Source organism: Podarcis bocagei (genome assembly GCF_964188305.1).
Source record: "Podarcis bocagei genome assembly, chromosome: 1".
Lineage (NCBI taxonomy): Eukaryota > Metazoa > Chordata > Lepidosauria > Squamata > Lacertidae > Podarcis > Podarcis bocagei.
Genome location: NC_138125.1, coordinates 20,716,724 through 20,947,960, shown reverse-complemented (window position 1 = coordinate 20,947,960; position 231,237 = coordinate 20,716,724). Strand labels below are relative to the sequence as shown.

Here is a 231,237-nt window from a genome sequence, read left to right as displayed (position 1 = left end):
GCGGCTTCCAACAAAACACTAAAATACAATAACCTATTAAACATTAAAAGCTTCCCTAAACAGGTCTGCCTTCAGGTGTCTTCTAAAAGTCTGGTAGTTGTTTTTCTCTTTGACATCTGGTGGGAGGGCGTTCCACAGGGCGGGTGCCACTACCGAGAAGGCCCTCTGCCTGTTTCCCTGTAACTTGGCTTCTTGCAGCGAGGGACCCACCAGAAGGCCCTCGGCGCTGGACCTCAGTGTCCGGGCAGAACGATGGAGGTGGAGACGCTCCTTCAGGTATACTGGACCGAGGCCGTTTAGGGCTTTAAAGGTCAGCACCAACACTTTGAATTGTGCTTGGAAACGTAGGTCTTTCAAGACTGGTGTTATCATCCTGGCCAGTAGCCATTCTTGGCAAACATGTTTGCATCTTGCATTTGAAAGAAAATGTTTGAACTTCTTGTTTCTGAGGCAAAGGAGGAAGGACAACCTGCAATGCCACCTAAGAGGTAAATAGATTTATACAGTATATGGATCTAATTAATGGATGTTTACATTGGCAATCTGAAAACCAATCTTATCAACACTGAAGCACTGTTTCATTTTGCCTCTGAAATATAGTATGGTAATTATGATAATAATGTTTAAAACAGATGGAAGGGCTTGCACAGAAGGGTTTGACAAGCTGAAGACTTAAGAGAGAACTTGATTTATCCTGGGTTGGAGTGCCCATTGGATTTCATTAGTTCCTTGGTTGAAATCCAGAAACAAGCATGCCTTGAGCACCAAAAGTTATGCCAAGCGAGTCATCACTGCTTGTACATCCATCCACAGATGCGCATTTGCGGAATGTTCAAGGCTGCAGCTGTTTCCACACTCTGGATATAATCAGAAGAACCAGTGAATGGTGCAGCTGGAGGCATCAGTGCCTGGATGGGCAGCCACCAGAGCCCCATGTAAATCACTTGCTTTTCAACAGAGGAGGGAGGTACAATCGCTCAAGAACAGAAGAGCAGCTCTGCAGGATCAGATGCATGCTGGCAAAGAATGAGCCCTGTGGCAGGGCTGGGGAACCTGTAGCCCTCCAAACTACAACTCCCATCATCCCTGAGCATATTGGAGTGGAGGCTGAGATGCCTTGGGGGAGGATTGTGAAATAATCAACATTATGAAACACCAATACTGAACCACCAGTACTGAAACACCATAATGAAACAACAATCCACACTGCAGCACTTTTTGTTGCAGGACCTCCTTGCACCAATTAACTAGTACCCAGCATTCTGTGTGTTTGGCATGCTCATAATGTGTGGCTGAAATAGAAAACAGGCAATTGGTTTGAAGGAATGAGGACGTATCATCTCCCTCCCATCCACATTTGTACCTAGATTTGATAACACAAGGCAAGGATGATATGTTTCCAGGGTTTTACTCCTGAGTTCAGGAGTTCACCTGAGGGGGGTAGAGAGAAAGGGAGAGGTGAGTAAATATGTCGGTTTTAGTTGATCACCACAAATCTTAATCTTAGTTCTCCACATTGCCACATCAGTTTGCAAATTATTCATTTTCAAAAAGTCTTCATGAAATTCACCAGCGTTCTCCCAATACAGTGATACCTCGGGTTACATATGCTTCAGGTTACATACCCTTCAGGTTACAGACTCTGCTAACCCAGAAATAGTACCTCAGGTTAAGAACTTTGCTTCAGGATGAGAACAGAAATCGTGCAGTGGTGGCGCAGCGGCAGCAGGAGGCCCCATTAGCTAAAGTGGTGCTTCAGGTTAAGAACAGTTTCAGGTTCAGAACGGACCTCCGGAACGAATGAAGTTCTTAACCTGAGGTACCACTGTACACACATTTTTGCAAAGCATTCCTCCCCCCCCCCCATGTTATGCATTTTGTGCATTATTTTCACTTGTATGTGCATTGATAGGCTAATACATGCACTTTCATATATATTACTTGGCATTTCAGAATTTAGAGAAGTACAAAACAGCTGGTACATTAGTTAATCTTGAAGGTTCAACAAGATTCTTTGTTGCTTCTATAGTTACTGTGTTACAGTTCTATTTTTAACTATTCATTGTATTTTCTTATCATAGATGTTAGCGTGGTCAACATCCCAGCTGGAAAAGAGAACTTCCTACCCATTTTTTTAAAAATCATTTTAGAGACAAAGAGTAAACAGTTTGCTTTTAAATATTAAAAGTCCTTTCACAGGTCAATAATGATGCCATTATTTACAACTTGCTTTTGGATGAGAAAAACATAAGTTTCACATAACAATTTGTTTTGTATTATTTATCCAGTGTCAAGTCTAATTTGCCCATAAAGAATAAACAGAATAAGGTGGTAGTTTCTCATAGCCTGTTTCTGCCAAGTAGGACCTCATCATATCATGAAATCCTAGGCACATTGACTTGGAAGTAATTCCCTTTGTTTCCTTTGGCGCTTACTTCCAGGTGTGTGTACATAGCATTGCATCCAAGCAACCCTATATATATATATATATATATATATATATATATATATATATGAATGTTCCCCAACCTGATGCCCTCCAGATATTTTAAACTACCACTCCCACCACTACCCAGCCAGCATGGCTAATAGAGATGATGGGAGTCATAATCAAAAACATCTGGATCAGTGTAAAAGGGGTGGTGGCATCATGTTTTGTGCATGCTAGGAAAGGAGGGGGGGACACACAACCAGAAAATACAAAATGGCTTCAGAAGGACAGACATACACCCAACCCAGACATCCTCCCCTCCAGTTTCTGTCTTCAGGCAACTGAGCCACATCAGTTATGATAATGATGAAGAAGAGTTTGGATTTGATATCCCACTTTATCACTACCCGAAGGAGTCTCAAAGCGGCTAACAATCTCCTTTCCCTTCCTCCCCCACAACAAACACTCTGTGAGGTGAGTGGGGCTGAGAGACTTCAGAGAAGTGTGACTGGCCCAAGGTCACCCAGCAGCTGCATGTGGAGGAGCGGAGACGTGAACCCGGTTCCTCAGATTACGAGTCCACTACTCCTAACCACTACACCACACTGATGGGGGTTGCCACTCTTTGATGGTAGCCTAGCAGCAGCCATGAGGGATGCCGTGCAGGCCCATACGTCTCAACTGTCCTGATTAAACCAGGACATACCATTTTTGAGGGCCATGCTCTCATTCATGTGTTTTGGGGCTCTGTGCTCTAACGTGGGTCACTTGACATGGGAGTGTGCCCAGAAGACAGGCGTCTCAGTTTTTGACATGTTGGACTATATGCAGGCCATGGAGCCATAACATCCAGCCAGGTATTCTACTTGCTGGTTCCAGGCCTTATTGCCCTAGCATTTTTGGTCTACTAGACACGCGTTTATATGCAAGTCAACCAGATTCAAGATCCATCGAGCCAAGAATTCCAGAGAGCCAGGAAAGTGGGCTACAAGCCGAAGAACTCTGTTGAACACAACAGCAAAGTTGGAACTTGGCTCAAAATAGGACTTTTAAAAAGATGATGTGGAGAATCCATTAGTGAAAGTGTCCCTTCCAAACCCTGCAGTCACGTTCCTCCACAATGTTTATGATTGAAGCGCCAAATTGGAAAGGGCTCAGAACTGAGAAACAAACATGAAGAATTTGGGAGGCGAAGCTTGTAAGGAACGTTGGCTACGATTCATTTTGTTAAGTGCTGCAAACTGAGTGGAGGGTGAGGTGATTTATTGATGATCTCAGGGAGGGAAGCCAAAAGGACCGCCTCAAACTAACGGATGAAGGATTGGTGAAATATATACCTTTACTTTCTAAGCCGTGGAAGGGGCTGTAGCTCAGTGCTGTAGCAATGCTGTGTATGCAAGGTCCCCTCACAGAGTACCATTCCCAGAGTTCCCTGGGAAGAGGGATTGATTGTTATATCGTGGTTAATTGTAGCTCTGCAAACGGCATTGTAGGAGATGATATAAACGGAAAGGATTGTAAGTTGTTTTCATATGCAATGATGGCAGCAAGAATATTATTGGCACAAAAATGGAAGCAAGAAGAATTACCGACAAAAGAAGAATGGAGGATGAAATTGATGGACTATGCAGAATGAGATAAACTAACAGGAAGGATTCGAAACCTGCGGGACCAGAGATTCTCAGAAGACTGGAGTAAATTGACGGACTATTTGAAAAGTAATTGTGATGAACAGATTACGCTAGTAGATTTGCAAGAAGTTTTGTAAGATGAACTATTTGAAATATTGCAAAAAAGACAATGAGGAGAATTATTGGTTAAGGATATTAAAAGTAATATGAAATTAAGAAATGCATAATATATGATAAATAATGGAAAATCATCAGAGGCATTGACGGAAGTCCAAAAATATTGTATAGGATGAGAAGTTATGTTGTATGAATGGTGGAATTAATGTTAAAAGCTTAATAAAAATGTATATTAAAAAATTTTGTAGCTCTGCAAACTGCAGCTCCCATGATTCTTTGGGGGAAGCCATGATTGTTTAAAGTGATATAATACTTTTTAAAGTGGTATAATACATGGCCTTAGTTAGCCCCAATATCCGCCTGGTAAGATGGGTCACTTTTATACATTGCAGAACATCATATGAATCTCCCCAGACACTGGTCCAACAGTCCAGCAATTTTTCAATTAATATGATTTCTTCACCACCCCAGCCAAACTTTGAGCTGTACCACAGTGTGCCAGTTCCCTTTTTTCTACTGAGGAGAAACTTGAGGGATTCTTCCTTTGCAAATTCTAGTGTGAACTGATGTGCTCAGCACTCATGGATTAATGAGCATATTGGATGGCAGTTAAGTTGAGGGTAGGGTTAGTGTGTCAATTAGAAGCAAGTAATAATAAGACGCGGGTGGCGGAGGGACGCAGGTGGCGCTGTGGGTAAAACCTCAGTGCCTAGGACTTGCTGATTGCAAGATCGGCAGTTTGAATCCCCGCGGCGGGGTGAGCTCCCGTCGTTCGATCCCAGCTCCTGCCCACCTAGCAGTTCGAAAGCACCCCTAAGTGCAAGTAGATAAATAGGTACCGCTTTATAGAGGGAAGGTAAACGGCGTTTCTGTGTGCGGCGCTGGTGCTGGCTCGCCAGATGCCGCTTAGTCACGCTGGCCACGTGACCTGGAAGTGTCTCCGGACAGCGCTGGCTCCTGGCCTCTTGAGCGAGATGAGCGCGCAACCCTAGAGTCGGACACGACTGGCCCGTACAGGCAGGGGTACCTTTACCTTTACCTAATAATAAGAACAGGAGTCTTCTGTGGTGGCTCCCCAATTGGAGGATACCCTTCCCAGAAAGGCTCACTTCACACCAATTTCATCATCCTTCCAACACCAGATGAACAAATTTTTATTCTCCTGGTTATTTGCACAGTTCTAATGGTATGGCCTTTGGTCATTGATTTTTGTTGTTTGTGCTTATTGTTATTTTATGTTTCGGGTGGTTTTTGTGGGTGAACACTTTTTCTTCATTACTGTATATTTTCTTCATTACTGTATAAGGAAATTTGTTTTAGAATGTATGGTGTCCTGTAAATCGCTTCAAGCCCCCATTTGCATGAAATAAGATATACACTGAATCAATCTAATCTGACTCAAATTTTGTGTTGCAGTTCTCGGCTCAGAAAAAGACACTACTGTAAAATGTATTTTAATACATAGTTTAGAAAAGAAGGTGTATGGAAATGCAAACTTCACGGAAAAAATATGTTCAAAACATTTTTTAAACATTTTTTATTTTTATTTAACCAAATGTATATGTAGCTTACTAGAACAGAAGTTGTCTAAATATTATTTATAATGCTTAAATTGTAATTAAATAAATAGATAAATAAATAAAAATATGCTGCTTACTTGCCAAAATGACAAATCCATCCTTCCCTACTAATGATTTACGTATATAGTTAAAGGCTAAGAAATAGCCCTACAGTTGGATTTCTATCAAGCTTTAGCTTGGTTTCTTCTCTCAGTTTACATGCCTTTAGGATGTATCAGCTCTGTGACCACCAAGCCCTAAAACCCCCAATTTACCTTCTTTTCTTGGAACCACTGACACCCCCTTTGCAGCAACAGCAGTAACTTAGCAGAGATTCACTATCTTAAAGGACAAAGAAGAAGAAAATACTAAGGTGTGAAATGTTCATCTTGATGTGATGCTCCTGTGCTGGCAACAAATGCTCAGCAATATGAAAACGCTTTCGACCCTGGATTCTTTCTGGAACCGTGCATTTGTGCACGCCTCATTTGTCTCTCTCCGCCCCAGGGAGTGCTGTGGTTTGGTTGGTGTTTTCCATCACAGAGTGTTGAAGAACCACCGTAAATAATTTGAAGGAAAATGGGGCACTTGTGGGCATTGTGGACACCTCTGCCTTCCTGCAAGTGTCTCTGGTGTCTGGATTGTTGAGATCACCAGCAGTGAATATGGAAAGCCGCCTTATGCAAGGTTAGGCTATAAGGATGTAAGGAGATCCCTGCTGGATCAGGCCAAAGGCCCATCTAGTCTAGCATCCTGTTCTCACTGTAGACAATCAGACACCCAGGGGAAGTTCACAAACAGAACCTGAGCGCAACAACACCCTCCTCACCTGCAGTTCCCAGCAACTGTTCTTCAGGGGCGTGCTAGTTGCATGTCAACCACCCTCTCGTTGAAATGAAACACATAGGACAGCAATATTAGGTTAATGTTTTGGGGCAAATTTTGGCCACAACTTTATTGATTACAGAATGTGAGCGGTATTGGCTTAGGCACTGAATGGACCTGACTATATCTGACTCCTGCCTGTTGTGCAGGGAGTCCGGTAAGGATAAACCACCAGAAGGGAGAGCCCCATTGATGCAGACCAACGTGAGCTCCCCCATGTGTTCTCGATGGGGTCGTGTCATGGCCCTAGCCCCGCCCCAGGCTTCGGACAAGATCCACAGCCCTGGATTCCTTTAACGGAATACCCTTAAGCTTGGAGGGGCAGGTGATGGCCACACCTCACTTCCCCTATCAAAAGGTCAAACAATGCCTAACCGCAAAACCTTACAGAGTTGTGACAATTGCTATGAGGTAGGCGAAAACCAAATGGCTAGAATATAAAGCAAGGGGTCTTCCTCACCAGCCCCAACCTATTTAAATCATAGAATCATAAAACTGTAGAGTTGGAAGGGACCCCGAGGCTCATCAATTCCCTGCAAAGCAGGCATCTCAACTAAAGCATCCATGATGGATGGCCATCGAACCTCTGATTAAAAACCTCCAAGGAAGGGGAGTCCACAACCGCCCAAGGGAGACCATTCCACTTTTTCCATTCTAGCTTGGGGTGTCAGGGATTGAATCTAGGACCTTAGCTACAGTATGTGCCTAACTTCTCAGATATGGCACCAGATGTAGGTGGGGCTCAGGGACATCCTTGGGGAGGGCCCTTCTGGCATCCCATAGCTCAGTAAAAGACAGAGCTTGGGGAGATCCACACCATACATTTAAAGTTCCTTCAACTCACAAAACTGATTGTGTGCATTGGTAACCTCACTGCTGGGCTACTGCAATGCATTCTACATGGGGCTGCCCACAAGGTCAGTCCAGTACAGTCCTGCTGCTGGTGCAGAACACAGCAGCTGGGTGGCATGTGGGGACAAACTACCACTGGCAATATAACACCTTGCTTGTGGGATTTGCACTGGTTGCCACTCTGCTACCAGGCCAAGTTCAAGGTGTTGGTGCTAACATATAAGACCCTACACAGCTCAGGAGCCAGTTATGTGAGAGATTGCCTTGTCACTTATATACCCAGTAGTTCCCAGTAGGTCAGCAGGAAAGCTCCTTCTGCAAGTCCCAAAGATCTCAGAAGCTCGCTCTGCAGTAACTTGGGGCTGGGACTTTAGTATGGTTTCCCCTATAAAAGAGCCTTCCTGCAACAAATGCCCACTATCTGCACTTTCCTGAAACAACTGCAGACATTTTTGTCTTGCTGAATAAATGAGTCTTTGCAATGAGTCTCTGTTTTGTATTCTTTTAGTTTTGTTTTAAATGCATCTGCTGCTTTTTGTGGTTTTAACTGTTTGCTGTTTTAATTGTACACCACCTTAACATGCTTGCGTAGGAGACAGAAGAAGCAGAAGAAGCAGAAGCATATGTTCAAACATAGAAAGGGCAGTGAGATCTTCAGATCACTAGGTGAGAGATGGTGGGTGTTTCAGCCTTCCAGTATAAATCTCTTAGGTATCATAAGACCAAAGCTAAGGGTTAATTATTTCTCCTTAGGGTTTTTAATTCAGCTAGTGGGTGTAATATCGGGGGTCACTCAAGGTGCAAGGATAATTAACAGTTCTGCTTTCATCCAGAGAACCCTGTCTGCAAAGGGCAGACGTTGCTTAGCAACTGGGCAGAACCAGTGCGGCCTTCAGGTTTCTTGTATATAAATAGGATGCCCAGTATGTGCACTAATTCCAGTTGTGCTCTTTGTTTCTGGAACAGTCAACAAATGAGTTCCAACTTTATTAAGTTGCCTTTCTCTCCCTTGTCAGAATCAAAATGAATGCACAAGTTTTAATGATATGGATTGTAGCACCCAAATCTTGCTCACCGAATTTTTTTCTCAGTGGCCTGAGAAAAGCTGCTACTATCCTAGCTGTAATAAACAAGTTTGTAACCAATTCTTGTTTTCTTTCACGTACTAGCAGCACAATTCTGTGTGCTCTTACATACCCTCCAAGATTTCTCCGATGAAAATAGGGGCATCCTATTTCATCATCGTCGTCATCATCATCATCATCATCATCATATATATCCCTACCCATCTGACTGGGTTGCCCCAACCACACTGGGCAGCTTCTAACATATATAAAAACATAATAAAACATTAAAAATTCCACACACACCCTCTACAGGACGGCCTTCAGATGTCTTCTAAAGGTTGCCTAGTTACTTATCTCATTGGCTTAGGGGTCGCTTAATACCCTCCAATATTTCTCCAGTGAAAATAGGGACATTCCAGGATCAAATCAGAAACCAGGACGGCTTCTGTAAATCTGGGACTATCACTGGAAAATAGGGACATTTGTAGGGTCTGCACTTACAGGGAAGTAAGCCTGTTGTCATGGACTGGCTGGATACAGAGGAGTGGTGGGAGGCACCGGTTGGGGAGCCCCCAAGGGAATCCCCAGGAGAAGAAGGCTCAGAGCCAGGGGGTTGGTGGTGAGACACTGATGAGTGGTCAGAAGCAGAAGAGGGAGCAGACTGGGAGGAGGCGGTGTCAGAAGCTGATACTCACCTAATACTATACCTCCCATTCAACTCCCACACCTCATACACTTCCTTTCTCCCATCCAGGCCCCAACTATAGCCAGATTCAAGCTGGATTGCTGGATGATATGTGATGTGTGGCTTGCAAGGTGATTGAGAGAGTGGTTGCTGAACAACTCCAGGCACGCCTGGAAGAAGCGGACCATTTGGATCCCTTCCAGTCGGGATTCAGGCCTCATCATGGGACTGAAACTGCCTTGGTCGCACTGGTCAATGATCTCCGGTGGGCTAGGGACAAAGGTGAGAGCCGTTTCCTAGTTCTGCTGGATCTCTTCACTGACTCTGTGTGAGTTGTTGCTGACTTGCTCCTGGCTCCCGCCCTGACAGGCAGATTGCAACTCTACTTTTTAAAATTATTATAAAAATATATACAACTTGTTATTCCTAGCTGGTGAACAGAAAGTTTCCTGAATAAATATGTTGTCTGCCAAGTAAACACACATATGGAGTTTTGAGCCAACCAGTGGGTGGATTTTATAATACGGTACTAAATATTTGGAAATCACTTGCTTCCAGTGTTCCTTCTCCGTCAGCATTAGTCATTGGCTTAGGTCTATGATGCAGCCACTTAGACAACACAGAGAGAGGGGGGGATTTCCAATTTGTCGAAATGTTGCATCTTAGCCAAACATAATGAAAGGAATCAAAAAGACAAGCAATATCTGGAGTACAAACTGCAGGTTGAAATTCAATAATGTGTTTAGAGGAAGTCCCACCCACATGCATGAGTCTGCTGCAGAGTAATTTACTTTATTGCTGCTGCTGCTGTTTTACTAAGAGAGTGGCTTTTTTAAGAAAGTAAGATTTATTTATTTATATAGAACATTTAGGGACATGGGTGGCGCTGTGGGTTAAACCACAGAGCCTAGGACTTGCCGATCAGAATGTCGGCGGTTCGAATCCCCATGACGGGGTGAGCTCCCGCTGCTCAGTCCCTGCCCCTGCCCACCTAGCAGTTCGAAAGCACGTCTAAGTGCAAGTAGATAAATAGGTACCGCTCCTGCGGGAAGGTAAACGGCGTTTCTGTGTGCTGCTCTGGTTCGCCAGAATTGGCTTAGTCATGCTGGCCACATGACCAGCTATACGCCGGCTCCCTCAGTCCATAAAGGGAGATGAGCGGCGCAACCCCAGAGTCGGTCACGACTGGACCTAATAGTCAGGGATCCCTTTACCTTTATAGAACATTTATAACCTGCCCTTTGCCCAAAGGTCCCAGGAAGAGAAAACGTACATATTGAAACAGTGACAATATAATTAACCATAGAACCAAAACAGAAGTAAATCCACAACCGCGGAAAGAGATTTTCTCCATACTTAATACTTCAAGCAAGATGGAGAAGAATTAAACAACAATATTTTGGGGCCAATACAAGGAAGGGTTGCAGCACGCAGTGCTTTTCAGTTTAGAGAAAAGGCAAGTAAGAGATACCATGATAGAAGTTTATAAAATTGTGCAAGGCATAGAGAAAGTGGATTAGAGAAAGCTTTTGCTCCCTCATAGCCAATGAAGGTGAAGGCTGGAAGATTCAGGGCAGATAAAGGAAAGCACTTCTCCACACTGTGCATAAACGATGCAACTCACTCACACAGGAGCAGTGAGGGCCACCAACGTGGATGACTTTAAAAGAGGATTTGAGACATTCATGGAGGAGGAGGCCATCAATGGCTATTAACCATGATGGCTGTGCTCTGCCTCCATGGTTGGAGGCAGCAATGCTTGTGAATACCAGTTGCTGGAAGCCACAGGAAGGGAGAAGGCTCCTGTGCTCAGATCCTGCTTGCTGGTTTCCCACTGAGGCATCTGCTTGGCCACTGTGAGAACAGGATGCTGGACTAAATGGGCCATTGGCCTGATTCAACAGGCTCTTATGATATGGGTTTCGGCCAGTTAACAGCTGAAGACTCTTGAGAGTCCCATGGACTGCAAGAAGATCAAAGCTCTCCATTCTGAAGGAAATCAGCCCTGAGTGCTCACTGGAAGGACAGATCCTGAAGCTGAGGCTCCAATACTTTGGCCACCTCATGAGAAGAGAAGGCTCCCTGGAAAAGACCCTGATGTTGGGAAAGATGGAGGGCACAAGGAGAAGGGGACAACAGAGGACGAGATGGTTGAACAGTGTTCTCGAAGCTACCAGCATGAGTTTGACCAAACTGTGGGAGGCAGTGGAAGACAGGAGTGCCTGGCGTGCTCTGGTCCATGGGGTCACGAAGAGTCGGACACGACTAAACAACAACAATAGTCTGTGTTGAAAGGTTCACGTTCAAAACATTCTCTGATTGCACGCTCAACTCCTCCTCGTCCTTCTCCTCCTCCTTCCCTCACCTTTCCACAAATTCTCATTTGCCCTGGGGCAGCAGCCAGAATTGGTTTGCCTGGTGGGTCCCTGATGTTTTCCAGATGGGAGAGGGGCAAGGGGAAGTTGGCACGGTGCAAATGTATCAGTGGAGTCCGCCCAGTCCTGCTGCTATTGGGTTTGCACCAAGCCAATCTCCCCACTGCACCACCCTTCTAACTCCTGAAAAGCAACAGTGACCCACCAACCGGGAAACAGGCAACTGGGAAACTCTGCCCCATCCTCAAGCCACTTCTGGCTACAGAGCACACTGTGGTCTCTGTAGTCAGGAGATCATGGACCACTCGGAGTTTGCACCTCCTGCCTCACAGCAACAAGAAGACAGAACCTGGGCCCGCACATCAACCGAAGGTGCTTGCTTCCCCACTTCACAAGGGAGAGGAATAGAATGCTCTGCTTCAACTGCCTGTTGTCCTGCGGCTGAAGAAGTGTGGGGAAGCCCGTCTCAGCTTCCAGCCAGAGGAACAAGGGTCTGTTGAGTCAGCTGCAGCCGCTCAGTTGAAGCCAGACCACCATCAAGGGAAGATAAGCCTGGCCCTAAATGGATGTACACAAAGGCCTGCTGACAACTCACTACATTGTTCTGGTGCTGTCAAACTGGTCTCCCGCCTCTAACTTTTCCCACCACTGCCCTTCTCTTCTCTTTATTGTGTGAGCCTGGGGTCACGGCTTCTCTCTCCTGCCCTTAGAATTGATGTGAGCCACTTTGGGAAAAGACAGTGTTCAGCTGAAAAATGAGATGAAAATATATCTACATGAATGTGACACATACTGCGTCCCATCCAGATGTTACATGAGGAGTCAGACACATGGATTTTGTAAGTGGAATTCACTCAGGGCCAGATGTGTACATTAGGCAGAAGATCTGTGACTTGACTGCCTTACTTTTTAAAAAAACTGAAATGGTGGTGGTGGTTGCTGTTGTTAATCTTGGAGGAAGGAGACATTTTATCCATTTACCTCATGCTGTTTCCCTGTTAAAAATCCCTCCATCTCCACCTGGTGTTTACTGTTTGAATGGGGGAAATACAGACCCTCCAAGTGTCCCTATTTTCCAGGGACATCCCTGATTTAGAGTAGGTGCCCTGGTTTCTGATTTGATCCTGGTATGTCCCACTTTTCCTTAGGATGTCCCTATTTTCATTGGAATAATGTTGGAGGGTATGGTGTTATCCGACCCCCGAGCCGTCTGAAGGCAATCCTGTATAGTAGGGTTGCCATGTGTCCTCTTTTCCCAGGACACATCCTCTTTTTCATGGATAGAGTCATCATAGTGATCCATAGTTAAAAGTAGAAGTCGGCAAATGTGTCCTCTTTTCTGCTCTTCAAAACATGGCAACCCTCTAGGGAAGTGTTTTTTTAAATGTTTACTGTTTTATTATGTTTTTATATATGTTGGAAGCTGCCAAGAGTGGCTGGGGCAACCCAGTAAGATGTGTAGGTTATAAATAGTAAAAATATCATTATGGAATGGGATGTGCCTATTTTCAAAGGAGAAATGTTGGAGGGTATGGAAATACATGGAAGCAATTTAATCGGGGGGGGGGGATGCCACAGAAGACACCTCTCTCTCTCTCTCTCTCTCTCTCTCTCTCTCTCTCTCTCTCTCTCACACACACACACACACACACACACACACACACACACAGTGTTCCCCACCCTCTGAACATTTCGTGCATACAGTTGTATTTCAGGAAACAAAGAATGATGAAAAACTAAGCACACAATATGCAAGGCACAAGCTTCTGGGTGCAGAATTTTGATCTATTTCCTTAACGCAGATTACGTACAGCCTTGTAACCACTTACTGATTCATGAACTTTGCTGTTGACTAATCCAACATGGAGCTTTGGGATCAATTCTGGGTGGGCCTTGACTCATTAGCCTTCCCCTCAGTGTGTCTGGCACACATCCCCCTTCTATATAGGTTCATTCAAACCACTCTTATGCCTCTGGCTCACTGGCCTTCCTGTTTCCTGCATCCATACAACAACGGGGTCATAACTGATTATAGCTTCAGTATTGTTATATTATACAATTCTGTCTGGGCAATATAATAGGAGATCACTAAAGGCTGAATGAGTATACCTTGCCCTTACAGTGGTACCTTGGGTTACATACGCTTCAGGTTACATACGTTTTAGGATACAGACTCCGCTAACCCAGAAATATTACCTCAGGTTAAGAAATTTGCTTCAGGATGAGAACAGAAATCGTGCAGTGGCAGTGCAGCAGCAGCAAGAGGCCCCCATTAGCTAAAGTGGTGCTTCAGGTTAAGAACAGTTTCAGGTTAAGAACGGACCTCCAGAATGAATTAAGTTCTTAACCCAAGGTACCACTGTATTTTTAGTTTTTAGATTATGTTCGGGTTAATCAGGAGGAAGTAGAGACAGGAAGCATCATAAAAAGAATTTAATGAAAGTGGTTGGTGATTCTGTGCATAGTCATAAGGCCCATTATTTTGTGCTGTAATAACCATTAATATTGTATTCATGAAGCTGTGACAGCATGTTTACATGTCTCTTCTGGGAAGCTTAAGATGTGTCTGGCTTTTTGACCTTCATTCACTTTCCATCTATTTGTAATTTATGACTGGTTGTGTTATCGTTTTCTATTAGTTACTGGATGGTAACTAAGGTCAGGGGAGGGCTCCTCCAACTCCTAACGCAATTGGTTGTTTCCTGCAAACACCATAGCAGCCAAAGAACTAGGATTCACTCTAGGATTTCCAAATAGGAGGAAACCCCCCACACACACACACTTTTTTTTTTAGCTTCTGCGCTTGTTGCAGGATGTAGGGTTCTCTGCAAAAGACAACCTTTGCCAGAATTTTCAAAGAAAGCAGGAGTATGTTTATTTAGTGTATGCTTTGGCTATATAAGAGATCCATGCATGCAGTTCTAAGGTTGGCTGCCACAACCTTCTGAGCTGTTGCCAGTGGCGTAGCGTGGGGGGTGCCAGGGGTGCCGGCCGCACCGGGCGCAACATCTGGGGGGGGGCGCGAGTCCAGAGGGAAGGGACAAGTTCCTTCCTCCACCGTGCTCCCCGCCGCCACCGCCAGCCTTGCACCCCTAGCGCGCGCGCGCCCCCCGCCGCCGCTGCAGCTGCGCTCTACTCACTGCTCGCAGGAGGAGCAGCCGCTGCAGCAGCGCCGACGCTGCCACCGACGCCTGGCCAGGCATGGGCAGCCTCCGCACCCCGACGCCGACGCCATCCCCTCGGCCCAGCCACAGGCGGCAGCTGCTTCTGCCGACTGGGAGGGAGGAGAGCTCCAAGGGGCCTCGCTGCGCCTAAACCCTCCGAGAGGAAGCCGGCGGGCGGGCGAGGGTCTCCCGGCAGAAGGGGGCGCTGCTGGCTCCGGCTCTCAGCGCTGGCTCTCCGGCTCTCTCTTGACTCATGGCTTCCCGGGGCTGAGAGAAGCAGGCTCAGCCTGGAATAATATTGAGTTGGATAATGGCTGGTGGGAAAGGGGTTAGGCAGGGACCCTCTCCTCTACGCTCTGCTGCCCCCCCCCGCCCTTCAGACTGCTCAGGCCAGGTAGAAACCTCCTTCTACTAAGTAAGACGTAGGAAATGCCACTAAAACAATTTTGCTTTATCCCAAAGCTGTGGAAACTTTAAAGATATTGTACACTTTATCCAAAAACGGTGTTTTTCTTGACTGAAAGTTACTCTGGCTGCTACTTCGTTCTGCAGCTCTAGCAGCACTTCTTGCAAAGAAACAGCAACGTCTTTTACTTGTTTATTTCTCTAGGTCACTTCTGTTTTCTTCACTTATCACTTCTCTCTCTGCCCCCCCAGTCTCGTGCCGTACCCACCCCATTTACACGATTTTCATCTGTGGCCCCCTTGGAATATCCTGGGGGGAGGGCCCAGGGAGCCATATGGCCCCCAGTTGAGAAACACTGCGCTAAAAGATGGCCAGAATGCAGAAGCCTAATACAAAAAAGTCATAAAAATCCAAATCTGTCAGGAGCACCCATCCCTCTGCCCTTCAGCCTCACTGGAGGCACCTGGCGCACAGAGGGAATAGACACCCCCCTGCGCAAAGCCCGGGTCTGGGGTCTCTCCTCGGTAGCCGGCGGGCATCGTGGGGAGCGCGGAAAGACCCGGTGCAGGATGTGAACGGCCATGTTTATGCTGTGAAGCACCCTGAGATATATGGATGAAGGGCGGTATACAAATTTAATTCACCGCCACCATCATCTTCGAGGGTGGGGGCTGGGAAAAGAGAGGGGGGTTCTCCCTTTCTAGACCTCTTTAAAATATGCTCACGATGGCTCCTGGCCACAAAGGCTAAGCGTGGCACTCAGTGGCGTAGCGTGGGGGTGCAGGGGGGGCGGCCACACCTGGCACAACATCTGGGGGCGCGCTCCATGGGTTAGGGGGCGCAAAATCCACGGGTTAGGGGGCGCAAATTACTTGCCTTGCCCCGGGTGCTGACAACCCACGCTACGCCACTGGCTGTTGCTCATCAGGGTGCAGAATTCTGGCCTTCGTCTCTAGTTATTACCAAAATGTTGCCATGTGGAAGGCTCCTCTTCAGAGTACTCCATCTTAATCCCTCCCTTTTTTTTTTCATGCCTCGCCAACAGTCAGTTGGTATCCTGAGGATGCTAAGTTCCCATTGGACAGTTTGTGTATCACCCTCTTAGCATTTCCCCCGCTAAAGAATGTTTGTATTTTTGCAAAAATGTAGATTTTCTCCAGTCCTGTCAACACTTCCCTTTTGTATGTGAGTAGTGCCTCTTAGTTGCATAAATGTGCAACACTTGGAGAACTGAGTTCACTGTTAGATTATATAGTAGCTTTTGCCAACTTGGTGCCCGCTAAAGGTTTTGAACTACAACTCCCACCAGCCCCAGACAGCATGGTGTAGTCTGCTATATATGATGGCAGAAAGCGTGGAAATTCCATTTCTAGTTCTGCTTCCTCTCAAAGTGGCGCTGTGCATTATGGACTCACCTCAGCAGTGGCCTTTCCAGCACTTGCCTCCGGAGAGAGCTGTCTGTTCACATTCCTTCAGGAACTTCTATCCCCCACTACAAAATAATACATGTGAGGACCAGCTTGTTCTTCGTCCAGAGAGGTATGTATCTTGGGAACCAATGAGTAAGAAGCAAAAAAAGTCCACTTCCCTGGAGTAACAATCGGTGACTTGCCATCTTTAAAAGGTCAGCCCTTTTTTTTTTTTTTGTTCAACCGTAACGTATTGTGTGCGAGAAGTGCTTCAGATTGGTGGATTCTTCTTTGCCTGCAGTTTGGAAGTGCTGTAGATTCCCACCTTGACAAAGATCACTTATGAAGTCTGCCTGACCTTAGGGTGCTGAGTTCCACATTCAGACTCACATTCAGCAGCACAGAATGCTGTCAGCAAGGGACTTGAGGGCAGTAGGTATTGAGATCATTAATATTGCACTTGTGGAAGCTACTGGGTGAATAAATACTGGCTCTCATGCTGAAAGAAAAATTATCCAGTCCAAAAATATGGTTCAAAAGCTTTACTCACAGGACTTAATCTCAAAACAACTTAAAACAATAAAAACTGCAACCAGTTAGTTTCATATTTCTTATACAGTGGTACCTCGGGTTACAGACGCTTCAGGTTACAGACTCCGCTAACCCAGAAATAGTACCTTGGGTTAAGAACTTTGCTTCAGGATGAGGGTTAGGGTTAGTGCGGTGGCAGCGGGAGGCCCCATTATCTAAAGTGGTACCTCAGGTTAAGAACACTTTCAGGTTAAGAACGGACCTCCAGAACGAATTAAGTTCTTAACCCGAGGTACCACTATACTGATCCCAGCATAAGGCATACTGCATTAAATATATGTTGCATTCTGTGCTAAAAATCAAAGCGCTCTCTCTCTCTCTCTTCTCCATTGCAGCCTCTATTAGCCTCAGGCTGTTTGCTGAAGACAGGGAATTGCACATCCATTCTCTTTGGTAGCTTAGAACAAAAGGAGCACCACACCCAACATGGATGCCTATCAGATTAGCATATGCTAATACGATTTTTTTCATGTGACTGTGAGCTAATGACCTTGTGACAGAGCCACAAAGATACAGTTCCATTACACAACTCCATTAATGATTAAGCTGGTAGGCTCTTCTTCAACTTCATGGGAACTTCCAGCCATGCTTCACAGTATGTAATGCAAGCACAGTGTGTAATTCACATTTCAAGGTACATTAAAAAATTATATTAGTTAGGGACAAACCTATGGCCTTTCTTATATTGTTTGAGTCCATCTCCCATCAGCTCCCAGCCAGCATGATCAATAATCAGGGATTATAGTTGTTGGAGTCCCACAACATATGGATAGCCACAGATTCCTGACCACTGTTCTAGGGGCTTGAATCAGGATCCTTGTGGTGTGAAACAGGGATCTAAACTTCCGTATACTGTTTATGCTTGGTTCTGAAACCCCTTGTCAAGCACAGAAGGAAACCGATGTTTCCGTTTCTCTCCGTTTCTCATTTTTCTCAAGGAGTCTGAGTTGGAGAACACCAGTTCCACTTACCTGAACTTGTATCAAGTTGCTGGTGATTGAAAGAGAATGAAGTGAAGCGTTTTCTCAACATTTCAAACGCATTTAAGATTCAAGTGCACTTGAAACTCCTGTGCTCCTGTGGTGAGTTTTATCCCTCTGGTTTCAGGTGCTGCCAGTAGACACTGGAGAGAAATGTTGCATAAGGATGTTGCTTTGAAGGCAGCGACCTTTACGCCTGCAGACCGACTCCATGAACAGCTTATTGTGGTCTCCCTGAATTTGCTCTCAGGCATAATAACTTCTACTGTAAGATAAAAAAAGGTAAAGGACCCCTGGATGGTTAAGTCCAGTCAAAGGTGACTATGGGGTTGCGGCGCTCATCTCGCTTTCAGGCCGAGGGCAGCCTGAAATTTCTGCTGTACTTTTTGCACAAGCCTAAGACATTTTGCAAAGCACAGGTGCCATGCAAACACACCCATTCCTTGTACAGGATGTACCCAGCCTGGCAGAATCCAACCTTACCTCAACAGTGGCAATGAGATAACATTGCTCAAGGTAACCGAGGGCAGCAGGCTAACTGATGGGATCCAAGGGAATTGTGGGAGCTGTTTGGCAGGGCTGGCCAGCTCTGCTTTTGCAAACCACAAACTGTTGTTCATCTAAGGCAGGCACCCCCAAACTCACCCTCCAGATGTTTTGGGACCACAATTCCCATCATCCCTTTTTTTATAAGATATTTATTGAGATTTTCAAAGTATTACAAAATAAAAATAAGAAAATAAGAAAATACAAAATAAAAATGGTTAAAAACAACTCATTCTTTCCATTACTTATTTTTCATTAGCTTGTTTCCCGGACCTCCTCACGCCTCCCTTTTTTGTATTCCAGTTCAGTTTGTTGGTTCAGCAAATCCTTACCCTCTTTGTTTATCCTAGTCTTTAATCTTAAAATATTGTAACGTTAAATTTTTACCTATTAATAATCCATTTTTCATATTCCCTTATAGTATTACAGCTGAAAACCACTTAATTTCTATCCAACATCATTCTAACATTCATTAATTTTGCAATATTTCTGTAGATAGTCTTTAAATTTCTTCCAATCTTCTTCCACTGACTCTTCTCCCTGGTCTCGGATTCTGCCAGTCATTTCCGCCAGTTCCATATAATCCATCACCTTCATCTGCCATTCTTCCAGGGTGGGTAGATCTTGTGTCTTCCAATACTTTGCAATGAGTATTCTTGCTGCTATTGTGGCGTACATAAAAAAGTTCTGTCCTTCTTTGGCACCAATTGGCTGACTATGCCTAGGAGAAAGGCCTCTGGTTTCTTCAAGAAGGTATATTTAAATACCTTTTTCAATTCATTATATATCATTTCCAAGAAAGCCTTAATCTTTGGGCACGTCCACCAAAGGTGAAAGAATGTACCTTCAGTTTCTTTACATTTCCAGCATTTATTATCGGGCAGATGATAGATTTTTGCAAGCTTGACTGGGGTCATGTACCACCTGTATACCATTTTCATAATATTCTCTCTTAAGGCATTACATGCCGTAAACTTCATACCTGTGGTCAATTCCCATCATCCCTGACCACTGCACCTGTTAGCTAGGGATGATGGGAGTTGTAGTCCCAAAACATCTGGAGGGCCGAGTTTGGGGGTGCCTGATCTAAGGGATCATCCACACTTACCTTTCCTCTGCATTTCTCAGCACAGGTTTGGGCTTTCTAGGTTCATGAAAACCCGCTCATTATAGTTGAACCAGAGCAAACAGCAATCTGCTGAAAAACCTGAGTTGCTGTTTGCTCCAATTCAACGGTAGAGATTGGGTTTTCCTGGGGAAAGTGGCAAGGCAAAAAATAGAGCACTCAGATACAGACCAGAAAAACCCAGACCTGTGCCTAGAAAGTGTGAGGCAAAATGTAAGTGTGGGTGAGCCCTAACACTCAGGAAGCTTTACCTACTCAGCCCAGTACTCTGCAGGTCAACACCATGACAACAACAGCATCAACCAAAATGATATTCCACTCTTCTACTAAGTGTATCCTTAGTGGCATATAACAACATCCTAAAACCATATAATGTAATAGATAAAAATGCCAGTACAATAAGCAAATTCTAAGCAGCAACAAAACTCAACCAACACTTAAACCAAAAACCTGAGATCAGTCAACCATTTGACTTCTTGGAAAAACCAAGGCAACTGAGTGACTTGAAAAGTTGGGGCCTCCCTCGCCCAGTTTGAGATGCCTTGTTAATGGAATGGCCCAGCTGAGGAAAATGAGAGTTTGCCCAGAACTGCCCCAATTTGCCTAGTTATTAGGGTTACACACAGAGCTGATGCACACCCCTAACAAATACTATGCCCAACGTAGCTTTCAGCAAGAAGAAAAGGGAATACCTTTGACTGCACACCTTTAAATAAATGATGTCCTCCTCAAGTGATATAATAGTATCGAAATCATTCTGCCAAAACTAGGAGCACTATGGGAACTGTAGTGCAAAAAGAAAAGGAGGACTAACCATCCTAATTATTGTTGGGCATCTCAAACACAAATATTGAGCCTCACAAAAATTGAGGACATCACTAGCTTAATCTTTGAGATCTCATTAGCCTCCTTTACAATATGCATTTCTGCAGACAATTACATTGTCCGATAGCACTCCACCTTCCTCCCTTTACGCTCCCAGCCACATGAATTTTAATGTGATGCTCAGCACTTATAAAAAGCTAGAATCTTCAAGATTTCCTTGTTAATGGATGTTTGATGTTCTCCTCTCTTATTTTTGAAATGTGTTAATGCTTTACTTATGCAAGCTACAGGATGCGCCCTACCACAGGGATGTTTTGGTGAATACAGCACTCATCACTGCAAAGTATTTTGGAGAGTTTGTTGCAAAGTTGCCATTCCGATTCATTAGAGCCAAGGAACATAATTACCATCGGAACACCTAAAACTTTCACTTCTTGACATTGAGAAGACAGCTTTTAATGGATGACCGGGGCCTTTCAGCTTGACAAGTGGTTCTGGGATTTTTATTTATTGCTTATAATTCAGTGGAAGCCAGAGTGGGCAGAGGGAATAAAAGGGAAAGAACAACTAATTAGGATGGGATAAAACAGGAAGCTCAGGGTGGCAGGATTTGTCGTTTTTAGTACTCTCCCTTCCTCATTTTCCCAGTCTTAAATTCAATGGTCTGCAATTTGCAGCATTGTTCTATTTTAAAAATTGTAAACCTGTTTCCCCCACCTTCCAAGTCTTCCATGATACCGCTAGATTATGTCACTTAAGAATTCTAATGCGTGTCAGTTTCGTTTCATTGTGCAACTGGGAGTAATTGGTCTGGGTGGAGTTTTGCTTGCCCATCACAGTGGACATGAAGAAGGCCACGAACCTGTTGCAGGACTTCAAAGCACATTGCATGTGGCATCATTCTGATGCCATGGAAACAGAAAGGTAGGCAGCACTACCCCCCTGTCAAATGTGACCTGCAAGGTTGATCCTGAAAAGGATCTGGCCCACTGAGCCAAAAATGATGCCTACCCCTTATCTACGTTAACTGTGTGTTTACATTCTGACGCTCACCTGGGCCCCAATGAAATAGGTGTGTGCAGGAGTGCCAACTCACGGGGGCTGAGCCTTTTTGGGGGGGCCGTGACCCCGCAATGTCCCAAAAAAATCAGGGCTAGAGGAAGCTTAGCGGAGAGCCAAGCGTGGCATGGCTTCAGTGGTCAACTCCTTCTCCTCCTGTCAGGGAGGGGAAAGAGGGTCAAAGCAGCCCTCTGCCAGTGGTGGTAGCAGGAGGAGGAGGAGCCACTGGCCATTGAAGCCGTGCGGCCACTGCATTTGGCTCTGCCCCCGACTCCTCCCGACATCCTGATGTTGCATGTGTGTAATGTCACAGGTGACTTCACACATGTGCGACGTCAGATCCCCCAATCACCCTCGCAAGCTGGCTCCTCTGAGTGTGTGTCTCTCTATTTTTGTTGATAGGGATTGGGTGGATAATGTCATTATATAGTTTAGTCACTAGATGGCACTGGACTGTGAGTGGAACCAGGAGATTCCTTTGCCTGTTCTATTCTTGTTTCAGCAAGACTGTAAAAGTTCTTAGACAGGAAGCTGTCATCTACCGAGTCAGACAACTGATTTGTTTAGCTCTGAGTAGCCGCAGTTCTCCAGGGTTTCAGACAGACATCTCTCCCAACCCTAACTGAAGATGTCATGGATTGAAGCTGGGATTTCTGCATGCAAGGCAAATACTGTGCCGCCGATGTGCCCACAGAACCCATCAACATGCCATTGGACCTAATTGCAACTGAGTGGAGTTGGGAGTTTCCTGCACCAATTCTAGTCTTGTTTAAGAGAGGCAATACGAGTAAGAGCTCTTGGAGCATAGGAAGCTGCCATATACCAATTCAGACCATTAGTTCATCTCACTCAGTATTGTCAACATGGCCAGCACTGGTTCTCTAGGGTATCAGTCAGGGCATCTTTCTCAGCCCTACCTGGGGAAGCATTCTGCCACTGAGCTACAGCCCTTCCCCTTCTTACTTAGCTTCCTGACTGCCATGTCCTCCAAGCTTTCCATGAAAATTCCCACCCAGAGATATTAATTTTTGCATATCAGCTGTACATTACTATCTTGATATATCTGGGGAACTTGTGGCCTTCCAGATGTTGACGAATGCCAATTCCTATGAGACCCAGCCATCATGTCCCATGACCAGGGGTGATAGGAGATGAAATCTATCAACATCAGGAGAACCACAGGTTCTCTGATTTCAGACACATGTGTACTATTTATAAACAATGCTGTGTGCAAAACTGTATACTGATAAATCAGTTCCCAAGTACAACTGGTACACGTGAAACATCTCTCTGATTCCCTGCCTTTCTTTCTCTTATGCTGGTTTTGAGCCATGAAAGCAGATGCAACAAGGCAGCACGGCATTCCTTCCACCTGATAACGGGGCACTAGAGCTCTCTTCCTTATAAAGTGTTGTCGTCTTAGGCAGCTTCCTGCATCACTCTGTCGCAAACCCAGATGAGCGTTTGACCATTAATAACTTGATAACCAAGCCAGCCTTGCCTTTCCACTGTAGCTCAGAAATATTAGCAGGGCCCAAGAAAGGCAACATTTATTTATTGGGTGCAGCCGTGAACCAAGCGACGAACATCTTACAGTGTTCTTTGCTTGAGGAATTTCCCCCGACACAGATTTAAATCTTACTAATTTTATTAGATACAAGCGAAAGAAATGGCACCGAACTTGTTTAAAGGGCTTCGGGCCAGACACTCCACACTCCATTACGCTGCACAGCTCGGTGGAATTCATCTGAGCTATGCCAGTGTAAAATTGATCCAACGGAGAGGAAAATCAGGCCTGTTAACAACCATTCCTCATTAAGAATTTCTCTTTCCTGGGTTGAACAGTAGGGGAGAATCTCGGCTTCTGCAAACGGGTCTCTTTCTGCTGTGCTGAGGTTTCACAGGAAAATGAAATAGGAAGGGACTGAGGTATTTTTTTTGCCAAGGAACAAGAATGGGGCCTCCACTCCCCTTTCCCCTCAACCATTAAACAGAACTAACTTGCCTCAAGCCAAGAATGTCCCCAACTCCATGACCTTCCAACTTGTATGTCTAAATACCCTTGTATTTCTGAATTAATGTGTCCTGATCTGCCTGAATAGTTTCCTAGTCTTTCCTGTATGGTTGGCAGGTTGCAAACTAAATGAAAAAATAATGTGCATTTATCTTTAAAATGGATCGATGGCACAAGTGATGAGATAGCTACGGCTGCTGGGTTTGTACCTTCTAACTGAAGTCCTCATTCTGCAGTCAAATTGGCCCTGGTGAGTCACACTGATGCCATGCATGGTCCCCGCCCAACCGGTCTCTGGATGTGTGATTCAAGGAGAGGCATTGCATGTCGAGGTCCCCAGGTCCACCCCAATAACTCACACATCACACAGAATTTTTTGTTTAAGGTTTTTGGCATAATTTTGGCCACAACTTTATTAAAATACAAATTTGTGAGTGGTTGCTGAGGCATTGGTTGCGACTATCTGCCCCCACCATGGGGGACAGACTGACATTCCGCACAATGCGGAAGTCAGAATGGGGGAATACACTTGGGGGTTACGCGGAGCAGGGAATCTGCCCTCACCCCAAATGCAGCCAGGAGCTCATTGCTATGGCCCAAGCCCCCTTGACAGAGTGGACAAGCAATAGTTACCCCCCAATTCCTTTAACGGAATCCCTTGCAGCAGCAGCATTAGAGGGGCAGGCACAGCCAATCCATACCCCTCAACCAACCAAACCATAAACCAATGCCTAACCGCAACCTTACAAGTTGTGACGATTTGCTACGCAGTAGGCAAAAACCAAATGGCCCCAGCCAATCAGCCAGATGGACAAAATTCCTACCAGGCCCCCGCTCCAAAGCAGACGACCCCATGAAAGGCATAGCAAGGTCAAAGCGAACAACCCTATTCTAGGGAGGGAGGGACGGGCAATCCGCTGCACGGGCGAAAAGAGGAAGCCCTAGCCTCGTGCAAGGAGTTTTAGCATTTCTGGCTGTCAATCAATAAATGGCAACATTAATTTCTTCCCAACAACAAGGGAAGCCCCAATCGCATCAGTGGCCAGCGATCAGTTAGCCCGCCCCCAACTTTGGAGTGTCCTGGCAGCCCCCACCACAACACGTGCTCTCCATGAAGGAGAACACGCTTTGACAGAAGTTTTCAAAAACGCCACAGAATTTCCTGCACAGGAAAGGAAGTGAAGGAGATGGATGGATGGATGGATGGATGGATGATAGAAAGATAGGAGAAGATGATGATGATAGATAAATAGATAGATGATATAGATAGATAGATATAGATAAATGATAGATAGATAAATAGATAGATAGATAGATAGATAGATGATAGATAGATAGATAGATGATAGATAGATAGATAGATGATAGATAGATAGATAGATAGATAGATAGATAGATAGATAGATAGATGATAGATGATAGATAGATAGACAGATAGATGATAGAGATAGATAGATGGATAGAGATAGATAGATAGATAGATAGATAGATAGATAGATAGATAGACAGACAGACAGACAGACAGATAGATAGATGATAGATATAGATAGATACAGATAGATAGATGATAGAGACCAAATCTACTGAGCTGAGGACACCTCAGCCCCCCCCCCCCAATATTGAGGGGCTCGGTCTTGTTGGACCTCCCCACAGTGGAGGCATTTCACAAGTGGGTCTTAAACCTGATTGAAATGGATCCTGATTGTACCAATCTGTACCATGCAGAGAGACGATCTGCTTTTTTTTCTTGCTCCATTTTTCATTTTCCAGCTTGTGCTAAAGGCAGACAGTGCTTCTTCCACTCCCATTATGCATTTCCCTTCCTGCACCATATTTAGCATAAAACCTACCCTGCTCTTAAAGTGAAAACACACACACACAGTACCCAGTTCTGTGTCATTAATTAAAAGCAGCGTGATGTTGATGGAAACAGTTCTGATCTGTCTAGAATCATAGAACCATAGAACAGTAGAATTGGAAGGGACCCCAAGGGTCATCCAGCCCAACCCCCTGCAATACTTATGATTTTTCTTGAAGCCAGCTTTTAATACTGGTCTCAATGTGCACAAACTATGCACATTTAAAGCAACAAATGTGGCCAGTTGCCACTGCTCACACTTGCCCAGTCTCAGGGGATGTGAAGGAAGCCCTGGAGAAAGACTGGCCTTCCATCGGACTTGTCTGAACAGACCTGAAAGGAGTTGATGTACGCTTTCCACTTGGGTTAACGACATTCAGATGCAGGAAAAGGAACATAAAACAGACCCCGATAGGCTATATCAGGGATGTTCTGGTTGATCGTGTGATCCTGATCGATCGCCCTCCCCCCCCAAAAAAGCTCAACAACTTTGGTCAGTAAAATGAGTAGATCACTGCCAGTTTTTTTTAGTGGGAGTAGATCGCAGTCTCTTTGAAGTTGGACATCCCTGGGCTATATAATCCACCATCATTTTATTATTCAGGCTGAGCAACAGGAAAGAAATGTTACTGAAACCTTCACTTTCTACCTTCTGTCAGTTCCCCTTCAATGTAGGCTGCCTCCCTTGCTAGTTAGCGCTCTCTCTGTGCCATATAGACTGCCAGTTTCCCCACAGGGAAAAGCAGGAAGAAAATCAAACTAAGACTGAATCCTGCTAGTGAGTGGGAGAGACACTAATCCCACTGCTACCCGATTCCTCCTGGATTCTGCCAGCGCTGAATTTCCATGGTGCCCACTGTTTCTGTACTCTGCAAGTGGGTGGTACGTTTTCTCAAGGCCCGTAAAATACTTGGTTCCAGTTATTAATCATGACTGTGGATTACAACAACACTCAAATGCCCCTTAAAGATGAGCTTTTAGTACACTCATTAAATCATCAGTGATGGCAAAAATTTCCATATTTGGTGGTGCATTGGGAAGGATAAATAATGCAGCAACAATTTCTCGACAGGCAAGGGCCCATCAGCTACTTGCGTGCAAGCTTGCTGCCAAATATATACAGAACATTTCTTTTTTTTCTTCAAAAGATATTTATTAAAGTTTTTAAAATATAACAATGAAAATGAAAAATACAAAATACAACATAAAAACAATTAAAAAACAAATAATTTTCCATAACATATCTTCCTTACGCTTATTTCCCCAGACCTCCTCATACCTCCCTTCTTTGTATTCCACTTCAATTTGTTAGTTCAGCAAATCCTTACCATTAAGCTTTTATCCATTTGTAAACCTTTTTTTCGTATCTGTGCTGGTCCCGGGGGGGGGGGAGGTACTAATACCATATCCGAAGTTCAGTCCAGAGTCACTAGCAGGGTAGACGATCACTAGATGAGACGCGAGGTCCGAAACAGGGAGCCGGGCGGGGGAGCAGGAACGCTGGTAGGGCAGCAGCAGGAAGCCAGGCGGGGAACAGGAACACTGGTGGGTCAGCAGCGGGCAGCCGGGGGAGGAACAGGAACACCGGAGAGTCAGGAGCAGGAAGCCGGGCGAGGAACAGGCACACCGGGAGTGCAGATCTAGGTCTGGGTAAAGCAGGTACTCCACAACGACGTTGCTCCCGCAACCTGGGACCGGGCTGCCTGACCTTTATCTTCTTCTAAGGCCGGGGACGGTCCCGGCCCCCAGGAGCCCCGCCTCTCCTGGCCTTAAGGCGAGCACTCCTCCTGGGAGAGACCAGTTCCCTTCGCCTCTCTGCCCTAAGCCTCTGCAGTTCAGGAGAGGCCGAAGGGTTACTGGGCCCCGGGGGAGGCTCACCTATAGCCACTGAGTCTTCCAGCACCTCTGGGGCCAGAATGGTCTCACCTGGTGCCTGCCCCTGAGGATCTGGCACAGGTGCAGGCTCCTCAGCATCTATGCCTTGCCCCAGTTCAGCCGGCCCTGGAGGCGGGGACTCCTGTGCCGGCTGGGATTCCTCCGGTTCACTCTCAGACTCGGAATCCCAGGCCATCACAGTATCTCCTAAAGCATTACAGCTGGAAACTCCTTAGTTTCTATCCAACATCCTTCTAACATTCATTAATTTTAATTTCAGTTCCAGCTGAAAAGAAAGCCCTGCTTCCCACATACTGGGCAATTTTGGGGTTACACCGTGCTTACTTAACATATTCAGAATCTATGGCTTCCACAATGTCATAGAATCATAGAACTAGAGTTGGAAGCGACCAAAGGAGTTATCTAATGCAGCTCCTTGCAATTCAGGAATCTCAACTAAAGCAAGACAGATGGCCATCCAACCTCTGCTTAATAACCTCCAGTGGAGGAGAGTCCACCACCTTCTGAGGGAGTCCATTCCACTGTCAAACAGCTCTCGCCATCAGAAAGTTTTTCCTAATGTTTTGTCAGAAACACCTTTCTTGTCATTTGAATCCATTGGTTCAGGTCCCACCCTCTGGACAGCAGGGGGGGGGGGAAGCTTGCTCCATCTTCCACGTGACATCCCTTCAGATATTTGAAGATGGCTGCCATATCACTTCTGCCTCCTCTTCTCCAGGCTATAAACATATCCAATTCCTTCAACCATTCCTCATAAGGCTTGGTTTCCTTCCCTTCTTCCACTGCGGTGGAGCAATTTTGGGACATTACGTATCTTCTCATTGACAGGGTATGGTGGTTGTTTTAAAACCAAGACATTCTCCTATTGGGGGTGGGGGAGCTTCATCCCAAAGATTGGTGTAGTTCATGGTTGATGGAACGACATGCATAGTAGCCTCTTCATTTCCTTATTCAGGTAGGTAGCCGGGTTGGTCTGACGCAGTCGGGGGGAAATTGTCCAGTAGCACCTTAGAGACCAACTAAGTTTGTTCTGGGTATAACCTTTCGTGTGCATGCAAACTTCTTCAGATACACTGAAGCAAAAGTCACCAGACCCTTATATATAGTGAGAGGGTGGGGAGGGGTATTACTCAGAAGGGTGGTGGGATTGGTTGATTGGCCCCGGAAACTACAACTAATCCAGAATGCGGCAGCTAGACTGGTGACTAGGAGCAGCTGCCGAGACCATATAACACCAGTCTTGAAAGACCTACACTGGCTCCCAGTACGTTTCCGAGCACAATTCAAAGTGTTGGTGTTGACCTTTAAAGCCCTAAACAGCTTCGGTCCAGTACACCTGAAGGAGCGTCTCCACCTCCATCATTCTGCCCGGACACTGAGGCCCAGCGCCGAGGGCCTTCTGGTGGTTCCCTCACTGCGAGAAGCCAAGTTACAGGGAACCAGGCAGAGGGCCTTCTTGGTAGTGGCACCCGCCCTGTGGAACACCCTCCCACCAGATGTCAAAGAGAAAAATAACTACCAAACTTTTAGAAGACATCTGAAGGCAGCCCTGTTTAGGGAAGCTTTTAATATTTAACCGACTATTGTATTTTAATACTTTGTTGGAAGCCGCCCAGAGTGGGTGTTTAACCGACTATTGCCCAGAGGAGGGCAACCAAAATGGTCAAAGGCCTGGAAACAATGTCTTATGAGGAACGGCTAAGGGAGCGGGGCATGTTTAGCCTGGAGAAGAGGAGGTTAAGGGGTGATATGATAGCCATGTTCAAATATATAAAAGGATGTCACATAGAGGAGGGAGAAAGGTTGTTTTCTGCTGCTCCAGAGAAGCGGACACGGAGCAATGGAGCCAAACTACAAGAAAGAAGATTCCACCTAAACATTAGGAAGAACTTCCTGACAGTAAGAGCTGTTCGACAGTGGAATTTGCTGCCAAGGAGTGTGGTGGAGTCTCCTTCTTTGGAGGTCTTTAAACAGAAGCTTGACAACCATATGTCAGGAGTGCTCTGATGGTGTTTCCTGCTTGGCAGGGGGTTGGACTCGATGGCCCTTGTGGTCTCTTCCAACTCTATGATTCTATGATTCTATGTATTTTAATACTTTGTTGGAAGCCGCCCAGCCAGATGGGTGGGGTATAAATAATACATTATTATTATTATTATTATTATTATTATTATTATTATTATTATTATTATGGCTGATAGGTGTGGTAAACCAGTTGATGACTGTTAACGACTGCAATTAGTCCTACAGGAAAAAGCAAGGGATGGTATGCAGATGACCAAAAATAGCTTTAGCATGTATAATGAGACAAGAATCCAATATCTCTATTCAGACCAGGTCTTTCCATAGTTTTCAGTAATAAGTTGTAATTCAGCAACTTCTCTTATACAAACCTGAAAGAGAAGTTGCTGAATAACAAACTTAGTTGGTCTCTGAGGTGCTACTGGACAATTTTTAATTTTTTTTCATTTCTTTATTGAGATTCCTGCATTTCAGGGGGTGGACTAGATGATCCCCTTGGGATCCCTCCCAACTCTCCAATTCTAGGATTCTCCATTTACCTACCAAAAGCTTTTCTGTGTTCAGGCTAAAAAGATCACTGCAATTTGATTCACTCAGGAAGCCTTTAACCGGGAAACAAGGGTCCTGCATGTGTAAAAACAGATGTTGAACAAGTACAGCAATAATTGAATTTATTTTCTTTTTCTTTTCCTTTATTTAGGACCTCTGGTAAAGTGGGAGCAAATTTGCTTCCTAGTCCTTCATTATCTAGAGCCTGTTGCTGTTGTGCATTGCCATTAATCTAAATGGGATATGGAAGATGGTATCTTGACCAGTATGAGCAGAATAAACATGAGGCTCGCCTGGGGGAGTACTCTTTTTTCCAATCCCCTGTGCTCTCTCCATTATTTTGGGAGATAAAAAAGGAAGCTTGCCATTCTTCTTGACCTTATTTTTTACTGTTTCCTACACAGAAGTCTCCTCAGCAGCCTTGCCTCTGCAATACGGGAATCTTGCTTTGAGCACATCCCATGTCTTAGAATCATAGAATCATAGAATCATAGAGTTGGAAGAGACCACAAGGGCCATCGAGTCCAACCCCCTGCCAAGCAGGAAACACCATCAGAGCACTCCTGACATATGGTTGTCAAGCCTCTGCTTAAAGACCTCCAAAGAAGGAGACTCCACCACACTCCTTGGCAGCAAATTCCACTGTCAAACAGCTCTTACTGTCAGGAAGTTCTTCCTAATGTTTAGGTGGAATCTTCTTTCTTGTAGTTTGGCTCCATTGCTCCGTGTCCGCTTCTCTGGAGCAGCAGAAAACAACCTTTCTCCCTCCTCTATGTGACATCCTTTTATATATTTGAACATGGCTATCATATCACCCCTTAACCTCCTCTTCTCCAGGCTAAACATGCCCAGCTCCCTTAGCCGTTCCTCATAAGGCATCGTTTCCAGGCCTTTGACCATTTTGGTTGCCCTCCTCTGGACACGTTCCAGTTTGTCAGTGTCCTTCTTGAATTGTTTTGCCCAGAACTGGACACAGTACTCCAGGTGAGGTCTGACCAGAGCAGAATACAGTGGCACTATTACTTCCCTTGATCTAGATGCTATACACCTATTGATGAGGCCCAGAATTGCATTGGCTTTTGATAATAATTAAGAGTGGTTCAGTTATGGTTTTAATGCAATTTAAATATTTGAATTGAAACACAGCCATCTCTCAAAATTCCCATTTCTCTGAATCCTGCAATTCAATATAGGAAAATGCACGTATTTGGGGGAAGCATGCAGAAATTCATCTCTTAGTGAAAATAACATGCAAAAATACATGAGGGAATTGATTGTAGAAATGTGTGTATTGGGGGAAATATGCACCAAAATGCATATTTTGCAAGGGGACTTCTAAAAGAAAATCACAAACTGATGCGGAAATGTGATGAACTGAAGATTGGAAAAGTGAGGAATGGAGAGAAATAAAAGTGGACAGATCCGCCCAACTCTAATAACAGCAGACACTTTCACTAGCATGTGTGAGGAGCTAAAGTGACAACGTGCTTGACGTCTGAACTTCTCCATAATTCTCAGTACCAAGACCCATGAATACATCACTTATAATGAATTACGTGGTCAAGACGCCTTGACTTTGGCCCGGCAATAATAAATGTCTCCTACATCTATGTCATCTGAGTCTTGTAGCCCAGTGTTTCTGGCTCTTCCTGTCCAAGAAGTTAGAGAAGCATTTTGAGTGAAGAATGGAAGGCCGTGGATGCAAACTGAAGAATCACTCCCTCAGGCTGGTTGCCACAGCTATGCGCAAGGCATTCAACCTCTCGGAAGCAGTGGAAACAGTCGACCCACCGTAAGTGTTCCAGCAGGATTCAGAAAACAACCTCTTTCCTTTGGCAGGTTTCCAAAGAAGCACGCCATTTTCAGGCTGTTTTCAGCTGCCTTCTCTCATCTCCCCTGGCAACAGTGATGGGGAAAACAAAATCATCCAGAGACTGCTTGGAATACTCTTTGCCTGGAGGGACCATGAAAGGGAGGGGGGTTGTTTCCTGACTTTGAAATTCTTGTTGAAGACCAAGGAGGAAGGAAATGAAGGATGCTTCCTCTGCTTGTTGGACAATCCAAGAGTTTCAGAGTCGTCCCAAAGCTGGCATGGACTTAGACTCAGGTGTATAATTAAAGTCTTGTTGACTTTTAAAACACACAGTAAGTATCAGGAAGCAAGAGGCGGGGGTAAGGGTTCTTTCGACTGAAGTTTCTCAAGGAAACAATGAAAGGCACTGCAGACATGAGACATGCCCTGGGCTGATCAGGTAGGAAGAACAAGCAAGCATCTGGCTCTCTTGTTGTACGTACCTTCCAGTGTCATCATTTCTTGGCAAGGGCACACACTCCTTTTTGCCTCCTTTCCCCAACTCCCCCCATTCCTATAGCAACACACACATTTAAATTTGCTCATCTGGGGGTTTATAAATAATAAGATTCAAAAGTGTCAAGAAACAGGAGTTTCTTCTGGGTGGATCTCTCTATGGAAAGCAGTGGGTTAAAACTGAGGAACAGTTAGCACAGCTGATCCAAATCCAAGTTTTCATCGCTTGAAGGATGGACTGCTTCTAGCCATATCCATCCCCATCAACTGCCCTGGGAAAAACTGGGACATCCCATTTTTTCCTTGCCAGAGTATGGAAGCCATTTTGGATGCCTTACTCTCATGTGATTTTGGACCAAGAGCTCTCATTGAAAAAACTTTGTCAGGGATCTCATGCAGTGCCCCCAAACACAATTCTTGGAGGGTGTGTGTGTGTGGCATGCCTGAAAAGGCACTTTTTCTGAGACCACAATCTCATGTGGGTCACGTGACTCATGCAGGATTTTGGACCTGGAAGATGGCGTCCCAGATTTGGGCAGCATCGTGTTGGAGGGTATGCCATATCTAGTCATGACTTTTATACCAGTGGTATCCAAAATGGTGCTCTCAAGTTACTCCCAGAATCCCTGACCATTGACCATGCTGACAGGAGCAGATGAGAGCTGCTTTCCAGGAACATCAGGTAGGTGCCATGTTCACTAACTCTGTGAACATGTGTTTGCCACCAGGCTATGGCCTCTGCTTGCAATTCTGCATGGTCAAGGACCTTAAGGATGTAACCTAAGATGAGCCCAACTAGATCAGACCTATGGCCTATCTAGACCAGATGCCTGTGGGAAGCTCACAAGCTTTGGCCTGTTCCTCACGATTGCTTCCCAGCAACCAATATTCAGAGTCATACTGCCTCTGCTGCTGGAGGTCTTGTGCGTAGATGTTTGGCCCTCACCATGATTATCCAAGCCGGAAAAACAAATGTTACTTCTTCAGGTCACACTGTAGAGAAATTCTTCATGCCATTTCAGAGAGGTAGTCATGTTGATCTCTGGCAGGAAAGACGAGAAAGACCGAGTCTTACACGGTCAGACTCTGCAAGTGTTCCTATTTCCCAGGGACAGTCCCAGATGTACAGAAGCCGTCCCGGTTTCTGATTTGCTGTTAGACTGTCCCGCTTTTCCTTAGGATGTTCCTGTTTTCATTGGAGAAATGTTGGAGGGTATGTACGGTACATAGTTAAACTATGGAACTCATCATAGCTGTCAACGTTTCCCTTTTTTAAAAGGAAATTCCCTTATTCCGAATAGGATTCCTCTCAAGAAAAGTTGACAGCTATAGAACTCACCCCCACAGGATGCAGTGATAGCTACCAACTTGGATGTCTTTAGAAGAGAACTGGACTAATTCGTGGAGGACAAGGCTATCAACAGCTTCTAATTACAATGGCTGTGTTCTATCTCCACTGTCAGAGGCATCGTGCCTATGAAGACTAGTTTCTGGGAATCGCAAGTGCTGTTGTGCTGAGGTCCAGCATGCAGGCTTCCCCCAGACATCTGGTCAGTCACTGTGAGGACAGAATGCTTAACTGGACAGATCACTGGCCTGATCCAACAAGCTCATCCTATGTTTTATGATTCCATGAAGTCCTGTGCCATGGTAAATAAATGTGTTCATCTTTCAGGTGACGCAAGACTCTTGGTTGCTTTTGCTTCTTTATGCCTACTTCTTATTCCTTTATTATTATTTTGAAGGTCCAAAGTGCACAACACTGGCTACGATGAGATAATGTCTCATAGAAAATATTACCGCATCCGTTGCTGTTAGACAAATAGTGGTTGATATTCTACTAATAAGGCTTACTAACAATTGGGAAGTGTGTGTTAGGGACCAGTGGTGAAATGCATCTGACAGTCCATCGGATGTGCATCGCCGGATGTCCACAGATGTCCTTCGTGGCCGCAGGAGAATACTAATAGCCCTATCAATATGGGACAAATGGACTCTGAAGTCGCCTGCCGTGTGTTCCCACACTTAATAAGCTGTGAAACCTACTTTCGCAATGCCAAAAGGAATTAATGGATCTGCCATGACAACCTCTCAAAGCTTTTAAGAAGGCAAGCCCTTTTTCTTTTTTTAACTTGTGGAATGTAGAGAAAGATACGTAGAACCAGTCAGAGGAGAGATGTGTCTGAATAACTGAGATTGCAGTGATTGAGGGCCGGGGATTGCACAGTTGGCTTACCTTCCTGGCACGGAATGGAACAGTTATCAAATTCTGAAAGGATTAGACCCTTTGGCTAAACAAGCAAGTGGGATATTCCAAAGGGGTGAGGGTGCAATTTCCCCATATATTTTTTGATACTTTATTTAGAAAGAAAGAAGAAAAAGAACAATACATCAGTACAGAGGTGCATCTGATGCCTTCATTATACAGTTTTTAGCGAATGCTAAAAAATGCTTTTTATTCTGACTTTTAACACTTGAGGTTAAAACTTGATATTTCTAAGACTCACCTGCCTCCTTTTTGTGGTTGTGAGTTGCTTTGAATTGTTTTAAATGTTCTTTTAAATGCTGTATCCCACCCTGGGACCAATTAATTAATTGCTGAGTAATAGACGTACAGATTATGATCTGTACAAATGAAGCTATTCAACAAACTAAAGCAATTTGCATTAATCACTGATAAAAGATATCCACCAATTGTTTAATTATATATATTTTAGTATCCCACCTTTTCCTCCAAGGAGCTCGAAGGTGGCCTACATGGTTCTCCCTCTCCTTATTCAATCTCCATAGCAACCCTGTGAGGTAGGTTAAGCTGAGAGATAGTGAATAGCCCAAGGTCACCCCATGACCTTCATGACCGGGTACAGATTTGAATCCTAGTCTCCTAGGTTCTAGTCCAACACTAACCACAATACCGCTCTTTCTCTCAGTGGCATCTTTCCACATTAACTTGAGACATTCCTAGAGTCCTTTGGAGAGTCCTTACTCTTCTTGGCTCAGTTGTAAATGGATTCGACTAGTTTCACCAGCTTAGCCATAGGGATTCAGTCCACCATAATCAATAGCTGCCATTACCTTGTCTGAGATATAGCATAGGGCAAGTCTGGGATTGCTATAGAAGCAATGCACATCTAGGATGAGCCAAATATCTAGGAATGACAGCTGCATTCAGTTTTGCCCCTAGAACTGGACACCAGTTTCCCGACAAGAAAGACTGTATATCAGGTCCTCCCTTAAAGAGGGCACGTATTGTGGTGAGACCTGGACAACCGACACCCTGTGTTGTGGGTGGGAACATTTGGTAAGCCACAACACCGGATTGGTAGGTCCCTCGAAGCTGGGTACAATCTGGCCAATGGGATGCAGTCCAAACGGTTCGATGCACGTGACCCAGAGCGTCCTCTTTCGGCACATGCATTCGGAACACCCACCCACCTCTCCCAACTTTTAGGGCTTGTTGCGCTTGACCTTGCTATGCCATCATGTGTCGTCTGTCGTTGGGACAGGGGCACGGCAGGAATTTTCCCCACTTGGCTGATTGGCTGTTGCCATTTGGGTTTCGCCTGCCACGTAGCAAATCGTCACAACTTGTAAGGTTGTGGATAGGCTCTGGTTCAGGTGATAGGGATGGGAGAACGCTCTCGCCATCCCTATGTGAAGGGTATTCCGTTAAAGGAACCCAGGGACTCAATGGTTTGGTCAACTCCTGAGAGGGGATTGTGCCCGTGCCTGAGTCCAGGGGGACATTTGGGTGGTGGAGTTAGCCTGTGCCTGGCTTTCCGCTTATCCAGGTGTTCACCCTTGGCCGACCTATGCTGGAACCCTGGGTCAGTGCTACCTGCATGGCAGGAAGCTAGTCGAACTAGAGCCTATGCAACCACTCACTTTCTGTAATCAATAAAGTTGTGGCCTAAATTCTGCCAAAAACCAAACCAAAAATTTGAGTCAAGTGTGAATTTATTTGGGGGGGAGGTTTCTGGGTCTGAACATGCAATTAATTTTGGCAATTTAGCACAGACATTCCTATCTCTCATACAGGGAAACATTAATTTAGAGCTGCAGATGCACATAGCTGAATTGGGGTCTTTTGCTTGTTGCAGTCAGTAGTCCAAACTACTAATCTATTATGCTTCCACTCCACAAAGGTTGGTATTGCCTTTCTCAATTATCAACATGTTTGAAACGTTTCTATGATGCTTGCCAGAGGAGTGGGAAGTTGAAGGCAACTTTGGCAATGGTTTGTTTCCTATGGAGGAAAGCACTGTGGAGATGTTTGTTGTCTTTATAATAACCTGTCTATCTCTGCAAACGGACAGATTGAGAACAGAAACGTCAAGAGTCCAATAGCAGGCACAGCTGGCTCTGAAACAATTCAGGTTCTTTCAAATCCAATGGGCTTTTTGGAGTCTAGCAGGAAGTCTAGGTGTGCTGAAACAAGCACACGGGTGTTTTCCTATTTATAGGCAAAAAGTGGAGAGAGGAGTCAACATTAAATAAGGGGAAATGGAGCTTGTTGCACCACTGCCCACCAGCTCTTAAGAATTTGTAAGTGTGGTGCACTTAGGTAATTTTAGACAGTGGTCTTCAGGGTCTCATTGTGTGTAGTTCTTCACTCACTTCAAGATGTAACAAGCCAGCCATGCAGCACTGGGGGGTGGGGAATGACTCCTGCTCAATCTGTTGAGTGTGGCCCTGGCCGTTCACCCAAAAGCCCTGCCCCAATGGCACTGCCATTGTAGTCCTCACCTCCAGGTGATGGACTACAGCTCCCATCATTCCCAGCATAGCCAATAGTCAGGAGCCGAAGTTCAGAAACAGCTACAGGACAGGATGGTGGCAACACCTGGTCTATAGCAAAGCCTAAAAGAAAACCGATTTCTACCATTTACGTAACACAGCAGCATGGCTCCCAAGACCACCGTATTCCATAAAGGATTTTTATGTCAACATCACATAATAATGCTTAGTTTTTCAAACTGAAGCTCAATTTTGTGAGGGTTTTTTTTTAAAAAACAAACTAGAAGTCCCATCCACCTATCTACTAAGAAGTAAGTCCCACTATTTCAGCGGGGCTTAGCTAGTCAAAATTAGTTGACCTTACTTAAATATTGTTAAAATTAATGGAACAGGTCAGTCACAACTTAGGCTGAAGCAAAAGGGAACGGGAACAGTTCCCTCTCCTCAGGAAAGAATGCCTCCCTTTCAGAATTCCCTCCCTGCAGACTGACTTATTTATTTATTAGATCTGTATACCACCCATCTGCAAACCACCAGATAAAAGCACAAATAAATAGTAACAGAAACAACGAAACAATAACCCAGGGCAGAAAGCTTTCATACTTTCAGCATGTTTTGCCCTCACTCTCAATGAGCTTTGCCTCATCATAAAGCCAAATCTGATGCCATAGCAACCTTATACTATTCACGGGATCCCCGACAGGCTGGAAATACTATCTGTAGAAGGAAGATACAGTTTTTTAAACAAGCAAACAAATAAACAAAACACAACAGTATCAAAGCAAGTACTGAGGGTTAGTGAACAGCATCTTAAAGTTAAGCAGTCAAGGGAGGGAATTGAACACCTGAACAGGGCCAGCCCTGTCATTAGATAATGTGAGGCAGCTGCTTCAAGGCAGCAAATGCTGGGGGCCAAGGAGCAGCAATGAGGTACTGAAGGATGGAGCCGTGTGTGCTGCGCAGTCTGCCCCCAGTTTCCTAAACCAGCTGCTGTTCACAGCTCACTGCCCTATTGCCAAAACTGAAGTGAGAATTAGCTGATTGTCCAATTGGCTTCTGTACATTTACCGATAGTGGCAGGGGGTATCTTGACCAAAATGCCTTAGGTTGGCCCTCCTCCTGGAAAGGTAAAAGGTAAAGGACCCCTGGATGGTTAAGTCCAGTCAAAGGCGACGATGGGGTGCGGCGCTCATCAGTCGTGCTGACCACATGACCTGGAAAGGTGTCTGTGGACAAACTCCTAAAAATAAGCCCTCCCTTTAACCGATAGACACACACACACACACCCCAACTGCAAACTTTATATTGTTCCACTGACCTGGGTATCACTGGTTTTCTATGGGCATGGTCTAAAAAGCAAAAGCGGCCACCTTTATGTTTCTCCTGAGAAAAGAAATTTAAGTCTGTCTGAAAAACTACAGTGAAAAAGATGCTTGCATAAATAAAGATTTTTATTATTATCTTCTGCTTTAATTTTTTTTTTTTTTACAAAAATCACGTCAGAGCATACTTAGTCCAGCACAGTGAAGTGACCACACTGGGCTGCCAAATTAGTTTATCAACATCCTGGGAGTGATTTGGGTGTTATTTATTCCTGCTATGAAGTCAAATGCCGGTGACTTCATCATGCCAAAAGCAGCTGCGTTAAAAGGGGTGGGTGTGGAAGTGTGTAACAGTCTCAACGACAGAGGGAGGAGCTGCTTCAGTACTCTTCGGAAACCACAAGAAAACTCCTCAGAAACATTCACAAAGGCACTCCGCAGCCAGCCCCAGTGCTCCCAGAGCTACCCAAGTCTTTGCTAGAAAGGTATGTACTTCTGCTTCTCTCTGACTTCATAACTTTGTTAACGGTGGAATTTCCCCAAAGGTTTTCTTAGCTCCCAGTTGCAGTTACTGATGAACTTTTCTTTTTCTGTGTTACAAAAATTCTGCTTTATTTAGAAACATTGGAAGCTCTCTCATCCCAAGTTAGACCACGGGTCCATGAAGGTTTTAGACAGGGAGCACTCTACATCTCTACCTGGAGATGGCAGGGATCAAACCGGAGACCTTGCGCATGCAAAGCAGATGCTGTACCACTGAGCTACAGCCTTTCCTCAGGGTGTCCCTTTGTTCCCAAAGGGCTTGTTATTTCTACTTACTGCATCACAGTGACAGGTTTTATCAATGAATGCAATTACTTGTTGGGAGTCAACATGCACACAGACGCACACACAGTCCCTTTGCCTCTGACACAATGGATGGGCACACACTGCTGATTTTGATAGTATTAAAGTTAGGGTGCCAAGGCTGGACTTGCCAGTGGGTTACATAAATGTCAGAGGCATGGGTTGCTAAAGTTACAGTTCTAAACGCGATTGTAAAAGGCAGTGAGGCCCACTGAACACAGGGGGACTTACTTCTGAGTAAGCATGCACAGGATTGCTCTGCTAGCTACTAATGGGTCATTGGCTGGTGATGGCAGCCAGTTTCAAGGAGTTGTGGACCCTTCATAGAATCATAGAATCCTAGAGTTGGAAGAGACCACAAGGGCCATCGAGTCCAACCCCCTGCCAAGCAGGAAACACCATCAGAGCACTCCTGACATATGATTGTCAAGCCTCTGCTTAAAGACCTCCAAAGTAGGAGACTCCACCACACTCCTTGGCAGCAAATTCCACTGTCGAACAGCTCTTATTGTCAGGAAGTTCTTCCTAATGTTTAGGTGGAATCTTCTTTCTTGTAGTTTGGATCCATTGCTCCGTGTCCGCTTCTCTGGAGCAGCAGAAAACAACCTTATCTCCCTCCTCTATGTGACATCCTTTTATATATTTGAACATGGCTATCATATCACCCCTTAACCTCCTCTTCTCCAGGCTAAACATGCCCAGCTCCCTTAGCCGTTCCTCATAAGGCATCGTTTCCAGGCCTTTGACCATTTTGGTTGCCCTCCTCTGGACACGTTCCAGTTTGTCAGTGTCCTTCTTGAACTGTGGTGCCCAGAACTGGACACAGTACTCCAGGTGAGGTCCAGGTGAGGTCTGACCAGAGCAGAATACAGTGGCACTATTACTTCCCTTGATCTAGATGCTATACTCCTATTGATGCAGCCCAGAATTGCATTGGCTTTTTTAGCTGCCGCATGTTTGGGATGATGCATGTAGAATGATGATCTTTAACTGCTGGATCAGGACCCATATGGGTTGTGCCTGCAGCATTGCCAGGACCATTTCCTTTTGTTGTGCTTTTGTTTTTTGTTTTTTCAAATGAGAGAGACAAGAGGAGGAAAACAGAGAGATAAAAGTGTAAAAATAATTGAAATGGCTCCCAAGTTGCAGGCTGCAAAGATGGATCCTAGCTTTGAAAAGGCTGCAGAAGACAGTTATGGTTATGAAAAGAAACAACAGTTATCTGGTTCCTAGTGCAATTGCCTTGTTGTAGGATATGTGCCATAGGGAACAGACATGAGCAGAAATGCCCTAGCGTGCGTACTTGGGAGTAAGTCTCATTGACCTCACTGGAACTTAGCTCTGAATAAAAATGCAAAAGAACATGTTATGAAACAAAGTGACAACTAGGTAGAGAACTTTATTTCTCTGTATATGCATATATAAATGTCTCTGGGTTGGTGGACTAATATGTTTTATTAATATATTTGCAAGTTGGCAATAGCACTAGTACATGCGTCTGAGCAGGTGAGCAACTAAATTTCATGAATATATTTGCAAGTTTGTAGTAGTAGCAGCAGTACTACTAGTAGTAGAAGTGTCTGGGCAGGTGGGCTAATAAATTTTATGGAGTTTGCAGTTGTAGTAGTATTAACGGCAGGGGCAGTAGCAATAGCACTGGAACTCCAGACCATCACTTCATTTGCCTGCAGCATACGTGTTTCGTGTAGGGCAGCTGTGTGACAAATTACAGTGGTGCTTGCTCCCCAATGCAATCTACAGAAACTAGTCCTACCTGGTCTCAGGACATTAGGTGTCCTGTGAGCTTTCCCCAGGTCCCATTCCTTAACTAATAATTCCCCTTCCCTGAATTGCACTCATCTTGCTTTATTGGCTGAGGGAGTCGGCGTACAGCTTCCAGGTCATGTGGCCAGCATGACTAAGCCGCTTCTGGCGAACCAGAGCAGTGCACGGAAACGCCGTTTACCTTCCCACCGGAGCAGTACCTCTTTATCTGCTTGCACTTTGATGTGTTTTTGAACTGCTAGGTTGGCAGGAGCAGGGACAGAGCAATGGGAGCTCACCCTGTCGCGGAGATTCGAACTGCCAACCTTCTGATCGGCAAATCCTAGGCTCTGTGGTTTAACCCACAGCGCCACCCGCGTCCCAAGCAAAGTAGCATTTACTTAAAAGATGAAGAACCTGTGGCCCTCCAGATGTTGTTGAACTCCAGCTCCCACCAGCATGGTCAATGGTCAGGATGGTAAGCATTGTAGTCCAATAAAGGGCCACAGGTTCTCTACTCCAATTTTTAATTGCTAGAAGGAAAAACAAAATCAAACAAACAAAAATCCCACACTGATATAAAGAAATGAAAAGAGGGGGACACAGAGCCCATGAGACAAGATGAAGCAACCACCTCAGGCAACAGGGTTCACCGTGGGCAGCAGATCCTGATGTCAATCTCTTCTCTGTTCCTGATGTAGATCTTCCCTGCCTCCCATGTTCTTTGGTGGGGAGGCATAATTTTGGAGGTCCGCCTCAGGTACTGAAATGTCTTTGGCTGGCCCGGTGGGGGTGGACATAAATGCCCCATTAAATCTCTAATTCATGTTCAGCTGCAAAGAACCTATTAAGCTGCAAATAACCTTTTATGTAGGGGGAAAACTCCTACGTAAAAGCTTCTCTTTCCTGAGGGAATCTGCAGGAAGAAATAGATAGGGTTTGTTTTCCTGGCAGCTTTGTCTGCTATAGGGAGTATGGGAGATGTGCTCAAGCTTGATTACAAAAAGGATCATAGAACAGCAGAGTTAGTCCAACACCCTGAAAAGCAACAATCACAGCTAAAGAATTCCCTGTTTAAAATCCAACCTCTGCTTAAAAACCTCCAGTGGTGGAGAGTTCACCACCTTCCAAGGTGGTCCATTCTACTGGTCCCAACTGGGAGATTCTGGAATCAGACAGTTGATGAGGACAGTTTCAATTGGCCTCAACTCTCACTGGAATATAAGAGGCAGCCTTATACCAGGCCAGAACATTGGTACACCTAACTCAACACTGTCTGCATTGATTGGCTGTTGTTCTCCAGGGCTTGAGAAGGGACTTTCATTGTCCTAGTTGAAGATGCCAGGGCAGTGAAGTTAGGAGATTAGGTGGTATCCACCTAAGTCATTCCATCAATGCAAGCATTTCAACTTGCACAACAGAGCAACATTTGTTCTGCGAGTTCCTCCAACCTTCTACAGCAGAGGGCAGGGAGACGAGTGGGGGAAGTTCCATTGTACAAGCGGAAACTCTTCCACTGAATGAATGAGTTAGCTGGATACTGCTCTGTGTCTGCAAAACATGTGAGATATGGTCCATGCCACTGAGATATGGTCCTTATATTTAGTTATCTCTTCCCAAAGGTTTTATTTTTTTAAGCTGCAAAACCCCACTTTTATTCAAATTTCCAAAAGGTATGTTTTAAACACAAAGGTAATTTTTAAACCACATGGAAACTGTGGACAGGGGTAGGGGGAAAATTGTTTCACTTCACACTTAAAAGCAAAGCTACTTAATTTGCACTTTCCAAACCAATAAATAAATTGAAACACAGCCGTCTTTCGAAATTTCCACGTCGGTAAATTTTGCAGTGCAGGTCTCCAGCCAAGTAGTGTGTATAAAAATGCATATACTAAAATAAAATGTGCATAAAAATAGTAGGGAAATAAAATGTGCATAAAAATAGTAGGAAAATATTAATATACAAAAGTATATTATATTAGGGGAAATTTCTTTGCAAAAATGTATATAGGGCAAAATTTAATTTTAAAATTTATATCTTGTGAGAAACTTTCATTGAAATGTCAATGAAGAGAGAAAGAGAGAGGATAAAGGGTGGTATATAAATTGAATAAATTGTGTGTGTTCAGTTCTCCTCATTTCTGCATCAGTATGTAATATATATCACAAACGGATGTAAAAATGTGGAGCACTGAATGGTGGAAAAATGAGAAACTGAGAGCTACTGAAATTGACAGATTTGCCCAGTCCTAATGGTGGCTGTGTTCTGATTTTGTTAGTTCCCAAAGACTGCTGAGGTACCTGCCATTAGGCCTTGCTTCCACTTCCTGTAGGTGGGCTCACTTGGGCTGTGTTCTTCTTATTTCAGTCCCATTTGTATACTACCCATAAAAATGTATCCCAGAGCAGTTCACAATGAGAATTTACAAGTACTACAATGCAATTAAACTACTGCATAAAGCAGGGATCAGCAGACTTTTTCAGCAGGGGGCTGGTCCACAGTCCTTCAGACCTTGTGGGGGGCCGGACTATATTTTGGGGGGGGAAATAAAATGAATGAATTCCTATGCCCCACAAATAACCCAGAGATGCATTTTAAATAAAAGCACACTTTCTACTCATGTAAAAACACCAGGCAGGCCCCACAAATAACCCTCATGTAAAAACACGCTGATTCCCAGACTGTCCGTGGACTGGATTTAGAAGGCGATTGGGCCGGATCCAGCCCCCGGGCTTCAGTTTGCCTACCCATGGCATAAAGCACAGTTAAAATTAAAGCACTTTCCAAAGTCATCACAAGCCTCAGACCACAGAATGGGCAACTGGGTTACTGCCCATTAAATATAATTTCCTTTCCCCTCCGATCTTAAATGCCTGCAGCAGGAACACTTGACGCAATCAGCCAAAACATGTTTCATAAACACAGGAGGCAAAAAGTGCTGTTTGGAAACCTCGGGTTGTGCTCTGGAAGCCTCTTCTCCTAATTCCAGATGTGAAGATGTAATGATAAGGAAGAGCACTTCCTATGTTCTCAAGTGTGGAAACGCCAGCAGGCCTAAGAGCATTCAGTGAAATTAGTGCCAACAAGTCCACTTTAACATCCCAGCAATGCAAGATACAGTGGTACCTCGGGTTAAGAACTTAATTCCTTCTGGAGGTCCGTTCTTAACCTGAAACTGTTCTTAACCTGAAGCACCACTTTAGATAATGGGGCCTCCCGCTGCCGCCGCGCCTCCACAGCACGATTTCTGTTCTCATCCTGAAGCAAAATTCTTAATCTGAGGTACTATTTCTGGGTTAGCAGAGTCTGAAACCTGAAGCGTCTGTAACCTGAGGTACCACTGTATTGAGACAGGTGGTAGGGATTACGCAAACTCAAGGACATTGTCTCCAGCAAAAGTAGCTCATTCACTTCAGTTGGCTGATCAATGAGCAGGCTGAGTGCTGCTGAGCTGACTTAGCTCCTTGCTGAGATTAATGATATTGGGGTGAGTGATCTTACAATAATGAGAACTTCTACCAGTTGTTTCACTCTGTAAAATAATAATAAAAAATTGGATTTTCTGAACCTGGGGGTCAGGGGGAACCCAGAAGTTGAGCAGGGAAAACATGGGAGCAGAATGTTTTGTAATAATAATAATAATAATAATAATAATAATAATAATAATAATAACAACAACAACAACAACAACAACAACAACAACAACAACAACAACAACAACAAATTTTATTTATACTCTGCCCCCGGCCCCAGCCAGAGCCGGGCTCAGGGTGGCTAACACCAATAAAATCACAGTAAAAAACATGATAGGGGTGAAAGAAAAAGAAGAAAAAACCCAATTTAAAATACAGGTTAAAATGCAATTTAAAATGCAGCCTCATTTTAATAGTAGCCCATAAATCAAGACCATAAGGGGAGGGAAACATAAGGGTCAGACTGAGTCCAAACCAAAGGCCAGGCGGAAAGATGTCAAGTCCCACAGTCTCTTGTGACAGAGTGTTCCACCAAGTCGGGGCCAGTACTGAAAAGGCCCTGGCCCTAGTTGAGACCAATCTAACCACCTTGTGACCTTGCAATTGCCTCATGAAAAGTATGTGAATCTTTTCTCTCCCCCCCCCCAGCCGCTGGCCCCACCGCCGCTCCCCCAAATGGCCAGTTTGGAAGCAGTCAAGTCTCTACAGCATCCAAGAAGCCTCTGCAAAGAAACTTGTTGATGAGATATCTCCATTCCTTTCTCCTCCATGCCGGACAAATGATGTCATGGTGACTTATAGCACTTTCAATCAAATGTTTGCATTCTGGAAGTGAATGCAAATATAATCAATTATGCTTACAAGTGAGCCAGTCTTTCACCTGTCCTAGGTAGCATTCACCAATGAAAGAAGAAAATCTGCTTTACTTCACTCTTGTGCCCTTAACAGCAGCTTGACATGCAAAAATCATAGAATCATAGAATCATAGAGTTGGAATAGACCACAAGGGCCATTGAGTCCAACCCCCTGCCAAGCAGGAAACACCATCAGAGCACTCCTGACATATGGTTGTCAAGCCTCTGCTTAAAGACCTCCAAAGTAGGAGACTCCACCACACTCCTTGGCAGCAAATTCCACTGTCAAACAGCTCTTACTGTCAGGAAGTTCTTCCTAATGTTTAGGTGGAATCTTCTTTCTTGTAGTTTGGATCCATTGCTCCGTGTCCGCTTCTCTGGAGCAGCAGAAAACAACCTTTCTCCCTCCTCTATGTGACATCCTTTTATATATTTGAACATGGCTATCATATCACCCCTTAACCTCCTCTTCTCCAGGCTAAACATGCCCAGCTCCCTTAGCCGTTCCTCATAAGGCATTGTTTCCAGGCCTTTGACCATTTTGGTTGCCCTCCTCTGGACACGTTCCAGTTTGTCAGTGTCCTTCTTGAACTGTGGTGCCCAGAACTGGACACAGTACTCCAGGTGAGGTCTGACCAGAGCAGAATATAGTGGCACTATTACTTCCCTTGATCTAGATTCTATACTCCTACTGATGCAGCCGAGAATTGCATTGGCTTTTTTAGCTGCCGCGTCACACTGTTGGCTCATGTCAAGTTTGTGGTCAACCAAGACTCCTAGATCCTTTTCACATGTACTGCTCTCAAGCCAGGTGTCCCCCATCTTGTATTTGTGCCTCTCATTTTTTTTGCCCAAGTGCAATACTTTACATTTCTCCCTGTTAAAGTTCATCTTGCTTGTTTTGGCCCAGTTCTCTAATCTGTCAAGGTCGTTTTGAAGTGTGATCCTGTCCTCTGGGGTGTTAGCCACCCCTCCCAGTTTGGTGTCATCTGCAAATTTGATCAGGATGCCCTTGAGTCCATCATCCAAGTCGTTGATAAAGATGTTGAATAAGACCGGGCCCAAGACAGAACCCTGTGGCACCCCACTAGTCACTCTTCTCCAGGATGAAGAGGAACCATTGATGAGCACCCTTTGGGTTCGGTCAGTCAGCCAGTTACAAATCCACTGAGTGGTAGCATAGTCAAGTCCGCATTTTACCAGCTTATTTACAAGAATATCATGGGGTACCTTGTCGAATGCCTTGCTGAAATCAAGGTAGGCTACATCCACTGCGTTCCCTTCATCTACCAGGCTTGTAATTCTGTCAAAAAACGAGATCAGGTTAGTCTGGCATGACTTATTTTTCAGAAATCCATGCTGACTATTGGTGATCACAGCATTCCTTTCTAGGTGCTCACAGACTGTTTGCTTAATGATCTGCTCCAGAATCTTCCCTGCTATTGATGTCAGACTGACTGGGCAATAATTATTTGGGTCCTCTCTTTCCCCCTTTTTGAAAATAGGGACAACATTTGCCCTCCTCCAGTCTGCCGGGACTTCGCCTGTCCTCCAGGAATTCTCAAAGATGACTGCCAGTGGTTCTGAGATCACATCTGCCAGTTCTTTTAATACTCTTGGATGCAGTTCATCTGGCCCTGGAGACTTGAATACATCTAAACTAGCCAAGTATTCTTGTACTATCTCCTTAGTTATTCTGGGCTGTGTTTCCTCTGCTGAATCATTTGCTCCAAATTCTCTTCAGGTCGGGCATTGTTTTCTTTATCGGAGAAGACTGAGGCAAAGAAGGCATTGAGGAGTTCAGCCTTTTCTGTGTCCCCTGTTTGCATTTCACCATCTTCTCCTCTGAGTGACCCCACTGTTTCTTTGTTCTTCCTTTTGCTACGGACATACCCGTCAGCACAGCATAGGAAGCTTTTAAATGCATGAACATAAACATTCTCACTTGGCAATATAGTGGTACCTCGGGTTACATATGCTTCAGGTTACATATGCTTCAGGTTACAGACTCCGCTAACCCAGCAATAGTACCTCGGGTTAAGAACTTTGCTTCAGGATGAGAACAGAAATCACGCGGCGGCAGCAGGAGGCCCCATTAGCTAAAGTGGTGCTTCAGGTTAAGAACAGTTTCAGGTTAAATACGGACCTCCAGAACGAATTAAGTACGTAACCAGAGGTACCACTGTATGTGCACATCAAGGAGCTATTAAAGACACGGGAACAATACAAAAAATGGTCAACACCACCCCTTGGCAGATGTGTCCAAATACTTTCCCAAATTCCAACTTTAGGCTCTTTGGGGAGTGTGGACTGCTAATGGGAGGCAATGTAATATTATCTGAGTTATAGAACCCAAACCGTTGTCTTGGCTCTTTAGCAGAGAACATTGGGAGTCTTGCTCAGAAAGTTTGTTTTGGAGTTGAGGTGCTTCCAGGGCTGAAGCCTCTGAGCCATAACCAGGCTTCACACCTGTGCAAACCAATGAACGTAACTTTCTGCTTGAGATTACTAATGGGAGCTGAATACAATAGAGACCCTCTGGTTAATGCTGGCCAGTGGAAGATGTCAAAGGACAGACAACATTCTTTCTCTTAGAGACTCTAACAGGCTGGCGTGTGTGACTTTAGGCAGGAAACAAGAGGCAGATGTTTGTTCTGCTTTTTGCCACAAGCTGAATCTCTCTGGCAGAAGAATGCAAGTCGTAACCGGAAAATTCTGCTTCGTCTACCTGACCACTCCATTCTCCACCTCCTGAAGGAGGGTTTTCTATCTCTGGCTTTTAATTTCATGTGATGACTTATCAAGTAGCACTTATTTGGGAAGGGGCAGCCTGCCGCACAGGGGAAAATGCTCACAAAACTGCACTGAGAAGGGGCACGCTCCCTGCCAATTTCAGGCAATAAAGTGGTGTAGGTCATATCCTGCAAAAGAGAAACCTTGGCATAGCTCATTCCCCCTATGAAGCTGGTGATTAACAGCTTAGCTTGTGATGAGAAGCCTAATATGTGATGCACGATCCATAGGTTGCTTCACTCTGTTCTGGCACCTCTCAAGTGGGCACCATTGCCATTCTAGGAGAATGAGGGAGGTGTTCATGGTGAATTCCGGCACCTCTTTTTCTAGAAAAATAGCACTGGTTCTAAGTATTAAAAAGCAAAGCCCCAAGTTGCTTTGTTCCATTCTTTTTTACTCAGCTCATTCTTGAAAAGCATGTTTTTTTAAAACTTCAGAACATGTCTTTTTATCATGGACTGTTTCTAAAGCATGTTTTACAGTACAAAGTGCCTTACAGTCCTTGTTTCCATTCGGCCTCCTTTACAGGAAAGCCACTCCCGACATATGGAAGGGGGGTTGCGGGCTCACACCCCATTCACACCCTCGCGGGGCTGGCTGCAGCCCTGCAGGACTTGGGGAATCCTGGGATTCATTAGCATTCATCATTCACCGCGCCAGCCAATCGGCTGGCAGCAGGGGTGAGACTAGTAGGGGGCATTTAAGGTCGGGGGAACCCCATGCTCGCCCCTTTCTTTTCTTTCAGCAGCTGTGGTTTCCCACCCTCCTGCCCTTTAGGTTTTCATTTGGACTTTGCTATGGGCTTCGGCTGGTCGCCGCAAGGGGCCTGGTAGGAGTTTTAACATTTGGCTAATTGGCTGTATTTTGGAAGCCACTTGGTTTTTTCGCCTACCTCGTAGCAAAACATCACAACACCTTTGGTTTTGGCGGTTAGGCATTGGCAGGGGTATTACAGTGGTGCCCCGCAAGACGAATGCCTCGCAAGACGGAAAACCTGCTAGACGAAAGGGTTTTCCGTTTTTCAATGCGCTTCGCAGGATGAATTTCCCTATGGGCTTGCTTTGCAAGACGAAAATGTCTTGCGAGTCTTGAGATTTTTTTTCTGCTCCCCCCCTTTTTCTAAGCCGCTAAGCCTTTAATAGCCTTTTAGCAGCTAAGCCGCTAAGCCTTTAATAGCCGCTAAACCGCTAATAGCGCTAATCCGCTAAGCCGCTAATAGGGTTGCTTCGCAAGACGAAAAAACCACTAGATAAAGAGACTCGCGGAACGGATTAATTTCATCTTGTGAGGCACCACTGTATTATGCAAATGAGTTGGGGGGCAGTGGCGTAGCGTGGGTTGTCAGCACCCGGGGCAAGGCAAGTAATTTGCGCCCCCTAACCCGTGGATTTGCGCCCCCTAACCCTAACCCCCAGATGTTGCGCCCGGTGCGGCCGGCCCCCCCTGCACCCCCCACGCTACGCCACTGGGGGGGGACGCCATCACCTCCCCCAAATGTTGAAGGGTAGTTCGTTAAAGGACTCCGGGGGGGGTGTCGCCTCGTCGGAAACCTATGGAGGCTAGGGCCTAAAGCGCGCTCCCGAGCGGTAACCCCTCGGGGAGCACCTAGGGATGTGCATCTCGGGGGCTCCCCCTGTTGGTGCTTAACCCTTCCCAGTTATACCGGTTAGTCTGTTAGGGCCAATGCCTAAAGCCAATACCGCTCTTACCTGTAATCAATAAAGTTGTGGCCATTTTTCGCCCATTAACCTAAATTCTGGTGTCCTGTGTCTTTATTCATTCCATCTGTGAGAGGGGGCGGGAATCGCCACGCAATGATGCTTTGTATTTACTCCCAATGCAAGAGAAGGGGTTTTCCTCAGGAGGAAAGAGGTAACTCTCACTCCTCAACTGCTATAGTCTTGATAATTATCTGCCCCTCCTGTTGATTAAAAAAATCTGCAGGGTAACTATAGTAGGCCCTGACATTTGAGAAAAATTGAGACTTAAGGAAAATGGCAGTGGCTTTGCTTAGTGTTACATGCAGTCAGGACACATATGTGTATCTATCCATCTATAAAACTTGGAGCTCATTCCATCTCTCCTGCCACTCCCCCCCCCATTAAATCCCTAGAACTTTCCCTTCCCATCCAACTAAGTTCACTTTTCAGCTTGCCAGCCTGATTTATTCATGCAAATCCAGGACTGTGATGTGGCACTACAAAACCTCCAATGGGGCATGCGTGATGACAGCCTTACATTTTTATATATATAGGAAGATACACACACACATACTCATTCATTCTTATTTGTATTAGGGCAGGGGTCAAATCCAGCCCTATCAGGTGAAGCCACCAAGTTACCATATTTTTCCGTGTATAAGACTAGGTTTTCCCCCTAAAAATAATGTCAAAAATTAGGGGGCGTCTTATACTCTGTGCCACCTCCCCCCATTTTCTTAAATCTGAGTCCCCCAAAATAGGGGGTGTCATAGATGGAAAAATATGGTATATGGCTTCACTAGGCGATGAAACAAATGTATGGAGGGCAAGGTTATAAGGATAACTATGTACTTCCTGAAGTATCAGAGGCAGCCTGCTGGGGAACAACAGCAGGAGAGGGCTGTTGTCTTCCCATCATCTTTGTGGGCTTCCCAGAAGCATCTAGTTGGCCACTGCAGGAAAGAGGATGCTGGGCAGGCCAACAGGGCTCTCCTTATTTCCTTATCCTTGGTATCTGCAAAGGGTGAGTGAACTGCCTCTGCCTTTGGACACTCCCCGCTCCTCCAGACATTAGAAATATATTAAATTGGATGACGTGAAGGGAAGCAAAATGGCAGGCAGACAAGTCCTACAAGTCACAGGGGAAATTGCCCTCTTTGATAAAGATCTCTGGTGCAGGCAGACATTTTTCTGGCACGCTGTCAGAAAGGTACGTTATGTGGTCATTTGGATAGCCACATAATTGTATTGTACAAGAAACCCACTGCCTACAGTATTCAATTTATCTTTTGAGCTAGTTGCATGGCAGCTTCATCAGACGATGCCAGTGGCATCTCTGCAGTTTACTGCTTCTTTCCTGACGCAGGCAAAAACTATTCTGCTTGTTAAAAAGAGATCAGGAATTATTTTCATCAGATGAAGCTGACGTTGCTTTCCATTAGGATCAAGACTGTTTTATTCTTTTAAAAAAACAACCCCAGAAAAGACCCAGGAACATAAACAACCTAGTTTGAGGCATAGGCTCCTTTATTTTTCTTAGAGGTTTCTGAAATCCTTGCTGCAAAATAGTGAATGGTGTTGCATTCTGACCTACAGGCCATCAATAACCTGATTGTACGATTGCATTTATACTGAATAAATCCAGTGGTACATGTAGTCCAATATTGTCTACATCAGGACTGCAGAGCCTTCGCAAGCGTGGCCAGTGGCCAGGGATGATGGCAGGTGTTGTCCCACAACACCTGGAAAGCATTGTGCTAAGAAAGGGCAGCTTAGGAGGACTATGAATCTCGTCAACCCTTAAGATTATCTAAACCAGGAATAGGCAAACTTGGCCCTCCAGATGTTTTGGGACTACAATTCCCATCATCCCCGACCACTGGTACTGTTAGCTAGGGATCATGGGAGTTGTAGTCCCAAAACATCTGGAGTGCCGAGTTTGCCTATGCCTGATCCAAACCATGATTCAACATCATGAGAATGAACCTAGTCTTGCCCCAAGCTCATATGCTTTCCCCTAGCCTCTCCCCTGACATGGACATGAGGCCAAGTTTGGATGCTTTTGTTTCTCTTTTAGATCAACTGCAGCTTGTTGTGTTGTCCAAACATGGACAATGTGGTTAAACCTTAACTACAACTCATCTTCAAACCACTGTTCAACTCACCAAATATGAAAAAGCACAGGCATTTATACATTTACAAGCATAGGAAAACCTTGTCCATATATAGTTATACTTCCTTCTGCTAGCTTCTACTTTCTTTCTTTTTTAAACATTTTTATTTGGTTTTACAAATATAATTTTATAACAATCCATATCCATATCCATATATGGAGATTCTCTGAATCTCGAGACTTCCCCCATCCCCTTCATGGGTCCTATTGCCAACATTTGAAACTGCATATTATTCCTTAATCTATATTTTATATCAATCCATTGTCAGGAGCTTGTCCTCCACTTCGAGTAGGACCCTGGCAGAGACACATGCCCTACTGGCATGTTCTCTCCCTCCTGGTCAATCGTTTGGGAGCTTCAAAAGCTATCTTCAGCCCGGACATCACAGCGACCAATGCCAACAGACATCGGCACACTTAAGGATCCGCAGAGTCTTCACAGCAACTCAGCATTTTTGCTAATCTACTTTATTTACATATAAACACACACGGAGCACTGCAACATGGCTCCCTCTCTCTCTAGCATCAGACAGCAAAGAGAAAGAACAAAGGACAATAGTCCCACTTCACAGAATACACTAACACAAACATCCTGTCTCCGTCACTTCCCACTTTGTGGAGTCAAAATATACGCCGTCATGTGATAGACAAAAATCCCATGACTGCAATCATGGAGCAGGAATTCTAACATCCATATCATCCATAACATTTGTTACATTACAAATGAGATTGAAATCCTGCTAATGTTTCCATCTGCGTGCAATGGTGTCCTAAGTATATTATGAATTTTTCCCATTCTTTTTAAAAGTTTTTGTCCTCTTGGTTCCTGAGCTTTCCAGTCAGCTTTGCCATTTCGGCATAGTCCATCAGCTTAGTTTGCCATTCCTCTCTGGTAGGGAATCTTTCTTCTTTCCATCTCTGGGCTAGTAATATCCGTGGGCTGTTGTCCCATACATAAATAATTCCTAAAAGAAAAGCTTCTGGGGGTTTTTTACAAAAGTTATTTTTAACATTTTTTCATTTCATTATATATCATTTCCCAGAAAGCTTTCATTACCTTACAAAACAATCACATATGATAAAAAGTATCTTCTCTTTTTTTACATTTCTAGCAAGTATTTGTACTAGTTCTATACATTCTTGCTAACTTACTAGGAGTCAAATACCACCGGTACATCATTTTCATATAGTTTTCTTTCAGCGTACAACATGTCGTAAATTTCAAATCTGTTTTCCATATCCTTTCCCAGTCTGCCATCTGGATATTATGTCCCAAATCCTTTGCCCAGTGTATCATTACAGATTTAACCTCTTCATCTTTTGTATGCCACTCAAAGAGCAAACTGTACATTTTCGACAACAATTTAATGTTATTTTCTAACCGCTCTTTTGAAATCTTGATATCTCGTAACTAAAGCCTTTCTGGTTATCCATCTTAAAAATATCATTTAATTGGTGAAACTGTAACCACTCTGTTAATAACTCCCTTATCTCCTCATAACTAGCTAGCTTCTACTTTCTTATCTTTACTGCCTTCCCTCGCCCTTAACTCTTAAAGCAATCGCAACTGCACACATGTTGTTCGGTCCTTTTCTCACAGTTATCTTGCAAACACAATCTTCAAATTCCAACCTACACTTGCTCATTCTTTCTCACGCCCATTTCAACTTTCTTTAATTCCTTCATAATTTTATTCTTCTACAGTCAAGGCCTGCCACAGCTTTAATGTTTCAACTGCAACATCAGTTCTTATCCACCTAGAACATATGATCCAATTCTGTTTCCCCCCCGTTCAGTGAGTCCCAGATGTTTTCCCCACAGTAGCTATGCTCTGCCTTCCTTATTTTGCCTAAATAATGCTGTTAAGGTTCAATCAGGGCCGGATGTAGGTTTGATGAGGCCCTAAGCTACTGAAGGTAATGGGGCCCTTTATATGTCCAGCTGTCCTTTGTCAACAACAAATTGTCGCTGTTTTTTGTGTTTGAATATATGCTGTATGCTAATTTATGGACCTAAAGCCATTTGCACATAACAAAATATGTATTTTATCAAAGTAATTGTTGAACTGATATACAATTAAGAAGTATATTAATAGTGAAATACAATTAAGAAGAAGTATATTAATAGTGAAATAATTACCAGTGATATTTTAGGGATCAGGCTAGCAGGCAGGGCCCATTACTTACACCACAGGAGCCTACACAACACAAAACACTGTTGTTGTATGTAGGTTTTATTTGTTTTTTATCTTATATTTTGGAAATGTACATCCAGCGGTTTTTTCCTTTAATTTTTTTGGGAGGCCCCCAAGAGAGTGGGGCCCTAAGCTATAGCTTGTTTAGCTTATACGTAAATCTAGCACTGGGTTCAATTCAGTAGCATAGTAACATTTTTGGTATCCCGAGTTCTCTGTGTGTCAGACATGTATGTTGTGGGTCAATAAAGAGGCATCCTAATCAAGTAATAATAGATAAGGCCAGGCTTTTACTGCCAAACTTTATCTGAGTTACTTACTTGATGCTTCCTGTGGCGCCATCTTACCTTAGGGATACCTGCTGTGGATTAATCCCCTGGACCAGCCTGAACTATGGGGAAATACACAGCTCCTAGGAATACGTTGCTAAATTGAATGGAATTGGCATGAGAAGATTTGACCTGTTCTCAGACAGGTATTGGGTAATCTGATCATCATGATGCTTCCGATTCCTTGTTAACCTTTTGTAAGTGAGGTGGGAGGAAGAAGAGTGATACATCTCACACTGTGGTGTTTATAGTTATATCCACATTACTTAGCCCCCAAAGAATGACTATCAACGAGTGAAAACATGCTGATATCTATCATTCGAAAAGCCCTGTGGCTTCACGTCTGTGTCAGTGGCTGAGAGAAAAGCACAGGCAATGGAGCTGAAAATTTGAAGCACCAAATCATGAGATTGCTCCCAGAAAAATGCACTGAAAGAAAGTCAACAAAATCCATTCCATTCCTATACTGGCTTGATTAGAATGAACAAAATTGCATCGTTATTTTTTTGAGAAGGTGAGGGGGATCTGATTCCACACCATAATAACACTCGTCAGAAAATAAACAACAGGTAGCATTTAACAGGAAGCCACAGTGCAGCGGCAAAGCTATGCAAGGAATCCAGAGCAGGCCTGGTTCAGCCCCTGGCATTTCCAGCTGAAAAGTAGCTGGGAAAGGATTCTGCTCAGTTCCCTGGAGAGCTGCTGCCAGTCAGAGCAGACAGAACTGGGAGAGATGGGTCAGCACAAATCTCCTTTTAAGTTGTAATATTCCAAGCTTGTGATACCACCCTCCCCCACCTTGCTGTGGCAAAGCATTATAGCAAGTGTGCCAACATCACCTCATTACTCCCACTTCATCCAAAGCTCTTGCACTCCTCTAATACAGTGGTACCTCAGGTTACATATGCTTCAGGTTACATACGCTTCAGGTTACATACTCCGCTAACCTAGAAATAGTGCTTCAGGTTAAGAACGTTGCTTCAGGGTAAGAACAGAAATTGGGCTCCGGCGGCGCGGCGGCAGCAGGAGGCCCCATTAGCTAAAGTGGTGCTTCAGGTTAAGAACAGTTTCAGGTTAAGTACGGACTTCCGGAATGAATTAAGTACTTAACCCGAGGTACCACTGTAAATTTAACCTCCTCCTCCCTCTAGCCTGCTATTTGCCCTGGAAAGGAGGCTATTGTGGGTGCAAGTAGTAGATTTCTTCTTGGCTTTATAGCAGCTTAGGTGGTAACTTCTTAGGGGAAATGGCAAGAGGGGAAAGGGATTAGATCCATTTTCTCCTGTGTCATGGTCTTATTTCAGATTTGGGGTGACCTTTTGCTGTTACTCCTTTAAAAAAATATATCAATGTAACTACTATCAGATATATCCCATAATGTCCAGTGTGGCCTGAATGCTTTGATCAGTTTTTAAATCTTGCTTCCTTTCTGGGGATCCGGGCCAAAAAAAAATGTAGGTGGACAGAAAGAAATCCCCTCCACAGTTAGCTGATGCCAGGAAGTGCAGCGTATTGATGGGCTGAGCTGCTGTCGGCACGCAATTGTGCACTGACCTTTGCCTCCCCCACAACAGCTTTCAGAACTGTTGTGATGATAAATGGGACTCCCATATGGCTAGGCATGGCTCCAGGAAACAAAAAACAAACAGAACAGTGAGGCGAAGCCTGTTAATTACATACAGACTGGATCTGTGCTAGCAAGGTCTGTGAAGGCACAATGAAAGGCATGCATGCAGCCTTTAAGGAACTACTAGGATTAAACCTTTATATGTTGCCTTTGTCCATGGAGTTTTCTTGGCAGGGATACTGGAGTGGCTTGCCGGTTCCTGCTCCAGGTGGATCACGTTTGGTCAAAACTCTCCACTATGACCTGTCCATCTTACGACAAGGTTGGGGACCTTTGGCCCTCCAGATGTTGCTGAACTACAACTCCCATCAGCCCCAGCAAGCATGGCCAATGACCAGGGATGACGGGACGAGGAGCTGCGCGAGGAGGTGAAACTGGCCTGATTTAAATACTCAAGAGGTGGACCAGAGTGAGACCTACAGGCTCAGTCTGGTCCACCCCCAGAGGCAGAGCCAGTCAGGTAGCCCTCCCGCAATTGGCCAGTTTGGGGGCAGGCTGCAATCCATTTCCCCGGGAAGCGTGAGGATCATTTTAAGTGTCACGCCATCCCACAATGCCGGGTCGGTTAAGCAGACATCTGAACAAGACTTTATCTGTCAGTTTGATTCCATGGGACTACTGGATAAGGGTCACAGAGACATTCTTTTCATGCAACCCTCTAGTTTTATTGGGATTCTTTGCTAAATATTGATAAGAACATCATAAGAGCCTTGCGGGATGAGGCCAAGTGACACTTAGTCCGACATCCTTCTTTCAGAGTGGCCAGCCAAATGCCTCCGAGAAGCCAAGCAGAATTTGTCATTCCCAGATGGAGATACTGTGGGTACCGCATAGCTATCTTGGCAAGCAGCCATCTCCTTATCCTCCATGAATCTGTCTAACCCCCTCCTATAGGCATCCATAGGTGCCAACTCCCAGGAGCCCAGCTCATTCCCCACCTCCTAATGGACAGAACGATCAGGGGGCAGAGAAGGCTGAGCAAAGAGTGAGGAAGCAGCCTCCAGCCAGTGGCAGCAACAGTAGGAAAAAGAGGAGTCCGGGCGTGTCTTCAACAGTCAACGGTTCCTCCTCCTGCTGCTGTCACATAAGGGAAAGATGGGAGAAGCATCCACTGGCTGGTGGCACTGGCAGGAGGAGAAGGAGGCCGAGGGCAAGAGAAGATGAGCTGTTGGCCATTTAAGCTGCACTCCTGCCATGTTCAACTCCACCACCTTGCTATGGTTCTGCCTGTTGCTGTATTCTGGGCCGATGAGGAATTTATCCTTCAGACTAATTGAGCCTGTCTGTGGGTTTTGCCCTCCTCATAGTAATTGTCGCAACTTGGGCAGATTAGGCATTGGGTAGAGCCTTAGTCATGATCAGAGGGGAGGTTGTAGGCCTCTGCCTGTCCCTCCAAGGGAACGGGGTATCCTGTTGAAGGGACCCAGGAGAAGGTGCTTCTGTCCAATCGTCCAGGCAGGTGCTAGGGCCACAGGGTCCTGGCGATCCTGGTGAGGTCGCTCCTATTTGTTGTATGTATGTCGTAGGACCTCCTTCCCTCAGAATCAACCCCATTGGAAACATCCAGCAAGCGGGTTGGTTGATTTGGGATACACCCAATGCCTGGGGATAAACCCCTTTCATCTGTAATCAATAAAATGGTGGCCTCATTTGAACCTGGGAGATCAGTGTGTTTTGCTCATTGGAAGGACAGATCGTTAAGCTGAGGCTACAATACTTTGGCCACATCATGAGAAGAGAAGACTCCCTGGAAAAGACCCTGATGTCGGGAAAGATGGAGGGCACAAGGAGAAGGGGATGACAGAGGATGAGATGGTTGGATAGTGTTCGCGAAGCTACCAGCATGAGTTTGACCAAGCTGCGGGAGGCAGTGGAAGACAGGAGTGCCTGGCGTGCTCTGGTCCATGGGGTCACGAAGAGTCGGACATGACTAAACGACTAAACAACAACAACAATTTGAACCGTAGAACCTTGTCTTGTGTGGTCTTGTCAGGGCGGCGGGCCCTCGGCGCCTGGGCACGCAAAACTTGTTACTACAAGCAGCCAGTAACTGCCCCTGCCAAACGGTTGAAAGGACAGGCTTTTTATAGACTCACTACACTTAAATGATGTAATGGCAGGAACACTCCACTTAACATTGTCGGCAGCTTTTTTTGGTTGCCCTGAACAAAACTAACCTCACAACTCAGCTGGAGTTGAGTAAACATACAGGGGTTAGACTGGGAGTCCTTCCCTGTCAGCTTGTTTTGTTTTGCTTTTTTATATTCTAACTGCTTCTTTTGGGGTTGTGTTTGTCAATTTTAATATAAACACATACAGGGAAAAGGCACACGAAAGAAGACAAGTATCGAATGAGAAAAGCAATATCTGTTTGCTGGTGTGGAAACTGGTTACTCCTTAATTCACTTCAGCCATCCTCATGTTGAAACAACAGATAATAGAAACTGAGAGGTGATTTGTCATCTATATTAGTAACAAAATGGAGCACATGTGGTTAATCCTATACTTCTGAATTAAAAACTCATTCTTGGGGCACCAATCCTTATATTCCCAAAACCTTAGGTTGTATCCCATGTACATGAATGTTCAATCGGCGCAAGGATTTCTGCTTGTGCAACAAGATGTTGTCCCCGCCTCTTCTCCCCCCACATGTCCCCTAAATCTGTTGCCCCAACTCTCTGGAGCAGATTTAGGGAGGGAGAGAGCATGGGGGAGGGAGAGATCCAGGGGAAGAGGAAGGGGCGGTGGGGGCAGTCTGCCCTGAGTGTCATCACTGAGAGGGGTGACATTTGGTGTGCTGCCCACCCGTGACTCCCAAGCCTACCCCGAGCCATTGAGGGAAGGGCCAGAGCTGTGCCACTTTGCCAGCATCCTTCCCCCCTTCCCCCTTCTTTTTGACAGCTCAGAGGAGGCTTGGGAGTCACGGGGGGTGACACACTGTTGCCCCCTGCTCCTGGGCTGCTTCCGGGGGGAAGCCTCCCCCGAGCTGTCAAAAGGAAGAGGGAAGGAGCGTCTCCACCCCCATCCTTCTGCCCGGACACTGAGGTCCAGCGCTGAGGGCCTTCTGGTGGTTCCCTTGCTGAGAGAAGCCAAGTTACAGGGAACCAGGCAGAGGGCCTTCTCGGTAGTGGCACCCACCCTGTGGAACACCCTCTCATCAGATGTCAAAGAGAAAAACTACCAGATTTTTAGAAGACACCTGAAGGCAGCCCTGTTTAGGGAAGCTTTTAATGTTTAATAGACTATAGTATTTTAATATACTGTTGAAAGCCGCCCAGAGTGGCTGGGGAAACCCAGCCAGATGGGTGGGGTATAAATTAATAATAATAATAATAATAATAATAATAATAATAATAATGATGATGATGATGATGATGGAAGGTTGCTGGCAAAGCGGTGCAGCTCCCTCTCACTCCACCACACATGGGCGGCTCTCTCTGCCCCTATGGGTGTCTTGCCCCCGGGACGCTTCCCACAGCGTCCCCCTTGGATGCTCCCCCCCCGTCCCCATGGTCCCGCCCCTGGGTGCACAGCGGCTAGCTCCGCCTCTGGAGAGACCACCGTTATGCAAGTGGAAATCTTTGCACTGAACCCAACACACTTTGCACACAAATAAGCTATCGGGTATCTTAGGGGAACCCCGAGGTGTGCAGAAGAACTAAAGGTATCAGGGGAGAAAATCCCTCAGCTACCAAAAACATTCCAGTGAAGAGTTTTCAATTGTCTGTGCAGGAACGTCCAGGCAAACCTGCCCTTTTCCAGAATGCTGGACTGCATCCCACGCCCAATTCTTGGTATATTTAGTGTGTGAAAGCATCCTGCCATTACGTGGTCGATGCAGTTGGGCTGCATGGAACTGTCAAAGGAGTCTCCTTCCATTTCCTTTGTCCTTGTTATGTTGCCATAAATAGGTGAGAGAGGAGAGCATCTCGTGCACACGACAGCTGTCTTTGTTTTGCTACTAATAAATTTGTCCACTGTTAGTTGCCCCCAAATCAATAGAGATTGCGTGCAATGTGTTTCTTTGGCTTTAGTTTTAGTAAGCAGCATTTTTTTTAAAAAAAAAGTATGTGCCGCTTAGTTTTATGTACTGTTTAAAAACCCACAAAGTTTTTCCAGTTACCAAAAGGAATTAAACTGAAATATTTGACTAGGAGGGAAAAAAGTGTGGAGGGGGGGTGTTGCGAGCTGCTGGGACTGTTTACATGTTTGGGTAAATCTGTTTGTTTTAGGAGGAGACAAGATGCAAAGGGATCCTGGGATCCTGTGCATTTAATATTTGTGCAGAAGACAGAATTTCAGCAGGTGAAACTTGTCAAATAAGGGCAAGGAATGCTGCAATTATTGTAATTCCCTCTTCCATGCAATAATGAACAGCAGCAGAGTAACCCTGCCTGCTTTGCATCCGTCCTCTCTGGTTTCTTTTATAGCCTGTGTGATTCCCTAAAACCTCTCTCTGCCTGCCAGTTTTTAACTGTCTGCTCGTACTTTCTTTTCTGTCTGGTTAATGGCAGAGACAGACTTATATCGACAATCAGTTCAAGTTGCTGTTAACACCCTTTGATACCACTTTTTAAGGCACATGTGACTGCAGCATGGTAGCAAATAGAAACTTGCTTTACTATTTTGACCAGGAGCACTTTTTCGGAGTGAGAGTGCAACCCAAAATCGTGGCACCCAAAATGGCTGCAGTGATCCTTTGTGAAAAAACAGGATGTCCCATTTTTTTCTGGGGCACTTTGGAGGTATGAAATTATTTAGATTGTCAGCTCTGGGCAGCTGTGAAGTGGAGAGACTTCTAAATGCCACAATCGAAGGCGCAAACCAGAAGTCCATTGGAAAGGAATTATGTGGCTTTGGGGCCACCATCAATAAGGTCCTGCCCATTTTGTGCTCCAACCTAACTGATGGTGGACACTCAAGAAGAGCATATGGGCAGGATTAAATGGGTGAAGTTGGCCCACTACTAATCTGGACCCCAGTTGTTTGGGGCTTTAAAGCTTAAGGCCAGAACTCTGAATTGCACCCAAAATTGGGCACAAAACTTGGCTGCCTGCTATTCATTTTTCCTGGCAATGCCTCTCTCTTTCCAGCTTCAGGGAAAGGAAGTGCCCTCAAGGCCACTTAACATTCTCCCACCTAAAGCAAGCATCCGGGGGATGTTTCACTCCCCAAAAGAAGGAAGAAGTAGTGACAGCATTGTTAGCTAAATGGCTGTAGCACAGCAGCTTTTGATTCACAGCTATGTGCAAGCGTGCCTTCCTGAAAATGGTGTCTTCCGTATGTTTTGTTCCACAAATCCCATCTAGAGACATATCTAGGGTCCCTTGTGCCCTTGGCAAGGAGCTGTAGTGCTGCCCTCCCCCTGGGAAAAAAATCACTTTACCACACATCTTTACCATAATAAATTATAATAATTGTTGTTTAGTCGTTTAGTCGTGTCCGACTCTTTGTGACCCCATGGACCAGAGCACACCAGGCACTCCTGTCTTCCACTGCCTCCCGCAGTTTGGTCAGACTCATGTTTGTAGCTTCGAGAACACTGTCCAACCATCTCGTCCTCTGTCATCCCCTTCTTCTTGTGCCCTCCATCTTTCCCAGCATCAGGGTCTTTTCTAGGGAGTCTTCTCTTCTCATGAGGTGGCCAAAGTATTGGAGCCTCAGCTTCAGGATCTGTCCTTCCAGTGAGCACTCAGGGCTGATTTCCTTAAGAATGGATACGTTTGATCTTCTTGCAGTCCATGGGACTCTCAAGAGTCTCCTCCAGCACCATAATTCAAAAGCATCAATTCTTCGGTGATCAGCCTTCTTTATGGTCCAGCTCTCACATAAAGAAGGCTGATTAGTATAAGAATAAAAAATTTTTATTTATACCCCGCCCTTCTCAGTTCAGAAAATTGGGCTCAGGGCGGCTAGCAACAAATTTAAAACACTTAACTGATGCAACAGAAAACAGCATAAAATACAGTATAAAACATGAATAACAATAAATTCAGAATTTGAAAATCAATTTAGGAGGGAAATCCATCCAATAAACATTAGATGATCACCAGGGCTAGCTGGCTAAATTAGTCCAATTTGGCCAGCAAGGAGGCCAGGGGGGAATTAGTTGTGGGATCCCAAAGCGGGTAATCTTCATAAAAAGGGGAGGGAGAGGGAAGGAAGGGGAGTAAAAGATCAGGCTAAGTTCAAATTGAAAGCCACTTCTCCTGTGTTTGATCTCGTTGTGGCAGTGGTGGTGTGTCACCACACGTCATACACCCCATTAGTCTCATAAGTGATTTTTGTGCCTCCCCCCCCCCAGGCCTGTTTCTCCCACCCCTCAGTTAACTGCTGCTTCCATCAGCCCCAGCCAGCCTGCTTAGGGAAGACCATTGCAGTACATGTAAAAAGGTTGCCTCAAGGCTTGTTCACAGTGTTCTCTTTTTGATAGATGCCTGTCCCTTTCCGACATTGACTGCTGGCTGGGAGTGTGTCACCTATGCACAACACATCACCGTGTGGGGACCTAGCCTACAAACCCTGATCAATCTCAAATGTCTCGGCGCTAGCAGTCCCGCAACAAAATGCATCTTTCATCTTAGCAGCAGTTTTTCATCTTTTTAATGAGCTGCCCAGCCTGGCTGTAACGCAACGCTTTCCTCAATCTGTTCTGATGGGGTCCCCTAGCCTTCCACAGCAGATTGGGGGTGGTGCAAGGTGTCTGCAGCGGGGTGTGTGTGTGGAGGACTCCTGTTGCACTGGTGGAAATCCTTGCACTGGCTTCTGCTAGTTGATTATGCACCCCAAAAGCCAGCTTGGTGTAGTGATTAAGAGAGGTAGTCTCGTAATCTGGTGAACCGGGTTCGCTTCCCCACTCCTCCACATGCAGCTGCTGGGTGGCCTTGGGCCAGTCACACTTCTTTGAAGTCTCTCAGCCTCACTCACCTCACAGAGTGTTTGTTGTGGGGGAGGAAGGGAAAGGAGAATGTTAGCCGCTTTGAGACTCCTTAAAGGGAGTGAAAGGCGGGGTATCAAATCCAAACTCTTCTTCTCCTCTTCTTCAAAAATCTGGCCCTTGGTTTTTAATTGCATATTGAGCTTCTGCATATTGCACCAAAGACTGGTCTAAATTTACCTCCTTGTTTTCCAGCCCCCACGTGGACCACTGTCATGGCCGAAAACAACACAGCTCTTTATGGTGTCACAACTGCCTGGAACTCTGGGGTGAGCCAGTCTGTTTGGCACAACACGACAAACAACTCCTCCTGCGGCTGGCCGCAGGAATGGAACTGGCTGCTCACAATCCAGCCAGTGTTCCTCTGGCTTCTTGCCACGGTGGGAATTGTGGAGAACATCTTTATCCTCAGTGTCTTTTGCTTCCACAAGAGCCGCTGCACGGTGGCCGAAGTTTACTTGGCAAACTTAGCAGCCGCTGACCTCCTCCTCCTCTGTGGCTTGCCTTTCTGGGCAATCACGATAAGCAGTAACTTCCATTGGGTGTTTGGGCTGCCCCTCTGCAAAGCCGTCAATGCCATTGTTTCTATGAACTTTTACTCCAGCATTTACTTCCTGGTGATGGTGAGCATTGATCGCTACCTGGCCTTGGTGAAAACAATGTCTCTGGGACGCCTGCGCCGGCCTTCTTGTGCAAAGTGGAACTGCCTCGCCATTTGGGTCTCTGCGCTGTTCTTGAGCTCTCCTGCTCTCCTCTTTAGATCGTTGGAAGATGACGAAGTAAACAATGTCACCGCCTGCATTCTGAATTATCCATCAGATGTGCAATGGCCAGTGATCACAAACACTTTGCTGAACACAGTGGGCTTTGTGATGCCTCTCTGCGTCATAACCTTCTGCACAGCGCAAATCATCCATGCTTTACAAAACAGCACATTTCAAAAGATCAGAGCTATCCAGACAGAGAAAAAAGCCACTGCCTTGGTTCTCTTCGTCCTTCTTCTCTTCGTTGTCTGCTGGCTTCCTTTCCAGATCACCACGTTCTTGGATACGTTGATTCACACTGGGGTTATTCTCGATTGTGGGGCTGAACAAGCCAATGACGTGGCTAGCCAGATCGCCGCCTACTGCAGCTTCAGCAACAGCTGCCTTAACCCAATTCTGTTTGTGCTGGTAGGCAAACACTTCCGAAGGAAATCCAAGGAGGTCTACTGTGGAATGCTCCAGAGAAGACCTAGCGCAGCACCATCCATCCAGACAGTGACAACCCTGGAAACTCTCCGAACATCCTTTTCAGTCGAAAACCACCGGAAAAAGTCTGCTGTTAATTTGCGATAGCGCCACTTGCTTGTTACCATAAGGAAAAAACACACATAAAGTGTTGAATGTAGCAGGCTTAAGCAGAGGGTTTGATATGGTGCCCACATTGGATTAATTGGTGGATTAATTCATTGCTGATGAAACTTTGGAGAAAACAGATATCAGCTGTAAAGTTTGCATTGACCACCTGCTCCAGCCAACAAATAAATGCTATTTTTATTTCTAGGACTGAAATCTGTATACATATACATTTGCACTTCCAGGAGTGATCTGTCTTGGGCCTTTTTCTGTCATTTGAACTTGTGCAATTGCTCAAGCTGAGGGAGTGATTTTGGTGTGTCATTGATCCAAATCTTGGTCCTTGGTGCTATCCTGCTTCTCTTGGTACCTACACTATTCAGATCTGCAACACAGAGACCTCATTCAGATGAGATATTTGTGCAGGAAAAAATATGCATGGCTATTATTGGAATGAAATTCTAGGGCTCATCCAAAGAACAGCACCCCATTGCTCCTGGCTGGGAAAGTTATACACAGCAAAAAACCCTGGAAGTGTGTCTTGGTGCAAAGTTAGGACATTCTGTCCTCATGTACCCCATGCTTTTGTCCTGGGACATTTGCACATTTGTGCCATGGACACAGCAGCCATTGACTGCTGCAGGAGTGGGTGGACCTGTAGCACTTATTATAATGTTGGATTCAAAATCCCCTTAGTCCCAGCTAGCATAGGCAATGGTCAGCGGTTTCTCCTCCATAAGTTCCTTGTAATATGGGGGAAAGGGATATAGAGTAGGGGATAAGAGAGTCAACTGATTAAAATATTGCACCCACTGACAACGTGGAATTAGGCAAGCCACAATTCTCTTCGTCGTAGTCCTGTCCCCCATTCACTGCATCTAAAATATGTGGATAATAAGCTGCCCTGTCTTACAGGGTTGATCTGAGAGAATGTATGGGAAATGCTTTGCCGTTTCTGAAGTGCTATGTAGATGGCAATTGTCACATGCCACCCCAGTCTCCGGGCATTGAGAGATCCCACAGGTTCCAGGCGAGGGATTAGCCAGAGTTGAGTTTCCTTGTAATGAGGGATGGCATATTTAGGATATATGATTTATTTGCACACATGTATAATCTGAGCCTAAGGTGGAGGGGCTCACAGCATTAACTCCCCAAAAGGCTTTGCTTCTCCCATAGTCAAAGCCTAGGAATTAAACACAAATCAAGCATGGCTCTGTCTCAGCTTCTCAGCCTGCAGTCTGCTCTCAGCTCAGCTCAGCCACAACTCTGGCTCTTCAAAACAAAACAAAACAGGGCAAGTGCATTTTAAAATCGCATAGGATTTTAGACACAAGCTGAACTTCAAAATAAACAAGAATGTTCTCCAAAATGTGCATATGTACGAATATATCATCAGGACATTTGCTGTGTGGTATTGTAAAATACATTCTTCTACAAAATAAAACTCTTGTGCAGCTTAAACTGGAAGTCCATCATTTATTTTGTTACTGCAGCAGATTGGAGAAAAGGGTGATTAGTTCAGCAGTGAAATGCAAAGGGACAGCAGAGTGTTGCTGTTTTTCCTCATTTCGCTCCAGGTGTGCTCTTGTTCAGGAACCACCAGCCACACCCTCTTCTAGGAAATTTCACCTCACTTCAGATTTCCATCTTTCTGCTCACAACTGACAACCACCACTACTGAGCATGCTCAGTCCTCACTGGGATGTGAGAGAGGGAGGCATTGTCTCCCCCTGAGCATGATGGGACAAAAATGTCCCTATTTTCATCTGAGGAATGCTGGAGGTTAGGCCATTGGCACTCACCACTTGAGTTGCTGCAGTTATGTGGGATTGTTACATTTCACATGTTTGTTCACATTCCACCACAGAGTGCTGGAGTCCCGTGAGCGGAAGAGCTGCTCTGTATTGCTTTTGTTTTCTCTCTCCCCAAGAGGAACGACAAGGAGAGAGGCCATGTTTTCTTTGCCCTGATTTATGTATAATAAATGCATAGTTTAGTATCGTATCCACGCCTCAAGCCTGATCTGTTGTGCATTTACTCTGCTGAGTAATGTGTGCTCTTGCATGCACAGCAGCTTGAGTTGCGGACACATGTCGAAGGAGGATAACTGATGGATCTCCACAGTGGCAAGGCTGAGAAGGAAGATACTCTGGCTGGGGCCAAGCCAGCTGGCTTTCCATCCCATGGTTCCGACAGAGTTTGCTATTATCACAATAGAGGTTGTGCTGTTATAGGGAACAATGTTACACACTAAAAGCTTGAATTTGCTATTAGGGGGAATGATGTTTAGGCTGTGCCTCAACAGTGGGAGTCAGTAATGCTCCTGAATACCAGTTGCTGCAAACTGCAGGATGGGATGTCTGGATCCTGCCCTTGGGCTTCCCTGGCAGCTGGTTGGCTGCTGTGACAACAGGAGGTTAGATAACATGGACCATTGGCCTGATCCAGCAGTGCTCTTCTTAGTTTTTCAGGTCTTGGCTTTGTTAATCTCATGTGCTACCTGAGAACCAAACGAGACAGGATCACAGCAGCTGCATAAATGTAAATACAGAGCTGACCTAGTCACATAAAGCAAGAAGGATAGGAGCCTCTGCACCACAGAAGGTCAGATTTTGCACCCATTGTTTCTTTGGCCCAGCATCAGGCATTATGTGAGTTTTATAGTGGAAAATATTCCCCGTAATTCCCCCCTTCCCTTATGAAAACCCCAGGCACAGCTGAAATATTTTAGCCATGATTCTTATGCAGTAAATGTTCCCGGCTAGGAATGCTTTATTCCAAAAGGAGGCCAGAAGTCTTCTCAACTAAGACAGGTTGTTTTTATGCAAATATCTTTGAACCTGGAATAATTGCTAAGCACAGGAATGTTAACAGTCAGCGCTGGCAATGGGGAGACATGGCAAGCCTTCTCACAAAGGCCTCCTCTTCAGCCAGGCTTGCCTTGTATGAGTTGTTAAGTGGGATGAAGCATTGCATCAATCACGAATCCATCCTGTAGCCAGAAGACCTACGACTAGAACACGGTGGTACTGCCACCATAGCTCTTGAGGATAAGCATAATTATGAGAACTGAAAAGGTGAGTTGGATTTTTCCCATAGTCAAAGCTGTTGCTTGTGCAGTGGTAGTCAGTCACCTTGTGCTGGAGGTTTCCATGATGCACGACAGAAATCGCTTCAAAACAAGTGTTTTTCCAAAGTTTTAAAGGAACCTGTCCCAGATCCATGTGACTGCATGACTGCTATGGGACACTTTCTAGGCTGCACACATTTCATGTAGAGGCCTTTTGCTCTGTGTGAACTGAGACTACATTCAAGAGCACATCCAGTGCTTACCGGAAGATGGCAGCTGGATGAGCACACAATTTGCAAGCAGAAGGTCCAAGATTCAGCCCCTGTCATCACCACGTAAGACTGGGAAGGACTCCTTTGCTTTTATCCCTTCAGGCAGAAGAAAAAGATTCTAACAATCCTTAAAGAGGACTTTATTGATAAACTCCAGTCACACTCCTGTTTTCAGGCTCTCTTCCTCCTTCTACCTCTTTCTTCAGTTATTGGTTACCACTAAGGACAAACTTCTCAACACTCAATGCACCACTGTATGTAGGGAAACTGAGAAGGAAGCTCCTTTCTCTGCTCTCCATCACTTTAAGTGCTGCCACAATTCTGCAGGTGGGATTTAATTACGTGCCAGCAAATTTAGGTTGGGCAATTATCGTTGGTTGGGAAGCCTTGTGCTTCCCCTGCAAAACTCCTCTTCCTCAGGACTTCAGACTTTATGCTATAAGGAAAATTACAGGTAAATGTGTGAGGTAACACTTGTTTTGATATGGTGTCACCTAAACTCCCAGCAAACAGATCAGGATGAATACTCAATAAACAGGTTGTCTGGAAGCGCCCTGCGTGTGGATGGGCTATGTGACTGGAGCTCTCCTTTGCACAGGAAATCATCCCAAACTGGGGCTACAAGGGTAGTAACTCAGAGTAAACTTTCCTTCCAACCTGTAGAAGACCTGTCAAACTTGCATCTCTCTCCTTGCATACAAGCTTGCTCCCCACGAACTCAGCAGAGGACCAATGACCTCCCATTCAGCATCACCAGATTCAGCATTTGCCATCTGCGGGAGTTGTCATCTTTCATGGTTGCACCATTCAGTCTCTCAGAGTTCAAGTAAAGTTGAAGTGCTCAGAAGTCACACAAGCCCAGAGCCTGGTGCCACTTCGCTGTTTATCTCCTTCATTGAGTTGCTTACATTCCTGCCATGCTGAGATCCCTCCCGTCTGTTCTTTCCCCTGGATTTCTTGTTCTGTATGAAAGCTGCTGAGGGACTTTCGTGGGGGAAGTTGCTCGTTTTTGCAACCAGGTTTTCTGCATGCTTGGCTTTTACAAACAGCTGTCTCAACAGGGTGGCCATTGAAGGAGATTAACAAAATGGAGAGCGGCACTTTGGCATAAGCCCCTAGAGCAGGGATCAGGAAACTTTTTCAGCAGGGGCCCGGTCCACTGTCCCTCAGACCTTGTGGAGGGCTGGACTATATTTTGGGCAGGGGGAATGAACTATTTGCACCCACCCGCAAAAAGGCCTGAAGATGCTTCGCTTTATGTGTCCTAGTTGTTGTCCCAATAGCCGCAGTTCGGCTCCAGCCAGCCAGCCGCCGTTGCGGGGTAGGAGGCTTCGTTGGCTGGTGAAGACAGAAGTAGCAGCCCCGGCAGAGGGGCTGTGGACGGAGGTTAGGATATTGTTCTGTTCCACCTTTAGAACATGCATGTGAAGTTGTTGTGTTTACTTCCAGCACAGCCTGCTGGGAACTTCCGATGTATATAGCTTTTGCTTATGCTGTTTGCTTGGACACGAAGGGAAGCAGACATGTTTTTCCTTTGTCCTGTTGCTGAATAAAATGCTTGTAAATATGCTTACATATGCCTCTGTCTGCCCTTCTGTTGCAAAGAGTTCTTATCTCTGCTGGCTTGCGTGCTCAGTCTCTAAAGGTCTCTGAGGCTTGAGTCGCAGTGTTGATGATGTTCCGAGAACCGGAGTTCACCCGGCTGCTGGCCGGTGGGCTGGAGCCAGCTGGGGCCCTGCCAATTGCCCCTGTCTCTCCGATGCATCCCAAGAGGGGAACCGGTGCGTCACAGGAGCTTTTACCCACCACCTGCTGCTGCTGCTGCCCCAGAGGCACCTCAGAGAAGAAGACAGAGCCGCCCACCAACCTGCAAGTGGCGGCCGCAGCCACCGCAACAACCAGCCTGAATGCCATGGGAGGAATGAAGGAGGGAGGGAGGGAGGAGGTGACAAAGAAAGCATGTGAGGAAGCGGCGTGGAGAAGGGGCACGGAGAAGGAAGGCAGGGCGAACTGAGGGAGGAGGAGGAGGAAAACGCAGCAGCAGCCAGTAACTGGCGTCACACGCCCCCTTCACAGCCGACTCCCGCCGTCGATGGCGCCCAGGGTGGGACAAGATTGCTCCGTCCCTGCGGAGAAAAGCGCCGCCGTGTGAGGGAGAGGGAAAGAACATGGGCGCTGGCGATCCATGTGGCAATTCCCGGACCGTCTGCGGGCTGGATCTAGAAGGCAATTAGGCCTGATCCGGCCCGTGGGCCTTAGTTTGCCTACCCATGTCCTTGTGCATAAACCAAGGTGGAAATGTTTCTATGATGGCTCTTCAGACATCTCCCTCTCTCCCTCTCTCCCTTCCTTCCTGATGACCCCTCTCATAGCTTCAGCAAGCTTGGGTCTGAAGCAGCAGTCAGTCATGGCTTCCATTCTCTCAGTGCATCCTCCTTCAGCCAGCACCAAGATGGTTCTGGCTCTCATGGCCTCTGCCAGGTGTTCTATCTATTTCCTCCATCATCTTCCCAGCAGCCTTTGCAGAAAAACAACCCTTTCGCATCCAGCATTCCCCCTTTCTCTCTGTGGGCTCCATTTCAAAAGCCTCCTGGAAGAGGCACTTTTTTCACACACCCTGCAATCTTGGCAGCCTCCCCCTTTCTTGTCTGATGCTGAATGTCTCACCTTTTGTCCAGGTAATGACTCTGCTATCGCTTGTATTTGTTCTTGGATGGCACCTCTCAAAGTCTAGCTCTTGGAGAAGCTGGCTTGACTTCAAACCCCATGTTCACTAGTTTCAGAAATCATGGGCAGAATCTGGCAGCTAAGAGTTTTAGGGGATCCTGGCTCCCTGCAAACCCATAGCAGTACCTATATGCTTTCCGTCAAAAGGTAAATAGTGACTACAGGGGGTGACACTTTGGTCATCTAGCACTGTGATTCTGATATGATTCAGCACACACATATACTGCTGTCCCACCTGCAAAATATTGAACGCTAGATCTCCTGATGTTATGCCTGAATTTTTTTTGCCCTAAGACCAGAATCACTGAGACGTGGAGGAAATGAGGCACAGAGTGCTGAAGTTAAAGCCTTTTGCAACTTGCGCATGCACTTTTGGACGGAATTGAGGAATGTGAGCAGAAAATCCCTCTGATGTGCAATACTCATTCTAGTGAGTCATCTTTGAGCACCAACCCGCCCTGCTCAGCTAGAATGCTTCTGTCTGTGACCATGATGAATGAATCCACAATTCTCATTCCATTTCTTTAAAAATAAAATAAAAAAGCACAAAGACAGAAGGAAAAGGAGTTGCAATATTGGAATAATATTATTTTTTTATGGAGTAGATAAATGAATCCTTCTCCAGTTTCTGGCATTCTTCTGCACTGGGATCTGAAAATCAACTCTCGCACAGGCTGACTGAATAGTCTTTCCTTATATAGCTGCAATGGGAAAATCTGCAACTATGATCAGGCTATCCTGAACCTTCTTTCCTCTCTGGACCCCTTGTCTGTGTTGGTGCTCATTTCCCTCTTTCTCTCTGACCTTAAGGTAGCCATACGGGAACAATAAACTTCAAAGGGAGACTGTAACATGAAACTGCTGCATTACAATTCATCAAAGGACTCAGTGTTATTACTGACAGACTGAAACAGCTCAAAGCTTTCATTTAAATGTTAAAATAACACTTCATGTGCTCACTGGCTCACCAATGCCAGAATGTCTGTGTTATCAACAACTGTGTTTTGTTTTGGTGAATAGCAATCGCTACTAATATAATTATCACTGCCTGTGCTTTCTTTTGCATTTTGTTTCCTTCTGACCTCAGTATTTCCAGCCTCAGCCACGTGTATGTATGCCTACAGCTCATTGAATCTGATGAAGTGGACCATAGTACACTAATAAATGCGTCAATCTATTATTATCAAATGACTAACAAAATAATTGTTAGTCTGTTGATAATCAAAGACTAACAATAGAATCCTTAGTCTTTTAATAACCAAAGACTAACAAAAGGGGTTATTAGTTAGACTAATATTATTTTGCTTCTTTCCCATGCATACTTGTGTTTCTGTGTGTGAGGCAAGGGGGGAATAAGTTGGTAGCCTCCATTTAGTGAGCGCCGAAAGATTAAGAAAAAGTTTCCTTGCCTTGAAAACCAAGAAGCAGGCAAGATCTGGCTTGAAATGATCAACAGAAAATGATAAACAGAAAAATTTGAGTGGATTTTGTAGCCCGCAATCACTATCTTAGATTCTCTCTGCTTTCTTCCTCTTTCCCCCATGCCCTTTTTAAAATTTTGTGTTGTGTCTTTTACATTGCAATTCCATAGGTAGGAACTACCTTTTTAATCTTTGTGCAGCTGCTTGGAAACATGTAGATGGATTTATAAATGAATAACAGTTCTCACGCACATTTATAAGTTTCCTTATAAATTCTTATAACAGTTCTCCTAGTTTCCTTTCTCCGCTTTACAACTGTAAAAAAAGGTAAAGGGGCCCCTGACCATTAGGTCCAGTCGCTGACGACTCTGGGGTTGCAGCGCTCATCTCGCTTTATTGGCCGAGGGAGTCGGCGTACAGCTTCCGGGTCATGTGGCCAGCATGACTAAGCCGCTTCTGGCGAACCAGAGCAGCGCACGGAAACTCCGTTTACCTTCCCACCAAAGCGGTACCTATTTATCTACTTGTACTTTGATGTGCTTTCGAACTGCTAGGTTGGCAGGAGCTGGGACCGAGCAACAGGAGCTCACCCCCATCGCGGGGATTTGAACCACCAATCTTCTGATCGGTAAGACCTAGGCTCTGTGGTTTAACCCACAGTGCCCTTAACATTCAATACAAGATGAGAGGGCTCTCAGCCATGTTCTCTGGGATGCAGTGGGGAAGCAGCTGGCCAGCAAAGCTACTTTCATGTGCCTCTGTCCAAAAGTAAATGCAAATACTCTCCCCAGCCTCCTTATATTATCACTCCAAGATTTTGGCGCTCTTCCTAGTGTGCAGAGTGGTCCTGTCGGCATCACGGCTTGTGAGCTCCTGTTTCCAAGCTAGTGGGTCACCTGCTCCTCTCGCTGCCACAAATCCTCAGATAATAAAAGGTTTAGCATCGGCATGTCAGTCACTGTAAGTTCACACAAATTGAAGTCGGCGGAGCTAGGCTTGCATGTACCGGCAGAGTCTCTGTCAAAGAACAGAGGCAGCAATGCACTTTATACCGTAGTTCATTAGTGTTTTAAGGCAGCCGTCTGATTTGAAAAGGGCTAGTTAGACCAAGCATGAAATCAGTATGGAAAGAGTGGGAAAGGAGCCCAGATTACCTAGCATTTTCCATCATTGCTTTGGCTTCTTCTTGTGTCCTGGACGCACTGTGTCTTTCTGAGAAAAGACCATTGAAGCTGAATAAAGAAGCAATGGGTGTTGACTGTTGTGAGGAACTATAATTTGAGCCTCCCCCACCCCCCGGAGTCAGATCAAGAGAGACTGTGGTGAAATAGAAAAAGAGGCAGAGATCATTTCTTTGCAGAGCTCGCAATGCCAGTGTTGGTAAAGTGCTAAGAGAGTCTCATGTAGACCAGGGTGGAATCTACACACATATAAAAAACGCTTTGAAAATGCTTTTTTTAAAAAAAAAAAAAAAACCGTTTTGAAAAATATATTGAATTTGCCATAGCTCACCATCGCCATCTAGTGTCACGTTTGTAGACTGCACTTTACAACACACTTGTAAACATTGTATTTGCAGCTGTATAGCTGAGTCTCAGGTGTGGGGAAACCTTTGGCACTCCAGATTGTTGCTGAACTACAACTCCCATCATCCCTAGCCATGAGCTATGTGGCTAATGGAAGTTGTAGTTCAGCTCCCCATGCTTGATATAAATAGTGGAGCACTAATCCGTAGTGGATGGCATGATGGGGTGCCGCCTCTCATCGGACCAACAGGCCTGTAACTTCCAGGAATCTCTTGGGATCACTTTTTAAAAATTGTGTTACGCAGCCTATTTTCCAGTTCTCATGTATGGAAGCTCATGAACAAGTTACGTTTTTTGTTTTTGTTTGTTCACTTTTGAGTTCTTTGAGAACTCTCACAGGGAGGTAATCTGCTAACATCTGCAGATCAAACTGAGTCAAGAAACTTGGCCCACTATGCACGACTCGTCCCATTTCATGATTCACAGCAGAATATGGATTGGAAAGGAAGAATAGGATGTTCTGTTTTGCCAAACATAATTAAAAATGCTCTGTACACGTAGCTGTCATTTCACTCTGCAGACTCCTGCTTTGACATAACCATTCATATAGCAGACTAAAATAAATAAGCAAATGTCCTTTGCCCAAAAGAGTATGGAAGTAAGTGTCCCAACATATGTAAGTCAATGAAATAAATCTATACAAGGTTGGTTCATCAGCAGGAATGCCAAGCACAGAATGACTGGCTCACTACAAGAAGTGCTCACAGAATGAATTACTCATGAGCAGCCTCATGCATTGTTGCAATGCAAGCAGAGACTCAGGGGAAAAGGCGAAGAGGCTCCAACCAGAATAAAGCCAATCTTGAGGAACTGCAGTGAGGAATGGACTGCTCTGCAAATGCAAACAACAGTTCAGATCAAGGGAAGTAATAGTACCACTCTATTCTGCCTTGGTCAGACCACACCTGGAATCCTGTGTCCAATTCTGGGCACCACAGTTTAAGAAGGATATTGACAAGCTGGAACGTGTGCAGAGGAGGGTGAACAAGATGATCAAGGGTCTGGAAAGTGGAAACTAAGCCTTACAAGGAACGCTTGAAGGAGCTGGGTACGTTTAGCCTGGAAAAGAGGATATGTGATAGCCATCTTCCAATATCTTAAGGGCTGTCACATGGAAGAAGGAGCATGCTTGTTTTCTCCTGCTCTGTAGAACTCGAACCAATGGCTTCAAGTTACTGTACAAGAAAGGAAATTCTGACTAAATATTTGGAAAAACTTTCTGACAGCAAGAGATATTCGACAGCGGAACAGACTCCCACGAGAGGTGATGGATTAGCCAGTGTGGTGTAGTGGTTAAGAGCAGTAGACTTGTAATCTGGTGAACCGGGTTCGCGTCTCCGCTCCTCCACATGCAGCCGCTGGGTGACCTTGGGCTAGTCACACTTCTTTGAAGTCTCTCAGCCCCACTCACCTCAGAGTGTTTGTTGTGGAGGAGGAAGGGAAAGGAGAATGTTAGCCGCTTTGAGACTCCTTAGGGTAGTGATAAAGCGGGGTATCAAATCCAAACTCTTCTTCTTCTTCCAACCTTGGAGGTTTTTAGCAGAGGTTGGATGGTCTCCTGTCATGGATGCTTTAGCTGAGATTCCTGCATTGCAGGGGGTTGGACTAGATGGCCCTTGGGTCCCTTCTATGATTCTATGAGTTCAGCAACCATGACCTTTGCAGATTCAGAGTTAACGCTTTTCGTATGCCTATCACTGCTGTGTGATGGAGATTGTTTTCATTTAACTTTAATATGTTTCTTCATATTGTTGTTGGAGAGGGTTCCAGAAGTCAGTTTGAGCATAGGGAGGCTTGAGCCAGTGAGACGGTTACTGAGCGCCCTCTACTGACTAGAACCATTAGCTGTCAAGGGAAAAAATGGAAATCAAAGTTTCTTAGCGGCATGATGGGTGCCAGAGATCTGAGGGCTGTTTGCTGTAGAAACTTTGCCGCTTTAGGGTTGTGGAAATTGTAGGGATTCCACAGGGAAACTGTTGTGTAAGACACATACAAGAGCTACAAAGAACTCCTCAAAATTAGGATACAAAGATTGGTACAGTATTTTCATTTCATTTCCTTATTTGAACTTCCAGCCTGCTTTTCGTACACATGATCAGGGTGGGTTACGGAAGTGTATCGAAAGCATCGTAAAATAACTTGTACATTAAAGAACCACAAAAAACAGCAAATTGAGAAGAGTTGGAAAGGTCCCTGCAGGAATCTTTTGCCCAACACAGGGCTCAAACCCACAACCCTGAGATTAAGAGTTTCCTGCTGTAGTGACTGAGCTATGGATCAAATAGCACAGACAAGAGAGGGAAGTGGGTTGTGGGGTGTGGGGCTCTTTAGCTAAATGAACCGGTCTTTCTGCTTCCAGCCCCCAATGTGCTTCTGCAGCAATTCTGAGGCGTTTGGAGCTTACACTTCACAAGAAGCAGCATCGGCGAACAAACCTCGGCTCGGATGACGACGTGAACGATTCTGAAGCAAATTACCTTTGAAGGCCCACTCTCTGGATGTCAGCACAGATCGTCATATTAAATGCTACACGGAGCTTGAGGAAATGCTGTGCGGGCGGCACTAGGGGATGCAGGGAAACACAATCCACCACAATTGCCTCCTGTCAACACAGCAGTTGGGTTAGGCCAAACAGACAGGGCCCAGTTCAAGCTGCAATGCCGAGGAAACGCGCCCCCCCCCCATGAACGCTTTTAAAAACAAATAACGTTGGAATCCGCCGCCTCGGTGGTCCCATTCTCGGGGAAGAAGTTGCAGGATACAAATTCAGGAATTGTTTTGGTTTGGATCAGTTGCCCGAGCAAAAGTTAGTCAGCTCACACCAATGAGGCATACGCACCAACTCCTCTTTGTTGTAGACTCCCACCGTTTAAATGAAAAGTATCTCCTGATTTTCACAGATTTCCCCATCACATCCCAGGCCTTTACTGAAGGATCCCCAAGAAAGGCTTTTGGGGTACATGGGCGCTTTCATGGAGAGTAAAAGAAAAAGCCCAACTCTAATCCACTGGCTAGTATCTATTATCATCATTATTATCATCATCATATATAAATTTAATAAATACCCACAGGTCTCAGGGTGGTTCACAGAATAAAACCACAATATAAAACCACAAAATATATAATCAAAACCAAAACAGTATCTGTCAACACACTTTAACTTACCCTGAAGTTCAGCACTCTGGATAACTGCTTTAACATTTTCATGGCTGCCTTCAGGCAATGGAAATTGGTTATCCCCGAAAGGTGTAAATTTGCAGTGCCTGTTTTTAAGCGCAAGACATGGGAGGCTATAAGTAAGCACAGCGATGAAGCTTCGCTCTCTCAGTTAATGATATCCCCGTGTTGTGTGCATTCCCCCTCCAAAAAAATATTTAAAAATCAAGTGACTTAAGGGTGATCACCTCAGTCGCTTGAGTGCAGTTAACTGGTTCAGACATGTCTACTTTAATTTCTCACTGATAACTAGCAGCTGTGATGTGGAAACTCAGTGGTGTTTTACAGTGTCTTGTTTACACATTCCTGTCATCATCTGATGGTGCAGTCATGGACCAAGGCACACATGTGGGATCCAGCCAATACTGCACTGTGCTAGTCTTTTGGGCACGTTGTGACGGAGACCTGGGTGCGCGAAGGGGAAACTGTTACCTTACAAGAGATGGCGCCCCCGGGTTTCTCCGTCCTCCACCAGTTGCGGACTGTGGGCCGGGGGGGGGAGGGGTGGCATTATTAATCCGGGAAGATTGTCCTTTCAGGGCTCTACCATCGCCATCGATCCCCAGCATTGAATGTGTTGGCCTAGTGTGGGGCTCCGAGGAGAGCTTGGCTGTCTGGCTGGTGTACCGGCCACCTAGCACACCAGCAGCCACCCTGTGAGGCCTACTGGAGGCGGTGGCCGGCTGGGCCTTGGAGTTCCCTAACCTATTGGTATTGGGGGACTTCAACATCCATGCTGATGCCACTCCCTCCTCACAGGCTCTGGACCTGGTGTCTTCCATGGCGACACTAGGGCTCTCCCAGTTTGTTTCGGGCCCCACACATCAAGCAGGCCACACGCTGGATTTGATCTTTGGCATAGGTATAGATGTGATCATGTCTCCTTCGATGAAGGTGCCATAGTCTGATCACTACGCTCTGAAAGCCAGGATTGACTTTCCACCCCCACCCTGCTTAGGTGGCGAGCCGATTTGGGCTCGCCCGCAGAGGCTGATGGACCCTGATAGATTCCGCCAAGCCTTGCGGGACCTTGCTCCCCCTGGCGACTCATTGACTGAGCTTGTTGAGGGCTGGAATATCCAGCTCCTGACAGCCATCGATGAGATCGCACCTAAGCGCCCTCTGCAACCCTGCAGAAACCTGGCTCCCTGGTTTACCGAGGAGCTCCAGAAAATGAAGCGGGACCTCAGATGGCTAGAGCGAGTATGGCGGGGTGCCCGTGATGGAGCCTCAAGAACATCTTATAGGGCTTTTATGAAAACCTGCGAGATGGCGGTGAAGGCTGCTAAGAAGTCTTACTTCTCGGCCTCCATTACATCCGCTAGCTCTCGCCTGGCGCAATTATTTAGTATAATTAGGTCTTTAACGTCCCTTGAGGGACAGCCAAATTTAAATAACAATTTGACACAAAGCTGTGAGGCATTTGCGAGCTTTTTTGCGGAGAAGGTCTTGTTGCTCCGCCATGACCTCCCTGCCAATTTGGATACAATAAAGGAATTGGAGGCCCCTCGACTGTCCTTGGGTCCAGTATTGGACCACTTCAACCGGATATCCCCAGCCGATGTGGACAGACTCCTCCGAGCTGGAAAGCCCACCACCTGTCCTCTCGACCAGTGCCCGTCTTGGCTGATTAGAGTGTCTCCAGATGAGGTGCGGGCCCTCCTAGGGGATATCATCAATTTGTCCCTTGGCACGGGGACATTCCCAGCAGAACTGAAGGAGGCAGTGGTGCGCCCGCTCTTCAAGAAAACATCATTAGATCCCTTAGATCTAAACAATTACCGCCCGGTTTCGAATCTTCCGTTCCTGGGTAAGGTGATTGAGAGAGTGGTTGCTGAACAGCTTGGTGGGTTTCTGGATGAAACATCGGCTCTGGATCCATTCCAGTCCGGCTTCCGCGCTGGTCACGGGACTGAGAAGGCTCTGGTTGACCTAGCAGATGATCTTCGTAGACAGCTGGATCGAGGCGGGTCGGGGCTGCTGATTCTTCTAGATCTGTCAGCAGCTTTCGACATGGTCGATCACGAACTCCTGGACCACCGCCTTGCTGACGTGGGGATCCAGGGCACAGTCCTTCAATGGCTGCGCTCGTTTCTCTCTGGTCGGGGACAGAGGGTGGCGCTTGGGGGGAATTGTCATCGCGCCACTCCTTGGTGTGTGGAGTACCTCAGGGTGCGATACTCTCCCCGATGCTTTTCAACATCTTTATGCGCCCCCTCGCCCAGCTTGTCCAGAGTTTTGGGCTGGGTTGCCATCAGTATGCTGATGACACCCAACTCTATCTGTTGATGGATGGCCATCCTGACTCGGCCCCAGACACACTGACCAGATGTTTGGAAGCTGTGGCTGGATGGTTACGTGGGAGCCGATTGAAGCTAAATCCTTTGAAGACAGAGGTCCTGTGGCTGGGACGGGACAATATGGGATGGGGGGGCAACTCCCATCTCTTGCAGGGGCGCAATTAGTGCCAGCACTGTCCGTTAAGAGTTTGGGTGTAATCTTCGACACCTCACTTTCCATGGAGGCGCAGATTGCAGCTATAACAAAGGCGGCATTTTTCCATCTCCACCAAGCTAAGCAGTTGGCTCCTTATCTCTCTCGCCCTGACCTAGCCACTGTGATCCACACGACGGTCACCTCCAGACTGGATTATTGTAACTCCCTCTACGTGGGGCTGCCCTTGAGACTGACCCAGAAACTCCAGTGGGTGCAGAATGCTGCAGCGAGGAGAGAGAGAGGTTTCAGAATGAGACAGGTTTAACAGTGGTTAAGAAAGTTAAATACCTGGGGATTAACATGACAGCAAAAAATGGGAATTTATTTAAAGATAACTATGAAAAATGCTGGGCTGAAGTGAAAAAAGATTTAGAAATTTGGTCAAATTTGAAGCTTTCACTGCTGGGTCGTATTGCTGCGGTAAAAATGAATGTATTGCCTAGAATGTTGTTTTTGTTTCAAACATTGCAAATTGTGGACAAAATGGTCTGTTTCAAGAGGTGGCAGAGAGATATTTCTAGATTTGTCTGGCAGGGCAAGAAGCCTAGAATAAAATTTAAAATATTAACAGATGCAAAGGAAAGAGGTGGATTTGCCCTGCCAGACTTTAAACTTTACTATGAATCAGCAACTTTTTGCTGGCTGAAAGAATGGCTGCTTCTTGAAAACACTGACATTTTGGATTTAGAAGGTTTTAACAGCGTATTTGGATGGCATGCATATCTGTGGTATGATAAGGTCAAAGCACATAAAGCATTTAAAAACCATATTGTCAGGAAAGCATTGTTTAATGTTTGGATAAGATAGAAGGACTTATTAGAAAATAAAACTCCAAGGTGGCTGTCACCGATGGAAGCGAAAGCTCAGAAAAAGCTCAATATGGAGGTCAAATGGCCGAAATATTGGGAAATTTTGGAACAGGATGGAGATAGACTGAAATTGCAGAGTTTTGAAAAACTAAAAAACAAAGTGCGAGACTGGCCTCATTATTATCAGATAATAGAGGCATACAATTTGGACAAGAAAATCGGCTTCCAGGTGGAAAAATCAAAATTAGAAACAGAATTGTTAGAACCCAAAACTAAGATTTTGTCAAAGATGTATAACTTGCTGTTGAAATGGAATACTCAGGATGAAACGGTAAAATCTGCTATGATTAAATGGGCACAAGATGTTGGATATAACATAATGATGGCTGACTGGGAACAGTTATGGACCACAGGTATGAAGTTTATGGCATGTAATGCCTTAAGAGAGAATATTATGAAAATGATATACAGGTGGTACATGACCCCAGTCAAGCTTGCAAAAATCTACCATTTGCCCGATAATAAATGTTGGAAATGTAAGGAAAGTTAAGGTACATTCTTTCACCTATGGGGGACGTGCCCAAGGATTAAGACTTTCTGGGAGATGATTTATAATGAATTAAAAAAGGTATTTAAATATACCTTCTTGAAGAAACCAGAGGCCTTTCTCCTGGGCATAGTCGGCCAATCGGTGTTAAAGAAGGACAGAACTTTCTTTATGTACGCTACAACAGCAGCAAGAATACTTATTGCAAAGTATTGGAAGACACAAGAACTACCCACTCTGGAAGAATGGAAGATGAAAAATGATGGATTACATGGAATTGGCGGAAATGACTGGCAGAATCCGAGACCAGGAAGAAGAGTCGGTGGAAGAAATTTAAAGACTATTTACAGAAATATTGCAAAATTAATGAATGTTAGAATGATGTTGGATTGAAGTTAAGTGGTTTCTAGCTGTAATGGTATAAAAGAATATGAAAAAATTGGATTTTTAACAGGTAAAAATTGAATGTTATAATATATTAAGATTAAAGATTAGGATAAAATAAGGAGGGAAAGAAATTGCTGAACTAATAAATTGAACTGGAATACAAAAAAGGGAGGTATGAGGAGGTCCGGGAAACAAGTACCGTATTTTTCGCCCCATAGGACGCACCGGCCCATAGGACGCATCAAGTTTTTTGGGGGGAAATAAAGGGGGGAAAAATATTTTTCCCCCAGGCGCTTGTGGGGCAGGCAGCGGGGAGAAGCGCTCTTCTCCCTGCCGCCCGCCTTGCGATCAGGTCCGGGGACAGCAAGGAGACGCAGCACGTCTCCCTGCTGTCCCCGGAGTGGTGGGGCAGGCAGCGGGGAGAAGCGCTCTTCTCCCCCCCCCCGCCTTGCGATCAGGTCCGGGGACAGCAGGGAGACGCAGCACGTCTCCCTGCTGTCCCCGGAGTGGTGGGGCAGGCAGCGGGGAGAAGCGCTCTTCTCCCCCCCCCCCGCCCGCCTTGCGATCAGGTCCGGGGACAGGCAGCGGGGAGAAGCGCTCTTCTCCCCGCCGTCAGCCTCCAAACCACTTCGGGAGACAGCGGGATGGCGGCGTTCCGCCTCCCTCTGTTCCCCGACCTTGTGGGGCTGGCGCTGGGGCTCTCCTGAAGCCTGGAGAGCGAGAGGGGTCAGTGCGCACCAACCCCTCTCTTTTTTCTTTTTCATTATGTAATATTGTGGAAACTTTAATAAATATTTATAATAAAAAAAACCAGAATGCTGCAGCGAGACTTCTTACGGGGTCCTCGCTGCGAGATCACATTCACCTGGTGCTATACCAGCTGCACTGGCTCCCGGTGGAGTACAGGATCAGGTTTAAGGTGCTGGTTTTAACCTTTAAAGCTCTATACGGCCTAGGACCCTCGTACCTACGGGACCGCCTCTCCTGGTATGCCCCACTGAGAAACTTACGGTCTTCAAATAAAAACATCTTGAAGGTCCCAGGCCACAGAGAGGTTAGGCTGGCCTCAACTAGAGCCAGGGCTTTTTCGGCTGTGGCTCCGATCTGGTGGAACGCTCTGTCACAAGAGACTAGGGCCCTGCAGGACTTGACATCTTTCTGCAGGGCCTGCAAGACAGAGCTGTTCCACCAGGCCTTTGGCCAGGGCACAGCCTGACTCCCTCCCTCGGCAATCTTCGCAGAGCTCTGGCCCAATGGTTGCCAGTGGCTTGATTTGAATTAATTTTATAATGAATGATTTTAGAGTGTTGTGTTGTGTTGTACTGTTGTACTGTTTTATTGTTGTTAGCCACCCTGAGCCCGGCTTCGGCTGGGGAGGGCGGGATATAAATAAAATTTATTATTATTAATTATTATTATTATTATTATTATTATTATTATTATTATTATTAGGGAATCTGGTATTTGGGGTGACTTTTGCTAAGAGTCAAAGGGCTGGTTTTGGTTTCCTTATCATATAATTGTAGCATTCCTGCTGATTTGGACGCTACCAAAGGGGGGGGGGGAGATTGGCCATGTGCATCAGACCTTTTTACAGTTGCAATGATAAGTCGACACAAGAAAACCCACACAAAACATCAGTTTAGACTGTTTATTTTGATGACAGCAGCTGACAAAAATCATGAATTAATTGCATCGAACAGAACACCATATTTGTGGAAGGCCTTTACTAGTCGATATACATCAAAAATGGTACCAAGAAACTATGCTGGAAGCATAGCTGGGAGTGGGGGGAACTACAGTGTTTGAAGCCAAATAAGGAAAAAAGAAAAAGAGGGAAAAGGACTACAGCAGCTCTCTTCCAGAGTAGCTTCTAGTTTTCATATGATTCTACAGTTTGGTTTTGCATTTATTTTTTTACAATATCAGGCTATATACAAAATTATACCAGACAAAGTGAAGTACATGTGTACTAATGAGTTCAACTTGATTTCAAAATGTAAACACAAACCAGCATTTGCAAAAAGTTCCATTTCCTGTCAGAATCATAAGCTGTAGAAGGCTGGCGATGGACGAGGCAAGATTATAAACAACAGCAATCCAAGAGAACGCATACCCGCATGTTTGTCACTGTCGAAAAATACTCTATTGCTACGAGGCCTGGCATGTTTCACATGTAAAACAGATTTCTACTAAATTAACCGTGTCTTGCTATTTTACAAATACAGTACGTAGAAAAAGAATGAGGTGTCCCATTGGCAGGCTGTCTAGCTCAAGTCCATTTCCAAGAGATTCGGCTACTTTTACATCTGCTGCTGCTGATATATGGAGCTTCAAGGATGCAACTTACGGTTTATAAAGTTCACTAATTGGTGGTGAATGCGACGTATTATTAACCCAAAATCAAAAGAACACCAGCTCACAGAAAAGCGTTAGGGACAGGCAAGCAAGATAGCATATGGCGCAGAGAGGGAGGGAAAATAGCAAAGAGCTAGCCTGAGAAGTACGGTAGTTGAAGAAGCTGAAGGGATGGTTGACTGAAAGTGTCAAAGGCAGGAAGCAAACTAGAGCGTCATGATAGTGGCCCACTTTCAAAGTGTTAATTCCTGCCTTGAGCTGAATGTGGCGCCGTAACCCATTCTACCAGCCCTGCAAGCCAAAGGGAAACCTTTTCTGTGCCACCTTTCTCATAGTCAAGGAAGACTGTGGTGGCAGTTGGGTTTTAGAAGGAAAAGTGGGATTTCTAGCTAGGAAAGCATGTTCACAGGATACCACAACTGTGTGCAAACGATGCCTGAGCAAAACTGGGACGACTGTGCAAGACTTTTGATGTGAACTCATTGGAGAAGAGCCATAGCTCAGCAAAAGGACATCTGCTTTGAATGCAGAAGGTCCCAGTTATTGGCATCTCCACTCTTTGAAAGCTAGATGGACTTGGTATGAGGCAGCTTCCTATGTTCCTCTGCCATTGCGAAACAGACGCTCTCACAGATCATCTATGTGAAGCAACTAGGTTAAATTGTACATATTATTTTACACCGACATAGAACACCTTGCCTTCTGCAAAGTAGCAAGTTGCAAAACGTTAGTAATTTGGTTCTTGACACTTCCTTCTGTTGATCCAAGGGAAACAGACAGGGTATCAGCTGTGATCAGCATCTGTCAGAAGGGCGTAGACACGTATTGCAACCTGCCTGAATCAGGACACTGAATACACAACAATGGTTGCACGAGTTAACCACTCCAAACCAGCTGCATTGGGATCTAAATGCAAGGGCTTGCTTGTAGCTTCTTTTCCTCTAGAGAAGTTTTCAAAAGTTGGTTCAAAATTTGTTTCTACACCTAGATCAGCACCCAGTGGGCCATTACCATGCTAAAATCTCATTGACTCATTACCAGTTTTCCTTCTCATCTTGCAGACATTAGACTACCACGAAGACTTTGGCACAGTTGGCTAGAGGCTAACAACGGAGCTCCGATGGAAAGCTTATCGAGTTGAATCAGCACAAATTCGGTTTCAACCATGGTTCTTCTGCATTTGACCATTTGTGTCACACAGTCAAGAGATTAAGGGCAGATCTAGACCAAGTGGCACCACTTATTTAAAATGTGTACTTTACAGCCAGCATAGATTAATGCATCTTCTTTTGCCTTTTCTGCACAGCACTGTATTGAGAAATGTGGGGTATTCTTATTGGCTGGACATGTTAAAGTAGGTTTATGACGGGATGATTTGATCTGCCTGTTTACTGCACGAGAAGCCTGTAAGTGCCACTGTTCCTTTATCTTCGGTGCATGTGATGGAAGAGCAGATAAAGCACCTGCAAGGGTCAGCAAACTTTTTCAGCCGGGGGGCCAGTCCCTGTCCCTTAGACCTTGTGGGGGGCCAGACTATTTTTTTGGGGGGGGAATGAACAAATCCCTATGCCCCACAGATAACCCAGAGATGCATTTTAAATAAAAGGACACATTCTACTCATGTAAAAACACACTGATTCCTGAACCATCTGAGGGCCGGATTTGGAAGGTGACTGGGCCGGATCCGGCCCCCGGGCCTTAGTTTGCCTACCTATGACCTAAAGGGAAACTGGCAAATAAGAAACAGCATTGCTTTGCCTTTGCAAAAAAGGCATCACAATACACAAAGCGCAACAGGCTGAATAATAATAACCGTAAACATTTTATTGGTTATTTCCTAACGTAAAGGTCTAGCCCAGTATGTGCAATATATACAGTTCATATGTACGGTATAGACAATAAAATGTTTACAGTTATTATTGTTCAGCCTCTTGCGCTTTGTGTATTGTGATAAGTGTATTTGCCATAGCAAGGTATTGAATTTGTTTTGCAAAAAAGGCAGCAACACACCAACATGCTATTTCTGCAATAAATATTGATTAGCATTTTGATTTAAGTCCTTCGTAGTAATGTCTGCTTGTTAATGGAAGTACTCCCAACAAAGCAGGCAGTCTGATTCTTCTTATGCACTGTGGGTCTAATCTTTAAGTTGTTCTAGGTCCAGCCATCTATATCAATTACTACCATTCTTTAAGCTGCAAAATACTGCCAACAGTGCACTCAGGACAAGTGAAACTGTGTTTATTCCCAGGACATCAGTAAATGTATTGACTTTACTTCTTCTCAACTCATTGTCATCATGTTAACATAGCAATCAGCAATGTGAAGTGGAGAAAGATTACTTTGCATTAAGTGCTGTTAGACAAGGTGCCCAGAACATCCATCCTAATAGCTTGGTGAAGTTCTTAAGTATCTTAGGTTAGGGATGGGCAATATTTTGAACCAAAAATAAATAATCCAGGGTCATAGTGTCAAATGGCATGCATACAGAGCCATGAATGCAGGGGAAAATACTGCAGGAAGCCGTGGCTGTTATATTGGCCACGGTATCCCAAAGGAAAGAAAGATGAGGAATGAATGCTTTAAACACTTGTAGGCCAATGTCAGAAATAAAAATACTAGCCTCAGAAGGGTGGGGCAGATTGCAATTTCCCTTGTGCACTAGAGCAGGGGTGAGGAACCAAAATATCTGGAGGGTCAAAGATTTCCTACCCCTGATTTAGAGACAGCTGATTGTAATGTTACTGATTAGCTTACTGGTGGTTGTTCTTTGCTCTATTAGCATCTATCTCCAAATATCTCACTCATTCACTCAAACACTAGCTGGCTACCTCTGCCCAGAGGACCTTTATTCAAATGTATACATTGCTTCTAAACTATGTTAAGAAAGCAGCTTTTAAATGACAGCAATTTATTTCATTGCTGAATGTCTCCATGAAGAACACCAAAATACAGAGTTTATTTTGAAGAAACTGCAGTTGCCACTGTGTGTCAGAAAGAAGCTTAATATGAATCTGCATACCCTTCTCAGGGCACAATATTTCTGAGCTCTGTTTCCAATGAAAAAGTGTACACAAATTTGGAATCAATTAAGAAAATTAGGATCACAGTAGAACAGCAGCTTGTCAAATCAATCAAAAAATATTCTGATATCTGAACAAGTTTTAAATAACTTTGCTGTGAAAACTGGAAAAAATGACTACCAAGATGTAACTTGCATAGCATTTAAACTGAATGATGAACTCATGTCAACATATACAAGTCCCAATATTCCTTTCACAAGACACCTTTCCCCACAAACTGTATTGTCTCTGTGTGTATTCAGAACCAACCGCTCACTAGCCCCCTTTCTCCTATGCAGCAATCTGAATAACTGCAAGCATTGCAATCCATTTTTAATGTCATTGGTGATCTTGTAGTGTTCTGCCCCTTTAAGTGATTTGCATAAGTTTTAAAACTACGTAAGGACAAAATGCACATTTATTAACAACTATTTTAAAAAGGCAATATACAGGCAAAATTCTTTAAAGTGCAACACAACAGAACATGTCTGCAACATTCAGATTGCTCAAATCTCCACAAAAGGAGGAATTCATTATGAAGGGGAAACAATTAGTGTCCACAGTTGTCTGAAAACAATTTTCTGACCAGGCATCAAGACAGATTGTCCTTGTTGCTAAGTGCCACATGTGAGACACTCACAATTAGCAAAATAATTGAAATCCCCTTTTCCTTTTAGTATCCTGTAGTGTCCATGTCTCACGCCAGACATCAACCCTGTTACAGAAGGGCACTAATGTAACCCTTTGCTTTTTTAAACATATTTCAACCATGGTTGGGGAAGCCCTCTATATACATGTAGACTGATAAGTATGGAAAGTGTGGTTTCTTCAAAAGAAGGACAAAAATACCCTGCCAACAACAAATATCAAGATACCAAGGAGGACATAGCGCCCAGTCTAAAGCCAGCATTTTCCTGGATTTGGCCGCAAATTTTTTTTTGAAGGTGCCACTCCATTTGGCACTGACCAAACTTGCTTTCAGGTTTTGCCATCAAATTGCTTTCCAATCTCTTGTGTTCCTGAGATAAGCATAGTAAAAGGATACGTCCCATCTAAAGCTGCCATGAGGATAAACGATTTATGCTTCCAGTTTCCCAGTGTCTGTACGTCAAACACGCTTTTAAAGCTATCAGTCCTCTCCAAGGCGCCACTTCTGGGACTCTTCCTGACGCACGTCGGGCCTGATTTGGTTTCTCATGCCGCCCAACACATTTGACGTTGCCTCCGTTGCCATTATGAGAGGTTTCACCACAGTTGGCGGGATCTGGCGGAGGACACCTCCCACCGCTCCAGTGACTCCTCTGTTCTCATGTTCTCGAGCAGCAGTTTCATAGATGGTATGCGCCGTATCTGTAATCCCCTTAAGAGAGTCCCAGACACACAAAAAAGAGTGTTAAGAACTGCAACATCTCCCTTTAGTGAAGTAAACTGCTTGGGGGAGGGGGGGCGGTGGGTTGGGTCATCAGTCTTTATAAGCCCCAGAATCCCTCTCAATTACATCCCATTATTCTCCGCAATGAAACAGGGAAGCCCTTCCCACAGAGCAGCAAAACGTTGAATTCAGTTCTTGCAGACCCACACTGGCTAAGTAGCTTGATGCCCACGTGAGTCGACTAAGCTCCAGAAGCTGGTTTCAAAGCGAGTGGATACAACCAGGGGTGAAATGCAGTGTGTGGCCTGCTGGGCCGCACATTGGGCAGAGAAACAAAATGTCAAGCATGGATTTAAATCTGTTCCTAGTCATTGGAAAGAAACCAACGACAGAGCAATCAGAGCCAGCAGTGGTTAGGGGTTCCAGCACGCCACAAAGGGCAGCTGAAATGCCACATTCCACAGATACCAAGCAACTGCAACCCTCTCTTGGGTGTCCACTTGAGAAACCAACATGGAGAAAATACCACTCCCCTAAGGAGAAACAAAATTATTGTGCAGAAAAATGAAGGATATATAGCCTCATTAAAGCCATAGGAATATCCTAAAAATGGCGCTCAATACCCATTCCGGAGGCATCTCTCCCTGCCTCTGGAATGCAATGCAGATGGCCAGAAGGCAAGGATAACGCTCCTTACCTCTTTTACAACGCTGTATGCTTTGGCCACACCTTCACGAAGGTCCACAGGCTGATGAGCCAGGCGGTAGCGAGAAAGTCGTTTGATCTTCTTTGTCTCAATTAAACTAGGCCCAGGGGAAACCATGTCATAAGCTGTTTCTGCAGCTGCCTAAATATCAGTTTCAATAAATAAATAAAAAACGCATTCTCTTACCACGTGTGGTGAGCCAGTAAAAACCTAGATATGGCCATAATATCAAATTATCTGTACATTATGATAAGCCTCCTAGCTTTTAAAAACACAAGCCAATGCTAAATATTAAGAATACAATCTCATCTCCCAGAGCTCCTTGTAATCTATCTATCCACCCCTGCCGGTTCCCAACATACACTAGGGCATGGTCCAAAAAAGAGCAAATTATGGCATTCAAAGGGACCAATTAGAGTACACCTTCATTTTCTCCCAACTAAGTTAATTATTGACATTCACTTCTGTAGGGATATAATATTTCTTGGGGGTATTACTGTGGTGTGGATAAAATCAGTATTTCATTTCCAACCCTACTCTACCTGGGCTCTGCTGACATGATTCCCACGGAGAGCTGAAATACACATCCCCACAGTCTCCTTACAGTATATAACCCCTCCTCTCTCATACAATGCCTGCTGCCTCTACAGATATTTTGCCAGCAATAAATAGACAAGACTTCCAAAAGAAAAAAAACCCAGTGTTCAGATTTCAGCATTCATGCCTAACTCTTTAAAATGCTACTCCAAATACCAAGTTACAGAAACATCACAGGCCACACCTTCCCTCCTCTTAATTAAGGATGAAACAAGAGAGATCTCAGTTGCCTATGTAATTGTAGGCTTTAGTTGACTTCTGAAACCATTTCCCAAAATCTTGTTTGCTTCAAATAAGATTAGGCTTCCTTTCCTTTCCTTCCCCATTGATAAAGGGAAAACATACCTGTATGGTCTGAACCATTCTGTTTGTCAGTTCCAACGCTGCCATTGCAGTAGATGTACCAAAAGAAGCTGCACCTCTCTGAAAGCCTCTTACAATGCGGCCGTCTTTTCGGTATTGTTCTATTGGTAACCACACCAAGTCTTTTAGACCCTGCACTGTAATTAAAGATAGCATGCCATGGATAATCGCTCAGGAAAAATATTCATTCATATGAATGCATGCACATAGAATAAAAAAACAGAGAGGCTTAAAAAATACTGCAGGAACGTACCTAATTGAACTAATGAATGCATTGGCCCGACTCCTCCTAGAATACCTGGTAGTTGGTTTTTCTTGATGTCGTTAATCCATTCTGAGATGGCGTAAGAGAAAAGCTTATCCACACCTAGCAACCTGTGTGCGTACAAAAGTAACATTTTGTTACCTAAAGAATGATAGGAAGGTATGATGGAGAGACTACATCACTTTTTGCTATTAAGATCTGTGAATTACTTTGGCCAGTTACCAACCAAACAGTTCTGCTAGAGCAAGCACCGTTGGCTGCACTACAAAACTTCCTTCCCTCTCCATGTGCACCTCTAAATATGTTTTGGGGTTCCCCCAGTTCTCTGGGGCAATTTAGGGGGCACACAGGGGTTTCACAGAGACAGGAGAGGGAGGAAAAGTTCAGCTTTGCAGCCCAATGTGCTTGAACTAGTGAAATTGTTTTGTTTGTCTTTCCTTCACAGCAAACACAGGGCAGGAGTCACCTCACCAGCCCCGTCAGCAGAAGTTCTGCGCAAGGACCTCCGCCCTCTTGCTTCCCTCCCTCTGTGCACCCCCCCCAAATTGTCTTAGTGGTTTCAAGAGAACCCGCAGAACGGTGCACAGGGGGAGACGAGTGGGGATAGTTCTGTATGGCAAGTTGTAATGCTTGTACACATAGAACCATTGGAAGAGTGCAAAGCTGAATTCCACCCACCATTACAATGCTCGGTGTTGGTTTTCCTAGAACGGACAGCCTAACAGACAGCAACTCCATTAGAACAACTGGATAAACTTACCCATGTCTATAGCAAAGCCTCTTCAGTTTCAATTCTGAGCAGTTTAACTGAGCAAGCCCAATCAGAATCCCAGCTAATGTACCCTGAAAGTTCAAAGGGTCAAACAGTTCATAAGCAGCAAATAAACACCAAAGTCTTCTTGACTGCTTTTCATCATTTCTTTACTAAATTAACTGTATTTATAAGTTGCCTCCCAAAATAAAGTCCCTGGGTGTTGTACAGAAAAGCAAAGGAAATGCTAGAATAAGAATTCAAAATAAGCTTCACAAAGTCGATTGGCACAAAAGTCAAACACAAAATATAATAAAAATGGAATAAAATACAACCAAAAGAATAGAAGCTGGCATCACCATCAAGTTACAGGAGGTTAGAAGCCCCCAACCATAACAACAGGGACTAAAGTACATGATCTTAAATGGCCTGGGAGAACAAAGGCAGTCTAGGCCTGGCACTGAAAGGACAACTTTAGCTTTCCTAGAGTAAGTATTCCACAGCCATCACTATGAGGGGCCACCAATGAAATTATGCCTGTTTTGCAATTAGGTATGTAAGTTTTACCAAAAGGTTTTTCACTACTACCTACTGCAGAATGCCATCTGAAATTTGATGGCATATTGGGTTCTGGCTGCTTTAATGAAAGTTAAACTTTAATGCAAGTTGCCTGCAGTGAACAAGAATTTCCTCCAGGTGACAAAGCAGAAAGTTGGTGATTTTTTCTTTTAAACCATAAATGGACTGGTAAGAATCTTTGCAGGCTACCAGCTCTTCTGGACTTATTTGCAAGACCGTAAGTTTAGCAATCTTTTGATTTATTTGAAGATTTTGAGCATAAATGTATCATCTTTCCAAAATAAAGAACTACTGAATGTGACACTCCAAAAGGCTAATTTTATCAACAAAAGTCAACAAACCTGATCCATAGAAACATGCTTGCCATGGTAATCAAGACGTATTGGAACTTCTGATGTAAATCGAAATTCTCTAAAAGGAAAAATACGTTGATAACATGCTACACAGAAACAAAAACACAGTTGGAAGATTGGGATCAACAGATAAAGCCTAAGATGGTATAAAGTAAAACTAACATCCCTGGGCTCCATATTTTTTGTTAGGATCACTAAATTTGCTAAATCCCCAACTTTCTAGGGGATTTAAAAGTTGCCAGACCTACTGGTCATCTTAATCTCACAAGATCCAGTCTCATACTTCTATTCTTTTTGATAATGTTTATACTCAGAAAAGTCACCTTTAGGAAAATTAAAGTGCAGTTCTACCGTGCAGCAATTTTAAGAATACAGTCATACCTTGGATATTGAATGACTTAGTTGCTGAACGTTTGGCTCCCGAATGACTGAAAACCGGAAGTGAATGTTCTGGTTTCTGAACGTTTTTTTGGAAGCCAAACGTCCAACAGGGCTTCTGAGGCTTCCGATTGGCTGCAGGAGCTTTCTGCAGCCAATCAGAAGCCGTGCTTTGGTTTCTGAACGTTTTGGAAGTCGAACAAACTTCCGAAAACGATTCTGTTCGACTTCCAAGGTACAACGGCACTAGATGCAAGCAAGGCTTGGTCCTGTGAAGGAAACTTGTATTTCCTACTATCTTTTTAGTTTAGCATCAGATGAAAACAGTCACATAATATACACTGTGGGGGAAGTATGAATATGATGAGCTTAAACATCAGGTGAGCAACCTTTTTACCCCCAGGAGCTACTTTCCAGTGGATGGGACCAGACTCAGTAGTGAGTGTGGCTTAGGCTGAAATCCCCCGCACCCCTTTTTGCGCTAATGAGTGTTTCTTTAATACACACATCCTTCCCAACCTTACACAGAAGGCACAAAGACAAACAACTACCCCCTTACATGCAGGTGCATTTACATGCGCACACACAGTCTTCCCACTTCTCTCTTTTTCACCCACTAACACCCACTAATCACTCACTATCAATGCAGGCGAGATCAGGGATGCTATTAACAGGGCAAGGACCGTGATCTTTACCCCACTTCCCATGGATAGCCTTACATATGCAGGAGGTTCCTTATATATACATGCATATATGCTTTGCTACACATATAGGGCTCTGGACTGGGGCTACAGATGGAAGAAGTCCACTGATTATAAAATGGATGCTTCTGGACTGCAGAAATTAAGAGTTTACCAAATGAGTGAAATAAGAGGTAACTGTAACTTCTCTAGACTAGAGCATCTCATGGATCTAAGGTGGTGGTAGGGGGGAATCTGTGGCCCTCCAGATGTTGCTCAACTACAGCTCCCATCATTATTGCCCATTGGTCATGCATGCTGTGGCTGATGGGAGCCGGAGTCCAACAACTCCTGAAGCCACCTGTGATCTACCTCTCAAGGTACCTGAAAAAGATTGGCTGGTCACTGAATGGTGCCTCTTCGTGTGCAAAATTATGGTCATCCCCGTTGAGCATATCCACAGAATCAACACTTCCGTTCTGGCTCACTCGCTTGTGTAAGGAGAAAGAAATGACTGGACTTGGCTCTTTGAAACTGCTGTGGTGCCTGGGCAAGGTACATGTCACTTCTGCACCAGGAGGCTTCTTAACTGCAAACAGATAAATAAATGAATGCTGAAATCTAAGGCTGCCTGCCAATGAAAGAGTTATCTGTTTGTAGCTCTGCTGCCCATGTATATATTTCTATGAATTCAATACAAAAAAAAAGGACAAATTATTTACCCTCGGGATCTGGAGTCATTAGGACTTCTACTTCTGTAGACAGGCTAGTGAAAAAATCCTTCAAGAAAAACAGGGCATCCTGAAACATAAAAGTAGCATATAAATCACAAACAAGTGAAACTGCCTTATATACCAGGGGTGGATAAACTGTGGCCCTCCAGATGTTACTGAAATACAACTCCCATTACCTTTGGGTGATTGGCTATGCTGCCTGTGACTGATGGGAGTTGTAGTTCAGCAACATCAGGATAGACACAGCTTGACCATCCCTGTTAAGACACTTCTTTGAGTTCAACAGAAGGAAGGGATAAGAGAAAGTGTTTTCGCATTTTTATATATATCACACATGCCTATAATAAGCCAGCCATGATAAAAAGGGGAATGCAGAGAAAAGGAATGGATGATTCTGACACAGGCTGGCTCAATTCTCAATGGCTCCCATCAACATCTATGGGTGAGAGTAAATTAGCTGCCAGCCAGGCAAGTTGAGAAACAGCAAAACAGGCCCTCAAGCAGATACTGGCTCCATGAGTGGAAGGGTTAGGTTGAGTTGCAGTGGTTTCCCATGAGCCCCTTTTACTTTCTCCTATGCTTTCCATTCATATTGAGGAAAAGAAAAGTGCTGCATCTAGAAGCACTGTTGCAATGAAGGCAAAAGATCCTTACTGCCTGTCAGTGAGTGGACCACACAAGCAGGTGCAAAGATACACTGTGCACAAGGCGCAAAAATACACACTGAACATACATCACTGGAGGAACTTCCATCCATAAATACCCTGCCCACCATGATTATGAGATTTTCTCCAATGATTAACAAAAACATTTTGGCTATATGTTGTTTTGGGTTACCTTTGGCAAGAGAAAACAACCAATAAATTCAATAAATAGCAACAACAACCATCTGTACTTCATAAATGGTTCTCTTTCTTCCACCGAAGCAAGTTACTTATGCAAAAACGGCAACTTTGCACAACTATAGTTGCAAACTTAATCAAATCACAACTTTGCAATTCACACCCACAAAATGTTTACAACAGATTACAGGAACGAGTGATTAAGGAATCGTTACACTGCATAAATTCTATATATATATATATATATTCCTAAGAAGTGTTGCTTGCTAAACCAACCTGGTCAATGTTGAGACGAAGTGGCATTAATGACACTCGCAAACAACACTCCTGGGGCGATCTGCCCGACTCTGGACGAACATGCAAAGCTTTGACCGTCAACTGAAGTAACAAGTGAAGAGAGAAAGAAAAGCTGAATAAAAATGAACGTATATTTGTGAATTACTCTGAGAGCATATATAAAAGATACAGAATCTTTACAGCAGAATCATTATTGATATGTTTATTACTGGGTGTTTTGAACTTGTGTCAAAATTGCTGTCACTCTAATTCAATGCAGCATGCAGTAAAAGTTGTAGCCATTGTGTATGTGAATTTTTATGGACTGTTTCTCAAGTCCCAGTGGAGCTCAGACACAACTTTAGTGGAACACATACTTCTACGCTGCATGTGGACACCGCATCTATTCTCAGCCCCATCATTTCCACATTTAGCAAGTTGTTACACGGCCTTACCATATTAGAATGTGCCTTCCTAGGCATCTCCTTACTGCAGTAGAGGTAGAGAAATTTATTCATCTGTGATGTAGCCAAGCGATCTCTGATCTCAAGATCTTGAACCACAAACACTTGACGAGACACGGGTTGCTCCAGCAGGTTGACCTCACATTCTGCTTCGCCAGATGGATATACCTCATGCTGGAATTTGACCTTATAACCAGGAAAGGCAAAAGGCAAGAACTCTATTAAGACCCGCCCCCTGTAGCATTTGCAATGCTTCTTGATACAGAGTTGTCACTTATAAGTTCGGGTGGCTTCAGTGGCAAGGAGTGCCTGTTTCCAGCTGTGGCCCATTCACCAGCTATGGCCATTCCACTCTCTGCCCTTTCTAAGTTCAAAAGGTCCAAGTATATACTGCTATGGCTCACAAAAAGCTCCTCAGATTTTAGAGCCTGAGGAAAAGGTCACAATGCCTCTGTATTTCTGTAATGCTTCATATCCTATGCATGCCAAACAAATGGGCAAATACAGTCCCCATCAGTTGTAGAGAACTTCCCAGCAATAAAGAACAACTGTCGCCATTTCAGTTATTCTTACCTTACTTAACTGTATTTCCATCAAGAAATCTGGGTTCCTTCCTCTTCCACCACAGACTGTGTTGCGCCCATGCCTTGTTGGTGTGTGAGAAGGAGAGCTCTGAGGACTACTGGAATAGGAGAAAGGGTATTGTTTTTCCATTTAAACGTTAAGTTTGGCTTGCAACAACTGTTTCAGTGCTCAACTGGTCATCTTTTGGTGCTGTATTACAGTGGTACCTTGGAAGTCGAACAGAATCCGTTCCGGAAGTCCGTTCAGCTTCTGAAACGTTCCGACTTCCAAAGCACGGCTTCTGATTGGCTGCAGGAATCTGCTGCAGCCAATCGGAAGCCTCGGAAGCCCCATCCGACGTTCGGCTCCCAAAAGAAAAACTTCTGGTTTTTGATCGTTTGGAAGCCGGAACGTTCGACTCCCAAAGCGTTTGGGAGCTGAGGTTCGACTGTATTATTATAACTTTTATTCTCAGTGTATTCTCAACACTACTCTGACATTTTGTAAGGCGAGGATTTTTATAAATGTTTCTATAAATAGTAAACAAACTGAAGAGTAAAAAAAGAAAAGAAAATCAACTTGCTGCCACTGTTAACCAGACTGCATTTTCCTCTTCAAAAGAACTCGATGGACAAGCATTCTATAAGTATTAGGAAAATGTAAAGTGGCTTTTAAAAAACCTAACCTTTCAGAATACACTCACTGAAAGTACATTGCTTGCTTTCACCACCTTAGATTTGACCAACAATTAATCACATGCTTCAAGGGAATGCCAGCCAGGAAGGAAAAAACACACACATTTGAGTGCATACTTTTAAGCTGCCATTTCCACTTGCTCAGATGGAGCTCCAGGGGAAACTGAATAAGATGGTGTCCTGACACAGATAAATAATAGCCATTTTATTTATTGCAATTATTAATATCCTGCTTTTAGGATACAAGATCTCCCAAGACAGCACATAAAAAATCGTAAACCATGTTGGGGGGGGGGAGAATAAAAGCTGCAATAAAGGGTATCAGTTTTTTTTAAAAAAAATCAAGTTCCTCGCAGAACACCCTGTCTGAAGGTGTGGAGGGGGAAGTCTAGCTGGAACTAAGCTAAAGCGGTCCCCCCCCTTTATGCACTAGCCCAGCGGTTTTATGTTCTGAAGACAAATGCATCTTTTTCCTATGTAAGAAGGTAAAAAGCAATTTTCTGCCATGTTTAAGAGGTGGAATGCAGAGAAAAGCAATGGACTATTCTGAGGGAGAGTAAATGAGAAAGGGCAAAACAGCCCCTCACCTGGACACGGGGTTCAGTTTTATGTTTTGAAGACAAATGCATCTTTTCCCTATGATATGAATTTAATAAACTAATACCAGAAGTACTTACATGTAACTCTTAGCTGGAGATGTAGGGGGTGCATTTCCAAAGTCCTTTCCCCCATAAAGGTGCCAAATGAGTGAGATTTCTTTCACAACATAGCGCACCAAGGGGATAGGAAATCTCAACGGACCTTTGTTTGTGTCTGCCTTCTTTACAGGCAGACTGAAATGGTTCTCTTTTATCAGGATCGCATCATCAACCATCGTTTTCACTACTGGCTCTTCTACTTTATCCTAAAAGGTTACAGGATATTAAGTGCATGCACATTAAATGCTATTTTTTAAAAAAAAAATTCATCCATTTGTTGTTGTTTTTCTGTGGCAAAACTATAAATATTGCTTGGCTCCGAGTTGTTAGGTTTACTGCAGGTTTGTAAATGGGCACTTGCCTGTGGCCAGTGGCAAGAAAGAACGGCTTTCAAAATGACCAATTCTGCTAATTAGAAGGTAGCTGGAGACTAACACAGGTAAAATTTGGGAGCTAGCATTTTCTATTGATTTAGCTTGACTCTGCTTTAATCAAACAGAAGGGCTCGTTTCCCTTGCCCAAAGATAACGTCAAATTCTAACAATCAAAATACGAAAAACAGCACTTCTAATGCATATATAATACATAGCAGCAGACCTAGAATCATAGAATCATAGAATCATAGAATCATAGAGTTGGAAGAGACCACAAGGGCCATCGAGTCCAACCCCCTGCCAAGCAGGAAACACCATCAGAGCACTCCTGACATAAGGTTGTCAAGCCTCTGCTTAAAGACCTCCAAAGAAGGAGACTCCACCACACTCCTTGGCAGCAAATTCCACTGTCGAACAGCTCTTACTGTCAGGAGGTTCTTCCTAATGTTTAGGTGGAAACATGCTATATTTTGCACAAAATGGCAACTACCCATTTCTCTATATACAGCATGCTGGAGTTATTGCCCAATTTGAGCAACTGCCTTTAAGGTCGTTTAGCAATTGCGTTATCAACCTGCTCTGCATGGATTTGTCATGTCACATTCCAGAAGGATGACCCAGTGAGAAGCTCTCCAGATCCAACAGACTGTCTTCATACAACAGCTGTTAACCAAATCAGTTAACCTATGAGTTTTAAAAGGTATTTTCCCCCTCTCATTTGATTTCTTATTAACATTAGGTTTTCCTTACAGAGATAACAGCTTTCGGTGCAAAAAGAATACAGAAGTCATCGTTTTCGGAAGGTACATCTCCTATCGCTTCATTAATCATATGGGGAGTGAATGAAGCATAAGTAGGACTTGGCTCCTGAGAGAGGTTCCCACTTTCATCAGGAAACAGGAAGAGATCTGAGCAAGTTGGTGCTGGCGTTTGTGTCTTTTCATCCAAAACTCCTGGGAGAAGAGAAACAAGACACTTCTATCAAGATTAAGCAGGTGAAGTACGAGAAGAAGGCTTTTAACATAGGGTTGCCAGATTTCAAAAAGTGAAAATCAGGACAGAAAAAGTTTTGCCCAAAGTTATTCAGCTTTTCTTTGGAAAATCCGCAAAAACCGTTTTTGAGCTACTTTTAGGAAAAATCAGCAAAACAGCACTGCCCACAGATTTTCATGGACATATTTCTGATTTCCACCCAGACACTGCTAGAGATAGCAATATTCCGCATATGTCTGGGAAATTCCAGACGTATGGCAACCCTACTTTAACAGGATTCATTTGAAATACTGTATTGAAACGGCATTTCTTTAAAAACAGAAGAAACCGGGAAAGATCTACCATTAGCTTGTGGCTTAGAGGGGGAAGTAAACTGCTGGGTTTCAATCTCTTCCATAGCATCACTCATTAAATCCCGTAAAATCTGTTGGTCAGCTTCTGCCAGGATTGGACCTTGGGATGATGGCCGGCTAGAGAAATCTGCCTGGAAGATAAGGAATACACCAATCTAAACTTATAAAGGAAATACAGTGCAGTTCTTGATAAATATCTGTAGCTATGATGCATGCTAGCTTAGATTGCTACAAGAGTGTTGTTTCTCAACTTTACAAAAGTGATCTAGATCAGTGATGGTGGACCTTTTAGAGACGGAGTGCCCAAACTGCAACCCAAAACCCACTTATTTATCGCAAAGTGCCAACACGGCAATTTAACCTGTATATCTCTCTTTTTTCTGTGTTTCACGTTTCTTCTTTATGACTGCTGTTGTAATAAATAATCCTCCATAAAAGTTATTGCATTACAGTCTTCATTAAATTATCTTTCCATTGATATATAATTTTATGATATAACTCAGTGCTTTTTTTAAACATTTAAAAAAATGTTTAGGGGTACTCTCATTTTGACTCAATAAAATCACCACCGGGGTGGGGGTGGGGAATAAATACAATTCAAATTGGGAAAAATAAATACAGTGGTACTTCAGTATTCGAACAGCTTAGTTCTCGAACTACTTGGAACCTGAACACTTCAAACCCAGAAATGAGTGTTCCGGTTTTGGAAGTTTTTTCAGAAGCCGAACGTGCTCTGTTCTGAGTATAACTTCCATTTTGGGTGCTACACATCTGTTTTCCTAGTGAGGGAAGGCAGGCTGGGTGGCAACCAAGCAGGCACCTGCCACCCTCCAGCGCTGGGTCCCTCCGCCGCTACCACAACAGCAACCACCCCCTCCTCCAGCTCTGGCGGCCCCGGCGCTAAGTGAAAGAAGGCTGGGCCAGGGCGGCAAGTGAGCAGGCAAGGGATGTTGCCGTCACCCTCCCCCCCCCCAGCCCGCTCCTGTTTGCAGGCAAGTAGGAGTGGGGTTGGGCTGCTCCGCTAGGCAGCGTTGCTGCTTGCACGGGAACAGGAGCTGGATCGGGGCTGCTAAGATGGGGAGGTGCAGGCTCTGTCACACTTTGTTGAGGGGTTCACGGCTGCACTCCCCTCAAGGGAGAAGTTTAAAGGAGCCCCCACCTCCGCATCAGATCACCTGCAACCCTGTGAAGGCAGCCAGGCTGAATAGTTGCTAGCGTTGGGGAAGGTGGAGGCAGCCTGGAAGCTGAATCTGAGAGCCCCACCACCACCTGAAGGCAGCCAGGAGCTGCCCAATCCCGCTCCTACTTGCCTGCAAACAGGAGCAGGCTGGGGGGGGGGGTTGATGGCAACATCCCTTGCATGCTCACTTGCCTTCTGAAAGATCCCTGCCTCCACTCCCCGTGAGCCCTTTCCCCCTCCTCCTCCTCCTCCCCCCCCCCCACTCCCAGCACGGAAGCTATGGCCCTGCTGGGATGATGGCACGCGTGCCCACAGAGAGGGCTCTGAGTGCCCTCTCTGGCATGCATGCCATACATTCGCCACCACTGATCTAGACAGATTCAATGCTCCGGTCCAGAGGTTAGCTATTAATAATCAACCCTCCTAGTAGCCAATGCCGTCAGTTGAAGGAACCAACCCATCCACTTGGGAACCAATGTTAGGTTACAGTGGTACCTCGGGTTACATACGCTTCAGGTTACAGACTCCGCTAACCCAGAAATAGTACCTCGGGTTAAGAACTTTGCTTCAGGATGAGAACAGAAATTGCGCCGCAGCAGTGTGGCAGCAGCAGGAGGCCCCATTAGCTAAAGTGGTGCTTCAGGTTAAGAACAGTTCCAGGTTAAGAACGGACCTCCGGAACGAATTAAGTACTTAACCCGAGGTACCACTGTATTTCTTTTCAAGCTAAACAAATTAACTGAAATTGTGATTGCTACCCCATATGACAGCTTTCAGAATATTTGCAAAATATTCTGACTACCAATACAAATAATGACATCTGAAAGCCAGCCCAGTCCATGCAAGGTAAGACATAGCATATTGTGAATTAGTAGGGATAATAATCTCCCCCCCCCCCAAAAAAAAAGCTTTGTGTAATTAACAGTTTTCACAACTGTGGACAAAGCTAGGCCATAAAAAGTTATGGTGAATGGAAACACACAGAGAGAGAGAGAGAGAGAGAGAGAGAGAGAGAGAGAGAGAGAGAGAGAGAGAGATGCCTTTTCATACCTTAACATTTTGCTTGGTCGCTCCACAAGTATTCTCCATCTTCGCAGGCGGATTCAGATCACCGTAACTTGCAATATACTGGATAAGATTCATTAATGCAGCACAGGAATCTGAGCACGTTCTAATGTGGATCACATCACTGGAACAATGGAGTTCAAAACGTGGCTTACTCTAAACAGACAATAATTCAAAATCATGTCCGACACCAGCAGAAGATGCACTTTTCTTAAGTCAGTCCTGAATGTACGATCAAGGAACCAGACATATGTGTTTAGAAAATGACCCAGTATGTTTAACAGCCAAAGTCAATTTCAATCACACTTTTTTGAACAAGTATCTCAAAGGCCAAAGCTTTATTATAAAAATGTAAAGGTAAAGGTACCCCTGCCCGTACGGGCCAGTCGTGTCCGACTCTAGGGTTGTGTGCTCATCTCACTTAAGAGGCCGGGGGCCAGCGCTGTCCGGAGACACTTCCGGGTCACATGGCCAGGGTGACGAAGCTGCTCTGGCGAGCCAGCACCAGCGCAGCACACGGAAACACCGTTTACCTTCCCGCTATAGAGCGGTACCTATTTATCTACTTGCACTTAGGGGTGCTTTCAAACTGCTAGGTGGGCAGGAGCTGGGACCGAAAACACACACACACACACTCCAAAACTTAAACCAGACATAATTTAGCTTTTATATTTTAACTCAATTCCTTACTCTCTCTCCATCAGATCCAGGTTTCACTGCCCTTATAGTCAGTTCTAAGAGTCCCATGTCCATAACTCGAACATAATCTGAAGAAAACAAAATAATTATCTGCTAAACTCCTGAATTGCTGCTTATGCCTCATATTTAAGCCCTCGAATGCCTTCATGATGATGGATTGTTTTACGACTGAAACTCAAGCCCTTTCTAAACTACAGAAAATGAGTAGACAGCGCCCCCACCCTAGCTATGATTCTATCTGTTGTTTTTTTGTGTCTTATGAATGGGAATGATTTTAGAATGACTATTTTAGTGGCCAGTTTTGGCTTGTGCTTCCATGGACAACTTTACAGTTGTCCAGCAATAAATCCAGAATTCATTAATATACTGGGATGCAGTTTGGCTATTTTATTCTAATATGTTGACCATAACTAGACAAGAATCACATGCATGGGAAATTCAAAAAGACAAAGCTTCTTTCCTCCATCATGCTACATCAGACAATCATGTCCAGCTCAGCTAACAGTTGCTTAACATAAAAGCACCTTTTAATATCCTTACTAGTTACTTGGAATTGTATGAATCCCTTTAAAAGCTGAAATGCACTTACCTCTTTGGAGATTCACTGCAACATTACACTTGTCAGACAGATGCAAAGCAGCCTCATCCAAGATTATTCTATAACAAAAGGGATGTTTTTTTAAAGGAATTATATTTTCCAACAATTTTGTAAATGTTGAAACAAATATAAGTTAAATGTGGGATTTGTTAAAGTTCTTAATAAACTTTACCTGAGAGTAGAAGATGATTTATCCAGTGCCACACTACTTGAAATGCTAAATGTTTCAACGGTAAGAAGTGATCTAGTTGGCAAAAACAGAGGCCTACCCAAAAAAAAAAAAAAAAAATTATTTGAAACATATTTGGAAAGCAAGTAGTTCAGAAATTCAAGTGACCATAAATAAACTTGACAAACTGAATATTAAAGCAACTGGTTCAGGACAACAGTTGACTTAATAGGCTGATTCAAACACTTTATTTGTTTAGCTTACCTATAATTCAGGGCACAACTCCAGAGATGGACGTGAAAAGTTGTAACAGAAGCTGGAGGATTATATCCCAACACAGGCTCATCAGAAATGTTCAAAAAATACAAAATCTACAATTACAAAAGTGTAAAGATAGGCCCACTGTATTCTAATCAAGTAAGGTAACATCAGCTGTCACTGAAAGATTTTGCAGACTATATAAAAAGGAGAAGCGATGGATAATATATTTATTGTAAAGGCATATTTTACTCAGAAGTACGGGGATTCCCAGGACTGAGCCACACAAAGCAAGCTTACAGCAACTGCAATACTCAGTAGGAATACTCTACGTTAGAACATATGAGAATGTTCTCCAGATAATGATCTCCAGATAGACCATAGGACATTTAGCAAATTAACATACCTGTTCATGCCAGCTTAAACCTGAAGGAAGTACTCTGTGTTGAAGAGTGGCTCCTCTTAGTCCAACAGCAACTAAAAACTCCTACAAAAACAAGATCATCCAAAATATTCATGTAAATACTTTCAGAGCATATACAGATACAGATATATAGATATTAATTTCTAAATACAAACCTTTGTATTGGTCTCCAACTTATTTGATTGTATCTTAACTGCAACAGACAACATGCTTAAGCAGTCCACTCCCACACCATCTGAGGAAGCCCTACTGAGACCTTCTTCTTCCGAAAAGTAAATAGTAGGCTCTAACCAATGGGGTGGCGTTGCACTTGGCAGCCTTACTTCAGATGGACAGACAACTCCATCCACCACGCCTGCAGAAAGACAGCTTTGTGGTTAGATAGTCCTTCAAAGACATTTTGAATTGAGATACAAAAAAATCCACATATTGTACTCTAAAACTTGCTAACATCTGGCTGATGCTCTAAACACCCAAACTTCGTTAAGTAAAACTGCAGGGAAGATTTCTAAAATCTTGTCAGCAATTTGTTTTGTTATGTATACTGACAAACAGAAATACTATACTTATACTTATAATGCAGAACAATGCATTTTGGAGTAGTTCTCTTCTAGGAAAGGCGGCCTTCAGAAATACCTGCAGACATCCAACACAACTTTCTTACTGTACAAATAGAAGGTTTTGCAACCATAGGTGTACTTAGAATAAACTTTCTATATGTCAGCTCTGATTTGGTTGTTATTAGCAATTCACCCTCCTGTGTTTCACATAAGCACCATGACTAGCTCCTTAGACATATTATGAGTACATTTCTTTCCATATGCTTAAGGAATGCATTTGTGGTGGATAAATTGGACTGCAGTAGACTTACATTTGTAAAGAAGTAATAATTCCCAATTTGGATTCATATATTTGTAATGGGGGGGACTGAAAGGCAAGTGCTCTAGAATATTAAATCAAATCAAATCAAAATTATTTGAGGAACATATATTGGAAGGAGGAGTTGCTTCTCACTGATCTTCAAACTGTAAGGCCCACAAACCCTAGCTGTCAAGGGTTTGTATAACTTGCTAGATGACAATCACTCATTTTCTCCCTTACTCAACCCCTCACCTTTTTATAGTTTGGAACACAAACATTATTTCTACACTGACATTTCATACCTTGATGATATAAGCTGAGGCTGCTGGAATGGAGACAGATGTAATGCTGGTCTTCAAAGCCTTCATACTTTGTCACACAGAACAGCGACCCACTACTGAACTCAAACCAAAATTCTCCATGTTTGTCTTCACATACACTCCCATTGTCCTGCTGGAGAAAGAATCAGAGAATTATAGTTTGTCTGAAAAGATTCCTCTGCTTAGTCCACACTTTATCTGAAGCAATCCCATCCTTTAAAACAAAAACCAACACCATCCCTAACATACTATGAACGATCAACGTGCTACCGTAGTGGTTTATGAAGTATGGTCAAAATAGCAACTCTACTCAAGCTATTATGGGTTCTCTCACCCTAGAAGTCATACCTTGACATCAGTGAATATTGACACTAATCCATGGTTAATGTTCAAAAGAACTGACAGAAAACTCTGTGTGTTCCTGTTCTGGGATTCAGTTTTTTTCTTTCTCCGGGAACAGTAGTTTGGATCAACGGTAGAAAAATATTGGAGTGTTTCTTCCTCAGACCCACTATCATCATCTACAAAAGGCAAAACAAAAAACAAGTGAATCTTTAACCATGCATAATAAACAGCTTATCATAGAAAGTGAAACCACATTTTTTTAAAAATAAGGATGCTAAAAAGTAAGCAGATTTTAAATTTTCCTTCAGGAACAGTAAGTAACACCTTTATGTATAGTTTCTCCCTCTATCAATTCAGTAGCTTCAGCTGTATTAGAGATACACTTGGACTTTTATATGCTTAAACATAATAATTCAGTAAGACGTTTATAGTATATTACCATAGTGAATAGTAGATTTGAACTGACTGTCTTTACTGAATGTGTTGATCAGCTGGCTGGCCACTGAAAGTCCAACACCGTAAGAAATATTTTCAAATGTTTCTACAGGAGATGGAGCTGTGGGTTCCCACAGTAATAAATCATTACTGATCCTACAAAGGGAGGGAAATACAGGCATATATTAATTTGAACCTGGAAGAACTTGAACAAAGGCAGGTCTGTGATCTGGAAAAATGAACTGATAATGGGTTTATTTTATTTAACTTAACGAAATGTATATGACGCTTGATTACAGTAAAACACCTAAGTGGTTTACAAGCAATATTTAAGTTACCTATGCAAAGCTGAAAACAAATACTTAAAAATATTTAAGAGAGAATTAAAAGTAACAGGAAAAGATTGAAGCACATCAACTACTATGTATCTGGATGGGCTTGCCTAAGCAAAAATGCCTTAAGCAGGCACCCAAAAGACTACACTGAAAGCACCTGCCTGATGTCAACAGGCTGGGCAGACTAGAATACAGTCAAATCTTGGTTCTTGAAAGGCTCCCTTTTCGAAAGTTTTGGATCCCGAATGCCGAAAACCCGGAAGTAAATGATCCGATTTTCAAACATTTTTCAGAACCCGAACGCCCAACGTGGCTTCTGCTTGAATGCAAGAAGCTCTTGCAACTAATCGGAAGCCGCGCCTCAATTATCAAAGGTTTCAGAAGTCGAGCGATCTTCAGGAACGGATTACATTTGACAACCGAGGTTTGACTGTCTGGATTTATTACAACTATGGAACAGGCATTACAGTGGTACCTTGGGTTACATACGCTTCAGGTTACAGACTCCGCTAACCCAGAAATAGTACCTCGGGTTAAGAACTTTGCTTCAGGATGAGAACAGAAATCGTGCTCCGGCGGTGCGGCAGCAGCAGGAGGCCCCATTAATTAAAGTGGTGCTTCGGGTTAAGAACAGTTTCAGGTTAAGAACGGACCTCCAGAACGAATTAAGTACTTAACCTGAGGTACCACTGTATGTGGAACCTGTAAAGGGGCTAGTGGTGATCCTAGCCCAAAGCAGGAAAGGGAAGTGAGAGGTGGCATTAGCTGTAGGGTGGAAGTGGTGGAAAGAGCTTTCCCCTGCCTTCTGCTCAAAAAAGGCCTCCTCTGGATCCAAATCATGGGTCACGCAAACCATGAAAGCTAGCGCTTATACTTACCGATTATATAGCTTTTCATAAAAGGTCTTGTTTGGGAATGTTAAATACACATTTGGTAACATGAGCTCCAGTACATAATGAGAATTGCTGATTGCTTTATCCTGAAACTCAGTCATCTCCAGTGCGTCACCTGGCATCACCATCTAGAAATAAAAACATCATCTCAGGTATAATCTGTGGTTATTATTAGCCTTCCTCAAATATGTCTCAGTGCAATGTACAAAATGCAATGACAGAGCAGCTAAAAACAACACAGGAAATAACAACAGAGTAAATAACAGCATATTACTTCATATTGTTGCACAGGCTTGCCTTGGGGAAATGGTTTGCCGTGATTTGTTGAGACCATGCCAACTAACCAAACAGCGTAAGTTGAGCAATTTAGAATGGTTAATTATTTGTTGAAACTGAATACAGCAACTGGATGCAAAAAAATGCCATACAGATAAGCCCTTTGTGCTTACTTCTTCATTCTCAAACATGACTCGACGAGAGGAAAAGGGAGATGGCTTTGGTCTTCTAAGATCACACACATCCTTCAGGGAGTGAGATCCTCCTTCTTCCTCTTCTTGAAAATGACCATCAACCTCCTCTTCATCCTCAGGAGCTATCCTTTCCAGAATGGAGTGCACAGCCAGTGGGTTTATTTTAAGTACAATCCTAACAGTCAAATAAGAAGAGGAAACTGTGACTAATTCCAGAAATAGTTATGTGTTTTGTGGCAATGAAAAGGTTCTCATAAAAGTTTCTACAGATATTTCTGACACACACAAAATCTATTACTATGTTAATACTATGTATGTTTATATAAATGTACGGTACTTTCCCAAAGTAAGTGGAATATGCGTCAAGCATGAATAGTTTCTCAGCTTTCTGAAGTTCCAAACCCTGTGTATTAAGAGTGAGGAAGACCAGTCTCCTGGGCAGCACTGAAACATTAGAAGTGACTATATAACTGATATTAAGAAACTGGACATGCTTATAATGGTGGAAATAAGAGTACCTTTAGTAACCCTTAGTACTACAGTAGAAAGAGACAAGAATGGGTTTATGCTGGATTAATAAAACCTCCTCCTTTGTTACTGCTGAGTGTTCTCATTTTATCTCAGACATTTAATATATTTTCCAAATGAGAGCCACACTGCCGTCTTTGATTATAGTTCTGTTATTTCTGCTGTTTCGCTAAGTACTGTCAAAAATAGTTTTTAAAATGTCTACATATTATAGATGTTTTTAGTAGTGGTTATGATGGCCTTGGGTATATGGAAGAGCAAGAGTGGTAATATTCAAGCCATAATCATTGATAGGAGGGAAACACCATTCCAACATCAAGAGTAATTAATTACCAGACCAACACAACCTAGATTTGATTTAACTCTGCTCTAAACAGTTACAGTTTTTTTCAGCAGCAGCACATCATAAGCGGTTAGGATTTACACAGAGAACAAATAGTATTTTGTTTTACCGTGGCCAGTCAAAGTTGTCTGATGAGATCATCTCTCCAACTACACCACTGGAAACTTGAAAAAACTGTACAACTGATTCCTCTTTGCCTTCTTCAAATGATGCTATGGTGAAACCGGAGAAGATTATGTTGTGCATGCCTAGGACTAACTGCGTAGCCATTTAATCATGAAGAGATTAGCTTCTACATTTAGCAGTGACACAAAATCAGCCTTTTTGAAACAATTTTTCCTTTTCCATCACAAAGAATGGAAAAGTCGCTCCTTGTTAGCTCTGAAAATAATTTAGATAGTGAACTCCTCCGGCATCAAAAGAGGATTGCAGACTACTATGATCACTCAAGACCAAATATCTCTAACTATCATGTAACAGTTATTTCTCAAATGCCAAAGATTTATTGGGCTTTGTCTAAAGTTGCAATAAAAAGAAGTAACAAGCGAATTTCCCTGTAATCTCATATGCTATATATATATATGAAAACTGTCTTCCTTTCCCGTCTCTCCGAAGAAAGTCTGCATAGTCCTATAATAATAGAAACTGGAACAATAAATAAGTATCATCTTACTAATAGGTCCCTCATATCGCCCAGGAACAACGTAGCTACAACCAGGATTTTGGGTGGGTAGGTGCAACAGTACTCAGTGGTGCTGAGTACCAGCAACCCTTTTTTTCGCTTCCCATGCCAGCCATTTTGTGCTGGCATCCACTGCACTTTTATCAATTTATGGCACCTCAAACGAAAAGCACTGGCTACAACCATCTATTGCAACCAATAGAGATCCCTTCGCTTACCAGTTAGCTCTTTAAAAGTGAGCTCTAATTTAACTTGCTCTGGAGTTGGTCCTCCTGTAAACTCAGTTTTGAGTTCCATATCTGCAAATTCTAAATGAAGAATTTCTTTCTGAAGCGACTTCTTGAACCAAGGTCCTCGTTCTGGGTCTGATCGCAGGTCAGGAATTGGGAAGCGAACTGAGAGCTTCAAAGCTGGTGCAGTCACTTGTACCGACATTTTGCAATTTGCAGGAGTACGAGAATCGTCCAGGAAAACTTCAGCAAATGCCTTGTGCTGAAACAATTGCAAAGTAAGGGGAGGGCAAACAAATATTTCTAGAACAATTTTGAGGGGCAAAAAACACAACTTAAGGGGCAACATCCAATTTCACATGAGCACCCCCTTCCAAATTTTCTTTGGAGCACACACACCAAACTTTCTGGAGTGGATTTTGGAAGTGTGCAGGGAAAGGAAGAATCTATTCCAGCAATAGTGTCCATTCTACTGGCTAACAGACACAGCTGAATTTCACATCTCACAAGGTTTTGGATCGCCTCCCACCTTCAAGAGAGGCTTTGATGGGGATTCAAGCACGGCAGTCAAAAGCAGTTATGTCCACAGTCCATTGCATTACAACAAACATGTACAATTTAGTCGAAATTATAGAAAGTCACAGTCATTTTTAATGCTTCATTGTACATTTCAAGCATTCCTAACAGTGTTTGTTGTTTAATGTGGAAGCATTGGCTAAAGCCAATTAACAAAGGTCTAAGCCAAATAGCTGCTCTACTGCAAAAAATGGTTCACCATAGATCAAATACCATTGGTATAACTTTTTTTCCATCTCGCCTCCCTAAACTTTTCAATGAAGTTCACACACTGAGTTGCAATTAATCAACTTCTGAGTGGGACAAACCACGCACTGTAAAATTATTTATTAAATTATTTACATGGAAGTGTGAACCTGACAGATAAAAGCTGCCACATGCCATCTTGTCATTTTCCTTTTATCAGTGATAAAATTACAATTGCTTTACCAGGCTAATGTGTTTGTTGTAGGAGGTATACATGTGTGATGCCATCATCTCCACTGTGGTTAACTTTTGTGGCTGAAGCAGTGAATTTAGTCTGTCCACGATGCTGATATCTAATTCACAGAAAGCTGGACTCAACTTGATTTGTAAATCTGCTTTCTGGGGGACAGAGCTCAATCTCCCTTGGCTACCCTGTCACAAAAAAGTAAAATAAATAGTCAGTGGCAAAATACAGAATTTTCTACAGAGCTACATACACACAACTTGAAATAAAGATTTCAATTGTTTTTATTCAAAAGATAAGAGGAAATAATATTTTCTAATCTACCTGAGGCCCTTTGTTATCCGAGTGCTTGTAATGGAGCTGAAGGCAGGAGAGAGGGTGCAGCTTGTTTCCTTGTCTTTCAGAGTTAAACATTAGCAGCTATAGCAAAATAAAAGGCAGTGATGAAATGCAAGTAGATTTCACAAGTAATTAAAATTCCTGCATTGCAGGGGGTTGGACTAGATGACCCTCAGGGTCCCTTCCAACTCTACAGTTCTACGGAAAGCAAATACATTGATTAGGGAGGAAGATAAAATTATCTACTAGAAGGTGACCTCATTCAATTTGTTTCTCTACCAGATGATCTGCTGTGGTCTAATCCATTACAGACCTTCGGTATTTTTTGACATTTTATGAGTCGTCTAGAGAAACTTGCAGTGACGCAACAATTGTATTGCCAAGATGCCATCTCTCTTTACACTACAAGCTGGATGTGTAAAGAGAAAATATGGAGCTTTGGGGAATTTAAAAGACAATGGAGAAGTAGTCCAACAGAACCAGGGGTCTTCTTATCATGCTCTGGTCAGTGATGTCAAGAGCGTCCAGGAAGGGATGGAGTAATTCTGGAGTATTATGCACCAGGGGCATCCCTAAACCCCATCTCCGGGGTCAACAAAAATGACCTTTACCTGGAGCCAACTTTTCTATATACTAGTAGCTGTAGCCTTGAACTGACAGCAGGCCCATTGACCCAACGGAGGCTTCTGCCAGCAGAAATGGGAGGTTAATATTTTTTTTGCTGATTCCCTCTTCACCTGCAGTGCTGTGCCACCTGCCACACTGTTCTAAATAGTCCCCAACACTCTGGAGCAGATTTTGGGGACATGCAGAGGGGGCGGGCGAGCGGAGGATAACTAGCAAAAATCACCTCTCTCCATTCTGTTGACAGCAGCCTCTGCCGGAGCAAAGAACCTTCTGTCAGCACAGGCGATAACACTGGACATAGCCCTTGGGATGAAAAGATATCATTTGCACCTGACAAGAGAAGCTCTACAGTGCTGATAAAACATGCACTCAGGCTATCCAACTGCTCCTTTAATACCAGAATGTGGAGTGACCCCAATTCCACAAACAGTACCTACGGCACATAGTACAAAAGCTTGCAATATGTGAGATCCTTCCCACATAGCCTGAAGTAAGAGATTTCCAAAGTGAAATTTCCAATTGAACGGCTCAAGTTACTGAAAAATTCCAGTTGTAGCACAAAGTGCCAGGTTCAACTAACTGGTTCCACTAGCGGAAGCCCATGCAAGGATTGCCACTAGTGCAATGCGGTCCGCCCGCCCCCCCAAAAAAATTGGCCGTGTCAGAAGAACCTCCAGAACAGCATGAGAGGTTTACTTGAAAGCAAATATTCATAGGACAGTACTAATGGAGCATTAAGAGTTTTTGCAATGCATTTCAATAGCTTGTGTTAAGTCATACGGATTTCTACCTCTGTATAGTGAGGTATGTCAGAATGAGAGTCCATGGAAAAGAGGCACTCCAGAAGTTCCATCTGTCCAATATATAAATCTGTACTCAAACAACGGGAAGCCGACCTCTGTCTTTGTTCATAGGACACTTTGATGTCTGTGCCTATAAACCTATGGCGAGAAACAACGGTATAAAACTGCATAAACTGAACGCCTATAGTCATTCTGCATTGAAAATTATTTAAAATATCATAAAAATACATCAGCCATTAAATTGCCAATGTCACTGAAATAAAACAAGGAGAAAGATGCAATTTTGCAATCTTATTCCAACACATGCTAATGCTTAATTCCTTGCAAAACATACAAAGATGTGTTAAAACTGCAAGGCAGAAGATAAATAATGAAAAGAATTTATTTATGTAATACCTCCCCCCCACTAGTGACATCTTAATTCGCATTGTCAAAGAAATATCCATGTCCTTCCTCCACTGTAGAAGACTTTTGAAATTAAATGCAGTAATTTCTAATACAACATTGCCCAAAACCAGCTTTCTGGCAGCTGATGCACACACAAAGGTTATTCATTAATTTCACTCAAGAAAGAAGTTCTGCGAATGCTACAGGATGCTGAGCCCTCTACTAAAGTCGAGGGCAAACCTCACTTCTTGTAGGACTTGTGTGCACATTGGAGGGCAAATGAATTTCTGAATCTGAAATTATTCAAGAAAGAGATCTGCTCGTGATCACACCAATCTATATTTTTCATGGTTCAGTATGAATCTTCTAATGCCTATATAGAAGCCTATACAGTCGTACCTTGGTTCTTGAACAGAATGTGTTGCGGTTCGACTCCCAGAACTGTTTGAAAACCAAGACACGGCTTCTGATTGGCTACAGGAGCGTCCTGCAGCCAATTGGAAGCCACGGGAGCCGTGCTGGACATTCAGATTCTGAAAATCGGTCGAAAACTGGAACATTCACTTCTGGTTTTCGATCGCTTGGGAGCCGAAACGTACGAGTTCCAAGGTGTTCGGCAGCCAAGGTACGACTCTATAGCGAAATAACGGCTGTGCTTACACAAAGCAGCAACCATCAGTTAACTCAGACGTCTTGCAAAGACTCATCCTTTCCCTGATCCATAAGATCGGAATCTGTTTAATGTGTGTAAATTTCCTGAATTCCCATATTATTAGATTTCATTTGCTTTTCTGCTGCTCTTATTGGCTTTAGGTTGTATTTGTGTTTGAATGACACTAATTGTCCTTATACTGTACGCTGCTTAGAGATCTTACAAATATTAAGCGCTTTATAAATGCTTTTAAATAAATAATTAATCCTGCACACACACACAGAGGGAAAAAGAATTCTAACTTATTTTGTGGTGGTGACTTGATGTGTACCAGGCACAACCCCAGCAACCTACAGTGTCTACTGCTGCAATAATTAAGGGGTGGTGGGAACTATCCCTTTATCTACCAGGTATACCTTAGCCTCTCAAGTATGTTCCAACAACACTCATATCAAATATTTACTGAGCAAGCTCAAGTTGTCACAGAATTTATGCATTTTGTTTGCTATGTTAGCAGATGAATAAGCAAAATTGTACCTAAGGTGATCATGTGAACAAGCCTTTGCAAATACTTCTCGGAGGGACAGAAAATCTTCTGTTGGAAACTTAACTGGATCAACCTTTTCTATGCGGGTAAAAAAATCCTGTGCCATTGGTGTAAGTGGACTGGCGTTCAGTGACGTTTCAGGGGGTGGCAAAGGATCAATATGAAGTACCGATACAGAGAAAGCACCCACTGCTAGTCGAAAAAGAAGTTCAGGCCTGGATTCATCCACTGAGACAGATCTGGATGGAAGAGCTAAAGGGAAGGAAAAAAATGTTTAAAGGTAATATACAGTAGGTCTCAGTGCATGTGTTGTGTATGTATGTGTATAAGCACACTTTTTTATATATTGTGCAGTCTCAATGAGTTCAACAGGACTAATTTTCAGGTAAGTGTATGAAGGATTGTATCTCTGACTATTACAAAAGTTGTTAACTATTAAATTTGCGACAAAGATACATTTATTTTTTTAAAAAAACCTCTCCATTTAAAATAATAAGTTGCTCTGATTTGCAGAAATGTATTTTGGCACAAATTACAAATAAAAACAACACTTTCAAGCATATGGTGGATTTCAATATGCTCAGATCTCCTTACAGATTACAGATAATAAAACGTGCAAAATTAACACCGACTTCTTGCTTAATGTTCTGTTCTGAATGTATTCCCACAAAAGTAATACTCTCCTTTTAAACCAAAGCCACTACAGAAAGTAGTGGAGACTTTCAGGTCCAGGGGCCAAAAATGGGCCTCTCTTTCTGGCCCTTGGGTCTGCCACACCCTTATTGGTCCTGCAGACTTTTGCCAGGCAGGAAGAAAGCTGGAGACATGACCCTCACTCCACCCGGGACATGGACCAGTCATTGGTTTCATTGTTCGGTTGTCCTTGCTTTTGAGGAACCATTGGAACCCTTGCCTTCCTTGAAAACATTGGCGAAAGGGCTGGGATTGGAATTTAAAGTCCCCTTGCCTATTTTGGATTCGAAAGGGGCAAAAGGACTGAGATTGAGAAGCGTTTGGTGTAAAACAACTGACTGGTTGTTTGTCATCTCTCTGGGTTAGCAAAACTTTCCTTTTATTTTTAAATGATATTTACTGAAAAAAGAGTTTTCTCAAAATTACAAAAAGAAAAAACAAAATTACAAAAAGAAAAAAGAAAAAGAAGAAAAAGAAAAAAACAAACCATCATTTTCAAGTTATCCATTTTCGTTACCTTCTTTCCATGACCTCCTCCTCCCTTCTCTTGTATCTTGATTAATAATTGTCACAGCAAATCCTTTTCATAGTTCATAATATTCTATCATTACGTTACCTTACTCTGTTATCATCTTAACTTATAAAAAACCTTAAAACTTAAAACTTTAATCTTATCTTTACCAACTTCTCATAACCATTACCTTTTTACCTAATTCTTTAAACATTCTTACAAGAGCCTAGTAATTTCATTTCAACATTTTTGCAACTTTCATAAAAACAACTTTCAAAAAACAACAACAAAAAAAACCCCCAAAACTTTCCTTTTATTCAGTAAGGACATCTTTCCTGCTCTACATCTTCCTGAAGTGCTTCTGCTTGGCTGAAGTGTGTCCTTGAACTGATAATGTCTCTTGGTTGCCCGGTGTGAGTGGTAACCACTGACTTACTCATTCCTGGAAAGCAGTCTTATTATACTAATTTGTTGCTGAAATGGAATACACAGGATGAAACAGTCAAATCAGCTATGATTAAGTGGGCACAGGATGTGGGTCACAACATCATGTCAGATGACTGGGAATGGTTATGGAACACCGGTACCAAATTTACGGCGTGTAACGCCTTAAAGGAAAATATTATGAAAATGGTATACAGGTGGTACATGACCCCAGTCAAGCTGGCAAAAATTTATCATCTGCCCGATAACAAATGTTGGAAATGCAAAGAGACTGAAGGTACCTTCTACCACCTTTGGTGGACATGCCCGAAGATTAAGGCTTTCTGGGAAATGATCTATAATGAAATGAAAAAGGTACTTAAATGTACTTTTTCCAAAAAACCAGAGGCCTTTCTCCTGGGCATTGTCGGCCAATTGGTGTCAAAGAGGGATAGAACTTTTTTTATGTACGCTACAACAGCAGCAAGAATACTCATCGCAAAGTATTGGAAGACACAAGATCTACCCACTCTGGAAGAATGGCAGATGAAAGTGATGGACTATATGACATTGGCCGAGATGACAGGCAGAATTCGTGACCAAGGAAATGAGACGGCGGAAGAAGAATGGAGAAAATTCAAAAGTCATCTTAAGGACTACTATAAACTTAATGAATGTTAGAGTGTTGTGGTTTTCAGGAACAAAGGGATACAGTGATATAAGGTCAGAGTACAGAGAGGACTAAGATGACAGAGGTTGGAAAGTAACAATCGGGAATTGCTATAAAATTATGGACATTGGGATGCAGAAAGGGGGGGTATGGGGAAGTCCCAGAAAAGAGGTTGATGAAAATACGCTATGAAATTATACATGTATGTTTGTCTTTTTAAGTGTTTGTCTGTTTTCTAAAATTTTGTAAAACCAATAAAAATTTTATAAAAAAAAAAAAAAAGGAAAGCAGTCTTATTATACTAAGGTAAAAGGGGGTGGCACTGTGGGTTAAACCACAGAGCCTAGGACTTGCCGATCAGAAGGTTGGCAGCTCAAATCCCTGCGACGGGGTGAGCTCCTGTTGCTCGGTCCCTGCTCCTGCCAACCTAGCAGTTCGAAAGCACGTCAAAGTGCAAGTAGATAAATAGGTACCGCTCCGGCGGGAAGGTAAACGGCGTTTCCGTGCGCTGCTCTGGTTCACCAGAAACGGCTTAGTCATGCTAGCCACGTGACCTGGAAGCTGTACGCCAGCTCCCTCAGCCAATAATGCGAGATGAGCGCCGCAACCCCAGAGTCAGTCACAACTGGACCTAATGGTCAGGGGTCCCTTTACCTTTACCTAAAAGTCACATTCGCTTCTGGCCCCAACCACCTTGACTTATTTACTTACAAGTCCTTCGCAGTGGAGCTGAGTGGATGACACTAGGTGTAAAGGATGAACCTCTTGTGTGTGGCGGTTCCTGTTTGTTTTGATCAAAACAGTCTCCCCAGGCTGGCTGCTGCTAAAAGGAAAAAGAGAGAGCTGGTTGTTACACCTGTACATCACCTCAACTTAACTAATGTAACAGAAAATGAACCTCAACATATAGTGGTACCTCTGGATATGAACGCTTCTGGTTGCGCATGCGTCAGGTTATGAGCTGTGCTAACCCGGTAGTACAGTGGTGCCCCGCAAGACGAATGCCTCGCAAGATGGAAAACTCGCTAGACGAAAGGGTTTTCTGTTTTTTGAGCTGCTTCGCAAGATGAATTTCCCTATGGGCTTGCTTCGCAAGACGAAAAACGAAAACGTCTTGCAAGTTTGTTTCCTTTTTCTTAACACCGTTAATACAGTTGCGACTTGACTTCGAGGAGCAACTCATAGAGCGCAGTGTGGTAGCCTTTTTTGAGGTTTTTGAAGACTTTGGTGATTTTTGAAGCTTTTCCAGAACTTCTTTTAAACTTTTAAAACTTTTTTGGGGGTTTTTTGGATTTTGGGTTGGGGTGTTTGGAATTCAAGGACTTGGTGTTGGGGAGGGGTTTGCAAGAATCTGGAAGCTTGTGTGTTTTTTTCTGCATTTTTATGATTTTCTGTGACCATTGGGCCACTCTGCTGTTTTTTTAAAAAAATTCTGGATTTGAATTTCTGTGTGGTGGGTGGCTGGGGGAACAGTTGAGGAGGGGTTTGCAAGAATCTGGAAGCTTGTGTGGTTTTTTTCTGCATTTTTATGATTTTCTGTGACCATTGGGCCACTCTGCTGTTTTTTTAAAAAAATTCTGGATTTGAATTTCTGTGTGGTGGGTGGCGGGGGGAACAGTTGAGGAGGGGTTTGCAAGAATCTGGAAGCTTGTGTGGTTTTTTTCTGCATTTTTATGATTTTCTGTGACCATTGGGCCACTCTGCTGTTTTTTTAAAAAAATTCTGGATTTGAATTTCTGTGTGGTGGGTGGCGGGGGGAACAGTTGAGGAGGGGTTTGCAAGAATCTGGAAGCTTGTGTGGTTTTTTCTGCATTTTTATGATTTTCTGTGACCATTGGGCCACTCTGCTGTTTTTTTTAAAAAATTCTGGATTTGAATTTCTGTGTGGTGGGCGGCTGGGGGAACAGTTGAGGAGGGGGTTCTTCAGCAAGAAGCAAAGAGTGGAAGAGGCACCTTCTTCGAGTTGTGCCCCAGAGTCTTAGAAAATGTACTGTACACTTTGTTGATTTTTAAATGTTTTTCTGTCATGTTTAGAAACTTAATTTATTGTTCCTTCAATTTTTGAAATGCTCTTTACAGTATGTGTGACTTTAAAGAGCACTTAATAAACTCTTGTTGTACCAAATTTGGCTTTGTTTGGACTTTTTTTGACCATAGGAACGCATTAATTGAATTTCAATGCATTCATATGGGATTTCGTGCTTCGCAAGACGAAAAATTCGCTAGACGAAAAAACTCGTGGAACGAATTAATTTCGTCTTGCGAGGCACCACTGTAATAGCTCCCAGATGTGAACTTTGCCCCGGGATGCGAGCAGAAATCGTGCGCAGGAGGCACGCTTTCACTTAATGGCGCCTCATGTTAAGAACAGTTTCAGGATAAGAACGGACCTCCGGAATGAATTAAGTTCGTAACCAGAGGTACCACTGCATATTATCATAATGACATGTCATTTTGTAGTTCCGCTGTTTCCATACTTTAAAAAAACCCACTAAAGGTTGCTACATGTTGCCTACAGGGAAAGATCAGTGGTCCTCTTTACCTAGTGCCATAGATGTGCACAGCAATTTGCAGAGGACATGTTTTTGCCCTGAGAAGCTTGTACCCTAACATGGCTTCCCCCTGGGTCTAGAGAAAGGAAAGCAGGGGAAGAATATTTAGTTAATTCAGTAATATGTGCTTAGAAATAGTTTCAGTAGGTCATGGGAATTGGGGGGCTGTGCTAAAGGCTTCATAGGAAAAGTAGCTTTACAACTGTGGGAGGACGTAGGATACTAGTTGCCACCATGAGATCAAATATGTGCATATAAAGGGGAAGGGTCAAAACAAGGTGGTAGAAAGCAGGTTCTGCATGCAAATGGTCATAAATTTAATCCCTGATATCTCTATCAGGACTGGGAAAGATTCCTGCCTGACACATCCTACAGCCTCTGCCACTCAGTGTAAACAATACTAAACTAAATGTGCCAATAGCCTGACTTGGTGTGATGCTACTTTTTATTTTGTCAAATATAGTCAATACATCGAATTTCACAAAGTTTTAAAGAAGAAGAAGAGTTTGGATTTGATATCCCGCTTTAACACTACCCGAAGGAGTCTCAAAGCGGCTAACATTCTCCTTTCCCTTCCTCCCCCACAACAAACACTATGTGAGGTGAGTGGAGCTGAGAGACTTCAAAGAAATGTGACTGGCCCAAGGTCACCCAGCAGCTGCATGTGGAGGAGCGGAGACGCAAACCTGGTTCCCCAGATTACGAGACTACCACTCTTAACCACTACACCACACTGGCTCCCTGAAGCATTTCTTGGTTGCATTGTCAAATTCTCTTACCCACCGGCACTGGACCTATTGACATCACAGCAAATGATGTCACATATGACATCATAGTGTCATGGTGAATTAGGGGAAAGATGTGAGGTTTCAATGTAGTTATAGTGCCTTCGCTGAGATGCTGTTAAAAAATAATCATCATCATCCTGTAGCAGGCACTCTTTTGGGATGATGACTATAAGGGTATGAAACTGGCAGGCAGACAGCCATACACAACAGAGATTAGTGCCACTGATTTAAAAAGCACATGATAAAAAACATAGGAACGTAGAAAGCTACCTTATACAAAGCCTGGTCAGAAGTGCATCTAGCTCAGTACTATCTACACTGAGTGGTAGCTGCTTTCCAGGGTTTCAGACATGACACATTCCCCTCCCTTACAAGCAAACTGCTCTACCACTGAGCTATGACCCTTCCCCTCTTCATTTGCTCAAAGACAAACAGTTTAAAGACAACCTACCACCACAGCGCCATGGGGAGATCCTGCGGGCGTATTAGTGTATGTACTAGTTAAAGAAAGGTCTAAATCCATAGTTGGTGGGTCTCCAAGCGGTGGTAGAGAGGAAAGACTGTGAGACATCTCCATGTCAGCCATTGAGAAAAACACTTCTTCTTCTAATAGGAAAAGAAAAGATATCATCTTGCGTGATTTGTTCACAATGAAAAACATTTAGGTCAACTACAGCACACCAAAGCATGAATGAGATGCTTCTTTCGCCTATCCCACCTTTCCCTGGAAGGTGCCTGCATCACCTCTCATTCTGCCCCCCCCCCCACTCTCCAGAGCAAATTTACAGGGTGCTGCAGCGAGAAGGGAGAATCTGTGACCATCACCTACCTGCTCCAACCTCTAAGTCAGTGGTTCTCAACCTGTGGGTCCCCAGATGTTGTTGGACTGCAACTCCCATCATCCCTGAGCTCTGGCCTTGCCAGCTAGGGTTGATGGGAGTTGTATTTCAACAACATCTGGGGACCCACAGGTAGAGAAAGGCTGCTCTAAGTTGAGCAGTACTGTAACCAAGAACAAGTCTTGCTCCAAAGCAAAGAGGAAACCAAAAAGCACCCTAAGATGTTCAATTGCTCACCCCGGCTTGAAGGAGTTCTGGCTGCCTCCGTCTCATAGAAACTCGGATCAGACTGTGCTCCTGTTGGCAATGTGTCTTTTCTTAAATAGCGGTTGAGCTCCATCTGAATCCGATATTCATCTTCCTGCTGCATTGGCCGGTTTCTCCTATCTTTATTGCACAATTCTATTCTGCTAGGATTCTCTGTAATTGAAAACAGGGTGTGGCAACTTGACCTCCGATTCAATTCCCAAGCCCCAGAGATATCCAAACACCAAATCATTTTCCCCAAACAACACCTCGTTTAGCTGTAATAAAAATCACACTTTTAAAAAACTGTTACCTAAAAGAAAACTAATTCCAAGCAACATTTCCATTTCACAAAGAAAGGCACTCAACAGAATTTGTGTGAACATTTTGAGCACTTCAGGTTGAAATGTTTTTCTCCCAATTTCAGGCTTGCCGTAAATTAGCAGAAGGGCCATTTGGGGGTTTGTTTGGATTTTTTTAGAAGACAGGAAGAAATATGTTAGAAATTTGTGTACAAAAGGAACAATCTGGCATATAAGGAGGGAATTAAAGCTTCCTGATTTGAGAATTTCTCTGTTTAAGAAAAATCTATCAAGCATTACTTTAAAATACACTATTTACTTTTTGGGCAGAGATCTTGAATCTTCTTTTGTTGCCTAAACAAATAGCCCTCTGCATGGAAGTGTATGAGGAAGGAGAAAGGGAAACAAACATTTATCATCCCTTACGGGCTTTCAAAAAAAATCACAACAACACTAACTGATGAAGACTAGATAAAGACAGCATGAGAAAAATATGTTTCTAATATTAATCACAACTATGGAGCTACTAAACTGGTTTCAGATCCTTTTGGCTATTTCCAATTCTTATTAGCTGCTTTCAGAAGGAGGAACAATACAAATCTACTTACGAGAAAGTTCTTTAGACTTTTTGAAATAAAAGAAAAGCTTCAGTAATTTAAGGCCAATCTAGTCAAAGCGTTTTAAAAACCCTTGGGTTTCAAAGGAAGAGTTCTAAGCATGTGCTTTCCTTTGCAGTTCAACATATGGGATATAAGAGTGTTTAACTTTAAAGGTGAACTTTTGATACTGCCCTTAGTCTAGAGATTATTCAAAACCTTGGAAATAGTGCAACGGGTTTAATGTAGTGTGCATACTCTTTCTAACCATACAAGGCAATTTAACTTTGGCTCACCTGGTCCAGCGATAGCTGCTAACATATCCAGCAGAAGATGTACCTGTCTGGGTGACAGGAATAGGTGTATCGAATCTATCTCTCCATCTACATCCAACTTAAGAAGAATAAAGAATATATTCAAGAAATACAGATCACAAGAATTCTTTTTTTCCAATTCTTGGATTATGTACTGTCTAATCATTGAACCAAAACAGACATTTCATTCCCAGCTTTAATTCCTTATTATTATTGGTCTGTATACACACTATATTCACTCAAAGACTGATAGGGTACCACAACACAGCATTTAAATTGTTCTGGATACCAGCATTAGGTCCACACTTGGATGCTTATAATGCTTACTTTGACATCTCTGCATTGAACAAGGGCCATTTGAATACTCAGAATCTATAAGGTGGCTTGTGCTTCTGGGCCAGTTTGTACAATTGCCTGACAATTTTAAATCTGCAGCTGAGGCTTTCAACATTGGACTGGACACATGTGAGACCTCTTCCCAGATCCTTGCCTATTACCACAAAAAGGGAGCCTGAAAGGCCAATTCACACTGTAAGTTTTTAAATTCATCTCTTTTAAATGTTTACAACCTGCTATACAGAAACAACACACGAAACAGGCTAGCCATACAATCATTAGTAATGAAATTAAAAACACAACTTTCAAAATAAACAAAGGCAGAATACTGGACTAACCCTGGTAGCTAAGATGGCACTGACAATGTTACAAAATGTACTGGACATGCTGAAAAGGCCTGGACTTTCAGTTCAACAGTAAAATATGCTCTATTTTACAATAGCATTGCAGCAGTTCCCAATTGCTGGCATATAAAACTTTTGGCAGTTGCAGTATATGTAAGTTGCCAGACATAGCACAAAATTGTATGAAGATGCTCAGAGGCAAACCATTGTTTCCTCTTTAGCTTTAGAATTCCATCTCTCATTCCCACTCTGTAGAAATCAGAACATATTCTAATACCAATAGACTTTTTACAATAAAACCAAACAATATTCTGGGTCTTTATGATAGGATAAATTCTCTGTCTCTCTTTTTCCTTTGACCCAGTAATTTCTTCTTTTACTGCCTGCTCCTGCGACAGATGCCACTGCCAGCATATCCTGCCAAAAGGAAGCCTAAAAGAAGCTCTAAAAAGTAACCAATTCCTTCCAAATGGCTTCCAAAACATTTCATCTCACCATCTTTAAGCAACAGGGATCACTTAACTGAGTGTATCTTAGAGACAGCACTAGTTGTCTGTGAGCAGCAATTCCTTAAAGAATTGCTTATGTTTACATCAGAAGCCTTATCACTTTCCTGTTACATGTAGACTTATGTAATGATGCTTTCTTGTTTTGGTTGATTTACACGATGAGCTAAATCCTGACTTGTCTGTTCATCCAAACCTAATCAAGTTCATTATAATTGGTTAGGAGCAAAAATACTTCATGATCTATACTGTGCTTTGACACTGGTTTATGAATCTTGGCTTGCACTAACTGTGGTTTGTTATTATGCCTGAACTCTGCATCCAAATTTAATCCTATTTATTTACTCATTTATTTCTCACCTTTCCTCCAAAGAGGACAAGGTGGTGTATATGGTTCTCTCCCTTTCCATTTTATCCTCATAACAGCCCTGTGAGGAACATTAGACTGAGAGATGGTGACTGGACAAGGTCACCAAGTAAGCTTCATGACTGTGTGGGGAATTGAACTCTGCCTGGCTACAGAAATGGAATGTGAGAGAGATGAGAAAATCAAACCCATCACATGGCTAAGAGATTCTTCCTGGGTTACATTTCCCCAACGGCCTCTTCACTCACAAGCTCTCTCTCTGCATCTTAGCTGCCTAGTTCCACAGTAGCCTTCTGAGGAAATTATTCTTATTTCTCTTAAAGGATGAAGGGCACTTTCTCCCAATTCTAATGATATATATATTAACGGGGGGTTTCCCTCTCTCTTAGCAAGCTGTTATCAGCAGTTCAACAGAGACAGTTACAGTTTCATCTAAAAGTTTCCCCTAAACACCAATGCCAACCCCATGCCCATTTCCCACTAAAGTATTTTTGCAGCAACCCGTCTACCTCCTTTTAGATCCCAAGGACTCCAGTTATTGTTTTTCTGCTTGCTCACCAGTAATTTGACTACTGAAAAAAATGAACCATCATTGAAAGAGCAGGCACAAAATGAAGGAATTTTGTTCAGGACTGTTGGAGGGAAAGGACTAATACAAAAAGCTAGCAATCCTTCATAGGGAGGTACCTAGGAATGGGGAAGAGAGGGTCATTTTTTGACTTTGTTTTGGCTCAGGGTCATGCTGCAAGCCACTGAGGATTTTGGAGGAGATGCGTTTTTTACTTCCCCGCCCTGTTTTTGCAGGTGGCCAACGGTTAGAGAACTGGCGATCCTTTGGACCCCATTAAATACTTTCATATAGCAGCTATCCATTCACAGAGGAAGTGCAGGGTTGGGTGGAAGACAACAAACCACCAAAGGCGACAGCTGTATATTAGGTTTGCTTCAATGTGAGCTGGATTCCAGCCTCTTCAATGTACAAAGTATGACTTAGCTTTCTATCAGAATGCAGCCACTGATGTATTAGGAAATCAAACAAAAACAAAGGTCACAGGGTGAATACAATCTGTGCCTGGCCATCAACTGACTAAAAGGAACATTCAGTAACAGCAGGAGCACCTGCATAAAGAGTGGCAGAGTGTCAGCTTCCAGGTGCCCACACTACAGTTACCTTGCTTCTGTCCTGGGCTGGCCTTTATGCTGAATCCAGGAGAGAGGAAGCAAGAACTAGCATGCAGTAGTTGCTTGCATGCTCTGGAAATTTTCTAGATGCTTATAAATGTCAGTTGTGCAATTGCCTGGAGATCTAAACGTGCCTACCCTTCTCCCTTTTTCAGGCCCACCAAGTTGGCAAGGAGAGTTCAGCTGTGTGCATCAAGGAAAAAGAGGAATAGGGAATAAAGCAAGGTATCACCTCAAGCCTTGGAGTAACACATAACAAGGGGAAAATAAAAAAATTCCTTCCAGTAGCACCTTAAAGACCAACTAAGTTAGTTCTTGGTATGAGCTTTCGTGTGCATGCACACGAAAGCTCATACCAAGAACTAACTTAGTTGGTCTTTAAGGTGCTACTGGAAGGAATTTTTTTATTTTGACTATGGCAGACCAACACGGCTACCTATCTGTAAACATAACAAGGGGGAAACGCATGACTGCAATTTTTGTCTACAACTGAACTCCTGCCCTGGCAATCTGAACACATGTCTTTTACCTGTAATGCATGAAGCTACAACTAACCTTTGCTCCTGGAAGCACTTCATTTTGCTTTAATGTAAGGCTCAGTTCCATCCTTCCAATCAGCTTACATATTTGCACAGGATCAGATGGAGAAACCTCTGGCAAGTTTCTTGCTAATTGTGGGTGTGGTTCATACACAATTTTTGGGTTCCAGCTAGGTGAGAGCTTTGGTTCTGTTGCCTTTAAAAGAAATACAAGGAAAGGCATTAATTCCATAACACAAATTGACTATTTTATACTCTTAAATATGACACCTCATTTTAATGAACATACTGATTGTCAAACTGCACTTGATGAACTCCTAGCATTACTTTGTTACATCTGTATCTTCTTTCCTCTAAAGACCTCCAAGTAGCAATTTTACATTAGCAGCAACTCTTGACTTAGGCTACACTGAAAAATGTTGCTCACTGAGCAGCCTTGACAGACTAGGGATTTGAACCGGAATTCCCACAGACAAGAGAACATTCTAGCCACTAAAATCATGATGGGTATCCTCATTCAGAATTCATTTACTATAAAATTGTAGGGCATAATGTATAAATGGAATTAACCCAATGCTATAAACCTTGCTCAATTTAGCCCTCGCAGAAGCAGAGACATCAAACACTGCAAGGAGCGAAATAAATCTGAGAGTAAAGAACAGCTGGGCATAGGGTCACTTTCTGGGTTCATATGTCCAAGAGATAGCTAGAAGAAATGCATGGAAGCAACTCATCACATAGCAAAATATATTCTAGTAAAGGTAAAGGGACCCCTGACAGTTAAGTCCAGTCACAAACGAATCTGGGGTTGCGGCGCTCATCTCGCTTTACAGGCCGAGGGAGCCGGCGTTTGTCCGCTTCCACAGACAGTTTTTCTGGGTCATGTGGCCAGAATGACTAAGCTGCGTCTGGCAAAGCCAGAGCAGAGCACAGAAACGCCGTTTACCTTCCCATCGGAGCAGTACCTATTTATCTACTTGCACTGTGTGCTTTCGAACTGCTAGGTTGGCAGGAGCTGGGACAGAGCAACGGAAGCTGACCCCGTCGCGGGGCCTCAAATTGCCGACCTTCCGATCGGCAAGTCCAAGCAGCACAGTGGTTTAAACCACAGCGCCACCCATGTCCCTTAAAATATATTCTACGTTTCATTAACTATACATATGCATATATGTAGATTTTTTATTTTTTTTTACCAATTGTGTAGCTGAACACACTGGAGAGGATTTTGCTGATGCCAGAAATTCATCCCAGAAGAAAGAAACACCTGTGAGGTGTAACAATTTGTGAGCAAAAGCTGTGGGCTGATGCACATTAATTCCAGAGCATTCATCGGCGGTTTCATCGTAGTACATCGTTCTAGAAGGGTGGAAATAAAATAATGAAATACTTCTACAGTCATGTTGGACAGCGTTCCATTCTTGGTTTTCTTAAAAGAGGCACTAGTAAATCTAGAAGATTACTTTTCAATAATTTGGTTGCTGTTTACTTCAATTATTCAAAAGTAAATTTTTAATTTTAAAATCCACAGTGAGAGTATGTACAGCATGATCCCAAGCCTGTTTACTTAAAAACAGGTTCACTGAGCCTTGCTCTCTAATTGGAATTGCGTCTTAAAATCTATTGTAGCACCGTGACCCAAGCAGTCAGCACCCCCCATGGAGAATTGAGTGCTGGAAACCTATTTCACTCGTGCTGTAGGTATTGTCCATTCAGAACCTGATCTGATGTGCACCCAAAAGCCCATTTCTTCACATGCATTCCCCAGTAGCAGCTCCTCATTTATGAAATGCCCTCCCTGGTGAGGTTACAAACATTCCTGTTCACCCACATATTTGGTGGCTGAAATATACTGCTCCTAGCAACCATGAATCAGGAGACTTGGCCGTTTTAAAATGCTTTACTGTTCCCCAGCTTAGACTCCTTGGGGAGAAAAGGCCAGACAGATATCAAATAAATAAAAAAATAAAACGAATTCTCACACACAAGGACAAGATAACATTCTAAACTCTACTTAGAAGAACAATACTACTTACTTTTCAATGCGGATTTCAAGTGCTGTCCCACTTTTTGAGTTATCTGGCACATGTTCAATTCGCAGAACAGTGTCTAAAAAGGTGACTTTCACTCTCCTTAAAACTATAGTGAAGAAAGCAAAATGGAGGGGGACGTGTCACTTAGAAACATGAATATAAAATATGATTTCAGCTATGCAGATATCTGTTGGCTATACCAATAAAGAGAAATTAACATAAAATACTATGAGCCCTCTTACCCTCCTCACGTATGCAAAAAATTATGTAGAAGGAGCAGCTGGTATGTGCAGCCCTGAAACTACCCAGCTCTTCTTTTCCTCCCCAGGATAGGAGTAACTTGGGACTATGGTGCTGGGAAGAGAAAGAACTCTGAAACATTGCAGGGAACACACAAGCTGGTTTTCCTTTTTAGATAATGACTGATGCATTTTGGTCCATGCATGCAGACTTGGGGGAAGAGGGTTCACTTCCCCCAAGCAATTTCCACTGTGGACACAGCAAGATTTGCATATTGGTACATCATGGCCCAAATTTGAAAGCTGACTACTGTTACCATCAAACAGGGAGCTTCTTCTAACCTGAGCAAACTGCTAGGTTTTACACATGAAATACATTATCAAGGTCAACTCAGTTGGCAAAAGATCTCTCAGCTTTACGTAGCGCATCTTGATATAGTGCTTTGTAAGCTCAAAGAGTCCATCGTACCTGTTTCAATTGTTTCAGCAAACTTTTCAAGCCCTTCAAAAGGCTGGGAACCTTCTCCTTGTTCATCTGTCAGTTTCTGGCTAAGACATTCTTTTGCAAGCTGCATACTACTAGTCATGAAGCTTGACCAATACATGGGCTCTGAACCAGAAGCTGGAAAAGAAGAGATAAGCCTCAGGTGCTTTGTCATAAATGGCCTTCAGTAAATGTTCAACCATAACCAAAGCACACGCATACAGGGATAAATTAGAAGCCCAGCTTCTGTATACAAGAATGAGAAATTCTGTGAATGGTACCTCTGAGCTGTGGGCGACACTCACAACAGAAGTATCAGCCTCCCCAGGAAGAAAGTAGTATCTGCTTCTCTATAATGTGCTGAAGTTGGGGGTCACCCTGCTGCTTTGGAGAAATCAGTACTCACTGTGGGATGTCCCAATAGTCCACTATTCAGAAAATTAAATAGGCATAACTTGTTTTCGTCAATGATCCTTCTTAACTTACTTAGTCGGGGTCTTGGCTTGAAGACCATCTCTAAGCCCTTCACTTCAAGCGCACAATTATCTTGAAGTAATGAACCCCAGGGCACAGAAAGAGAAATTGACTGAATAAATCCCTCAGTGACTTCCAGAGGAGCATCTGCTGATTCAAGAATCTCATTAAGACTCTGAAACAAAGAGAAAAAAGAATCAAGAATTGCTTTGCATATTACATAAGCAGCATATGATCAATTTTTGTTGATGCCCATGACATTTTATATCAAAAATAATGTAAGTTCCCTTCAGTATTAAATACTAAAGTGAATTGTGGACCCGTGGTTTTGGTGAAAATGGGTTATATGTCATATATATATTTGTGTGTTTGTGTGTGTGTGTGTGTGTGTGTGTGAGAGAGAGAGAGAGAGAGAGAGAGAGAGAGAGAGGGAGAGAGAAGGAATGTATTTTGAGTAATTAATGTGCATAATAACTGGCCAATGTGCATATTCCCCAGGCCTCATGGGAAAGGTGCATATAAGCCTTCCATGAACTGCACACATTTCCCGGTCACTATACATAATCCCCAACAAGCCTTAGGGGAAGTGCATATCTCAGATGAACTTTGTACATTCTCCAGCCATTATGCATAATCCACAACAGGTTTGGGGGCATGTACATACCTTGGCTGCATTTTGTACATTCTCTGGCAATATGCACATTCTCCAGTCAGTATGCATACTCTCCAGGAAACACTACCTTTTCCCTATTTCTTGTTCAGAAGTGTGCAATCTGCACTCCCCAGGTTACTTCTGGCAGTTTTCTCCCATCTTTTCCTTCATCTGCATTCAAGTTATCACCTCAACTATTTCATCACTCCAAACTCCCTGAAATACCATGCTGCCAATTTATCCCTAGTCAGTGTAAAAGGACACCTGGAAGCAATGATATTTACACATGCAGTTGTCTTATTGCAGAGACACCAGGAAATCATCCAAAACCATAAGCCTCCCCAAGAGGACCAACTGAATTGCCCCCCACCAAGCATTAAGAGCTTCTAACAGCCTCAACTTTACCAGTAGTAATCTAGATCTATGGCATCAGACTGGGCATACACACAGCTACATGTGTTGGGTCCAAAATGTTTTGGGATAGCCTCATGGCAGCCATTAAGGCTTGAACTGCTCCCCTGTGGATGCTGGAATCTCCCAAGACCTAAAAATTTTGGAGTCAAGTCCAAGACCACCTCTACCAATCAGAAAAGTTATGTTAGTAAGCGGGGTAGATAGACAATACAAAGTAACAGAATTCAAATATCTATCCAGAGAACACAGAAAGAGAGGGTGCTACCCTGATAAACTCTCAGAAATCTGGCTCCCCAGCTATCAAGTCTATACTGATGCCAAATTGCAAACCCACTTGGGCACTGCTGGGGGAGACTGAGACCAATATCACGTCCCTCAACCAAACAACACTGATAAAGGTAGGAACATCCTCCATATGACAATGATGGCACTTCACTAAACTATACTGACTACAGATCTGCTAATAGGTAAACCACAGAACCTTTAAGTGTTGAAAGATTGGAATGAGTTTTGGGCTCAATAGCATCCTCGCCGAAATATGCTTGCATTAATAAAGTTCACATTTGAAAACAGGAATGGCTCACCAGATGTTGTTACACTACAACTCCTATCATCCCTGAAGCTTACCCATGCTGGTTGAGCTTCATAGGAGTTGGAGTCCAACAACAGCTGAAGGACCATAAATTACTCACTCCTGCTGCACATGCTATGACAGGGTAGGAATAAGCCAAAAAGCCAAGCTGCTGGCCTCCAGATTTATTTTTTTACTACAATTCCAATCAGCCCCAGCCATGATGTTGAATGGCCAAGGATGATGAGAGTAGTAGGTCAAAATGATCTGAATGCCATCAGGTTGGGGAAAGTTAATGCACAGGTAGCCAAAATGGTCTCCTCCAGCATTCTGCACTATAACTCCATCAGCCCCAGAAAGAATGGCAAACATTCGGGGTTCATGAAAGTTTTAGTCCACAACATCCAGTGGATGTTAGCTACACCAAAATTAAGGGCACTATATATAAATCTGAAGCCTGCTCCTTATCTCACTATACATAAAGTTCCAGAGAGCACTATTAAGTGAGCAGTAATATTATTTAATTCTCATTGACATGGATTATGAACAAACTTGAACACAACTGTCAATATGTACCCATTCAGTTTCACATCTGTATCACAATGCAGAAAAGACTAGATTTTAATTCAATTGTATTTTTCTTTAAAAGGCCTTTCCCATTTAGTGCAGGCTGTAGATTTTCAAGAAAGAAACCAAGTAACATCTGTTAAAATACTGAATAGGGAGGTTCCAGTATGTTGGTTTCCTAAGCACTGCTTTACACTACAGTGGAAAAAATGCTCAAGAGACAACCTATTGTTGGCTGATCCTACCAATGATCTCTTTGAGTAATCTGGGTCAAATGTGATCACAATGAATAAACCTCAAATATCTACAACCAAGTGTGCCACATAATCCCCATACATTCCAGAAGACAAAACAAAACAATGGGTACACCTGGAGAGAGACATAATCAAAAATACCCCCACCACAGCATACCAATTCCAGGACTGTAGCATTCAGGTGCAGCTCTCTATTATCACAATGAAATTATCCAGCTAAACTATCACAGCAGACATGACAGACAGTAACTGTAGAGAAACAGACAGAGATGCCCCAGATATGGAAGGTAACCGGTGATTCACATGCCTCTACTTCAGTGTGGGGGTTCCTCACAGTTGGGGGATGACTTCTGGTTCTTAAAACTTTATGAGATGCATTTATACATTATAAAGAGAAACATTTGTACTATTTAGAAAACAGTAGGCATGCAAAATAGTCAACTCAAAACTGAAGAATCAGCATATTTAAAAGGCAGTTACTAATTTACTTATTCTTTCTAGCATAGCTTGCTGAAGGGAGCAAAGGTCCTGGGGTGTCCACTAGAGGATATTTACGGTAAATCAAAACATTCAAAGCCTACCTACTGGCTATAAAAACTGAACTGTGCCACAGGGTCATATGAGAACAACCTTTATGCTTATGAAGTCAGTTACATCCAAACTCGAACTGCTTACACAAATGCTGGACATACCATATAAAAATTGTTTTCAGGATTCACAGCTAGCCAGTGTTTTTAAAACGTATGAACATAGAAAAATAGAACATCATAAAATTAAACATCTTCAAATGGTAAAGAAAAAAATGTTTTAAATTGGTCTCCAGATCACCTGGAGAGAAACAGAGCAGGCTACACCCCCCCCCCAAAAAACACATATATTTATACAAAAAAAATCCTTCCAGTAGCACCTTAGAGACCAACTAAGTTTGTTATTGGTATGCTTTCGTGTGCATGCACTCTAAGGTGCTACTGGAAGGAATTTTTTTATTCTCTTTATTTTATTTTATTTCGACTACGAAAACTGAGTTGACCAATACCAAGTTGAAAGCAACCACATAACCAAAATAATGTGCTTCCTGACACTTCAGTGCAGTAGACAAGCTAGTTTGTACAAATAGCACTCCATACCCCAATAGCCACTTAGCTGGAAGTTAATCGCCGACATACGGACCCGAAATTTCTATAGTGTCAATGAATTAGCAACTTTAAGATTATGAGCATGTTTAAGATTACAGACTGAATAAGACACCTGTCTCCTTTTCCCTTCTATCTTCTGATTTTCCCTTTCCCTCAAAAAAAAAATCTGATCAAAGCCCTCCATGTGTTGTTTAACTCCCATAAGCTCCAGCAAGCATGGCCAATGGGCAGGGCTGATGAGATCTGACATGCAACAACATCCAGAGGACATCAGGATGGGGAATGCTGCCGCAGACGATGTATTCACTTCAATGGGAATTTCATTATTGTTATTGGAGTGGGCAGGGAGAAGCATTTAGGTTACAAGTCCAAGTGCTTGGAAGTGAAATGCAGTGTTCACAGAGTAAAAAAGATGACTGCTTGTCAACTTTGGATCACCCCAAACCCTCATGCATTGAAAATTGCTCAATTATTGCAGCAGTAACTGTGACAGAATCAGGATACAGGAAGTTTAAACAGTTGGCTAGGGCATGTCTGTCAAAGTGAAAAGACAGCTCTTGACACTTGACAGATAGCAAGCTCCTCAGAGGGGAAGTATGAGGGGTAGGCAGGAGATGTTATGCCATGGGGGGGGGGGAGCTAATTCTATTCCAGGTTGCATCATCAGAAGTATAGCGTCCAGATCCACTCTATGCTGCTTTACTCAGGCCACACTTGGCAGTACTGTGTCCAGTTCTGGGCACCACAATTTAAGAATGATATTGACAAGCTGGGATGTGTGCAGAGGAGGATGATCAAGGGTCTGGAAGCCAAGCCTTACAAGGCACACAACTGAGGGAGCTGGGCATGTTTAGTCAGGTTAAGAGAGGAGATATGATAGCCATCTTCAAATATCTCAAGAGCTGACGCATGGAAGACGGAGCAAGCTTCTTTTCTCCTGCTCTGGAGGGTGGGACTTGAACCAACGGATTCAAGATACGAGAAAGGAGATTCCGACTAGACATATGGAAAAACTTTCTGACAGGAAGAGCTGTTGGGCAGTGGAACAGACTCCCACGAGAGGTGGTGGGCTCTCCTTTGGAGGTTTTTAAGCAGAGGTTGGGTGGCCACCTGTCATGGATGCTTTAGCCGAGATTCCTGCATTGCAGGTGGTCGGACCAGGTGACCCTCGGGGTCCCTTCCAACTCCACGACCCTACTGCTCCTAAGAGACGCGTGAAGCACCACTTACCCACTTGTCTAGGGGCACCTGTGCCAAGGAGCCTGTGCCTTGGTAGAGGTCCAGGGTGAGCTGCTCCAAGCTGAGCTTCTCCTGGAGGAAGTGGCCCAGGTACCTCTGCAGCAGGTACCTGCAGGCCCTCTTCTTGATGGACTCCGAGAAGGGCCAAGGCATGGCGGCTGCGATCCACGGGCTGGCAGGCGAGGGGACGGAGCTGCGGGGTCCGCAGGGAAAGGAGCCACCGGCTGGGCGAAGACGAGGAAGGGGCTGCCCTCCTCCGAAAAGAAAAGGCTGGTTATGAGGGCTGGGAAGAATGAGGGGAGGCCCGGCCCGCGGTGAGCCAGGCTCCTCTCCCCACAATTCCTATTCAGCGCCGTCCAGGAAAGCGGCAAGTCCTGAGGGAATTCCCGCGCGGACGATAACAAGAGCCTCCATCGCCGCCACCGCCTCCTCACGCAGCACTAGCAGCCGCAGCCGCCATCTTGTCAGCGCAACCCCGCCTTCCCGAGTGAGGGAGGGAAGGGGCGGGGCTTACGGCGGCACAACAGCCACGAGGGTCTCTTTCCCTTCTCATTCGCTGCCCTCACAGTCTCCTCCGACTGAGCTCGTAGCGGGGCCCGCTTCTCGCCCCGCCCACTCGCACTCCGCCTCCCTATCAGCGCGCTTGGCTGGTTGTTGTGCTCATTTGGCCCCGCCCACGGGACTGTAACTACGCTCGGCTGGACGTCCCTCCCACGGGAGAGCGTCGTCATCCGTCCCGGCGCTGGGGGGACGGAAACGTTGGGGAGGGCGGGGCGAAGGAGGCGGAAATGACACGAGGGTTTCCTCCTCTGAGCGAAGTTGGGGAGCCCTCGCGTGGGTCGCCCAACCTTTCTGCATAAAAACATTTCCGCATATCATTACATTCTGCTTGTCTCGCTGTGTGGCTTTTTTGTGGTTTAAAATAGCTTTTTCAGACTTTTATCATTAAATCATGTAATTAAAACAGCAGTAACTTAAATAACGTGCTATCATTACCATCATCAATATTTATTTGCCGCCTAACACAAAACTTATCCATGGGGCTTACATGCACAATAAAAAGTAATGAAATATAACAATACAACAATATCCATCGCCCTTCACATACACACGCAGAAGCATCGGTGTTATTATAATTCCTCAAAAACCCTGAATCTGGCGGAAGATTTCAGAAGATGAACTCTGGGTCCAGTCAAATTCAAGTTGGGAGAGCCATGCCATTAGCTCTACATCGGGATCCTCTGCCCTGTGGATCCCGCTGCTTGAGGCAGTCGCCTCAATTTGTCTAATGCTTGGGCCGGGTCCTGCCTGTGTGAAACGTGCAAGCAGCAGAAGAGCACTTCTGAAGTTTCCAGCAACCGGCATTCAGAAGCATCAGCGTATGTTGCAATGAGAAACACTTGTTTATTTGATCTCTGTAAAAGAGCAACAGTAAATGCGAGGGTTCCCCTGCTCCTCCGCCAACTCCCCCTACGGCTGTGCGTCGCTCCGCAAGCTCAGTCGAGAGCCGGAAGTGTCAGTATGGCTTTCCACCGAGTCTCTCGGCGCTTTTGCCCAGGCGCCTGTCCCGCCAATCGTGGGCGGGGCCTCGGCACGTGACTGGGGAGAGAAAAGGTCGCGAGCGGGAGGAGGGAAAAGAGAGCGAGAGGGGTCGGGCGCAAAACAGCTGAGAGAGGGAGGAACAGGGCTGGCTGCTCAGCTTCTCGTCTCGCGAGAACTTAAGGACGGGATAGAGCGGCTCGCGGGTGGCGAAGAGCCGGAGAGTAGGGACGGGATGGAGTAGGGGCAGGTACGTCGTCGGCGTCCGTTGTTTCTCTCTCTTCCGTTTGTTAGACTGGCAGGTGGAGCTGTGTGCGCGTGCCTCGGGTTGTGTGGAAGAAAAGCTTCTGAAAGACTCGCGGGGGGGGGGGCTGGGTGAAGGTTGCCAACTGACCCCCATACCAGCCTGTGCCTGTGCCTGTCAGGCGACAAGCTTACTAAGGCGCAATAATAATAATAATAATAATAATAATAATAATAATAATAATAATAATAATAATAATAATAATAATAATAATAATTAATAATAATTAATAAAAACCAGCAGCGGGCGAAGTTCTTCTCCTCGTGGAAGTGAGCACGGTCCCCTTCCTTCTGTTTAAAAGAGGCCGGCTGGGAAATTGGCAGCCCTTCCCCTCTCGGAACCATGGCCTGCTCTTGTTTAACGGGGACGTGCTTCTCTGCATGTCGTGGGATTGCGGCATCCTCACGTGTAGGGAAGGGAAGGAGGGAGGGAAGCAAGCAAGCAAGCAGCGCGTGGGTGTTTTGAGAGGGCCGGCGAATCCTGGGTCTTGAATTTCTTTTTGGACAGTTCTGTGGGTGGGGGAGTAGGAGCCAACTCCGAAGGGCTGAAGTCCCTTCGGTCCCTCCCAATAAAATATTTGAGGGGGGTGCACTCCCCACCCCAAAGTTGATAGGCATTGCCATTCGAATTGCCACATCTTGTGATCTGTTGTGTGGTGCTTCCCTGTCCCCCCACCCAATATTTTATTTAAGTTGGCACCCCTGGGTGGGTGCTTGCCTGAACCCGCGAGAGTTGGTCCTGTTCCTGTGTACGGTCACTTAGGCAACTCATCAGGCATAAACTTAAACAAAAATAAATTCTGTTTTGAAATGCGGGTGGGCGGGCAGGAGATGTATGTCTACAGGGTAAAGCTGGAGAGGAGGTGGAATGGATTGTACAAGGAATCTTCATCATCATTTATTTATACGCCACCCGAATCAGATGTCTGTCTTATCCAGCCTAAGAAACGGTATGGCTAACAACATCTAGTGATTTTTTTGTGTGCGGGGGAGATGTTTCTGACATGCATAGGTGGAAATGCAGACTGATGGTAGAAGATAATTTTGAGCAGGAGGAACAGGTACTGAGTAGTGAGTTGGCAAATCAGCTTTCTCAGAATCAAAACGGGTACCAAGATGTTCCTTTCTTCAAGTAATGTTCCATTATGCTTTCTGGAGTGATGGTGGTTTGTAACTACCAATGCCTGGCAGAGTGACCCTAGCTGAAGAGGAGGGGGGAAAGCAAGGAGAAAGGGTATGGAGTTTAGTGGTACTGCAGAGATGTGTGAAATGGTGTAAGGCAGAAAGGGGAGAATTATAGCATGCATCAATGGCGCTGAGCATGACAGAGTGCAGAACTTCTGGGACTTTTGCTTTCATTTTAGGCAAAATGGCTAACAGAGATGTGTATTCATCTTCTAAGTTTTAAAAAAGTCGGTTTCTAGACCAAGGTATTGCAGGTTGTCAATACTGTTTGGATCAAAACCTTTTTCCTGCTGACATTGCTATACATTATATTTATTATGTGAAAGGCATCCCAGAGGCAGAGGGTGATGATAATATTATTCTAACTTCTTAAGGTGCACATTGAAATCACAGAATTTTTTATATAAAGAAAGCTAAATTGGCCTTTAAGAAGTACTAAGCATTATGCATTTGTATTAACTACTGTAATGCAGGCTGCAGGGGGCTGTAGCTAGTGCAGAATGCACCTGCTAGGCTGGTAAGTGGGGTAGCTCAATGGGACCATGTGTCACCGGTCCTGAAAGCTCTGCACTGGTCAAATTCAAGATGTTAGTACTAGCATCTAAAGCTCCTAATGGCTTGGAATCCAAGTATCTAAAAGAGCACCATCCTCATTATCAATAATCTTGCATTCTGTGATCTGCAAGTGATGGGTATCAGTTGTGATAGGCCTTTTCAGTGTTGGATCCTCTTCATCATAGCAAGATGCTTCTTTCTCCCCCATTACTCTGACTTTCAGGGGAAAAATTAAAAATGTTTCAGTTTGCCCAGACATTTGATGGCTGAAAGACACTATTCTGGCAACCCTTAGATCACTGGCTGAGAATGCTTTTAAACCGTTTTTAGGTTTTTTAAAGTTTTTTTATCATTGCTGTGTCTGCTGTCCTGGACTATTTCTGGAGGAACAGCAGAATACAAATTGAATAAATGAATAAAATAAATTTCACTTTTCTGTTACCTAGCCCATTTTAATGATTGCTTGTGTTAATCCACATCTTATTAACACAAATCTACATAGGTGGGATTTACACACATAATTTACACTAAATATCATTTGAAAAAATGGATTTTCGTGGTGTCACTAGTATCAGCAGCTGAGTGTGTCATTTACCAGGAACAGATAATTTTTCAGTGTTTGCATTTCTGCTATGGCACTCCCTCCCCATTGAGATCCAATAGGTCCCCAAATGAAGCATTTAAAATGATGTCTGAAAAGTTTTCTTTTCCCACTAGGACTTCTCGACTATGGAGTTTGCTGGTTTTAATTATATTAGCTTGAAGAATTACGGTATATTGCAATTCGGTATTTTGTTACAAACTACTTTGCAGCCCTTTGGTTAAAGAAGAAAAACAGAGTATAAGTAAAATGACAGCTGCATGAAATGCAGTGTTAGCCATTTGGACTTCTTAGGCCTGATAGTTGATTTGGATTATTAATAATGTATTTAAAGAACCCATGTTTTTTAGGGGTCTGTATGCTGATCTTCTAGATATATCTTGGAATTCCAGAATCCCATTGTCATTGCTGTGTTGTAGAATCTTTTACCTTGCATTTTTTTTAAAAAGCCTGATATGCAGAAGTTTCAGTGCCTTCACTTGGTAATGGTGGGGGTTTGTATTTTTATTTTTTTATATTGATATGCTACATTAGTGGGTTGCTATTCATAACAATTGACTGATGATTAAAACACAACAAACTTAAACTCCCAGTGTGTATGAGCATTTGTCTTGCTGAGCATAGTTCTGAATATATTTTTATTTTAAAAATTGTGTTGTGTGTGCAGAATGGAGATGGACTGCAATCCCATGGACCTATCCAATAACACAGGGGTTGAAGACAATTCTGAATTCAAGGATTTTGAAGGAACAGACGTGAAGGACATGAGATTAGAAGCGGAAGCTGTTGTGAATGATGTGTTGTTTGCTGTGAGCAACATGTTTGTCTCTAAAAGCCTCCCAGGCGCAGAAGATGTGGCGTACATCAACGTGGAAACTAGGGAAAGGAACAGATATTGCCTAGAGCTCACAGAAGCGGGACTTAGGGTAATTCATCCTTTTGCGAAGATTAGTTATAAAAGAAATGTTAGCCAAAGGCTATTTAGTAATCTACTTTCTCACAAAAGCAGCCCTCTTCAATTTTTATTTTTTGTACCGAGTGTTTCAGAATGTTTATATTTATATAGAAGATGCTAACAAACCTACTATAACAACAACAACAATGAATTACTTGCCCATCTGACTGGGTTTCCCCAGCTACTCTGGGCATCTTCCAGCAGAATGTAAAGAACATACAGTGCTATTTCTAATTAAGAGAAAAGATGTTTGGAGTTACCAGTTTTGACCCTCTAGTCTTCTGCAATAGGGTTTCTATACAGTTTCTTTTTTAAACTTTGCGGGGATCCTGACTGGCAGAAATGCATCAGATAAGGTGTTCCATGTCACTTGGTTCATGGTAGGAAGGCCCTAAATCTTGAATTTCTGATTACTAGGCAGCTTTTTTGTCCCAGATGCCTTTTCACTAAAAGGTGCTATCTATCGTTTGCCTAAATAAAACTTCCGTTTTCTTTTCATGATTAATGCATTGAAAGATTCTGCATTTAATACTTTACTTGATCTTTTAATTATGGATAACAGTCTTTCAACATATAATTATATTGGAAGGGAAAATATTAGCAGGTGCAACTTGTGATGTCATGGTTCTGCAAGGAGCATGGGCATCTGCATCTGCCAGAATACTTTTAAATGTACATGAACTTCCATGTTGAAAGCTATCCATCCATGAATTAAAGCAGGGGTGGTGAAATTGTGGCCCTGCAGATGTTGGTCTTCCAACACCATCAGGCCCTGACAACATAGCCAAAGACTGTACTCCAGCAGCATCTAGAGGACCACAGGAGGTAACCATCCTTGATTAAAGAAATGAAGTCTTCCTTCTCTGGTGATCCACAGCTTTAAACCATTGCAAACAATGCAAACCAATGACTAATGATCACCCGTGAAAGAAAACACATATTTTCCACACATATCCACCACTGTAGACAGATTTTTCTCCATGAAGGTTTTTATTAGGAATACAACTGAAGTCTTGTCTCTGCCTGTTTGTGTTCAGTAAGTATTAACTGTGAACTGCATGAATTGAACTTGCAGTCATAATACAAGTCTTTTTCCAACTAATCACTCTGTAGTACTATAATCATATACAATTAGTGTGCATCTCAACTGTCATGGTTACTCTAGCTGAAATAACACATATGGAGTTCTTGTTCCTTTTTGACTCAGTTTCCCCCCCAATATTAATATCAAAATAGGGCTGGGAGATGTCAGCTTTTCAACATTGCAATGGATCACCAGCCGAACATCACAGTTAGGTGATACATTGTGATGTTGAAACGGAGGATGGAACAAGCTGTAAGGCGCTAGGGTGAAAACACTGCCACTCCTGCCAAGAGATGTGAGGCAGTTTCACCCCACGGGGCCAGGACCAAGATAGCTTGTTCCTTCTACCAAGCACTGGGGAGTCCCTTTGCCCCCAGTGCCCAGTGGAAGGATTCAGGAGTGGTGGTGGGTTTACTCGTGATATTTCTGTGAAAAGCCATCATCATGCTCTGGCCCTCATTACTGGTCCTGGGCGATATATCAGTATTACTACACCAGTTTTACTAGACAAGTTTTACTCAATAACTTTCAGGTATAATGTATTCAGTACCATTTGTAAATAGTTCTTGGGATTGTACGATCTTGATAAACTTTACAAGGCCCCATAAAAGGGCGACTCACTAGAACAGTTTTTCGCATAACAGCTGGTTTGGTTTCTTTATCAACCTTTTTGTTTGTGTGTGTGCACTTGGACACTTAATTTCTTAAGTATGTTATTTTCTCTTTTTGCAGGTGGTTGGCTATGCTTTCGACCAGGTGGATGACAGCGTACAAAATCCCTATCACGAGACTGTCTACTCTCTGTTGGACTCTGTTAGCCCAGCGTATCGAGAAGCATTTGGAAATGCTTTGCTACAAAGACTAGAGGCTTTGAAAAGTGATGGGCAGTCGTGATTGAATTTGCAATCAAAGTGGGCTTCAATAAAAGTTGCTGCTGGATCTAAATAGTTTGTTCTGAGGCCTGATGGCAGAGGGGGGGGGGGGAATTATTAACCTGAACTCTTTGCTTTCAAAAAATCCCTTGTTCCATGACTTGCAGTGACACCAACTTGTAAACTATGTCCTTGATACTGTTGTTCGGAGTTAGTTACCCAATTTATTTTTAAGGTAACATAGTCACATATATAGTTACTGTTCTTGGTTAAACTTTCCTTTAGATAGTTACAATGTAACACAGTATAGTTTTGGTCTCTGATATTTAACTTTAAAATTCTTCTAACAACTTTTGTATTTGTTCAGTAGTGTGCTTCACAAATAACTTGGTTTTAAGAAAACCAAATATTTGCCATAGCTAATTTAATGAAATGGATTTTGTTTCATTGAAAAGTTTTGTATTTAGCTCAACTTCTTGTATGTGGATTTAGACATTCTCTAGCTCATTCATTAGAGTGGTAAGACGAAACATTAAATAAAACATCTCTTAGGATATGATCCACTAAAACATTAGGCCAGTACTTTTCAGTAACCGAACAACAGTGTGCAGTATTTGGTGTAGTCTTGAGGGTAGCAAGCAGCAATGCTAAACAATAGATATATTGTTGGCATAATGAATGTATTCATCAGCTGAAATACAAATGGGATAAGCACAGTAATGAAAAAATAAAAAGCCACATTCTGCATAAAGCCCAATCCTTCATTGCTTTTGTTAAACTATTAATACTGTGTAAAGAGAACTATTTGCATTGCTTTGAATGTTTACATAATGTACAGTATATCTAAAAGTATTTTTGAATCTTTATTTACTATATTACATGAGTATTTCTGCAAAGCCCCAACTATGCTGTAACTTACAATGGTTCATTGTATTGATTCAAAACCAAAGAAGGAAATTGGTATTTGAATTGGGAGAAGAATAGGTGGTCTTAAGTACAATACTAGTTACCTTCCAGTGCTGTAATCTCAGTATATTTTCTTGGGATAAAGGTGGTTTAAAAAACAACAACCATCCACAAAGCTATAGTAATTGTGCATTGTGATAGATAATACTTAACTGATATTTTAATTCTCAAAGTGAGTGAATTTACACAATCGTCAGCTCCTTGATGGATGTAAATTTATATTTTGCAAACCTGATTCAACATGAGTGATGCTGCTTAACCTTGCTGAGAACCTGGTATAGGAACTGAAGGAGTATCAGCTTAGTTGAAGCATTTATTACAGCTTTGTCTTATTTCAGCTAATTATAAGATAACTAAGAATCTATAGTAAAACCTGTTATGAAACATTGACTGTTTCTTACTGTTTTAAACGCTGAAATGTCTTGCTTTATCCATATATAGAAAATTAGACTAAAATGTGCATTTCATTTTCTAAGAAAACTGGGTACATGTGCACTTACAATCTGGATTTATAGCATGGAAGTTAAGAAAACGAGGAAAATACATGAAGAAAATGTGCTCTGTCCATTTTATCTGTACTTCCTTGAATAAGGCAGAAGCGTTTATTTTAGCAGTTATACGCTTGAAATAAAAGAAGCAAAGTGGTCTGCATAATGAGTTTGCTTTTTAAAATACAGAATAAAATAAAACAGTGGACAGAGGGGTTTTTGGATTTCTGCACTAAACTCGCAGATTTTGCTGACTTAACTAAAACCTAAAGCAGCGGTAGAGATAAATGGCTTGCGCCATTTATCTCTTGAGGAGGGGGAGAAAAAAGTCAACGCGCAATCTCTTTGTTTTCACATTATTCCATTGGCCACGCCCCCTCTCCTCGAGGAGGAAGCCACGCCCGGATTCCTCCCGCCACGCCCTCCTGTTCGTCTCCTGCGTTCTGTTTTCTCCCCAAGGCCCCGCCTCTTCCTCCTCCTTCCTTTCCCGGCGCGCGCGCCCTGGTTGCCTAGCAACCCCTGCGCTTCCTTCTCAACCGCAGCCATGTCGGAGGAAGAGGAGGCGGTGGCAGAGGCGGAGGAGATTATTCGGAGCCAGAGGATCTTCCTGAACCACTTGGACACCTACGGAGGCAGCAACATAGGGAGGGTGAGGGCCGGAGGCGGATAGTCGCAGAGCGTCGGTGGGTTGACGCGGCCCGGTAGCCAAGGCCGCCTCGCCCAGGAGGCAAGCTGAGGCAACCGCTTCGGGCGTGCAGAACCCACAGGGGTAGCAGGTTCTCAGCAGTTCCTGATGTAGCTCTTTATTCCCTACGCTCTTTCCCTCATATATATCTTCACTCACCCCTTTCTTCTTAATGTTTTAATGTTGTGTCTTTATCTTGTTTTTTAAATTGTATTTTCCCCCCCAAAAAAAGTTTTTTATTGGTTTTCACAACATTATAAACAAACACATAAGACAAACCAACATAAATCATAGCCTTATTGAAAATTACACTTATTAACATTATTAAGTGACTTCCTCGCTTCCCCTTGGTTGAATTTCATTGCATATCCTTTTAACGGTTTTCCAAATCACAGTTCTTATAAAATTTAACTTAAACATTTAACAACCTTAGATCTTTACATTATAAAATTAAACATATTAATTCATCACTTAACATAAATAAAATCCTAAGACAATTAAGTATCTGCAAGCTGTTTTTAGTTAATTTAACTTAACATATTTAAGCAATCATTAAATTTAATCCACTCTTCCTGATACTCCTCCTCCTCCTGGTCACGGACTCTTCTGGTTAGGTTGGCTAGCTCCGAAAAATCCATCATCTTCATCTGCCATTCTTCTATCGTGTGTTTTAAAATGTATTTTAATCAACTTGTTTTTATTATTGGTTGTTAGCTGCTCTGAGCCCGGTCTTGGCTGGCGAGGGCGGGGTATAAATAATTTATTATTATTATTATTCCCTGGAATGGCACCCTTTTGTGGTTTGCCTCTGGTGTCAAAATGTCTTGGGGCCAGCCCTGCCAGTGGCCCACCTGGTCCATCATCCTGTTCTCGCAGTGGCCAACATAGGTGCCAACTCCCTGGGTGATCAAGCATCCATGAAATTTCTGGGGCCAGGCACCCCCACATTTTGGTGCTTGCACGCCGCATGCACCCACAGCCCCCGGGGCACCGGCAGTTGTGGGGCCAAGTTGGCCAGCCAGACACAAGCAGGAGTGTTCTTGCCACCTGTGGTTTCCAGCAGCTGGTATTCATTCAGAGGCATTGGGGATTGTACTCCCAGCTACACTGCGGGGTGGGCAAGGCTGAGAAGGGCTGATCTGATGTGTGAAGAAACTACTTTTTATCTTTTAATACTTCCTTCCCTCCACACACTCAAAAAGAACCTGTGTGTGATTTCTGTTGCTTTATCCCAGCTTCTGCCTACCTAGCAGTTCGAAAGTACGCCAGTGGAAGTAGATAAATAGGTATTGCTGCGACGGGAAGGCAAACAGTGTTTCCGTGTGCTCTGGTTTCCGTCACAGTGTTTTGTTGTGCCAGAAGCAGTTTAGTCATGGTGGCCACATGATCCAGAAAGCTGTCTGTGGACAAATGCCGGCTCCTTCAGCCTGAATGCGAGATGAGTGCCACAACCCCTTAGTCGCCTTTGACTGGATTTAACCATCCAAGGGTCCTTTACCTTTTAGTCCTGTTAATGAAAATATTGTCCAGCTGTGGATGTTGGAGTTTCAAAATAAAATGTCTATCCTCAGATGACTTTAAAGGTTATTTAAAATATATACATTTATTACATTTCTATCCCAGCCTTCATTCTTCTACTGAGCTTCTAGCAACTTTCATGATTCTTCTCCCTTCCCCAATTTTGCCCTCACAGCCATCTTATGAGGAAGGTTGGACAGAGGTATAAACAATGGTTTATTGTTTCCAGAATGTGTCACAATATGCTTTGGGTTTGTCTGCTCCCATTTCCCCCTGCTTCATATGCATGGTAAGGAAACTGAAGCTCTGATCATCATTTAACAAGCTAAACTTTGATTTGCACTGTATTTGGACACAGCAAAAAGGATTCAGGTTCTCTCATTTTACACATGAAGGGGAGTGGACAAGCCCATAGCTCACGGCAGCATGTTGTCATAGCAACACACCATGGTATGTTGTTATGTCCAAATGAGCACAATTATGAAACAGAAAACTGATTACCATATCACTATGAATGGAATTCTCTCACACTATCCCACTGTTCATTTCTTGTATACTTCAAGTATCTAGCGAGCTGTACTGTTGGAGCCTCTCTGGAAGAAGTAGCAGAGGAAGAGGAAGAAGAAGATGAAGGTAGATCAGCTGTTGAAATTTCACCTCTGAAACCAAAGGAAGGAATATACCAAGTAGTGGGAACTCTTTTACAGGAGACTAGTACAAAACCAGATTTTGCTGTGGAAGCATATGGAGTGAGTATTACACTTCTTTAATTTACTAAAATACTAGGGGATATAGGTGGTCACCTTTATTAAACGGCAGGAAAAGAAATCAATAAATAAAAAGAAGGTAGTATAATGTATAGCCACATAAACATTTGATAACTCTAATTCTGTAAAACCTAAAAGCTACAGTCTACAGTAGCTAAAGTTTGTCAGGGCTAACCAATGAGACTTAAGGAAGTCATCATGACTGAGAGCCTGGCTTTGACATTTGCCATGTGAGAACAGCCTGAGTCTACCTTCTGAGAGTTCCGAACATGGTTAAGCCAGCAGTCAGAACACTAGAGTGGATCACAATCTCTCACACTGTAAAAGAAGAACCTTCAGCCACCTCATCTATATCCATTGCTTCATCCTGCTTATCTCTCCCTCTTTATTCACTGCTTAAGTTTACCCAGTCAGTGCAATATCCAAGTGCCAGCAGTCAGGGAAGTTAGATGGGATGAAATGGCAATGGAGATAAAAGCCACAATGAGCTAATAAGAAATTGATTTTTTGACGGAATATATATGCTGGAGGGAATAAAAGCAGGCCCTATCTAATTATACCGTAAGGTCCCTTCAGGATCCCCCTGGAGTGAAAGGTAGTTATAAACCAACCCAGCAGTTCAAAAGCATGCCAGTACAAGTAGATAAATAGGTATTGCTGCAGTGGGAAGGTAAATGGCGTTTCCGTCCACTCTGGTTTCCATCATGATGTTCCATTGGTAGGGGTCCTTTAACTTTACCTTTTTTATAAATCAAATAAACAAAAATCCCCATCACCCAACCCCAGCTTCCACTCTTTTAAAATTGTTAGAGGATAAAAAAATAGAGGATTTTCTTCTTCTTCTTTAAAAACGAAGGATTGATTGCTAAAAGTTATTACTAAATAGAGGGAAATAATTCCTCCTTATAGCTTTTGTTTGTTTTTAGACACTTTCTCGAGAAGAGCTGCTAGCTCGCCTGTTAGAGTGTGACATTATTATTTATAACATCACTGAAGATGTAAAACAGATTGAGGAAGCAGTCTGGGCAGCTACTGGTTAGTACAATTTGTTCTTTATCTGAAATGGGCATGACACATTCATCAACTCTGGGAAGTGAAGCAGTCGATCTAGTGTGATTCAGCAGACTGAGACCTCAAATTGGCACTACCTGAGTTCAAATCCCTCAGCCTTGGACTTACCTGGTGGTATTGGGGGAATTCAGTTCTTATCCTCTTGTTAGAAGAGCATAGTTTGGCTTAGCTCACACATACATATTTAATCATGCATGTTGGGTGAATGTTTACTCAAATGACTGTGCTGGTTTAAATGGTGTGGTCAAGTTGAATAGGTGCACAATATCTGAATTTGAAATTAGATGATTTGCCGATTTCTAATGTAGTTTATGCCCATCTCTGTGGCCTAATCCAAAAGACTCTGCCTGGGATTGACTGTGTATATCCCAGCAACCAAGGTGTAGAGCCCGGGAAAACATGGGCAATTGCCATTGGATGGGAAATGGCTGTGTGTGGACTAATCTCAGACTAAACCATTCCAAATGGCTGATCTGTGCTATCACTGAACTTCTTACAGGGCCACATGTATATAATCTTATTAGCTGAATCATAGGAGGAATCCTATACACAGCTTCCATTTGCACATCTGGTTTTTATTCATTTTATTTTGTTTTTTCATAAAAATTATATACGCTTGATTGTAAAAAACCCTCAAAGTGGCTTACAAAGCAGTTTCTCATTTAGATAGTGATCCACATGCTGAACCATCTAGCTGGATCAAAATTGTGTGTAAAAGCTCGATGTCTCCCATTCTGAGCCTCCTCCACCCACAGGCTTCTGAAATATCTTTGGATGCATGACAATGGATTGCTATCAGGGGTGAAAGTGAGAAGTCTTGGTATGTGTGTGCAAGTCTTTGTACAGCATTAACCTTAATTTGGGGGAAAGAAAACATTTTGCCTGCAGAACATTGTCATAAAATGTAAGTAGAGGATTTTTTTAAAAAAAAAATTTAGTAACATATACACTATAATGTAATTACACAGCAATACAAGCGGAATCATCAAAGTTTGAGAAGCAGAAAGTGTTCATTCTGCTTTCAACAATAATGACCTGGGCAAGAAGCAAACCTCTTGATCCGGTGAGTTGTAGAAAAAGTCAAGAAACCTCTGACATTTATTGACCTCAGCAGGTAAACCTGCACTTGAATTATTTGCCTTCCATAAATTTTAGTGACAGAATATATGGTACAGGCTCATTTCTCAAACTTGCCTGGCACAGTTCCATTTGAACTGCATTTCCATTTTTTTTTTATAGTTTCTAGCACAAGAAGCAGGGATTAATTCTTACTATTCCATACAATGACTCTTCAATTAACTAATATTAGGAATGCAATTATTTACTTTAAAAAATCATTTTGCTTTGTCAAAATAAAAATTGAATGATACCAAAGGATACAGTTTTAGAAATCTTTATTTTTTCTGTTTACTCCTCTCCACCCAGGAAGATCCAGAAATACCTTTCACTGAAGAAGACTATCGTCGAAGAAAACCCCATCCTAATTTTATAGAACACACTAATGCTGAAAAAACTATTACCAAACTTGGCAAAATTGTAAGTGTTAATGGAAAATAAATTAAATATGGTTTTTAAAAAGAAAGATGGAGAGTTTATATAAATTTTAAAATTATATAAATTTTGTTATGGATTCTGAGACTTGGGGAGGGGGGCACCAGCCAGTTTCTGAACACCACAAATTATCTCCCTCTCTGTATAAGGAAAGGAGGCAAAACACCTAATCCTTGGCACCTAATCCTATGACCTGCAGTGTTAACAGTGGACTATTGCATGGTGTCTGAGCAGTTGTAACCTAGGTTTGTTGCCATCTGTCTGTCTTGAGAGACAATGGAGTATGCCCCAGGGTGAAGTGAAACCTCTGTGTTAGCACTGAAGTTACCTTCCTGGGGCGCAAGCCTTGGCAGTGTTTATGGAGGTCCTGGGCTGCCCAGACGTCAAGCCCCCCCCCCCCTCGGCCTCACTGATGTGGACCAAAGGAAAGCAGAGCAGTATTTTGATACCAGCTTGGTTGCAGGAGTTGCTGGAAGGAGGCGTACAAGATGCCTTCCAATAGCCTTAGTAACTCCATTCCAGATTTGTGTAGAGTTTACTCCTTTGCCTTTTCTTATGCTATTTGTCATCTTCGACTTGTTGTGGAAGGGCTGGGTATAAATGGTTTAAATAAATAAGAAAATGAATAACTTGTCTTAAATTAGGTTTGTAAAATGCTTTTTATTTTTTAACACAATAACTTTTACTCTTATCAACAGGCGAAAAGCAAATTTAATACGTATGTTGTTGCTTCTGGTGTTCAGTATGGAGCTGAAGAAAAGCTTTTACACTACTTCTTTAAGGTAGATATATTTCAAGGTAATTTAGATTATAGTTAATATTGCAGAACTCGTCAAAAAGTGGATTTAATACATTCTTAAATCTGTGAGCATGCGGAAAGATGTCCTCTGTTGGAATTAGATGCTAGACTAGATGGATGTTTGATTTGATCCAGCAAAATTTTTCTTATGTAGTAAAATGAAATGGCATTAGGTCTTTACAAGTTTAGCAGAGGATTTACTTCTGGTTCAGAAAACCATGTACTGATATGAAAATTTCTTAAAATATAACTAGCAGGGTGCAGACTTCCAGCTGCCTGGACACCAGTGTTGACCATATTGCATCTGGAAGAAAGAAAAGGAACTAAGAACTGTGGTTTACCCCTCACAGAGCTACAATTCCCAGCATTCATAACAAACCACAGTTCCCAAGATGCTGGGGTGAGGGAATGTGCTTTAAATGTGTGGTGTGTATGCAGCCGCAGTGTTCTCCCCTCTGTGTAACAGATGAAGGAACAGCATAAGAACTGAAATGGTTGAGCTGTAGATACCAGCTTTTCCTGATCGTGCTACTGGGTGCATTAAGGCTGTTCTCCAGCTTACTTATCAGTCACTAAAGAAGGCACAGTCAGCCTAGGAAGAAATAAAGGTAGACATGGAAATACGGAAAGAGATAAGAGGGAGAGGAGAATGTTGTGGCAAGCACTGTGTTCAAGTTGGGAAATTTAAATGAGTTGCTGTATGGAATCTACGCTATTTTCATTGAGCATTTTAAATCTGCAGTTCTTACTGTGTTCCTCGGTCAGCAAATCTGATCAAGACCACCACTATTAGATATGTTCCAATTCTTCTTATACAGGAATAGTCCCTATTTTGTCTTCCAAGGGGACTTTTGAAGAACGCCTTTTAAGAACGTCTTTAATTTGAGTTATTGGAATTGCCATTCTCAGAGATTTGGGTGCTAAGAGTGCCCCAAGAGTGTCCTATTTTCTTCTTTGAAATATTGGAGGTGTGCTGCTATTCCTAGTTTCTGAATGGAGGACTGCAATGGAGCACATGGGAGACTTGCCCTATGCCGCACAATAGCTCCATGGTAGAGGCAGAACTTGTACCCATGTCTCACAAGTTGACTTTCTATGGCCAAGTATGGTATGGCCTAAATCTGCCTCCTTTAAAATATAAAATTTGGCAGGTGTGGAAAAAACACTAAACAGCATCGGAATGCTAAGTTACAATTTAATGAAGGAGCAATGAGTAGCCCTAAGCAAGGCCAGGACCCCAGCAGGAGCCATTACTGATTCCCCCCTTTAAAATATTCTGGCCTAATGCTTCAAGCACTACTGGGCACCTGAGTCTAGCTGCCATTGTAATTTTCTACATTGCCCTTAAGTGACATTACACCAGAGGCACTGGAGGAATTATAATGGCAGCTAGACTCAAATAATTGAACTACAGCTGCTGTCACTACCAGAGCTTAGCAGGGCCCCCTCAAACTGGGCTTTAGGAGTTTTGCAAAAGAATTTGTTCAGTGTTAATTAGCATATGTGTTCTGCGTCCTAAAAATGCAGTGAAATATGCGGTCTCTTGTGTTGGTGAAGATGCATCAGTGGTGACAGGTCACAGGAACATGTGCTTTTTCATTAGGCACCAATTGAACTCTTTGTATATACCTGTTGTTTTTGTCCATGGAGTTTTCATGGCAGGGATACTGGCGTGGCTTGCCGGTTCCTGCTCCAGGTGGATCACGTTTAGTCAAAACCCTCCACTATGATCCATCTGGGTCCTGCACAGCATAGCTTCTCTAAGTTATTCAAGCCCCTTCGCCACAACAAGGCAGTTATCCATGAACTCTTTCACCTTCATTTGCATTTTCTTTTGCAAGTATGCGAAAACTTGCAAAGCTGTAGAACTCAGATCCTATAAAACATGTTGTTAATTTGACTCCTCTAGCTGATGAGGTAGCAACTGGAGTGAGTGATTCCTCATTCACATATACTAAAGTTACCAACTTAGGATACTCTGCAATTATTTTTCCAGTTATCTTGGCTTGGTGAGACTCCGGCAATACCAATTTTTGGAGATGGACGAAATGCTATTCCAACCATTCACATTGTTGACTTAGCAGCGTAAGTATACTTCTTAGCCATGCCTCACTTCAGGGTTAGAATCATAGTATCGTAGAGTTTGAAGAGACCCAAGGGTTGAGGGTTGTCTGGTCCAACCCCCTGCAAAGCAGGAATCTCAGCTTCCATATTCTTCCTTAATGAGAATCAGTGTTACCCAAAGGTATGCTCATCTGTTCAGGTTCCAGGAAGGATGACTTTTAAAAATTGATTTCATTTTTTGAGACATCCTAAAAAGGAATCATGCCTAATATTGTAAAATAAACTTCATTGTCCTTAGCAAGAGGCAAACTTTCATGAACTGTATTAGTACCTTTCTCATTTAATGTTTTAAATAATAAGTTCATGGAAGCTTCCATATACCTAGTATATGGCCCCTCTAGTCAATATTGTCAACACTGACTGGCAATGACTTTCCAGGGTTTCATGCTGGAGTTTTCCCCAGCCCTACCTGGAGATAATAGGTCTTGAATCAGAGGCCTTTTGCCTGAAGAAGCATGTACACCATTGAGCTATGTCTCTTCCATATAATAGTTGCAGTTAGTTACTATGGAACAAGATAAATTTCTTAAAAATGAGATAGAAGCCATTACAGTGGTACCTCTAGTTATGAACTTAATTCGTTCCGGAGGTCCGTTCTTAACCTGAAACTGTTCTTAACTAGAGGTGTGCTTTTGCCAATGGGGCCTTTAGCTGCGGCTGCGCCACTGGCACACGATTTCCATTCTCATCCTGGAGCAAAGTTCTCAACTTGAGGTAACTCTTCCAGGTTAGCAGAGTTTGTAACCTGAGGTGTTTGTAACTCGAGGTACCACTGTATTGTTATTTATTAAATTTGTATACCACCCTTCATCTGAAGATTTTGGGGTGGTTCACAGCATAAAAATACAAGATAGAAACACAAAATACATAATAAAAACAAAACAATGCCTCACCACAAGCTGCTATCTGACTACAACTACATCCACTGATTTTTGTTCCTTCCATATAATATGTATTTTAAGTCTCCTGCCTTACATATTGAGGAGGGCTTGGGGAAATACCTTTTTACATTTGTGCTCCCTCCAAGTTCCTTGCGGCAGAGTCCAACCAGATCCTTGGCAAACCTTCCATTTGAAAGGGTTGAGCCATCCTGATATTCCAGCTGCATGGGTATGTCTCAGCCGTGACATGTGAGGGACATCTTCATTTAATGCCAGCTAGTTTAGACTGACTGGGTTGGATCCAAAATGCCCTTCTGCAAATTGCATGAGTCATTCCATTCACAGTATGGCGACGGATTCTTCCAGAAATTTAAGGGAAAGGCAACTTTTGCCAACTTTTTTCTCCTGTAGCCCCTCCCATTCTAACCTTCTGGAGCAGATTTTTAGTTAGTTACAGAAGGAAGGAGGCATCATATAAACTTGTCTCCCTGAGACTTATAGTACTTGTATTCTGTATATTTATTCTATATTAATGTTAATATAGAATATATATAGCGACTGACAACTGTATCTTTTGTTTCCTCCCCTGCAGAGTGTTACAGAATATAGCAGATCATAGGCCAAGAACACATTACCTTATTGCAGTGGACGAATCAATACAAACTTTTAGTGAAATAGTGAAGGTAAAGCAGTTTAAGACTTTTGACTGTCATGTGTCTCTATTATTCTTTCTTAAAGACTTTGAACCTCTGCAACAAATCTTGAGGACTACAGTCCTAAATCAGAGGCAGGAAACCTTTTTCAGCCACATGCGCTTATGACCAACCTTCTAGGAACGACTGCTTGCCAATATGTGGCATATAATATATATTGAAGGAAGAACAGTTCTCACATCTACACTATCTGATTATCCCCTTAAACTAGGGCTGCGACATATTTAGCAAATACATCCCTAGTCCTTGATCAGTTTGTGTGCATAGGATTGAGTGGTGGGTTGTGTCCAGCCACATTAAGGCTAATCTGCTGTGGATGCATAACAAAATTCGGCTGAACCCTGTAGTCCTGGGGATAAAGACTGATTGCTAGAATATGTGTAACACCTTCATTATGTTATGAATTACTCGATTAACTAACGGTCTGCGATGAGCACCAAGCTTCCCAAGCTATATTGAAATAATTCCTAAAAGCAGTTTTATATTTAAAATCATTATTTGCAGGTCAATATTTGTGGGCAGTGAATACCCCTTATGCAAAACTGTCAGAGAAGGGCTGTTGGAGATTATTCTAAAAAATGTTTCGTATTGGCTTTTGTAATATAAAGTTGACATGGAGTGCAATCTGAAAGGGAGGGGAAAGGAAAACTGAAGGTGGTTGAACAGTGTTTTCCTGTGCTTTGGCAGTTTCATGCAGCAGAGTGAAAGGAGTGTCTGCATTTTTCCTCTTTCTGTGGTTATTATTATTATTATTAAAAAAACAGTTGTACCTCCCACTGATGACCTTGGAGCCCTGATGTTAGAGAAGAACCATCTGCAAACCCTTCTGCAGCCTCCCTTAAGATGCATTCAAAGTTAGATTTCTACTTAATGTGGGCCTGTTTCTCCACCTACAAAAAAGGAGCTCCAATGGATCCTCTTGCCCCCTCAGGGCCACAGCATTGTAGCATTGCTGAATAGGAAAAATATGTTAACTGCAAAGCAGGTGGCTCAGTCCACTATGACAGCTTCCAAAATTTGCAGCAATTTTGTTCAAAGGAATACGATGTGATGTTGCAGGGATTGTTCTGAACAAATATTAATTTTTGGTGTACTGTGCTTTTTTTGTTGGCACCTGACTACTCGATAATTGGTTCTTATTGTTATGGCCTTATGGCTTAAAACAATTAATAATCTATTTTTATTCTTCCTTCTGCGTGTGTGATATTTATTACTGCTGCGTTTAAGACTTACCCAGTATTTTTCTTTAACAGTGCATCAGCAGAAATGTTGGTCCAGGAAAAACACAGAAGGTTCCAAGAGAAAATGCTTTCCTAAACAAAGATTTAACGGTATTTGTTTAATCTTCCAATATTTTCTGCCAGAGAAGATAACAGCACTCTTTAATGCTAATGGATTAAAGAAACCTGACATGACTTTAGTGGCGATTGCCTTATACTGCTTTTCTTTTTTACGGGGAGGTGTTTACAGGACTGGGTTAGGATTGGGAGTCACAGCAACTGCTAGTTATAGTTTTAAAAATATGTATGCAGTGCCAAATTATATGTTTAAAATCAGGTCAGTAGTCAAGCTTTTTAATCAACAGGGAGAATGCGAGAGAGAAGAAGTGGACTTACTGGAGAGAATGTGGGAGTCAAAATAAATGAATGGCTTTCATACTTAATGAGCTTATTTTTCGGTCCAGTTAAAGGTCTTTTTTTTAATTTACGTTGTAAAGCCTTATAGAATCTGGGCCCTGATTATTTCAAGCAGCACCTTCCCACATATTCTAGGTTTTATTCTCTTGTGAGGTTGGATTATCATCTACCAAGGACATGGCCTTCTCAGAGGTGGGCATGGAGATATGCTCACACTTGAGAAGCTCATTAACTTTTTCCCTGATTGTGTTTTGGAAACAGCTTAAAACATATTTGTGGTGTTTTAATGATTTTATGTGCACTGCCATGATATTGTTCTCATGAGCTGGTGATGTAGAAATACTCTTATTTAGAAATACTCGTAAATAAGTATTCTGCCAAGCAGTTCAAAACTGAGATTTTCCATTTCTCTTAATGTGTATTTTACTATTTTTAATTAGTTTTACAATTGTGGTGTTATACTTTGTATTGTTTTCATCAATGCTGTGTTGAAAGGTCATTCGTAAATACTGTTAATAAGAGTGCATCATTATAATAAATTATTGCACTTTCTTTAGCAAGAACAGTTGGATGAATTACTTGTGAACTTGCGAATGGAAGCTGTATATTTGAAGGAGAATTTCAACATTAAGTGGGTTGCTCAAGCAGGAATAGTGGAGCATATTGATCAAGTAGTGAAGGAATACAAGCAAAGTCGAGGCTTACTGGTAAATAAATAATATTTTATGTTATTTTATAATCCATAGGTGGTGCAATGTATGCTCTTACAAGAGGAAATGTGAACTATCCCAGGAAACCATAGTATTTGTTTTTTGGAGGGACTGCAGTCTAAGCCACCGAGTCTCTTTGGCTTAACAGTTGTTAGGTTGGCAGCTCGAATCTGCATGACGGGGTGAGCTCCCGTTGCTTTGTCCCAGTTCCTGCCAACCTAGCAGTTTGAAAGCATACCAGCTTGAGTGGATAAATAGGTACCACTGTGGCAGGAAGTTAAACAACGTTTCTGTGCACTCTGGCAATCATCATGACCCAGAAAAGCCATCTGCGGACAAACGCTGGCTTTCTTGGCCTGAAAGCGGAGATGAGTGCCACACCCCTAGTCAAATTCTACTGGACTTAACCATCCAAGGTTCCTTTACCTTTACTATTTATTCATATATTGTAAAATGTTGCTAGCAGGGAGTAAGTTTCATTGGACTCAGTAGGGCTTACTGAGCAGAGTGGCTATTTCCTTTCATTAAAATCAGGGGTGGGGGGGAGAGAGAGATACTTTGTGCCAGGTCTGAGGCTAATGTAGTGCTGTTGATGGTAGGGAGTGTGGTTGTAGTCAAGGAGGATAAGGTACAACTTAGTGTCCCGTTTCCCTGTGCTTTAACCATTCCACCGCCACATCTCCACTTGTGGAACAACACCACCAGCATTGTTTTCCATCAACAATTCCACTGGCATATTTATTGTGGTGGCACTATATATTCCATTTCACCAACTGGCCATATTTGAGTATAGGGTGGTACCCTTTGCCATTCGTTTTACTTCTGGCCATGGGATGCAAAGACTAGCTATTTTAATAAACACATTTCCATGTCTTCTCTTTCAGCCCGTCAAGATTTGTATTCTTGGCCCTCCTGGGGTAGGAAAAACTTCCATTGCAGAAGAACTGTGTAAACATTACAAGGTGCACCATATTAAAATAAAGGACGTGATTGCTAAAGCCATAGAAAATTTGGTAAGCAGGTCACTGTTTCATTGTAAATAAACTGAAAAGTTGTTAGCAAAATGTGGGCAGGAGACATAATTAGCATTGGATGCAGTTAAAAATAAGTTGTTTACGGTTCATTACATAGCTCCAGACTGTGCATTTTATCTTTCTTGTTCTGATGTTTGATATAATCTCTTCCTCCAGTAAACAACTCATTGGTATTCTGCTGCACTATTTCAGTAGAAATATTAGAATATTTACAGACCTATTGTCAAATAATAAACTTCACTATAGTGCCGTTCTTAGCCTTATCGATACAAGGATCATAAAGATAATATATTGATCCAATTTCAGATAGCTTATAGACATTTATGAACATGGTCCACCAAAAGTTAACCTGAAACAGGCTTCATTTTGACTTGATTCTGTCATCAATTTCCAACTTAGGCTGTAACCCTTTGCACACTTACCGAGAGTAGTTGAATTTAATGAGATGTGCTTTTGAGTATAAAATATGGATGATGGTGCTGTTACTGTACCGGGAAACTCCTCCTTTCTGCCTTGCCCCCTAGGGCAAATCAAAGAAAGAAAGTTTGGGACATTGTGGATCCACTCGCAGTGACCCAACCCCAAGGAGCGAAAGCAGAGTTTAAAAATTGGCCACAACTTTACTGATTACAGGTGCAACTAGGCTTTGGCTTAGATACTGGGTGCATCTTCCTTCTCAGCCTCCTGATGGAGGGCTGGTGCTTGATAGGGTCAAGTCTGAGATTATAGGTCCTCCACAAGACATGGATGGGTCCACTGGGATGGCCCTCCCAAGCCGCTGCAGGAGCAGACTGCATGTGAATAAGAAAGATGAAGTAAGATTGTAGTGGAACAAAAAACGAAAACGCAAAGGGGATTTTTTTTTTTGCCAAGAACAACCAACAAAGATGTCAGTTCAATGAAAAGGACAAGGAATATCAAAGTAAAGAAATTATTTGTTGTGCTAGTGCATTATTTTTAATACATGGCAAGTGTCATAACAAAGACGTGTCCAGATTGCAGATCTACTTAAAGGGTAATTCCATATGGCTATTCAGTATTCATGGATTATATTCATTCAGTCATCATTGACTGGAAAGCTGATGCTCCAGTGAAAATGTGTATGAAGATCTTGTCACAATGCATTAAAATGATGTGGAAAGACTTTATTTATTATTTAAAAGCATTTCTAAACTGCTTAATATTCAAAAATCTCTTAAGTGGTATTTAAAAATACAACATAAAAACAATTCAACAGTATCATAAAAACAGAAACAAACAGTAAAGCAATATTATAAAAAGAAGAATTAAGTAATAACAGGTTCTAGTCTCAAGAAGCGGTGATCTCAAGAAGCAGAAAACCAATGGAGACGATTAGGAGGCAGAGTAAATTAAAAACACACACATTTTTTTAAAAAAACTTAAGAGGATTTTTTTTTAAATGCCAGCATGACCAGATCACCTTTGAAACTCCTGTAGTAAAATGTCCCCTCCTCTTCCTCCCCCCTACCCCCTTTTTGCTGTGGTCACTTGTCATCAAGTAGAGTGGGGGGGCAGCCCTTCTCCCAATTCTGAGTGGAATGAAAGTGGGGAAAGGTCTCCACCTACTTTACCCATTATGCTACTTTTGGGGGGAGGCAGGGTTGGGGGGAGTGGAGAAGTTAGGGTACTGCCCCCCACCCTGCCTCTTCTCCCCACGGAAAACTTCAAGGCCCAGTTTGCTTTCTTAAAAGTGACTTTGAAGGATAATTTTTTTGTATTTTTTATTAACAATTTTTATTTTTATATATATTGTGACGAGGTCAGTCATTTATAATGCGGTCCCTGGTTGACCAAAGCGGGGGAGGGGGGAGCTTTGAAGTGTGGTGGGTTTTTTAAAATATCTCTCTCTGTCCCTGTGTTCCTCAAAAACAAAACAAAAAACCAAAAAAATATTTGAAATATTTCCTGACTTTACTTGTGGTGTGACCATGTCCAAAACATTTATCTCAAAAGGAGAAGGGGGGAAAAACACAACCTTGTAAAAATAAAAATAAAAAACGCAAAAAAGTCAAGTCTTTATTCTGAGCATTCCAGTAACTCTTTCTCTTTCTCTTCTGTATATGTACTTTAGCTGTAGCATAACTAGTGGGTTTGTATGAGATGGCAACGTCAAAGATAAAAGGGCCTTTTTTTTTCTTTTCCTTTTCGTTCTTTTGTCTACGAGCTGCTGTAAATTTTTTTTAAATTTATTTTTGCCTGTTTGATGTATGTGTGAAAACAATGTTGTCCAACAATAAACTGGAATTTTGTTTTGCTGAGTTGGTCTAACAGAAAAACAACAACCTAAGAACTGAGTTAAGTGCAGAACAATGATAAACTGAGAGAAACTAGCATTGACAGATTTGCCCATTCCTTTTTTTTTTTTTTTTACAATAAGTACTAGATTAATTCATTAACTCAAATACATAACCGAGTATAGAAACCATAAGCTAAAAAACCAATGTCATGCAGTGGGATAGGAGGAAAGAGAAATCGAAGTTGGAGTTGCTTTAGAGTAACTTTGGCAGGTTTGTGGTTCCATTCAGAGGGGCTCAGCTTAGTTGCTATCATTTTTGTGTAACTGAGGCAAAATTTGTCCAGAATTTGAGTGGCATTTTCTTTCCTATTACACCCCTAGGAGAAAATTGTTGCTCCTAAAGAAATAGTAGAGCCTGAAGTGGTGGAAGAGGAGGAAGAAGAGGAGGAAGAGGCAGAAGAAGAAGGGGAGAACATAGAAGAAGCCCAGGAATTATTAGATTCAGTTAAAGAAAACATGGAGCAAAATGCAGGTGAATCTTGTTTGCGATGAAAAGATAGTCTAGTTATTTGCATGCAGCTTATGTGAAATGCATGTCTGCCTTCTGAATCTTGTTAAACCTAGTCCATGAGATTTCCAGTCCAATACTCAGCATGACATACAGTGTCCTGTTAGTGAATTCGGGGGAAAGGGAGCAAAAAACAGGATGTCTCACGTGCCCAATTATAAAAGATTATGCAAATTTAATAATGTTTTCCTGTAAAACTAGGTCGTCTGGATGATAGCTTTGTGGTTAGGTTCATGAAAGAAAAGCTAATGTCTATGCCTTGTAAGAACCAAGGATATGTTTTGGATGGGTTTCCAAAGACCTACGACTTGGCAAAGGATCTTTTTAATCGTAAGTAAGAGTCCTCTACTGTACTTGTCGTTACTGTACATTGCACTATGTAACAAGTGCTAGTGGCCACATTTACAATAAAGTAGTTTTATCATAACTGTGAAATTATGCTGAAACAAGTGTGTTCATGATTATAACTTGAAATATCTATTCTCCATTGATGATCACTAGTGTTCTTAAGTTACTAGCAGCTCATATATGAGAGATACGAGGGTTAGGAAAATCCAGAAGATCAAGACAGACAACAAATTCTGCACTAAGGGCAACACTGGAAACACTGGAGAGTTGCAACTACGTTAACATCTTTTATTGTTTGCCTTTGTTTCCCTGTTCTCTGGCTTTAGTGTCGTAGCTTGCAAGTGGATTTAGAAATCATGATATCTGAAAATATAATGAAAAAGTGCAACTCTGGGGTGGGGAACGTAAACAATTTAAGACTATTTTGCTGTTCCCCCTCTCCAAAATTGATTATTTTGACTGTATCTTATACTGTGCTGCTGTTTCCCGCTCTGAGATAAATTATGAAAAATAAATAAAAGATTATTCCTAGGGGCAGGAAGGGTAAGAACAAATAAGAGATGACGGAGATCTGTGAGTACATTTTCCATCTCATTAAATTTTGGCAAATACAGTCAACTCACAACTTACTGTACATCCTACAATTTCTTTGCCAAAATTTGCCAAAAGAAGCAGGAGAGTCAGTCATGGATTTCCCTCATCCTATTCTGTTTTGCCCTCTGATAGAGATATTTTTTTCCGGAAATGTATTACAATGCATTGAGGACACAATTGTGCCCTGTACACACAAACCCTAGTTGGGAGAATCTGCAGAGCCCCCTTGAGGATCTTGGATGGTTGAGTGTCTGCTTGTATGGGGAAAATCAACAGATCAGACCTCATTTAAAATAACTACATATGGTAGCAAACTGGTTGAGAGATATCTGTAACTTGTGAAAATGCCATGGTTTGTGAAAATGCCGTACGTCATGGTTAGGTACAAAAATGAAAAGGAGAGGGAGGAGGAGCATGGAGGAAAGATCCCATGGGCCTGCAGGGTACGATGTGTTTGGGGCATGGTTAGAGAGCATAATAGAAAATTCCTATCTCTGCTGAGTGATACTAGACATTTTTAGTACTAGTTACAGATAGGTGCTCACTGGAAGGACAGATCGTGAAGCTGAGGCTCCAGTACTTTGGCCACCTCATGAGAAGAAAAGACTCCCTGGAGAAGACACTGATGCTGGGAAAGATGGAGGGCACAAGGAGAAGGGGGCGACAGAGGACAAGATGGTTGGATAGTATTTTCGAGGTTACCAGCATGGGTTTGACCAAACTGCGGGAGGTAGTGGAGGACAGGGGTGCCTGGCGTGTTCTGGTCCATGGGGTCACGAAGAGTCGGACACGACTAAACGACTAAACAACAACAACAACAACAGATAGGTAGCCGTGTTGGTCTGCCATAGTCAAAATAAAAAAATTCCTTCCAGTAGCACCTTAAAGACCAACTAAGTTAGTTCTTGGTATGAGCTTTCGTGTGCATGCACACTTCTTCAGATATCTTCAGGTATCTGAAGAAGTGTGCATGCACACGAAAGCTCATACCAAGAACTAACTTAGTTGGTCTTTAAGGTGCTACTGGAAGGAATTTTTTTTATTTTTAGTACTGTAATCTTTAGTGTGCAAGTTTCTATTGATGACATCTTAATTGCGTTTTTTTATAAGTTGAAGACGAGGAGGAAGAGGATGATCTAAAAGGCAAAATTCATCACTATGACAAAGTAATAATTTCTGGTAAGTTTGCTTTGCTTAAGGCCAAACTAGATGTGATGGTGGCAGTTCCAAGTATTTAAACCAAAATCTGCCCTGGTTATATAAGAGGGTGGTTGAAAGTGTCCCATTTTTAACAACAAAAGAAGGTACACTGATGGAAAGTACAGCCCCCTTTCTGCAACTTCTCTACCTAACTTAACTAGCCGTGTGGTATTCTCAGAAGATTAATTCTCATATATGTTTTCCTCCACAGACTATGTAATTTCCTTGAATGCTTCAGATGAATTCCTGAAAAATCGTATCATGAATCTCCCTGAATCTGTTGTTGCTGGAACTCATTATGCTCAGGACCGGTACTTGAGATCCCTGAATCTTTTCAGGGAGTTAAACACAGAAGACGAAACTGTTCTCAACTATTTTGATGAAATAGAAATACATCCACAGTATATTGGTATAGTTGAAAGTGCATTTAATTTCTTAATCTCCCTTTCTCCTTGAGAAACCAAGAGACGAGAGGCACAATAGCTCTCTCTCCTGAAATCCCCCAGTGAAAAAGGGAGGGGGAAAATCTCTGCAAAGGTAGCTTCAGTGAACCAAGAGGCCAAAGTACTGCAACTAACAATCAGGGCAATTTCTAACAACTCACACTGAAATCTATAGGAGCAATATTTATTTGAGATAGTAAAAAGAGCACCAGTTCAAAGATCCTGTAACCCAATGCAGATTTTTTTGATTTTTTTAAGTCAATAATTTTAGCACCCCCCCCCCCAAGATAACAAGAAAATAGTTCAGTTTAGGTTGGAATACTTTTTGCTCTTCAACCAATCTTAAGGTAAGATTGTTGGAACTTTCCAGAAACTAATCAGGAGATGGACCCTTAGGACAGGCTCAGCCTCAAGGTGTTGTCTCTTGTGGCTTCAGTACCAACCTCAAGATAAGGACTAAATCCCAAGGTGCTAGCAGTTAACTCAGGGTCCCAAACAGCCTCAATTTGCTGAAAAAATGCCCAGCTTTTAATCATCACAACTCCAATTATTGTCGTGTTTAAGATAATAACGTAGGACAACGATTTTAACTAAGTAACCTTGTGCCTGTGGTGTAACTAATAAGTTTCCTCATTTTTCTCTCTCCATACTTGAAAGATGTATCAAAGTTTGAAGGTCTGGAGAACAGAGTTATAGCGAAAGAAATCATCAAAACTATTGGCGAGCCTCGAAATTATGGTTTGACAGATGAAGAGCTGGAAGAATTTGAACGAAAACAAGCTGAAGAGCGCCTTGCAAGAGAAGCTAAAGAAAAGGCTGATTTGGAACAAAAAGAAGCTGAGGAAAGGGCTCAAAAATTGGCAAACTGGGAAGAATGGGTAAGTAAATCCCAAATGCTAGATAATTCTAATATAAAGAGATTGCCCCCCCCCCACACACACACCAAAAAATGCTAACATGGCACACACAAATGCCTATTCGCACATTGCAGGTGGGAAGAAATGAGGAGAGGGAGAGAATTCTTTACATGAGGCACTACCACTGCTTCTCTCATGTAACTTTACAGGCAAAGAGATACAGTAATAGATTACTGAAAGATTTTAGATGGCTTTCTTCTGTGTATCTAGTAAATATACTCAAGAGCAGAATTGGCAACGCAATGAATAGTCTGCACTGGGATTGCATAACTATATTGATAGTTCCTATTTAAAGTCAATGCAGAAGTTTATTTTGAGATGAATCGGTTTGGTCTAAATAGCAGCCTCATATATAAGTATCCAATTCCTTCTCATGTACCCTTCAATTTTTGTTATAATTGATTGTATGTAAGTCACACTGGGAATGGCTGAATGGGGTATAAATGCTATAAATAAATTCTAAACTTCATGTCACATTTCTGCAGCAAAAAACTTAACAGCCCCCCCCCCCCCGTGGCTTAAAAAGTTCTTAATATTGTGTCTACTTACCTCAGTCTATGGTGTTTTTTGTACACCATAGTACTTGGAATATATTAAAGTTTTAGATTAAGGTACGAATAAATAATAGCTGAATAGGGGAAGGAACTATAGCTCAACAGTTGTGCATACAGAAGATATTACACACACAGCAAGTTCATATGCAGAACTCCATGCAAACTGTGTGTCCCATCGCATCACACATGAGGATTGATATACATTTATCTTTTTTACGAAGAACACAGAATACCACATACATGTGTGATTGCTACATGGAACAATCCGCTTACAGTTGGCATGAAATTCTCCACATGGAATGGCATTTGTGTAGAAAACATCACAGCAGACCTCAATCATTTGTTATTGTGTTAACATTTTCTTTGAGGCACGTGCATAATGGTTTAGGTATGCAGTGTTAAATTTCAGAAATGTGTATTTAGATCTATTTGGAATTTAAGAACTAAGAACCAGTAATACAAAATGGAATGCATTTTATAAAGTCAAATTTCCTGGACCTAAATTTGTTTTGGGTTTTGTATTCTGTCTAAGCATAGCCTAAATATATATTTATCTCTGCATTTTTTAAGAATAAACGTTTGGAGGAAGTGAAGCGGCAAGAACAAGAGCTTCTGGAAGCTCAGTCCATTCCATTGAGAAACTACTTAATGAAGCATGTCATGCCAACACTTATGCAAGGCTTGAATCACTGCTGCATGGTTAGGCCAGATGACCCTGTTGACTTTCTGGTAAGGAAATGCATTTTCCCTGTATTTGTCTGTCTGTCTTTTTCAATTATAGTAAAAAAAAAAAGTATGTCCCATTTTTTATTACATACAGTGGTGCCCCGCAAGACGAATGCCTCGCAAGACGGAAAACTCACTAGACGAAAGAGTTTTCCGTTTTGGAGGTGCTTCACAAAACGAATCTCCTATGGGCTTGCTTCGCAAGACGAAAATGTCTTGCGAGTTCCTGCGGGTTTTTTCCCTCCCCCCCCTTTTTCTAAGCCGCTAAACCGCTTATCAGCTGATCCGATAAGCCGCTAATAGTGCTAATCCGCTAATCCGTCAATGGGCTTGCTTCGCAAGACGAAAAAACCGCTAGACGAAGAGAATCACAGAACGGATTCTTTTCGTCTTGCGAGGCACCACTGTACTTGTGAATTCTAGACATGCTACATTGTTGTCATACACCCAACGAAGATTTTTGTACTGTCCTGCCTTTATTCCATCAGTCACTGTGGGCAACCTACAGTTTCACTAGTAAAACTCATTTGAAGCCCAAATTTTGACATTTGCTTCATTTGTTCAACTGTGAAAAATCAAACTGTGCACTACAGTTGATTCCAGATTGCTTCTTTTTGGCTCACTCTCCAATCAGTTTTCTTTGCCCCCAATAGCGCTGTCACTTAGCCAAATCTAACTGGCTGCATAGTGTTGCAATATCACTCTAATTATGGGTTTTAGGTGAGGGGTAGTACTTCTGGTGAGAAACATGTCGTGCTCCTTCTGGGGTAGTTTGTTGACATTATTATTATTATTATGGTCCCAACCCTGCACTCCGCTCTGGCGGATTGAGTGGGTGAGACCAATAGTGAGTCCAGCGGTCAAGAAGCAGTGCACAGAAATGGAAAATGGTGAACAATCGCACAATTTTGGAGGGTTTCAATAAATACAATGATGTTAGTATAAGCCACTGTTCAGTGCTATATGTACGGAAACAAACCTATATTACAGTATGAAAAATTTGTGACTTTTTTTGGTAAATTTTAAATCAACAGGCAGAATATCTCTTCAAGAATAATCCTGAATTTGACTAAGAAGTATGCAACCTCATTGCAATATCAGGTGTAGTTTCAGATTATTATGTTTCCTCTTTATCACTGTAAAATAATACTGGAATAAAAAGTTTCATGATTGTTTAAGATTTGTGGTTAGTTTCATATTATCCTCTTACCCTCAAAAGTGCTCTGACAACTGATAGCATAAGAAGGCCCACATTTGTATTTAGAGCAGATAAGCCACATGCAATAAAGTGATAAGCACTGTCTCCACACCATTTTATTTGCTCTAAATCTGAAAGTCCCTTTTCCTGAAAAGATCAATGTTTGGTTGCACATGCTTATATGTAGCATGTACTTAAGCTCCAGAAGTAGTGGGCATGAAGACTTTGCAATTCCCTTTCATGTCGTACTACAAGTTCTTTTTACAGTGCAATCCCATGCGACTTTATTCAGCAGTAATTCTCACTGGTCAGAGAAACTTACTCAATGCAAGTGTACTTTGGATTGATCAAAGAAAAAAAATCAAGCTTAAACCATCTATGATCTTGGACAATTGCCACAGAGTCATATGAAAAGTAGACCCATTAATTTCAATGGTCATCAATTTTAGTGAGTCTAAGTATGATCTGGTTGCATACAGCTTCCCCCCTCTTTCCCTATTTGAGCAAGATATTGGAAAGGCTGGAGCCCTTACAGTGAGGGGGGGGGAGTACCGTCTTTTTCACTCTATAAGACGCACCAGACCACAAGACGCACCTAGTTTTTGGAGGAGGAAAACAAGAAAAAAAATATTCTGAATCTCGCTGCGCAGTGAAAGCAGAAATCCCTCTTGCTGTTCTGGCTTCTGGGATAGCTGCGCAGCCTGCATTTGCTCCATAAGACGCACACACATTTCCCCTTACTTTTTAGGAGGGAAAAAGTGAGTCTTATAGAGCAAAAAATACGGTATTTGATCCCCTGCTAAATTTTCCCATTTGCCCTCTGACGAAGAAATGACCAGTCCATAATTGTAATGGTAGGTTTATTGTAGCTGTGAGAGTCAGAATAACAACAGGAAAACCTCCAGAAACCCAGAAGACAAAAGTCAGAGATTGATGTGCATTATAACGAGTGAAATAAGTGCAGTGGTACCTCAGGTTAAGTACTTAATTAGTTTTGGAGGTCTGTTCTTAACCTGAAGCACCACTTTAGCTAATGGGGCCTCCTGCTGCTGCCGCGACGCCGCTGCATGCTTTCTGTTCTCATCCTGAAGCAAAGTTCTTAATCCGAGGTAATATTTCTGGGTTAGCAGAGTCTGTAAACTGAAGCGCATGTAACCCGAGGTACCACTGTATTTGATCCCCTATCAACCAGCCAGGTGTCAGGCTACCTAGTATCTTCACTGTATGTAACGAGCTGAGATTTGAAGCACCTGCTATAAGGGAGAGGTCTTGCTTGTAATCCCAGCTCGTTACAGTACCTGTACAAAAGGCACCTGTCAACAGAAGCAATCAATCCAGCAGATTCCAAACTAGCCACCATGACCAAGACCAAAGAGCTGTCCAAGCATGTCAGGGACCAGATTGTAGACCTGCACAAGGCTGGAATGGGCTATAAGACTATTGCCAAGCACCTTGGTGAGAAGGTGACAACAGTTGATGCAATAATTCGCAAATGGAAGAAACACAAAAAACAACTATCAACCTCCCTCGGTCTGGGGCTCCATGCAAGATCGCATCTTGTGGAGTTGCAATGATCAGGAGAACGGTGATGAAGCAGCCCAGAACTACACGGGGGGAACTTGTCAATGATCTCAGGGCAGCTGGGACCATAGTCACCATGAAAACAGTTGGTAACACACTACGCCGTGAAGGACTGAGATCTTGCAGAGCCCGCAAGGTCCCTTTCCTCAAGACAGCACATGTACAGGCCCGTCTGCAATTTGCCAACGCACATCTGAATGACCCAGAGAAGTGGGTGAAAGTGTTGTGGTCAGATGAGACCAAAATCGAGCTCTTTGGCACCAACTCAACTCGCCGTGTTTGGAGGAGGAGGAATGCTGCCTACAACCCCAAGAACACCATCCCCACCGTCAAACATGGAGGGGGACATATTATGCTTTGGGGGTGTTTTTCTGCTAAGGGGACAGGACACCTTCACTGCATTGAAGGGACGATGGACGGCACCATGTATCGTCAAATCTTGGGTGAGCACCTCCTTCCCTCAGCCAGGGCATTGAAAATGGGTCAAGGATGGGTATTCCAGCGTGACAATGACCCAAAACACATGGCCAAGGCAACGAAGAAGTGGCTCAAGAAGAACCACATTAAGGTCCTGGAGTGGCCTAGCCAGTCTCCAGACCTTAATCCCATCAAAAATCGGTGGAGGGAGCTGAAGGTTTGAGTAGCTACACATCAGCCTCAAAACCTTTCTGACTTGGAGAAGATCTGCAAAGAGGAGTGGGACAAAATACCTCCCGAGATGTGTGCAAACCTGGTGGCCACCTACAAGAAATGTCTCCTGGGAACTGTAGCTTAATGGTGCTGTAAACGTAGAGTGAATGTGACCCTGTTTTCATGGTTTTTGTCTTCATCAGGCAACAATCCAGGGCAGGATTTAGGCTTGATGAGGCCCTAAGCTACTGAAGATAATGGGGCCCTTTATATGTCCAGCTGTCCTTTGTCAACAACAAATTGTCACTTTTTTGTGTTGAATATATGCTATATGGTAATTATGGACCTAATAGTTATCTAAAGCCATTTGCACATAACAAATTATGTATTTTATCAAAGTAATTGTTGAACTGAAATACAATTAAGAAAAGTATATCAATAGTGAAATTGGGAGGGGGGGAGAGGGGCCCTAATCTATAGTTTGTTTAGTTTATACATAAATCCGGCACTGCAACAATCCTATCATTTACAAACTTTTAACGGTCCTCCTATAAAGTGGATTAAATGAGTGATAATTATGCGCTAAACCGGCGTAGTGGCTCGCAAGGAATTACACCAGAATGCAAACGTCTCCAAGCGCGTACTAGATGGATCTCCTCCTGTTTGCGGCTTAGGAAAGGCAAACAACAAAGGACGGGTTAACTCCGAACTGCGCGCCACCAAGCGAGTACTTTCCTCTGGCGCCTGCGCATCAGCCGCGCCAGCCGTTGGCAGCTTTCAAAAGTTCGAACTCACCTGCCTGCAAGGACTACACTTCCCGCCAGCCAACGCAAAGGCCTGGCGCATGCGCGGGAGCGCACGTCTCTCGACGCAGGGCAGGCGCCGCCGTTGCGTCAGCGCGCCAACTGGCCCTGCACGCCTCTGCCCCCCTCCCCTCCCTCGCCCCAGAACGTTGCTGTGGTAGCGCCTGGGCGCCATGTTAGGAGGCCGGAGGGGAAGAGGAAGGACTAGAGGAAGCGGCGGCGGCAGCAGCAACAACAGCGGCGGCGGCGGCCACCAGGCCTAGCAAGCGGCTCCCTCCCCTCGGCCGGAGGGCCCGAGCCAGGCCCGTATCATGCTCGCGTCGCCCGCTTCCCAGGGGCAGGAAGAGTGACTGTTCCGGGGAAGAGGTGGCGGCGCTTAACCCACAGCCGGAGAGACGATGCCGTTGTAAGTGGAGGCCGGGTCTGGCGTGAGGGGGGGCGGGTGGAATGAGCCCCGGGAAGCCTGGCAGGGGACTTCGGAGGCAACCTGAGCGAGCGCTTCCGGGACCCACGGCTTCCCCTCCTCGCCGTGTAGGCCCTCCGTTTGAACCCGCCTCGTCGGCCCTCATTTCCCTTGGCGCGCGGGTGCTCTCCCTTCCCACGCTCTATCTCTCTCTGTCTTTCGGCGCCTGAGGGCCTCGTTCCTCTCGCTCCCCCCTTTTTTTTGCCCTGGCGCAGAACTTCGGGGGAGGAGCGGGCGGCCTCGGCGGCGCCTACGACCATCAGCCGTAGCCCCACAACAAGTGGCGGCGGGCATTTCACGCCTCGCCTCACACTCGGCCCTCTTGCCGCTTTCTCAGGCCTTGTGGGGGGGGGGTGAGCGTTTTGTGGGGGGGAGAGAGGACGCATGTGCGGCGTCTCGCGGGCGCCGAGGCCTATCTGGGGAGCTGCGCAGGCCCCGCCGCGCGCCGGAATCAGCCGGATGGTGGCAAAAGTCTGCCAACCAACTGCTGGGAGCGCCATCGCCGCCTCCCTCCCGCCGGTGTTGCGAAATCCCTGCCCACCTTCTTCCCCGCATCCCCGCCACACGTTATTTGAAGGGGGGGCTGGCTGGCGGGAATTGCAACGCGAACGAAAAATCCAGTGCTGCTTAGGAGATCTTGCCTGAAGCACACCTGCAGCTTTTTAAAGTTGCACGCCTCTGTTGAGTAATACCTGGAGAGGGCCAGCTTATTTTGTGGCCTTAGCCCTCCTTTGTTTTGTTTTCTCTCCAACTAGAGGTTTTCTGTTGGCCGCTGAACATCTCGCTATACAGTTCTATGTAAATGTGTTGGCACTCGTTTGGTTGCACCGTGTTCCTTGTGAGGCATTGTCATGCTCGTGAACGCATTTTTAAAAAACAAATTGTATTTGGGGTAACTGGCACTTTGTGCACACCATATATTAAAAACCCATTCAAAGCACAACACACACCCCAGAAGAGAATTCTGGGAACTGTAGTTCTGCTCCCAGTCCCAGAGCTGCAATTCCCAGCATGCTGAACAAATTGCAGTTCCCAGGATGTAGATGGGGGTGTATTTTTTTAAATGCATGGTATATGCACAGCCCAAGTCTACATTTATAATTTTGTGTACAGTTCTTTTCTGATTCACAATGTTTGCTGGGGGTTGAACTGTGTGTTCTAGTTTCATTCTACTGTAGAAACCCCTGGAGAATCTACAAAATAAATGTTTGTTTTCATTGTGTGAACTTTGCCATAGTTGTGTGCTGGGTATGTTAGGTAAATAATCCTTGGCAATTCTTAATAGTGGGTATATGTTTGTGAAATGTATGTAATAGGCTTTTTAATGGTTTTTGGAAACAGTTGTTTCAGATTCCTTTCTGAATGTCTTGCAAAAACTAGTTTAACAAAGTTGTAAGATCCTGAATGAAAAACTAGTTGGTGACTTGAGGTGATGATAATGAGCACATTCCCTCTTTTCTAATATGGATTTGTTTCATGTATTTTTCATTAACATTTACTTTTGAAAAATTTAAGAGACTATCCCCTGCAGCCAGTGTTAGAAACTCAGGTATATAAGCTAGGCGCCAAATGGCTCTTTAAACCAAAATGGAATGTCTAGTTGCCATTGTGGGGGTAAGGTGGCTCTAAAGTCTTATTTTTCAAATGATTGATTGACTGTGATTGATTATGAATTAAACATCTGACAACCTTGAGCTAACTTAAGAACTTTGAGAACTTTTAAGAAGAAAAGTCACTTGATCCAGGGACAGTCCACGTACATATTGGCCTATTTCTACCTCTTTTTCTTAAATGTGGCTGCTCCTGCTCAGGCTGCACAGAAAAAGCATTTTGGTTCCTGGAATTCATTCTGATTGTGCAGATAAAATATTACTGAATTCTATAGGGTGGGGTATTAGTGTGTGAAAACAGTGATCCCCAGGCATGCACCTCCAGGTGGTGGAGGTGTGAGGCGCTATCCTGGTGCCCAGGCATCTTTACTTGGTCACAAGTGGTTGATAGCCAGCTGCAAAATATGCCTGGCTAATTTTGAACATTGCCTGCAGCAGATGAATAACTTACAATGAAATATTGTAAAGTTTTATCTGCCTGTTTGCCAACATCATAATTGTATTTGAGAGGACCACTTTAGAAAAATAAAGAGCTATACATACTTTCAAGGATCAGGCTATATCCAAACCCTTATGAGTTCATTTAAGTGAGAGAAATTGAGGGTTCTTTCCAAAACTTACCAGTTTAATACATGATATAAATGTGGAGACTGGTTTTTAATTTGATATAATATTTGATATAAAACAAATTCATCAAAAGAATAGAATTCAGTAAAGTAAAAGTAACTCCTGGTACTGCAAGGCTACATGGAGCCTTACTCCAGAATAAGCTGATCTACCTGGGCTTTTCAACTTCTGCATTCCCTACAGGACCTTTTTAGTGTTTTTTGAGTTTCCATGAGGACTTCTGCTTACACTATGGAATTTCCCCTCCCTCTCTTCTCCTTCTCCCCCCATCTGCTCTAAAGGACTGGTGTTTGATGGACTTGGATCCAGTACCTGTAATACCCTTCAGCATGTACAAAGTAGGATTTCCCTTTTTTCTAACAGCATCCCTCCCGCAACATACTGCAAACTGCTTATGAAGGTTGATGAATTTGCTAGTATTCAGCAAAATTATTATATATTGCATAAAACAAAAGGGAAGCAGTAGAGGCGATAACAAAAATGTGTTTCCGAGTACATGTATATAAGATACAGTTTAAGAAATATACTCTTAATGTTTTTAAAAAGGTTGCTGAGCATCACATAATACTTCATTGGAATTTTTATTTCTCTTTTTTCCCATTGTTTTTAAGCACTTTATATAATAAAGTGTCTTCCTGTGCCTTGTTTTTGCTGTGAAGGTAGTGTTCCCCAGCAATCAATGTTGAATTTTCTTTGGAGCCAGGTTGAAGGCTCTTTGGGATAGAGCATAGTGGTGCTTTTCAATGTTTTATTTAGATCTTTGAGTGCCATAACAAGGCAACATGGGGTGAAGAAACTTTAAAAACTTTTCCCAGTACTGACAGAATACATAAAAGGGAAATAGGATTGAAAGCTTTCATTATGGTTGTGTCCTTGATTAATAAAATCATAAGGATCAGAAAAGATAAACTAGTGCTGTCTGTTTCTTCTGCACTGGAACTGGAGGAAAGGTTGTTTGGGTTGTAACAGTGATTAGCTCCCTTCTCCCTCAGTAAGTAAGCATTGCACTTTGTGGAAGTGTATTGTGGACTTTTGGGGAAATTTTAGTTTGTTTTGTTTGAATTTTAGAATCAAATGCAACTGATTAAAGGGGTAGTACACTATGTATTTTGAAGGGAGAATCCATAGTTTCTTCATGGTGCTTAGACATCTGATTTGAGTGTCTTTGTATTGTTCGTGGAATTGATCTAACCATATTATAATTAGTTTTGCTGTAGCCTTAGCCTGAGCTCAGCTTATATTGGGATGTGTAATGTATGGTTAGAGAGAAAAACCCTCCCTTTGTGATAGGGTTGGGGGCTTGACAACCATAATTTTTTTGGTTCGCTACAAGTTGTAGGCTTGAGTGGGGGGGAAATGGATCACTGATGAGAGTGGTTTAATTTGTTTTCTACTATAAAACTTGTTGATGATTAAAGTGTGTTTAATTCATATTTAGTATGAAAGTTTGGCCATATGTAGAATAGGGTTTTTCCATTGCCTTGTAACTCCCAAAGAGGTTGAAAGATTTTATTTCTGGAAGCTTTGAAAATATTAGTTGTAATAATGATTGGCTTTGGGGTTTTTAAAATGCATCATTGTTTTCCACCCTTTGCTTCTTTTAGAGACAGGGCTGGATGAAAATCATTTAATCTTCATAATAAAAGCCTCTCCTGAGAATTGGGGCCTCTCAGGAAAGGCTTATTTAGGATGTGTTTGTTTGCTGAAAATGACAGAAATCAGGCTGGGCTCACTCAGTTTACATCTCTCTTCATAGCAGTATCATTTTAGTTCTAAAGATGATGCTTTGAAAACATATGATAGGTCAACTGGCTTATTTTTTGACTTGTCACACAAATACACAAGTCTAGTGAAGGTTATAGTGTTTTTTATTACTGCATTATATAGAAAATAAATTCTTCATTTGTAGCTTGTAATGGAATTTAAGCCATTTTGAATATATTTTGGGGCAGAGCTTCATAAGTACAATTCAAATTGACAATGTATGTGCATGTTGTACAACTAACAATGATGTACAGAAAATTTCCCATACCTTTTTTTTTTGCAGCTTTCTTATTAGCATATGTTAATTAGTAACGAGTGGATGCTAGTTGCAGGATGCAGTATTATACATGTTTGACAGTTTCAAAGTTTTTAGCTTTGTTTACTGACTGCAAGTAAAATAAACTTGCTAAATTAGATCACTTTGGGGGCATCACAAATGCAAACTGGAAATTTCCCCCCAAATCCCCACAGTACTAGTAATTACAGTCATACCTCATACAGTTACAGATAGGTAGCCGTGTTGGTCTGCCATAGTCAAAATAAAAAAATTCCTTCCAGTAGCACCTTAAAGACCAACTAAGTTCTTGGTATGAGCTTTCGTGTGCATGCACACTTCTTCAGATACCTTCAGATTCTTCAGATTCTTCAAGTATTCTTCAGATACTTCTTCTATGAAGAAGTGTGCATGCACACGAAAGCTCATACCAAGAACTAACTTAGTTGATCTTTAAGGTGCTACTGGAAGGAATTTTTTTATTTAGTCATACCTCATGTTACGTTTGCTTCAGGTTATGCGTTTTCAGGTTGCAGACCGTGGGAAACCCGGAAGTACCGGAGCAGTTTACTTCTTGGTTTCGCCGCCTGCGTAGAAGTGCTAAATCACACTTCGTGCATGCGCTGAAGCGCCAAATGGCGCATGCGCAGACATGGCGCTTCAGTTTGCGAACGCTGTGGGTTGTGGATGTGCCTGTCACGGATTACGTCTGCAACCCGAGGTTCCACTGTATATTATAATTATTTTTAAATGGTTGTTTCTCTTCTCCAGTTTAGTACACCGTAGACACATGAAGCTGAGTTTAGTTTAGTTCCTGGCTCCATATCCCTCTAGTTCCTATATTTTTGATCCAAGAGAATTACCGTATTTTTCGCTCTATAACACACAGATTTTTTCTCCTAAAAAGGAAGGGGAAATGTCTGTGCGTGTTATGCAGCGAATGTGTGGTCCCTGGAGCCGAAAAATGAGGCAAAAATCAAACCGCGCTTCAGGGAGAAGGGAGCTCCGTGACAGAGGAAGCTGTTGCTTTCCTGCATTCTGCCTCAGGGTCTTACTGCCCACCCTGCTCTGTTTCGTTACTGTGTTTGCTCAAACGGAACAAAGAGCAGGGAAAGCCCCTCCCCTCCAGGCAAGAAGAGAGGAAAGCAGAGCGTCGTTCTATCCTGTCCCTGCTCCGGAGGGAACAATGTTTGTGAAGGGAAGAGAGATTACAGGTTCGGCTTAAAATTCTGATTTGACTTCCTGCTTTTTGTTTTTGGAGACACACAGCATTCAAATATGCTTTCTTCCATTTAAAAGGATGAAATCCTTAAACAGTGTTTTGCCTGTAAATTCATGCGTTCTGGAAGATTACAGTGTCTGTACCTCTTAAGGGATGGCAAAGCTTAGGTTTCGCTGCTAAATAGTTCTTAATGCAGTTAAAATGCTTTCTTCTGTCATGCTGGTGGGAGGGAGAGAGAGAGAGAGAGAGAGAGAGAGAGAGCGCGCACGCTGGCTGGCTTGTGTGGGTGGGTGGGGGGAAACTTTTGCCTTCCTTTCCTCACGTTATAGCCCTCTCCTGCATTCTTAGCCTTCTGTGTTTTTCCTTCCCTCCCCACTTAAAACGTGGTTACAGAGCATGGATCCACATGGATCCTCAGGATCTTTGCATTGGGTCACACCAAATTCACCATCAGAGCACACAGCATGTCCATGGCTACAGCCTGCCCCCCCAAAATCACACACCCATTGTTGCCTGGGGCTGCAATGGTGCAAAAACGTGGTTACAAAGCATGGATCCACATGGATCCTCAGGATCTTTGCATTGGGTCAGCCAAAATTCACCATCAGAGCACATAGCATGTCCATGGCTACAGCCTGTCCCCCCCCCCAAAAAAAAAATCACGCACCCACTGTTGCCTGGGGCTGCAATGGTGCAAAAACGTGGTTACAGAGCATGGATCCACATGGATCCTCAGGATCTTTGCATTGGGTCAGCCAAAATTCACCATCAGAGCACATAGCATGTCCATGGCTACAGCCTGTCCCCCCCCCCAAAAAAAAATCACGCACCCACTGTTGCCTGGGGCTGCAATGGTGCAAAAACGTGGTTAAAAAGTATGGGTCCACATGGATCCTCAGGATCTTTGCATTGGGTCAGCCAAAATTCACCATCAGAGCACATAGCATGTCCATGGCTACAGCCTGTCCCCCCCAAAAAAAATCACGCACCCACTGTTGCCTGGGGCTGCAGTGGTGCAAAAACGTGGTTACAAAGCATGGATCCACAGGGATTCTCAGGATTTTTGCATTGGGTCACCCCAAATTCACCATCAGATCACATGTCTGTGGCCACAGCATGAAGCACAAAAATGATACGTCCACTGTTTCATTCAGAATATTTTTTCCCTTGTTTTCCTCCTCTAAAAACGATGTGCGTGTTATGGTCAGGTGCGTGTTATAGAGCGAAAAATACGGTATTATATGCAGTAGCCCATAATTTACCGTATTTTTCGCCCCATAAGACGCACCTTTTCCCCTCCAAAAATGAAGGGGAAATCGGGGTGCGTCTTATGGGGCGAATGCCTGCAAGCCTCGCGCGCCCGGCAGGAGGTCCGACCGGGTGCGCGAGGCTTGGGGTGGCAGCCTGTCGCCCGAAGCACGGGGAGCCCTCTGGAGGGCTCCCCCTGCTTCGGGTGAGTGTCTGCAAGCCTCGCGCACCCGGCAGGAGGTCCCGCTGGGTGCGCGAGGCTTGGGGCGGCAGCGGACTGCTTGCCGGCATGCAGAAGCTTGGGGCGTGCTGAGCTCAGCCCGCCCCAAGCTTCTCGGTGCGCGCAAGCAGTCCGCTGCCGCCCCCAAGCCTCCCGCACCCGGCACGATCATTAACTTGTGGTAGAGACTATAGAGAAAAAAGATATGGTAAATGCAGAACTATATTGAGTTGCAATGCAGAAAAAGGATTTGATTCCAAAAAAAACTTTTACATTGAAATAATGGATCTAAGGCTGCAATCCTGAACACAGTTACTGGTGAGCAAATCTCATTGAAGTCAGTAGGATGTACCGTATTTTTCGTCCCATAGGACGCTCCGTCCCATAGGATGCACCTAGTTTTTTGGGGGGAAAATAAAGGAAATTTTTTCCCCTTTATTTCCCCCCCAAAAGCAGGTCGGGGAAACCGAACCAGGTCGGGGAACAGCGGGGTGGCGGCGCTGCGCCTCCCTGCTGTCCCCCGAGCTTGTGGGGCTGGCCCATGTCTGCCCGGCGCGAGGGGCGCTCTGCATCAGGGTTCCCTGCCCGCCGGGCGGCAGGCTGCTATCCGCAGCGTGGGGAGCCCTGCGGGGAACTCCTGCAAGGCTCCCCACGCTGCGGATGTCTGCCGGGCGCGGGGGGCGCTCTGCTTCAGGGCGCCCCTCGCGCTGGGCAGCAGGCTGCTATCCGCAGCGTGGGGAGCCTTGCGGGGAACTCCTGCAGGGCTCCCCACGCTGCGGGTGTCTGCCCGGCGCGAGGGGCGCTCTGCTTCAGGGCGCCCCTCGCGCTGGGCGGCAGGCTGCTACCTGCAGCGTGGGGAGCCCTGCGGGGAACTCCTGCAAGGTTCCCCACGCTGCGGATGTCTGCCCGGCGCGAGGGGCGCTCTGTTTCAGGGCGCCCTGCCCGCTGGGCGGCAGGCTGCTATCCGCAGCGTGGGGAGCCCTGCGGGGAACTCCTGTAGGGCTCCTCACGCTGCGGATGTCTTCCTGAAGCCTGGAGAGCGAGGGGGGTCGGTGCGCACCGACCCCTCTCGCTCTCCAAGCTTCAGCAAAAGCTTGCATTCGCCCCATAGGACGCACCCAGATTTCCCCTTCATTTTTGGAGGGGAAAAAGTGTGTCTTATAGGGCGAAAAATACGGTACTTCTAGGTTAAACTGGCTGTGGATTGTTATGTATTCAGTAGAGGTCTTTGAGCATTAAAATGGTTAGCCAGTATTAGTGATCCCTGATGGTTTGGCATTTACCATGGCTAATCTGGATAACTGACATTCAAAAAAAATGTAATCATAATGAAAGTACTAAATGTCCAATATTTACTAAAGAGGTCACCATCTGAAATGAATCACCAGGACTAAGTTTCAGTGGGTTTACTCTGAGTAAAAATTAGTCAACTGTGTGTTGGTATGTTTGGTTTGATCACATAGCTAATACTCCTCATTATGGCCTGATGTCCAGATTGTTTTTATTTTTAATGGCCTATCAACTGCGGAATACATTGGTTTGCTGTGATACTTTTCTTGTGTTAACACTACACTGATAATGATGACTGAAGAAGGGTCATAGCCTTGCATGCAGGAGGTCCCAGGTTCAATCACCAGCACTTCCAGAAAGAGCTTAGAGCCCTCAGTTTGAAAACCTGGGAGCTGGTAGGGGTCATTGTAGACAGTACTGAGCTAGATAGACCAATGATCTGTCTCTGTATAAGGCAGCTTCCAGTATTCATATGGAGCATCAATGTTGGTAATTCAGGATATGGTAGCGAAGAACTTTAGATAATGCTTTCCAGAGGTGAGGCCATATTAGTCCCTTGAAGCAAAAACAAGTACAGGCAACTCCCCATTTATGCACAGCCTGTTTGTGTGTGACCGCACATACACACATGGTGCCTGGAACTCGAAAGTGGAACGTAGAAATGGAGAGCACCCTGGAGAGGAGTCCTGGCTTGTGAGGTGATCCTCCTCAGAACCTGAAGAGAACCTCTGTGTGAGCCAGAGCATTGTTGAGGCTGCTCAGCTGACGCACAAGGAAGCAGCAACTGCTCCTCTACCCCACACATCAGCTATTAGGCAGGGAGGCTGAGCAGCCTCAGCAAGCCCCACTGCCACTTGGGCTCTGGGGTAGGTCTCTTTGCAGGCCACTAGGACTCTCCAGGGTCCTCCCAATATATGTGATTTCACTTAGACTCTGGCTGCTTGGCAAGAGTGCTGCAGAGATGTTGATTTGAGCTGGATGTATCTAGATAAGTAAATAGTCCCTACTTTAGCACTAACACCTTTATAAATGATATAAATATAGAAACAATGAAAATCTCAGCTATTCTAGAATAGAAATAAAATGAGCTTGCGTTGCCTACGCTGGGATCCAGTGTTGTTAGAAATAGTGATGGGAAATCTCTGTTAAGAAGAGAGGAAAGGAGAAGAAAGCAAGGAGTGATTATTCCTGAAGCCTGTTTCAGCTGAGCCCATTATTACAGTTGCACTGACTATTATCTACAGTGGACGCTTGGATTGCTAACGTGATCCGTGCGCGTCTGCTCACACGTGGGTTGCGATTCGGCACTTTTGCGAATGCACAACTGCCAAAACCCGGAAGTAACCCGTTCCAGTACTTCTGGGTTTCGGCGCTCCGTAACCCGAAAAAACGCAACCTGAAGCATCTGTAACCTGAGGTATGACTGTATATGGTTTTCTTCAGAAAGTTTGCAGATGGGGGTTTATCCTAGTAACCTTAAGTGATGTGTGCTAACTTTCTCTTCAAGTGTTTTTCTTTCAGTTGAATTATTGAAAATATTGTCTGCTAGGGATCATTGAGAAAGGGATGGAAATTACAACACATATGTATGCCTTTATACAAAATTATAGTGTAAGCATGTTTGGAATACTGTGTACAGTTCCGGTTGCCACATTTCAAGAAGGTGTTGAAAGGGGCAGACAAAGTTATCAGCAGAGTGGAGCAACTAACCTATGGGACTTAATACTTTTGAGAAAGTGGGAATATGATTGAGATTTATAGAATTATGTATGGAATGGAGAAAGTGGGTAGAGTATTCATTACAATTCGTTACATGTTGCCTTTTAAGATACAGATCCTTCTAAGGTGACTTGTAAGTTACATTAAAGTACCTTTTTAGAAATCACAGAAAGCAATATCTGCATTTAAAAAGTTGTCGGAATCTTTCTCACAGGGCAGGTAGACTAGCTGTATATGTGTAAAGGTGAGAGGGCGGTTCATAGCTAAGCTACCTTGAGCTCAGTCGTCTTTGCCTCTCCACTGGTATCTATCACAGGGCAGTTGAAGTGCATGGTCCTGTGAGTAGTGGAGCAAAAGTCCCATCTTGTGTCATGCCTTAAGATAGTCTTCAGCTGCCTTCCTCTTTTACCTACAATATTTCCCACAGAGCAGTTGATACTAGAATTTTCTTCCTCAGTAAACGCTGGTTCATCCAATGACTGACTGGTGAGAGAAGTGGGACATACAAAAGTACCGTATTTTTTCTTGTATAACATGTCCCCATGTATAACCCTATTTTTTTTTCTTTTGGACTACAAAAAAAGGGGGGATTGTCCAAAGTTGTAGAGCTTGGGGGGGTCACCGCCATAAATCACTCTACAACCTGCCCGCCACTGCAAATAGTACACATCACTGACGACTCCTTCTCACTGCCCTTAAACCCTTTCATTTTATGTATCTTCACAGTTAGATATTCTAAGATTATAATATTTTTTTCATTTTTTTCCTCCATTGGTTCACCCCTAGCTCTTCTGCATTTTTCCAGTTACCCACTATTACCCATTTACATTCCTCTTTTGTTTCTAACTCGGTGCTTCTCAGGCTAATAAGAACCATTAATTTAAATATTTCCACCTTCCTACCCACAATTCCCGATATTTCTATACCAATCTTTCCAGAATTCATTAACTAGTGGACAGTTCTACCACATATGACTGTACGTTCACATCACTCCACATTTCCTCCAACAATTCTTACTTCCAGATTTTGTAATATGATATAACCTTACAGGTGTGTAATACCATTTTTGTACCAACTTCAACCCTTGTTCCTGGATTATCCTAGAGGTTGCAACAAAGGGTGGTTGCCGAAAGATTCTTTCCCAATCTTCATCTAAAATCTGTTCCTGAATATCTAGTTTCCAATATTATTTCAAACTTTCCTTTCTCTTTGTCTAATAACACGTTATAAAATTTTGAAACTATTCTAGCCCTATCTGTCCTATATCCTTTCACTAATTCTTCAAAGGGTGTAATAATTCCTTTTCCGCATTTTTTAACATCTTCCTTTAGCAGAGAGGAAATTTGTCTTTTCCGTAACCAATGAATCTTATTCCAAGTACCACAATCCTGTTCCATCGTACCTTCTTTTCCTTCTTTTCCTCCATCTCCTCAGTTGTGATCTCCTTTAATTTATCCCCTACCTCCTTTGGGATAAGCTCCCTTAACAGGGCCATTTTATCATAATACCACATTTTGGTAAGGGGAGAGAGGCCAGGAAAAAGCTCCCTTCTCCGCTTCTCCCATACCCAGATGGACCCCGTAAATGTTAATATTTTATCTACTTCCCTTTTCCTTTTCCTCCTATCGAATATTCTTATTTTCCCTCCTACTACTTCCAAATTCTCCCGCTCATCCCGCCATGAGAGTTAACTACTACCTCCAGGTTCAGAGGAAGCATGCCTCCTAATACCAGTTTTTGGGGAGCAGTGCAGGAGAGGATTACTGCCCTTGTGTTCTGTTTGTAGACAAGGCATATGGGTGATCTCTGGGGAACCAGGATTCAGGACTAGATAGGCTGAGTACCAGTTGCTGGAAACTAAGATGGGGAAAGTGTTCTTGTATTCAGTTCCTGCTTGCAGGTTTCCCACAGGCATCAGGTTGGCCACTGTGAGAACAGGATGCTGGACTACATGGGCCATTGGCCTGATCCATCTTGGTACTCTGATGTTCTAAGGCTTCATGTTTTTCTAAACTGTTTGCAGTTACAGTGTGATCACAACTTACACAGGGGTTATGTTCTGGGGCTGACGTGTATACACAAAAATGGGTGTACTCAAACTGCCTCCTTGAAACCATCTCTGTGTGAACACAGAAAGGGCCTTGTCCCCCAAGTGGAAATGACACAGAAAGTGCTTTTAAGCTCTCTGTCTTGTTTGCATTTAACTTACAGAATTTCAACCAGATGACCTTCAATTACATATGGTTGAAATTGCATGAGTGAAATGCATACAACATGCAGTGGTACTGTATGCCTGAGTCTGCAGTCACTGTACAAAGTTGTTGTTGTCATTTAGTCGTGTCCGACTCTTCGTGACCCCATGGACCAGAGCACGCCAGGCACTTCTGTCTTCCACTGCCTCCCGCAGTTTGGTCAAACTCATGCTAGTAGCTTCGAAGACACTATCCAACCATCTCGTCCTCTGTCGTCCCCTTCTCCTTGTGCCCTCCATCTTTCCCAACATCAGGGTCTTTTCCAGGGAGTCTTCTCTTCTCATGAGGTGGCCCAAGTATTGGAGCCTCAGCTGCACGATCTGTCCTTCCAGTGAGCACTCAGGGCTGATTTCCTTCAGAATGGATAGGTTTGATCTTCTTGCAGTCCATGGGACTCTCAAGAGTCTCATCCAGCACCATAATTCAAAAGCATCAATTCTTCGGCGGTCAGCCTTCTTTATGGTCCAGCTCTCACTTCCATACATCACTGCTGGGAAAACCATAGCTTTTACTATACGGACCTTTGTTGGCAAGGTGATGTCTCTACTTTTTAAGATGCCTAGGTTTGTCATTGCTTTCCTCCCAAGAAGCAGGCGTCTCTTAATTTCGTGGCTGCTGTCACCATCTGCAGTGATCATGGAGCCCAAGAAAGTAAAATCTCTCACTGCCTCCATTTCTTCCCCTTCTATTTGCCAGGAGGTGATGGGACCAGTGGCCATGATCCTAGTTTTTTTGATGTTGAGCTTCAGACCATATTTTGCTCTCTCCTCTTTCACCCTCAATAAAAGGTTCTTTAATTCCTCCTCGCTTTCTGCCATCAAGGTTGTGTCATCTGCATATCTGAGGTTGTTGATATTTCTTCCAGCAATCTTAATTCCGGCTAGGGATTCATCCAGCCCAGCCTTTCGCATGATGAATTCTGCATATAAATTAAATAAGCAAGGAGACAAAATACAGCCTTGTCGTAAATCCAATTTTGAACCAATCAGTTGTTCCATATCCAGTTCTAACTGTAGCTTCTTGTCCCACATAGAGATTTCTCAGGAGACAGATGAGGTGATCAGGCACTCCCATTTCTTTAAGAACTTGCCATAGTTTGCTGTGGTCGACACAGTCAAAGGCTTTTGCATAATCAATGAAGCAGAAGTAGATGTCTTTCTGGAACTCTCTAGCTTTCTCCATAATCCAGCACATGTTTGCAATCTGGTCTCTGGTTCCTCTGCCTCTTCTAAATCCAGCTTGCACTTCTAGGAGTTCTTGGTCCACATACTGCTTGAGCAGTAGAATTTTGTAGAATTTTAAGCATAACCTTGCTAGTGTGTGAAATGAGTGCAATTGTGCGGTAGTTGGAGCATTCTTTGGCACTGCCCTTCTTTGGGATTGGGATGTAGACTGATCTTCTCCAATCCTCTGGCCACTGCTGAGTTTTCCAAACTTGCTGGCATATTGAGTGTAGCACCTTAACAGCATCATCTTTTAAAATTTTAAATAGTTCAGCTGGAATACCATCACTTCCACTGGCCTTGTTATTTGCAGTGCTTTCTAAGGCCCATTTGACTTCACTCTCCAGGATGTCTGGCTCAAGGTCAGCAACCACACTACCTGGGGTGTACGAGACATCCATATCTTTCTGGTATAATTCCTCTGTGTATTCTTGCCATCTCTTATTGATGGTCTTCTGCTTCTGTTAGGTCCTTACCACTTTTGTCCTTTATTATGGTAATCTTTGAACGAAATGTCCCTTTCATATCTCCAATTTTCTTGAACAGATCTTTGGTTCTTCCCATTCTGTTGTTTTCCTCTATTTCTTTGCATTTCTCGTTAAAGAAGATCTTCTTGTCTTTCCTTGCTATTTTTTGGAAATCTGCATTCAATTTCCTGTATCTTTCTCTATCTCCCTCGCATTTTGCTTGCCTTCTCTCCCCCGCTATTTGTAAGGCCTCATTGGACAGCCACTTTTTCCTTTTCATTGGGATGGTTTTAGTTGCTGCCTCCTGTATAATGTTGCGAGCCTCCATCCATAGTTCTTCAGGCACTCTGTCCAGCAAATCTAAATCCTTAAACCTGTTTCTCACTTCCACTGTGTATTCATAAGGGATTTGATTTAGATTGTATCTTACCGGCCCAGTGGTTTTTCCTACTTTCTTCAGTTTAAGCTTGAATTTTGCTATAAGAAGCTGATGATCTGAGCCACAGTCAGCTCCAGGTCTTGTTTTTGCTGACTGTATAGAGCTTCTCCATCTTTGGCTGCAGAGAATATAATCAATCTGATTTCGATGCTGCCCATCTGGTGATGTCCACATGTAGAGTCGTCTCTTGTGTTGTTGGAAAAGCGTGTTTGTGATGACCAGCTTGTTCTCTTGACAGAACTCTATTAGCCTTTGCCCTGCTTCGTTTTGATCTCCAAGGCCAAACTTGCCAGTTGTTCCTTTTATCTCTTGATTCCCTACTTTAGCATTCCAATCCCCTATAATGAGCAGAACATCCTTCTTTGGTGTCACTTCTATAAGGTCTTGTAAGTCTTCATAGAATTGGTCGATTTCAGTTTCTTCAGCACCAGTAGTTGGTGCATAAACTTGGATTACTGTGATGTTAAAAGGTCTGCCTTGGATTCGTATCGAGATCATTCTATCATTTTTGAGACTGCATCCCAGTACAGCTTTCGCCACTCTTTTGTTGACTATGAGGGCCACTCCATTTCTTTTGCGGGTTTCTTGCCCACAGTAGTAGATATGATGGTCATCCGAACTGAATTCACCCATTCCCGTCCATTTTAGTTCACTGATGCCCAGGATGTCAATATTTATTCTTGCCATCTCATTTTTGACCACATCCAACTTACCCAGGTTCATGGTTCTTACATTCCAGGTTCCTATGCAATATTTTTCTTTACAGCATTGGACTTTCCTTTCGCTTCCAGGCATATCCGCAACTGAGCGTCCTTTCGGCTTTAGCCCAGCCGCTTCATCAGCTCTGGATCTACTTGTACTTGTCCTCCGCTCTTCCCCAGTAGCATGTTGGACGCCTTCCGACCTGAGGGGCTCATCTTCCAGCATCATAACTTTTATATGCCTGTTGTCTTTGTCCATGGAGTTTTCTTGGCAGGGGTACTGGAGTGGCTTGCCGGTTCCTCCTCCAGGTGGATCACGTTTGGTCAAACTCTCCACTATGACCTGTTCATCTTGGGTGCCCTGCTCGGCATAGTTCATAGCTTCTCTGAGTTCTTCAAGCCCCTTCGCCACGGCAAGGCAGTGATCCATGAAGGGGCTGTACAAAGTAGGTCAGTTTAATTCCATATAGTCATCAAAGAGCTCAATATAAAGGACCGCACTCTTGTACTGTGTTCACTAATCTGGAAGGTTTGCTTATTTACCATATTTTAACTACCCTGATTATGAACAAAGCAGAGTTGTTGAATATTGTTAAGAGGTTGTTAAACCAATTTAAGTAACTATGTTTTTATTGTATAGAAACAGCCGAACATGTGCCCAAGTAAACAGTTTGATTTTTTTGTATTTTTTACTGCAGTGAATGGATTTGTTGATGTTGCATCTCTCTTAATTTTGTCTTACTTACCTTTATTAGTCCAGTTACAACCCAGGGATCACAACAGACACAGCAACCACAGAAGCATTATGGCATTACCTCACCTATCAGTTTAGCTGCCCCCAAGGAGATTGACTGTGTTCTTACTCAGAAATTAATTGAAACCCTAAAACCCTTTGGTGTCTTCGAAGAGGAGGAGGAACTGCAACGCAGGTAAATAAGACATTTATTGATATATAATATACTGTGGAGAGGTGACAATCCATACTGGGGTTATGGAATCACAAAACATTGAAAATAGATCTTAAAATTATTTCAGGTCCCAGTAATAGAAATGCTATACAATTTTGAACAATAGCTCGATATTCCATTAAAGTGTGTCTTTTAATTTGTGCATGAATCAAAGTTTCTGGAATGTCTAGTGTTCATTGATGGGTTATTGTTGCAGCATAGTTGTTTCTGCACAGCCAACTCCCATGTCATGCTGATAACATCCAGGAATTGCATAGCACAGGTGAATGACATGATTACCTTCTGTGTCAGCAATGTGTCAATAACACAATAATCTATTCTAAGATATATGCAGTGTGAAGTGGGAATTGCATTAATTTTTGTAAACCACTCCTGAAATGTTTTAGTTTTACTTATTGCTTGGAACCTCCCTTTCCTTCCTGTGGAAATCCCTAAGGCACGAACAAAACGGAGGGGGGATTTGTACTCACAAATATTTGTGTGAGAAGGTATCATAGAAATAGTAGTACATAATATTTTCAACAAGTGGGACTGCAACAGAATGATGCAGCATATCGTCCCTCCTGAAAGCAGTGCTCCTGTTCTGAGTTCCAGTCAACCATTACCCCTAAGCCAAGGACATTCCACCTTTCTTCTCCACATGCCCCCCCTCTCTCCCTCCCATTTACTGTTCCATGTTTAATTTCCCTCAGACACTCTACATTCTGTGATGACAGCATGTTTAGTCCTCATTGGGTTGTTGAAAAAGGGTGGCCCTGTCATTTCCCCCCATATATATTGTACTTCCGAAAGTCTCAAATACTCAAGTGTGCTTTTATTTCCCTCTTGTTTCTCAGTGTCACATTTTAGTTACAATTCTAACAGCGTTAACAATTCTACAATTCTAACCACCTGAGTTTACTAGTAAAAGAAATAATAGACAACTATTGACTTGGGAATGGGAAAGAATAGAGCATTAAAAAATGATGCAGTTGCGTGAAATTTTATAAATGAAACCTTAACTGTATCCAGTAATTTTGGTTTGGGGGTTCTTGTATGCTCTTCTCACTCAGCAGCATTTACAAAATTGGGGAAATGCTGAGTATCAAAATTCCAGACAGGTGTTTTATCTTTATAGTAAAGATAAAATACTGCAAGACTTTGAGCTGTATATGGTTCTGAATTTTGCTGCTTAATGTTTGAAGGAAGGCATTATTTTGTGAACAGACCATATCAGGTATGTCCCGTCTGCATCGTCGTCCCCCGCCTGCCCACTCTGCCAGAATATGGTGGGGGAGACAAGGAAGCCTTAGTAATTTGGAACCCTTGTCTTCCAAATACTATTTGGCCAGTATTGTAGCTTACTCTAACCACTAAGCTTGTGTAGGCAAGGCCTTTAGCTTCTTGGATTAGTGCATGGAACCCAGCTATAAAAGTAGGTGCCAAATATTCCACGGATGAAAATACTTTCCTCCAAATATCTATTAAATTATAATTTGAAATAGTGGTTTAATTGATTCCAGTAGTAGATAGGTAGCCGTGTTGGTCTGCCATAGTCAAAATAAAAAAATTCCTTCCAGTAGCACCTTAAAGACCAACTAAGTTAGTTCTTGGTATGAGCTTTCGTGTGCATGCACACTTCTTCAGATACACTGAAACAGAAGTTGCCAGATCCTTCTATATAGTGAGAAGGTGGGGAGGGGTGTTACTCAGAAGGGTGGTGGGAATGGGAGATAGGCAGATAGCTGAGAGAGCCTCTTGACGACTCTTAACGACTGTAATAGGTCTTACAGGAAAAGGCAAGGGGTGGGAAGGTGAGAGCTCTGGGAGGAAGACCTTTCATTGCCTACAGACAGCCACCCAATCTTAAACAACTCCTAACCCACAATAATACTACAACCAGACCTAACACAGACACTGGCACCAGAGCCTGCAATAAACCCAGATGCCAACTTTGCTGCCACATACACCCGGACAACACCATTACTGGCCCCAACAACATCACACATACCATCTCGGGACTATTTAATTGCTCATCGTCTAACATTGTGTATGCCATCAAATGCCAACAGTGTCCTTCAGCTCTCTATATTGGACAAACAGGCCAAACCTTACGCCAAAGAATAAACGGACATAAATCTGACATCAAGAATCACAGAACAGAGAAACCAGTAGGAGAACACTTCAATCTCCCAGGACATTCTATACAAGATCTCAAAGTAGCTGTTTTACTACAAAGGAATTTCAGAAATAGACTGGAAAGAGAAGCTGCTGAATTACAACTCATTACCAAACTTAAAACCATGAAAAGACCTGGGCTGAACAAAGACATTGGATTCTTATCTCACTATACATAACTAAACCATTTCTCACCTTCCCACCCCTTGCCTTTTCCTGTAAGACCTATTACAGTCGTTAAGAGTCGTCAAGAGGCTCTCTCAGCTATCTGCCTATCTCCCATTCCCACCACCCTTCTGAGTAACACCCCTCCCCACCTTCTCACTATATAGAAGGATCTGGCAACTTCTGTTTCAGTGTATCTGAAGAAGTGTGCATGCACACGAAAGCTCATACCAAGAACTAACTTAGTTGGTCTTTAAGGTGCTACTGGAAGGAATTTTTTTATTTTGGTTTAATTGATAAAGTTTTGAAAGACCTGGTTCAAATACTAGCTCAACTATGACACACTTTTGTTGACCTTGGGCCACTTATCTCAGCTAATCTGCTTTGCAAGTGCAGTGCCCAAAGGCCCCTGTTATTGTGTCTTTAACTCAGTTTGTTCTGCATCTGTTAGTTGCTGGTGGTTATCTCCATTTCTTGGAAAGCTTCACTGGTGGGTTTCTGCAGCTCAAGCTGCTGTGAAAGGCACAAGAGCAGGTTAGGCCATTTTTTTCTGGTTGCCATCCTTGTTGGGCAGCTGCTGTGAGGAATATATGTGATCATGTATGCCTCACCCTATTCCTTTGAGAAATGGTGGGGTATAAATTAAATAAAATCAATAATTTCTGGACTAGCTTTGACAAATTACTTGAAACATTCTCCAGCTCCTCTGCTACACTCTTAGTTCTCTTTTCTGTGATAGGATGTTTTAAGTGCCTTAACCCAATTTCTTCATTGTGTGTAATTTATTAATGTGTTCCATCAACAGAATTCTAATTTTGGGGAAACTAAATAACCTAGTAAAGGAATGGATACGGGAAATCAGTGAAATTAAGGTATGAATTTCTTTATTCATGTAGATGTACATTAAGACTTGTATCTTTAGCTGCAGCAGAATGTTAAAGCCACTGCCTTTGGCATTTAGCAATTGACATCAGTGGGAGAAAGATTATTTTATTTGCGATCCTTTAACACAGTCTTGCATACATCGATACTTAGCTGTTAAGCAGCCAAATATGATGTTTAATTAGATTTGTAGAATATGCAGTTTAATGAGTGTCTGCTGCATCAAGCTTAAGCAACTGACTGTTTCTGTTGATAAAACTAGCAGGATGCTATAGTGTGACAGCAAATTCTCAAAGTGGCTTAGCAATGATAACTAGCTAACTTTCTGCCCTTACCTCTTATCAGTGTGCCACAACTGAAATAAGCTCCTATCAGTAAGCTTGAAGCCAGCGTCTAGGGTTTGAAGTGTACTAATATTTCACTGGTTCTGCATTGCTTATAAAAATTCAAATCCTGTGTTTGCTCCCTTTTAGAATCTTCCACAGTCTGTAATAGAAAACGTTGGAGGGAAAATTTTTACATTTGGATCATACAGATTAGGTGTACATACAAAAGGTAATGTGTCCCTGATATGTACCTAATATTTTATACATTTATAAAATATGTTTGCTTAGTGCCTAGTTGGTAGCCAATAGAAGTATAAAAATTCACTAAAGAGCCTATAAAACCTTTTACGATTCTGCTGCAAGTGACATCAATGACTGGCTTGGACAGGAGACTTGCCCTCACACAAACATGTGATTAGGAAAAGATTATCACTAAGGGCTGTACCATAGCAATCATAGCAACAACTGGTTTCTGTGACTAGCCATACTTCCAAAGCACAACGGTCTTGTAGGTAGTTCTGTCTACATCATTTAATGTGATTCCATTAAAATTAATTATTTTAATGTTATTACATTGAAATAAATTACGGTTTTTGCACCACCACAGTTCAGTAGAATGCTACTCCTGAAATGCAGTCCTAGGACAGCAAAAGGAGCTTATCTTAAGATGAGGGAATGTCCCTCCACAGTTGGACACATTTTGATAGCAACTCATTTGTGTTTGTGGGGGGCTACTATAAGTGCTGGTATAATATTAGATACGTTTTTTTCAAATGAACTTAGAATGAATTAAATTCTGATTAAATATTAAAAACCTCTGCAGACACACAGAAACTGCTAGGATCTGATGCTAAAATAAAAGTATGCCGGGACCTGACAGTTGATGGTGGCAGGGTAGGTGTTGGTATTAATGCAACAGAGCTCTCTGCCCTTCCACAGCACACCTGCTGCCTTTTCTTGGTGGTCATTGTATACTTTATGTAATCTTTAGTTGTCTGGTGCACTAATGAATTTATTTGCGTTCATGTTTAATGCAATATGGCCTAATTGCCACTCCATAATAAAAATATCCTCAACCAGTGTCTGCTGCAGGCAGGTAATAAATTAAGAGTGAGGAGATATGAGAGTTTTTAACTTGCATGCTGTGCTACCTCTGGTATAGATAAGCCTAGCATTGAAGCTCCATTTTACAGTGGTGCCTCGCAAGACGAAATTAATTCGTTCCGCAAGTCTCTTCGTCTTGCGAGTTTTTCGCCTTGCGATGCACGGTTTCCCATAGGAATGCATTGAAAATCAATTAATGCATTCCTAGGGAAACCGCCTTCAGACCAGGTCCGGGGACAGTCTGTCCCCGGACCTCTTCTGAAGGCCTGGGGGGGGGGGGCAAGGGCTTTTCTTCCCACCTCCAGCATTTTAAAAAACCCGGGACAGCGGAGGACTTCTCCGCTGTCCGGGCGATCTTAAAATGCTGGCGGGCGGCATTTTAAAATCGCCCCGGACAGCGGAGGACTTCTCCGCTGTCCGGGGCGATTTAAAAGCCCCTGGGAAGGCAGGCAGGGGGGACAAAGACTTTCGCCCCCCGCCCGCCTTCAGAAGGTGTTCCCGCCCCCCGCCCCGCTTCGGAACAGCGTTCCGGAGTGGGGTGGCTGGGGCAGGTGTTCCCGCCCCCCGCCCCCCTTCGGAACAGGGGGAGATTTTAAAATGCTGGGGGTCGGCAGCGAACGCTTCGCTCCCGACCCCCAGCATTTTAAGATCGCCCGGGGCAGGCGGGGGGAAGGCAGGCGGGGGGGGGAGCAAAGACTTTTGCTCTCCGCCGGCCTTCAGAAGAGGTCCTCTTCTGAAGGCCGGCTGTGGGCGAAAGTCTTTGCTCCCGACCGCCAGCATTTCTCTATGGGCTTTCGTCTTGCGATGCAAGCCCATAGGGAAATTCGTCTTGCGAAGCGCCTCCAAAACAGAAAACCCTTTCGTCTTGCGGGTTTTCCGTCTTGCGAGGCATTCGTCTTGCGGGGTACCACTGTAGTTTCATATAAAGTATTGAAAATTGTGAACTATATTTGCTTATATTAAAAAAACACTGCTGCTTTCCAAAAGTAGCTTCAGTGCAAAACAATAAGTCAACTAAGTTAAATTGAGCCTTGTTTTAACTTATATTTTCATTATCAATTATATCTTTGTAAGTTGAGAATCATACTTTTGGTGGTTGATTTCAAATGGTAGATTTCTTGAAGTGGAAGTTGCTGTACATACTGAGTGAAAGAATGTACAGTCGCACCTTGGTTGATGAACGGAATCCATTCTGGAAGTCTATTTGACTTCTGAAACCATTCAAAAACCAAGGTGCGGCTTCTAATTGGCTGCAGGAGCTTCCTGCACTCAATCGGAAGCTGCATCGGAAGTTGGGTTCCAAAGAATGTTTGCAAACCGGAACACTCACTCCCAGGTTTGCAGCATTCAGGAGCCAAAATGTTTGAGTCGCAAGGCGTTCCTCAACCAAGGTATGACTGTATTTCAATATGATATTACCCTTTTTAACCGCAGTATTTAAAAGAATCCTGTGCTGCAATAATTTCTGTTCAAAACAATACCATTGCACTGTTGCCTCTTTTATGGTTGGCTTTATGTGGTAACTAACTCTGTTTATTCACGCTTCTTTTAGGTGCTGATATTGATGCATTGTGTGTTGCACCAAGGCATGTTGACAGGAGTGATTTTTTCACCTCGTTTTATGAAAAACTGAAACTACAGGAAGAAGTAAAAGACCTACGGGTATGTGAATTACTCTATCTAAAGAAAGACATAAGTCCCCAAAGCGTTACGATAATTGTACATTAAGAACTGAGTTGATTATAGGCTGTTTTAAATAAGCATAATGTTTCAGTGATGTTGGAAGGTTATTGTAATATCTATTTCTATATTGGAATCCAATTTCTGATAGAATTGCTTGCTGTTGTAAATTCTGGTTGACGTAATAATAATAATAATAATAATAATAATTTTTTATTTATACCCCGCCCTCCCCAGCCAAGGCCGGGCTCAGAGCGGCTTACAAGCAATAATAAAAACAAGATGAGTGATTACAACTTAAAAACAAAAATAAAATACAACATTAAAATAATGGAACATTAAAATATTAAAATGGAGCCTCATTGCAGGAGAAGGAAAAGAAAAAAGAAAAAGGGGGCGGAGGGAATCAAATTGGCTCCAATCCAAAGGCCAGGCGGAACAACTCTGTCTTACAGGCCCTGCGGAAAGAGATCAGATCCTGCAGGGCCCTGGTCTCATGAGACAGAGCGTTCCACCAAGTTGGGGCCAGTGCTGAAAAGGCCCTGGCTCTGGTTGAAGCCAATCTAACTTCCTTAGGGCCTGGGACCACTAGGGTGTTGTTATTTATGGACCTTGAGGCTCTCTGTGGGGCATACCAGGCGAGGCGGTCCCGTAGGTACGAGGGTCCTAGGCCGTGAAGGGCTTTAAAGGTCAAAAGCAGCACCTTAAATCTGACCCTGTACTCCACCGGGAGCCAGTGCAGCTTGAAAAGCACTGGATGAATATGCTCCCATGGCAGAGACCCTGTGAGGAGCCTCGCTGCAGCATTCTGTACCCGCTGGAGTTTCTGGGACAGCTTCAAGGGCAGCCCCGCGTAGAGCGAGTTACAGTAGTCAAGCCTGGAGATGACTGTCGCATGGATCACTGTGGCCAGGTCGGGGCGGGAAAGGTAAGGGACCAACTGCTTGGTGCGGCGAAGGTGGAAAAATGTCGCCTTGGCTGTTGCTGTGACTTGCGCCTCCATGGAAAGGGAGGCGTCAAGGATTACACCCAAACTCTTAACGGAAGGCAATGGCACTAATTGGGCCCCCGCAAGAGAAGGGAGTTGGTCCCTCATCCCCATGCTATCCCGACCTAGCCATAGGACCTCTGTCTTCGAAGGATTTAGTTTCAATCGGCTCCCACGAAACCATCCAGCCACAGCTTCCAAGCATCTGGTCAGTGTGTAAGGGGCCGAGTTGGTGTGGCCATCCATCAGTAGATAGAGCTGAGTGTCATCAGCATATTGATGACAGCCCAGCCCAAAGCTCCGGATAATCTGGGCAAGAGGGCGCATAAAGATGTTAAAAAGCATTGGGGAGAGAATTGCGCCCTGCGGCACTCCACACACCAAGGAGTGGCGTGACGACATTTCCCTCCCTAGTGCCACCCTCTGTCCCCGACCAGAGATAAAAGAGCACAACCAGTTACGGGCTATGCCCTGTATCCCCACGTCTGCAAGGCGATGGTCCAGAAGATCATGATCGACCATGTCAAAGGCTGCTGACAAATCTAAAAGGATCAGCAGTCCTGACCCGCCTCGATCCAGTTGTCTACGAATATCATCTGTTAGGGCAACCAGAGCCGTCTCCGTCCCAAAACCAGGACGGAAACCGGACTGAAATGGATCTAATGCCGATGTTTCCTCCAGAAACCTACCAAGCTGTTCAGCAACCGCTCTCTCAATTACCTTACCCAGGTATGGAAGATTTGAAACTGGGCGGTAATTGGATAGGTCTAAGGGATCTAATGAAGTTTTCTTTAAGAGTGGACGCACCACTGCTTCCTTCAGTTCCCCTGGGAATGTCCCCGTGTCAAGGGACAAATTGATAATTTCAACCAGGGGGGTCCGCGCAACATCTGGACACTCCCTAATCAGCCAAGACGGGCACGGATCAAGGAGGCAGGTGGTGGGCCTACCAACTTGGAGGAATCTATCCACATCAGTAGGGAGTATCCGATCGAAATGGTCCAACACTGGACCTGAAGTCAGTCGAGGGGCCTCCAGTTCAGTCACTGTGTCTAAATTGGCAGGGAGGTCACGGCGGAGCAACAGGACTTTCTCCGCAAAAAAGCTCGTGAATGCCTCACAGCTGTGGGTCGAATTTGTGCTTAAATTTGGTTGTCCTCCTAAGGACGTTATTGACCTAATTATTCTAAAAAGTTGTGCCGGGCGAGAGCTAGCGGATGCAATGGAAGCTGCAAAGTAAGATTTCTTAGCAGCTTTCATAGCCATCTCATAGGCTTTCATAAGCGTCCTATAAGATGTTCTTGAGGCTCCGTCACGAGTCCGTCGCCATACTCGCTCTAGCCGTCTGAGATCCTGCTTCATTTTCCGGAGCTCCTCAGTAAACCAAGGGGCCCGGTTTCGACGGGGTCGCAGAGGGCGCTTAGGCGCGATCTCATCAATGGCTGCCAAGAGCCGGTTATTCCAGTCCTCAACAAGGTCATCTAATGAGTCGCCAGGAGGAGCAGGGTTCCGCAAGGCTTGTCGGAATCTATCAGGATCCATCAGTTTTCGCGGACGAGCCCAAATAGGTTCGCCACCCGAGCCGGGGAGGAGCGGGAAGTCAATCTTGGCTTTTAAAGCGTAGTGATCAGACCATGGCGTAGAATTAGAGTTGAATGGAATAAAAAAGCTATCCTAGCCAGGCCCTTAAATAGTTCCTGTTGAAGATCTGGTATGAGTACTAGTCATTGTAAAATATTTATTTTTCAGGCTGTTGAAGAAGCATTTGTTCCTGTTATCAAACTATGTTTTGATGGAATAGAGGTAAGAGTAATTAAGACAGCTTTTGCACCACCATCTGTTCACATAGTCCACCATCTAGTCACATAGTCCACACTGAGGCCATCTTCACATGGAAGTTATTTGTATGAACAGTTGCTTCCTTTTAAGGGACATATACCATGCAACGGTAACTTGCTTTTTAGTGACTGCTCAAAAAATGCTACTTTAGTCATGGAAATTGTGGCATCCATTTAAGATTCTATTTCAGATATTAATATTGTACAGCTTGAAGCAGTAGGGTGTATAAAAATTGACCCCACTTGGAATAAAGTATCCAGACCCATCCACATATACAGTCCCCAGCACACACACAGAAAGATGCTGCTGTCTGTAGTAGCTCATTCACAGTTCATTGCAGTCCCAAAATGTTTGCATGTGGTCTATTGCCAAGTGTGAAGTGAGACAATGTTACTGATTAAATGCATTCTTCCCGTTGCTGCACACTAAAATGCTTCCCCAATTTGTCAACAATATGTCTTACATGCTATGTAATACCTTTGTAAGAAAAAGACCATGCTGCAATTAGCTGCTGTCTTTTGTGTTGTTGTTGTTGCTGCTGCTGCTGCTGCCCCCCACCATTAGTCTCATGCATGCACAACAGGTCAAGGGAACTCCAGGGTTCAAGTGAGCACACACTCCCTGTTGTCACTATTACCATGATAGAGGGTGAAAGTCTTTCTCCACTTAGTCCATCACCACCAGTAGGGAGTAGTCCATCACCACCAGTAGGGAGCGTGCATTTCAAAATGCATGACTGTTGGTGGCAGAGCATGGTGAAGGAGCAAAAGACTTTCCTCTTTCCCCTTTTTTCTCTGAGTGATGACAGCAGCAGGATCTTAGGATTTGGGTGAGCTGCTAGAGGAGGTGAAGTTTGGGACAAGCAGTGAAGGAATGGGGATTGGGCAATGGTGGGAGTAAAGGGTAGGCACGGGTGGGGTTTGAAGGAGCTGGCAGCTTGGCAGGTGAAATGTAATTGGAAGGAGGGCAGCAGTCCTGAGTTCATTAATATGATCACTGGCTATACAAACTGAGAAACTAAGTAGCACTGTCTCTACAAAGTACATTTTGTGGACTTTTTTAAAAAAACAACAACAACAACAACAGTTCATAGACTTAATTATTAGCATAACAATGGAATGATAACATACTTCCCTTCTTTGTTCTTGCTTGTTTTAGATTGATATATTGTTTGCCCGATTAGCACTTCAGACTATTCCTGAAGACCTAGACCTTCGAGATGATAGTCTTCTTAAAAATTTAGACATTAGATGCATACGAAGTCTTAATGGTAAGTTATGTTATAATTTCATTTGGTATTCTTTTTTATAATTGAGAAGACAGCTTTTTTGAAACTTCATACAAATATCTTCTGTGGCAACAGAAGATACTGCATATTTCAGTATTGCATAATAGTTGTTCAGTATACATTGATTAAAAGTGTAATAATTGTTAAAGTGGCTGTCAAAACACTGTTTAGAGGTAGTTTTAAGGACATTATTGCACACTGCAAGAATCTGAATTCTGCTGACCTTCCTTTGCAAAGATAATTAGTCTGTTCAGTGTTAACCATAGACAGAATTAAGGCTGATTGATGTAAAAGTGTGTATGTTTTCCCATTCCTTAATATGGCTTGAGGCAAACATACATGTCAATCTATGCAATTTCAGCTCTTAATTTTGTTCAGTTACAAAGTATCTGAATTTGTTCTTAAATCAGACAGTTCATTTAATCTGTTTGGATTGTATCTAAGAGTTGTCACTCAGCTGTCACAGAAATTGAGAGGAAAGCAATCTTGGGGATCCCCTGCACCCCTCTCTTCTTATATCTGTGTCCCTCCCAGTTCCACTGATGGAAGCCTTACTGTCAGCTAAGCAAAACGGCTAGATATAACCCTGTGTATCCCAGTCCCACAAACAATTTGAGATAACAGAAAGTAGTGCAATATTTTGCAATGAGAGTCGAGCAAGGGCTTAACAAAGGCATAAATTCTCATTGCTGTGGAATGGTGGAGGTGCTCGATGTGACACAGAAATGCAGAATTGGCTGTAACTATGCTTTACTGTGACAATCGTATATGCTGAACTACCATCTTTCAGGTTATAGTATAGCACAATATTATATTGTGATCTTATGTTTTTGTTGTGCTTGTTGAAGAGAGAACCTTTATTGTGCATAGCTTTGTATTGGTTAGGCTAAAAAATAATTAGGCTAAAAAAGACCCCTCTTCTGAAAAAAGCAAAGTAATCCCAAAATTCTCCAGTTTTGTCTAATGTCTTTTCTTTAATATTCATGATGGGAAAATGGTTTCTGTTTTCTAGGTTGCAGAGTAACCGATGAAATTCTCCATCTAGTACCAAATATTGACAATTTCAGATTAACACTGAGAGCTATCAAACTATGGGCTAAACGTAAGTGGGATTTTACAAAATGGATTTTTAAAAAATGCTTATATCCAGTTGAATGAAAGTGACTAAAGTTGTCTTGTCTTTTATCTCTACAACAACAGGGCACAACATCTATTCCAATATACTAGGTTTCCTTGGTGGAGTTTCCTGGGCTATGCTAGTAGCAAGAACTTGCCAGCTTTATCCAAATGCAATAGCATCAACTCTTGTACATAAATTTTTCTTGGTATTTTCTAAATGGTATGTCTTTTTAGATTACACTAAAATAAAATTTATTATAGACCCTGAATTTTAGTGTTGTTTCTATGACATTCCTTCAGATGGTGTCAGGTTAACAAGTGTACTCAGGAATATTAATCACCCTTCCGAGAAATTGCAAGACACTTGTCAGGTTTTATTTTATAGCCCTCGGTGCAAAACATCTACTTACATTATGTGAGGCACTTAAACACATGAGCTCTTGTGGAGCTCTGGCCTTTTTGTGTGGCTCTATCCATTTTAGGGCTAATTGAGCAAAGGGTCACAGATGGCATTCATACCTAGTCTGAACAGGTTGGTGTGTTAAAATGGGGACTCTTTAAGGTGAACAGCATTTGCCAGTTCATGTTTGATGTGATTGTGCTACATGTTTAGGGGAATATCTGGGATAAGTCTTCTAAAGCACAAAAAATATTTTGCATAACTGGAATTATTTCCATATACAAGAATTAACAAATTTCTGCATGTGCTCTCATATAGAGATGAGATTTCAAATTAAAAGTGCAGAACACATGCTAGCTGCCCATCATCTGAAACCTTCTTGGAACCTTTGAAGATTTGATTTTTCTAATGTTAATTTGCTGAATTGGATTGATAGTAGCACCTTGGCTGATGTGCTGCTGCTGCATGGTTTCTCTAGGAAAAACTGATATGTTTGGGGGAGCTGTGCCTGTAAGAATACTAAATTTAAAATGTACATTGCACCGATGCACTATTGGTACACAAGGTTTCAATAAACAATCCAGTTGTTTAACCTGTTCCAAATACTTCTAAGGCCTAAGACAAATGGGTAGCATAGTGTGTGTGGAGTATAATCTAGAGTGGCACTTCAAACTTGCAATAAGGTTAGCTTCTTAAAAAGAATAACTTTTATGGACAGAATAGCTGACGCATTGAAGATACCGTTTTTTAAAAAAATTAATACTTCCTATCAGTCCTAGGATCAGTTTGCACATAACACCAGTGTCCAAGTGGCAGGGGGTCTCTTAAGCAAAGACACAATTTATAGGGAGACATTCTACATGCATTTGCCAAATTATGTGGAGTGTCTATACTATTGGTATCTTGCTGCTGTCTGTTGTTACCCATCCTGGACATGAGGAATGAGATGGATTCCAAATGTTAAAATAATGTTCCCCATAAATATTTCTAGCATAACAATAGCCCTAAAGAAGTGCGCTCTAAAGGTGTATCCATTTGAAGATGAATGGCTAAAAACCAAACCTTAAGCATTTATCAGTTAAGTGCTATGAAAGTTGTTTGGATTGAAGGGAATAAAACAAAATTCATTCCTTAAGAAAGCTGGTTAGGCAGTTTCCTTTGAAAGAAGCTTCATCTGATGCTGCGTCTGGTGTATAAAATGAAGGCTCACATTCAAACATGCTTGCTTGTTGTTATAAATAAGTGCTTTTCTTACTCAGTGCTACAATCTCTCTAAACAGGGAATGGCCAAATCCAGTGCTATTGAAACAGCCAGAAGAATGCAATCTTAATTTGCCTGTATGGGACCCAAGGGTTAGTGTATTATTTTTTCCCCCTATAAGATCAATCTGCTTAAAACAAATTGCTTAAGCCCTAAGGAATCTACCTTTGTTACAAATACAAATACTGGTTAGTTTTACAGCACTTCTATACTTTCTCTGTAAAATGTAGGCTGTCACTTAATTTTGTCCCAAGTTTTTACTTGAAGCCTTCTCCTCCCCCCCACCCCCCTTTTTGGCCTCGGGATTTCTCTTTTTTGCTGTAAAATTCCCCAAATGCACAGTCTTAAAAATGTGAATACAGTGGTAACTCCGGTTGCGGAAGGGATTCATTCCGGAGGTCCGGTCGGATCCCGAGGTGTCCGCAACCTGGGGACCGCTTCTGCACATGTGCGCGGGGCAAAACCTAGTAAAATACTTCCAGGTTTTCTGTGCACGCATCCTGAAGTTTATGTAACCAGAGGGTTACATAAACGGAGGTTCGACTGTATACTTAAATTGAGTATTGCATCCATTTATTCACTCTATGATTTCTGTGATGACCATAGAAAGTTGGGCCAGTACTGTACACTTATGCCAACTTATGTCTACTCTGTAGGCAGGTGTTTATACTAAACCAAGAATAGTAAGTAGCTTTTTTGCCATTAGTTTTCCCCATTTTTCCTTTAGAAAACTCAAGTTACTTTCACGGGACTCCCAGTAATCTTCTATCTGGCACTGATTAGGACCACATCTCCTTAATTTCAGCAGTACTATAGGATTACTTGCACCTGGGCTCCTGCAAGAATTACACGTCATGTATTATAAAATAGGGTATTTTTCTCCCTATTGAATGTGGCTATCACAATCGAGTTCTGGGCTTGCTGAAACCCAGTTGGATATCAGAATTGTGACTACACAGTGCGTGGAATCGGAGCCTGTTGGTTGACCAACACAAGCAAAAATTGGTGTATATGAAGACTGTACAGTTCATTTTCAATAAAAAGTTTACTTTAATAAAAGCCCACATCAGATGTTATGATTGTTTTTTGCCTTGTTATCCTTTGGCATATGAGCAGTATGTAATACAAGTACTTTGTACTCCGGTAGCTAAAGAAAACCATGTAAGGAAATGGTAGGGTTTCAACTTAAAATAATTACAACTTTAAAAGTATTGACATGCATCTGCACGTTTCCTTCCTTCATCAAACATACTGTTCTAAATAAAGGATATGTTAAACACATTTGATCCTGTTGGGTGCTTAGTTTTTTATGTTTTACGTTTTGAATTGGCCTCTTCATGACAATTAATATACAACAGGGAAAAAATGCACTACATATTTCAAAAGGGTTGCAGACCATAGTGTGCCTGGTAATAAAGTTCTTCATGTATCAGTCAGGTATCACTCCAGTTTCATAATTATAGACAGGCTAGCATTCAGTACAGGTGCAATTGGAAAACAGATAATTAAGTTTAATCTGCTCTTAAAAATATGTCACTTTTCCTGAGTTTGAAGTAGGCTGCCAGTATTAATTACCTCACTGACGTCACTAGTGGTATATAACATAGGGATTTTTTTTTCAATGGACAGATCCACATTTTTTAACTTAAATGTGATTGAAGAAAACTGATTGGCTGTTATTATATGTAGGTAAACCCCAGTGATAGGTACCATCTTATGCCTATAATTACACCAGCATACCCCCAGCAGAACTCTACCTACAATGTGTCCGTTTCTACACGTATGGTGATGGTTGAAGAATTTAAGCAAGGTAAGGAATTCTGAACATCTATTCCCGAAAGAATGAAAATAACCCTCCTTAGATTATGTGTGTTGATAGTTTGGATCCAGACATTGTGCTAATGCTTATCTAGTAGCTTTTTCTAATTGTAAAGGCTTTTAGAAATAGCATTTTCAAACTGATTGGAAAGCAGCAATTCTTAAGTGTGGATTCTTATCCAGCTTCAGCTTTTCTGTGTATTGCAGTAGCCCAGTACTCTCTTTGCTTACAGCAGCTGGGAATAAATATATGGTAGTTTGGATATACTGAGGGAAAAATGGGTTCTTGGAAACTTGTTCCACTGGTAAAATGCTGGTCAGAAAGGATGCTTAAGACAGTTTTAGTACCTCGAAAGATGGTATTGTATCATAATTATTTTAGCCACAATTGAACATGATATTCACAACTTCTTGTTTAAACACTACTTGTACATAGCCCCTATAAATGAGGTGTTTGGTTTTTTTTAAAGTATTTTTTTCTGCCCTGGGCTCCTTTGGATGGAAGGGTTGGTAATGATTTGAATAAATAAGTAAATAGTTCAGTGATACTATTCATTATGTCCCGGGTTCAATTCCTACCACTTCCTATTTAAAATATTTTTTCCCCCATTTGGACAGATCAAGGCAGAGAAAGAAGCTTCGGTCTGAAACTTTAGATAAACTGTAGTTGGTTATTTCTTAGTACAGAGTTGTACACCACCATGTAACTTAAATTATGAACAAACTTTCAAAATTATCTCCTTATGGGGCAGGCTGATAGCTCAGGGATTCAGCACTTTCTTTGCATGTAAAAGGTTCCAGGTTCAGGATCTATCATTTCCAGGCAGGGCTGGAAAGCTTTGAGGGCCACTAGGCAGTCAGAGGTGACATTGCTGACCTAGGTAGGCTAAGAGTCTGACTCATTTGGCTTTCATTTGGGTAGCTGTATTTTCATTTATATGCTCTTAACTCCTTGTGTTCAGTAAACTGTTGTTCCGATGAAGATAATAATATATGAAAAGGCTGAAATGTGTTTTTATAATTCAGGTCTTGCTATCACAGATGAAATTTTGCTGAGTAAGGCAGAGTGGTCCAAACTTTTTGAAGCTCCAAACTTCTTTCAAAAATACAAGTATGTATTTTATGGCATGAAAGATGTTTTATGAGTATCTATTTTAACACTTTCACACTAATTTAAACTGGCTAACTTGACTAGCAATAGTTATAGTGGACAGATGTGATGTCCCTGTTTTGCACGACATTGATCAAATTTTACCTAAATATGATGGGACATGTATGCGTTTCATTTGAATGTAAGATATTTGTGGTTTCTAATCATTTACTAGTAAAACACATTTTAAAAGTTACCCACTAAATGCAAGCAATGCAAGCACTCTCTTCTGGAGGATTTCTTGAGACTTGCCAGGTATTTTAAGGGTTCCTAATAAGAAGAAAGCTTCTTGACTGTTTCTTGTATTTGGGTGAAAGTTGTAACATAGTTTATTTTATTTATTTTTAAACTTACCTTATTTCCCCTTGGTTAAAACTGGTCAGATGCCCACTCCAAGCTGAAACTTAAACATTTTCTGTATTGGGTGGTTATGTATTAATCTAAACAAAATGACAATGCGGCTTTTCACCCATTAAAATAAGACTGATCATCATGATAATGCGTCTGTGTTTTGATTCCTCTAACTCTTTGCATTACAAATGCTAGAATCTTAAACAAATTTTGGAAGGCTAATCCACTTTGTGTCAAAATGGAAAATGAGCGTGCACACCTGGTATTCCAAGGAATATTGAAGATGTTTCTCTTAACACCTCATTTTGACAAAGTGGAAGGAATGCTAGGACTAATTTATCATGAAGTAAACCTTTCTTGTGGGACGCGGGTGGCGCTGTGGGTGAAACCTCAGCGCCTAGGACTTGCCGATCGCATGGTCGGTGGTTCGAATCCCCACAGCGGGGTGCACTCCCGTCATTCGGTCCCAGCGCCTGCCAACCTAGCAGTTCGAAAGCACCTCCTGGTGCAAGTAGATAAATAGGGACCGCTTACCAGCGGGAAGGTAAACGGCGTTCCGTGTGCTGCGCTGGCTCGCCAGATGCAGCTTGTCACGCTGGCCACGTGACCCGGAAGTGTGCGGACAGTGCTGGCTCCCGGCCTATAGAGTGAGATGAGCGCACAACCCTAGAGTCTGGCAAGACTGGCCCGTACGGGCAGGGGTACCTTTAACTTTTAAACCTTTCTTATCCATCAGTTAGAAATGATATCAGTGTCTCAATTGTCATAGGTTTCTTAATTCAGGTGCTGCATAGATTAAAAAAACAAAAAAATAATTGCAGTAGGTTTTCTGACAATCAAGGAAGAAAAACGGATTTGGTATACATTTAGTGTTATCCAGCTTTTGAAATTGAAAGGTTGGATAACTAGGTCATGAATACTTTGCCCGAAACATATTCAGTCTTCTCCCTGTCTGGTTCCTATATGTGTTGTCACTTATATAGCAATATAAGCAGAAATTTCATTATGATACAGGTATATGTGAAAGAAGTTATGTTAAAATCCATGGTATTAATTTGAGAAGATGTTTTAGGATCCTCCTGCCAGTGCTAAATCACCTTTTTGTCTTCCAGCCGATGCATGAAAGATTAGCATACACACATTATTTAATATTAATTTCCTTTGGTTAAAACAACAACAACCAATATTGTGAGAAAATGAAATAAAGTAGCCTCTAAGTATGTTTGGGGGTTAAAAACAGAGATCTAGTTGCCAGACTAGTATGATCAGTGGCTGTAAAAAGAAGGCTAATGAGTCAAATGCAAAATGTTGTTGACTAGGCGTTCAATCAGGAAAGGGAAGCCTGTGACATTCCAGAGATTGCTAGACTATAGCTCCCATCAACCCTGATCATTAGTATTGGAGGCTGGAACTAATGGGAATTGCTGTCTTAAGAACATCTGGAGGAGCAGTGGTTTCCCATCTATCCATTAAATTAAGGCAGCAAATAGGCCAGAAAATAATATCCAGCAAGGAAAATATTTGTAATGATATATGATAAATCCATGTCCCTGACGCTTGACACTATTCAAAAGGTCAGAATCCAGAGAGTTCCTTTATCAATTCCCAAGAGCTTGTGTATACCAGTGGCACTCTGCACAACAGCTCCCCTTGCAGTAAAGGATGAACATGAACTAGTCTGCTTTTCCTCAATTGATTCACCAAAAAATTCAGAATAGGAATTTCTAGATGTCGCCATATGATCACTTTAGAAAGGTCTGTTTAAAACAAACAAACAAAAAAACCTTTGGGTTCATAATTACTCTAGTAATTATTCTGTAGACTTAAGACATTTATATACTGCTTAATTATTCACATATCTAAGCTGTGTACATAAAACCAATCCACAGAAAATGGGTCAATAAAGCAGTACAAATTAATCATAGAACCAAGTACAATCTTAAAATGCCTGCTGGAACAAGAAAGTCTTAAGTCATGCGCTCTCAAGCTCAGCAAGGAGGGTAGCCTGTCTAATCTCAGTTCAGAGGGAGTTCCACAGTCTTGGATAATGGTTTGATGAATCCTGGGTTGTAGAGTTGGAAGGAGACCCTGAGGGTCATCAAGTCCAACCCCCTGCAGGAATCTCAACAAGATCATACATGGCAGGTGACCATCCAACCTCTGCTTTAAAACGTCCAAGGAAGGAGAGTCAGTCCACCACCTCTCGTGGGAGTCTAGTTATAAAAATTTGAAGCCCCAGCCCTGACTACAGTGTTGGACTCCAGCTGAAAAACCTACATGCCAACTACAGTGGTGCCTCGCAAGACGAAAATAATCTGTTCTGTGATTCTCTTCGTCTAGCGGTTTTTTCGTCTTGCGAAGCAAGCCCATTGATGGATTAGTGGATTAGCGCTATTAGCGGCTTTTAGTGGCTTATCTGCTGATCGGATCAGCTGATAAGCGGCTTAGATGCTTAGAAAAAGGGGGGAAAGAAAAAAAACCAGCAGGAACTCACAAGACATTGTCGTCTTGCAAAGCAAGCCCATAGGAAATTCGTTTTGCAAAGCACTCCAAAACGGAAAACTCTTTTGTCTAGCGAGTTTTCCATCTTGCGAGGCATTCGTCTTGCGGGGCACCACTGTAATAAGAAATCCAACTGTATTGCTTGTCAGAGTTGTCTGCATTTCTACAAATTATGCTGACTGCAATCTAATCTTCAATAAACTCTTGTGCACACTAGATCCATAATTTATCTAGATCAGATTTTTTTGATCAGGGTGTTTGGTAGCTACACATGGAGCTAAGTAAACCATGTTTGTTCTCCAAATGCCAATTTCTCATCTGTGTGCTTACAGAAACCAGCTAAAGCTTAACTCCAAATGTTTATGGTTACAATAGAAACAGTTTGATTGGCCTATTTAGGAGACTGGTATTTAAAGTTGCAGTCAACAAAAAACACACTCTTAAGAATCACCATAATTTTAATTCCAGATGTGTATCTGAAGAAGTGTGCATGCACACGAAAGCTTATACCAAGAACTAACTTAGTTGGTCTTTAAGGTGCTACAGGAAGGAATTTTTTTATTTTGACTATGGCAGACCAACACGGCTACCCATCTGTAACTTTAATTCCACCAGTATTCATATTGTAAAATGGTTTTCAGAAAGTGTCCTTTGCCCTTCAGATAGCATTGCAAATTATTTCATACTGTGACATAACTTTAAAAAAACCTGCTTCTAGCATTAAAAAAATTATATTTATTATATTCTGTTGGTATATTATGAGTTATATATTATTCCTGTGAAAAACAACAACAATTAGACTGCTACTGTGGGAGGAAGAGCCACTTAATGATGACATCCACTCAGAAAAGAACCTGTACATACTGGCACCAAGATGCTCAAGCCTCCATTATATTTAATTTGTGTGTATGAAAAGATTCCAGACCTTCGCAATTTTCCCCTATTTTTATTTTAATACTAACCTTAAGAGCTGTAAACTGGGACTTGCTTAAATTGCTACTTATAACAATCAGTTGTTAACGTGCATGTTTTTGCGCCAGTTTCTAAGAATGGTTCTGATAAGATTCTGCTTTCTTACAAAGAACCTTTCTGAAAAGCACAAGTTTTATTCTTTTTAACATGTCCAACAGGCCCACATTTGCAAATCAATATTCCCAGTCCTGGGGTGTGTTCAGGATTGGCATGGAGCAGAACTCTACAAAAATGGGTGCTCCTGCAGGAGGAAGAGAGACAGTATTCTCAGGGATCAAGTAAATCATGTTTGCTCAATAGAGGCCAGTTCCCCCTTCATTCCTATAGCCCTCTGTCCACAAAAATCTGCTCCCAAGTGTTGCAGCACCCTCTGTAACAGCTGAGGGCCTCATGGAAAAAGGCAAAAACTGCCACCCTCTGCCCATGGGAGTGTCCAGTTTGTGGAGCAGGAGCCTCTGCTGGATCCAACTCACAAAAGTGGATGAACAGCAGATCTAGATCCAACTGCCTGTTGGCTTTGTAATGCTGCTGTGGGGGCAGTATATGCTGGAGCAGTTGGTGATGTTGAATTCTTCCACCTGATTCTCCCCTGAAAATCTCCCTTGATCTGGCAGTTTTGCAAGGGAGGAAGGGTGGTATATAAATTGGATAGAAAAATAAATACTGAGCTGCGGCTCTTCCGTCTATATTAAAGTCTAATCGGCACATGCAAAGAGTTTGCTAAATTCTGCTTTCTGCATTGCACTACTGCATCCTGCCACAGGTGTTCTCATAGACCACGTAGAAATCACGTGCCCACAAATGCAGTATTTTATTTCAATAGTAAAGGGATAGCGTTGATGGCACACAACTGAACGATACTGCCGATTCGTACACAGCAAAACACATTTGGTATTTCGGATTGGAATCTGTATTTAGGATTGAGGTGTCACTTGAGCCTTGCAAAGGCTCTGCTCATTCATGTAGTATTCCAGGACTATTTTGATTCTTTACCAGTCTTATCACAGTTCTTGGTATGGATCATGGGGGTGTCTAATATTTAGAAGAGCATTTCTTAACAGTGCACTGTAAAAATAACACCTGCCTGCTTCTTTTGATTAAAAATACATTTATGTTACCCTTCCCAATAAAGTCCCCCCACCCCATTATGATTTATCCCTGTTTGCTCTCAGTTACAGTTACGTGGCTGGTGAGTGTATTTCTGCTGATTCTACTAATGTTATTAGTTAATACATTTTTGACAAATACAACTCTTTCAGATAAATGTTAACAACTTAATAACTTCTAAAGGTCACCTGAATTTTAATTGTAGCTTAGACATAATGAATATTCACTTCCCATTGACTGAAGCTATCTATGAAGGCATTGTTAATCTTACAATGAGATTTCATTTATTGGAAATTCATGAGGTGTTGAAAATATACCAGTTATAATCTGAACTTTCAAAATCAAGATCGTATAGTATGTTTGTTTTTTTATCTTCACAGGCATTATATTGTACTTCTAGCAAGTGCACCAACAGAAAAACAGCGACTAGAGTGGTGAGTATATGACCACTCCCTATGCCTCCTTCCCCCTTTTAAAGTTAACATTTCATTTGAATCATTGTTATTGTTTTTATTTTGATCTTATGTTTTGTGTTTTTATATTGTGATTTTATCCTATGAACTGCCCTGAGACCTGTGGTTCTTAGGGCGGTATATAAATTTAAATAATAATAATAATTAGTCAAAATAAAAAAAAATCCTTCCAGTAGCACCTTAAAGACCAACTAAGTTAGTTCTTGGTATGAGCTTTCGTGTGCATGCACACTTCTTCAGATACACTGAAACAGAAGTTGCCAGATCCTTCTATATAGTGAGAAGGTGGGGAGGGGTATTACTCAGAAGGGTGGTGGGAATGGGAGATTGCCACCACCCTTCTGAGTAATACCCCTCCCCACCTTCTCACTATATAGAAGGATCTGGCAACTTCTGTTTCAGTGTATCTGAAGAAGTGTGCATGCACACAAAAGCTCATACCAAGAACTAACTTAGTTGGTCTTTAAGGTGCTACTGGAAGGAATTTTTTTATTTTGACTATGGCAGACCAACACGGCTACCTATCTGTAACTGGAATAATAATTAGTGCATATTCTAAGGATGTGAAGATGTTTCAGGCTGCACAAGTCATTCTGAAGGAGCAGTTGGATGCAGGACCACCTGTCTTAACACAGATGCTAATTAGAGCTATCAGGAACTCCTGCCTTAAAATACAATGGAAGGGGAAGGGCATGCTAGGCTGAGCTTGATGAAGCACTTTTCCTGAGTTACTCATAGTTCAGGCTAGCAAATTAACTCTTTGATACCTATGTATAGTATTGCATAGCTGTCAACTTTTCCCTTTTCTTGCGAGGGATCCTATTCGGAATAAGGGAATTTCCCTTAAAAAAAGGGGCAACGTTGACAGCTATGGTATTGTAGCATTAGGATTATGGGGAAGAGTCTATGTTGCAGCATTTCCCCTCTTCTCTTTCTTGTATAAACAGTTCATTCAGTTTTTATGAGCCCTTTTGGGGCTATTCTGAGAGTTCTCAGTTTTCATGCCAAAATGTTTAATATTAATGGGATGGCCGGCAGTGGGGCGGGGATCAAAATCCAGAAACAAATTGTAGATGTAAAGTTTTATTTAGGAGTATAAAAGCAAAAAAGGACAAAAGTTAACAGAAGGACTTTTGATCCTTTTAACAGAATGAGAAAGAAGCATTTTTTGCCCATTCCTCCTACATCCTTTTTGCCACCTCCCACACTGTTTGAAGGGCTTTCCCAACCTCCTTCAGTTGTGAACGGAACTGTGTTCATGGCATCTCTGGATACTTACCCAGAGTACACATAGTAAAAATTATTTCATTACAAGTGTACTTACCTTCCAGTTTTTGTGTTTTTCCAGTACTAGTTGAATTGGAGCTTCCTTTTCTCAACTAAAAAAAAGAGTATCTTTACTTGCAGTATTCAGTATTAACAAGTTTATTTGTATTCAGGGTTGGCTTGGTAGAGTCAAAAATCCGTATTTTGGTTGGAAGCTTGGAGAAGAATGAATTCATCACACTGGCTCATGTAAATCCTCAGTCATTCCCGGCACCCAAGGAAAATCCTGACAAGTAAGGCTCTTAATAAGACTGTTGGCAGAAACTTCTTACTGAAAGTGAAAGGGTGGGAATCAGGCTTACTGTTAGTATTGTCAAATGCTTTACCAAGATTTACACTTCTTTTAATATAAAAACATCATTCAGAAGAGGAACTCTCTTGTTCTTTGTCAATACATACAGGAAATGGAAACCATTAGAAAGATTGATGCTGTGCGTGTTAAACAATATATAGTTTAAACTACCTCTACTGTGTTACAAGTGCTGGTTTAAATCCAGAAGTGTACTAGCAGAAAAAATATATAACATTTGTGCTGAACTGTTGCACAAGAGCTAGCTTGAAGACACTAGCCACATTTGCACATAATGGGAAACTAAACTTTCTAGGCCTTGTTTGCAAAATAGCACCTCTGGTTCTACCTTCCTGTTATAGATCAGGCACCAGACAGTCCCAGCTGAAAACATTTATTGTTGTCAAAACAGTCAAATGCTGTTGTGTATCTATTTTTGGAGAGGCATTGCTTGTTGCAAATTACTTAAGACCAAAATCAGTGGTGCAGTTTATGCATTTGAAAGGTAAAAATAATAAATGTGGTGGGGGGGGGGTTTGCATCACATTGAAGAAAATCACACTAATGAGCTGGAATTCTAATGTGGATCTAAAACTCAGATTGGCAAACTTGGCCTTCTATTGAACGTTACATTTAGCATATTTTCTTTTGTAAATCAGAAGTAGATCTATTATGACTTAAAGTGAAATATTCCTAAGACCATGACGTTTCTCAAGTTATTCAGGTTTTTTGTGACTGTATTATGGCATCCAATATGATTTTTTCTGTGGCTGGCCACTGAAGAGTAGCAGTAATTAATTAATACTAGTTGGAAATGGTTGGTTACTGAAAGGTGTATTTTTAGAATTTTCTGCTGTTTTCATTTGTGATGGTAGTTTTTACTTTATTTTTATTTTTTTCCAGGGAAGAGTTTCGTACAATGTGGGTGATTGGGTTAGTGTTTAAGAAAACTGAGAACTCTGAAAATCTGAGTGTTGATCTTACATATGACATTCAGTCTTTTACTGACACTGGTAAGCTTGACTCATGGAAATTGTTCTATCTCTAAAAATATGACAGCTAAGTTAATTGTGATTTGCCTTGGATCACAGATGTCCTTGCAGTTACTGACAACTGCTAGCAAAACATTTTCCTTCAAAACAATTATTTCAACATTCGTTGGTATAAATTGTCTGATCCTGTGACCAGGGCCAGTAGTAACCATTGTAGCAAAGTTGGTCACACCCTGTGCTGCAGCTTCCACAGTGGACCAGTTGTCTGTATCCCATCTGAATCATAACATGCAAAATAGTCACATAGCAATATTAAGAAGAAGAAGAAGAAGAAGAAGAGTTTGGATTTGATATCCTGCCTTTCACTCCCTTTTAAGGAGTCTCAAAGCGGCTAACATTCTCCTTTCCCTTCCTCCCCCACAACAAACACTCTGTGAGGTGAGTGGGGCTGAGAGACTTCAAGGAAGTGTGACTGGCCCAAGGTCACCCAGCAGCTGCATGTGGAGGAGCGGAGACGCGAACCCGGTTCCCCAGATTAGGAGTCTACCGCTCTTAACCACTACACCACACTGGCTCTCTGTGGTGTATTAAAACTTGTTGGTTCTCTGTGATCATCATAGTGGCAGTTAGTGAGGGCTGAAAAGGCAGAATGCTGTCCACTTTTCGACATTGCAAAAAAGGGTTAACTTTTAAAGAAGCTTTTCTTTAAAAGATAGAAATGGAGAATTGTGAAGCAAAAAAAGACCATTAAGAGGCAGCCTGGATAGAAAGAGCTCTAAAGTTCAGGTTTCTCTTGAGAGAGATTCCACTTCTGAAGCATTGTTTATCATAGCAAGGCAGTACAGGAATTTCCATTCTTACACTAACATCCCTGTGTTAAGGTTCACTGACACGGAACTTCCTTCTTTCCAACTTGCATATTGCATTGGAGTTATAGGAAGGTGTCATGTTTTCATAGTGGAACACTAGTCTCTCATCTTGCTGTTAATACCAACTCCCACTTCCAGTTCACACTGCAAACATATGACTTCCCAAAGAGGAGTTTGCAGCTCCCCCACAGTCCTTATAGCTGCCAAACTAAGCCATGGTTTGTTCTTGGCTACAGCTTGTGGTTAGTGAGGAGAGATCGTAACCACAAGACCAAATTCAGACAACATGCCAAGCCAAACCTTGGCTTAGTGTGACAGTAAAAAGGTCTGGCAGGGAGTAGCAAAGTGGCTAAGAGCAGCTCTTTGGGAGTGTTCTTCTTTGCACTGCCTTGCTAAACCGTAAGTTGTTGTATCAGGCCCATAATTTTGCAGGAAAAAAATGTGTTTATGTAAAGAAGTCTATACAGTGGTGCCTTGCAAGACGAAAAGAATCCGTTCTGTGATTCTCTTCGTCTAGCGGTTTTTTCGTCTTGCGAAGCAAGCCCATTGACAGATTAGTGGCTTTTAGCGGCTTATCTGCTGATCGTGGCTTAGAAAAAGGGGGGGGGAGGGGGGAAAAACCAGCAGGAACTCGCAAGACATTGTCATCTTGCGAAGCAAGCCCATAGGAAATTCGTTTTGCGAAGCACCTCCAAAACGGAAAACTCTTTCGTCTAGCGAGTTTTCCGTCTTGCGAGGCATTCGTCTTGCGGGGCACCACTGTATGATTATTTTGTTTTGCATAAAGCCCTTGTGAAATGCTGCTGCAGAGAATTTCAGGGCCAGGTTTTCGGGGGACCAGAGAGGGGGCTTAGAAAGTGCAGGGGGAGCTGCAATGTGTCCTGTGATTTGGTGGTGCTAAGAGAGGAAAACAGATTTGCAGGAGCAACCACATTGCTAGTAGCAGTGTTGAAGTTTAAAGAAGGCAAGAAGGAAAAGAGGCTTCATGCAACATTTCTGCAGAATTACTTACACCACCTTGGTTATTATCTCTGTTCCCCCAATTGTGATTGGGTAGGTGCAGCTTTTTGAACCTGAACTATGAGCTACAGCAAAATCCTGTTAACTTGCTAGCCATGTGAGGTCAGTCTGGGAAGGTGGATAACCCCGTCCCTTAGCGTCTGAGCAATGTGACCCTGCCTACAGCCAAGAGGAGGTGCTATACAAGATGTAACAACACTTTTTCTTTGCCACCTTGGGATAAACTTTGAGGCAAAGATAGTAAAAATCACATAATGCCTTTTGAAAAGTTAGGAGAAAGGCATTTGGCATGATGATGCGGCACTGTGCATATTCCTTTTTCTCAGGATTGAAGTACCGTTTTTCATTCCAAAAGCAGAATTCTCAGGAATGCAAATTTCTTTCAGGACAGGCAAGTAATGGGCTTTCTCCAACTGTAAAACATCTTAACGGTCTTCTCGTTATATAGTTTATAGGCAAGCAATAAACAGCAAGATGTTTGAGATGGAAATGAAAATTGCTGCAATGCATGTTAAAAGGAAGCAACTTCATCAATTGCTACCTAGTCATGTGCTTCAGAAAAAGAAAAAGGTAAAGCTTCAAATGAACTGGCAAATATATGTGTGTATACTCTTAATACAAGCATATTCTAGTATCCCAGATTTCTGATGATACTAACTTGTCATAAAATATTTGTAGTCATAATTATAGGATACCCAAATTCTCTGTAGGCAACCCACTCTTCTTGTCTTCTCTGACATGATTCTGGGATTATCTTTGACTTGTAGTTTGGGTGGTAACTGCTCAGAATTCCTGAAGCATTTCAAGTTAGTGAAACTTGCTCATTTTTAACAGTGGACAAGGATTAAAAGGAACAATGTTTAAAAAAATCCTCAGAGGCATTCGCAGAGATACTGCTTTGACATCTGTCAACAGTGATTTCAGCCTTATGCAGCAAGTCTCAGACTTGCTGTAGCAGGTCTGTTGAACTTGTGAGAAAATGAAGTTACCTTACCCCAAGTATTATTATTTTTTTTAAGTACCAGCTCATCTGGAATACCCTTTCACATAAAGTCCAGAGATGGGCATTGCATAAGAAAAGGCAAAGAGGAGGGATCACTGACCTACTGCAAAGTTGGGTGTACGGAAGCATCTATGTTCCTATTCAAATGTTGCTTATGAAGCAATCTCAACTTTGTAATAAGACACTTGGTCTTTTCTACTCCCCCTCATAGTGATAAGAAAGCAGCATCCGATCCAGTTTGTGCAATGTTGCTTGCTTGCTTTTTGGCCCTCCAAAAAGGTAAATTTTAGGAAATAATGGAGAATTTTTCTGATGTGGTGTCAGTTAGACATGCCTCACTCAAGCCCACATCAGGCATTACTCTTGTCAGTGAGGGGAGAGATTTGCACATGTACAAAGCTTTCGTATTGATATATAGGAGAGAGTGAATTAAAGATAACAGGCATGGTATGAGCAGACTTCTCTTTCTCTGTAACCCATCCCCTTCCCAAATCTGCCCTGAAGGATCTCCCACTTCCAGGGCAGATTTTGGCAGTGCGGGGGGAATTCCTGTTGCACCATCGTAAGTCTGTCCTGCTGACAGGTGGCCATATAGGATGTCACTATTTTTCTGCCAAATTACAGTAGGGTTTCTTACTGCTCCTGAATAGCATTTTGTGATTTATGGTCTCACCGATTTCAGCATTCGACAGAAGGGGTCAAGTTGACAGCGCTGAACGACAGCAGCCTAGACTTATCTATGGATAGTGATAACAGCACATCTGTGCCTTCTCCTACTAGTGCTATGAAGACAAGTCCATTGAACAGTTCTGGAAGCTCTCAGGGGTAAGAATTCGGCTATCTGATGACAACATTCTCTAAACCACATTTATCTCAAAGTAAAAGGAAACAAATGCTTGCTGGGTTTGTTTTCCTTGTCTCGGCACATTTCCATCTATGCAGAACATCCATCCCTACTTTCAAGGTGTACTAATTAAGCATCGTTGCTCCTTCTTCCCATGCTACTGTTTCAGCCACCACAACCATAGTGCTTTTACAAGAACTTCCTGGTGCTAGAGTAGTTATTCAGACAAAAGCAAGCATTATTTCTCTTTATGTTTTGTCTCCTATCATTGATGGCCTGTCTCTTCTAACACTCTGTGCAGAATTGCCAATGAGGGTGTTTCACCAAGTTGGTGCTTTCTGATGGATTGAAATTTATAGGCTGATAATTGTGATTCGAGCACGTACAGATTGTGGCCCACCAAGCTGAATGCAGCCCCTCAGCCATGTATTCTGGCTTGCCAGGTTCAGCTATCCTGTTTGTACACCCCTAGGGAGTTAGTAAATCCAGGAGGCTTATCAAGCCTCTCTAGATGCTGCTGAACTATTTGAGTTGCAAGTTGTGTGGGCTTGCTTTAATTCATGAATGTGTTGTGTTTTTTCAAACAAATTATTTTAGCAGAAGCAGTCCTCCTCCAGCTGTGACGGCAGCATCTGTGACCAACATACAGGCTTCTGAAGTCACTGTGCCACAAACAAATTCCAGTGAAAGCTCAGGGGGTAGGAACATAATAATATTATGCAAATACTACCTTTCTAAGTTGGTTGTCCCTTAAGTCATTTTTCTCTCTCTTTAAAATTGTTGGTGATTTGCCACTTGGCAGAAACTTATTTGCAGTACAAATATTGTCATATACTTTGCAACTTGTATTGTGAAATTACATGCTGATAAAGCAGCCAAAATGCAAACAGCAGAATTACTTTTGGAAGTTCAGAATCTTTTAAAATGGTCTTTGTGCTCTTCACAATATGGTTACACAATGATTGCACAGCAGCTAAGCGGCATTGTTCCTCTGACAAAATCGAAGTTATTTACCAGCTTTATTGTCCTTGTCACCCACCCCTAAAATATTTTGGCAATATGGAAACAGAAAATCTTATCCTGCCCTAGAGTGATCATGTAATAAAACATGTGAATAATAACCCATTATTTAACCAGCTGTCCAGTGCTGGTCAGTATCTTAATGCTAGGGAAATGTGATACAACGGTTGTCTTTCCTCTAGACAGTAACAAAGTTACGCTTTTGTCAGGTCGTCAGTATTAGGAATTCTCTGTCATGGCATTGAGAGCTCTGACAAGGAGCCCCAGATTTTAAACTCAGCATAAATACTGTGAATTATAAATTCGATGTATTGCATGCCTTCAGATGGCAGTATTTCCTGCCGTGGAGCTCTGAGCACTGAAAGACAGAACTCATGGCTGTTGAGCCTTCAGTCATTGCTTAAAGCTCAGTAACAACGAGGTTTAGAACCTTTTTAATGCAATACCAGATTTCCCAAGGGCAAGATTAAGTATTGAAACCTATGTTTTGTAGTATGATGTATTACATAAACACTTGATTCCTCCACCCCACCAAGTAGCCATTTAGTGTTCTTGTTGAATGCAGTTTGACCTTGAAAACTGAAATGTCTTTGAGCAGAGCTGTACATGTGTTGTGATACTGTGGGAGTGCAAAAGAAGTATAAAGTGTTGATTCCTGAGAAACTGGGCTCTTATTTGTTTTTAAAGAGAACTGGTAGTCTTTTGAGACATAAATATATGTTTTAAAGTGTGCCAGAGAGGTGTGTTGAATCAGTGAGGATGGCCCATAGTGTCCCTCAGCCACATGATTTGGAAAGCTGGAATAAATTGTATAAAACAGCAAATTTGGGTAACAAATAACATACAATATGAAAACACTGGAGATTTGCAAAATTTGAGAAAATTATCCAGGCCACAAAATTCCTCAGTGTAGGACTTGGATTGCTTAGGCACAGAACTCTTGATTTATTTATTTTTAGTTCTAAATGTACAGCCTTGCTCGTGGGATTACATGCTGAATGTTTAATTTCATGGTAATCGTTACAATATATTTCCCAAGGTTCTTCAAGTGAAAGCATTCCTCAAACTGCCACACAGCCAGCCATCTCTCCACCACCAAAGCCTACCATCTCTAGAGTAGTTTCTTCAACCCGTCTTGTCAACCAACCACAGAGACCTTCAGGAAACGCCACACCGAAAGTAACTAGCCCTGTAGCAGGTGTGAAGAGGACATCATCCCCTCATAAAGAAGAGTCTCCCAAAAAAATAAAGACTGAAGAGGTAATTTTATTTACTATTGATTTGAGTTTTTTTGTGTATGCTGCCAGGAAGTGGTACCAGAACTATAGGATTAATTCCTCAGTCCTGGGAACAGAGTTTTTAAATAGGTGGTGAATTCATTGGTTGCCTATGACAGCCAATGAGATTTCTTTGAACAATTCAATACAAGTGAAAATAACATAGGAATTAGCAGGCAATGCAAGTAAAAGGTTTTACACAGTTCAGCCTTCTCACTACAAGTTGCTTTTTCCAGTTATTTTAGACATCCTGTGGAAGATTCCTAGGTGATTCCAGAGTCAGCAGGGTTAGTGAGAGGGATGTATGTGTTATCTGCACATAACATGTTTTGGGAGATACCCATGTAGCAAAAGTTGCTCCCAGTTCCAGTCAACACACAGCTTAAGGTCTGAATAGTTTACTGTTGCAGTTTGTAGGCGATGCAGATACATATATGTACAGGTGCAAAAAATATCTCTGCAGCTCCAGCAATTCAAGCTGTAACAGAATCTGTCTCACTATCAAACACTTCTGGTCAGACTCTCTCATTTGATCAAAGCTGCATTTGTTGCGGGGTGGGGTTGGGAGGTGGCCTCTTGCTGAGATGAAAGAACTTGCTTGGCTTTAGTCTGGATTTAGGGCAGGGGTGGGGAACCTTTTGGGTGGCAGATCCTAATCAGGACCAGCCTTGCGGGCCAAATCCTACAGGTGTGTGGAATCATGTACCTGTCACTCACTCAAATGCCATCATTAAGATGCTGAATGATTGACAGTGGCGGGGCTGCCCATCTGTCAAAATCCTTCTTTGCAAGCCTTCCCTTTGTGAAACACTGCTACCAACTATTTTCCTTCAGCATATTGTTCTTGGACTCCAACGAAATATTTGAATCTACTTGTGTCCTGTTCTCAAGAAGCCTCTCCCAAGAGTCAGAGGGTGCACACTGGCACAGGGAGCAGTGAGAGATCAGAGAAAAATCAGGCGAAGGCACTTCCCACAGCTTAGTTTATGGAGAGCACTTCTCCCAGATTTTTATCAATTAATACCAGAAATACTTTCCATCCAATTCAGGGAATCCATATCCTTGTGCCTTGGGAGAGGCTTTTCAGGAGGAGGGGACAGGAAAGTTGCCTCACATTCATCCTCTTAAGTTGGCATTCCTCTAATTCCAACCGTGTAGGTTAGTCTTGCATCATGGTCTTGCTGTCCTTTTTAAGATGTTAATTTTTGTTCTGTTTTGTGACAGGAGGAAGTGAATGAAGATGCTAGCTGTCTTGATACGAGTGATCATGATAAAACAGAAACTAAGGTAAACTTCTCATACAACTGTAGTACAGTGGTACCTTGGTTTACGAACTTAATCCGTTCTGGAAGTCTGTTCTTAAACCAAAGCGTTCTTCATCCAAGGCTTGCTTTCCCATAGCAGCGGGGGACTCAAATTACACTCAATGGGAAGCGGAACATGTTCTGCTCCTAAGGCAAGGTTCACAAAGCAAGACACGTACTTCTGGGTTTGCAGCGTTCTGAATCCAAGTTGTTCATAAACTAAGCTGTTCTTAAACCAAGGCACCACTGTACTCTGATTCCCACAGCTTCTGAAACATGATGTTTTGGGGCTACTTTGTTTTCTTGTTCCTCATGGAGATACTTTGCATAATGCAGAGAGGCCTAGGTGAGGAAAAGGAGATTGGTTTGGGAGCAAAAAAACAGGCTTGAAATTGCATTGATAAATCCATGTTTACTTTGAAAACAGCAGTTAAAAATTAGCATTTTCCATTTCTGACAGCTTCAGCATATTAAGAACATAAGATACCTGCTAGATGAGGTCAAAGATCCATCCAGTCCACTATAGCCAATCAAATGTAACAACAGAATTGCAATTCATCGATCACTTTAGTGGCATCACTTCTAGGTTAAATTGAGACAAAAGATTTTTATCACATTACATGTGTTAATTAGCTTACCAATGCCATGGTTCCTTTGCTATCTCTGACTGTTTCTTACAAATGGTTCCCTGCCCCCTTCAGGTATTAATACAGTCATCTCAGCAATTATCACCAATCTTGTGCTGTTAAAGGTGTGCCTGTTTAATATAAATTTAAGCTGTGATCATTTTTGTCATCCAACTCCCACCGTACAATTTTCTTCTTTATATACCTGCCAACTAAGATTTCACTTCATGCATCTGTCAACGTGAAATCTTGTGCCATGGTAAATTTGTTGGTCATTAAGATGCAACGAGACTCTTTTAATTGTTTGGAGCACCCGTGTTGTGTAGATACTGTCATTTTAATGCTGAATATTTGCCTGTTGTTTGCACTTGGCCAGCAATAGGTTGTTGAACCTAATCCTGGAAGACCTGTAAGAGGCAGGAGTTTACAGTACTTACCCCAGAATGCTTAAAATAGGTGGTATGGAAAAATCTCAGGAATAGTGTGTAACTATTTCTATCCTCCTTGACATTAATAGCTCATTCAGTGGTACCTCGGGTTAAGAACTTAATTCGTTTCGGAGCACTGTTCTTAACCTAAGGTACCACTTTAGCTAATGGGGCCTGCCGCCGCGCCGCCAGCATGCAATTTCTGTTCTCATCCTGGGGCAAAGTTCTTAGCTCAAGGTACTACTTCTGGGTTAGCGGAGTCTGTAACCCGAAGTGTTGTAACCCAAGGTACCACTGCATTGCCCTTTTCAAAGACACCATCCTCCCCACACACAGTGCCAGGGAATATGAGAGAATCACTGTTTTCCCCTTCACCCTGCAGATTAAACAGGGTGAAATAGCAGTGTATAAACAGGACACTGTGTAAAATACATTACCACAGCAGTAAGTGTAGGGGGGAAAGTATTACTTCCAAACTTAGGTTTCCGCATGCTCTGCATGTTAAGTGAATAATAGAATCGTAGAGTTGGAAGGTACCCATAGGGTCATGTAGTCCAACCACTTGCAATGCAGGAATCTGAAATAAAAAATCTGTGATAGACGACCCTCCAACTTCTGCTTAAAAGCCTCTAATGAAGGAGGGTGCTTGTGGAAGATGCTGCAGCACCACTGTTATAAAGGTAAAGGGACCCCTGACCATTAGGTCGAGTCACGGACAACTTTGAGGTTGCGGTGCTCATCTCGCTTTAGTGGCCGAGGGAGCCGGCTTACAGCGTCTGGGTCATGTGGCCAGCATGACTAAGCCGCTTCTGGCGAACCAGAGCAGCGCACAGAAACTCTATTTACCATCCTGCTGGAGCGGTACCTATTTATCTACTTGCAATTTGACGTGCTTTCGAACTGCTAGGTTGGCAGGAGCAGGGACCGAGCAACGGGAGCTCACCCCATCGCGGGGATTCGAACCGCCAACCTGATCGGCAAGTCCTAGGCTCTATGGTTTAACCCACAGCGCCACCCACTGTGTGATAATTAAGCTTGTGTGCTACCAGCTATGCTACAGCATCAACTCTTAAACGCCTGGTGCTAAAGTTATGTTGGATCTTGCTCATACCATTTTTGTTTCTGCCTTTTCAGGAAGCACTTGATACAGATTCAGAGATGGCCTCTCAACCAGAAACCCTTCCGACAACAGTATCACTGCAAGCTCCTCAGGTACTCGAGTTTCGTTTCATAGTAGTAAATCGCACAAGGCACCAATAACTCCATGATAGGTAGAGTTTGGGGGATGCTGCAAGTGGTCCAGAGACCTGTTCCACACAGCCATGGATGAGAAGCTGTTGTTTGCTATCCTCCTGGATAGCTCAGTTGGTAGACTCTTAATCTCAGGGTCCTGAGTTCAAGCAGAAAATTCCTGCATTTCAGGGGGTTCAACTAGATGACCCTCATTGTCCCTTCCAACCCTTCAGTTCTATGACTCCACCTGCAAGCATTCATGCATTCACCATAGCATGTCACTTGATTTCTCAACCTTTGTAGACATCCTAGCAGAAGGGTAGATTGACTGCATTTCTCATTGTGCCAGGATCCCCTGCCCACCCAAATGGCAAAGAGAGGAAGGGTGAAGGACCATGAGTTTAAGACCCAGACAAGACTTATGTAAATTTTATGCAATCCTCCTTATTTTCATTACCTACAAGGCCAAAATAAAGTGGTTGGACGTGACTGAAACCATTATGGCAGTGGGAGAATTTAATAATGCATCACACTTGGCATTGTTGGACATGTTCCTAATTCCATTTGTGCTTGAAATTATGTGTCCTAACACTTTTTTCTCACTTTTCCACTCCATCAGAAAATGCCCAGTACAGACCTTTCAGATATTCCTGCTCTCCCTGCAAACCCTATTCCGGTTATCAAAAATTCAATAAAACTAAGATTGAATCGATAAAACCAACCTCAGGGGTCCATAAACAGTATCTGCCAATTCAACCTATTGTCTTCTAAATGCTGAAATGGAGAACAGAGAGTGCAAGACGAGAATGTGAACGCAGATGGATTTAGGTGTGTTTTCTGCACTTCCCTTGCTGGGCTATAATCACTTGATCTGGAAGTCCAGGTTAGTATGTGAAGTCAGGAGTACTATTAAATGTGTTAGCAACAGTTTTACATTGAATACTTCAAAGGATTACTGCCTTTCAAAAGGAACGGGAATACTATTTCTAGCCATATTTGACACTGATTGGATTTATGTTGATGCATTGTTTGGAACACACATACACAAAAATAGAGCTTAAACTGGCAAAAGAATCCCTTAAAATGCACTTTTATGTACTTTTTTATTGAAATATGACTAATTTTAGCGTTTCAGCTTGATAGGTTTTTTTATTTTTTTTATTGGAGATATTCTTCAATATCTGCAACCTTCAAATTAGAGAATGGTCTGATACATTGTGTACTGCAGTATGCGCTGTATCTAGCTCTGTTACCAATAACCCAGAATAAAACTTTAAAAGAAAATGTCAAATCTTGAGGTTATAAGTTTGAGAAAACAAGTATTGGGTATTTGGCGGGGCATGATTAAGAAGTGGTCTATTTTTTATTTATAGGATTATTTTATGGTGCATACAAATCAGCTATCAAAAAGCAAATAGTTTTTCATTCAGCTAATCAGATCCCCTCCCATTCCCTTCCTGTAGCTGTCATCATATTTCTTGGAGGGGGGAGAAAAGCTTTTGCATTTAACTTGTGTTTCAGTTTGTATGCCTAAATTTGGACTAATGTCGTCCGTCAAATGCTGGTATTTCTTTTAACTGGTCATGATGGTGGTTACAAAAGCTCTATAACTCTGTGGCCCTTCAGGCACGAGTGCCACGCCCCCCCCCCCAGCCCCATGACTGAAATGGAGTAAATAAAGTGTGCCTGTGAAGCATTTAACTCTGTCTTGATGGCCTTTTCATCACTAAATATAAGAGTTTTGTACACTCCATAAAAGTCCTGCCTGCATTACAAACATCTCAAATTTTAAAAATATATATATATATATATATGAAGGCAGATCTTTCTTACCCCTATAGGATTTTAAGTTTATTTTATTTTATTTTTAGGTAGCTCACCTGAAAGTAGTTTTTACATTCTGAGCGTTTTCTTTTAAATCACAATTCTAGCAGACACTTGAAAACCTGATTAGCTCTCCTTGCCCAGTTGTCTTCGTTTTGTTCTGTAGAGCTATAAAAATGACTAGCGGCAACTTTGTTTAAAGAGGTATGAAAATCTCACGTGACTAAGCAGCAGAAAGTGAGGAATGCCAGTGATTATCAGATGGAGATAACAAGCTATATATAACTTTTGATTCAATCAAAATTAAGTGGGGATGGTTAAATTGCTCTTCCCATATTTTCTGATCAGCATGTTTAATGACTTCCTTCCCTGCATTGTGCTCAATCCTCCTACATGTGCATTTCCATGTTAAAGTAAAATTACTTGCTCTTCCCCTCCCCCCCAATAAGTTAATTTTCCAAAGCCAAGAGATTGCAGCTTACTCTCCCAACCTCCCCAGTTGTGCAGTAACCCAAGATTTTATTTTCTGCCCTTTTGTCTACGATGCTTAGTATACAAAATTCTTGCCCTTGCCCTGTACAGCCTCCTGTGACCCAACCTTCGCTCCCGTAATATTACCTTGCACCCTCCCTCTCCCCCGGGACCCAGTCCAAAAGGTTTAACTAACAGTTGAAGTGTACAAACTGTCTGTGTATTTTGTGTAGCTATGGAGTTTAGATCGAACTTGCCAGGCACAAATTTAGTCTCGTTTTGTTTACACATGAGGATTTTTTTTTTCATTTTATTAAACGTTTCATGTATCTGCACCCAAGTTTTGCCAAGCTGGGAACTTGGAATCTTTTCTGTATAGTGACTTTTTAATTCTAGTTTTCATAACCTGGAGATCAGACTGTTGCTTTCGCATGATGTACGTAGGTGTCTCATGACTGGAGTTGCTTTGTTTTATAGTATCTGTACTCCTTGTATTTTTCAAGAGCTATTTTGTAAGCAGATGATGTATTTCTCCATGGAAAACAATAAAAAAACAGCACAATCCCACCGTGGCTTGGTTTCTTTCGAACGTGTAAAATAGTGGTGTCTCAAAATGGTCAAATTGACTTAATTGTCTCTTGCTAGTTGGAAAACTATGTGAAAAGAACGATGCCGAGAAAAGTATTCAGTAAATAGAAGCTGGTTTTAAAACCATCAATTAACAGTGTGCTCAGTTTGAGTCTGTTAAAAGGGGGGGAGTAAATTGCTATTTTCCGGCCTACTTTGTTTTTCAAAAGACAAACAATAGGGTACTTATTACATATTATCACATAGTGTCCAACTTAACCTTGCATGCTAGAGTAGGGGGAAAGCACATGAATACAAACAATTGAAGGGGGGGATTTAATTTTAAGCTTGAAGAAGCTGCTTCTTTTTTTTGTATTTGAACCAATCAGTAATGTGGCTTTGTAAGTACATAGCTCTGGGGGAGAAGCATTGTTAATTGCTTTATTACCAGCAGATGGCAGTGTTTTCTTTGGTTTCAGTGGTTCAAAACTCAAAATGATAACAAAGAACTGCTACAAACAGTGCCTCACTTAACTTAAATTGCCCATTGGCCTCTAGGCCAGAATAAAACAGGTGATTTTTTTTTTGAAATTGTTGTGCAATCTCTTTAAGTAACAAGCTGTGTTAATGTAAGCCTCAAACAGTATTTCATTGAAATATCCCATCAATTGTCTGGTTGTACCTGAAATTAGCTGGCCATTCTTGGGTCAATTTATAAAAGCTGCACAGAACCGAGTTGCCCTGTTTCAGGATTTTCCCCAAATTTAGCTCTTTTGTGCAGCATCAGAAGCTACACGAGAGTGTCTCTGAAAGCTGGGTGAACGGGAGTTGAGATTGATCGCCTTGAGAAACCTATGAACACAGTTGCACAAGAAAGCACTGCCTGTAGTTCTTCGTATCTGATTAAATTTCGATTTTAAATATATTTATTTAGGGGAACTACCAAGTTCCAGTGCATTTTCATTTACTCCCGACTAGTACCATTTGCACATCTCATCTTTTACACTGGGTGTGTATATTTTAAAACACATACCTCTCTTGTAAGTGTACATTTGGAGAGTTTATATGTGTAAAAACATCCAAAAACTGAATCACCTTGAAGCATGCTTCTTTCTTGGCTTTCTTACCAAATCAGGCAAATTATTCAAAGATTTAAAGTCACTCTGTTCTTCCGGTTATAGAATACCTCCTCTATTAACAATTATTTTAGTTTTGCTTTAATCATCTTTAAAGCATTAGTTTGGTATTCAGCAGAAACAACATTATCACAAGTTTGTTGATTGAAGCAGATGCAATTTGAGAAGGTTCAAACTAGTATTTGAAATCTATACGCATCAAACATCTGTCACTATCATCACCAAAAGAATAGTGCCAACTTTGATATCAAACTTCAGAGTCTATGCCTTGTTATAAAAAGATAACACAGTGAACCACTGCTGGATGTCCCATCTGTTTTGGTTGATATTTAAACCCTTAATGACTTTTAAATGAAGTTTAGGCATGTCAGTTTGTTGATACTAAATTCCGCCATGTTTGGTGCTCACACTTAGATGAAGGTTAGGTCGTGGCAGAGCTGGCTGCTTTCCTTTTTCTATCCGTGCATCATACTATCCAAGCATTCAGTACTACAGGGAAATGATTTTAATTTGCTTTTAAGTACATTAGGAATTCCCTGTCTGTTTCAATAAATATATAACAAAATGAACTTTAAAGGCAAAGTGAGGAGAAGCTGAATTTAAGTAAAATTGTTTTGTGGTGGATGCAAAAGCTGTGCATTAATTAGTCTGTGGAGACATAACATCTAGCAAATTGCTGTTCAAAAAAAAAATGAAAGAATTTGTACCGGGAGAATAGTTTTTAGCTATGATTAGGAAAGAGAAAAATTAAGGAATGGTAAAGATGTGGAACTTGACACCACGTACACTTTGCAAACAGATATTAAAGGGCTGATGGAAGGGGAGAGGTCAAAAGGGGTATTTAGGCAGTTTACTAACTAAATGTAGCTTCTTGCCAGTGCATCTGCGCACATACATCCAGAGATGTAGCTGGGGTGGTGGTGGTACAGAGTTGTGGCCCCTTCCAACTTTGCATTTATGAATCCGGGAGTAGGGAGTAAATGGGTAGCAAAACAGCCCAACTGCCCTCCTATTTTGTACTAACCGCTCTACAGTAGCAGCATGACACAGTCATTCATTTCAGCCTATGGAAAGCGTTACAGCAGCAACTTGAGGTTGGAAGGAAAGTTTTTCTAACACAACAGTGCTGTGATAATGTTTTACCAGGGCTGCTCTGCTGGGGCTGGGCGATATATCATCCCAAACCAGTCCATATCATGAAATTGGTTTCATAATTTTTGACCTGGCAATATATCGCAAATTGGGGTGGGTTGTGTGTGTGCTATGCAAAGATCACAATGTGTGAAAAACTGTGAAGCCTGCCAGTGTTTCTCCCGATTCCTGCAGAGCCTGTTAACTCTGCCAGCTCAGCTCTCCCCTGCGTCCTGCAACAGGCAGCAAATCGCAAGAGCAGGCACTGGCAAAAATCACGATGCAAGAAAAACCGTGAAGCCAGCCAATGCCTCTACATAGCTCCATCCTTATTCTAGATATCGTGTTATATTGCAATGTTTAGCTGGTGATATATTGCGATGTTGAAAACCAGACATCGCCCAGCTCTATTCACCACAAAGTTGATCTGCTGAAGGTTTGGGTGGTCACGAATCCCACCCTCTTGCAGGTCTAGAAGAAAATAGCACCATTTCTCAAGTTGGGGTGATGGTGTGGGCCAGCCTAGAAATCTGCCAGAAAGCTATACTATACACACATGTAAAAGTGCTACGGTAATTGGCCCAGTTACAAATGACTTGCATATATCTGGTAAAAGGCAGTTGGGAAACAATGTACTGCCTTTCTGTGTTGGGGGCGGGGGGAACCACTGGCCTGCAAATTTACATTTGCAAAAGCAAAGACAAAAGTATTGCCAGGGTTGGATCAAAAAGTGCTCTTCATTGCTTATAGGTCAGGTCTTGTTTTTGCTCTCTTATCCTTACTATGCTCCACCCATTGGGTTCTGGAATAATGCACACTTCCTGGAGACTTTGGCAAGAGCCTTGATAAACTTTGCATTCTGTCTGCAGCGAAGTTGTTAGTTAAGAGACTGATGATGAATTTGTCTGAAAGAGACAGTTTGGACGGGCTGTTAGTTCCCCACGAGTGGAGAGAGAGAGGCCACGTTTTGTTATCACTGGCAAGAGAAGACCCGGCAGAGAAATGTCCCTGCTTAGACATGGTGTCAAGGTTGCAGCCTTTAGTGGATCCATGGTATTATTACCATTTGCTGTTTTCGGCACTCCCTTTTAATCTGAGATAGCTCTCCCACTCAGTTTATTATTAGCTGCTTCCACATATTGGACAAAAAGTTTCAATTCTAGAGGTTAACAGACCCACATACTTTCTGTTTACTATTAGAGTTGTAGCAATCTTTTGGTTGATGTCTTGTTTTATGGGAAAATGCATTCTTTTCAATTAATGAAGTTTGGATGTAATAAGTTTTTGGTCCAGACTATTGGAGAAGACACTTAAAACAGCTTTTAAAAATACCTTTTGTTGCTTTCCATAGGAGATCTTTAAGGGCTACGCCCCCCCCAAAAAAGCACCTTTTGAGAAACTCAGGCTAGCTTTCCGATTCAAGAAGCAAATTTAAATTGTCGTGTTTCTAAATACATTTGCAAATTACATCAGTGGCAGGCACCTTGAAGGCATCCCGCCTTGCGCATAAGAGAAGGACTTCCTTCTGACAGAGTGCATACTTTTGACATGTGCAACATCTAAAACAAAAACATTTTTTTGTCTTGATTGATTTATATTGTGGGGGGGGGATTTTGCTTGCTTTTGAAAACGCCTGCAGACAAAAATCTCTGGGGTTTAAATCAGGGGTGGTGAACCTGTGGCTCACCAGATGATTTGAGCTACGATTCCTTACCCCCCCCCCTTGGCCATTGGCCATGCTGCCTGGGCCTGATGGGAGCTGGGAGTCCAGCAACGGGGAGGGCCACCCAGGTTCCCCACCCCTGATTTGAAAGAACAGGGATATAGCTCAGTCCAGGAGAGCATGGGACTGTTAATTAATCTCAGGGTTGTGGGTTTGAGACCACATTGGGCAAAAGATTCCTGCATTGCAGTGGGTTGGAACTCGTGGTACCTTGGAACTACAATTTTATGATTCTATGAGATATGCAGGTTAAAAGGCAGCACAGCTGTATTGACCAAGTTGAAATCATTTGCAACAAGGATTAGGAATCTGGGTTCCCAATTCCCATTATTATTATTTTATTGATCACATTTGTAGCGCTCGTTTCGACAGCACATATACTAAAAATTGGAACAATACAGAGAAGGTTAGCATTTATTAAATTTGTTTACTGCCCTTCATCTGTAGATGTTAGGGTGGTTCACAGCATAGGAATACAACATAAAAACACAAAATTCACAATAAAAATTATCAAAACAAGCCAATAACTCCCTGCACTCCTCCCACAAACACATTTTAATCAGCCAAAGGCCTGGTTGAAGATGAACATTTTTGCCTGGCACCTAAAGGTGTATACTGAAGGTGCCAGCTGAACCTCATTGGAAAGAGCATTTCACAAACGGTGAGCCACTGCAGAAAAGGCCTGTTCTTGTGTTGCCACTCTCCAGACTTCTTGTGGAGGAGGCACGTGAAGAAGGCCCTTAGAAGATGAACACAGAGATCTGGTAAGTTCATATGGGGAGAGGCAGTCCTTGAGGTATTGCGGCCCTGAGCCGTTTAAGGCTTTATAGATCAAAACCAGCACTTTGAATTGGGCAGCCAGCATGCCCAATGGTCAGGGTTGATGGGAGTCTACAACATCTGGAAACGAACAGGTTCCTCACCACTGAGGTAAGTCGTGAATTTTCAAAGATGCATGTGCCAGGGCACTGTAATACATATTTACATTTTTGCTACCTTTTACAAAGTGCTTCTTTGGATGTTCATGCCATACCAGTCTATCCCAAGTTTCTGCTAAAGAAGAAAAGAGATCAAGCAATGAAGATTCAGTCTGTTGCCATTAACTCTTTGGAACCTCATTTCCCTCCTTGACATTTTACATATTTGCTGGTATTTGCAACTAGATTTGTCCTCAGCAACATATGGCGATTACAGAAGGTGGGTTTTTATTTATGGCAAGGCGCTCAGAGGTCCAGTAACTGCCTTTCCCCAGCTTCTTCCCGTATCTTCCTGTCCCAAAATCTATAAATGCCTGGTTCTGTACACAGCTGAATATGTATGAGTCTTTATTTAAACAACTTTGTATATGTTTTACTGATAAAACTAGGTGCTGAAATATGGACAACCCTGATATGAGCAGCGGTTTTGTCCAAGCGACTGTTCTGGCACTTCGCCATTCCTACTCGGCTGCCCTCACACTGGTACACATACACAAACCCCTCCATTGTCTTTGTCATATTTTGAACTTTATATAAGCACCTTCCATCATCTGATCTCAAAGCTTTCAGCAAACATTAATTAAGCTTCACAACAGCCCCAGGAGCTAAACAAATATTGGACCATTGGAGTTAGATGCATATTAGATGGGTAAAGGAAGATACGAGAGGTTGCAATTTGACCAAGGTCACCCAGGGAGTCAGCGGCAGGGCTGGAATGTGCACTGAAATGGACGTGGAATCCCTAATTCTTTCACTTCCTTCCCTCTGTCCCTCCCTTCTTCCCGGATTCTTGAAAGTTGCTAGTTTATCTCTCCGTGCATATGAATGAGGTGGTCTCTGTGCATGCAGAAAGCCAAGGGCAACATGGAAATTGGCTTCCTGATATTGTGGTTGCATGATCACCGTGCACTTTACGGTGTAAAAGTGGACAGGGCCCCGCCCCCTAGGAGCTTACAATCTAAAATTCAACACGAGGGAAATAACTGAAGAAGTGGAGGGGGAAAGTGGCAGGAGCAAGGGGAGAAGCAATATGGAGCTGTTTTCGTTACACGAGCTTAGCCTTTGCACAGGCTGAGTTGCAATAGAATTTGGGGACTGAGCAAAAGATTTCACAAATATAAGTGGGTTTTGAAGTGAGAGAGGTGGCATTCCCCAGGTGTTCTGCAAAACAGTTCCAAGCCTGAGATCATTATTATCCAGTTTCTAGCTCTCATGAGTGCACCAAGACACTCAAAAGTCCGGGTGTTTTATCAGATCGTATATACTAATTCCTATCCTCACATTTAGAGGGATGCGGGTGGCGCTGTGGTCTAAACCACAGAGCCTAGGGCTTGCTGATCAGAAGGTCGGCGGTTCGAATCCCCATGACGGGGTGAGCTCCCGTAGCTCGGTCCCTGATCCTGCCAACCTAGCAGTTTGAAAGCACGCCAAAATGCAAGTAGATAAATAGGTATTGCTGCAGCGGAAAGGTAAATGGTGTTTCCGTGCGCTTCTCTGGTTCGCCAGAAGCGGCTTGGTCATGCTGGCCACATGACCCAGAAGCTGTCTGCAGACAAACGCCGGCTCCCTCGGCCTATAGTGCGAAAATATGAGTGCCGCAACCCCAGAGTTACCTTTATCCTCACGTTTTGTAGCCAGAACCACATCACCTCTGCCCAACAGATTCTAGGCAAACCTGGTGTTTTCAGAATACCAAAAAAATAAAAAATAAAAAAAAATCTGTGACCCTCCAGATGTTGCTGGACTCCAACTCCCATCAGCCCCTGCTAGCATGGGTCAATGGTAAAGGGATGATAGGAGTTGTAGTCTGACCACATTTGGGGGGGGGGGTGTCACAGAGTAGTTACCCAAATCCCCTGTGAGGAAAGAGTGCAGCATTTGGGAGTTTTTACTATAGAGAAAAGGTGAAGTTTATAAAATGTATGCATGGAGAAAGCAGAAAAATAAAGATTTTCTCCCTCATAGCTCTAGAACCCATGGATATCCAATGAGGCCAGATGTTGGAAGATTCAGGACTGATAAAAGAAAGTAATAAAAATTATTATAAAACGAAACAAAACTGTGAGAGCAGAATGCTGGACCAAATGGGCCATTGGTCTGATTCCACAGGCTGTTGCGTTAATGAGCAACATAGGTCTAAACTGAGTGCATACCTGCCAAGAGCCCTGGGGGAAAAGGGACACCCTGGTTTTTCATGCAAGATTGCGGTGGCCATTTTGGGTGCAGCAATGTCGCGCTGCTCTCTTGTTTCAAAAGAAAGCTTTTGGGGAGCGGGAGTGAGACGTGGATCCCATAACTTGCTCAGGAGCGCGTGTCAGAAAACACACATCCCAGTTTGTGGTTTCCAACGTTGGATGGTATGGAGTGCCTCATAGGGCAGCATTCAATTTCCAGGCGACGAGGGGGCATCTCTCTTCACTTCTGAAAGCTGAGAATGAGTACTAAGAAGGATCCCAAAGTGCAGCTGAGGAGGAGGGTTGTGGCTCAGTAAGAGCAGATCACTGGCCTTGCATGCAGAAGGTCCTTGGTTCAATCTCTGATGTGTCCGGGTATTGCCAGAAATCCTGGAGAGTCTCTGCTCAGTGTAGGCAAAATGGCGCCATATGAAGAAGAAGAGTTTGGATTTGATACCCCGCTTTATCACTACCCGAAGGAGTCTCAAAGCGGCTAACAATCTCCTTTCCCTTCCTCCCCCACAACAAACACTCTGTGAGGTGAGTGAGGCTGAGACACTTCAGAGAAATGTGACTAGCCCAAGGTCACCCAGCAGCTGCATGTGGAGGAGCGGGGAAGCGAACCCCGTTCACCAGATTACAAGTCTACTGCTCTTAACCACTACACCACGCTGGTATGAGGGAACTTCCTACTCTTTTCCACCATCTAGAAATAAAAGCGAATCTTGCGGTCTTTCTTGTCTGGGGTGGCCTGCAGAAATTGCTTGACCCGCTGTCTGTGAGGACTATTTTGCGTTTTGTAGATGAGGCTCCTGCTCACCCAGCTGATGGGGACACTGTGTGTGCATGCGTGCGAGAGGCGCACTGATGCTTATCTGTAATTACTCCACACATAATCAACTCTGACACCCTTCTCTCTTCAATACGCCATGTCTAATTATCGAAGGCTTCCTGCGGAATGTGTGAAACTTTTTGACCAGGCCACCGCAATGGAAGTAAACACTCTTTGGTCTCGAGCTGGCGCACCGCCGCGAAAGCTATGTGGTCATTGCTGGAAGTTGGCCACAAATGGCTGCTCAACGTTTGGCACGATCGAGCCTTCAAAAGAAAGCAGGTGCCCTTCTGGCATTTCATAAAGAGAGTCATTTCTGAATTGCAAGAGACTTGTATTTTGCATATTAGCACAAGTGCCAATATAAACCCAGCTGTGTGCGACATAAAGTGAAATATATATTTCAAAAACTAGGACACAGCTTTTCTATGGAGTAATCGCAAAACATTTGCATATGGATAAGCTGCTTCTTTTAAAATGTTGGCTTTTCTTTGTTTGGGGAGGGGAATTTCCCCCTCCCCTTCCCCTCGTAAACACGGCACATTTTAAAAATGTTTATCCAAGGTGACAATACAATAGCCCAGACGCAAGCCAGCATAATGTGGGCAGGTGTGCGGCAGGTTTCGCTGCTAAACGCTGAAACCTGCACCTCTGTGCAGTCTTTGCTAACCTCCATCTTCTCGGCTCATGAGAACATAGGAACAGCCTTCTGGATCAGGCCGGTGGCCCATATAGTCCAGAATCCTGTTCTCAAAATTCCCAACCAGATGCCTGTAGGAAGGCCACAAGCAGGATCTGAGCACAACTGCGCTCTCCCTGTAGTTTCAAGCAAATGGGTTTCAAAAGCGTGTTGCCTCCAGCCATGGAGGTAGAACACCCTGGCTGAGAGCGTTCTTCTCCATGAATTTGTCCAATCCTCTTTTGTCCACAAATTTGTCCAATCCCAAGTTGCTGGCTATCACTACCTCCTGTGGTGCAGAATTCCATTCCAGTCTGAAGGAAGGTCTCCTCTTGAGTAGAATGCAATTCAGTTCAGGATTCACTTCATTATGTCCCCGTTGCTCATCCTTGACATGGAGGTCCAGGTGATAACAAAGAGGAACTTCATAGGTTGCAGCCTTGTAGAGATAAAAATAAGGACCCTGGCACATGTGTCATAAAGGTAAAGGTAAAGGTAAAGGTAAAGGGACCCTTGACCGTTAGGTCCAGTCGTGGCCGACTCTGGAGCTGCGGCACTCATCTCACTTTACAGGCCGAGGGAGCCGGCGTACAGCTTCCGGGTCATGTGGCCAGCATGACTAAGCCACTTCTGGCGAACCAGAGCAGCGCACGGAAACGCCATTTACCTTCCCGCCGGAGCAGTACCTATGTATCTACTTGCAGTTTGACGTGCTAGGTTGGCAGGAGCAGGGACCGAGCTATGGGAGCTCACCCCGTTGCGGGGATTCGAAGTACACATACGGTTTTTGTTCCAGTTTTGAATACTTCCCTCCTGCTCCAGAAATTAGTGAATGGCATGGTAGGTTGAGAAAACACCCATTGCTTTCTCCTCTATCTAGGGCAGCCTGGTGACTTGAATTCTGACATTCTGGACAGCTGCTTTGCTTTGGCCATCCTGCAGGGAAGGGGGATGCCTCTGCTGTTTTCCTACCTTCTCGGGTGCAGCTTTGTGGAGCTCATTTCTGTGCGCTGCTCTGGTTCGCCAGAAGCGGCTTAGTCATGCTGGCCACATGACCCAGAAGCTGTACACCGGCTCCCTCAGCCAATAAAGTGAGATGAGCACCGGGACCCCAGAGTCGGCCACGACTGGACCTAATGGTCAGGGGTCCCTTTACCTTTACCTATTACTTTGCTATAATAATAATAATAAATAAGACTTTGCCTCCTTATTGACAGCTGGTGTTTCTGCAGCTTTTCCTTTTCCTCTTCTTTCCTGAGTAGGTTAATTCTTGTTCTCAGATTCATCTTGTCCATGGATTCTAACAAATAATTATTATTATTATTATTATTATTATTTAAAAATAAGCATAATCTTTAATATCTCTGAAAGAAAAGTGGAATATAAATGATAGCAATTAATGAGGAGATTTTAATAACAATGTTTAGGGCTGCATTCTTGCTTGCGATGGCTCCAGAGGGAAGTGGAGAAGGAGAGATATTTGTGTGCGTGTGCTTTGGGGGAACCTAAAACTGAGGTGAGGACACATAGCTCCTTCCAAAGGATAACTGTGGAAATTTGAACTGGGTTTCTAAGTAAAGGAAATAGTAGTAAGAGGATTCCTAATCAGAAATGAAAGAGTATAAGACCAAAGTGCTGGCGTGTGGGCCATCAACCCTCTCTCTCTTAATTAAAAAAATATCCATGTGTTTATACTTTCTGAACCCAACAGTTATGAGAAGGAACTGGCCTTTCACTGTCGCATCTCAGCTTTTTTTTTTTTAAAAATGTTTTTTAAAAATATATTTTCTTGGGTTACAAAAGTACATACATCGTCTCTGTTTTCAGGTCATAAAGACATCTCAGCATATTACAAACCATCGCTCAGCAGTAAAAGCACACGGCTTCCAAACAGAAGCTCCCAGGTTCTTCAGATCTTGTGGGGCTCCAGCTTCCACCAGGCCCAGTCAGCATAGCCAATGGATAGAGATGAGGTGGGAGATGGGAGTCCAATAACATCTGCAGAGCCACAAGTTCCCCATGCCTGGTCCAGACAATACTCTGTGGAACAATGGCCTTCTATTAGTATAAAGCAACTAGCTTCCTCTGTCTCTTGGCTGCCCAGAGAGCAGTCCCCATCTTTTCTGGAACATGCACCTCCACCCACTGGTTGGTCAGTATCCTGGAATATCCTGGAGTGTTACAGGGGAATTTCTGAAGATGTGTGAAGCTACCACTTTGCTGAACCACAGCTGGTTTGAGTCTCATCAGTGTCTGGAGAGCTACATGAGTGTCAAACTGGACGTGCATTCAGACATGGAGATTGGTGCTTTAGTTTAATTCTTTAGGAAAGAACTGGATGCCCAAATTTTGTCACTGTACTCCCATGATTTTCCAGCTTAAGGGGCCTGCGAATGGGGTTCCTCCCCCTCCTGGTATCAAATAACGTGAAAATGAGTGCTGTATTTCATAATCATAGAATTGTAGAACCGGATAGGTCATTTAGTCCAACCCCTTGCAATGCAGGAAGCACAGCTAAATTAGCATTCCAGAGGTTTATTTTATTTCCGTGTGGAAGCTCAAATATAATGCGGAAACAAAGCGCCAGGGAAATGCCGACAAAATGGAAGAGATTGCCTTATGAAATGCAGCCTGGGTTCCATTATGAAAGGAAAGCGGAATTGTGGGTGTAAGGAAATAAATAATACACATTGACGACTGGGCAAGTACCTATCGTGAGTGACACTTTCTCAAGATTTGTTAAGGGAATAGGAATGCAGCTTTGATTTATCCTGAGTGTATCGGTTCCATCCACTGTTCTGGGCTGCAAACAAACTGTTCTAGAACTGTTCTAGGATCTCACAATGGGTCAATGAGCCTCATTCCTGCGCTTGGAAAGACAAGCCTGCGTTCACTCTCCATTAGCTGAAGTGCAAAATGTGCCCACAGAGCATCAACAATCCTATCTGCATTGACTTCTATTCTTTTAAATAATTTTGATTTGTTGGCATTGTTTTTGGGTTGGGTTTTTTTGTTTTTGTTTTCTGTATTTGGAGGATATATATTTTTTTTAATGCTTTTCTGCTAACAGGTGCTTGGTTTAACAATATTCGTTCTCTTTTCAGTTCTGGTAGATTTAATAGCATAGTAGCTAAATGGAGTTTATATAGCTTATCTTGTATATATTTAGAGATAAGAAGTTCATTTAGGGATTAGGGAATGCTTCTTGTCTATGCACCATTAAGCACAGCACATCTGCTACTGAGCTGGCAATCAGCAGAATATTGAGAAAAGTTATAAAGAAATCTTTTTGTACATTCTAACTCTCTCTCTCTCTCTCTCTCTCTCTCTCTCTCTCTCTCTCTCTCTCTCTCTCTCTCTCTCTCTCACACACACACACACACACACACACACACACACACGGAGCGGGGGACATTTGCATACAGGAGGAATCAGATCAGAGCACTGCAGCTCAAATCCACAAGGAGAGCACCAAATTCATAAAGTTTTCAGGAGAAGAAGCGTGCAAGGGGGGGGGAAGGTTGTGGAAGAGGGAGGGGAGAGAGAGAGATTATATTTGAACTTTCTTTTCAGGAAAGTGGGTCAGTAAGATGGATGGCAACAACAACAACAACAGCAATGCAATAATATGCATATTTCTTGCAGGGGGGGGAATCTAGGGTTTCCTTTGTA

At 43.0% G+C, this 231,237-nt stretch overlaps 5 protein-coding genes and 3 long non-coding RNA genes across 17 annotated transcripts; 6 read left to right on the top strand and 2 right to left on the bottom strand.

The window, feature by feature from the left end:
• Positions 1-37,732: 37,732 nt before the first annotated feature.
• LOC308584761 lies at positions 37,733-38,674 on the bottom strand. The gene is made up of 3 exons (XR_014006997.1): positions 38,603-38,674; positions 38,411-38,475; positions 37,733-37,809 (listed from the first exon to the last, which is right to left on the bottom strand). It is a non-coding gene; the product is annotated as an uncharacterized lncRNA (long non-coding RNA).
• Positions 38,675-38,775: 101 nt separating this feature from the next.
• LOC308575478 (B2 bradykinin receptor-like) lies at positions 38,776-65,734 on the top strand. The gene is made up of 2 exons (XM_081174210.1): positions 38,776-38,899; positions 63,301-65,734. The coding sequence occupies exon 2, from the start codon at positions 63,321-63,323 to the stop codon at positions 64,440-64,442; it is 1,122 nt and encodes a 373-aa protein (XP_081030336.1). The 5' UTR covers positions 38,776-38,899; positions 63,301-63,320; the 3' UTR covers positions 64,443-65,734.
• Positions 65,735-86,793: 21,059 nt separating this feature from the next.
• Positions 86,794-132,451, bottom strand: ATG2B (autophagy related 2B). Of its 3 annotated transcripts, none has more exons than XM_081171902.1 (42): positions 131,886-132,451; positions 127,074-127,236; positions 126,573-126,725; positions 125,868-125,970; positions 125,028-125,190; positions 123,851-124,030; positions 120,543-120,639; positions 119,340-119,522; positions 118,715-118,869; positions 115,635-115,746; positions 112,617-112,878; positions 111,028-111,178; positions 109,596-109,691; positions 109,271-109,459; positions 108,254-108,527; positions 107,463-107,565; positions 106,462-106,657; positions 105,998-106,140; positions 104,789-104,940; positions 104,353-104,525; positions 103,987-104,134; positions 102,979-103,178; positions 102,806-102,886; positions 102,406-102,512; positions 102,145-102,237; positions 101,964-102,031; positions 101,366-101,442; positions 100,661-100,831; positions 98,420-98,561; positions 97,835-98,037; positions 96,690-96,916; positions 95,327-95,435; positions 94,745-94,939; positions 94,290-94,391; positions 93,160-93,238; positions 92,822-93,026; positions 91,368-91,437; positions 90,457-90,539; positions 89,685-89,806; positions 89,414-89,568; positions 88,463-88,612; positions 86,794-87,753 (listed from the first exon to the last, which is right to left on the bottom strand). In XM_081171902.1, exons 1-42 carry the CDS (start codon positions 132,045-132,047, stop codon positions 87,523-87,525), a joined length of 6,228 nt encoding a protein of 2,075 aa, XP_081028028.1. In that variant the 5' UTR covers positions 132,048-132,451; the 3' UTR covers positions 86,794-87,522. The 3 variants fall into 3 exon arrangements, with proteins under 3 accessions (XP_081028028.1, XP_081028026.1, XP_081028027.1); XM_081171900.1 differs by having other exon boundaries at positions 103,987-104,137; positions 131,886-132,450; XM_081171901.1 differs by having other exon boundaries at positions 103,987-104,137; positions 115,635-115,743; positions 131,886-132,450.
• A 1,076-nt stretch (positions 132,452-133,527) lies between these two features.
• On the top strand, positions 133,528-140,608 carry GSKIP (GSK3B interacting protein). 3 transcript variants are annotated; one of them, XM_081185776.1, is made up of 3 exons: positions 133,528-133,683; positions 136,745-137,003; positions 138,849-140,608. In XM_081185776.1, exons 2-3 carry the CDS (start codon positions 136,746-136,748, stop codon positions 139,008-139,010), a joined length of 420 nt encoding a protein of 139 aa, XP_081041902.1. In that variant the 5' UTR covers positions 133,528-133,683; position 136,745; the 3' UTR covers positions 139,011-140,608. The 3 variants fall into 3 exon arrangements, with proteins under 3 accessions (XP_081041902.1, XP_081041903.1, XP_081041901.1); XM_081185777.1 differs by having other exon boundaries at positions 133,537-133,679; XM_081185775.1 differs by lacking the exon at positions 133,528-133,683 and adding an exon at positions 134,503-134,686.
• A 323-nt stretch (positions 140,609-140,931) lies between these two features.
• AK7 (adenylate kinase 7) lies at positions 140,932-162,717 on the top strand. 3 transcript variants are annotated; one of them, XM_081192157.1, is made up of 18 exons: positions 140,932-141,091; positions 143,209-143,394; positions 144,339-144,447; positions 145,452-145,546; positions 145,909-146,019; positions 146,733-146,816; positions 148,830-148,918; positions 150,431-150,521; positions 151,805-151,882; positions 152,746-152,895; positions 153,783-153,911; positions 156,571-156,721; positions 156,959-157,087; positions 158,810-158,878; positions 159,111-159,308; positions 160,000-160,220; positions 161,384-161,542; positions 162,574-162,717. In XM_081192157.1, exons 1-18 carry the CDS (start codon positions 140,987-140,989, stop codon positions 162,610-162,612), a joined length of 2,193 nt encoding a protein of 730 aa, XP_081048283.1. In that variant the 5' UTR covers positions 140,932-140,986; the 3' UTR covers positions 162,613-162,717. The 3 variants fall into 3 exon arrangements, with proteins under 3 accessions (XP_081048283.1, XP_081048282.1, XP_081048284.1); XM_081192156.1 differs by lacking the exon at positions 140,932-141,091 and adding an exon at positions 142,367-142,847; XM_081192158.1 differs by lacking the exon at positions 140,932-141,091 and adding an exon at positions 142,874-143,095.
• On the top strand, positions 153,919-155,920 carry LOC308587563. The gene is made up of 2 exons (XR_014008456.1): positions 153,919-154,630; positions 154,717-155,920. It is a non-coding gene; the product is annotated as an uncharacterized lncRNA (long non-coding RNA).
• A 3,154-nt stretch (positions 162,718-165,871) lies between the features above and the next one.
• PAPOLA (poly(A) polymerase alpha) lies at positions 165,872-218,913 on the top strand. 4 transcript variants are annotated; one of them, XR_014007733.1, is made up of 23 exons: positions 165,875-166,157; positions 182,026-182,199; positions 185,366-185,432; positions 185,916-185,997; positions 188,425-188,534; positions 191,290-191,343; positions 192,538-192,649; positions 193,680-193,769; positions 193,868-194,006; positions 195,467-195,539; positions 197,137-197,257; positions 198,292-198,376; positions 203,728-203,781; positions 205,260-205,379; positions 206,339-206,448; positions 208,765-208,886; positions 210,002-210,144; positions 210,761-210,861; positions 212,223-212,443; positions 213,685-213,747; positions 215,953-216,030; positions 216,671-217,256; positions 217,296-218,913. XR_014007733.1 is itself a non-coding variant. In XM_081192295.1 (22 exons), exons 1-22 carry the CDS (start codon positions 166,150-166,152, stop codon positions 216,764-216,766), a joined length of 2,220 nt encoding a protein of 739 aa, XP_081048421.1. In that variant the 5' UTR covers positions 165,874-166,149; the 3' UTR covers positions 216,767-218,913. The 4 variants fall into 4 exon arrangements, 3 of the variants coding, with proteins under 3 accessions (XP_081048422.1, XP_081048421.1, XP_081048420.1); XM_081192295.1 differs by having other exon boundaries at positions 165,874-166,157; positions 210,764-210,861; positions 216,671-218,913; XM_081192294.1 differs by having other exon boundaries at positions 216,671-218,913.
• LOC308587662 lies at positions 166,176-169,800 on the top strand. Its single transcript, XR_014008510.1, has 2 exons — positions 166,176-168,477; positions 168,945-169,800. It is a non-coding gene; the product is annotated as an uncharacterized lncRNA (long non-coding RNA).
• Positions 218,914-231,237: the final 12,324 nt, after the last annotated feature.

Excerpts from the sequence above, each read along its gene's own strand:
- LOC308575478 (XM_081174210.1), top strand. The coding sequence starts at position 63,321 with ATGGCCGAAAACAACACAGCTCTTTATGGTGTCACAACTGCCTGGAAC.
- ATG2B (XM_081171900.1), bottom strand. The coding sequence starts at position 132,047 with ATGCCTTGGCCCTTCTCGGAGTCCATCAAGAAGAGGGCCTGCAGGTAC. Across the intron at positions 124,031-125,027 it reads TGTGTTCAGCTACACAATTG|GCAACAGAACCAAAGCTCTC; the intron begins GTAAAAAAAAAT and ends TTTCTTTTAAAG. Across the intron at positions 100,832-101,365 it reads CTGGATCTGATGGAGAGAGA|AGTAAGCCACGTTTTGAACT; the intron begins GTAAGGAATTGA and ends TTGTCTGTTTAG.
- GSKIP (XM_081185775.1), top strand. The coding sequence starts at position 134,547 with ATGCGGGTGGGCGGGCAGGAGATGTATGTCTACAGGGTAAAGCTGGAG. Across the intron at positions 134,687-136,744 it reads CTTATCCAGCCTAAGAAACG|AATGGAGATGGACTGCAATC; the intron begins GTATGGCTAACA and ends TTGTGTGTGCAG. Across the intron at positions 137,004-138,848 it reads TCACAGAAGCGGGACTTAGG|GTGGTTGGCTATGCTTTCGA; the intron begins GTAATTCATCCT and ends CTCTTTTTGCAG.
- AK7 (XM_081192156.1), top strand. The coding sequence starts at position 142,641 with ATGAAAATATTGTCCAGCTGTGGATGTTGGAGTTTCAAAATAAAATGT. Across the intron at positions 143,395-144,338 it reads TTGCTGTGGAAGCATATGGA|ACACTTTCTCGAGAAGAGCT; the intron begins GTGAGTATTACA and ends GTTTGTTTTTAG. Across the intron at positions 150,522-151,804 it reads CTTTTAGTGAAATAGTGAAG|TGCATCAGCAGAAATGTTGG; the intron begins GTAAAGCAGTTT and ends TTTCTTTAACAG.
- PAPOLA (XM_081192294.1), top strand. Across the intron at positions 182,200-185,365 it reads GAGGAGGAACTGCAACGCAG|AATTCTAATTTTGGGGAAAC; the intron begins GTAAATAAGACA and ends TTCCATCAACAG. Across the intron at positions 188,535-191,289 it reads AAGAAGTAAAAGACCTACGG|GCTGTTGAAGAAGCATTTGT; the intron begins GTATGTGAATTA and ends TTTATTTTTCAG.